Source organism: Strongylocentrotus purpuratus, unplaced genomic scaffold (assembly GCF_000002235.5).
Source record: "Strongylocentrotus purpuratus isolate Spur 01 unplaced genomic scaffold, Spur_5.0 spur5_scaffold_14, whole genome shotgun sequence".
Lineage (NCBI taxonomy): Eukaryota > Metazoa > Echinodermata > Echinoidea > Camarodonta > Strongylocentrotidae > Strongylocentrotus > Strongylocentrotus purpuratus.
Window position 1 is genome coordinate 23458582 of NW_022145599.1, and position 257356 is coordinate 23715937.

At 38.0% G+C, this 257356-nt stretch overlaps 8 protein-coding genes across 9 annotated transcripts; 4 read left to right on the plus strand and 4 right to left on the minus strand.

The window, feature by feature from the left end:
- The first annotated feature begins 309 nt into the window (after positions 1–309).
- On the plus strand, positions 310–29485 carry LOC578315 (hepatocyte growth factor-regulated tyrosine kinase substrate). The gene is made up of 18 exons (XM_030984508.1): positions 310–464; positions 2439–2523; positions 3026–3101; positions 3757–3849; positions 4690–4810; positions 9953–10005; positions 11354–11422; positions 12213–12337; positions 13514–13610; positions 14169–14264; positions 19843–19914; positions 20370–20411; positions 22427–22594; positions 23064–23274; positions 23857–24029; positions 25220–25355; positions 26345–26442; positions 27063–29485. Exons 1-18 carry the CDS (start codon positions 422–424, stop codon positions 27744–27746), a joined length of 2442 nt encoding a protein of 813 aa, XP_030840368.1. The 5' UTR covers positions 310–421; the 3' UTR covers positions 27747–29485.
- A 4408-nt stretch (positions 29486–33893) lies between these two features.
- LOC100889085 (probable flavin-containing monoamine oxidase A) lies at positions 33894–43926 on the plus strand. The gene is made up of 11 exons (XM_003723728.3): positions 33894–34163; positions 34823–34910; positions 35931–36114; positions 36920–37034; positions 37203–37360; positions 39653–39833; positions 40488–40588; positions 41418–41585; positions 41936–42022; positions 42673–42770; positions 43070–43926. Exons 1-11 carry the CDS (start codon positions 34028–34030, stop codon positions 43371–43373), a joined length of 1620 nt encoding a protein of 539 aa, XP_003723776.3. The 5' UTR covers positions 33894–34027; the 3' UTR covers positions 43374–43926.
- A 4376-nt stretch (positions 43927–48302) lies between these two features.
- On the plus strand, positions 48303–102377 carry LOC578511 (SEC14-like protein 1). 2 transcript variants are annotated; one of them, XM_030984509.1, is made up of 16 exons: positions 48303–48548; positions 60836–60985; positions 68360–68491; positions 71260–71388; positions 84025–84219; positions 84834–84984; positions 85268–85383; positions 86013–86039; positions 87820–88009; positions 89008–89096; positions 90888–90958; positions 91633–91939; positions 93355–93492; positions 94001–94249; positions 94895–95052; positions 95420–102377. In XM_030984509.1, exons 1-16 carry the CDS (start codon positions 48486–48488, stop codon positions 95538–95540), a joined length of 2286 nt encoding a protein of 761 aa, XP_030840369.1. In that variant the 5' UTR covers positions 48303–48485; the 3' UTR covers positions 95541–102377. The 2 variants fall into 2 exon arrangements, with proteins under 2 accessions (XP_030840369.1, XP_783768.4); XM_778675.5 differs by lacking the exon at positions 86013–86039 and having other exon boundaries at positions 48304–48548.
- A 71-nt stretch (positions 102378–102448) lies between these two features.
- Positions 102449–122463, minus strand: LOC580820 (transcription initiation factor TFIID subunit 3). The gene is made up of 13 exons (XM_780854.5): positions 122382–122463; positions 118313–119690; positions 117318–117448; positions 114471–114554; positions 112232–112368; positions 111055–111183; positions 109960–110069; positions 107674–107806; positions 106808–107230; positions 105993–106101; positions 105523–105635; positions 104357–104432; positions 102449–103664 (listed from the first exon to the last, which is right to left on the minus strand). The coding sequence occupies exons 2-13, from the start codon at positions 119680–119682 to the stop codon at positions 103282–103284; spliced, it is 3198 nt and encodes a 1065-aa protein (XP_785947.2). The 5' UTR covers positions 119683–119690; positions 122382–122463; the 3' UTR covers positions 102449–103281.
- A 39408-nt stretch (positions 122464–161871) lies between these two features.
- LOC763114 (heparan sulfate glucosamine 3-O-sulfotransferase 1-like) lies at positions 161872–195318 on the plus strand. The gene is made up of 3 exons (XM_030984510.1): positions 161872–161934; positions 174638–174722; positions 190584–195318. Exon 3 carries the CDS (start codon positions 191002–191004, stop codon positions 192136–192138), a length of 1137 nt encoding a protein of 378 aa, XP_030840370.1. The 5' UTR covers positions 161872–161934; positions 174638–174722; positions 190584–191001; the 3' UTR covers positions 192139–195318.
- LOC115923810 (proline-rich extensin-like protein EPR1) lies at positions 184362–185315 on the minus strand. Its single transcript, XM_030985154.1, has one exon. It carries the CDS (start codon positions 185313–185315, stop codon positions 184362–184364), a length of 954 nt encoding a protein of 317 aa, XP_030841014.1.
- A 6366-nt stretch (positions 195319–201684) lies between the features above and the next one.
- LOC115923554 (serine-rich adhesin for platelets-like) lies at positions 201685–208137 on the minus strand. The gene has a single exon (XM_030984512.1). It carries the CDS (start codon positions 207969–207971, stop codon positions 204450–204452), a length of 3522 nt encoding a protein of 1173 aa, XP_030840372.1. The 5' UTR covers positions 207972–208137; the 3' UTR covers positions 201685–204449.
- Positions 208138–251096: 42959 nt separating this feature from the next.
- LOC100887945 (chromobox protein homolog 8) lies at positions 251097–254662 on the minus strand. The gene is made up of 4 exons (XM_030984513.1): positions 253336–254662; positions 252820–252863; positions 252495–252560; positions 251097–252182 (listed from the first exon to the last, which is right to left on the minus strand). Exons 1-4 carry the CDS (start codon positions 253432–253434, stop codon positions 252065–252067), a joined length of 327 nt encoding a protein of 108 aa, XP_030840373.1. The 5' UTR covers positions 253435–254662; the 3' UTR covers positions 251097–252064.
- Positions 254663–257356: the final 2694 nt, after the last annotated feature.

Below are 257356 nucleotides of genomic sequence, written 5' to 3' on the forward strand. Positions count from 1 at the left end.
ATATGGCTACTAATCAGTAACTACATCGTCTGCCAGACTCTATCATTTCACCGAGTCATATGACATATTACAACAGGGGGGGGGGGGCGTTTTTTTTTTTTTGGGGGGGGGGGGCAAAAATGCGTTTTGCCCCCCCCCCTTTTTTTTTGGTTGGGGGGGGGGGCAAGTGCCCTCCCCCTGCCACCCCACTTCCGGCGCCTATGCATAGCTATACCTATATTTAACTCTATGCCTAATAATTATGATGCCTGACTCAGTTCCTTGTCGTTATTGAGTTGCTTGCATTGGTACTTTTGATAAACATCTATTTTAAGATATGACGTATTTACCGTAACCCCGGAAGTACACTTTACACAGGTTATCGTACAGCAGAGAAAGAAAGGTAGGACCAATTTTATCCAGCTAAAACCTGAAATCAACGATGTTTGGATCATCTGCTAAAGGCACTTTTGATCGAAATATTGGTAAGTCTGATTCCATGTAAATAATTAGTACGAATTTGAGTTATTTTGGTACAAATCGATGACTTCAAGTCTTTATATTAGTTGTGCTATGTAAAGTCGTTGGGCTGCCTTGACTCAATGACTGAGTCGAGAGCTCATTATGTTGCAATGTTGAGTGAGTGTGTGTACGAGGCCGGGGTTCGGCCTAGGCCTAACTAACAATTAACAGCCTTTTCACACACAGCTCAAATTCATCGTATCTAGAGCTGATTAGTTTAAAGCTGTTTAACTCAACAGTTTTAAACAGCTTTAAAGAAAAAATTCCCTGTGTGAACATCGTTTAGAATCTAGATCTAGCCTATACGATGTTCGGATAGATACAAAGTGAAAGTCGCGATTCATACGCCGTTCAAAGGCTCAAAGCAGGCTGTAGATCTAGATACGAAGTCCGTATCTAGAGAGCTTGACATTTTGCGTGTGAACGGTTGTACGTACGTGTTTAAACTGGATGGAGCGTGCGCTTCGTTTGATATGATCTGACCTTCAATGCACAATGGCACTAGATCTAGATCTACTGCGCATTTTAAGAGCAGTAGACTAGTTAATCACAAAACGATTAACGATCGCACCAAAATTTCTGTGTGTGAATGATGTCGTATGTGAAGCTGATTAGTTTAAAGTGCTTTAAACTAGAAATGTAATCAGCTTTAAAGAATTTTACTTGTGTGTGAAAAGGCTGTAATAGTAATACCACTGCACCATGTAAATAGCGTTGCACCATGCACCTTGCTCTCGTAAGCACACACACACACACTCATCAGTCTGCAAGAATCTTCAACTGTGAAGGAGGTAGACTTAACCCAAAGAAGAAGAAGAAGAAGAAGTACCAGGCACTACAGCTTCACGCTGGGATATTGTAGAGATCGCAAAGCTTTTAAGAGAAGGTTGAGTTCTGAGAAGTGGTGAAAAATATTTTGTGAGCGTTATCATTGTTAATATGCAAGTGCGGAAGAACATCCGATAAAAATGTTCCCTGAAAGGCATGGCTCCTCAAATGCCTTAATATTCTAAATATTCTAAATATGGCATGTAACATCATAACATTCAGGACAGATTTTTTTATGCCACTTGTTCGTGTAGTCCCATATACATCTTTCTGTGTACAGTGCTGGTAACTCTACTAAGACTGGGTCAAATTTCTAATCAGTTTGATGACTCCAGAACCTTGCAGTTCACACCAATACTTATATGCTAGATGATCAACCTGTTACACACCGTTTCTTCCACAATGCAATCGCTGACCAGAACTCTACTTTATCTTTAAAGTTAGGGTTCACGTTTAAAACATTTTCCAATACTGCCTGCACACAAAATTGAATAAAATTGATGAACCAGTGCAGTGTTACTGTTATTGTTAGTGTTAGGGTGTCTGATCGCGCACTCAATTTTGTGTGCTAAAACCCATCCCATTGAGATTGCACGCATCCCTATATAAGCAGTCTATGTGCATTGCGCGATCATGCAAAATTGGCCAGTGTTTTTATTTCCAAATCGAGATTCAAACCTTTATTGCTTGTGATCCTGAAGGTGAATAAGCAAACTCCCTGCGCATGCACCTTTGTACACTAACCATATGTAATTCTTTGTGAACAAAAGTGAAAAACCAGGCCCTTCTGTCCGACTGCCTAACCTTAGAATTAAAGAATATTTCATTGGTTTAGCAAGTTCTCTCAACACTGCAAAAAATTATGGTTAGTATTAGATAAGGGTCATAATTGTTCAGCGAAGTAATATTCCCTAAAAGATAGAAAATCAGCAATAAGTGGGTAACCATTTTACTGTAAGGGATGGAGACATATGCTCTTTGACCTTGTGCAGCCTGATTTCTCCACCTCATGAACTTAGGAATGTTTCAAGATTTTTAACTGCCTTTTAGAAAGAAATCCTATTATTCTCTGTGCAACCGGGGGTATGTTTTATCTTTCTTTGTAATAGATAAAGCCACAAGTCAGCTCTTGTTGGAGCCTGATTGGGAGGCAACACTCCAGATTTGTGATGCCATCAGACAGAAGGATGTCACGTAAGTAGCTCCCAAGATCATTTGATTATTTCCAAGTCCCCTATAAAAGGTTTCAAATCCCTCCCTTTACAATTCCACATATTTTCTCTGAGTGATTTAAAGTAAAATTCATGTAGGTTCTCAATTTTTAAGTCTGTTATTAGACTGAAAAAATATCATCAGACCTGCTCTAAGTCTTCTTTCCCGAGGTCGAGGGTTTAATGGAGAACCTAAAAACCTGAAAGCTCAAAAGAATAGTTTTTAGAATAAATAAGGATATTTTTTCATTGTTAATGTAATTTCAGCTTTCAAAAATTATATTGAAAGCTTCTCTTTGATACATGTAATTTCATGATATTTAATATCCTTTTACAAACTCACTTTATATATCATTTAAATATTTTGTACATGCGTATGTTCACATAAAATGCATCATATCTTTCTTCATCCTAAACTGTCAAACATCTCAACAAACTCATCATGTCACTGTTTGTTCTCTTCTCCTCACTATGTATTCCTCCAGTCCCAAGTATGCCTTGGGCAACATCAGGAAGAAGTTGTATGACAAGAATCCAAGGGTCACTCTCTATGCTCTCCAGGTAAGGTATCCCGAGGAATGCAGTAGTTTCCAGTTCAACAAGTTATAGATGCGCTTTAAACATGGATTGCCCGCTACATACACATATTTAGGCACATGGCATGGTAAACAGCCACCCAAAAAAATTGCCACAAATTTTTAACATGTAAATGAATGGCACCTGCATGCAACAAAGGACTTGCGCATATTCATTCCGTTATAAGGTATAAATTTTGCTTCATCTTCAATAAAAAAGATTGCAGTTTTGCAGCGTCATCTCTGAACGACCCTTCATTCTGTTTATAATACAATTTCTTTTTTGATTTAATTTGTTTTATGATTCTTAGGGTCAAACAACAGCTGTACACTTTTGTGGAAAATTAGAATCTCAGTTCAGTTTCGAACATAAGCTTGATTTATAACATTTAAGTAGGTAAAATATACATTTTGCAAATGTTTAAAAAGAATATTTCAGCTTTATTATACCACTTTCGATTAAGTGTGCAGAAGAGGACTTTGTTCAGAAATAATTTAAATATTGCATCAGCATGTCCATAGAGTATACTGCATAAACGATTCCATTAAGTAGATATTTTTTAATTGTTTAAAGAAATCGTTGCATTGTTTGTTGTACTGGATGTAAATGCCATTAATTTCTATACATGTGTATCTGAAAGGTGTTGGAGTCATGTGTGAAGAATTGTGGAACAGGGATTCATGAAGAGATTGCGACCCCTCAGTTTATGGATGACATGAAGGAACTTGTTTTGGTAAGTGAACTTTAACCTGTAGTGTTGATATGAAGGTCTTGTGAGGTTTAAAAGAATGTTATTGTGATGTTAAGTCCAATAGTATACACTATGAACATGACGGACATAAGAAAGCGGACAAAATATACAGTTCCTCATTCTACCCTCAACAATTGCTGTGGTTGACAAAGGAACATCCCCTCACTAGTATTACTGGTATGTAAAAATGTGTAGAACAGGTGTCACGTGCATATTCACCTGTGCTACTTATTTTTACATAATAGCACTGAAGGGATGTTTCTTTGTCTACCACAGCGATTGTTGAGGGTAGAATGAGGAACTGTATATTTTGTCCGTCATGTTCATAGTGATATTCTTTCTCTTAATAGATCCATGATTTTGTCAATATTGTTTTCCTTGTGAAGAACTAGCAGCTGATAATTTACAATTAATTGCGATTTTATTGATGCATAAATACACAGATTTTACTGTAGATAAGACCATATTTTAAGAAGATTCAAGTATTTCATGTATCATCAGTTATCAGAGGACTTGGTGATATCTCATGACTTTGTGGCATTGTGTGAAATACAGTCAAACCTGTTTGAGTGGCCATCTGTCTATAGTGGTCATGAGTTTTGTCTCGCTTGAGATCAAAACGTGTGTTGTAGAATCTGTCTAGAAAGACCATCTGTGTACAGTGGTCATTTTTTTCCTGCCCTTTGGGTGGCCTTTATATTATAGACAGGATTGACTGTTCACTCTGTAGAAATTCTGATCAGACCAACTGCTATATATGAATGCTCTGTGAGTACATGTCTGTAATTGGTGTATGTCAAAGTCATGTTTTTCTTCATACAGTCGAGCAACGAAGCCGTGAAAGGCAAGACCATGGAACTGATTCAGGCCTGGGCCCAGGCCTTCAGGAACGAGCCCAGTCTCAAGATAGTCTGTGATACCTTCAGCCAGCTCAAAGGAGAGGGTAAGATTGTTTCTCAATTTGGTATTTGAAATCTTTGATCTTTGGACTTGATTTGAAATCTGATTTGAAACAAGGTTAAAAACAGAATACAGCTTATGACATGGCAGCAGGGGCGTAGATAGATGCAGTATTGGCAAACCTATGAATTTCAAAGCTTTTATAAATACGTTTGCACCTTGAAAAATCTGATGACCAGGGTTGTGACAAAAAATATATTTTATAAGAAATTAAAAACGACATGTTTTTATTGTTTTAAATGTTTTTATTTTAATAGAAACATGCTTTCTGCGGTAAATCTCTCAAAAACTTTAACATTAACGCCAGTGGTGACTGACAATCTAGGTGTTATGGCACCTGGGCAAAATAAAATTGCAGTATATTTTTTCATTTTAAACCCTAAAAATAAATTGCTTAATTACTTTATATGGTACATACAATTCACATGGGAGCACTGAATCATAGGCATATGGGCATATTTTCATGGGGGGGGGGGGGGGGGGGAGGAGGAGGAGGGGCTGAGACCTGGTGGCTAAATATCAACCATCCTGGTTATAAATTTCATGAGCGAGCGAAGCGACCAAGAAACAAGAACTTCATTATGGTGAAATCATCAAAATATATTCAATTTGGCCAGCTTGCTGCCCAAATTTCGGAACTTTATAAAATCTTAAAGGGCAAGTCCACTCCAAAAATAACTTACTTGCAATAGAAGCAGAAAAATTGGATAACTAATAAGAAAGTTATACATTTTTGAAAAAGTATGAAAACCATGGAAGAATGGAAATCACTACACAAATTGCCAATTTGTGACGTCATGTCCTTACTATTTATCAATTGCTTTATATATTTTTATCCCATTAATTTCCCTTTTTATCCCTAAAAACTTAATTTCCCCATGCTTTTGCCCAGGTTATATGATTTGTATCAAATTGGGTGTATGACATTTCACAAAATCTTTTATGAACTTTGAAGAATTGATACTATTTTCTGAATATTGTATATTCATAATTATAGATTTTTAAAAATATTTTTCACGATTTAACTGGAAAAAAAAAAAGCTCTATTATAGTGCATCCACACAAATACATATTACTATCAATCTAACTGGGATGCTGGTGTGAAGAAATAAAATTCTTAGAGGGGAAATAGGAAATTTATATTATCAATATAAAGAAAACGATTAGTGGATAGTGAGGCAGTGAAGTCACAGACTCATAAGTGATTTGCCAATTTCTCTTGTGATTTTCAAAGTTTTTCATGTCATCAAAAATTCATAACTTTCTTATGAGCAGGGCTCAAATTAATTTTTTGTCCACGGGGCTCTTCAACAAAAAAAGAGGGCGCTCTTTTAGTGCTGATGGGGCTCTTTTCTTAATACAAATTTCCATTGAAATTGGTACATGTACCCATGAAATTCGTTAATTCTGAGCTATTTTATCATTATCATTTATTTAAGTCGGCATTTTCCCTCTTAGAAATTTACTTGTTATATACCGGTAGCTGTTACTGACTTTTATCGCTGGATGACATTCTCTCCATTTCTTCCCGTTCTGCACCTTATTTCTTCCTCATTATTCGGAGCAACCTCATGTACATTCTTTCTTTAGGGGCGGATTTAGCTTTTTGCTAAGGGTGGGGGGGGGGGGGGGGGGTAACCCAAATACGATGTGGACATTGTCCACGAGCCGCATAGCGGCTAGGCAATTTTTTTTATCCTGTTGCTAGTTTTGAATTCCCGTAAGTGATGTTTTTCTGGCATCTACTAACATCTACTAATACTGTGTAGGTCTAGAGACATGATGGCATTTTTCTATGCACATCACATTTTCATTTGGCAACCCAAGGGGGGGGGGGGGTTTAAACCCCCTAACCGCCTAGATTCGCCCTGCAACATCTTTGGTCTTTTTCTCAATATTGATTTACTGGTCGATTTTTCTTAAAGAGATGGTTCATTGAAATGTGGAAAATGGGCAAATTACACCTCTACAGATTGCTGAGAACATTAACAAAATGAGCAAAGTACTTTTGAAGCCCTCACTGTTGTGAGGAATAAAATAAATGCAATTTTGTTACCCTTTCCTGAACCCACTCACTAAGTGAATTGACGGCGTTATTTTACATGCGAAACAATGACGTCACATTATGAACAATCTACATCACACATTCGGGACAATGTTGGATACCCATTGCATATATGGGTTAACGTTGTTTGTATATTTACCGCCAGTGGTGATATTTCCTATTTTTTGGGCATTTTGAATGAGATAAATAATGCTTTCTACAAATGTTTTGTTTGATTTTTATATTTTTTTCCGTCACATTTGAGCATAAAAATCAGAAAAATAATCACATATTTTAAGGGCACTTCATCGTGTATGTGTCTGATCTGGGAAGGCAAAGGACATTTTGCATGCTGACCTAACGACTATTTTGGAGTAAAATAGGCGACAAATTTACATATAATTGTCCAGATATTCATTACAAAAATGTGTGATTAGGCTGATTAATTTACATTTTTGATAAAATAAGTCGTATATGACCTGATAAACCGAGAGAAACAGATCAGTCCGGTTCGCAATTCACGGCTAGCTCGAGCGCCAGGCTAGGCTGGCTAGCAAGCTGCGCTAGATGTGATGCACGCATATAGAGGTCAGTGTATTTCACACATAGTACATGCACAGAGTACGCACGCACAGCTACCAGCTACGGGAAACTTGAACGCTACATCAACGATATATTCACTCGCTTTTTGGAAGTTATATACCATTTATCTAGACTAACGTCAGATTAAGAACCAAAACCATGCCATGGAGGAGCCTTCTGGAGTATACTCAAGTATGTTTTCGTCCATATCCATATTTCCAGGGGATTTCGATGAAGGTTAACAGCGTTAGGTATAAATGGGTACGGTACTCGAGAGTCAATGCAATAGATGTGAATATCACGCAAACTGCATCTCGCACCATCATCAATCATTTCAGCTGAGCGGCTCGCTGTTCATATTGTGACGTCACTTCAAAAATCAGCTGACTTACGATGTTTTGGGGGCGTTGAGTGGGTTGATTTTTCGTCAAGTTTAATCAACTTTTATAAATTTCGCTCGAATGTACAAGTTACACAAATGTAATGATTTTACTCAGTGTAATTTTTTTATTGCAATGATACCAAATTCAGTCAAGTTTGAAATCAATAAATCAGCTCTTTAAGAAGAAAATTGTTTTCCCATCTGCAAATTTGTAAATTATTTATGTTAATTTTTTTTCTTGCATATTTTACCTTTCTTTACACAAAGTTGATTATACATTTGTTCCCCCAGTTCAAAAGGCTGTGTACTGTATGATTGATAGCTTGAGAGATAGATGATTATAGATTATATGCATAATCTGCCTCTGTTAGCGGAAATACAGGGACTTGGTTTTAAAAAAAATCCCCTCTTCCATTGCAATGAAGTACATATTGTATTTGCCTTTTTCTGTGGGTATTGTTAACAATGAGGGTGAAATATTAATCTCTGTACCAGCAGACTACTATTTGTTTGTGCCCCCCCCTCCCCCCCCCCCCCCCCCCCCCCCCCCCCCACACACACACACACACTCATCATGTAACAGGATATTTGTGCTGGTATTAGAGAATACAATTACCTTTTTTCCCTTTAGTACAGCTAGAAGAATAAAAGCTACTCCAAAGCATCAGTTATGTCAGTATTTTTGCAAATCTCCAAAACTTTACCTAGCATTCTGTGGGTTGTAAAGTAGAAAAAAACATTAATTCCCACGCACAGAACCCGAATCAGTCTCATTTGTTTTATGTACTATTCAAGTACAGTCAAACCTGTCTATAAAGGCAACTCAAGGGAAACAGAAAAGTGGCCACTGTACACAGGTGGCCTTTCTAGACAGGTTCTTCAACACACATTTCTTTCTGAAGGGAGTCAAAATTCATGGCCACTAAGACTGGTGGCTGTTACCACAGGTTTGACTGTACATGAAAGTGCTTTGACTAGTCTACTTAGTCTCTTTAATGTTTATGGAGAGTATATTTGAACATGCAATGTATTTGAAGCTCATAGTTTAGTATACCGCCGTGAAACCCCTAAATAAGGGATTAAATGTATGTTGGTGATTGATACCCTTCAGTGCTCTATCACACACACCTAGTAGGTGAAGGAAGAGTTGCACCTTATCACCGCCGTGAAACCCCTAAATAAGGGATTAAATGTATGTTGGTGATAGGTACCCTTTAGTGCTCTATCACACACACCAAGTAGGTGAAGGAAAAGTTGCACCTTATCACCGCCGTGAAACCCCTAAATAAGGGATTAAATGTATGTTGGTGATTGGTACCCTTTAGTGCTCTATCACACACACCAAGTAGGTGAAGGAAGAGTTGCACCTTATCACCGCCGTGAAACCCCTAAATAAGGGATTAAATGTATGTTGGTGATTGATACCCTTTAGTGCTCTATCACACACACCAAGTAGGTGAAGGAAGAGTTGCACCTTATCACCGCCGTGAAACCCCTAAATAAGGGATTAAATGTATGTTGGTGATTGATACCCTTTAGTGCTCTATCACACACACCAAGTAGGTGAAGGAAGAGTTGCACCTTATCACCGCCGTGAAACCCCTAAATAAGGGATTAAATGTATGTTGGTGATTGATACCCTTTAGTGCTCTATCACACACACCAAGTAGGTGAAGGAAGAGTTGCACCTTATCACCGCCGTGAAACCCCTAAATAAGGGATTAAATGTATGTTGGTGATTGGTACCCTTTAGTGCTCTATCACACACACCAAGTAGGTGAAGGAAGAGTTGCACCTTAACTCACTACTCTAATTGGTTTGTAAAATGGGACTTTTCAGTTTGACGACAATTGCTTAAATGACTTAGGCCCTATTTATCCCCTCTGGAATTGAATGTAGAGTCATATGTGATTAGAAGATGGTAATACATGTATAAAGCTTTAACAGAAGAAATTGTTTACAATGCATGTGTGCCTGTACATTTATTTTATATTTATGTCATTTAGGTTTTCAATGAGATTTGATTTTGAATTTGAATGAAAGCATTCAAAGAGACCCGTTGTGATCACAAAATAATAAAGATTTAACCTACTACTGAATTTCTTATCTTTCTGCAGGAAATTCATTCCCTCAGCTGAAAGAGAGTGATGCCATGTTTGTGGCTGAAAAGGTAACCAAGATATTTTCTTATCAATATGTCGGGGAATTATTTATTTTTTAGAGAGGTGATGTTTAACTGTTTAACTTGACAATGATTCTTTTATTTTTTTATTGTTATGCTTGACATGATTTTATTCGATTCTTTCTAATCTCATTGGGAAATTGATCCTAATTCACTTGGGCTTGATATTCCCTATACTACATTCAATAGTAATGGGCCAAAGAGTGATTCAAGGCTACACTTTTGCAGGCAGAAGGGAAGTCAGGGGTGAAAGGTCACCAGAGTTTGACTTCCGTTTTGTCATCATGCATGAGCATTTTTCATTTTACTGTCAATCTAATTTTGAAAAAGGCCCTTGTAACCTCTTATTAATTTGAATAAAACCTAGTTTATCTGTTTCTTTATGTTTAAGAAACACGCCCTTTACATTCTCTCCTTTAAAAAAGAAAAAAGCACCTGCGTCATAATCTTGACAGTTGCTGTTCTTTTTCTTTTAAAACCCACCTTTCTTTTCTTTTCTTCTCTCTTAAATCAAGCGCCTGAAAGCTTCATTTTCTATTCTTTCTTTTAAAAGTGAACTTTCTATTTTATTCGTTCTCTACTTTTATTAAACATTGACGTGAAGGGAAAAGAGCCCCATCATGAATAGATCTTTTGTTTGATGAAAATCCACAAAATCTACATTTCTGATTTTTGCTTTTTGGAGAGATCTATCCCGATGGTTCATAATTTTAAAAATGGAAAGTGTTTCATAATTCCAAAAAAATTGAATGTGTTTGTATTGCTAGGTAGGACAAACATTATGGGTTGCCATACCTAAGAATAACACATTTATGAAGTGTTTAATTCCAAAAGGAGCTGAATCCATTTTTGTAACTTTAGAGAAAAAAGAAATTGTTTACCAGATTTTGTACAGGCGTCTTTCGAAAAGTGATATTAGAAGGTGAATTTTTCATAATTGCTCCCAAAATTTAAGTAAATAATTTTGTTGAAGGACGGGTACTTAAAGTAAACAATGTTCTGATATCAATAACTCAATTTTCAACATAAGTGTATATAGCTCCTTTTGGAATGAAGCTCTTTATATATACAACTTGCATTTTGATTATTGAAATACAATTATTTGCAACAGGTAAATGAAATAATTCATATTGAGGCACTTCACAAATACGTGTTCATGACATTTGATTACAATTCGGCAATGGCCTATTCATGCATACCTAGTATCTTGTGGCTATAGTGTAGAATGCTTTCACACAGGATTATATGTTGTCATTAACCAGGCCACAGACTCAGATTAGGACAGAGTTTGGTACATACAGGTCTAAACATTGATCTATAATTGTGTATTTGCCAGGCTCCAGACTGGGCAGAAGGAGAGAGGTGTTTCACCTGTAGGACTGAGTTTGGTCTGGTACAGAGACAGGTGAGTTCCTTCATAAATATTCATATCTGTTTCTACTAATGTAATATGGATAAAAGTCAAGTACTGGTCATGTGATGGCATTGTGAAAAAACTGTCCAGAATATGTTTGGAAATATTTAATATGTATTGCATAAATATCACTGTTTATTTTGCTGCTTTTGAATCCTTGAAATGTTATCAAAACTGACTACTGCATAAAATCATGTATAAATGTATTGCCTACAAAGTTGGACATACCCTGGTGACATTTGCTCCAGATATTATTTCATCAAAGGTATAAGGTTAGGGTTGTGATTGGGTTTTTAGGTTAGATTTAGGGTTAGGTATAGTGTTGGCTCCAGAATAATTGGTACAAATTCAGTTGGTGTTGTAAACTTTATACTGTTATAATGTTTAACAATTGTCACCAGAGCTTTTAAGGTGCAATCATTTTGTAGAAGTCAATATGTTGTTTATGTAGTACTGTTGCATGCCTTTCCACCCGGTTCCAACTTTGGCTGATATCAGTGGATTGCCTTTAGAATCCACGCTGAACATGCCAGGACTGAGCAGGAGAGAGTGCAGTATGCAACTGTGGTCATCCAGACCAGACCTTATCGCACATCATCAATGACTGCATGCTGACAAGTATCCCAGGAGGCATCAATGAACTCCGACTATTGTCGTTTGACGCCCTTACATGGCTCTCCAACCTTGATTTATCTTTTAAGCTGCAAAATATTTTATGAAAGAAGATGGCTTTCTCAATTCCCTTTCCTTTTCCACTTCTCATAATTTTGTCTCCTTACAGCATCACTGTCGTCACTGTGGCCAAGTCTTCTGTGGTAAGTGCTCCTCCAAGAACTCCACCATTCCCAAGTTTGGCATCGAGAAACCTGTCAGGGTCTGTGACAACTGCCACGAAAAGCTCCAGGGGTAAATTTGTGATTCTATTTAAAATTTAAGGTGCATTGTTATTGATCATGATCACCAAGTTGAAAGATATGATGAAAGATGAATTATTAATATGTTCAATGAATGATTCTCTATGTACATGTAGGTAGAGAAATATTTATGCACCTATTGCCCTGATGGGTTTTGCACACAATACTTTTACACATGTTAAATTTCAATTTCAATCATAAACCAGGATGGAGATTACTGTTAAAGTAGAAATATTCATTTTCACAGATTTTAGAACTCGCGAAAATATAAGCATGACTTCTTACGCGTGTTCTGAACGGGCTGAATTGCGTGCAACACAAATTTAAGAACCAGCAAATATGATTTGGGGTTAATCAGCGCGGAAAATTAATCATGCAAAAATAACAGTGTTTACAGTACCTCATTTTATTACATAAACTTAAAAAAGAATAAACTACAAACAATTTCATGAAATCTTAAAACATACAAAATTCATCTTTTAAAATTAACAATCTTCTGCTCACAACAATTTTGGTTGCTAATTTTCCTTCTTGATTTTTAGAGTGAATTTTTACTCATCGCTGATATTTTTGACTAATCCTCCAGTCATCTACCTTGCCACACACTTCTGACGCAAGTTTTCTCCATTGTTTCCTGTCCTCTACAACTGCTTTCCTCTAGCACATCAGTGAGCTACAAACTTTTCTTGAGCCAGTTTTGAGTTCTCCATAACTTGATAAGGAAGAGCTTTTTACTAGCCAGGTATTGTCCATTCTGGCTACATGGCCAATCCAATGCAACTGGTCTCTCATGAGGGTTACTTCAATGTCGTCAGCACATGCATGTCATATTACTTCATCAGTATGGAGCTTAGCTTGTTGACCTGATGTTGATGTAGAGTCCATGTTTCACTTGTGTAGGTTAGAAGAGGTATGGCACACTGATTATAGACCTTGACATATGTGGCAATGGAAAAGGTCTCTGCAGTCATAATACCTACTTCAAGATTAAGTGCCTTTAATAGCCCAATAAATGCTTTTATGTAGTAGGAACTTCCTGAATTATATTAGGTTGATGATCTGTCAACATATGACTAGGTACTGGATTGCTGCCTTGTATTCTATTTTCTGGCAAAGAAAACCAAATAGATGTAAGAAGTTCATGCTATTTGTTGTTTGTGTTTTACAGCAAGTCGAGTTCCACCAAGTCACCAAGCTCAGGTGGAAACAAGGAGAGTGACCTTCCAGACGAGTACCTGAACAGTCCCCTGGCCCAGCAATCTCAGGTAAGAAAAATTACCATCTACCCGTGGTGGTCTGTGGTGCATTGGTTTGTGCACTTGCCATGCAATGGGTTCAAGTGTAAATAATTAATCTCTCCTGATGAATATGTGTCCAGCCACAGTTTTGCATTTTGGATGAGATGACCTATCTTACATTTTGAAATATTTTTGTCTACATATGGAATTGAAAAATCATTGATGTACCGTGAATTTGTAAATAGTTGGTCTGCACACAATACGTTCTTGCCAACGGGGAAGTGTAATGTTATATTATATTTTGTCCACAGGAGTTTTTTCTAAAATTTTCTACTGTAAACATGAGATTGCAGTGACTTTTGTGTTTTAATCATTTTACCCAATTTTGAAAGCCCTATTAGAGCTCCTTTTTCACTTTTTATCAGTAAAACAAATGGGAGTTATCTTGAAGAGCTTGTTCACAACAATGACTTTCTCCATGTACATGTAGCTCAGTATTTGGACATTTTGTAAATAAATAATTCCAGGCAATTAATCAATTGGGCTATTGTCTGTCTTATTCTCTGACTCTCTTTGTAAAATCAGATGCCACCACAGCGCAATGAAGCGGATCTTCAGGAGGAAGAGGAGCTCCAGTTAGCCATGGCTCTCTCCCTTGATGAAGCAGAAAATAAACATATTGTGAGTGTTTTATGCTTTTGTCTTATGTATCACCATGTTCATATATGGCACAGTAAACCACAGCATTAAACAAAAATACATATAGCCTACTTATAATTATAATGACATAAGTGTGATATGCTTCACATTTATGTTTGTTATACATAAAAGCTCAGTGAGTATGTGTAGGACATGTTTTGTTGTGTGCATTTGCTTTTTATTTACACAATGTTTTAAAAAAAGGGTGTAGTTTACCGTCTCATATCTGAAGGAGCCTTTGTGTGTCTGATATATCATATGCGTTTTATGTGTCTTATGCTTCATTTACTGCTTCATATCTGAACGAGCCTTTGTGTCTCTGATATATCATATGCGTTTTATGTGTCTTATGCTTCATTTACCGCTTCATATCTGAAGGAGCCTTTGTGTGTCTAAAATATCATATGCGTTTTATGTGTCTTATGCTTCATTTACCGCTTCATATCTGAAGGAGCCTTTGTGTGTCTGATATATCATATGCGTTTTATGTGTCTTATGCTTCATTTACCGCTTCATATCTAAAGGAGCCTTTGTGTGTCTGATATATCATATGCGTTTTATGTGTCTTATGCTTCATTTACCGCTTCATATCTGAAGGAGCCTTTGTGTGTCTGATATATCATATGCGTTTTATGTGTCTTATGCTTCATTTACTGCTTCATATCTGAACGAGCCTTTGTGTGTCTGATATATCATATGCGTTTTATGTGTCTTATGCTCTATTCAGTTTTACTTTTCATCAAATAAATTTCATTGGAGATTAATAACCTAAACTTCACCTGGATCTACAGATGCCCTTATCCTTGTAGGTGTTTGGACTCATCTATGCACAACATTATTGTATATTGAGAGTGTTTTGAAATTGCAGTATGTCTTTATATAAGGGAAATTAGAAACTTATTTGGACTATAGAATGGTGACATGGAAGCCCAATTAAACATCAAAGTAAAATCATTTTTGGTGATTTCTCGGACCTTTAAAAAGGCCAAAGAAGCACCTTTAGTACAGCGGATTAGCTCCCCATATAACGAGAATTGTGCACTTTTTGATAAAAGCATGAAACTTCTAGCATAGTTAGTTTAGACCATAAGATTCATTTTCAGATGTGGAGGGAAGTCAGATTTGACCTCTGATGACCCTGAGAGGTCAAATTCAAAATGGCCGCCAGTCCGCATGGTCTAATGTACAAACACGCTAATTAACTTTTGAACAAAATAGTCCAGAAAAACATTTAAGGTGTCGTTTCCAACTAAATTGAGGATGCCAATGCATTTGGTTATACTTTTGAGATCGCCAGATTTCGGGGTTTGGCATTTAGGTCAAGGTTAAGGTCAAAATTGACTAAAAATAGCAAGTTTTCAATGTTTACAACGAAACAAATCCCATTTATTTGTCATTTGTTCGCTCCTATGTTCTCAAATTTCTTTAAGAGTGGTTCCCCTGCAGACCATGAGATTCATTTTCAGATGTAGAGCGAAATCAGATTTGACCTCTGATGACCCTGAGAGGTCAAATAAAAAATGGCTGCCAGTCCGCCGCATAGTCTAATAATTGTCCAAACACGCTTAACTCTTGAACTAAATAGTCCAGAAAAACGTTTAAGGTGTCATTTCCAACTAAGTTGGGGATGCCAATTCATTTAGTAATACTTTAGGGTACGCCAGAACTCTGGGCTTTGCATGAAGTCAAGGTCAAGGTCAAAATTGACTAAAAAAATAGCAAGTTTTGAATGTTTACAAAAAGTTTTCCCATTTATTTGTCCCCCTATGTTCTCACATTTCTTTAGGAGTGGTTCCCCTGCATAGTCTCCATCGTAATCCCTGTCAGTTAGTTTATTTCACTAATTATAGCACCAAACCAGTAGTTGTCTTGTAACTGACCATATGCATATAGCATAGTCAGTGGGCAGCTAGGCAGTATACGGTACAAACCTCAATTCAAGTCAGAGAAACTGCTCCTTTCCGTTACTGCTCAATAATACTGGTAAGATGTTCTTTAAGTTACTTTGTGTTTTATTTGGTTTAAGTAATTTAAATAATCGCTACAGAGTTTGAGGAACATGCCATAAAGCAAACTAACGTTTCTGCTAACACTATACAAACATCACCTTGACCAGCAACCTGGAGTGCAGGCAGCATTCTTGAGGGATGGGAACTTCTGACAGTACTGAAAGAGATGGGGAATCCATCTCTAGAACAAAGTCAAGACATACTAGTCATTGGCACAAGCGACATATCATGGACATCCAATTGGCTGAAACGGGGAGAAGGATTGAGACCCTAGGTGAGCAGTACACAAAGTTTGTGACAGAAAGGCTAGAGCAGTGTACGACACCTAGCTGTCACACAAACACTTCATACGAACAAGTTGCCATTTTTCAGTCGGCAGCCGGCGAAGGTTATATATATGTTAAAACAGAAGGCACAGCTTGCAGCACTTAAGAGTGACTGTGGTCTCTTTTTGAGGATTTACATCTCGTGTCAGACAAGGGATGGAGATATGGACAATTTCTTCTCTCATGAAAACCAGGCAGTCCCACCAGCTTTGTTAACTGGAGGTAAATGCGGTTTGGAGTTAAAGCAGATCTACTTCGCTGCCTGGAATCAAATCTGCTCGAAAACAATAGTGCACCTGTGGCCCAAGCAATAATTATTGATGGTGAAGCTGTGGTTCAATTAAATGCTCAACCCTGGAACATCAAGAACATTTCAAGAGTATGGAGAAAAAGTGTTTGCCCCATACATCTTTGCTCAACTCGAGAAAAGCATCCACATCGACCTTGGCTATGGTGTATACTTACCTGCTAGCCTGAAAGCCTCAATAGGGCAGGAAAAGGGAAAGGGCACCAGGAAAAGGGTGGCTCCTTCCATTTTGCTGCCAGAAAGCTGGAAGGACTTCCTTCGATTCAATGAGAACAAAACCGAATTGTTTGATTTCATGTCATGCGAAGCCGTTTACCTTCCTCTACCACAGGGCAAGGAACTGTATAATATGCAACAGATGGAAGTGGAGTACTCTGCTCTCCTGCTGAGTCACACTTGGTAGGCCTTGTCCCATGGGTGTAAAAGGGTATCCATACGTATTGTTGGTACTGATGCGGTTGAACTGGCCCTGGCTTCATTCAGCAAGACAGCTCCTGATGCTAGCTGGGGATCGCTTTTGGTGTCAGATCAAGCTTTCGGTACAAGGCTTTTCATAAAATCATGAGTCTGACACAATGTATGACTCTTCCAATCTTTCATGCGTTCACCGGGTGTCACACTGTTTCTACATTCACAGGAAAAACTTAGAAGTCTTTCCCAGAGGTGAATGATTCCTTCAATGAACTCCTGTGCATGCCTAGGATCGATCGAGGTCAGTGAAGGATCAATGTTACTGCCAGAGCGATTTGTGGTGCTAATACGACCGAACCAGTGAGAGCATGATAGTGAATGATGCCAGGAAACAGCTCTTCGCACAGAAGTCTAGAAACCTGGAGAACTTTCCTCCATCCCAGGCAGCACTCAAGCAGCACCTCAAGCGCACTTGCTACCAGGCCAACTGTTGAAACCAGATATTGGCCAAGAATCCAGAGATGCAGAGCCATCTGACTTGGGCTGGACAAACGAAACAACTGGGTGGCAGCCTCTTTGGACCACTCTCCCGGAAGCATAAAAGTTGTGGCATGAATAATCCACTGTCGCTGCAAGAAAAGATGCACTGGAATGTGATCTTGTTCTGGAGACTGTTAGATTTTGATCGTTACCATCATTAGGATATGCATAAGTTGTGGACAGTGCTAAATTCATGTAAATATCTATAGCTGTGGTTATGAACAGGTTTTAGGTCGTATTTGGAATAGCTTTTTTTGTCTTCTGGGCCCAATTTCATAAAGCTGCTAACCGGTAAGCAAATTTTCGTGCTATAACTGTAGCAGACAACTTTGGTTAGCAAGAAAACAAGGCGTCCACCTTGTACGTTCACAATGGATTGCATTGTTACAAAATTCATTTTCGTTCAGTAAGCAGCGTAAGGTTAATGCATTTTCGTGTGCTTACGGTTAGCAGTGCTTTGAAGTAGAAACTAATACGTAAGCACAGAACCAGCCGATAAGCAGCTCTATGAAATTTGGCCCTGGATAGTCAAAGTGGTGGTACACGGGTCTTTTTATTAATTTTTAAAATAATGAAACCTTAAGTGTCAAAATAGAGGCAATGTTTATTTTAAAAAAGAAAACAGCACTTTTTTGGCCTAATATGACCTTTAACTTGACCTCATTGCAAATCCCTGAGTTCTGGCGATCTCAATGTATTACGTAATGAATTGGCATCCCCAAGTTAGTTGGAAATGACACCTCAAACGTTTTTCTACACTTTTTTGTTCAAAAGTTACCACGTTTGTACATTAGACCATGCGGACTGGCGGCTATTTTGGATTTGACCTCTTAGGGTCATCAGAGGTCACATCAAACTGTTAGATAAACTAACTGAAAAGGATTAAGGTGGAGAACTCTGCAGGGGAACCATTCCTTAATAAATTTGAGAACATAGCTAGGGAGAACAAATGACAAATAATGGGGATTTAACCTTCTGTAACCATTTAAAACTTGCTATTTTTAGTCAATTTTGACCTCGACCTTGACATAAATGCCACACCCTGAGTTCTGGTGATCTCAAATGTACTACCAGATGAACTGGCATCCCCAATTTAGTTGGAAATGACACCTTAAATGTTTTTCTGGATTATTTGGTTCAAAAGTTACTGCGTTTATACATTAGCCCTTGCGGACTGGCAGCCATTTTGGATTTGACCTCTCAGGGTCATCAGAGGTCAAATCAAACTGAAATAGACTACCTGAAAAGGATTAAGGTGGAGGACTATGCAGGGGAACAATTCCTAAAGAAATTTGAGAACAAATGACAAATAAATGAGATTTAACCATTTGTAACCTTTCAAAACATGCTATTTTTAGTCAATTTTGACCTTGACCTTGACCTAAATGCAAAACCCTGAGTTCAGGCGATCTCAGAAGTATTACCAAATGAATTGGCATCCCCAAGTTAGTTGGAAATGACACCTTAAACGTTTCTCTGGACTATTTGGTTCAAAAGTTAAGCATGTTTGTACATTAGACCATGCGGCCTGGCGGCCATTTTGGATTTGACCTCTCAGGGTCATCAGAGGTCAAATCTGACTTCCCTCCACATCTGAAAATAAATCTTATGGTGAAAGCAAACTATGCTAGAAGTTTCATGCTTTTATCAAAAAGTGCACAATTTTCTTGCTAAGCCGCTGCACTACTTTGCAAATGAATGGCAATGCATCCAAGTATATTAAGAAGGGAAGTGTGTAAAGTGAATTTTTTTTAGTAAGCACCTGGATTAGCAGATATTGCTGCAACATAAGTATTATTATCAATGTTTTATTTAATTACAGACATGCGAAGGAAAAAAAATGTAAATATAAGTTTCATACGTGTAATTTTGAAGTCATTTAGCAGTGCCAAAGTGAAAGTAACCAAAACGAAAGCATGGAAATTGGGCAAGAATATAAATCTTGTACTTGTTTGTTCCGATTTTAGATCAAAGGAGGCAAGAGCCCTGCTTCAAGTACCACTTCACCCTCTGTCCCTAGCTCTGCTTACAGCTCTAGCGTAAGTTTCCTTTATGGCTATTAAGAAGTGAAGGTGAATGATTCTTACAATGAACTTGACTTTATGTAATTGGCAAGGTGATGATGTAATGGTGGTTGTAATGATGATAATGAGTTGATGATGATGATGCTGATGATGATGATGATGATGATGATGATGATTGTGATGGTTATGATGGTGGTGGTGACAATGATGATGATGATGATGATGATGATGATGATGATGATGATGATGATGATGATGATGCTAATGGTGATGATAGTGATAATTTTTTAATGAGGAAGATGATGGGGATGGGTATAGTCACAGTAATATTAGTATGCGATGGTGATAATCATGTTAATACTTGCAATTTAACATGATGGTGCTAGTGCTTTCAATGATGATGATAACAATAATGATAGCATTCTTGATGCTGATTATGATGTTGGATTGCTTTGATTCTCCCATTTCAGGTCTCATCTGCTCCAGCACCAGAACCTGAGCTGGATCCAGAGGTAAGCAATCAAACATTAAATCATTACCATTTCCCCCCAATCATGTAATGTTAGTTGATTCTACCTTTTTGTGGTATAAAGTGGTCCATTTACATGATTTTCACCCAAGTGGTTGAGAGTTGCATTCTTGCCCAATGCTTAAGTTTTATGTATTTTATTAATCTCTCTAGACCAGCGTTTTTCAAAAAGAACTCAAAGAGTCTTGCATCACTCCTATCCCAAAATCAAAGAACATTTATTTGCCATCCCTCTGGCTCTTGTTAAGTGCCATGTACACACGTTTGGGCACATTTGTTTCTGAATTTTGTGAGCAAGTGAGCCAAAACAAGAGAATTCTTAATGTGTTTTAAAAAATTGTTTTCATCAGGCTGCCAAATATACATTAATACAGAAATTATGTAGGCCTATTTCGTTGCATGATACAGAGAAATGAGGATATGATCAGGCATCTTGTTGGTTGGGAATTTTCCTTTTTCGAAATGTTGGGAGAGAGTGAAGTGAACGAGCTGATTAAAATGCAATTTCGATATACAAACAAAAAAGATATCACATATATACTGGCATTTCATTATCGAATAGACGGATATATGGTCACCTCATTGCCCAAATATGAAGCTATTAACCCTAACAAGGTCAGGTTATTTAGGCCATGCTACAGAGGGGAGTTGGGGGGGGGGGGGGCTGGCTGGATTCTGCCTCCTCCAATCTTTCAGATTTTTCAGGTTTTCATTAAAAAGAACTATGCCATCTAATGCTAAATGAGGTTCATATCTTTTGTAGTTAGCTATTCAGTGAAGAGCACATATAAAATATTTATTGGCTTTTGTACATCAGAAATAGCTGATTATGCAAATTAGCTGATAAACATATTGCAAGATACTACACCACTTGTAACTGTGATAATCAGTATTACTGTGCATATAAGTATAGGGAAATTGCAATTGCAACTGATTGTCAAAATGTTATGATTTTTATATGATAAGATACGCTAGATTTGTGGCTTAAAAGTCATTAAAGCATGGAGTGACAGGAAAATTTCTACAAAAATATTGCAGAAAACCCTTTTAAAAGCGAAGACCAGTATTGGAAACGCCCCAATTTAAAAAAAATGAAATGGAAGCTCTTATTACAAATCATGTGAAAGAATATGTTTTGACTAATACACGATGATAGAAATTTTGCCGGGAAACTGCCTACTAATTGATATATTTGCTAAATTAGTTTATCTATTGGGATGTGATAGATAAAACGCACGTGTCGCGCATGTCCAATATACATCTTACTGTGTACAGAGCTTGTAACTTTACCAAGACTGGGCCAAATTTCTTATCATTTTGATGATTCCAGAACCTTGCAGTACCCACCAATACTTATATGCTAGATGATCAACCTTTTCTGATCGATTCCACAACATTTCTTTCACAATGCAATCACATTACCAGAACTGATCTTTATCTTTAAGTTCTATTTCCTGTTTCTACATATTGCGAGTGAGCGTGCGAGGAAGAAAAACAGTCTGTTATATCAAAAACCTCATGAAATTTCATTTATTCCATAGTTTTATTCTAATGGTCTCACAAAATCAAGGTGATTCAAAAGAAATTTTTTGATATAGCTTTTATTCTCTTGCGGCACCGGGTTGAAAATCGCTGCTCTAGACCCAGGTTTATCAAATGGGCCTTTAAATGTTGGTTTCCTAATGGAAGTTTGAGAACATTGCAGATACCCACTACCCTGAACACTGCTACATATGTCGACCAATTTAAGATAATTTTGAAGGCCTGTTTATTAGTTAAGGTGCATGGATTGTTATAGGTTTATGTTGGCCCAACTGGTGTTTTTGAAGTATCATTGTGTAAACAGTCCCTATACTTTATTGTGGAGGAAATTGTGCGGAGCTTTGTAAGTGTACGGAAAGATGCTCTACCCGATATTCTGGTTGGGATCTGATCGCAAGTTCCTTTTGTGACTTGAATGAGTAATAAAAAAGGAAAATATCATTATCCCACTTATAGCTTGCCCGCTACCTGAATCGATCATACTGGGAGCAGAAGCAGCAGGAGAACCGCAGTGCCATGCCATCAGCTCCATCTGGAGGAGGCGACATTGTCCCGGCAACAGCCCCGCCCTTGTCCCAGTCCACCTCCTCTCTGCCCCAGTATTCCCAGAGCAAGACATTTGAGGTGAGACTCCTTTGTAATTTGGTTGTACGATGCATGCTCCAGTGACAATTGCTCCACCTATAAGATCATACGCTAACGAAATTCCTTAGTTCAGCACTAGGACTTCATTTGGTGAATGTCCTAAGGGGGTAATTTTCCTAAGGGGGTAATTATCCTAGGGGATGATTGTTTTAAGGGGGTAATTGTCCTAGGGAGTGATTCTCCTTGGGATAATTGTCCTAGGGGGTAAACTTCCAAGGGGGTAAGTTTCCTATTGGTAATTTTCGGTAGGGGGGGGGGGGCTGATTTTCTAGGGGGTAATTGTCCTGGTACGAGAGAGCAAGAAAATGATTTAAAAGTAAGTTTGAAAGTAGTTTCCTCGCAAAAGGACATAATTGATCTGACTTAATTAAAAACAAAGACCTTATAGTTCCAAGTCTACTACTCTGTCCACTTAGCCATCACGTCTACTATACCTTTACCCCTTTAGGAGGCACAGAACGGTGCCGCAGAGCCGGAGATTGAGGAACTGGTCTGCAACATGTCAAGCAGCATTGACGTACTGGTGAACCGCATGAAGAGCGACTCATCTCGCGGCCGGAGCATCGCAAGCGACACCACAGTGCAGGGTCTGTTCCAGGTGTTGGCCAGCATGCATCCAAGGCTGCTCAAGTTACTGCAGGAGAAGGAGGAGAAAAGAAGTAAGTGGAGAATAATTTGGTAACCTGGCTCAAGATTTGGACTGTTACTTAAAGGGGCACGTTCCCGCCAGTGTAGTTATCGGAACATGCCGATCTGCCTAAGAGCCGTATTCTATTGGTGTCAATAGTCAGCTATAGCGCCGTCCGCCAGCGCGTACGTATTTTGAGCGCCCTCTGGAATACGGGGAACATGCCCCTTTAAGTTCTAAGCTTTTGCTGTACATTTGGAAGTAATATAAAAATTACAGGGGACCAATCACTAAAAAAGTGTTCTAGCTCCAACTTTTTTTGGTTCATGTCAATATACTACAATTTTTGAAATATTTGCTCGCAATATATTTTGTTGATGCAAATGCAAGATGAATCCTCTCGAAATGAAAATAATAGTCTCACGGTTACATGCACACATGTGCATGGACCCTAAGTCAAACTTCAGTTTGAAGAAGGAAAAAGATTACCTTGTCAAAATTTTTGGATACAGTATCAAATTTGGGCTGTTTAAACCACCTATGGCACTAAAAGGATCAATAATTAGTTACATAATCAATGTTTAATAAACTGTAAATTATTTTTCTCCTGTAGCTCAAATGGAGGCTCTGCAAGATAAACTGGCTCAGATCCGAGATGCTCGTGAGGCTCTGGATGCCCTCCGTGAGGAACATCGGGAGAAGCTAAGACGAGAGGCAGAGGAGGCAGAGCGACTCCGCCAGATGCAGATGGCCCACAAGCTGGAGATCATGAGACGCAAGAAACAGGCAAGTTACTGCTCACGTGCTGCCAATTTGAGTTAGCTTTCAGGTTTCTGCTTACCCATTTATAAACACCTACAGAAATTTAAGTCATTAAACATTGCTTCATTTGGTTTCTGTACTGGATACTTTTGTGCAACAGCCTACATTGTCAATAGTCACTGGTCATACATGGCTAATTTTTAGTTTCCTTTTGGGATGCTATAAATGTACAAAGGGCTGGCCAATTATTAATGATGAAAGTAATGGCATGTATGGTGCTCACTGATTTACACTAGTAAACCCTCACCAACAAATTGTATTGTTTGATACATTTTCTACATAGACTAATTTTGTTGTTTTTGTTATCGCTATTGTTATCATTGCTATGTGACCAGCCCTTTAATGATAAAACGTTGCCTAATCAGGTTACCTTGTTTTGTGCCAGCCTAATGAAGTTGCTGGTCAGAGATTTCGACAGGCAAAGTATTTATTCCATTTATGTTCAAGGAAATCAAAGTTTTCTTCTGATAATCTTTTTAGGGTTTTGTTGGATGAGTATGATTTACTGTACTCTTAGCAAGTTAGTGCCAGTGGTGTAATGAGCAAAAAAAAATTTGGGTCAGAACAAAATCGGCATCACCATGAAAGGGAAAATTAAAGAAAAAGGGTTCTAAGTCACGTTGAATTCGAGGTGAATGTTATGGAGAAAGGAAAAGTAGGCACTTATCAAAGGGAAAAGGACAGTAAGTAGAAAAGAAAAGGTGCCTTTGTCACAGTAAAAAGGGACACTCAACAGAGATGAAAGGCACTGGTGAGAATGGAAATGGGGAATCTGTTGAAGGAAAAAGGCACCTATCAGATTTTAATAGGGGCATTTATCAGATGTTTAAAGGGGCATTTTGGAAAGGGGAGAGGCTCATATAAAAAAGAGGAAAAGATGCACTTATCCGAAGGAAATAAGGTACTTTATTAGAAAGGAAAAGAGGCACATATCAAAATAAAAGGGGCACTTATCTGAGGTGAAAAGTGGCATTTAAGAAAAAAGGTCATGCACATCTTCACTGAGCTCTATGTTATAAGATACAGATATGTGAAGTGTATTGCACTTTATATCATCATAAAAAAGCCAGCACAGTTTTGCCTCTTTATATCTGAATGAATGAGGTTTAACCAGTCCTCAAACTTCTCAATGTTTGTTGTTCTTGTGTATACAGGAGATGCTGCAGTTCCAACAGCAACAAGCCCTGCTGAAGATGCAGGAGCAGGAGAGAGAGAGACAGGTTTGGCTGGAGCAACAGAAACAACAGCAACAGATGAGGCAAATACAATACACAGCCTATGGCATGGGTGGTAAGTCATACTTGATCTGTTTGCCCTTTCACTTGGTACTCCTAATTCATCCTCTTTTTTCTCTTTTTGTAGATATAATTTCTTTTTATGTTGTTTCTGTAAATTCTATTTTTCTTACTTCCTCTCTTATTGCTCTTATCGCATACTTTTGTTATGTACTCACTTTTCTCACCAGATTGTCTGTGTTTCTCTCCTGCCCTTCTTATTCGTCATCCTGTTCTTGTTTATAATTTGTACTCTCTCATTGTTTTCTTTTCCTATTTGAGTTCTGCCATTGCTGCTTGGTTTATCCAAAGGGTTATTGTATTTTTAATCCCTAGTCTAATGCAAAATATGTGTATTTTGTATCCCTAGTCTAATGCAAAATATGTGTATTTACTACAGACCAAAGAAGAGGATTCTAAGTGTCTGCTTTATCTATACTGTGAGGAAGGTTTTGCTAACGACTGTAAGGTCACAAATTCACAATTATTAGTTACCTATTGCCTGGATTATTCTTGTAGTTCAACGTGCAGGTTGCAATATAGTTTACAAATATTCATTTAAGTAAATGCATTGGTCAGGCATGGCCATTTTCGTACCAAAATGTCCCTTTTACAGAGTCACACACTTCATGTTGTTTATTAAACAAATATTGACTACTAATATGTTGAGTCATGCTTACTTAGCCCCTTACTTCACCAGGCATATATGTAGCACAGTTTGAGATCATCTCAGGCAAAAATGTTATCTTAACCAAAACATTCACCATTTATGATATATGTCATAGCTACACACTTTTTTTTTAGAAGGAGGTTTGGATTGAGGTTTTTAGAGTCTGTATGCATGAGCCCTATGTAAACATTTCCAAACTTGGCGAAAATCATCCAATGACGATGGAAACGCCATTAATCTCAACAACAACAAGGGGTCCAGATTTAGATTCTGGGTGCCTGTGTGTCCCAGGTGCATGTTAGCACTATCATTATGATGTTCACCATTTATTGTAGGCATGAATCAGCCTGGTATGATGACTCAAGGTGTTATGGCGCCCCCACCAGGTGGAATGCAACATGCTCCTCCTGGCCAGTATGTACAGCAACCACAGGTAAGTGTACTGGATCAATGCACACAAGTAGATGTGGGTATTGTATTCTAACCACCAGCTGAGTGTATCATCACAGTGTTTATTTGAAGAGAAGACACTCCTGATTTCTCTACTTCCCATATACTTAATACAGAGACCATCCCGTTCCAATCTATAGACAGTAGGCTAAGAAATGGATATTCATTTATGTTCTCAGAGAAATTTGTGTGGGGAATCACAGTTTTTATACAGAAATATTTAGATGAAATAAATGTATATTTATAAATAAAATAATCAGGCCTCTCATTATTTTGGTTGGTCTATCAGTGCTTAATTGGAGGGACAGTTGTCTCATTTTGTTAATTGCATCATATGCTTGTTTGTTTGATTTTTGATTTTTTTTTTTTTTTGATTTATTTTTTTTTTGATTTATTTTTTAAGGGGCGGGGGGGAGTTGTGTAATGCTGTCTGTACAGTGCAAGAAGGGATATTAATTTTTTTATTTGAATGCCCTTCTAGCTTCAAAGAGAAGATATATATTTAATTTAGTGTGCTTCAAAATTAACAAACATTGAGAGACAAGAAGATTTATGTCCTTTGAAATGATAGCATTTTCACAATGCTGCTGTTCTTTATTTCAGTATGGGTCCCCCTCCCATGCCCCCTATGGGATGGCCCCACCCCAGGGGAGTTACCCCAGTGGTCCACCCTCTACCACCCAGATGGATGCCGGCCAGCCAACCACCCAGGTGGGTTACAACCAGCCTCCATCAGGCTACCAGGTACCGCTCCAGCAACAACACCATCAACCTCCACCACCACAGCAACAACCTCCACCACCACAGCAACAACAACTGCCACCCCAACAGCAGCAGCAACAGTACCAGCAACCGATGCCTGGTGGTGGAGGATATCCTCCTGGGCAATATGGTGCACCTTCCCAGCAACAACAGCAGCAGCAACAGCCGCAACAGCCTGGTAGCATGAATCAAAGCTATGGGTCACCACTCTCCTCGCTTGAATATCAGCAACAGCAGCAGCCGCCGCCGCCTCCACAACAACAGCAGCAACAAGGAGGCAACCCCTACAACATGCAAGCTGTGACCGGTGCTCTACCACAAGGCCAGGTAACACCACAAGGGCAATACGGCTCACCAGCACCGCAGCAACAGTATCAACCACAGGGACAACAGCAGATGATGGGTGCAGGTGGCATGCAGATGGTACCACCTGGTATGCAACAACAGCAACCACCCCCTGGCATGCAACAGCAACAGCCACCTCCTCCTCAGCAACAAGAGGGCACACTGATTTCCTTCGAATAAAAAAAAAAATCTTATCAATTTGTATGTTGATGAGCATGTTCATTCACTGATATCCCCAAGAGGTATTGTACCTGCATATCAAAACATAAATATCCAATATTAATTTACACTTTGTTTACTTTTCTCTTTTTTTTCTTCTCTCTTTTAACAAACTGCCACTCCCATAATTAAATGGTGTACCTACTCTTTACCTACGAATACACATGGATCAAAATTTTCAATCATGAGCATGTTTGTATTTACATATATGACGCAGTTTCTTTGGAGAAAAAAGTAATTTAAGGATTACACATTAAGTAGTATTCTAAAAATCTTGTTGTCCTAATGCTTAGTGGTCATGTAGAGGGTACTATATGTTTTTGTAATCAATCAGTAAAAACGCTGTAAATTCTAACATATCATGGTGAATGAATAACATTGCTGAGTTTATTTGCTCAAGTTTTACAGGGATGGGGATCTGTAAGTAGCATCCTTGTATGTATAAATGGAACAAACTTTTGTGAAGCATTACCCTTGCAAGGGAAAAGAAAAGCACTGGTGTTGTTGGAAGGAATGCATGTTTATACCATATATCTAGTGAATGTTTGAATGTAGTACAAAATTTATTTTATAGTGCTTGAATACATCAGGGCTCATAGGGATGACAAGTATTTGGATTTCTGATCGAATTCAACCTACCGCCAAAACAATGTTAGATAGTAGAGGGCTTCCTTTCTCCCACACTTTGCAGGATCCATCTGGAAAGAGGATGAGACAAGGTTTCTTCATGCTTCCATAGACAATATACAGCAGTGTCAACAAAGTCCTGATTTTACCAAAATATTGTTCTGGTTTCATGAAGTCCCCCAATGATTTCATAAGATCTATGTGGGCAAGATCATAATCTGTAGCTTATATTTTATTGGCTATTAAACTATCGTTTGTCTTAGACTTTCCCGTTTTTGACCCATGGTATTTGTATGGGATCCTGAAATGCCTTTACCACATAAACCCATGGCCAATGCTGCCCTCTATGGCTGAATACTGTATTGACGAAAGTGAAAATGTGTAACTCCATGAATCTGTTTTCTCCATTTCTCTGTATGTTTAATCTTCTTCAGAAAAGAATCCTTTAAAAAAATGGTTTTTAGTAAAGTGAGGTTACTGGTATAAAGTTAAATTGGTTTAAACATAGTTGCATTTTATTTTGATAGGGAGTGTCATGAACATTTGGAGAATTCCATGTCATGAGAGTTTGAATCCAGCATAATTATCTTCCTTTTTTGGCTGTATAGCCTTTCATTTAGTAGTGAAAATTAAATAATCATATATATATACAAGTAATGCGAAAGTAAAGGATGAAAAGTTGAGATCATGTCTCAATGTTGACTGTGGGATTATTCAAGAATTTTATAGGAAGAAAATATACCAAGATACAGTGTATAAATAATAGTCATTGTTTTAACTTTCATTATATGTATATTTTAAGTCAATTAATAAACGTACTAGTCAACCAGAACAACATGGCAGTTCATTTACTATATCAAGTCATAGTGTAATAATGTTACCAATCCATAGTTACTCAAATCTGGACTTTCTGAGTCACATGGATTATGAAAATAAATGTGATTACAACATTTTCTGTGAACTAATGTATTCTAAATGCATGTGGGGATTAACTTGCAATATTATCGTGTCAATGGCTTGTGAAGATGAGTAATTAAATAAATATGAGTCTTAGAAGGCATTAATTATTCAAATTTATGATATTCTTGTGGTCATTACAATAAAAAAATAAAAAATTGTTTGTCCATATATGCATTTGAATGTGTACATAGTAATGCCAATCCGATCATCATGATGGTGTCCTCATTTCAAAGTCCAATGATGGTCGTATTATAGGGGAAATCCCAAATGGTACGATTTTGCTTTTGAATATTAAACAACAACTAAAACAAAGTTTCCCATTAACAGCATAATATCCATGAAATAATAGTCAAATATTTATTCCCAGAATAATGTGGAGGAAAAAAATGGCAGTACTTGGCACGTTTTGCTATATTCATTTACCAAGTATAACATATATTTATGTAAACAAAATTTCCAGTAGGCTCGAACATAAATTCTAAAAAGCCTGAAAATATTTGTTGGGGGCCAGAGTTTCATTGCAGAACATGACGACAACCCTCCCCCTCCAAAAAGTTTTTTTTTTTTAAACACAAAATTAAAAACAAAACTCAAACACAAAATTTCAACATTTTACATATTGGGATGATAGTAGCCATTTCTCCTGAGTGCAATACTAAATGGATGTAGAAATGCAAATGGTTTAAATCTCTCAATGTTAAAACATGTGGGTTTAAACTTTTAATTTTTTAGCTCACCTGAGCCAAAAGGCTCAAGTGAGCTATTGCAATCTTATTTTTTTTTTTTCATTTAATATTCTGTTGATTTCATACCAAGGTATGGTATGGTATGGTATTGGATTCTGGCTAAACATTGTAGAAATCATTTTTATGTCAAGAAGACTTCAATTTGTTTGATAGGGATACCTCTGCCCCTGAAGGGGAAACGGGAACTCTACCCCTAAATTGCCCTACTGTTCGAATAAATGAGAAGCGGCGCTCCCGGGTGGGGGGGGGGCACAGTGCCCCACCCGTTTTTCAATAACCCAAAAGTGCCCCTTTTTACATAGGTAAGTGCCCCCTTCCCTCTGATAACTACCCTTGCTCAAATCTGAGAGGTTCCCCTCTTACTTTGACGAATGCCCCTTTTCTTTTTTAAGAAGTGCCCTGTTTTCATATCTCTGATGAGTGCCCCTTTTCAGAAGCGAGAAGTGCCCCACTATCACCTCTGATAATTGCCCTTTTACTTTGACAATTGTTCCTTTCTTTTCCAATAAGTGTCCTTTTCCCTGTTGATAAGTGCCCCCATTTCCTTTCACCATGAAATGTGCCCCTAATTTAAACCATCTGAGAAAAACTTCATTTCCCCCAAAGCTCACTCACTACACTTGCTCGAATTTAAAGTTGATATCTTTTCAGTCTTTCATGACTACAGATTGTGCTAAAAAACCCATCAGGATCGTTTTTTCGCCCTTTATAAGATGTAATTTTTCACACTGTGACTTCAATTTTTTTAAATTTTTTTGCTCTCTTGCTTTGCTCGCTCACAAATAGATATGCCATCACACCCAACTGCAAAGCACGATGCTTAAGCAGTATCTTGGACCATGTAAAGAGAGAAACATATATTGAAATCATCCCTGATGTAATCACAATGTCTACAAATTGTATATTTTTGTTTTGAGGTATCCCTTTGTAGGTGCCCCCTTTTTCCGTAAAGTGCCCCCTTTTGTCGGTGCCCCCCTCCACTTTTACAGATTCGGCACCGCCCTTGCAATAAATCCAATGCTCCTGGTGCAAAGGGGATGGAAGCTAGGTCCCATATTATGAAACCCCTATTTTCGTTGGCTCAGGTGAGTGTTAGGTACGCGGACCTTATATTGTTTTTGTTTTGTATGGGTTTCATGTGTGTATCACGAACAAAACATAGGTGCTGCTTTTCTTACTGTTACGGTCAAAAGTCCAGGTAAAATTATAATCCAAGAAATGTTTTAATTCTAATAATAGAAGGGAAAACATATCAACTAATTCCCCCCCCCCTCTCTCTCTCTCTCTCTCTCTCTCTCTCTCTCTCTCTTTCTCTCTCTCTGTATATAATTATGTATATATAATTTGCCTGTAACCACTAAGATTTATCCTTTTCAATACAAAATGTAGGTGTGCATTCATTCCATCTCTCTCTCTCTCTCTCTCTTTCTCTCTCTCTCTCTCTCTCTCTAGACAGCTTCGTCCTTCCCTTTAACAATATCTGCATGTATATCGATACCTCTCTTACATTGTTATTTCCTCAGGAAGTCTAAATGTTATTTTTAAACACATTTTCATACAAATTTAGTTTCAAGTTTAAGGTAGCCATAATTATCAGTTTTCCATATTATCAGGATAATCTTGTTTAATCTACATTAGTTGGCCTAATGAGTGATTCTTCTCTCAAGTCAGAGGGCGCTTATAATTAGAGCTTATCTGTTTATCAGTGATAACCTAAGGTAGGGTCGAGAGGGGGTGTGTACAAAACAGTTTTATTACACGCATATAGAAGTACAAGCCTACATGGGTAAGTCGCAAAACATTCTAGTATAGCCTATTTAGTGCATTTTCGGTAAACAGATGGTAACGAGTGATTTTATATTATTATATTGGATGTGTGTATCTAAATTTATTTACTTTTGCAGATTTTTGTAGATGTTCCAAATATTAAACCGATATTAAAATCGACTTGATTCAACATTTGCTGACACAATGTATAAAAACGAGAGTTGTACATGATTGTGACAAGTTGGGTGCTCCTATATTCCGTCTATGGTCCGGTGTCTGGTTTTAGGGTCAGGGTTAGAGTTAAGAGTAGTGCTAAAAATGAAGTTACTATACACCGAGTAGCAAATGCCGCCGAAACATTACAGTGTTCGTCGTACAAGCAATACATTGATAAGATATTGTTTCGAGTGGATCAATCAGGCGCGGATCCAATTCGACGGGGCCGATTCGACGTACCCGCCCGCCCCTCTTCCTAGCCCAAAATAACGGTTACAAAATAGGATAGGAACGGAAATGTTACCCTTTTTAAACAAAAAACCAAAAGCGGCCCCCCAGATCCCCCCCCCCCCCCCCAAAAAAAAAAAAATGCTCTTACCCCCTGCTTTATTCACCGGCCGGCTGAGTCGCCGCTAAATATTTTCTCAAGATTTCCTCTTGCTGCCGGCTGGATCCGCCCCTGGTTCAAATACATCACTATTTTGAGCTAAAGGGTATTTAATGACCATGTAATGTAACCAATCGATGGTACAAATTAGACAAACTATAACGGTGCATGTATAGGTCTATACTAATATATCAATTAGTCAAAGGAAATTCAGAAAAGTGCTGTCACATGATGGCCAAGCAGGATGTTTGTGTCGTTTTCCACGGTTTGTGATATAGTTTTCCTGACCATGTCATTTTGATACAGGGAAGCAAGAGAAAACGTAAAAGAAAAACCGATGTTGTGCCGGTGTAGTGCCTAATTTCATCAGGTAATGAATAACTAAAACTAGCCAGTGTGATGAGAATTTCTGTGTTGGCTTTCATTGAATCTGTGTAGGCCAAAGCTATACCCTGCTTTAATCTGCTTATAGTTTCTAGCACTTGACTGCATCGATTTTCCTTTGAAGCCCGTCTGTACTAAATTGGCCAGGGGGATTAGACCACCCATCGACGACACTGACAGGTGGCTATCTCATCAACTCGGCTCTCAATTAACATAAGAAAAAGAGGATCATGGGGGACCAACGGGCACCGTTAGGCATTTGTTTCTATATTAGAGGGAGCAAGTAGCTACAAAAGTGTTATCACATGATGGCCAAGCAGGATGTTTGTTTCGTTTTCCACGGTTTGTGATATAGTTTTCCTGACCATGTCATTTTGATACAGGGAAGCAAGAGAAAACGTAAAAGATAAACCGATGTTGTGCCGGTGTAGTGCCTAATTTCATCAAGTAATGAATAACTAAAACTAGCCAGTGTGATGAGAATTTCTGTGTTGGCTTTCATTGAATATTGTGTAGGCCAAAGCTATACCCTGCTTTAATCTGCTTACAGTTTCTAGCACTTGACTGCATCGATTTTCCTTTGAAGCCCGTCTGTACTAAATTGGCCAGGGGGATTAGACCACCCATCGACGACACTGACAGGTGGCTATCTATCAACTCGGCTCTCAATTAACACAAGAAAAAGAGGATCATGGGAGACCAACGGGCACCGTTAGGCATTTGTTTCTATATTAGAGGGAGCAAGTAGCTACAGTGGGGCTGTTGATACGTTGATCGTATCTGCATTTTGATCAATCGTACATTCCATTATATACTTTTCTTAGAAAGAATATACATGCTTACTATGCCGTGGGTGTGAAATTTCTTGGTAACGGTACATTTCACCTTCTTTTTCTTTCTATTACATTATATTTTTTAATTGGTTTTGTTTAGATTTGTTTTGTCTTATTCTGTTGTGTATTGATTTGTTTTTGTTTTTGTTTATGTTTTTTAGTTAAGCCTATTTTTTTTTTGCTCCGTTGTTGCTTTGTTTATTTATTTTATGGAAAATTTGCGTTGCCATATTTCCATGCATTTGAACAAACATATCTATACACAGTGGTGAAAGGCTCTAGTCTTGAGCTTAGTATCAACAAAGGGCCATTGTCTTGAAGATGTCTCAGCCAATTAGTGCATCAGATGGGGAGTATGATGTCATTGTGATAGGGGCGGGGCTTTCCGGTCTCACAGCGGCTTATCAACTTAGAAACACTATCCCAGGATGCAAGGTGATCGTGCTAGAAGCAAAAGGTTTGTTACTGCAATATTCGATATTATTATTTAATTTCATCTTATAATCAATACTGGTATTGGTAAAAAACAAAACAAAAACTAAATTTAAAATAGTTAGGGAAATATTTCAGACAAGATTAAATTAGAGCCCACGTTAGTGATGTAGTTGCTTGTTTCTATAATAGTAGTATTATAATTACTCTCTATTTCTCCGTCTCCAACTCACTTTCCCCCTCTCTGTCTGTCTCTCTCTCTCCCTCTGTCCCTGTCTCTCACTTTCTTTCTCTCTCTCTCTGTCTCTCTCTGCCTCCCCCTCTCTCTCTCTCTCTCTCTCTGCCTCTCTCTCTCTCTCTCTCTCTCTTTCTCTTTCTATATATATATCTCTCTCTCTATATATATATCAGTTTCCTCTCGTTCGCTAGCTCGCTCGCTTGCTCGCTCCCTTTGTATTCTGACTGTTGTTACATGGTAATGGAGAAGTGTATTTTGCTCTTATTTTAGAACAAAAATATAAGCTGTAGTTCCATAATTTTATCTGTAATTTGCCTCTTGCCGTTCAATCAATAACAACTACGTCTATTACGCTAGTATTAGAGCTGAAATCTTAAAGATGATGAGAGAATCAGGTTTCTTTCAACCGTTTTTCCTCACATCACATGGTGTACTGTGCCTTACAGATAGGATTGGAGGAAGAACCTTAACAGTGCCGCTCAAATGCGCCGGTGGGACTGACTATTGGGACTTAGGAGGACAGTGGGTCTGCAGGTATCAAGTCTAATTGCATTTCAAAAGTTCATTTAGTAAAGACTCCGTTTTTGTTCGATATCTCTCGTGTCAATATTGATCTACACACACGCTTTCATGCACATTTTCATTTTCCACTTCTATATTGTACTGCACCCATGTTCTTTCTTGATGTACACCACCCCTTCCCCCTTTCCCTTCTCGACCAGTCTCTCTCTCTCTCTCTCTCCCTCTCTACCTCCGTTTCACTCTCACGCTTATTTGATAAACTCTAAAACATAGAATCTAAATAGCCGTTCTTTATGTCCCTTCAAACTCGACAAAGTGGGTTATATATTCAAGTACTCATATTCATGCTATCCGTATAATGAATAGCGACCTTCACGTCGTATTATGAATAGCGGGCCTCACGAGTACTGACCCCAACGTAAATTATGAATAGCGCCCCTTCTTAATGTTTATTAATAGCGGCCCCGATTTCGTATTAGGAATAGGAGTGGTCCTCATGAGTAAGGACCCTCAATATGAATTATGAATAGCGACCCTCGTCTCACAATATTTCATTTCATTTCTTTTCATTTTTATCTTATCATTTCCAACAATATACAATACATAATAACGAATACAATGTAAAATGTATACAAAACATAATTACATTTGTAATAAACAAATCTTAACAGTAATTCATACATTTGAGGAAGAAAAAAATTGAATTATAAATTTAATTGCATTTATATTTTGAGGAAATGGAGAGGTCCACTGAAAAGCAGGGCTTGTAAATTGTGGACCCCTCAATTATGAATAGCGGCCCTTACGAATAACGGTCCTTAATTATGCCTTTATAAATGGTGACCCCCTTTCCGTTTTATGAATAACGGTCCTTATGAATAGCGAGGTAACCCCCCCCCCCCCCGATTTACAGTAGTGCCCTCTTGGAAGAAATATTACGACGTTCATTTCTTATGGATGGTTGTATAGCAACCCAGAAACACAAACCAGGAGTTCCTTTCATCCCTCGCATTTTCATTCCTTATCTTTCAGAACCCAACACCATATTCTCTGGCTTCTGAAGGAATTGGGAATGGGACAATACCCTCAGTTCACCGATGGTACCAAACTCCAGCAGAGCGGGAATAGTGCAAAGCCAATGATTAGAACTTACGAGAGTGAAATACCGTCGCTGCCGCTTCATGTTCTTCTCGATCTCCTCAATTTTGAAAGAAAGGTAATGCACAGGCCTATTGTGAAACGTATTCTCATGTACGAATGAAAAATCAAGAACTAATTCCTCTGCTAAAATCCAAAATCTAGAAATCATCCAAATGTCCAAGGTCAAGATTCGAATCCTGTCACTTTACGTTCTTGTGATATCTTACAAATGAGGGATTCAGTAATTTGGGATGGTTTAATCGATAACGTATCCAACTCCTGACACCGAAAATAAATTTGAAGGAATAGTTCAAATTGAGCATTTTTGTCTCGTTTTTGCCCCCGTGAATTTGAAAATCGCGAAGATCATTTTTTCGCTCAGTGGGAGGGGGGGGGGGGGGGGTGGTGAGCACTAACTACAACAAATTATATAAAACCAATCTTTCTTCTTTTGTTAATTAATTAATTAAAAAATAATTTTAAAAAAGTCCGGGGGGGGCCGGGCCCCTACCCCCGTGGATCAGCGCCTAGTCATAACCTTTTTTTTAATAAAAATTGTATGAATGAAAATAAAAGTAACTCACTGCTGATGCCCAAAATAGAGTTTATAGTTTGAAGGTAAAAATTACAGTTCAATCATCATTTCTTCAAAGTATTTTGCGTATTTTTATTCCACTGAAGAAACTTAAACGAGTCTTCTCTTCTCGAAAGATAGGGTAGAGCAATTAGGAGGAAAGAGTTTTAGAACAGGAGACCTTGACGTGATATGCCAGGACAAAATGAGACAGAAGCCTCATTGCTTATATTCAAGTTGTTTGCTTCGAGCTAATTGACTATTCAAATAAGGGTATTAATGTTCTGTATTTTATCCATCTTTGAAGGCCGATAGCCTTGCACGAGATATACCCTGTGATGCGCCATGGAGAGCCAAAAATGCAGATGATTATGACAGCATTACCTTTGAACAATTTCTCGCCAGAGAAACATGGACACAAGGTTCGTTTATATTTTTCATTCAGTTTGTTATCTTCGCTCCCATATTCGTCTCACCCGTCCCTTTATTAGTTATTTAATTGGCTTACTTATTTTTTTACCTTCGTTCCCTTCTCCGTCACCTTTGCTCTCTTATTTTTGCCATCTTCTCTCTTATACTTATCCTTGCAGGGGCCAAGGACGTAGTGGAAGGAGGCTTCGAGGTCGTCAATGGTTCTCGAGGCAGGGGTCACAGCGCCCTCAATTATCTTTTCTATATCAGTTCGGGCATTAGCAACAAGAGTCTCTACGACAACAAGAATGCTGGAGCACAGGAGAGTAAGATAAAGGTCAGAATAGCATTGAACTAGCAGGCGCGTAGCCAGGGGGGCGGTGGGGCGGTCGCCCCCCCCCCCCAAAAAAAAAAAAAAAAACGCCGGCCAAAAAAAAAAAAAAAAAAAGAGAGAAAAAAAGAAGAAAGGAAGAGGACGTAGGAAGAAAAAGGATTAACCCTATTTAGCCCGGGGGGGGGGGGGCTTGAGAAGCCCCCCCCTCGACATTTTTCGCGATAATTTTTTAACGCAAGAAAATCTTGCACTGAAATTTTGTGACTTTTTTCTTTCGAGTCTTGCGCATCTTTTGAAAGAAATTTTTCGAAAATCGGACCTACCATTACGAAGTCACGTGTCCTTTTGTCTTTGCATGTCAGCCCGAAAATCGCTCATTTTTGTGATTTGTGTACAAAACATATGTAAATCTCATTTTTCAAATAAAGAGATAAAACATTGGTTATTTGGTCTTGTTTATAGTTTAGGTGTTTATTTTTGGGTCAAAATAGTTGAATTATAGTTGGAAATGAAATAAAACAACAAAAACAATAAAATACATAACTTAAAAAAAACAAAGAAATACATAAGAAATTATCAAAACAATAGATAACATAAGGAATAACCCTGGTTTTTCAATTTTTTGTGTTGTATTATTATTCCAAATGGTCTAACAAATATATGTAGTGAGAAAGAATGCTTAAATATGAATAATGTCTGATTTATGGGCAAAAATGTGAATTTTATGACCTTATTTGCATAAATTACCATAAATATGCAAATGAGTGAATTTTTCAAAAAATTGAAATTACCATAGTATTCTATACACTTCACTTGACATGTATGCAAATTTTCGCGGCGATCGGGCGTTTCACGGCCGAGATCATAGGGGGGGGCCTGAGAAGCCCCCCCCCTGGGCTATGCAGTTTCAAAATAGCCCGGGCTAAATAGGGTTAAGAGTCGAGAACGGAACAACGAATCGTCTTCTTTCTTTAATTAATTAATGAAACGTAAAAGCTTCCGCGCTTCGCGCGGGAGGGGAGGTGGGAACTGAATTCAGATGAGGATTAAGAGTCGAGAACGGTACAACAAATCGTCTTCTTTCTCTAATAATTTATGAAACGTCAAAGCTTCAAATCGAGGGGGGGGGGAGGAACTGAATTCAGACAAGGATTTAGAGTCGATCGAGAATGATACAACGAATCGTCTTCTTTCTTTAATAATCTCATAAAACTTCAGAGCTTCCGCGCTATGCGCGGAGGAAGGGGAACTTGATTAAAAAAAAGGATTAAGAGTCGAGGACGGTACAACGAATCGTCTTCTTTCTCTAATGAAACGTCAAAAGAAACTGAATTTAGATAAGGATTAAGAGTCGAGAACGGTCCAACGAATCGTCTTCTTTCTCTTAAAGTTTGATGAAACCTCAAAGCTTCCGCGCTTCGCGAGGAAGGGGGGAAACTCCCCCCTCCCTGCACCAACCCCCTAGGGAGCGCGCTACGCGCGCTCAGTGATTCGCACGCTTCGCGTGCTCACTGCCGCCCCCTAAAAGGAAATCCTGGCTACGCGCTTGTGAACTAGTCCATATCAGAGCTAGTCAGCAGGCAGTTGTAACCAGTGCTACTTATCATCAGGCGCGTACGCAGCGGGGGGGGGGGGGGGTGGGGGTTGAACCCCCTCATCTTTTGTATGTGTGTGATTTATGATGAACCCCCTCTAAAAAAAAAAAATATTAAAAAACAAACTTTTTATTTTTTTGTAGAAAAGGGTGACCCCCCAAAAAAGTGACACCTCCCCCCCCCCCCTGATTCGTTGCGAAATTTTTTGGACAAAAAAAAATGGGTTCTTACCCCCTATTTATTGAATCAATTAAACAAAAAATAAAATGTAGGAAGTCGAGTCCATAAAAGAACACATTGTCAATTGAATCCATTGTCATGAAGGAGGTTCATCCGTTGTTTAGAAGTGCCACTTGAGTTTTGATATATTATTGTACTTGAAGCTGTAAATGTAGTACATACTTACATGTAGTTTAATTATTAACGCTGCAGTCAATCCAGTTCGTGTGGATTCGAACTCGAACTCTTCATCAGATTCTACAAAAATCTAAGTAATATAATACTTAATTTTCGACCCGTCCTGACAATAGCCTTTTTTAACTGTTGCTATTGAGATTTTTTTAAATTAGCTTCGTTAAGAATGTGTAGTTTGAGAATTATTCCCTATCTTTTTTGGATGATGACCTACTGCCGTTTCTTTTAAATTTTAACCCAATGACACCACTACCTTTAATTTTCTCTAAATATATCTCACGTGTAGGGAGGGGCACAGCCCTTGAGCATTAAACTACAAGAAAGACTTGGTCAGTCCAATGTCCTTCTCTCTGAACCAGTGGTCAGCATTGACCAAAGCTCAAGGTCAGAGGTCAAAGTCCGAACCCTCTCAGGGAAATCCTTCACCTGCAAATACGTCATCAACTCAATCCCCATGAACTGTTCAGGTAGGCTGTTTCTTATGTGAGATTATTAGGAAAGTATTCCCTTAGTTTCCTTATTTTAACAATAGTACATGTATGATCTTTATTATTAATTCATTTTTTATTTTAAAATAGTTTTTTTGATTTTAGTGTTTAAATATATACATTACAACACAATAAAAACTGAACCACACATAACGAGTGCAAGTTTCAAATCCAGGAAGCTGATACAGCGGAGACAAGAATTGGTTCAATAAACTTTGGAAATTGATTACTTCTTAATCATTGAAAAACGGCCTTTGCAAAGTTCTAAAAGTTTGTTTCCTTTATTTGCAGTCTGATAACTTCTCTTTGGTGATCAATTAGTATCCAAAGATCAACAAACTTTGCAATAAACCCATTATTTAGCTGCATTGGCAAATTTTTTTATTTTTAATTTTTTTTTTTTTAAAGTTATGTTTAACTGTATTTGAATACATAATGTGGCTGTTCATTTTAAAATAAGTACATTATTAATTTGTTCATATAGACATGGAAAATGAAATTGAGGGTATCACATTTGTGAAGGAAATGAGACAAACAAAATGAAACACGGGCCATTGGACAGGTTTCTTCCTCAAATACACCAAATTTACACAGTTTGACTTTTTCTTTTTCTACTCCTATTTTCAACATTAGTGTCTATACAATACCTTCCAGAGCCTCCATCAAAAAGACATATGTTTATAGGTCACACAAAAGTTGGGAACCTGTTGAAGTTCATCGCAACGTACAAAACAGTGAGTTTTACATTGTAGATATCTTTATCACAAAGTCTTTATGTATACTATCAATAAAGATCAATTAGAACATTCTAGTTCGAGAAAAGGTCCAAGGAATACTTGAAGTCCTTACTCTAAAGCTTGACATTAAAAGTGATGGAACGTCAATTCAAATGGTCAAAAGCTTCTCCAAATGACTCATTTTAATGATACAACTACATACTCAACATGATTTTATGAAATAAGGCAGTACAAATTAGTCCCTTCATATGGAGTTGTGTTGTTTTGGAAGGAATCTTCAGATGTGAATGATATTAGTAGAATCTAGTAATTAATACATCAATAGCTTGAGTCAAGTTTACAAAGCTCAAAATATTCACAAAATTTCTTCAAAACTCTGCTCTACAGAGAGTAAACGAAAGAAAACGATGAGTAGATCAGCATCTAGCCAGAATCGAACTCACAAAATTGAAATAGAAATTCATAAGTGAGAAGTGCATTTAAGGAAAATCCAACCTTAAATGACAAGTACTATACAAGCAAATAGAAATATCAAAGGAGCAGACTGGTGAAATTTGAATGAAATCAGATATAACAAAATAAAGTTATTAATTTTTGAAAGTTGTCATCACTATACGTATGGGCACTTCAAATCAACTAATTGGCAATGTCACTGTAATGTAGTGCCGGACAACTTTTCCACTTGTTCCTATACACAAAATTATTATAATGTCAATTTTTAACAATCTATTACTCGGGAGGGTCTTTCCCTTTTTGCTTGGTACTTTTGTGAAAGTGTCATAATGTGCCTACAAATTTAAAATGCAATGATTTGTTTTCCGCATAGGCATTTTGGCGTGACAAAGGCTACTCTGGTGAGATCTTCAACATGTCAACCAATGATGGTAGCAACTATCGAGGACCGTTGCTCTATGTTGCAGATGCAACATCACCTAACGATAGTCCTGCCTTAGTTGGGTTTATTAACAACCCACTATATTGGGGCAACGTAGAGGTAAGATAATATGTGTTTCTAGTGATCATCTTGTCCCAACCCTGGTGATTTAAATAACGTCATCATCAGTTAATGCCTTCTAAAAGAATTTCGACAGTCTCTGTCCCAAGCTTGTTTTCTAGGACATTCGTCATAATTTTATCTGGCTCAGTCGTATCTTAATGTTGTCAAACCGGTTTATTGTAGAGTGTAGCGCCTCTTGTCCGTTTCTCCCGTAATCCAAGCCTGGATGTTCATTGTACTAAACTGAGATAAGATAACACTCCATTAATATTGAGAGTGAATATAAAATTTTAACAAATGTCCTCTAGTTCATACGATTGCTATCAATATCAAATTCCATTTGATAGGATTGCAAGAGAAAAAATGCTATTCTGCAGCACCTTGCAACATTTCTGGGATCTGAAGCTTTGACACCAATTGACTTCATGGAGAAGGTACAGTATTTCGTTGACGATCGGACGCAGTTAAGTCTTTTGTCAATTCTGCTTGTTGCTACGGCAGGCAGCTAGTGAAAACGAACTGTTTAAATCAAATTATTGAAATGCAAGCACCACTTTAAACAAACAGACCTTTGTTATTCCTGGCTCATTTTTCCTGATTGAGGTCTCATATGAAAGGGCAGAAACTGAACTTTCTAGAAATGTGAATTCATTTCTTCGAAATTCAGATACGGCCCTCCAAATGACTTTTGGGTTTCCTTTCTTCAAATTGCTTTTAATCACTCATGCGTGAAATGTGCTTCATATGAGTTGCATCAAATGAAAGAGGAAGATATTATTAAGATCTAAGCTTTACAAATGTGTGTCATTTATTAATTATAATTGTGATTAAGTTATGATAAAACATTGATAATTCTCGGTTTCGTTTTTTCTGGGTCACACTGTATATATTGTTTAATAGAAAATGACTGACGTTATCCTTTTTGAAAGTAAAATGAATACCGACAGTAAAAGTGAAAAATATACTGGTAACAGTAAGATATGAGTTAGAGGTTTAACCAGATCTACTCTACGTACGAGCTTGTCGATAATGTACAAAAAAGTCGGTTTTGATTATAATAAGTTTGTCTTTAATGTATAATTAGCATTGGGCCAAAGAACCTTACAATGGGGGATGTCCTACAAATATGATGATGACTGGTGCTGCCGAGTACTGGGATGAAATCAGAGTGCCTTTCCATCGGTAAGCATATCATTACTGTCGTGAATCTAAACATTGAAGAAAAAAATGAACTCATGCATAATCATAATTATGATTCCCCCGATCGAGTGTTTGTATGTACAATTGATATAAAATAAACGTAAAATCAAACAATATGTTATGCATATTAGTTGGTTCACAGTATTCACTCAAGGTGCTTTTATACGACAGCTCATCGTGTAGCGATCCAACATACTGCATTTCATGTCATATACCAATTGAGTATATAATAGGAATTAGGAGGTTAGTAGTACTAACGTCACATCATAACTGCCTTTCAGAGTACACTGGGCGGGTACCGAGACTGCCACGCACTGGATGGGTTACTTGAGCGGCGCTGTACAGTCCGGTCTACGAGCTGCAGATGAGATAGTCAACATGCTTACAACCTCTGAGGAATCAAAAGGCAACAGTTCAGATCTACTGCAGTCACTGGACAATCTAGGGGATGTAGACCGGAGATCAGAGGTCAGCTGGACGAGTTGGGGAGTGTCGGGGTTGTGGACCTTGGGGAAGATTGGTCTGGGATTGGTTGCGGCCGGTTTGGTAACTGCTGGAGTTCAGGCTTTGCTACAAGCAGATTGATGGGAGACCGAGGTGCTGCGAGAAGATTTTAGTAATGTGAATATATTTTTTTAATCATTACTTTGGAATAGCGCCAATTTCGTAAACAACAAATATTAGAAACCGCTAAAGTAAGTGATTTTATTTTAAAAAAGCATTTTAAAGAAAATGAAGTACATCGCAACCTTTAGGTAGATGATGATTTATTACTGGCAGAGAAGTGCCTGAATATCTCCATATTTGAGCAACGAGCTAGGCGCCCGAATAGCCTTCCATTTGACAGCGAGGTGCCCGAATATGTATTATAAACTTCAAACTTCATATGTTTTATATCGAAATTACCACACTCGTTCGCTTCATTCGCTCACAACTTTTAGAAACAGGATTATTCTGAGCAATAAGAATAAGCCCAAATCTCCTCATATTCGTGCCTCAAATTGACCGCACATAATGATTTTGTTATCCATGTATTTGGCAGCAAGGTGCATGTACGCTTATTTCCATATGTGTTGATAATAAAGTAATTTTTGAATTAGATGTTAAAGGGATCCGGTAACGTTGTCTCGGATTCTAAAACAAAATCCTGGATTTAGCTCATGCTGAAATGATAATTATAAACATTTAGGTCAGTCAGGAACCCCATAACTTTTACAAACCGATCGCCTGTCTGATTATCAAGATATTTATGATTGGAAATCGAAACCAAATTTTGCGATTTCTTAACGGTTTTCATAGCTGTACAGTCTAATCGGGGAAAACGAGTATGGTAAAATCGGTCACTCAAAGATTTTTACTTTTTTGAGGCACTTCTTGATCCGTTTTGAAGCGCAATTTTTTAAGGCTTCAATATTACACCACATCACAGACACTGATAACAAGTAGGTCCGTGCATCTCAAATTTAAAATTGTTAAACGATACCTTTAAAGACATCAGAGTGAACGGTACAGAAATTAAGCTTAATTCATTATGCTGATGACACAACGTTTTATTTATTAAAACGACGTAGCGTCGCTTAAAACTATTATGTATATCTTAGACCAATTTAAAGTTTTTCAGGACTATGCATTAACCGGAACAAATCGGAAAGAGTAGCTCTTGGGTATTACAAAGTCCATCCACCCGACATATCTTTTTTCTGGACTTAGATATTCCAATGGACCCTATAGACTGCTAGGAGTGTATTTTTCTATTAATCCTGATGATATATTTGATTTAAATTTTTCCTCCAAAGTTACAAAATTGAAAAACATCTTGAGAATAATATGGAAAATGAGAGACTTTAACACCTATAGGGAAAATCACTGTTTTAAAGTCGCTGGGCCTTTCTCAATTAGTATATCTTTTATCCGTTCTGCCAAAGCCGCCGGAGGAATTTTTGCAAGAAATTGATTCTTTAATGTACTCCTTTTATATGAAGTGGAAAACCAGATAAGATTAACCGTCATACAATCATTGGAGATTATAATATTAAGCGCTTAGGCACATCGTTGGATCGGTGTATTGAGCGCTGTATAAAAAACCGGATTATTATTATTATTATTATTATAATCAAGGTGGATTAAAAATGAGACATCTTCCTTCAGTTGTTATAGGATTGAAAATTTCATGGGTAAAACGATTGATTGATGTAGAAAATACAGGTAAATGGAAAAGCTTTTTTTTAATACCATTTGAAACATCTTGTGGGAGAGATTTGTTTTGGTTATGCAATTTAAAGTTAATGACCCCAAATATCCAATGTAAAGAACCACTTGATACGTGATTTTTTTTTTTACTTGCTTGGAGTGCGTTGACCTTCTCCCCTTAATTGACTGATGTACATTCAAGATCAAGTGTTGTGGAATAACTAATCCAAACAGATGGTAATGTTGTATTTAAGCACAATTGGATATATATTGGAATAACTCGTATAAGACATTTGTTAGATGAGCATGGTAAATTTTATTCTCATATGACATTTATTCAAAAACATAAAGTTCAATGTCATTTTCTTGACTACTCCTCATAAATCGCCGCACTTCCAACAGAATGGAAAAATGGTATCCTACAGCACCAAGCCGAAACCAAAACACCCCAAGAGGAATTAGTGCATAACTTAAAGAAGGTTTTTAAAGTATGCAAATATGTTCGTCAAATTTCTGTTGCAAAGATCCTTAAAGTTCCGATTTCGGAAATAAAATGGGCTATAATTGTAACTGAACCTGTTCAAGACTGGAAGAAACTTTACATTATTCCTTCAAAATGTTGCCTTTCTACGAAACTACGTTATTTTCAGTTCAGAAGTTTACACTGAATACTATGTGTCAACAAATATCTTCACATGATGGGCATAGCTAATTCTAATTTATGTATATTTTGCTTATCCTCTGTTGAAAGTATTTCACACTTGTTTTTGGGAATGCCTTGTTACGCATCAATTCATTCAAAGCTTCCAAAGCTCTATTCTAAACAATGAAGTGCTTTTGATTAAAAAATCCTTTTTGTTTGGTTTTCCAGATGGTACGCAATCTATCTTTAATTTTGTCATTTTATATGCAAAACACTATTCTCTGCGAAATACAAAAGGGAACGGCTATCTTTGAATTCTTTTAGTTCCCTTGAAACACTTACGAAGCTTACAATGATGTTGTCGGGTAGTCGTCAAAGACTTACATCATGCTTTGGTTTAGATTTAATCCTCTATAATCATCACATTGAAAGAGTTATTGGTGTTATGCTTGATGGGTATTGTCACGGAAAGACAACATTGACTGTATAGCACAAAGGTCTCACAACGAGACCATCTGCAAACATGTATTACCAAGTGAGATTTGGAAAGAGTTATGTTGTTCCCTCATTATGCCATTCTTAGAAAAGGATTGTGGTAAAAACCGTTTTTCGCCCTAAAGGGGCTTTAATTCACACCGGGCCTTGCGTAGAGTTGCGTAGAGTTGCGTATCGACTACGCCGATCGTACGCAACCCTACGCAACTGTACGCGGAGGGACGCGAATGGGTACGCGAGATGAACGCAAAAAATTAAACATGTATATTTTTTTTCGCGTACCTTCGGCGTAGACTTTACTACGCAACTGTACGCCAAGCCTACGCAACTGTACGCCAAGCCTACGCAACTGTACGCCGAGCCTACGCAAATGTACGCCAAGCCTACGCAAAATTACGCTACCCTACGCCAGTCCGACGAAGTATTAAAAACGTATAGTATAAAGATTTTTGTTGATATATATATGGATGTAAACTTGGCAGGTATTGATCATTGATCATTCTTGCTTGTAATTCTGTTTGTACTACTACAAGGTATTTCAGACTGACATGTTTTGTTTTGTTATGGTTTATTCAATTTGTGATAATTGACATCTCAGGCTGTTGATATAATAAACAGAGATAAGATTCATAAGCTGATGCCTCATGCGAAAATTTTATTATGTTTTGTGGAAATCTGTATGTATTTGTGTCGGTTTGTTTGCTTGTTTGTACGTTTGTGGTCCTGTTTGTATGTTTGTAATATAATTTTGTTTAATTGAAATGAGCAAAGAAATAATTTTGTCTCACTCTGTTAGTGAGACCGAGTGAGTGTGTATGTCCGAAGTATTTCTTTAAATCTAATAAATGACTAACATTTATATCCTTACATTGTCACACACAAATACGCTACGGACCAAGGACAACAGATATCGTCTTCAAACTTTCAGGAAACTGTTATGGAATGATATTTTACAAATGAGTTAAAAAAAAAAAAAAAAGGGATATGGTCAACAAATATCAGACTTCTGTCCACATATTCACAAATCAAAATAAGCGCTCTCTTTTGTTGGCGTTTTGAGGTATCAATTCACATCACGTGACCTTGCAATGTTCATCAAAAGAAAGTTCATGTATTACCCTTTTGAATGATACATAGTACAATAATGTAGTACATCAACAAAAATGTCTGCATTTTTTGGAAAATAAAATCTTGAACAAATTAACATTACTGCAAAATAACCTCAGCAGTTGCTAATACCTACTAAAAAAACTGAAAATTTAACGGTTAAAAACGTGTACCAAATGCCACTTTTTACTATATGGCAGGTTTATAAATGTTATTTTCTGCACTTACTATTTTACGCAAATAGGCGTTTCAGCCCTATTTCACGCATGCAAAGGAGACCCACTGCCCCTTGGATGCCACAGTTTGTCAGAATGTTATTATTATACTAAGATCAAGTTATGTTCACATGTAATAACATGTACAATTCTTTGTACACTGCACAGTTCATTTATACAATAAATTGAACTGTCTTTGTAACATATTTTTTTATTATATGTTTATAAAGCGCCAATCGCTATACTCGCGGCGCCTACGAAGAAAAAGAAAGAAATACAAGTTATACAAACATCAGAAGGTCACTGATCAGTACATTTAAAGGTAAAGAAATCAAATGGAATTTGGGTCACTGCAAAAGTTCAAATAAATTTGAACTTGTCGAGGCTGTGCCAAAGGTTTGAATTAAAATATTTTTGCAATGGATAATTATGTACATAAATAATTTACTGGACAATAACAAAACAATACAAAACGATCCAAATTTAAATGGGATATTTATATTGACGAAATGTGTAAGAAAATAAGTAAAGTAATAAGGTTCATAGTCGCCTATCAGGCAGAGTAGCCTATAACTGAATCAAATTTAAAAAAGTGAGCACTTAAACAAAAATCAATTTTCTACTGACGAGTTGCACCATCATCTTCAGAATATTTTCATTTCAGTACATGCCGAGGATGGACTGATCACAAAACACAAAAACTAAGGCACTTTTGAGGGTTCACCCGGCGGTCTAAACTCTAAATAGACTGAAGAAGAGGAACAAAAATGTACCAGGTATGAAACAAATTACTTGATTCAAACGTAGATGGGGCTCGACTACTGCCAAAGAAAGCTATATCAGGCCATCAGGCCAGGCCAGGCGAACTGCCGAGCTTTACGGGCTTAACGTTTGCCTGTTATACCGGCGCGCCGCGATCGCGACGGCATATAGCTAGACGTTGTTTATATCATTTGTATGTACGTTTCCTTGAATAGAAAAGAGAGAAATTGGAGCTGGCTGATGCTATCACTCAAATGACGTTACACAATTTACAAGTAATAAAGGATGGTGCAGACGTATCAGTCACCCGTGAGGGTGTACCAATACCCCTTCGAATTGGTCATGAGAGTAAGTAATTCATTATCTTTTTCTTAATTCTCAGGCAAAAGTAAACTAGACTAGTGTAGTAGGCCTACAGGCCTACCGAGTACCGGTAGTCACTTGGTTTTCAACATGTATTAATCCCACCGATAATCTTCCTTCAAATTGTTGAGACAGTTCGCGTCACAGAGACGCCATCGATCGGACTAACACGTTACTAGCCTAGAATCTACATTTCTTATACTTTTATAGACCGAAAATTTCTGTCTCTTTCGTTATTTAGCCTACCCATGAAGCATGAAGAAGCTAACAAACGAAAGAGACAGAAATTTCTGTCTACAATTCTAGTTTCTACATGCAGCAGAATTTCCTGTGTTGCTTGAAATTATTGGGAAACACTGCGGTCTTGTCTGTCCTTGCCGATTTTTACCAAGGGCTATACCAGATGCCTGGTATGGTAGGGGCGCTGGTCCGAGAATAAGGATCGTCCGCATTTACACAGACGTTTAATCTTATTAATCTTCTTATTCGATCCTCTCGTTGGCGATGCGAAAAATTGATTCCTCAAAGATTTTCTTGATGCATTTTATATTGACTTTGTACCCGTTATGAGCGATAAATCCTCGGGAAGATGGACAACCCATAACATAAGAGTAGATGGTGAACTGGGGGTATTTTATTAACGTAAATTTGTTATTCGCAAAGCCTTCGCAGCGCGCCAGCAATGAAAACAAAAGTCAGTGAAAATGCGCACAATCCTTATTTTTTAGGAAGCAATTTGTCCGTGTTTATGTGGATAGCCTTGTTTATGCTGACGATCCTCATTCTTGGATCATCTCCTCTATTCTACTGGTCTCTGTTTAGCCTTATTTAGTCCAGCATCTTACTCTTATCTATCTAGGTCCATAAACGCTATCGCAATCTCTCCCTTACCCTTCCTGCTGCAAGCCGTGGATGCCGTGATCCTCGAATCTGCATGCATCGACTCATGATCAAGTATATATGGCCAGCCTTAATTTTGGCACTTGTTCACAGCTGCGATCATTTGGACCTGTGACTCCGGCGTGGAGATACTCTACTATAACACACCAAAAATCTTCCACAATTGTTCAAATAATGGTCATGATTTAAAAGTGGTTACCTTTCTTACATGTACCTGTTTTGTGTCAATTTTCATATCTTTTTTGAGGTATTTTTCCTAAAAACGAATACATTAGTATCCGGCCCCCCCCCAACTCTGTGCTATTTAGGACACGCGTACGCATGTTCCCTCTCATTGAAAGCACCCGACTAAAGTCTGGTGTGTAAAGTCGTTACGAGCCGATTTTTTGTGTATTACGAGCTGGACTTTGGTGCATGAAAAGTACCCCTTTACCAGGGATTTTTGGAATATGAATGCGGTCCCTCCGTTCCCGAAGTGGGGGGGGGGGGGGGGGGGGGGGGGGCGGGGGGGGGGGGGGGGGGGGAGGGGGGCCCGGATTAGAATACACTTTCTCACAGGTTTCATTGAAAACCGCGACACAATACTAGTGAATACCGTCAGTAGGCCGGGGTGTGAGTGCGCGTGCGTGAAGTTAGTGACCTTAATGATCATCACCAATTCATAATGTGAATTACTTGCATGAATTTAATGAGGATCTGAGATTACAGTCGCTAACTTCACGCATGCGTGTTCATGTACACACACACCAGCCTACTGGCATGCACTTGTATTGTGCAACGGAAAGACACAATAGGAAATGATAATTATTTAGCAAGATTTCTTTCAATCATCATAAACGCTGATGATCTTTGCAGTTTCATTATTATTGGTCATCTTTATATCCCTCTTGAGGATCAGGACCAGGATCAGAACAGATACAGAGTATTGACAAATCCATCTGTAATTAGAATATTTAAAGAAATACTATCACGAACGTCGAATCCTCGACCAATGCACCCTTCTCTACAAGATCCATCGCCGTCTTGTCTCCATACAATGTACCTGCACCAACTATTGTCATCCCTGCTACATACTTTGGAAGACACGACCACAACCTGAAGTATGTAATTCCAGTTGCAACTATTGACTCCTTCAAGTTCTTGTACTACCCAAGAGTAATAAGGATCTGGAATCATCTGCCTGGCTTAGCAGTCAATGCAACAGGAATAACCAACTTCAAGGAGGCTGCTAGCTGCTCTACCCTCCATCAGAATGATGCAGCCCCCTGTTGGATCCCACATCATATAATTATAAGCTTACTAGCTTGGTTTTTACTCGCACTGGACTTATGTAAATATCAACAGTAGACACTGCAATACAAATTTTAAAAATCATTGATTTTTCTCACATTCCAGTGTTTCGTCTGAAGTTGCTAAGGAACTGTACTGGCAAACACAATATATGCCTGCTCTTTAAGCATTGGTCAATGATTCCTGTTTTTGGTCATGTGGCACACCACTCACTAATTTTACTGACGCTACTTCAAACTTAGTATAGAGCAATCTGCTGCTCACAATGTTCCTATGTGTACATGTACATGCCCCACAATGCATCACCAACTTATGACTTGCGTGATGATTATTAGGTACAGGAACTTGAAATCGCTCTATGTACGCCTTCACCAAAATATGGCACAATACCCAATAGCCAAAATGTTTCCACCAAACTTCCATGCCACCTCTGCATGTAGATGTACATGTAGTCCCATAAATTCCTGCATGCAGTGCATATGACTTTAAAGGGATCCGGTAACTTTGTCTCAGATTCTGAAACAAAATTCTGGATTTAGCTCATGATGCAATGATAATTATAAACCTTTAGGTCAGTCAGGAACCCCATGACTTTTACAAGCCGATCACCTGTCTGATTATCAAGATATTTATGATTGGAATTACAAATTTGAAAACCGTTCGCCTGACGGTTTTCATAACACTACAGTCTATTGGGGAAAACGAGTATGGTAAAACCGGTCACTCAAAGATTTTTACTTTATTGAGGCACTTCTTGATCATTTTGAAGCGCAATTTTTTTAGGACTTCAATATTACACCATATCACAGACACTGATAACACGTAGGGCCGTGTATCTCAGATTTAACATTGTTAAACGATCTCTTTAAGCAAAAGTTTAATCTATTTTCTATTTTTGTATAATTTTGATAATTCCAAAACCTTCTTGAATCTTGATAACAACATCACTACTTATTTGCTACAAAATCAACCTTTACCCATTGTTCCTAGAGAGTTTCTTTCACAAAGCAATTGCATTTGTGCCCAGAACACAGCTTATACTGTAGAGAAACCTGTCCATAGACCCACACAGAGGAGACAAGAAAAAACAGTGTTTATAGTACCGTAGATGGTATTTATGAAGGTTCCAGTAGGGCATGTTTTAGACTTCAGTGACAAACACAATTGAAGGGAAACAGAAAATGTGGTCATTACAGACAGGTTGTTGCTAAAGCAGGTGTCACTGTATTTGAGAAAGTGACATGTACATGTACATGTACATGCATGAGATTGAATTAAAGCAGTTATAAATGGAGACCGATTGGACTGGAGACTGTGATTAATCACTCTCTGATCACTACTACTTTGCACCCTGGAGTGACGTCATGCAGTGCAGGAAATAAGGAGGAACATGCTAATTTAAGGGTTGGTTGTTCTGTCGTCATGGCAATGGACATAAATAATACACTTACAGAATACCAATCAAAGAGGATCAAATTTAAGATGGAGAGAGAGAGATACATACATACAATGTACATGTATTTGCTGAGTAATGTAAAGGAATGTTTTTAACTTTGGCAGCCTTCTGAACTTATTTTGTTAGTACAGTGTAGTTGGATATTGTAAAGGGAACAGGCAGTGAAATAAGTGGGGGGGGGGGGGGGGGGGAGGGGGCAGAGCCTTCAAATGAGTGAGTTGGCTTTTTACAAGGTTTGACTAAAAATGATACTGCACTCAGGGATATAACTAAGACACCAAATACATGTACATGTATTCTCATGGATTTAAAAAAAAAAAAAATTTAATATGAAATGTATGCTTGAGTATATTGCTCCAATCCAGCTTGCCTGTAAGTAATTTGTATAGAAAAAATATATGTGTTTATAAGACGCACTTTGGGGAGTCGGGGGTGATCTTATACACAGGTTCAGGGTATTTTAAGTCCTCAAAATGCTACTTTTTAGTGGTTTTCGAAAATCTCTGTGTCTCAACTTGAATTACATAATGCGAATAAAAGGATCTACTATTTGAAGTCCAACTACGTTCCTAATTTGAAGGGAAGAGATTTTTTTCTCTTTTTTTTTCAGTCTCATAGCATTTTGCCGGCCAAAGCTCTCCCGTGCCTTCAGCTCACTCACCCGTATCAGGGAATATCAACTCACCACTCGAAATCTAGCCTCTCCAAATTTCTGTTTGGACTCAGACCAAAATTTCTCTGTAATCTTTAGTTTTAAAAACAACATTGTTACTATTATTTGTGACAAGTTCACAAGCACTTCAACTGCACCTCGTAATAAATTAAAGTCCTTCCTTGCATGGCTTGGGTTTCTGAACGTACCTTACAGAACGCTGAAATAAGATGCTATCTGATCTGGCTTGCTGCATTAGGTGTTGGGAAAAAAAGCAAAACAAAAAACAAAAACAAATTATTTGTTGTTATTGTTGATCTTGGTCTTAAAAATAGGATGCGTCTTATACACAAAGCTTTACGGTATTTCAAGATGAGTGGAATGTCAAGATGGTTCAAGAGATGCATGTGAATTTAACGCTTGTTCAATGGTTGTATAGTCTGCCCTGGACTGGAGTGCCACATCCCATGCTGTAATGTAATACAATTTCCCCTTTTGTAGGAATGCTACACTCAACTTATCAAGCTCAACTCTTATTCGGTTGTAGAGGCCACCTCCTGTACTTATTTCATTTGAAGAAGCACATGTAAATTGTAAGCAATCCTTCATAAAGTCTTGCTCACACATTGCGGGTATAACCATGACATGTACATGAACATGATATGTCTGTATGTGAACATTTTTTTTTTAAACAGTACTGCTCTTCACAATTTTGTATCTTATAACACATACAGGTACATGTACAATGAGTGATTTCAAGTTGGGTGTTTAGGGCTGGTGTTTGTGTTTAATTAACACTATCACAAGCCTTAACACCGAAATGGAAATCAGCTGGTGTTAAAGCTTTGACCTCTGAATATCGTCAACTTCCGGTAGCTAGTGTTAACGATTTTGCAAAATTGTCGTCTGCTGAACCGACCTGTGTGGCTGGTGTTAATACTTTACGTACGAATGTCCTATTCACTAACACTAGCCCCTAGGGATTAAGCAAATGTTCATTTCCAGTTCGGTGTTAGTGTTATACCCGCACAACAGTCAACGCACGAACGACGCTATTTATTGTCTGACAATCAAATACAAATATGTGAAATGGGTCCTTTACTATGTGATTCATATATTCTTATGTGTAAAATGAGTTGTTTTATAAGACCAGAGAAATAAGTGTAAATTATTCTGTGCAGCTTTTCATGATATCTTTAGATTTTATGTACTATTTTGAAATCATCGTCGTGAAATCAAGTCTGTGTGGCGATCGCGATGACGTCACAGTGGTGTTAAGCCATCGATGTTTATATCGGTATCGGGCTCTTAGTTTCATCAGCAAATTTTTAGCTCGATTTAAGAGCTCTTGACTGCTCTTAACACTAACACTAACACCCAACTTGAAATCACTCAATGTACATGGTGTACATTATGAATATGCATATTAAAGCTGCATGACCTTTGTGTGCTCAACTTCTTCTATTAATCCCACTTACCATTCATTTCGTAAACAAAAATGATCATCGCAGGACGTTTTCATCTTTGTGTATTTTGATGATACAAAGACATTGGGAATGGGGTTACTTCTTGAGTTTATCAAGGAGTTGCTCATCGTCATCAAGGAGCTGCTCGTCCTCATCACGCATGGTCTTTATTAATTGAACGTGATCTTGAGTCAAGGATGTGAGATTCATTTGTGGATGACTCTGCTTTGATAAGATCAAGGAGATATAATAGACGGATGAAAAGGTCAAGAAGACACCCTTACCCCAGCTTTCCTATGTCTACATGTATGTACACAAACAATTTATAGTACCGGCTAGTGTACATTATGCATATTATCTGTCACATATCCATTGGGCATTCATGTGTACATGTATGCATTGCCAACTGGTCTATACTACATATACATGTACATGTATACCCCACTGCTTTATCATTTGCCAAATGTTCTTTTCCTGATAATACTGTACATGTACATGATGGTTAATATGGGGGGGGGGGGGGGGGGGACTGAATTTTAGGCTCTATTTCCCTTGATTATTATACTTGGGCAATACAGTTTTCTAACATCTTTCTCAAATCCGTTTAATGTCATCTCAGTTGTACTGTATTATAATTCTTATGCGCTTTAATGTTACTACTGTATTCCCCAGCTGCAATAGGCAACCTAAATGTCTCTTTCAGCAAATTTGCATCTTAATCAAGTTCAGAAAGTAAACAAAAGTAAAGAAATCTGTGTTAAAGGATCATCGATATCTGATCATGTTGGTCACATACATGTTGGTCACATACATGTTGCATTACATTAGGGTGTGAAGGTTTTGCATCAACGATATTAGCTGACTGTAGATGGCAGTGCCTAATCTGCTCACAATTACCCTGGATTATTCACAGCCATAAAATCCATGTAATAATTAATAAAAAACATTGTTTATGTGACAGTGTGGACACTACTGGAAAAATCCATATGAAACTGTTGATGTATAATTCTGTTTTGTTTGTGTACCAGACTACCGGTAAGTTGTGCACATGCGCCACTTGTCGCTGACCTGCATGCGTTAGCACAGAAGCGAGGAGAGTAGCCTCACCAAAAACTGGAATGATTCACGGGTGTTTTGAGAGCGAGTTTTTATACTACAAAAACCAGAGAAATTTCTGCCGGCGTTAACAACAAAAAATCACTCCAGAGGTGTGTTTATGGGTAGTTGCACCCATTGCTTTGCAACTTCCAATGAATCACTGGAATGTAAAAAAAACAACGACAGTTTTGCTTGCACTGTAAATAGAGCTACATGTATTGACAACAATATCTGAACTAATGCTGTGAATGGCACTTACGTAAGGGCTGGTTTATTAATGATAAATTTCCAAATCACTGCTCTCTTGCTTGTAAATGCATAAAATGCATTGAAATATTTGTTGGTGAGACCTTGACAATTTATGCTGATGAGCTTCTCTCAACAATTGTAGCAGTACTACAGTAGTTGGAATTGCTCGGTCACTAATTGAGAGATTTATCTGAGAGCCAATAAATTTACTCCAATGATGTGATGGTGGTTAAGAAGAAGAATCTCTTATGCTTGATTGACAGAACCCCAATGATTTTATTGATTTTATTGTTAAAACGTGACCACTCTAATCATTATGGTCATTGTTACATTATAGTTTATTGTTCTTTGTGAGTTCTGACCAGCCCATATCTCTTGACAATTAGACATAAGACCCATTTACATTGTAAAAATAACCAATTTGAAAATTCATCAGATTTTGAACTAACATTTACACAACTGGAAAAACCCATGAAAAGACCGTTTCAGGTTGTGGGTATGAGTTGTGCACATGCGCCACTTGTCACTAACGAGGAGAGTTACAGTATGTGACCCAAAAATGAAATAATTTGAGAGCCAGCATTTACCATGCAAAAACCTGTGGAGTTTTGGCAGGCATTTAAAAGAACCTGCACACCAGGGGTAGGTTTTTCCATTCAGGTTTTTATGTTATGTTTATGGGTAGAACTGTGCCTAGCAACTTTCGACAGAACTCCAGAATATGAGAAAAATTGATGACTTTTGCTTGTAATGTAAAATGCTCCGATATTGCGCTTGTTTAGGGGCAGTGGAGCGTATTCCAAAAGGGAAAGGGGGTCTACAAGGGACCCTTCGTTCAAAGGAAATGGGGCACTTATCAGAGGTTGTAAGAGGCACCTATCAGAAAGAAAAAGGGGCACTTATTTGAAGTAAAAGGGGGCACTTTTGGGGTACTTGAAAAAGTAGAGGGGCACTGTGCCCCCTGTCACTCAGGAGGTACGCCTGTTTAAAAAAAAAAATGTAAATGAATGGCAACTACGCGCACAAAGGACTTGATACATACATATATACAGTTCACTTTACATCCTAACAAATATGCCATGGTTTTGCCGCGTCATAAGGCCTTAGTCTTATTAGACATGTATAAAGATGTACCATGCCATGAATCAATGAATGGTGTTCATGTGTGCAATGATTGCTTTGTCATTCAACACATCCTGTTTTCCTCTCATGTACATGTATCTAGAATCAGCCCCATCTAATGCATCATACATGTATGTATGTCACCTCCTGTTTCACCAATACAGAAATTCAATTCATCTCATTGCAGCCACTGCCAGCTCATTAACTTCATGTTTACATGTATACTGTACATGTACATGTACATAATTATACAAATCCAATCCAAGCAAATTACATATGCTTGGAGTGTCCTTTAAAAAAACGTTTGAATTTTGGGAAAGGTGATCAATAATTTTTGAGCTTTCTTCTTTTCAATTCAGTTTAGGAGAACGTCATATGATATATAGAAGAATTGTGTCCTGAAAATTATAGCTTCAACAGATGCACTCATTTTCAAAATTTGAGAAATGAAAATTTGGGCTATAAAACAACCAGACCAAATGTGTGTAATTCTATACCCATTATTTGTTGGTGTGTGCACAAGATTTTAGAAAAGGTCTTTCATTTTAATCATCAAGCAGAGAAAAACAATGTGAAATTGTACAACTCTTTGAATATACTTGCATACTGCTTGCACACTAGAAAAATAATGTAAGTTGCATGTTCATGTGATAAAGTGCTTGCTGTTCTAAATTATGAATGAGAATAGATAGGCATCATCATGTCATGATTGTGGAGGTAAATAAACACGCCACCCAGTACAATGGATTTAATGCATAAATCTTTGTTGAGTGCCATGTTACAAATGTTATCATTCACCTGTTATGAATAATTCTATTTTATAGTCTGAGTGTGAATTGCATACATTAATTGTTGCTAGGTAGGACAAACATTATGGCTTGTTCTACCTACATGTAACAACATGTAATGTACATATACATGTATGCAATTTACATTCTGACTATTGAAAGACAATTATTTGTAAAAGGTGAATGAAATACTTTGTAACATGGCACTAATGACATAACAAAAATGGCCTATCGGTATTGTCTGTGAAAAACAGAGAAAAATTATGAAATGAACCGATTCTTTTTGTCCCACATTTTATTAACCTGGTTTTGTCCCTAGCTGAAGACCTGATGTCAACAACATGATGAAAATAACTGCCTTGTTCTATAGATAATAGAACCATGGACCATAGTATCATGGACTTACTAGACATGGTAGTATGTAGGTCCATGGTAGAACAGGCTTGTTTGGCTTTGGCTTCTGTATTTATTTTGACATGCATGAGGCTGAGGCAAGGATGCAGGGGGTGAGGATTAACAATCAAGATCAGGGCTTAAATTAATCCAAGGCCATGGCTGTGGATGCCCCTGTGAGTGGCCTCAATGCCCCTCTCATTGGCCTTGGAGATTTTTTGTGCCCTTTCCAATTCTTCCTATTTGTGCTGTAATATAGGAATGTGCCCTACAGAAAAGTGGCCTTGCCCTAAAAATATTGAAATTTAAGGCCTGCAAGATAGAATAAGAAAAACCAAGATACAAAATATGAACTGTGACCTTGTTAGATGGAATTATATACACTGTATATGAAACATACGTTTCCTGAGTATGACTGCACTTGCAGAGTATTTTTTTAAAAAGTAGAAACATACTGTACATGTACCTACATGTAATTATGGTATGTTTACAATGTACCGTAATTAACGGTGTATTAACGCACCTTTTTGCCGCCGAAAAAAATTCAAATTGGGGGGTGCGGTTTATACACAGTACACCAATGCCTGGCAATGTCTCCAAGCTCTGTAATCTGAATTTCTTTATTGTCATGCACAAAATAAAATGAAGGCATAAAAATCGTTTTACAGCTCACATTTGTATAAATATAACAATACATTAACATATCATAGACAGTAACTACAAATAACATAAATAACATAACAATGTAATATAATTTAACCTCTCTGTTGAGAGCCAGAGGAATTATTTGATTATTTGTACTCCCCTGGCTCCCAACAGACAATATTAACTTAAATAAATAGCAGAAAATGTACATGACAACAATCAATGTCATATAACATATAAATATAACAAGTCACAGCAAAGATCTAAAAATCCATTATGCATCAATTGTTAAAAATTTCAGATAAAAAACTGTTTATTTTGAGTAGCAGACATAAACTAAAAGTACATCATACTGGATGGCAAAGAGGAAAGACAAGAGAGAGAACGAGAGAGTGAGAAAGGGAGTGAGAAAGGGAGTGAGAAAGGGAGAGAGAAAGGGAAAAAGAGAGAGAGAGTAGAAGAGAGGAACAGTTCAGTGTGAGATGATGCATATACAGTTTCATTCAAAACATTGCTTTGTAATAGACATTATTATATTGCACCTGTGCTTAGTACTGTTACATTTATGAAACACTGCTATGCATGTCAACAAATACAAATACAACTGTATGCTAGTACATGTACAGTACATATAGATGGTAGATACACTGTACAGTTGAAAGAAGAAAATTGATGCCAGATAGAAGAGGCTAGAAGAGAGACAAGAAGGAAAGAAGAAGAAGAAGATAGAAAAGTGGAGAAAAGGAAAGAGAGGGAGGAAAGGAAAAGGAAAAGGAGGAAAAGTGAAGTGTGAGATATTGAAAATATTGTTGAAATAAATTGAACTGAATTGATGAGTCCACATGTCACTTACACACTACCAACCACCCAACCATAACAGCAGGGAAGACCCCCTCCCCCTTGACCTTATACAAGCTGACCCATCTTCACCCCCTGTACTTCCAGGATATGAAGAGAGAGAGAGAGACAGGCAGACAGAAAGAGAGAGAGAAAGAGAGAGAGAGAGAGAGAGGGAGAGATATATGTAGGATAGAGAGAGAGAGAGAGAGAGAGAGCAGAAGACAGAGGAGAGAGAGAGAGAGAGATAGAATGAGAGGGTAGGGGATCGTACTCGGGGGTAATCGGTGTGTTGACTCACCACTCGGAAACTAGAACAACACTCAAATTTGTCTGTCATCTGGGTTTGAAAGTAATCTTTCTGATAGATCTCGATAGACTCTATGTAGTTTATAATAATAATTCTTCCAATTTTTCTTCTATTACATGGTGTACCACAATTTCTATCCTAGGTCCCCTTCTGTTTTTTAATTTACATTAATGATCTTACACAAAAAACAAACAAAAATCTCAGCAATTTCTTTTTAAGGGCGAAAAAGAGGGGTGTGGTTAATACACGAGGGCGGTTTATACAACGTTAATTACGGTATGTAAACATGGACATGTACACTAAATTTTGAGGCGATACCAGTGTTATTCATTTATTTTTATTGTCCTCTTTGGCTTTCTTTTTTACATGAAGAGAATGATGGTAAAGTAGAAGAGAAAAGAAGCGGTTTTTACAGAATTCTATCTTTTTAAAATGTGAATGATATTGTATACAGTGTACATGTGTCAACATGTACATGTATTTCTTCATTGTGAGGGACTGGGAATGCATGAAATTTAATTGTTTTTCTTTAACATGAATTTGAAGCCAATCTATGAAAACTTCATTATCTTGAAATATTGTAAACAGGAGCTTCATTTAATTATCCTTGGGTTACCATGTATTTTTATATGCTTTATGTCGTTAAAACTCTCTTGTGAGATTTTGAAATATTACTCTCACCTCTTTTACTCTCACATATTTTGTGTGTGTGCTGCAGAAAGGCTATACATGTACATGTAGGTTTTTTTACCTAGCATGAACTGGTACATTCTGAAGAACTCGAATTTCATCCAAGCACACCATGATTTGTCAGATAAAGACACAAGTTCACAGAAGGTGGGGGAGGGGGGGGGGGGGGATGTAATTTTTTTTTTATCTACACTGTACTGGACATTGTAGGCACAGTTACATCTTTGGAGAGAAATTCACACTGTTTCACCAGTTTCATTACAATCAACTTGATGCTGGAGTGGGCTTCCCCTGTACTGTTCAAAATTAAGATTGATCATTAAAAAATAAGAGAACACACAAATTTTCATTATATTATCCAATCCTATTTTTGCAGGCCTATGACCGTCGGTTTCCAACCTGCAAGATGATCCCGATCTTTGTTGGGAGTGAGATCATGACGGAATTCAAGAGCGATGATGGCGCCGTCCATGTAGTAGAGAGACGATGCAAGCTCAACCCAGATGCTCCATACCTTCTCAAAAAGGTGTGTACTTAAAATGTTTATGTTTAACCTTTATGGTCCTGCATGTTTGTCCTGTCTGTCTAACATCTCATTGATATTATATTTCATTGGTTCTATGTACAACCCATTGGTCCAGAAACCCATTGGCCCTACTGCCCATTTGTTCTTCTTCATTGTACCAATCACTTATAAAATCAGCCTGTAAAAGCTTCAACCCCGGTCAATTGGCTGACGGATATGGAGGTGACACAACATTTGCTCCTGCGACAATTGCTCCGGGCTTTATTTCGTCTAAGATGTAGGGTTAGGGTTAGGGTTTCAATAGGGTTTTATGTTAGGTTTAGGGTTAGGTTTAGGGTAGGGTATAGTGTTGAATCCAGGGTTGAAGTTAGCCATTCGATTAGTGTATGAAATTTACAGCGGAGCAATTGTCGCCGGAGCAAATGTCATGGAATCGGATATGGAGTATGAAGAAAATAAAGAAAAGCATAAAAGTGCCCACACGGAACCCAAGGTGCACTTGGTTTCTGTATGGCCCTATTTAATACAAATGTGTATAGGTGTGCCTTTTTGTTAATTGAGAGTGTTTTTAAACTTGCAAGATCTTTTTGTAGAAGTATGGTAACATTTGAAGCTCATATTTTTATGCCTCTGTTACGAAGTTTCCGGAGGCATTATGTTTTCGGGTTGTACGTCCGTCCGTCCATACGTCCCGTTCTCGTGATCGCGTTATCTCAAGAACCGATGATTGGATTCCTGCCAAATTTTAACCATGTATGTATCTGGCAGAGCTAATGAACTGATTAGATTTTGGGGTCACGGGGTCAAAGGTCAAAGGTCACAGGGCTCATTACGTATGCAAAAATAGCTTGTGATCTCGTTATTATAAGAACCGATGGATGGATACCTGCCAAACTTAGGTCACGTACATACATAGCAGAGCTAATGAACTGATTAGATTTTGGGGTCACGAGGTCAAAGGTCAAAGGTCACAGGGCTCATTTTGTATGCAAAAATAGCTTGTGATCGCATTATCTCAAGAACAGATTGATGCATCTTGCAGAGCCATTGAACTGATAAAATTTTAGGGTCATAAGATCGAAGACCAAAGGGTCATACAAAAATAGCTGGTAATAATATCGATATTCTGCAAACCTGTTAATGGATTACAATCAAACTTGAATTTGAAAAATTGCTCTATGGCGGAGGCATCATTTTCGACTGCGTGCAGTCGAACATCCATCTAGTTTAATATAGTTTTACCACATGGAACTATTAACATACAGAACAAACTACTTCCTGGTGATTGTTTCACTTTAAAATCTAACTGTACATGACTACATGTACATGCAGGCGTAGATCCAGGATTTCGGGGGGGGGGGGGGGGGGCCAAATTTGAAATTTAGTGTGCTAAAATTGAAAATTGCGCCGGCTGATAATTTGCTCGGGGGGGGGGGGGGGGGGGGGGGCATCTCCAAAAAAAGGTAAAGTTAACATGTTTTTACACTTTTTTTTCCCCCCACCCCCCCCCCCCCCCCCCCCCCCCCCCCCCCCCCCCCCCCCCCCCCCCCCCCCCCCCCCCCCCCCCCCCCCCCCCCCCCCCCCCCCCCCCCCGGATCCGCCACTGTGTACATGCATGTACTGTATGAACAAAAGGACTGGAATGTCCCTATACATTGTACATTGAAGGTCTGATACTTAAATGCCTACTTGTTAGTCATCAGCCCACATGTCAAATTCTATGTTGACATTTTTTTTCTCCCAACCCAAACCTCCTGACAGTAAAAAAATTAACTTTCGGGGGCTCCTATTTCCATTTCGAGGGCTACTCTATTCAGGGGCTACTTTTTCATCAATTCATAAAAGGATACAATTTGTTGAGTTTATTTAGTAGGCTTACTGGCTTATATATCTTTGTTAAGGTTTCGTGCTTCATATAATACCAATTAAATACCATTAAAAAAGAACGAATTTATCTAGTTAAATATATAAGTTTCAATGCATTGATTTGATGAATCATACTACAGTATGTACGGTATTGTTTTTAAACGACCATCTGATTTCTTGTGAAACTTCACTTTGAAAAATGATCAAAATTCATTACCGATATGTATGCTAGAATAATCACAATTCAAGCTTTGATTTCATACATCTATTCACAAAACTATATTGAAATCGCTGCAATAATGATGTAAACAGACATCAATATCAAAGTTTTGCGAGGCGACTGGACAAAAATTTTGTATAGCTCTGCAGCTACACTAGCTACAGTATGCTGGAGTCCATTCCATGCCGAGTTTAGTCTCTTTGACTCTCTTGGTTCCGAAAGCAGGGGTACTGCTAGTGCTGTGCGTTCAAAACATGCATAATAAGTCATACTTATATTTTTGAGAGTTCTAAAATTTGTGCTGGCGGATCTTAGCCCGAAATCGGCAAAAGTTAATTTACCGTGAATATTTCTACTTTTACAGTACTGGTACTTGTGGACATGTATGTTTTACACTGTACATGTATGCTGGTACCATATGTAACATCTGTACAAGATACCGATCTTGTTACATCGTGAATTCACAAGAATAAAAATTACACTATATTATACACATGTAATGTTGTTTTAGTCACTCAACGTACATTATATAGATTTACACATGTGACTTCATTGACATGTACATGTATTTCGTAATTAGTAGCCTACATGTAGATTGATTTGGGCATTTCAATTTATGAACATCAATTAGTTTATTAATTTGTGAGTATGATTTTATTCAATTCTTATTGTACTGCATGTATACATAATTATGTACTGTGATACACACTAGAAGAAAGAAGGGCAGAAGCAAAACTTCCTTTATAAAGAGATATTAAAATCAATCAGTATTTTCAATTAGTTGAAAGAATAATGTTGGGCATTTCTTCATTGGTTCAATATTTTGTGAGTAGAAATGTATAAAAATTGTTGATGAAACATACATGCAGGTGTACATTTACATGAACTGTACATGTATATTTTGATACACAAAAGGATAATGAAGGACAGGAGTAAACATTCCCCCAAAATGGATCTCAAAATCGAGCAAATTACATGATCAGTCAAATGAAGTCCTCCACCCCCATCCCCTGAATAGCCTTTGCAAACTAATAGTGCTTTGTGTAAATGGGAATCAAATTATTGTGGTTACATGCATTTCTTGCTCAAGACACATATTTACATGCATGTACTTATGTAGCCCTATTCTTGCTCTCAAAACACCACTGAATTATTGATTCAGTGCTAACGCACGCAGAGCAGCGACAAGTAACAACTTGCTAAAACAATAATAATTCAAAATTGAGCAAGAACCAGCCTTTTTGAATGGGTTTTCCAGTATGGTAGTTTTAAAAGAAAAATGATGGCTTTTCAAACTGTTTTTTCTGCATTGTAAATGGCCCTTATGTTTGGTCCAAACTCTTAAAAAAAAATTCTTGTCGTGCTTCAAATATATGAGGTTATTTGAAGAGCAATCCTTGACGGTGAACTTTTATTTATTTGAACTGAAAGAATGAGAAAGCTCACAGATTATTTTTCATCTTAACCAGATCAACCTTCTCTTGAATTGTTAGTTTTGTGTGCACTAGCCTTAAACCACCCTTTCATGTAAAATATTTGCAAAAGGTAGGATTTGCATTGTGAATTTTAGGAATGTACTTCAGATGAAAGACAAAGGTGGAAAAAAAAAGGTTAATGGAAAACTGGATTAGCAGGCTGTTTTCTACATACATGTACAGTAAGTGCATTGCCCATGCAAAGCCTTAGCATACAGATACAACTGTAAGCCTGACTTCACAGACAGTAAAAGTTATGCAGATTGTTTATTTCATTTCTTACATTTCCCATCCATCTTCCAGGATTATTTTAAAAGTAAGATTAGAATCAACCCTCCAGGTCTGTTTTTTTTCTCTTTTAAATACATGTAGCCTTTATACCTTTTTTATGGAAAAGCTTTAAAACTCTCAGTGGAATGAAATGAAAAGAAGTGCAAAACTACAATAAAATACTTACAAACAAGCAAGAAATTAATGTAAAAGGTAGCAACCTGAATTTTTTTCTTCTGAAAGACATCATGTTCATTGTTCTTAATTCTTACCTACATGTACATGTACAGTAGTTAACTAATACCAGGAAATTTAACAGAATAGCCAGCAACGAGAATGGCTAACGAGAAATCTTGGGTCGATGGGGGGGGGGGGGGGGGGGGGGAATCTAGGGACTAGGTACATGTACATGTATGCCCCCTATGGGGTCTAGGGACAATGCCCCAGATGGGTGAGTGGGAGGGGTTCATGGGAGGGGGGGGGGGCGCAGTTCCCTTCAGGCTACCGGTATAGGGGTTTTCTTTAATGATATTTTCAGGGTTTAAAATGATTGTGGGAAGGAAAAGTTAATTAATGAAAGCTTTTTTCAAACCCTGTGTGTTAAAATTATATATAATTATTGAATTACAATTATAAAAACTTGGGTTAGAAGTATTTGCCACCAAATGCAATTGTCTTTTAATACCGGTAGGTTATGTATAATTTTGAAAGTTTATAAAATTGAAGAAAATAAGCAGAAATATACATTGCTGATACAGTATAGTTCATTGCAATTAGATGTTGGAGTCATCAAAATTGTGTAACAATCTGATGCAAATTGACATGCTCCGTCAGTATGACATTTTTTCTTCATTGGTATTCAGATAATTTTATCCTGACTCCAGACGGTAGTTGGTTATCGCAAAGAGCTGGTATCTCTTTGGTTACAGGAACTTCCCAAATCATGACGGCCCTCTCTCTATACATAGCAAACAATGCCTAATCGGTGACCGTTGGTCCCCCATGGTCTCCTTTTTTTCTTATGTTTATTGAGAGCTGATTTGATGAGATATATAACCATCTGTCAGTGACCATGCAGGGAGGTATGATCCCTTCGGATCACCAGAACAGGAAGAAATGGAGAGAATGTCATCTCAGGGATAAAGGTCAACAACAGCTATGTAACAAGTAAATTTCTAAGAGGGAAAATGCCGAATTAAATAAATGATAATGATAAAATACAAAGGAATTTAGGAGTTTCATGGGTACCAATTCAATGGAAATTTGTATTAAAATAAGAGCCCCCCTCAGCACTAAAAGAGCCCCCGTGAGCCTTCTCACGGGGGCCCTTTTTTTTGGAAGAGCCCCTGTGGACAAAAAATTAATTTGAGCCCTGCTTGGAGTACTTTGGATAGAAATATAAAGCGTTAATACAAAATCAGTCTTCAAGAGAGATAAAGATGAAAATATAATAAATTCAACCCTTAAATGTACATTTTGTATGGCATAGAAAGTACAAACATGAAGAAATCAAGATTATTTTAAGTATAAGTTAGAGAAGGAGAGAGGGAAAGGTAGAAACTAGAAACATTGTTACCCCAACAACATTATGTCATACTCTTACATTGTACTTGAGCACTGTAAAGTGTAAATGCATAAAATGATCAGGAAACATTTTGTGGAATATACATCTAAATTATTCACACCCTTGATAAGTAATGGAATTTTTTATGTATTTAACAAATTGATTTGTCCTGATTTATTTTTCTTGGGAATGCAACATATGAAAGCAAAAAATATTTAACAAAGGCCTTAATTCAACTAGTCCAACTTTCATTCTTGTAAACACAAAAACAAAACATCAAATTTGCAATACATGTACACCCTGTACATGTAGGCATGAATGTAAATTCAGTTGCTGAATGTATGACACTTCCTGGAGCAAACATTATGACAACCAACTTTTTGCACAGTCACTGTAGGCATTCCTCATAATTTCAAGTTCTATTGACATTTTGATAATTTAATAGACCTACCATATAGCTGTATTTGTTTTCTCTATCTGCAAAGTTTGTTCCCCTGTCACTCACCCCTTTTGTCTTTTCTAAAATGATCAATTAAAGTCCTACATACTTGTAGAATGCAATCAGCTGATATTGATGTCCATACTGATGACCTGTTAAGTATTCAAATAATGTTAGTGATTCTTAAAATCCTTACCATCGTCAGGTAAACCTAAATGTAAGTCTTAAACTACTTCATCAGCCATCAGCTCGACAGCTGAAATATTGAATTTGCCCTGTAACATGACATTTTCAAGCAGATCACATTATTTCAATCATAAATTTGATTACAGAATAAAAATGTGATGTATACTACTACAAAATGGTATGTAAATATACCTCGTTTAAATCAAGTCAACAGTAACAAAGCAAATGCTTATTGTATTAAATGTAAGGCTGTGCACAAAAGTGTAATGAGGTACCCGAGTACACTCCCATGCTTACAAGCGAATACTCGAGTATTCGGACGCCATGTGTTTTTTTTGAATTTTTTTTGAATTTTTTTTGAATTTTTTTGAATTTTTTTGAATTTTTTTGAATTTTTTTGAATTTTTTTTTTTTTTTTTTTTTTTTTGCCACCACCATACATACCACTGGAGCAGTATCCCAGTTCTGTCGCCGAAAACGCATGCAATTTTACTTTGAGTTGCAGTTGAAGGCGCCGATTTAATAATAATAATAACAGTGAACAATGCTGTTTTAAAAACCAAAGATGGCAGAATAATCCATTTTCCTCCAAGTCCAAGCAGAAATCCAGACATTTGGTCCCAGTTTCTGAGTGGTGAGTTTGACAGTGCTTGAGTTGGGAAACATTTTTACCGACGGCACCATGCCAGCGGCCGCCGCTCACCCAGGCTCTGGTAAGCATCGGCCTGGACATTTTTTTTTAAAATTTTAAATATTTTTTTTTATAATTTTTTTTTTTTGCGGCAGAATATTCGGGTACGAGAAATCATACCCGAGTAGATGTCATCCGTGCGGGTACTCGAGCATTCGACTACCCTTCACAGCCTTGCCCCTGTTTCTCTGAAACCACAAGTGGTACCTTGAATAGGCCCATTCTAAACTTGGGTCAGTGCTATATTAACTTTGGGCCACGTTTTTTGGTGTCTGGCGGGCCCCTAAGCAGTAAAAAATTTGTCTGGCATGGGCCATTCAGTGCTTTGTGGCTGTCGTCATTTTATCAAGATAATTTTAGTTAAATTTTGTTTCAAGTGGTACCTTGTTCGTTAGATCAAATACATATTTGGGCCATTTTAACCGGCCTACAGGGCCACATGCTGCATAGGGCCCCGGCAGACATCCCTACATGTACTAGGTTCCTCCCCGAAAGTTCCAATACTCTGATATTGGTACCTTGTTCTATCATCAAAATGCACTGATCTGCCGGGCCAAATAGCAACCCAACCATTTAAGCCTACCTTTATAAATTTGACAAAACAAAGCCAGGAGCAAATGTTAGATCATCTATAAAACTTGCTTGTGTTTCTCTTCTTTGTAGATTGCTGGTGTAGAGTTCATCTATTTCCTCCAGAAGAACAGTATGGATATGAGGGAAAGGACCCTGAAGATTGAGGCCAGGAATGAGAGCTTTGCATCCCGTATTGGAATCCTAGAAGGATGCACATACTCAGTGAGTCTATTACTGTGTAATAGTATTATCTCTGTACAGTGTACATGCTGTTATATATACATACATGTACCTGTCTAAATTAAAGTTCCCTGATATTTCAACAATAACAAAAAAGTTTCTTCATTTACCAGTATGTCAAATGAAAATATGTCTTACTTATTCAAGATCAGCAAAGGCCTAAACACTCCACCCTTGTAAGTATTGAGAATCATGGAGACGTGTCACAAAGTTAAGGTTATCTTTCTTCTACAAAAGTGTCATGTTTTTTAATTATGTTCAGCTGTAAACCTACTGCTAATGCTGTTCAGATTTGTACGTGTTCGGGAAGAATATTCTCGGAAGTGTTGTTCATGTCACACGAATCAGGAACATTTCCTCAGCTTAATTGCTAACAGAGGATTGATCCTTTACTCAGGCTCAGCAAGAACTAATATCGGCTCTGTGATTAAGAGTTGATGAGAAGAGGATGAGATAGAGAAGAGAAGACAGGAGAAGGATGAGAAGAATGAGAGTAGAAATGGAGAAAGGGGTTCATGATGATGAACAACAGGCTTACAATGGACAGCTAAGATTTGATGAGAAGAATGATACTCTTTTCACACTGGCTTTAACGTAAACCGGAAACACGTTCATTATGACATCATTTAAACGTGTTTACTAATGATTGTGCGTTTATGCTTCCCCAGAAACGCTTTGGAGAAACGCCGATACAAAAAGGCACCTTTTTGTGAGTTTTAGATCAGCGTTTTCTTGGTGTTTATAAAAAAAATGAGAACGGACTCAACCTTGTTTTGAATTAAAAGCATAACAAAAGCCTCATTCTGGCCTGAAGAAGGTGAGCATAAACGCACCCTAAGAGGCGCTTGTGATCCATGATGCATCACATGAGCAAGCCGGTCAATTCAGGGGAAACAGGATTCAACGTTGAATACTGCAATTCCGCGAACTCGCATGGAGTACAAATGTAGCTCATGTTTTCCCTTTTTCTTGGTGGGTGATTGGGGTCACAAGGAAGAGAAAAATAAATCAATAGCCAGCCAGCCAGCAGCAGATTGCTTTCAAACTACTTATGTCACAGATTGTTGAGACCTACATGTACATGTGTGTGTATGTTGTAAATTTGAAGATTGATTTTCTTGGATTGTAGGGAAGACAGAGGGAAAAGTGATGGATATATGTACATGTATGTAGAGAGAGAGAGAGAGAGAGAGAGAGAGAGAGAGAGAGAGAGAGAGAGAGAGAGAGAGAGAAATGGGGGAGGGAGATAGGAAGAGGAACCAAATAAAAAGATAAGAGGCTACTGTAAAAAAGAATAGATTAAATGAAAGTGCGGAGAGAAAGAGAGAGAGGAGGCCAAAAAAAAAAGAGGGGGGGGGGGGGGGATCTCTGACATGCAAAGAGCAAATGGTGTATAATTTGAAGTGCGTTTACTGTAAATATCTCTGCCAAAGTATGGATATAAGCAGACAAACAATAAATACAGATACATGACAGAAAACAAAATCTAATTTTGGTCACCTCACTTGGTTTATTATGGGAGAGACCTAAATGACCAATCAATAATGGGAATTAATAAGGTCATACTGTACAACCGCATATATGGGATGTATGTATAATATCGATACACACAGAATGAGATAGACTGACAAAAGAACAGGGAATGGGTCGAGAATAGATCGAAGGGGAATGGCAAATAATTTATATGGTAACCTTCGTGATCATCACACTTGATTAAGCATGTACATATAAACTTGTTCATTATTCACAATTCCATAATTAAACAGCTACGCTATATATTTATTGGCCTTGTATAAATGATACACTGTACCGTGTAATTTCAGAATTGCTCATGATAGAGCTGCTGAAATATGCAAATATACTTGTATTAAATACATATACTTCAATTTAATAGTATTTATTACCAGAATCTACCAGCAGAAAATCCTGACAGTACTTGTTCTTCAATCATTTTGTAGCCCATGATTAAAAAGCCATTCAAACATTTTGAATGGCAAGATAATCAAAGAAAAATAAATTTTAGTGAAATATTTTCTTGTGATTTTTATGTACATGTACATGTACAGTAGTCGCACCATTTTGTCTCCATTTGCTTCAATACATTTAGAAAGAATTAGAAACACAGGTGGTACATGCTTTGCAGGCCTATATGGAAAACATACCTCAATTTTTGTTTCCACACTAGTTCTCATATTTCTTGGGCTTGGACTTAGTAATAGTATTGGTATTTCCTTAAAGGGATCCGGTAACTTTGTCTCAGATTCTGAAACAAAATCCTGGATATAGCTCATGCTGCAATGATAATTATAAACCTTTAAGTCAGTCAGGTACCCCATGACTTTTACAAGCCGATCGCCTGTTTGATTATCAAGAAATTTATGATTGGAAAACCGTTTGCCAATACCAAAGTTCGATATGAAGGACCTTTCTAGACCTCAAATTACTCTGTGCTCTTGATTTATTTTACAGTTTACCTGCATTTGTCTGTTCCTTTTGAAAACAAAAATACAGGGGACTATAAAGTGACTTGGTTCCCAAGCAAACAAATTTTCTCAAGAATCTAGAACAAATGTCAAGAATTCTTTAGAATAACTCTGTAAACTTATAACAGAAAGTGGAGATCCTTTCTGATCTAATCTGACCTTTTTGCCAAAAATTGTTCAGTTTTTTGTCCTTAATTTTGTTGTCTGTCCTTTTTCTTTTAATGATTTTACTAACAGCTCTATTTCCTCTTTGTTATCTCTTACCAGGTACATCCAGACAACCCAGGCTGGACAATCTTTGAGCAGACAGCAAGCCTGGAGGTCAAGTCTTTCTTTGGCTTTGAGAATACAGTGGAGAAAATTGCTGCCAAACAGTATGCTGCCAACATAAAAAAGGTAAATACTAACAAAGGCAAAAAATAATATATATATCTTTCTTTATTTCTCTCTTTTTCCTAGCCTGACTTATCTGTTGTAACTTTTCTTAAAGCACATCACTCTCTGTATGTCAGTGATAAGATTTATAAATATACAAGGTACATGTAGGCTCATTGTTGTAGTCCTCCTCCTCGTCAGGTGGCTTAGCGAAATTATCGTGACACGGCGTATAAAAGCGCCATTTTTGGTACAGGGCTTCCTTTCGACCTACTGAACAATATTAGCCTAGGAGCCCTCGGCATAAAATTATTTTAAAGGTGTGAGGGGGCGGGGGCGTCATTTCGGAGCCCCTAAATAAAATATAAGTTAAAATAACATTGATCTGTTGTTGTACGAATTTAATTTTTGGTACAGGGCTTTTGAAGACCATCTGAACGATGTAAGGGTTGAAGCCCCTCCCCAAAAAATAAATTATATAGGTGTAATTTGGGGGAGGGGCGTCGTACCGGAGCCCCCATATTATATATCATGTAAGATCACATTGGTTTGTAGTTATACGAAAGCCTGTTTTTGTACAGGGCTTCCTAAAGACCTACTGAAAGATAGTAGGGTAGGACCCCCTGGCAACAATTTCATATAAGGGTGTAGAGGCGGGGGCGTCCTCCCACAGCCCCCCCCCAATAATGTATAAGGTAAAATAACAATGATTTTCTTTTCTTGTACGAATGCAATTTCTGGTACAGGGCTTTTTTTAGGACCTACTGAACGATGTGAGGGTTGGAGCCCCCAACAAAATATTTATATAGGTGTGATTTGGGGACAGGGCGTCGTACCAGAGCCCCCGTGTTAGATATCATGATAGATCACATTGGTCTGTGGTTATATGACAGTCTTTTTTGGTAAAGGGCTCTCTTAGGACCTATTGAATGATATTAAGGAAGGAGCCCTCGGCAAAAAATTAATTTAAAGGTGTGGGGGGGGGGGGCGGGGGCGTCATTCCGGAGCCCCTAAATAAAATATAAGTTAAAATAACATTGATCTGTTGTTGTACGAATGTAACTTTTGGTACAGGGTTTTTTAGGACCATCTGAACGATGTTAGGGTTGAAGCCCCTCCCCAAAAAATAAATTATATAGGTAGCTACAAGCAGTTTCACCAAAGTAATCATTGAAATGTGTGACTCACAGACAAATATTGGATAATTGGACATTATAAAAGTAACAAAACAATTTTTAAATTATTATATATACCATTTTTATTCAACTTTCAATAAAAATCCACCCTCTTCAGGGGCGGATACCGGAATTTTTAACAAGGCGGGGGTTCAGGCCCATCAGATTTTGTTCACAAAAGAAATGAAATATATAAAATCATATGCGCAGTATGCTTTCTAGCACCTATTCCAAGCGTTTACCACATACCATGTATGACCCATGGGGGGGGGGGGGTGCGTTGACCACCACCTCCCCGGATCAGTGTCTGTTTTACTGGTTTGAAGTTAAAGTTTATCACCCATTTTAGTAAATATTCATTCGTTCTCAATAACTAGATAAAATTTGCGTTTCAGCAAAAAAACATCAACGCAATATTTGTAGGTGGCCTAACAATTCTTAATTTTCATGACTATCTCACATCACGGAGATTAGATAATTGCAGTGTAAAAGAAATGTTCATAGTTTTTTCAATCAACTAAGTATGTGGGAAGTACTGTATCTCATGTGCAAAGAACTCTGCCAAGTCACCATCCCGGTTCTGCATAGATATGTAAAGCTGGCCGAAGAATGCCACGTTGTTTTGAAGCACTTTGATCTTCTTCCCCTGCTTAGATGTTACCTTCCAATTAGGTTTACTGAATAGTGCTAGAGAATTCCTCTTGATTGGGTCATGGATTGAGTGGCTGCAAACATCAAGCACATTATTGACAAAGTTCTTATACTGTTTCCTGCCTGTATTCTCCAATGTGTGCAATGCATTTAAAACTTTTTATGAGTCTCAGGAATGAGTGGAATTATGTCACAAATGTCGGCTAACTTGAATTCTGTGTTGTACATGATTTTTGTCAAAAATTCCGAAAGGCTCCTAGGTTTTGATAACGTTTAGCCACCTGACATGAGCGTGTTCTGTTGTAAAGACTAATTATTGGCAACTTCCAACATTCTACCCCCAGAGTAATGCAAAGTATTAAGGTTTTTAAAAAAAAATCAACACAGGGGCTCCGAAACAACGGCCCGACCCTCTTCACACTTATGTGATTGTTTTGCCTGGGGCTCCTTCCTTAATATCATTCAGTAGGTCCTAAGAGAGCTCTGAACCAATAAATGCTGTCCTAAAAAGCCCTGTAACAGAAATTGCATTGTTTTAGAAAAGAAAAAAAAAAAAAAATTTGATTTTACCTTATATATTATTTGGGCGGCTCCAGGATGACGCCCCCGCCCCCACACCCTTATATGAAATTGTTGCGAGGGGGTCCTACCCTAATATCTTTCAGTAGGTCCTAAGGAAGCCCTGTACAAAAACAGGCTGTCGTATAACCACAAACCAATGTGATCTTACGTGATATATAATATGGGGGCTCCGATACGATGCCCCCCGCCCCCAAATCACCCCTATATACATTTGTTTTGTTTCGTGCTTCAACCCTAACATCGTTCAGAAGGTCCTAAAAAGCCCTCATTCTATTAATTCTTTTTCCTCTTTTCCTCCTTCCTCTTCACCTTGTTTTCCTCCTCCATTCTCCTTCTTCTCCTTCTTCTTCTTCTTCTCCTTCTTCTTCTCCTTCTTCATCTTCTTCTTCTCCTCTTCTTATTTTACTTAATTTTCCTCCTTCCTATTCTTCTCCTCCTTCTCATTCTATTAATTCTTTTTCCTCTTTTCTCCTTCTTCCTCTTCCTCATTTTCTTCTACTCCAATCTCCTCATTCTCCTTCCCTTCTTCCCCTTGTCCTCATCCTCATCTTCCTTCTATTCCTCCTCCTCCTCCTCCTTCTTCCTCCTTCTTCCTAGTATTACATGTGCATGAATTTAATTGTTTAAAAGTCATTTTTGGAATGGGTTTTTGCACTTTTTGGAGATTATCGTCTTTATTAATACATCCTGTATAACTTATATTAGAGGAAATTGATAGAATAATAATAATAATATTTAATTTTTATATAGCGCTTAATACAAATGTCTCTAAGCGCTTTACAAAAAATGTGGCTTGTCTGTCCTGATGAGTATTGGGCATTTATTTCATTATAATTCCAAAGGATAAATGTCACAGGTGAGGAAACATGCAACTGTACATGTAATTTAGTAATGAATGTTTGATATCTTGATATGACTATGACTATTGGTAGTGAAATTACAAATCACCATTTTCAAATGTTCAATTGGTATTTGGTAATTTCATTAGATTCTTCATTTTTTAATGAAATACATTGTATGTGGAAAATTACATATGTCATGTGGGACACATTGCAAGGATGTGCTCAAATGCACAATTTCCTTTCTAATCAAGCATGCGTGCACGTATACATGTATGTATTTACAATATTCTGATGTGACGAAAATTGAATATTAGATTAAATTACAAGATATTATGTGCCTTTGGAAGACACCTTCTTCCATATTAGTGGTACTAAACATCAGAAACATGCCACCTTCATCCATAACGAGATATAAATAAACCTGTTTAAGCTACCAACGTTATAAAAATGGTTGCACACATGTTAGGGCTTTTAGCATAACAAGATCAATTGAGTTAATTGGATTAGCGAGAGCTCAGGTGTTATTAATAGATGGATGCCGTTGCTATTAGGATCTCGCTCATCATGAAAGATGGGTATGATATCAAGTGAATAATGAGAATAGAAAGCTCTGCTAAAATTGTTAAGTGGGTTTTGTGATGAGGTTTTTAAAGTGGATAACATCATGAAGTTCCATATACAGTATACAGTGTAAACAAAGAACTTGCTTGATTGGATCATCCTGCCAACCTGGCAGAAAGGAATTCTATAAATGTTGTTGCACTACGATCATTTGTGCAATATTGAAAGTTAATATTTTCATTTACAGAGCTGTACTGTCATAACAGGACTGTACCTGTATCTGTATTTGCCCTAATTTGCTCTCAGTTCATAATAAGGATATGATGATAATGAAAACGATATGATAATGATGATAACGATAAGAATGAGAGTGAAAGGGAGAGTGAGAATGAGAAAAAGACTAAGACTTAGACTAATACATATATTGATGATGTAGATTGATGATGATAGAAATGATAGTGATAATGATTATAATAATAACAATAAATATAATATAAATGATAATAATGAGTGAGGATGAGAATAATGATAATATTTGGATTTATAGCATCTTATCCATATGATACAAGGTGCTGTGTATGAACTAATCATTTCATAGTCTGTAATTGCAAATTAGGATTCAGTATGGTCATACACATACATGTATTAACTAGAAATAGAGGAAATAAAATGAGGAAGAGAAAGTATGTGAAGGTATGTGACAGTTGAGATAATATGAGCTTCAGTGTACATGTATGTACTGTATACTAATTACAGCTTTAATATTTACCACTCAATAATGGATTGGTTTTCATTGTAATAAAAACTAAAAGCCAAAGGAAAGTAATTAAGAGATTTTTATCTTTATAATTTGAATACTCTTTGAAATAAATAAATACAAATAAATGACATGCACATGTTTGGAAGTGATATGGAAATCTATTTTCCAATAGTACATGCTTACTGAGGGGGTTGTATGTGTACATTATGCTTCGGCAACAATTGCTCTGCATCAATATCCTACACTACACCACTAACTGACTACCTGACTTCAACAAGAACATAATACCCAGATGCGACTCTAACTCTAATCCTAACTGACTACCTGACTTCAACAAGAACATAATACCCAGATGCGACTCTAACTCTAATCCTGTATCTTTGATGCAAAATGCTTGGAGCAAATGTTGCCATAGTAAATCGTCTGTTGAGAGCCAGAAGGGTGTTACCTATGTTGTATACATGTATGGTACATGTACATGTAAGTTAATGCCCTTTTGGCTCCAAATGGACAAATGTTGTTATCACCTTTTGCTGGTGTGATCATCACCTTACAGTTCTCAAATGCTTATTAAGTTTGTATCTCACATTTAAAGTGTACTGGTATTCATCATCATTGTCTCTCTGTCGTATGTTGGTATTCAACAACGATCATCAAACAGTGATATCTTGCTTTGGTGCTCTATAAAGGTTGATTGAATATTGCGATGGATAGGTTATAGGGTAGGGCATGGATATTTCATTTGGCCCGATGACGATTTGCGTCATGTCCTGACGTCGGCAAGGGAGGAAAAAGGGGGTTGCTGCTAGCTAGGCTGTTTGGTCTGCTTGACAATAGAAATTGATGGAGGAAATGAGAATCATACAGACAAGTGGAGAGGAAATTGTGTTGGAATAGCAATGACATGGCTTTAATAAATTGTGTGAATTGGGGCTGGATGGGTGTAGGGAATATGATTTGCCAAGAGTAAGTGTTGGGGAACTGTTCGGTACATTAATCTCTAATAAAGTGAGGGGCAGGGTCAGGGTAAGCTCAATATAGTTTCTGCTTTTCCGATCTATGGAGATTGGTAATCAATCACTTTCCCAATCCCTTTCCCATTCTGGAAACCATCACAGTGATAAACCTTAAAATATGCATATTTTCATTTATATAAAGCAAAAAAATTCCTGGTAAACACAGGTGCTCAAAAATAAGATTATCCAATGGAAACTACTAGTAATGCGATTAGTATACTTCCTTTTTTCATTAGGCCCATTTACAAATCCCAAACACCAATTTGACAATTCATCAATTTTTTTGTCTACCATTTACACTATTTGAAAAACCCATTAAAAAAACGTTGAAGTTTGCTCATACCGATTTTTTAGTGAGTATTGTGTATGCACGACTCATAGGTGCTCTGCATGCGTTGGCACTGAAGCGAGGAGAGTCACGTTAGCAAAAATCAGTATCTTACCGAAGTTGAAGTTTGCAAAAAATTGGTAAATCTTTGGCCGGTGTTTAAATAAACCACACTCAAGAGATAGATTTTGTTTGCCGGTAGTTGCTGGTAAAACACAGGAATGTGAGAAAAATCTATGATTTTTGGTTGTAGTGTAAATGCCTCTTACCCCCTGTCCACACACAACATTTTCCGTGATTAGGCGTGATTAGCTATACCGTTTCGCGATAGTTATACAGTTTCGCGATAGTTTTAAGATGAAATTGTGTGTGTGGACGCTCACTAAGGATACGTCGTATAACGAACGCAGGCTTGGGCATCGTTTCGAACTAGAACTCAATAAAGAATCACGCCTAATCACAGAAGGTGTTGTGTGTGAACGTAACTAGTGTAACTAACTGGGCGGGGCTTAACGTGACCTCGAGCGAAAGGAGACCAGACCTCTCATTTCCACTTCATGACCACAGTAGCAAACTGCGCACCTATACGACATTTCGCTGTAGAGTTTCTGGATTACTTTCTTCTGTGTGTGGACATCCTGGAATTTATACGATGATTATTTATACGACGTTTCTTGTGTGTGGACACTCTGAAATTTATACGATGATTCTTTATACGACGTTTCGTTATAGAGTTTCGGGATAAATTGTTTTGTGTGTGGACACGCTGACAAACTTTAAGGTTAAACATTCTAGGTTATTCTGTAGTTACATGTAGGTGGGGGGTCCTCACTTTAAGTTATATGTCTTGTGGACGCAATTTTTATCAAATTTACAAATTTGCTTTCAGCCAATCAGCATGTGTGATTCATTGTTACTTGTTATAGATGACCAATTTTGTAACAGGGTCTAGAGGTACATCTAGGATCCATACTGGGTACCAACTTTTTTTCAGAAATGAAGCTGACTCCTCAACCAGCGCATTTTTTTAGTTGATAATGCTGACCCCTTTATATCTTTTCTCTGTTTGTGTTCGTCATTGTCCTAATAAAATACTTGTTTCTTGATATTCCTTTTCTCTGAAATTCAGAACTGATCTACATGTACATGTACCATTTGTTGCTCATTATCGTCCTGCATGCTTTCCATCATTTTGTCCTTGCTAACTATCTCATCTTCATTACATGTATATGTATCTGCTTCCTCTTCTTGAATCTCCTCTCCTTCATCTCATTCTCTGTATTTTTCTGTTACCTTCTCCCTCATCATGCTACACATTCCTGTTTCTTTACGGTACTCTCATCTGTGTTGTTTGTTTCCTTCCGTCTATTTCAGCCTTCCTTTGCATTATTACCTTGTTCCTGTTACTGTATTCGACTCACATTATATTTCCTTTTCAAAAGTAGTTGGCTAGACACCCACATAAACATTTATGTCCAGCTGTCAAGTCTCATGACTTCATCAGTGAACCAGACTGTTTGGCTTGTAGATAACCTTTTGTAAAACCAAGGAGTAATGCTTGGTAAAAAAACCTAGGGTTTGGTTTTTAGACAAAAAGGGAACCGGATTTCTGCACTGTCTTTCTATAGACTGGCGCTGTTTTACAAGGTGAAGAAGAGGACATTGATTGTTGTTTTGAAGAAAGCAGTCCTTGAGGTGATAATCTGGCCAGTTTGAGCATTAGAAAGGTAGATGAAGAGAAAAGGAAGAAATTAAAAGAGAAGCCTGAAAAATGTATATCACCAAGATGAAAAACTAGCCCCCCCCCCCCAAAAAAAGGTCTTCATCTTATTTATTCTAACCAGCATGCATAATTTTTTTTTTTTAACTGATAAAGGTTCTTGTGAATTTAGAATTTTTTGAATAGCTTGAATTTATTTAGGTTGCATGAATTTCATCCATTCACAATTTAGCAAATCAGCCATGACATTTTATATTCTTTGATAACTATACATGTATGTGTACATCTACCTTGAAAATTATTCCTATACAGTTGTATGCAGGTTTTCCTGTAATTTAGGGGCTGAAATAATGTTCTAACCTGCTTCTATGCCCATATCCATGACATGTATTACAAATACCGTATTTTAGGAAGTATAGATTAAACCCTCCCACTTTATTACCTGTTTGCATGTTAATAAATCACTACCCTACAATAAATGAAGAAATTTGCGAAAATAAAACATTCAAGAAAATAAGAGCTTATAATACAGTAGCCTATGAAAGATCTTCTAACACTCATGTAGTTACAGTTCAGCAATGTAGATGAAATTTGAGGAGAAAGTGTTTATATGTGAACAGATCTGGTGAGAATAGATGGCCACAGGAGAAGTAGAGTAAATTTACAGAGAGCACTATGGGTGGCTGAGTATGTTTGCATCCTGAGCTATTTCTGGATGTATCACAGTGCCTGTAATGTTCAATTTATTCAAACATGTGTGTGTGTGTGTTACTGCTATTCATATGTACATGTATCTTATTCCATCTTTCATTGGATTTTTAAGGTAATGCAAAGTTTGGGAAATTTTGAAAATTGGCTGTAGGTCAGTGGCTTCAATCTAAATAGAGCTGTACAATTTTTTAAAAGACGTAAAAAAAAAAAAAAGGAAAACCAGATTGTTGATTGCCTGCCAGGCTTAATTCACCGTTTCCAGTGTGTTTCTCCACCTCTCTCCTTCCATCTGAGCTCAAGCTCCCTCTATGATCCTTTTATTCTCTTTCTCTTCCTCTGTTATCCAAGTATCTATCTATCCTCATTTTGACTGTCCCTCTCTGTTTCCTCAATCTATTATTATGTGGGAGAACAAACTCTTCTGTAAATCTTCAACATTCTCTCTCTCTCTCTCTCTCACACACACACAGACATGTACATGTACGCACACACACATTTTGTCTCTCTCTTACTATCTATTTTTTAAATTCTGTTTGTCTGTTTCTCCTTCACTCACTAGTTACTGAAGATCACAACTATTTTCAGTGCTTTCAGTCTATATCTCTCTCTTTCTCTGTCACTACTCACCTCCTTTTTGTCTATCTCCTTAAAGTTGATATTCTAAGACAATCTTAAATATTGAAATAATTACATCAATAGAAAGCTTTTAACCCCCAGAATAACACTAAATGGTGTCCAACTGACAAAATCAAGTTTAGAATGGTGAATTTATGCGAGTAAACTCTACCAAACTATCTAAGTCTGAAACCTGGAAGTGCATGTAGAGTCGGGCCTCTATCCGTGACATCACAAACGGGACTCATGGGCTCAGTGAGAGTGAATGGCAGTGATATCCCTACGTAAATGCTATCCTGTCAGAGCTTAGATTTGTTGTTGTTAATGAGTATATTTGATGGATTTTCTGTTTTCATTTGAATGAAGAATAATTACGAAGCAACATTTTCCAGTCGCTGATTTCTTTGTATATCCTCATATTCACCTACATGTATTTGGTAGAGATTTAAGACGAGTTTACTGCTTGGGAAACAAGGTTAAATCATGCACTTATGAATAGGCGGATGCATTATCTTTTCATCAGATAATGTACAGGAGCAGTTTTGTAAAACGAATAGGCCTAGAACTATGATAGTACTTATCATACATGTAGATGTGTGTGACTGCCTCAAAAAAGGATACAGTAAAATATCAAACTTGAACGAGATCATGCAAGCGCTTCCTCTATAATATTTTGACAACGTCTAGTGATCGAACGATATTTATCCGCGAGTGATGCGGCTCTTGCACGAACGTTTGTGAAGCGAGCAGAATTGGGAGGTAAGACCAGGCCGCTGCTCTAGGCGCGGCTTTCTTGTGATGGAACGTACGTGGGCTATAGTTATATATTTATCGGCAATTGCAAGATAATGAAAGCGACGTTACCAGCTAAGAAAAACAACTAACAAAGACTTGCTGACTACCGTATTGGTGTCAGAATTGGTAGATCGCACAATTAATGCACAGCATGGAAGAAGATGAAGGATCTGAGTTCAGGGCCAAGGAAGGCGAAAGACATGGGGAAAGGAAGAAGAAACCATCGGGAGATCGCTGTATGGTAATGAACTGTGCATGGGTACGGTCCACTTACCAGACAGCTACTGTTCACTCCGTGCCTGGGCCGATTTCAATACCAAAACAAAAATTGCATGATGAAAATATTGACTAATTAATAATAGCACATCGTTAGCATGTATATGTCATAATTTGTAAAAGGGGAATTGATATTAATACTATGAAATATTAGGGGAAGGTAAAGAATTGTACGTAGAATTATGATTTATTAGACTTTTCAGCCTTTGAAACAAAAATAAGCAGAAAATCGTATCTCTCTGCACATGCTTTCTATGGGACATCCTCCGGGTACGTGAATATACTCTTTCCCGAACGTGATGTCATATACATGTTTAGTAGACCAGCGCCGTGACTGATTTCTATGCAAAGAGAGGCGGATATTTTGGACATTTCAATGAAGGATTTCGAGTAGCCATAATTTTTTTGTGATATACTATGTAATTGAAAAACTTATAAATAACATATGCTTTCCGTAGGTACCAAATTAAGGGACATTTGTTTGCTTAGAATATCAGCTTTAAAATGTTCATTCTGTCTATCTCCCTAAAGATCACAACCCATCTCTTATATTTGTCCATACTATCTCTCCCCCAATTTCTCCCCCACTATATTATCTTCAACGTCACATCTAGTGATGCCATGTTGTCTCACCTGCTTGTAAAGCCTTGCAAAGTCCTCCCTAGATTTCTCTATAAAACCTTTGAACCCTAAGAGGTCTCGACAGGAGGCCCTTAGTGATATTTAATGACCCTGCCAGAGAGTGGAATTTACTTTGCAAGCTGGGCCTCTCAATCCTCAAATATTTCCACCAAGCATTGCATCAGTGGCAGGAGGGAGGTAGGAGGGTAGGATGATAGGCATTGTATCAGTGACAGGAGGGAGGTAGGAGGGTAGGATGATAGGCATTGTATCAGTGGCAGGAGGGAGGTAGGAGGGTAGGATGATAGGCATTGTATCAGTGGCAGGAGGGAGGTAGGAGGGTAGGATGATAGGCATTGCATCAGTGGCAGGAGGGAGGTAGGAGGGTAGGATGATAGGCATTGTATCAGAGGCAGGAGGGAGGTAGGAGGGTAGGATAATAGGCATTGTATCAGTGACAGGAGGGAGGTAGGAGGGTAGGATGATAGGCATTGTATCAGTGACAGGAGGGAGGTAGGAGGGTAGGATGATAGGCATTGTATCAGTGGCAGGAGGGAGGTAGGAGGGTAGGATGATAGGCATTGCATCAGTGGCAGGAGGGAGGTAGGAGGGTAGGATGATAGGCATTGTATCAGTGGCAGGAGGGAGGTAGGAGGGTAGGATGATAGGCATTGTATCAGTGACAGGAGGGAGGTAGGAGGGTAGGATGATAGGCATTGTATCAGTGGCAGGAGGGAGGTAGGAGGGTAGGATGATAGGCATTGTATCAGTGGCAGGAGGGAGGTAGGAGGGTAGGATGATAGGCTGTATCTTCTTCTCCAAGCTGAGAAATCTTGTGAGACTTGAATGATACGATCATGAGTGTATGATGATAAAAGTGGTCCCACCTAAATGATGTTGGCATCCTTAGGATTGCTTGGGTTCTTTCAAACAAACACAATGAAAATTGTTGTTACAGGTGTATTGCTCATCCGATCTATATTGTATCTTCACATCACAGGAGTATGGCTTACAAATACTATCATTGAAGTCTTTTCTAAATTTGCTCACCACTTGATCCTAAAAAAGATTGTTAGGGAAGGCTGATATTAGCATATATAATTGAGGTGGATCCTAATAAACAAGAGGGGAGCTACAGTACATGTATTTGGAAACGATTTATTGGACATTATTGATTCTATTATCATTAAGCATTTTGCAGTCCTTTATTATCATCATTTTCTTTAATAGTTAATGCCCTTCTTGTCCCTAGCCGATGATACCATGCGGCTTGTGAAAACGGTTGCCATGATTTAGCCAAGTACAGAAGAGAAGCAAAATGTCCATTAAGAATATGAACACAACAAAATTTAGCTAATCACCTTATTAAAAGTCGTGAGTCAGTTGCAAAATATCTTTCATTTCTCTTTCATTTGTATTTATTGACTTCTGCTTTGCATTCATGCTTTTTACACTCCAAACTAATTAATACTCTCAGTCCATCCTGTCTTTCAACCATATACAGCTTTCTTTTTAATACCTATTCACATTTGTATTCTTACTTTCTTAGCCCCTTTTGATCTCTTGGATCTATTTCATTCAAAGACGGTTGATTATGAAACATTAGAATTTCTTCTTTAAAAGATGCCTACAGTCAGCTTCTTAAAAGCTCAAACAAATTAGGTGATATAGTCGATAACAACTAAGATATTGAGCTGTTTTAGTTGCTTGACTAATGATGCAAAAGTAATAGGTTCAAGCCCTGACATGACTCGATTGTTCTTTGGCCAGGTATTCCTAAACATTTGTTGTTGTCGACCCTGATGTAGACTGTAAACTGGATCGTAGTCTACTGCATACTGATAATGGTTGCTGGAATTAAAGCTGGAGTAGTTCTTTCAAAGTTCTTTGAAACACATATCATAGTTCAAAATGTGCTGTTCAATAACCATTACATAGAGACACAAGTATATCCGTTATGTAAAGTTTAAACACATTTCCCATTTTCACATTGTATCTTTCCAGGGCAAGGAAGTCCTCCTGTACTATATTCAAGAGATTCTTGCTGAAGGCGAAACCGATTTCCCAACATGGTCAGAGCTTTATGGAGAAGAGGATGTAGAGAAAGAGGAGAACAAGGAAACCCACCTCCCTGTCATCAAGGAAAATGAAAACTTGAGCACACCCAAGAGGAATTCCACCTTGGTCAAACAACTATCGGTAAGAGATGGGAAGCCTCAATATAATTTGATTTTTATTATAATATTGGTAGCTTCAGTATTTGGGGTTGTTGATGTTCAAGTACCCGTAATTAAACAAGTTGTATTTGTTTTTATAAATGAGAGCAGTGCAGATTACAGCATGTAAACATTGAATTCAAAGTTAGATTTTTTTAAAAATCAGCAGTATTTTGGTATTTGTTATTGCATATCAAAACAAATATTTGGCCTGTTGTAGATTTTGGTATGATGGTATGACTACTAAGAAGTAAGCAACCAACCAGGGGACCGACGGCCTTAGTCATCACAGAGGGACTAAGTCACTAGGTAGTGAGGAATCATGCCTTATCAAAGGGGGCTAACAAATCTACTGATTACAAACCCAGTTCCTCTCAGTTACGAGACCATTGCTCGACCACTAAGCAATCTTGTCCTCTTGATTTGATTGGATAACTGAATTTGAATAATCTTTTAGTAGGTCTGTACTGATGGCCAACAAGTTAGATTTTTCTCTCTCAAGGGTGAGAATGAAATTAACTCATAATAAAGTTTCTTGCTTTTAGCAACTGTTTTGTTTTCTCTATGTGACAGAAGTTTTGTTTTTGTTAAATACAGGAGGAATCCAACACTTTACATCCTTTCAACAAACAGACGGCTGCTACTCTATGCATCGCCGATTGCTCTATCGTTAGGAATAGACTAGCTTCCAGTACTATGGCTGAACAAGGCGGAGCTGTAGAGGGCGCTACAGCTTCTGCAGCTGAAGGTCTGTATTAAACATGATTATTCATCTGTGCTAGTTGACATTCATTCTGAGAGATTTATTATAGTTCTAATGAATTATGTAAGATATCTCAGTGTAAATTAATTTCATTATTTCAAAAATATCTTAAAAAATTAATTGCAGTAATAGAATTGGACTATGAATATTATACAGTGCTTCTGGACTAAAAAGAATGATTTAAAAACAAAATTGTTATATGATGTGGTTGATGACATACCATACACTTCCCTTATTTAATTTTCTTTTTGATTGTTTAATTGTACAGAGGCATCTAAGGTGGATGAAGATTACATCAAGAAATTCTTGGGTGATCTGACACCCCTACAGGAGAGTAGACTAATACAGCTCCGGGAATGGCTGAGTGAAACGCATAAAGGAAAGGTACGTATCACTTTATTTTAGGGGAGTTTTAATGACTGAATGGTACTGTCAGAAATTTGTGCTAGATGAAATATTATGTGGGCGATCATTAAAGCTTTTGTAGAATGATACAAATAAAATAGTCTTTTGATTTATATCATCAAGTTAAAAAATCTTTACTTCTTTAACTTGATGATATGTAGAGGTGTCCAGGTCTAGTGGATATGTCACCAAACTGTGGATCACAGGGTTCGCGGTTCAAGTCCCACCGGGGCACTAATGTCTACATTTGCCACTCTCCACCCAGGTGAAGTAAATGGGTACCCGTTATGAAGACATTTCTTGAATGTTTTAGCACCGTATTATTGCAGCTCAGCTACAGCCGGGGTAATGATATGATACTTTGTATTGAGCGCAGTAGAGTATATTCATATATTGGCTGTGCTATTTGTTTATAGTGGCAAAGCTCCTGTCTAATGAACTGTAGCTTGCAACTTGCCTTTTAATAGTATGATTGATATTTTGTTTTGTGGGGGGAGGGGGGATTTATTATCCTTCAGAAAATTGCCTTGAGGACTGAGTTTAAACAGAATTGCATAAAAAGAACTGTGTGTTTATTTTAATTTCCTTCTGACTTTCTATCATGTAAGAGTGTGACAGATAAACAAGTAAACACTGTAAGTACAGGAAAAAATTATGAGTGATTTTCATTTTATCTTACCAATATTACACTCTATCATTAACCTTCCCTTCAGTGTATGTTATTATGGATAGATCAGATGGGATCATGAAATAGCTCAAATTTTACACATTTTATTTTAAATTGAAGAAGAAAAAAAAGAATAGAAAAGACCTGTTACAACTTTAATATGAGTTGCCAAGAGGTGTTATACCTTTATTGATAGTTTTATTGATAATAGTTTGCATGTGACAATCGAAGTGGGAATATGAATAACAACAGAACTAAGTTCTGAAATTCATCAGCTATAGACCAACAACAAATATTCTCACAGATTAATGTGAACTTGAACAAATGATTGTGATACTGGAATATATGAAAAAAATACTGTTATGATTTTTGTTGTATTGACATGTACCGGTATATTAATTGAGTAATCGGTAACATTTAACATACATGTATAAACTGGATGATATCAAATACTTACGATCTAACCCTAACCCTTCTACAGATATCAAGCATTAAACATTTTTACTTTTTTTACTATTTATTCAATCATATTCAATTGAATGATTCAGTAATATTATGATGGATATCATCTTATGCTAGCCAGCAGGTTATAATTCACTGTAAATGATGAAACAAATGGGTTTTGTAATACATGCTCTTTCAAAAATGTATAACAATAATATTGCACAATGTATTTTGATATGAGGAATAGAAACATGTTATAATTCTCACTTCTAATGTTTGGTCAAGATCATCATCTCATTCGAGATAAAGAAACATCATTGATTATTACTTTGTTAGGATGTAGGGTCCTCCCATTGAAATTCTTTTTTCCCAAGGCTTCATTTTTTAAATCTTCTTGTATCGGTCCTTCCTTTTTCTTGCCTTGATGATATTCAAATCAACTGAAACAGACTTTCTTTGTCTTGAGCCAGAGAGACTACAAATTTTGCTTACATAGCTTAGCGAAATGTGGGGGCATAAAAAGACATGTTCGGAACATAAAAATGCATATTTGTTAGATTTCATTATTTTATCACAATGAGGTAGAACCACATGGTTAGGATATGAAGCTGGTCAATGCATCTCAATGAGGTTTAATGTTAACTAAACTTTCATTCAGATACAGTGTATGTTGTAAAAAACTTATAATTAACAAATATCACTAACTGTCATGCATTTTGCGTTTTGGACACCCTAGTCTCTTTGTGACACTACATTTCGCTAAAAAGCTACTTTTCTCTTAGCTCATAAACTGTTTAGGAAGGGGTTTATTTGGGATTGTTTACATACAAGGCATGAGAATATTTTATTTGGAAAGTGATTGCAAAAACTGGGAAATATTCAAATTTATATTGAAGGGGAAATAGAATACGGTAGTCTCTCTAAGGCTTAGCATTGAATGCAGCAGAATAATTTCATACTAAGAAATCAGAATAATAACACATATACATACAAAGTTATTGATCACAATGGGGGAGGGGGGGGGGTAGGATTGCACAAGGTGATCGTGACATTTTCTCCTATGACATGACCTGTATTTTATCTGAGATATAGGGTTCAGACTTGGGTTGCAGTTGGGTTTTAGCTTAGGATATTGACCTACATGTAGTTGTAGTTTGAGGTCTAGGGTTAAAGTTGAAAATTTGACTGGTGTTACAATTGACCGTAGAAAAATTACTATTGTAGTATACTCTATGTTGTCCAATCACAAAAAAAAATCTATTTTCCAATCTCCTTTCTATTTGCACATGTATCGCTGTGTGTAGATGCCCAAAGACTCTCACCTGCTGAGGTTCCTTCGAGCGAGAGACTTTAACACAGAGAAGGCACATGAGATGATCACAGCGTCGTTAGCATGGAGGAAACAACACAAAGTAGATCAGATCCTCAGTACCTGGGAACCACCTCCTATACTCTTAGATTACTTCCCTGGTGGATGGCACTTCTGTGACAGGGGTAACATTCTCTTTTTAAATTTTTTTTTCCCCTCCAGAATATCAATTTTATTTTTATAGTTAGAATACCACAATACTAGAGATAATTGTTTAGAATATCCCCTCTGAATACTAAATACTGTATAAAAAAGCAAGTTTTTATTGATTAAAAAACAAGAGATCATACATGTATACGAGATCTTTCTATGGTCTGATTGAAATGGTGACCTGACATTTTCCCATGCAACAATTGCTCTGAGCAAACTTTATTGAATACGCCAAAGCTATAGGATTATGGTTAAGGTTCCAATCGGGTTTTAGGTTATGTTTAGAGTTAAGGTTATTGTTTGGTAGATGATATCCTCAGTACGGAGGAGCCGCCCACTTTACTCCTGGCGGATGGCACTTGTATGAGAGGTGTAAGCTTCTTTTTAAATCCGTTGCTGGTTTTGTGTATGTTGGATCGCATAGGCTTAAGTACAGGAGAAATGTTAGGTCACAAAACAAGCGATGAATCGAGCTCAAAGTTTACTTATTGATTCACCCTAAAAAATCTAAAAAGTGAATTGCAAACAAGCAATTTTGTTAATAGTTAGGGTCCTCTCCACCCCCAAAACTGAATATTGAGCCCATAAACATCGGGCACACGAATGAAATGAGGGCCCAGATTGGTGCTTCCTCCTCCAATACGGCCATTTGAGACACTTGGGCCCGTCTTACAAAGAGTTACGATTTAGTGATCCAAATCAATCACAAGTCCTCCAATCAATCGCAAGTTTGCAGTCTCCTATCTCTTATACCTACATAGTTGCGATTGATATCAACTCTTTGTAAGACTGGGCCCTGGGAAACATGATTTGTTTTGTCCATGCTTGTAAGAGAATTTTTGAGTAAAAGAGCATCCCCAGAATTGGAGGACCTCTTTATTTCTTTTTCTTTTTCTTTTTGGGAATTGTGCCCCTCAGTTACACATTTTATTTTTTATTACACTTGTATCGTTGTTACTTGGTTTCTTTACAGAGGGTAGACCAGTTTTCATCATGAGGCTTGGCCAGTTTGATGTGAAAGGACTCATCAAAGCTGTAGGGGAAGAGGCAATACTTAGACACGTGAGTTTAGCACATTTGAAAGCAGTGCCACCAGGGTGGTCCACAAACAAAAAAAGTAATATTTGAAGATGGAAGCAGAATGAAGTGATGTATGCAAATCACAAAGTCCCTTGTGGCTGGGCTCCATGGCTTACTTGAGGGCACTAAAGTTACATTACATATTTAAACCTGTTGCTGATTTATACATGTTTAAACCCCTGCTGGATCACCCTGGTGCCATTGAATTTTAAACACATGCATGGATCAACATTGGTGATGCACTATGACAGTGCCTTATTTTATTGAAATGGGTCATCGTTTTATAACAATTTTTTTTTTAAATAGTTTCCATTTTTAATTGTTAGGGACTTTAGTCTAAACTGTATGTTATATATCTTTAATCAGTTGAATATTATGGCCAAGACATCTAAGTATGAAACCATCAGAAATGCATTATATGAAAACACGCTTCTCCAACAGTTTTAGTGTTGTTTGATCTAGTTTGCTTTCATCTTTTGTATGAAATTCAGATGTATATTTGTAAACAAATAGTCAGATCAGTGATTTTTGTCTCGCATGCGTAGCAAAAAGCGAGACATAGGCGCCGCTTTTCCGGTGACGGCGACGGCGGCGGCGGAGGCTTAAGTTTTTGAATTTTTGATATAATTGTTAAAATATAAGTTCTTAGTCAATGAAACTTTGACTATGGGGTAATCAAGTATCCCCTATCATGTGAGTAGAATTTTAGATCACAAAGTCAAGGTCTAAGGTCATTTTCAGGTCAACAGACTTGGACTATGTTGTAGCATCATCATCGAAAACTTAACCTAAGGTTAAGTTTTTGAATTTTTGATATAATTTTGAAAGTATAAGTTCTTAGTCAATGAAACTTGGACTATAGGGTTATCAAGTCTCCCCAATCATGTGAGTAGAATTTCAGGTCACTAAGTTAAGGTCAAAGGTTATTTAAGGTCAACAAACTTAGACTTTGTTGTGGCATCAACCACAAGATTTTCAAAATTGCTTCTTCTCCCTCATTTCTTGACCGATTTTGATTTGGTTTGCCTTATCAAGTAGAGCTAAATTTGGAATACTAAACTTCTTCACAGAATTTTGAGATTTTGCTCCATTGATTAATTATGGTAATTTATGCAAATTTATTCCAAAAATAATTTAAGAATCACAAAAAATGCTTCTTCTCCTTCATATTTCGACTGATTTTGATTTGGTTTGCTTTATATCGTAGAGCTAACTTTAGTACACTAAACTTCTACACAGAATTTTGAAATTGTTCTCCATTAATTAATTATGGTAATTTATGCAAATTTATTCAAAAAATAACAAAAAATTGCTTCTTCTCCCTCATTTGTTGACCAATTTTGATTTGGTCTACCTTATCTGATAAACTAAACTTCTCCACAGAATTTTGAGATTTTGCTCCATTGATTATTTATGGTACTTTATGCAAATGAAATGAAATTATGTCTCTTCCAGGGCATCAAATTTTCATTTTTTGACCAGTTCAAAAGTGTACCACATAAAATTTACGATATTTGTTGTTGCGAGATGCGGATGAGCGCTACCTCATTGACGTTCTGGTTTATCATATTGAATTGCGTTATGCAAGCGAGACCGCCGAGAGCGTTTCCCTTGTTTTTTTTTAAAGACAGCTTTTTGGCTGTGTTCTTTTGAGAAGTCAGCAAGTTGATATATAACTTGCAAAAATTCAGTTTCATTTAATATTACATGTACATGATCTATTAAAGCCTTCATATTAGTAACCAGATGATGCTGTTTGATTTGTTGTACCAGGTGTTATCAATTAATGAAGAAGGTATCAGGAGAACAGAGCAAGCTACGAAGCAGACAGGACGTCCCATAAGGTAAGGTCTTCTTCATCTGCAGCTTTGGAAGAGTGAAATATTTGGTAAAACCACAAACTTTTGAAAAAAATCTGGATTGGTCTAGTTTCACGCTGCACGCTTGTTTATTTATAGCCAGAAGGCCGTTAATTCTGCATTAAAGTATACGAGTTAACACCCTTGTGGTAACAAAATCTTGGAATGTTTCATTTCACTAAAGGTGTTTTGGTTTTACAGCCCTGTATTTCATATTGTCCCTCACACTCCAAACTATCAGAATTTCTGTGAGGAAGAGCATTCCATAACAAATATACATGTAAGGCACCACTTGAGAGTGAGTGAGTGAATACTTGATATATCCTTATCTGATGTAGATAGGATTGGTGTTATCAATATTTATTTGACCAATTCTTAAAATATGCAGGACAGAGGTAAGAAATCAAAATACAGTCATCTTTTCTATTTTCCATTATTTTAGATATTTACTTTTTGAATAATGAACTATTGGATAATCTTATTTTTTAGTGTTGTATTACATGTACTTTGAATGATTTGCTACTTATTGGTCTATTGTCATAAATTGTATAGATAGACTTTTTTTACGCAGAAGGAATTGTGTATTGTGAAAATTAGTTTTTCAAAATCATACATTTTTTCCCACTCATTTGGAAAATAAATTCTGGTTTTGATTACAGCTCTTGGACATGTATTGTAGACTGTGAGGGTTTGAGCATGCGCCATCTATGGCGGCCAGGCATCAAGGCCCTCCTGCGTATGATAGAGGTCGTTGAGGCTAATTACCCAGAGGTGATGGGCAAGCTACTCATTGTGAGGGCGCCACGTGTCTTCCCAGTCATCTGGACACTGGTCTCACCCTTCATTGATGAAAACACAAGACAGAAGTTCTTGATTTACGGTGGGAAGAACTATATGGAGAGTGGTGGGCTGACCGATCACATAACTCCACAGTATGTGCCTGACTTCATATGTGGTGATTGCTATGTAAGTCAGGAAAATGAAAAAAATTAATTTGTGTTGTTTTCCTTTTTTATCTTATGAAATTTTCTAAGGGCATCAATGTAAAAAGGAGCCCCCAAGAAATTATTTTAAAAGAGCATTAATGTCTTCTAATGCATCACAGTAGCTTAATTCATTTTGACAGAAAAGAACCCTTTCATATTATTAACTTATCTTTCATCATGCCTTTTTCGTAAACCCATACATTTAGGGTTAGTGTTGATTTAATAGGCGATATATTAGCAAATATAGGCCAAAATTCACAAAGGAAGTTTGTGTAAAAAGCCATGGTCTTAATCATTATTTAAGCTTGGTGTGAACCATTGTTTAAATGCTCTTAAATGGTTCTAGACTATGCTCTTAACATAATTTTAATCATGCATGTGTTAAACATACTTAAATATGAGCATTAATTGGACCTGAGGCCATACATGGACATTGTATGTGTTCTCTATTAATTGGGGTTTAACCCTATATAGCCTGGGCTATTTTGAAACTGCATAGCCTGGGGGGGGGGGGGGGGGCTTCTAAGGCCCCCCCCATGATCTAGACCGTGAAACGACCTATCGCCGCACAATTTTGCATGCATGTCAAGTGAAGTGTATAGAATACTATGGTAATTTCAATTTTTTGAAAAAATTCACTCATTTGCATACATGTATTTATGGTAATTAGTGCAAATATGGTAATAATATTCACATTTTTATCCATAAATCATATATTCTTCATATTTAAACATTAATTTATACTACATATATTATTAAGACAATTTGGGATAATAATACAGCCTAAAAAATTGGAAGAGCCAGGTTATTCCTCATGTTATCTATTGTTTTGATAATTTCTTATGTATTTCTTTGTTTTTGTTGTTTTATCTCATTTCCAACTATAATTCAACTATTTTGACCCCAAAATAAACACCTAACTATAAACAAGACCAAATACCCAATGTTTTATCTCTTTATTTGAAAAATGAGATTTCCATATGTCTTGTACACAAATCACAAAAATGAGCGATTTTCGGGCTGACATGCAAAGACAAAAAAGGACACGTGACTTTGTAATGGGAGGTCCGATTTTCGAAAAATTTCTTTCAAAAGATGCGCAAGACTCAAAAGAAAAAAGTCACAAAATTTCAGTGCAAGATTTTCTTGCGTTAAAAAAATTGTCGCGAAAAATGTCGAGGGGGGAGGCTTCTAAAGCCCCCCCCCCCCCCCCCAGGCTAGATAGGGTTAACCCATGATACAGATGAACCTCCGTTTTTAATTCTGGTCATAAAGGTTCAGGTTGTGTCATGTCATTTTAAATTTTGAATGATAGGAAGCACTTAATGTCCAACATGACATCTGCACAGAATCTCTTTCCCAAAGCTTCACTTTTTTGAATCATTGCTTTGACAGTGTGATATACCAGAGGGAGGCATCATCCCTAAGGCATGCTATCGATCCACTGATGATCTGTTCACAATAGGAGAGCCAACACTGTGTGCTGAGACAGTCTACAAGTCTGCTCTCCTGCAGAAAGGCATTCCACATGAGGTATGGGATCTTGTACCATGTTAGTCATATGTGAACATTTTAGTGTACAAACTTGCCTTTAAAACATGCTAAGGGGCAGGGTAACATTAGAATTGGCTATCATGAACAGGTTGTTCATATTTGATTGTAGTTTTAGTCATTGTGCTTGTCCCAAGACATATTTGCATTGATCACTAAGAAAGGATTTCATGACTGCCTATCAAGTTTTTTACACATAAAAAAGCTGTAAATTTGCATTTACTTTCGGAGACTGATCTCTAATCTTAGTAGACATACTTTAGCTTGTTTTAAACAGTTCCTTTACATTGAGCTCACATGGTACATATTTTCATGGTAGGCTATAGGCCTAATGAATACTGATATAACTGTTTTGTTGTTGATGAATGTTCTTTAGATTAGTGTTTATTTATTGTAAATGTAAGAGGGAGCCAGATATCTACAAATGTAGGCAAAGCTTGCTTTGCAATCTTAGGCACACATCTGATCTTCTCTCTTGGTCCTAAACCAGGTCCTAGTCCATGTCAAGGACGCACAGCAGGTCCTGACCTGGGACTTTGACGTCCTACGAGGTGATGTGGTCTTCTCTGTCATGGTCTCCCGTCGGCCGTTGACCATCCACAAAGAAGTGACCAACCCCGTGTCAACCCCGGCTGGAATAGTAGCTAACACGGTGGTTATTGACAAGTCCATGCAGTGTGGCATAGACTACAAGGTGGTGGAGTCTGCTCTGGTCTGTAAGGCTGGAGAAAGCATACAGGTAGGTGTGGATGGAGGGAGGGAGGCAAGTGGGTGTGGCATATACTAGACCTACATTAGGTCATGTCTTATAAAGAGTTGTTTTGATCCAGAATGATTATTAGATCTCCAATCAGTCTCAAAATTACAAGCTCCATTCTCTTTAGTAGATAGTTGCGATTCGTATCAAGTTATGATTGATTTGAATCAGTCGCAACTGTTTATTAGACAGAGTTGTGTGTCTTGTTTTTGGCTTAATACAAACAGATTTTCAGAGGGCAAATGACATATGTGATTTAAAAAGCACCCAATGGCATATGTTCTTTGAAGAGCCAATGGTTTTGATATGTCTTCATATTTTATGTATACTTTGTAAATGCTAGTTGCCCTCAATATCTTATAAGTTAGCATTGTCTTGCCTTACATTGTGACAACCATTGTATACAGGGTTGATTTCATTGATAGAGAGGTGTTGATACATGAGAGATGATTGGCTAAAGGTGTCTTGTTCAGTTTAGCACTATGATGTATGAAGGATGTATGTGCATGGCAGATTTAGTCCACTGATTCATAGAGTGCCCAATGACACCTTTCTCTGACAGTTCTGTAACTAAGTGAAGAAGTATTATTAACATGAAATGAATTTCTTATTTTCATTTGATGGCAGGGTTCCCATGTGTGTCAGGTAGCAGGATGGTATGTGTTACAATGGAGGCATTATAACATCTCATCAACTTTACCCACCCCGGCACAGAAGGCTGTCCATCATCATCACAAGTCTAAGATCATGTTCTACTATGAAGTACTAGCATCTGAAGATTTCAGGTATGTCTCTCTCTGCTCAGTCATATTACTTTCTCTCTATGTATGATGGGGGGGGGGGGGGGAGACCATAAGCTACCCAATTTTTTCTCTAAGGCCAAAAGTCCCCTAATTTAGTGTTTTAGGACAATTTCTTTTTCTTGGGCATAACATTAATTGAAGTTAACTTGTGGAAAAACTTCAACAACTTTCAGTAATGCATAATTTATTATTAGTCATTATTATCTTTTTTCTCTTCTCAGGGTCTTAATGAACCTTATATGTCATTTAAGACCCAAATTTTTGACCCCCTTATTTATGTGAGGCCTAAAGTTTGATTCCATTATGATGTGTAAAACCTGCATTTTTTTACCCTAATTCTTATTCTCAGGGGCTCGATGACCAGTTTACAGTCATGCCATAGTGGTTTCTCATCATTGAGCATCAGTACGACGTCGAGTAGAGCCAGCGACCGATCCCACGCAAGCTCTCACACTACCATCTCAAGGTGACTAGACCAGCAGGATGCCCGCTTTTAGTGCCAAGCCAAGCTCCGCCCAACTTGTCTATTTATTATATCAAGCTCTACCCTTCCAGTCAAGCTCCGCCCAACTTGTCTATTTATTATATCAAGCTCTGCCCATCCAGAAGACTGCTGTCCCTGCCTGCTTGCTAGCCCCCTCGTCCAGGAAGTGTTTCTGGGGCAGATGACCCGAGTGTTTGACTCTGAATCCAGTGACATTATTCAGACTCACCTGATAGGTTTGTCCATGCTTATAGGATGTAATGATTCCTAGCCATTGAGTTGAAAGAAAAAAACAACTACGGTGTCTGTTCTATCTAACCCTGATGATAGTTTCATTATAGTTGGTCAATAACCAGTAGATAGTTCAGGCCTTTAGGCAATATTTCTTATCAAATGCATCTATTGTGGGTCATGTAGTTGCTACATGTATGTTATACAGCACAGTCACAAACCCAAATCATAAAAGCATGACTGGGACATGTGTATCAAGGTCAATTTACAATCAATGACTGAATCTTTAATATTATGTTCCTATCTAATAACACCCTTCCTAATACTCCTTACCCATATATGTACAAGAGTGTGAATATTATGTCTCGTTAAGTACTTAAATGGATCATAAATGTCCACCCAAATTCAAGAAGTACTACCAAGTTGACTGCATCGTAGTATATCCATCAGTCTAAACTCCACTTTACAAAACCTTACCCCTTGTACTTTGTAGGGCATTCACAGTCGATTGTTGCTTGTCACCTTCGTCCTTTGAGAGACAAAGTAGTGTGATGTTATACCCCAGGTTACTACTACTGTTCCTGTAACCAGGCTGACATTGATATTACTATGGTACGAAGTACCTAATTCTCATTTATGATTGCCCACTTTTCTCCACATTTATGATGGATGCTGGGATGCTGGATAGAAGATCAGCATGCGCTGATGGTTCAGTGCTTTTGAATGATTGCTTCAAACATTAAAAATAAGAAGATTATGCAAAACACTGTTATGCTTCCCTCTTTTGCAAAACACATCCAACAAGTCAGCATGCATAAATGTAAACATGTATACAAAAAGTAAATCTGATATTGGAAGTGAAACTAGGATATTTTCCAATTTTATTGTTCAGCAATTTTGTCTGATGGATGAACTGTGGATCAAAATATGTATTTACATTGCATTGCATGCTAGCTTTGATGTACAGGGTGTACACTGAAACAAAGCAAAATGACATTAATTGCATAGATGTCATATCTGGTTGCTAATATCTGCTTGCAAAAGGATTTTCAAATATTTTGCAAGTAAAATGTGATTAAAGTTCCAAATCAATTTGTGACTACCTCATATCCAAATGAATGGAGCAGCTATTCTTGATCAGGATTAAGAGGACTATTCACAGCAAAGTGTAGGTTTTGTGCAGTGAGTGCTTATATGCCCAATGCACTGCCAGGGCTGTGTGTGTATCTTTGAACTCGTTTTAGACTCGTCCTTATAACTTGGTTTACTTGAGGTAAAGGTCTTGTTGCTAATATTATGCCAAAAAAGGGCTTGATCCGTTTCCACTGCAAAATTTTCCAAAGCAGCGCTAGATGTACATGTGTAATTGATAACATGAACAGGGTATTTCCTTCTTAACCTTGCACACAATATGTATTTATTTTGATACTGAATGGTTAGTTGATTATTTTCTATGTATCCTCTGTGTATGTGATAATGGTCATTTATAACTGGAATGCATGACCATGACATGTGACTGCTCCGTTTAACAAATTATCATTCTCTGTAAAGCAGTAGAGACTAGAGAATCTGAGACAAATTCACTCCACTTGGGATTCTAAGCTTCAACAGAAGAAGAGCTGACTTTATTCCCTTTCGGAACATGCCTCAATGTTAGGCTACACCTGTATTTAATAGCGCCCCCCCCCCCCCCCCAATCGCCATTATCACCTCTTACATCTCATTACTGCATTCTTGTTAAGATCTTAGCATTTAAATTCATTGGTTCAGATATTTTGCTCACATTGACAACTTGACACATCATCTGTTCAGAACCAGAATGGATTAAACTCTGTGTTGAAGTATATATGAGTTCACATCCTTCTGGCTCCTAACAGGTGGTATATCAGTTTAGCAGTGATTGTACTCTTCATTCATACCTTTGATGGTAAACGTAACAATATTTAGTTTAAGATCCTGAAATTCAAAGAAAGTTAATAGTGGATGTTTTTTGCATCTTCACATGCAGCAAGGCACAAGTTCTAAGCAGCATGTTTTCAATCAATGCTTGTAGTGTCCTACTGCTCTTGAATGATTGCTTTATTGACAAGTTAGGGTTTGAAAATAAATTGAGAGCGAAGCACAATAAAAAGGGTATCCTGAGGTGATAGAGCATTATTTTGTAAATTCTATATTTTTATATAATATCATTTTTCATAGGTATATTGAGTGACATAGAATTATATTAGACTATTTTTGTCTAATAATAATTGCATATTTGATGTGTTTTTTAATGTTAGATATTGGTTTTTATTTGTTTGCTTTAGACCAGGTTTTGTATTAATGATCATCATGAGAATGGATTGAATTGATGATGTAGAATTTTTATCAAACCAATTTTCTATATATTGCATTTGTTTAAGCTGTAAGAATTGAGCTTAATTAAAAGAGTGGTGAACTGCTGAAAATTTCCAAATTAAGATGTCCTCTTCTAGGGATCTTGAAGTGAACATTCTAAATGATTTGGAAACTATTGGACTCTTGGCATTATTTGTATTTCATCGTAAAAAGTTCTCATAAAATGATACAGTAAACGTCAACATGAATTTGGCAGAGAATAAATGTTGATGGGGTAGTGTAGCTAGGGGGGGGGGGGGGGGGGCTAGATCTATTTTATACTAAAATTTTGACCTATGCTAAAGATATTGACAGGTAGGGTGTGTAATCTAATATATTTTGGACCGCTGTAGGGAGTGATATTTTCCCCAGGGGTTATAGTTTTAATGAAGCACCCAGCGCTGAGGGAAAATTATCCCTTGCAGACTAAAAATATATTTTACATTCCATCCAGTCAATATTTGTTATATTAGATAGCCTTGATTTGTCATACTAAATTGATGGTAATTGTGATCTCATGCCTTGTTTTCTTTCTCAAGCCACTAGGCTTGCATTGTAAAATGTGTGCGGCTATGACAATGCAAACCATGGGTACACGCTGGTGTGCGCACACTGCGCAGGATGAGGTATAAGGATAAAATATAAGGATAAGGGATGAAGCAAAAATATACTTGTTTAACCGGGTCGTCAATATAACATTGAAAATTGACCTGGAGTGAAACATGCTAATTAGGATCCTTGCTCGATATCACATGACGAGCTTTGGACCAATCACAACTTTGCTTTTGTAAGAACTATCTAATTTATTCAAATGATTGATTTGACATTGCCTCAATATGGCCATGAATACAGTATACCGTATGCATACGCTTGTCAAAGTATTATACTATGGGCAAGTGAATGCAGGTAGGTGTTAAAGGAAAAAAGGTCTCAAACTTTTCTTCAAAAATGTGTAATTTTGATATCACAATTGCAAGTGACATTCCACATTATTTAAGGGTAAGCGTGCAAGAATTTTTTTTTTATTTTTTTAATCGTATACATGTAATATACCCACACACAAACATGTACTCTACAACATTTTAAAATGTACTTGTTTATCAGAGCTTGGAGCTTTTCAGAGGCATTTGTCTATTCACTGAAGACATCAACATGCTAAATAATTTCCTTTTATTAAATCGTTTATGAATGTTTCTTACAACCTTATTTATATATTCATTCTTGTCATTTGGTAAACTAAAGTTTAGATTGGTCCTAGAAATAATATTTTTGTGAATAAAACTTTTCTTTTTTTAAATTTTTAGTACCGGTATTAACAATACTATAAGGGTACTTGTATGGCTATCAATATTCTGTTTTTATTGTTATTATGTTATTTTTATGATGATATGAATAATAGCATGACATTATATTAATGTTGTTTGAAGCATAGGATTTGACTGTAATCTCCATCACATATTCATGCTGTTTTCACTGTATTTAGACATGTAAATTGATGTATTAATGATTATAAAGGTCATTCACCACCCAGGTGTTAAATGGGTACCGGTAGAAAGGAATTACTTCAATGCTGTGAGCACCAAAATTGGTAGGCTAGCAGAGCCGGAGTATTGTTGGAGCGCCTTGATCACCTTGCGCGGTGGATATGTGCACTATATTAATATCCATCATCATCATCATCATTAATGAATAACCCTAATAGCCATAGATACAAGTAATTTCATAGGGGTTTTGTACCAGTTTCCCACCCATGTATTCTTGCTTTCCGCATCTTTTCAACTGATTGATTTTTCATGTTAATAAATTAATAAATAGTACATGGGCCTTTAAATCTTTAAAGTAGAAAGGCAGTAGAGTATTACATTGACTACAGGTTTGTACAGACTCTACCGTCCTTCTGCCTGTGTTGTCATGTATAATTGTTAAATTCTACATTGTAATATGATGTCACTTTTAATTTATAGTGCAGGTCACAAAGCACCGTCATATAACAAAAAGTCAATATATAGGACCTATGTTATATAATTATGTATACAACTGTAGATCAGCAATTCTGTGTGTGATTTGACATTGAAAAATGTGATGAAATTATTTTATGCATATTTAACCTACTATGTGTCTTATGTTGCAACATGCTCGTTTGTGGTATCATTGGTTAAGTAATGCTGACTGTAATATATATACTGTTTTTAGCATGGAGGAATATTTGAGGAGAAAGATTGTCTTTCGTTCATACAAATTTATAATACCAATTGTTCTCATAGTTGTGTCATTGCTCAGAATAGCTGTTGAAAAGCGGTTTAAACTCCTAGAGGATTTTTTTTATGGCAATTTATTATTTTAAGGTCTGATTTAAATTACATTTCTAAATGTTTTGGATGGCATGAGAGAAGCATGCTGGTACAAAAATTGCAAAACAAAGTGGATAATTGAAGGTAATCTTATGTTCTGGTATAAAGGATGGAAAACAACATTCTTCAGAAATCAAACCAAACCCTTTTTTATTCATGATCACAAATAAATGGTATCTAACGTAACGTATTGGTAATAAATGTGGAAGAGTAATGAGCGAATGAAAATAAGGAAATTAAGCTAGTACATTGAAGCGTTTCGTACAAATGACTGCATGTTTGGTCCATTGGCAGGGTTGGGTATCTGAATCAGCAGAAAAGCCTGGATTGAAGATGAATATCTTCTCATCAAGTCCTTGAAATCAGTGTGTACCGGTAGTTGGTCGTGTTTTCTATTCACGCTCTTTTGTTTTGCTCTGACAAGTGTGAAGCAGTGTGACAGCTAATTTTGTGGACAAATTTGACTGTAGACGTTATATGAAAGCAATAATTTATTGTAGCTTTTACTGTAGAATCAAGATAAAGTACTGTATACTGTATATGAGTTGACATGTTTATAGGTGGTTTTAAAGTTTTTGATAGGCCAACTAAAAACCCATCTGAAAATGGAGCCATGATGATTTCATGATTGTGCAAGATATATACTTTTTTTAATCACAAATTTCATCCCTGGGCCCAAAACCATACATGTATATTTTGTTGGCTTAACTGCAGAATACCCCACACATTGTATTGTGGTTATGATTGGGGGGAAAGTCCTAACCAATGATCAGGTTTGGAGTGACGGGCAGGATTGGAGTTACGGGTAGGATCAGGGTTAGAGTTGAGGGCCCGGGTTGGGCCTGACTGGGATTATGCCCTAGGGTCTCCTGTAGTTGCTTCCAATTGACTTTTCTCTAGGCTTAACACTATCACGATTAAATTATGTAGTACATGGTAGAAGAAAATATTTCTGGATTTAACTTGTGGTCTTACATGGGGTTGTAAGATTTGAATTTTAGGGTCTTACTCCCTGTGTTATAGCTGATCTTCATATTTTCTTACATTGATAAATGTATGTATGATTTAATCACTGCTAAAAAGGCAATTGTGATATGTATGCCAAAATATATAATATATTGTACTCTACCTTGCACCATTGTACGTGCATGTAGTGTAAGTTTTTGTGATGACAAGAATGAGAAGTTTAAACAGAAACTCCACCCAGCTGACTATAGCATTCTTCTGCAACTTCACACCAACATAGGAACTCGTAAAATGTGAAAGTTATTTATAGTTACAATTCTTTCATGAAGTAATCAATTTTGGTTTTTGACTAAATAAATAAGATAACTTCTCATTTTAGAAGCGAAATTCATCTAATACAGGCAAGGAAGAAAACAAGCAAACAATTCTATCTGCTTGCTATGACAATGTACTTGTGAATTAAACTTAAATGAGATGGTTCTTTGCATTTCTTTTATAACTATATACATGCAGCTACCTGCACTAAGCTGAACATTACCAAGGTTTGGTATTGTAAAGTGTTAAATAGAAATGTAGTGAATGATTATCTATTTATATGTCCGTTACTTTCTTTTGAATTCACTTATGATAATGTAGTATGTTTAGGTGTTCTTGTTTTATTACTGAAACGGGAGGCTGAGCAATAAAAAAAACACAAATGATATATATATATATATATATTGTATATCCTGTATGTTTTTGTACACCGTTTGAAGATATACCGGGTATATAAAAAGACAATGTACATGTCGGTCCATTATTATGATGTGAATTATACCAATGTGTAAAGCTTTGAAATACATGTAGAAATGAATAGTGTGAAAATAGTCATTATGACATGAATAAAAAGGTATGACTTACTCAATATCTACATTGTATTTTGTGCCCACAAACCCTATACAGCCAGAAAACATATCACTTGACAATATTGTTCTCTTTTTGATGTCATTTAATTGCAAATCTCTTTTTATAAAAAACAATTGTATTCTCAGAAACTAGCTGTTTTGACTTTTCTCATCTATGGTACATTTTATTTTCAAATATACATTAGTGTGGAAGATAAAGGCCTTTTACCAACAATCAAAACAAGGGAGAAGAATAATTGACAGCTTGTATAGTTAGTACATATGCCTATGTTACAAAGAACACAAATCATGCCGGTATCACAGACGAATTACCCTACTTACAAAGAACTATAATGACAAAAAATAGAGACAAGAAATTCTTATAGAACAAAAATGAAAAGTACAAACACAGTATATTATGGCAAATAGTGTTACCCCAAAAAAATTAAAATAAATACATAGGAGATGGTGTTTGAGCAAGATTGGTTAAAGCCCTGCTTGAATACATGACACCAACTCAACATCATACTAACAACAGCCATTCAAAGAATCAGATTGTAATCATACTATATTATAAGCTCATTAACTTCATGAAACTGTCTGGTAAAATTCGACTTTGCATTATTCACTTATTTATATCCAACACATTTCTGCAAGTATATTATCCTTATTCTCATTATTAACTTCAGTTTGGATGATTTCATAGGGAATCTGACACAAGAGTCTACAAGTACATCCATCAAAAAATAATTTTGCGATAATTATTAATTCTATTAATTTAGTAGAGACTAACAAGTACTTTGCTAGGATTATGTGCACATCTACACTGTATATCAACAAACAGGTAACACAAAAGAAACATGCTGGCATTCTTGGTAATCCCTGGGTGGAGGATGCAACCCAGTGGTATGCTCTGTTGCTAGGGTGGAATGCCTTGTTGCTGAGGAGGTAGACTTTGTTGCTGGGGTTGTAGGCCATGTTGCTGTGGTGTCAGCCCCTGTTGGGGGAGTACATGACCTGGGTGGGGTAGCAACCCCTGAGGTCGTGGTGGCATTCCTTGTTGCTGAATTGGTACTGCCTGCGGTTGAGGTGGCACGCCTTGTTGTTGAGGTGGTACCCCTTGTAGTAGTGGTAGAGATGGTTGAAGTGGTAGTGGTGGTCCTTGCATCATCTGTTGTGGGAGGTATGTGGCTCCAGGTTGTAGCTGTATAAGGGGAAGCCCCCTGGTGAGATTAGATGGGGGTGGAGGGGGCACAGGGGGTGGGAGGCCGCCAGCAGAGCAGGTGGGACAAAGCCAATTTCCTATGACAAAAGGAGGAAGAGAAAAGGAGAGCAAAACTTGAAATTAAGCCAAATTAAAAACCTCAATGTTGGGCCAAATTTTTTAAACTCTTACAGTTTTTGTTGAAAATCTGGCATGTTTTCAAGTTTCTTCATCAATCAACCCTAGTCCATTAAAAAAAGATTACAAGATCTGGGCAAATTTATGAAAATTGGGGCAAAAAAAAAAACAATTTTGAAACAAAATTTTCAAAGGTTTAGTTCAGCATTTTTTAATTTGTTTCAAATCTTTATTTTTTTTAATGATCTGTCTGGCTAAATACAACCCTACTTCATCAAAAGAGGGTATATAATATGGTGGTGGTGGTGGTTATTTTCCTGACTGCTAAGAAAGCATAAATGCTTCTATTTAAGCAACCAGTCAAATAACATGAAAATTGGAAAAACATGATGTTTTTGTGGACAAAAACTGCCGTAATGGCCGCCTTGCTAAAGCCAGGGTAATAATCGGCGCAGCGCCAGAAGCATCGCAATGTGACGGACATGTGCGCTATATAAAAAGCCACCATTATTATTATTATTATTATTAAGAGATTGGTTAAGCATTTCTGACAAAAAGTCGAAATTTACAATAAAGCCTATTTTCAAATTAAATTAAATTGACAACGGTTTGGGAAGAAAAAAAAAAGACCAGGAAAAATGACAATATTTACCTGTTGGTATATCTGTGAGTCCAACACAGAATGTATGGTAGCCTCTATCACACTTATCACAAAACATCATCTTATCCTGCACACAATAACAAAGAAGAAAAACAAACAAAATGGATCAATAAAATGTATGGTACAAAATGATTGTAAGAAACCTGATAGCTCATAGTTCATGATACAGGCATTCACTTTCCTAAGATAATCAAAATGGCTAAAGTTCAAAATCAATCGAACCAATACTGAGAAAGCTATGAATGTTTGAAATATGAGATCACTAAGTCCATGTGAATCTCAAACTGGCATTTTGGTCAGAGGATTGTGACATAGTAGCAGATAACTCTCCCATTAATATTAATCAAATATCATTAATCTCTGTGTTCCTCCTAATTTCCTTTTTCCTTGGAGCAGTACTCAAAATATATCATGGATAGCAAATTGTTATAGGTCCTCTAAAAAGAAAAGACCCTCTTGAGTCATAGATTTTTGAGAAAAAAATTAGATTTTAGTAATTTTATGTGTTGGAACAAATGGGAAAGTTGTACGAAAGTATATCACAGAAGTGATCACTGATTCAGCCGATTTGAAGAGCTCATACCCATAGTGATTATATCTTTTAAAAAACTGTAACTTTGCCATCAATTCAATGGGGGGGCTTGAGAATAAGTTGTTCGGCAAGCCGCCCCCCCCCCCCCCCCCTCCCCTCCCCCATGCCTTGGGTATGTTCATTGCTCTAAAGCCCATTGCCACACTATACAATCCTATTACGATCCAGTTTTAAAGAAATCATGGTTGCATTATATATGAAGATCTAAACAAATTTCATCTTCTTGGTTTAGATTTGGCATGATGAAATGAATACTAATATCTGGATTGTTAGTACATTTGAACCTTCTAGTCAGAATAAAAGTCAAATTGGCTTTAAATCAAAGACAACTGCACTACTAGCCTGTCATCACTAGAATTCTAAGCCGATGTTTATAGCATTTTCTTCTACACAGGAAGCATGTGAGCCCCAGTAATATGCACTTTATGGTTCATATTACTATTCAGAACTTTGATCATTAACATTTTGCATGTTTGAATATCTGCATTAAAAGCTGTTGCAAATTCTTCCCAAATGATGTTGTAGTCTATCTGACTTGAATTGACAACCTGGAAAATCATCTTACCTCATGAGTGGGGTCACCACACTGGGAACAGGTCTTGCATTCCATACACTGCCAGGGATAGGTCTTAATGGTTGCTACCAGCTCATCATTCATCTCCAGGCATGAGGGGTGACCTACGGTGGTTGGAAAACAATATGACATGAGAGGACATTATATCATGAGAGGACATCTTCATGTACAAAAGAGGGTATCGCACAATTTTATTCACAGGTGCTGGTAGAGGTGGTGTGATCGAGTGGTTTAAAAACTTGCCAAAGGACACATTAATCTTCATTTGCTACTCTCCACCCAGGTCTTAAATGGGTATCGGTATGAAGGACTTCCTTGAATATTGTGATTTTGCTGCAGCTCATATCTAAACAAGCCCTTAACACACATGAAGAAAAGAGGAGAACAAGGTACCACAAACAAATATATAATTATAACAAAACAAAATAGGAAGCTTAAGAAGGCTTAAAAGTCGTACATACCACTATTATCACACTGTGAGCAATGAACCAGGTTCTCAGGAACTCCTTTGGTATTGCTGCGTCTATCTTTCAAACATAGGCCACAAATAGCAGTGGGTTTGATCTTAGGCTGTAGGGAGAGAGAGAGAGAGAACAACAACAATTATTAAATGAGTGACACTTTCAAATGGACAGTGCACTAAAATTCAAAACAGTTCAGTTTATTCATACCAATTCCATCAAAAAATGATTTGTATAATACTTGAATACAAGTATCAACACAAGCCAGCAAAACCTAACATGTTAGGAAAAGGAAGACTGAAATGATAAAAGAAAAGAGGAAGAAAATCAGATACATACATTCAGAGAGAGTCATGTATTCACACTTGTTAAGTAAGAGATGCTGAACATTATAACCCCTTGTAGTTTTTGTTTAAAACAATGTATTTTACTAATTTTTATGAAATATTCCCAGATATTTTATCTTGAGGAATTATTTATGTTTTTGTGTATTCATTAATTTCTAACTTGTATTCACGTTTGTTCATTCATGAGGAATTAATAATAATATTCCGCTTATATAGCGCTTAATACAAATGTATCTAAGCGCTTTACAGATATACTATTACCCCGGTCATTAGAATTATTTATGTATTTACCATGGACAGTTATAAAAAAAGAAAATGAAAAAATTGCTTCTCTTTTGTTGGTATTCACATTCATTCATTGTACATTTTGACTTGTCTTAGATTATGAAACAGAGAAAGATAAGAATAACTGGTGAACTTAGAGGAGGCAGAGTTGATTCATTTTAGACAAACTGTGATAGGTTATACCTGATATGGTCTTGGTGGAGTGGGTACCACAGCTTCCATACTCTGCTGCAGTGCTTCAGGCCCAGGTAATCTCACCATGTCACTGTCCCCACTCCCACCAGACTCTGGCCCAGGCTGGACCACGATGGGCCCTGCTCGAGGCCTCAGGATAGTAGGCGCAGAGGATGGCGACCGAGACGTTGCAGGGGTTGAACTCGCAGGAGGCGGCTGCTGCTGCTGTTGTTGCTGCTGAGGTGGCTGTTGTTGTTGCTGTCGTGGTTGTTGCCGTTGTGGATGCTGCTTCTGTTGCTGGTGCTGGACTGGTTGGTTGAGTAACTGTTGCAGCCGTTGTTCTTGCTGTTGCCGCTGCTGTTGATCATTTTGTGGTTGATTTGTGAAGATTCTGCTCTTGACCTTATCCTTCTCATCATTCTTGGTAAATTCCTATCCGTACACAATGATCAAAACAAGAGATTAAATGCCGGAATATCCGTTCATCTTGTCTCTTTTTTCATTTGTGTTTAATAAACAAACTTGGTTAACACCAACAAACACCAACAAAATTAAAAACCTAAAAACAAATATCACAACCCTCAAATTGACAAGACATTGACATATTTAGACAAATATTGTTCATCCAATTGAAAATGGCAAACGACAATTGTAAGATTTTCATTTCCTAGCAGTATTTTAATTTAAGTAAAAGACTTTACAGTTTAATAATGCAGCTGTGTTGCTGATTTAAAAACATAAAGCTACTTTATAATAACTGTTACCCTAAATAGGCTGGGTTAGTATGGTGTATTTTCACCTGGAGGGGGGGGGGGGGGAGATTCATGGCCCTATTAGGGATGAGCATCCCTCATATGATAATGTTGGGTACTTACAGCCATGATATCTAAATCATCGTCTCCTTCTTCCTCCTCAACTTCAGGACCATAGTCCGTCTTTCTCCTGATTGCCATTGGACCATAGATAGCAGTGTTCAATGGCAGATAATTCAGTTCATCAGCCGAGTAACTAAGACAAGAACAATATGACAATAAGCATAACGCCAAATAAATAAATCATATACATGTATATGAATGATATTAATCCAGGTTGCATCTTGGATGGGTAAACATGATTAGAAATGGTTAAGAAATAGTTGATTTCTGACACTTTGAAGAAATGTTGGAGTAATTAGATACACAAGATACTAATTTGCTATCAGTTTGACTAGGCTATGAAATGCCCTCATCTCTTCCTGAGACAGCATGATACGTCACTCTTGATATCATATACACTGTATGCACTGGACTCTAGATGGAATGAATGTAGTCATTAAGGATAGAACTTGCAGATAGACAAAGCAGGAGGAGATTATGGGAGTTCGTTCGTTCGTTCGTGTCTCCTTAGATCAAGATTAATGTATCTTGATCTTTGGAGTAGTTGCTACAAGCGGCCGTGTCAGACACGTTGCCCTGGGTGCGAGATAGGACTCTTGTAGCATGCCCCCATTTAAAACAATTATACAATAACAATTAACATTACATTTAATTAAAAGAATGAAACTATTAAAATTACTCTCATGTTACGAGGAAAAATATTATATACAGCGCTCAAAATACACGGGGGCGGTGGGCGATTCACCCCCGTGAGCTCCATAATCGCCCCCGTCAGGTTGCTCACGGGGGCGATTGCAAAATTAAAAATCGCCCCCGTGGAATTATAAAATAAAGATTATCTTTTCTGATATAACTTTAACACAATATTGAGTATCAATTTTCAAACCTTAAACCAATGAAATGAAACTTAGATGGCGCTTTCTCTTCCATCTCTATGAGTATTACCGATAAAAACAACGGAAGCTCGCAGTGTAGCTAATGCGGCCGTCAGCAGTGGTTATACTGCCCCGGTAGTACCGGTATGCACGCTGACGCCCAATATCTGCTGAAGCTGGAGACGGTCGCGCAAGGACTGAAACATGGAGAAGTTTTTCGTTGTGCAAAGTGTGAATCCTCTGAAATCTGGTTATTCTTAAAGATCAGCAAATAATGTAACTCTACCAGTAAATCAATATTGAGAAGAAGATCAGCAAAGATGTTACAGGGGCGGATCTAGGCGGTTTAGGGGTTTACCCCCCCCCCCCCTTGGGATTCCAAGTGAAAATGTGATGTGCATTGAAAACTGCTATCATGTGTCCAGACGTACACAGTAGATGCCAGGAAAACATCACTAACGGGGGTTCAAAGTAGCAACAACAGAAATCGCCTCGCCGCTATGCGGCTCGTTGACGATGCTGCACATCGTATTCGGGTTACCCCCCCCCCCCCACCCTTAGCAAAAAGCTAAATCCGCCCCTGTGTTTTGGAAGGATATGGTACAGACTAAAAGTAAAGGAAGAATGTAAAAAAGGTTGCTCCGAATGATGAGGACATTATGTGCAGAACGGGAAGAAATGGAGAGAATGTCATCACGAGGAAGTCAATAACAGCTATATGTAACAAGTAAATTTCAGAGGGAAAATGCCGAAATACCAAGGAATTTAGGAGTTTCATGGATACCGATTCAATGGAAATTTGTTTTAAAATAAGAGCCCCCGTCAGCACTAAAAGAGCCCCCGTGAGAAGGCTCACAGGGGCTCTTTGTTTTTGGAAAGAGCCCCCGTGGACAAAAAATTAATTTGAGCCCTGATTATATATATATATATATATATATATATGAATCAAATGATTTGGTCGATCCAGTTCGATGGCACAAACACGGCACTACTGGACAGAGATCCTAACAATTACAGAGCTTGGTCTTGTTGCTCTGTTCACCAGCAGTTTGAGTATATGGAATCCCGTGGCACATTACTCACAAGAGTTCTAACAAGCCAAGCTTACACAGAGCCTATTATGGGAGTACCCTGATTCCAGGGAGTTTCATCCTCCCTCCTTACTTTCCTCACTCATTACTTTGTACGATACTTATTTCAAGGTACATTATAAATAGCGTTTAGTTATAATTAAATCAATTTGGGAGCTCAATTCTCCATAGTCCATTCTACTGTTTCAGCTTCTCTGTCTGTGTAAAACTTGATAATAAAACATCAGAGTTAGAAGGGGTTTAACTCTGTTTTAAAGGACATGGGTTAACATTCTTATGGATCTCAGCAAACATTATAGCACTTTCATAATCAGACTTACTATCTGCAGTAGTCTTGGTATTGGCCAGGGATAACGGCTACAGGGTAGGCACCAATCTTTGTATCCTCTTTACTCAACTTCTTCATCTTTGCTTGAGGCATGTGAAGTTGCTGAAAATAGAAATTAAACTTAATATACATATTTGATACACCACATAATCCTATAAAAATGATGCTCTAGAACAACTGTATTTGTAAGAATTATGATGATACCCACTCACACCAGCATTGTGTGTTATAAAATAATTAAGATACCCTCTATTGATTCTCAAATCTTTCAAACACTACTGTAAAAAACTCATGAGAATGCACTCAAATCAGCGTTTAAGTGACTATTATTACCACCTGCATATCATTAAAATACAGTCAACCTTGCTTAAGTTGACCTTGTCTTTGTTGACCTTTGACGGATGAGCTTTTTAGTATTTAAGTACATGAAATTCTATTTATCTTTCTCCCCATCAAGAATGTGTATGGACAAATTACTTTCATGAGTGTGATGGTGATCTTCTGAATCTCTCATCCCAATAAACAGCAAATTGATGACAAGGGTATGCCTCATTCCCAACAAACAAGCACATGTTTGCAAGTATGAAGTTTTTCTTGCTTGATTAACAAGTTAGTGTTCCTTTAAGTTTTTTAAATTTCTACCATTACTATCAAGAGAGGGAGAGAGGCAAGTACGGGAAAGAGAGAGGGAGAGAGAAGAACGGAGAAGCTAGCACCAGCAAGTCTGGAGAACAGGGGTGTATTGTGTAAACAAAATTGGTGTATGGCCCATGCTTTTGACAGTAATTGATTTAACATTGCGATGTAAATTCCTTTAAGTGTTTTTTCTACGAAACTGTTATGGGAATATGATCGACTTGAACGATTATTTGACTTAAAAAACGACCTATACAGAAGATTAACAAAAGTAAGTCTATGAAGAAATATTGGGACTTTTTATTATCATCAACTTAAGAGGTTATTCGACACACGCCACATCTAATTGCGAGGTTAACTGTATTATCAATTGATCTCACCAAAGTTGTAAAAAATTACTTTCAAAATTTAAATCAGAAACTCTTTACAGACTGTGTACAGACTCACTCACCATGGTTTGTAGGTCAAAGTAGTACTGTCTCTCCTCTCTCTTCTCTCTCATCAAGAGTGCATTGAACTCAGCAGCTTGTTTAGCAGCTTTCTTGATGTATGCTTTGATCTTACTTGCATCCATGGTTGGCTGATCAGAAGTAAAAAATAAATTAAAAGCACCATAACTATACTGAATGGGGCATCTATCAACCTAAACTTGAAACACACTCTTCAGAAAGATACCATTATACCACTTATAATAACACAGAAGAAAGAAAAAATAGTGAAGCATGTCCACATGAAAAATCTATATATTTTGATATTAAGCAAAGTTTTAAACTGTTTCCAACTTCATGAGCAACTGCAAGAATTTAGTATTCACAAAATCTATAGCAAGTTTATTTTCTTGCAAAGGGTGCATTTCTGACACTACTTCATTATAAGAACCATCTTGTTAACATTAGCAGGTGTAAACTAACTCTATAGAAGTAACAATTTAATATGTATTACACACGCTCCAGCAACAATTCTCCAGTAATTTCCAAATGATAACCAAATTTGCAAGTCTATCCTTCCACCTAACCCTACATGTGTAAATATAAAACCAATCTATCTTTGGATTCAACCCTATAATACCTAATCCTAGCCCTAACCCTGAATATAAAACCAGTCTATCCTGTGGATCCAACCCTAATCCTAGCTCTAACCCGGAATATAATCCAGTCTATCTTTGGTTCCAACTCTAATCCAAGCCCTAACCCCTTAATGTAAAACCAGTCTATCCTTCCATCCAACCCTATACCTAATCCTAGCCTTGAGCTCATCAAGACGGCCCCGAAATGAAGGATCTGCCACATATTGAATTAATAACAATAAGTTTGTTTTATCAGTAGATAATTTGACACACGTACAACTGCTGCAACCTAGTTTGCTTATGTCCTATTTGTTTGAAATAATTGAGTTGCTTTTTCTTGTGTTTGATGAAATAAATAAAAATACATTAAATTACATAATAAAAAAGTATTCTTTAAAAAAATCCTTAGCAGAGGGTATTTTTTCAATAGTGACACTACACATTAACAGGCACTGGCTAACAATGATAGATTTAAATTCATCTGGCATATGCTGCATATGGGCTTTATTGTTGTATCAAAACTTAAGATTTGGCCACACTTTCAATCAAGTTATCTTAATACCGCTTCGTATCCTTTGTGCTGGTTGCTGATGTTCTGCCTCTGTTTTTCCTGGATGACTCTGGCATACTCTGTGTACCTGTTGGTATAGTCCTTCATCATCAGGTCATACACCTCGTCTCCACGTAGGGCTGTCAGACCTGCACAGAAACACACATGTTGAGCGATCCAGAGATTTATAGTTTGAAATTCAATAGCATTAATTTGTATATAAATTACAATAGCAGTCCCTGTATTAATTGAGCTGTTTTGCACTGATTTGCTTACCCAGAAAATAGTATCATTACAAACTTGGGAGGAATACCGATCACAAACCTCCTTGTACATGTAAAATATGAAATTCTCACGCAATTAAATTAAAGGTAAAGATCAGTATTGGAAACGCCCCAATTTCAAAAAATGAAATGGAAGCTCTCATTACCAATCATGTGAAAGAATATGTTTTGACTAATACATGATGATAAAAAATTTGCCGGGAAACCGCCTACCAATTCATATATTTGGTAAATTTGTTTCTCTCATGGTCTGTGAGAGATATAGGGTAGTCCCATATACATCTTTCTGTGTATAGTGCTTGTAACTTTACGAAGAATGGGCCAAATTTCTTATCATTTTGATGATTCCAGAACCTTGCAGATGCTAGATGCTAGATGATCAACCTTTTCTGATCGATTCCACAACGTTTCTTTCACAATGCAATCGCATGACCATAACTGGTCTTTACCTTTAAATTGATATTTAAAAAGTCTGAAAACAATGTCATTAAAATGCAAACTATTTTCATCTTTGCAAGGATAAGGACTGATTACAGTATCATTTAAACAGCTTCATGATATGTGTCTGTGCTGATAGACAAATGCTTTGGCAACAAGTATTCCACACCCAAGATCATAACTTCAACACTGAAACCAAAGCTACATGTCCCTAAGGATGTTGACTCCACCAACATATTCAAACCAATTTTTCTATCTTTTGAGCAATCTATATGCCTTCTAGAAGGTGCTGCCTACTAGGATGTCACTTTCCAATCTCTTCCCTGGTCTTCCTTGCCCATTTGTTTCAACAACTGTCTCCATGAGTAAGCGTTTAGTGAAGCGTACGCTGTTCATTCTGGAAACATGACCGAACCAGGTCAGTTGGGCTTTAGTAATGCGTGCGGGATTAGCTTCAGTGGAAATTTTCAATTGGAGATTCTGGCCAGGACTTCTTCATTTCTAATATTATCTTTCCAAGTGATGTTGAGAATCTTCTGAAAGCAGCGCATCTCAAAGGCTTACAGTTTCTTTGGGTCATTCATTGTGATGGTCCATGCCTCTGAGCCGTACAAGAGTATCGGGTAGAAAAGAGCATTGTCAAGACGTAGTTTGGTGGTTAGTGAAATGTCCTTATCATTCCAGGCCTTCTGCAGCTTCCCTAGAGCAACAAATGCTAGCATCAGTCTGTTTTTAATTGTCATTTGAGGGCGTTAGTGTTTCTCCTAGACCTGTATTTGATTACATGTAAATGAAATCCTAACCCCAATCACAACCTAATTCATTTCTATTAAAGCAGAAAAAAATTGGAGAAACAGAATGGCAAAAGTTTTCAATGAAACAGACAAGTAGTAAGCAAGTTATGAATGTTTAAAATATGAGATCACCAATACAATGGAAATTTCAAATTGGCAATTTTGTCAATGGATTTTGAAAGTAATTTTTTACAACTTTGATGGGAGCAGAAAATTTGTTGAAAAAACAGAAATCAATACTATTTTTGTGCATGACAAATGGGAGAGTTGTCCATGATGTACATGCACACAAATAGTATTGATTTCTGTTTTTTCAACAAAGTTTCTGCTCCATCAAAGTTGTAAAAAAATACTTTCAAAATTTAAATCAGTAATCAAAATATACTATATAGGTCCGGCAGAAAGAAAAGACCCTCCTGAGTCAACATTTTGAGGAAAAAAAAATACATTTTAGTTAGTATGTGTATTGAAACATATGGGAAACTTGTCCAGCACAAAATCACTGTGCATTACCAGTTCAGCCAATTTTAAGTGCTCTTATGTATGGTGATTACAACTTTAAAAATACATGCTTTTTTTTTAGTCCGATTACATCCAAACTTTCACCATTGTACTTCTTCTACTATCTATTACATTAGTTTACTATTAAAATTAGATTTCCCTTTAATTCTATATCTCTAATAAAATAATGCCAGGAGCGATTATTATCAACAACAAAAAAAAGGGAACACCTACCAAGAGTGACCTGTTCCTCTGTAACCACACCTCTCTCTCTGAGAAACTCTTTCTCCTTGATGTCCATGACCCTTCTCTCGAGATCTGAGATTTATTGAGAGGAATTTAATAAAAACACTTTATAAATACAATAATGTCACAAACAACATCTTTGTTATTTTGGGGGCTATCAACAACAAAAATAGAACTAGAATTTAAATCGTCACGAGGACGATTAAGGTGGTCTGTCTTCAAGTCTTATGATAGATTATAATATTTACTTTATTGAGAAAGGGATAAGTTATATAGACATGTAAACAATGATGATCGTCATGATGATGATGATGATGATCTTGATAGTAATGGTGATGACGATGATGATGATGATGATGATCATGATGATGTTGATGATTATCATCAACAGACCATGATGACATCAGACTGACAAAAATGAGAGAACATTTAGATAGTATATAGTCACAGCTACAACATACTCAAAAATCAACAAAAATCAAGCCGAAATAACGGCGATATTGCTCGCAAAAGACAAGATTTTGTAGAATCCAGATTTGAGAAAAAGTCATCTCCCATAAGGATTGCACGCAAAAAATATTGGATCAAGTGATAATAGGGTAATAATAAAGTAAATATGGTTGTTTATTACATTATTTACGATTGTACGTGTTTTAATATTGAAAGGAGATGGTACAGTGAAAGGTCAAAAAGAAAAAAAAGTGAAGAAAACAAATTGTTGGAGACGCCCGGACTCGAACCAGGGACCTCGAGGTCGGAAGTCAAGTGCGTTACGGATATACCAAAACATTTCCCATAGAGATTACAGGTAAACGGGAAATGGAATTCTCAAATCCCACTTTGCAAGTGAAATATGAGCATGATCCCGGCATCTGAATGAAAAATAAAGGGCACACTTATGATAGCTTATTGTCTCAGCTACAACATACTCAAAGCTCAGCGTAAATAAAGATAAAACGACGGAGATATTGCTCGCGAAAGACGAGAATGTAGAATCCAGTTTTGAGAAAAAGTCATGTCCCATAGAGAATACACGCAAAATGTGAAAAATTGACATGCCACCTTTAATCGCAAAAATACGCCATGATACCTTTGTCAAAATGAAATATTGTGTTGACTGCATTTGTAGAGAATTGTCTAAGCTAGATCATATCAAAATTTGGAAGAAAATTGATCATTGTTTACAGAGATACAGTCAATTTTCCAGAAATATGCTGACGTCATAATATGCAAATTGAAATTTTGAGTTTGGAGGCCATTATGATGACGTCGTGAGTTAATTGAGGGTCAAATGAGACATGAAATCATACCTCCAACTCATAATCTATTTAAATATGAAAGAAATTGGGGGTTATCTATCAATTCTGAAGAGTTAAAATGAATTTTGTATAGGCATGTTTTTGCCCATGTATTGTGGATACAGATAGCGCAGGTCGGCGCGTGCGTTCAACTTTGACAGCCGCTAATTGCGGTATTACTGGTCGGAAACAGATAAACAAGGTATCAAAATGCTTGGAAAAATGTAATAAATATGATAACAGAAAAAATTTGGCGATTCTATGTTGCAAAATGCCAGGACGCGCGGAAATGCGCGCGCAAATTTTGAAAATGCTTAAAATGGCCTGAAACGTATGCAAAATTAATTTAGAACGAATTTGACCATTTTAAAATTTTAATGCGCGCGTACGTGCGCGTCGAGGTGCGCGCGCAGAATTTTTTGACATTTTTTGTTGACCTTTGACCTGAAGTTGATGTATACCAAATATGGTTGATTTTTGATGACTCGTTATCGAGATATGATAATGACCTGATTTTTACAAAATGGCGCCTAGATGACGTCACGATGACCTAATGACCTGGAAAAAGTTGATTTAACTTGAAATCATAGGGCTTGATGACTGACAGAAATTTGAAGGAAATTGACCATGTCGATTTCGAGTGAACGTGTGTACAAAAAAGTGTACGGAAGAAATAAAAATAAATAAAGAATAAAGAATAAATAAAGAAAGAAAGAAAATTCTAGCGAAATCAATAGGTGATGTGTCGTTGACAGACCACCTAATAATAACATTTCACATCATCTGAAAAGCAGTGAACAGATTTGATTGGCCAAGTAGGGACTATGATTTTGTCTGCTGTCTGTCATGAATAGCTGTCACAATCTGCTGTTGATATCTGAAGTGGCTATTGTTCGCACGCTAAGAAAAATTAATACCTTGACAATTTTTCTTTGGAATAGATATGTGTCATAAGCCAGCACTTTTGTTCTTAAAATCACACCTTTCTCCAGGTAACTGATATTATTATCTATATAAGGCTTCCAAGCGGTACAATATATCAGTGTATTCAATATCTTTAGTGCAGTACCCGGATGACTGACTGAATATTGTTTCGCATTGCTCAGTCATCCGGGAACTTCAACTATTGATATCGATACCATATCGTTATCACACAAAAACAAAGCCATAATCACCAAGGTAAGTCAAATTTGGTTATTTTGCTAGTCAGAATAATAAAGATAATAATAATAATATTCTATGGCTTTGTTTTCATGTTATACAAGAATATATTGCTCTCGCTAAGACAATATTAGACTCATCTTTGACTCGTCCAATATTGTCATAGCTCGAGCAATATATATTTTGGAATAGATCTGTGTCATAAGCCAGCACTTTTGTTCTTAAAATCATACCTTTCTCCAGGTAACTGTTATTATTATCTATATAAGCCATCAAATATTATATAAATATCTAGGTATCAAACTCCCAACAATGGAAACATAGCAGTATTTAGATTGGTTGTCATGTTGGGATAGAATGCTCTAGCCAAACTTACTTGGGTACTTGCGCTTGAAGGACTTGACTCCAAGGAACTCACTGATCTGCTCCTGGACAAAGTACCACTCTCCAGGATTATCCTGTGGCCACTGGTACTCAAACACATTCTCTGCAGGGAATTGGCCCAAACTTTCAAAGCAAGGGAGAAACAAGTAACGTGGGAAATACCACCATTAAAATGCAGTGTATAAAGCAGATCTGTCCTTTTGAGTTGATAATACATCACAAATTCTCGCTACCCTAAATAGGTACGAAAATCTCGAAATTCGCGAGACGAGGTAATTTTCACTCTCTCGGGTCGTCACTACAACTTCCGGTATAGAGTCCCATCCCGCTGGCGCTACCGCCTGTGTTCGCTGTGCAGAGTTTTCACGCACGCTAAAATTGATGCCAATCAGTGTACTTTGTACAGATTATAATATGCAATGGAAAGCTTCGGGCAGAATTAGTGACTTTAGTACAAAAGGCCGTTAAACTCTACCGTGAAAGAGAGGGTTGTGATCACGAACGCCTGCACAGGAAGCTGTAATGTCGAAAAGCTATCCCATAATGCAATGCGCGTTTTCAGGATTTTCCCCGGATCTCGGCAGAATCGCTATTTGGGGTAGCGAGAATTCATGAAGCAAAATGGCTCACAAGAATATCATTGATTCTATGCAGTCATATACAGTATGTATCTTAACTCGTTTGCTTAAAGTACTACCGTACTAAAAAAAAATCACCCACCTGACTTTGTTCTCCCATTTGTATTAGCTTGGAAAGACCAGGTACATGAAACATATGATACAGCCGATATTTATTTGGAAACAAAATAGTTAAAACCTTCCATGTTGAGCAAGAAGTGAAGTACCACATGCCATTGATAATGGAATATAGCTCTACACATCGGACAGACAAAAAGAGCATTATGATGGCAGATGGCATTCCTCTATAGTTTAACATGTTTTGAAGTATAAAAAAAAAAAAAGATAAAAGAAAAAAGGAAACACTTACTCATCCCCACTCTGAACTGTAGGAGTGCTTGTCCTGGACCTCTTGGGACTGGCCTTTGGGCTTTCACATATCAGCTCTCTGACTCTCTTCACAGGCAGTGGACTTCCCTGAAGACTATCCCTGTAGTCCAGCTCACTGCTCTTGGCTGAAACAAAACTCTCCATGCTGCACTCGTCATAGATCTTGGGAACCTTGTCGATGTTGCTGTCATCACGATTATTTTTGGTGCCGAGGTCTGCCATGGAGTCCCGAGTGTTCCCATCTTCCAATTCCAGGATCTGGGTATCCATGAACTCTGGTTCCTGTTCCTCTTCAGCATCTTTTGAATCCTTTTCTGCGCTCTCTGCAGCGGCCACATCTGCATCACTCATGACCTCAGCAGCATCAACAATTTTATCAGGATCTTGTTTTTCCTGAAGTGGATCATCTTTCTTTGTTTCTTCTTGACTGAATTCTGAGACAAGAGACTTGCTGATTAAGTCAGCTACTACATTGACTGTGCTGCCCTCTAATGGGATTGATTCTTTGCTGCTTTCTACATTACCAGTTTCTTTTTGATGACTATCCAAATTTCCTTTACTGGAAGCCAATTCGTCACTAACTTGACCTCCTTCTTCATTGGTCTTGTCCTTATCTGTCTCATGTGTTTGCAATCCAGCTGGAAATTCTGTGAGACCTGCACTTTCATGTTTGTCACCTGGTTGATCCTCTGGTGTTACAGTGGTTTCTTGTGATGCAACCTCATTGGCATCTCTCACTTTGGGAGATCCAGTGCTTCCCACTTGCCCATCTCCAGTTGGTTTCTGGTCACCATCTGTTGTGTCCATCTCCTCCTGTTCAAACTCATCTTGGTTGCCATCACCTTGTCTTACAACGTCACCTGGAGTCTCCTCATCTTTATCGCCTGGAGCTGTTTCTTCTGATTGTCCTTGGCTTGCGAGATCAGTTTTGTTTTCATATGTAGATGATAAATCTGCACCTTGCATTACTGAATCATCTCCACAGACTTCCTGGTTACCTGGAGCACTTTGCTCATCCCTTCTCTTTTCTGACCCTTTGGCACTTTCCTCTTTTGGAAGGGGCAGTACTTCTTGACCTTTAGAAACCTCTCCTGCAGTACCATCTGACTCTCTTGTAACAACTTCCTGTTGTTGAGCTCCTTGATCCTGAGACTCACTCAAAGTTCCAGGTACACCTGTTCCTTGTCCTGTTGACTGTTCCATAGTCTCCAGTAGACATCCTTTTTCATGAGGTTCCTCAGTCTTACATTGTTCTTCAGGTGCTGACTGATCCTGACTGCTGCTTTCTACATCTGGACTCCTCTCACCCGGTGATAGAGCGACATGGGGGAATTCTGGGGTGGAGTCCATCTTCAAATCTGCAAAGGTAACGAAATGTAGAATGTACTATTTTAAAGAAAAACATGTAACTCTTATCAATTCAACGTTCAATGTTTTTAGAATATCCTGTACAGAATATTTCTTGCTTGTATTAGGGTGTCTGAACAATTTTTCAATTTTCCCTTTTGGATTTTGTTGTTGACAATATGGTTCGTTGTTTTAATTGTACATCCACATCTGTTCCGTTTGCCGAATGAATGCACAAACACGTACACACATGCAATCAGAATGCACACACGTCACATATTCAACGCTGGTCAGTATATATTGTGTATGAAGGCTTGCAACATGGTGAGCATGCTCAGGGTTTGCTTCACACCTGTGAACGCCACATGAGCTACAGAGCGTGAAATACATATAAGCATGTGCAGATTCTATGCCCTGTCACGCCTCCCCATTTTGCCAATTTAAAAAGTGGGGGGAGGGTATTTTCAAACTGTAATGGCTTGTGATCCCTTGGGGCTAGCAAAAAACAAGCCCATAGATAATGTCCTTATGACTGAACCTACTTATCGCTCAGGGGGTCATTTCTCAAAAGTAGGAAATCTCAGAGCTAGGATGGAAACGATGTTTAAATAGCTGTTTTGAGATTTTGATCAAGATATTTTTAGAGTTCCGAGATGACCTTTTTGGGGGAATATTTAGTAAAACCTGCTCCTTCATATGACACCTCATTTGTTGTGCATCGCCTTCAGGATAAAAAAGAAGAAAGGTTTGAATCTCAATTTGGTAATACTAACATTGAGTTTGACCAATTTTGCATGAGCGCGCAATGCATCTGACCTAGTCTAGACTGCATAGACTAGCGTAGACCGAAAGCTTCAGTCTCTGATATCGACGGTGGTTCCGCTGAGATCTCATATGGCTCCACCGACCGCCTCTATACATAGACTGAAGTACGGCCTATGCCGTACTAGTGGAACAAATGGTTCGGTTCGGCAGGACCGCGATGAATGAGATATGCCACAAGATTTTCGTTCTTTACATCCTCAAAAATGCACTTTTGCTGCAATATTACAATAGGCCAATAAAAATATAAAAAATAATAAACAAATATGGCTTTGACTTACAATAGCTTACTCATTTATATGATTAATCCAAGAAAGTCTCGTAGTCGACATGATTCGTTGTCATCCATCTTGGTTTTAATTAATGAATATTTCTTTTCGAATGTCCATTAGCTACGTACGAGTCAACCCAGTGATATATGAATATTCATAAACCCAATACGAAACGAGTGCTCTGATTGGCCATTCGCTCTGCTTTGGTAGGTTGACCCGGAAATATATCGGCCGGGTGATGTCATAGATTACTTTCACGGTTCAGAGAAAAAAATTGGATAAATCATATAGAGTAAAGGAGGGGTAATCGACCAGCTCCAGTTTTCGGCCGATCCGTTGGATGCATGATAAAATCCCTTTAAAATACATTGTATAATAGCTTAACACATATCCCACACATACCATACCATGCCAGAGTCACTGAAGAACCACATTTGCAATGGAAAATATATCCTAAAATATCGGCGGTCCCACTACCCAAATCTGAAAAATCGAGTATCTTACGCGTGTCTGTAAGAAATATGGGTACCATAAAATGAGCTTTATTTCAAGTATTTTTCAGATTTAGAGCCCGATTTTGTGTTAGTCGCAAGCTCAAAAGTATCTCATCGCATGTATTAAATCAATGCAGCCGAACACCGCGACGCACACACGACATGTCCGTCTAATTCAGATTCCAATTTCCGATCACCGCAGTGCTAGTTTTCAAAGAATCTATGGCAAACCGCGACCGCTAGCCGCTGCAAGTGGAAGCAGGTGCGCGTGTAACTCCGGGAAGCTCCAACACCGGCGCCGCAGGCGTCGGAGCTTCGGGTGGTTTTGTTGGTTTCTCGTGGTTTGCACGAGGTTGAGAAGGCTCTGTTTGTTCGATTCGTGCATATTCAGCGATTTCGAGCGTTCGGCGCTCGATAGCATGAATATTCATATTTTCTTCACCACTGCTGCGCATGCGTACGTTCTCATCGCTATTTTGAATCAACGCTGCGACATGGAAGAATCGTTGGTGTAGTACCCCGAATTAACCTTTTTTTCCCATCGAAGACTTCTTCAAATTATACATTCAAGTGATTGGAGTTGAGCCCCGAGGAGTCGTGCACCCTATGATGTAAAAATTGTAAGTACTCCCTTTGCAGATTTAACGATAATATCACCCAATCGGCTGTTTTACTAGCCCCCACGAGAAACCAACAAAACCACCCGAAGCTCCGACGCCTGCGGCGCCGGTGTTGGAGCTTCCCGGAGTTAGTGCGCGTGAAGCACCCGTAATGATCATCATCATCATCATAATGTGAATTATTTACATGAATTTAATGACGATCTGAGATTACGGTCGCTAAAAAGTGAAAAGAGAACACGAGTAAGATTACCTTGAATGAATGAAACAAGAAAATATCATTCAATGCAATGCAATCTCTCTCTGCTCTGGCCATCAACGCGTACGCGTGGGGCTGTACACAAGTTACAACACAGTTGGGAGCGGATCGGCGGCTCACGCTCGGTGCAAAATCATGTCCCGCAGAATTGCGGGGAATGAATTATTGATCTCCCTATTTGATTATCATTTTCTAATGTTATGATACAATACCTCATAATCTGAATTATATTTACCTTATGAGTTGTATCAGTTTTCACAGCCAAATGCCCCCGAAAGTGACGCTTTCTCTCAGTTTCTTTTGTTCCCGCAACCCGCTTGTCTCCGATATCCTCTGCGGTAGCTGTAAAAGAACAATTATAAAAGAAAATATTGGGGGAGGGGGATCAAAATGCACCTCCATGGGGGGGGGGGGGGGGGGAGGGGTGGGGGTCAGTCCAAGGAGGGAAGGAGAGGAGGAGGGGAATTGATCCGAAAGGGAGGAATATTAAATCAGAAATAAGAATAGAGGGAGGATATTTGTGTATTTTTTACGTAACAATTATACACCAATTACCTTAGCTTGGAGAAAAGGGTCAATCTGCTTTCTCCTTCTCATTCTTCGTCATTTCTTCTCCTTCTTTTTCTTCTTGGTTTTCTTGTTCTTCTCCTTCTTCCTCTTCTTCTTCTTCTCATTCTTCTTCTCATTCTTATATTATCCTTTTAATTTGTCCTTCTCTTTCTTCTCCCTTTTGTCATATCAAAGGATTTTCCTCCCATCGGCATACGACACTTGCCTGAATTTGACCACCTCTCTAAGTCGTTCCATAATGGCAGATCATAAAGATGATGAAAGACTGGATAGGTTCGCCTTTTACATGCCTTAACTGTTGATTGGTTGATTGATTTTTATTCGCCAAGCTTCCAACATACAACAATATACAATAATAAAAGATCAAACTTAAGTCAACTTGAACAGGATAACCCACGAAAGCTCGAGAGCTTATTTCCAGTGGGGTCCCCAGTGGGGTTGCACTTAATGAATCATAAATTACAGTTTAAATCAGCATTGATGTTTGAAATAAGTATAAGGTGATTGAAGAAAAAAAATGGAGCCAGTTGAGCATCCATCGAATCCTATCCAATTAGTATTACAAATTAGTGTTACTGATACATATTTTCAAGTGTAAATTATCATAGCTCAATAATTGATATTTTACCCAGGGGAATGGGTATTTCATTTCACCAGAATCACATACAGATCAAAGAAAATAGCCAATAACTTACATATTGTATTATCGTCGTATAAAAACCATGCTGTTCATAGATACCCCACTCGACAATCCGATGAGTTTCACTTACCTCTTTTGAGAACATGTTCTGCACAGAACACGTTCATTTTTGAAGGCCCTAAATTTTGGAATACTCTACATAACGATTTGAAAACTTTCCCTTCACTAATTGCTTTTTAAAAAAAGTAAAAATTTTCCCTATTACAATCTTACAATATTTAGAAATTTATTGTGATAAAACATCTCCTTCCCAATTTTTCTTTCTTTCCCTCTTTCCTTCTGCCCATCTATGAAAAACAAAACTACTTGCCATCATGTTCATGTTCTTGCTCTTTTTGTTTCAGCTATCTCAAGGATTTTGTGCGCTCCCTATTTCGTGCTCGATCTCTACAATTTTCCTTTTCTCTCCTCTCCTTCCGTCCAAACGCAGCCCACATTTTGTTCTTCTTTGTTTTTCCCTTCTTTTTTTCTGTTTCTTCTTCGTCATGTAATTTGTTACGTCTTCTTGTTTACAGTCATTAAGTGTTTTAATAAATGTTGTCTCTGTCGGCCGCTATTCTTCTTCGATTGATTATGTATTCCACATTATTTTCACACTCATTATTATCTGAGGGGTCCACAATTTACAAGCTCTGCTTTTCAGTGGACCTCTCCATTTCCTCAAAATATAATTGCAGTTAATTTTCAAAAATGCAATTTTTGTCTTCATCAAATGTATAAATTACTATTAAGATTTGTTTATTACGAATGTAACTGTGTTTTGTATACATTTTACATTGTATTCGTTATTATGTATTGTATTTTGTTGAAAATGAAAAAATAAAAATGAAATGAAATGAAATGAAATGAAATATCGCCATGCTACGCTTTGCCGCCCCTCCCTCCCCCTCTCTCTCTCTCTCTCTCTCTCTTTTCTCTCTCTCTCTCTCTCTCTCTCTCTCTCTCTCTCTCTCTCTCTCTCTCTATATATATATATATATCTCCCCCTCTCTCTCTTTATTTCTTTCTATCTTTCTTTCTTTCTAACTCACTCTCCATCCTCACTTTCATGCATTATAGCATGATTGGGGCTTTAACAACGTATGATCAGCATCTCGTAGTGATGTTATGTTGATCACAATTGAAGTTCTAATACAACAAAAACATAACGAATCCTGATCATATCTCCAAGGCAATACGTTGATTGCAACATGTTACGTAACTTTTCAAATTTTTAGGACGACGAGAACCATCATCAACTCCGTTTCCCTCTCGTAACCCATGACAACCTGGCCACTCGATGGAATTATCAAATTGTTTTTCGTCTGCAGTTGCTTGTGCATGTACATCGCTGATTCCTCCACATACGAAACGGTATACCGGTAACGTAATTTGCAATCTTCGTGAAGGAGACAGAATATCCTTTATCTGGAGTTATCTGCCCATTATCTCATCTGCGTAACCAATGGCAACTAATACACCTTGCAATTTGGCGCTCAATTTTGAAGGACAAACAGTAGTTGAGACATTCAGTTGATGTATGATGGGTGGTATATCGTCTGCTGGCATAGAAGGTTAATGGGACAGTATATTTATGTTTGCAGGTTTTTTTTATGACTATGCAATTTGAAGATATAAGACATCTTATTCCATTTTAATGAAAATGATGGCTCGTTATTTCTCATTCTCGAGTTTATTGACGTTTGGTAGTCATTAACAATAAGTAAATGTATTATTGTATGACGATGCAGGGGCAGACCTCTGTTTGGGGTCCCGAAAGCTCTCGAGTTTTAGCAGTTCAGAATATTCAAGTTAATAATAGCCGTCTTGAGCAATAGGAACAATATCTTCTAAGAACAATTTTATATAACAAAGGGTAGTCATGGGAACCACTTCTCTTTTTAAGGATGGGGTCCAGGGGTACGCCTTAGGAGCCCCTATGGATTGCAGGGACAGAGCTCACGGATGCTCTATAAAGTTTAGCAATATTAAAAACCTTCAATATAGCCTTCTTGAGCGATAGCAACGCTAAATTATCCCCATGAAATTTGCAAGTGAGTATGAACCTATTGCTTTTTTTTGTTTGAAATCAATTCTCTTCTAAGCACAATTTTGATAGAACAAAGGGTTGTCTTGGATGGGGTCCAGGGGCCCGCATTGAAGCCTCACCCAGGGTTCCAGGGGGCGGAGCCCCCATAAGCTCTTGATTTTTTTAAAATTTAGAACTAACAAGAGGAACGGCATGAAAGATAGATATTGTAATTTTCTCTTTGAAATTCACACATCCCCTATTATTTCATTAGAAAGTTTAAATTCTTCTCTCTTAAAGATAATTTCATGAATTAAATTTTTCCTACTGTTCTTCTTTCGTCCGAAGTCTTCGTAGGCACATTTTGTGCCGACTCATCGGAATGATATTGTATGTGTAAATTTAAGTTTCATTAGTTTCAGTTAAGTTTAATTTTCATCTGGCGTTCCATATTCTTACCATTTTTAGTATTTTTAAACTTGCTTCCAAAATGTGAACAATTCAGCCATTTTCTGCTCATCATATTTTGTTTTATTCCATGAATAAATCAATAAATGAATAAATCAATAATGTTCTTTTTTTATGGGTAATTTCATAAATAAGGGACCTACTTTTTGACAGTTTTGGTGTTCCAATTACAGAAGGAACTCACACGTATTTGTGGCTCTGAGTAAAGACTTAAATAGTGGAGACAGTATGATTGTTAAGTGATTCTAGGTATGCTGATGCAATACTATGCTCGGAAATCACTTTACAATCTCACTCCACTATTTAAGTCTTTACTCAGAGCCACAAATACGTGTGGGTTCCTTATGTTACTGGGACACCAAGAATGTCACAAAGTGGGTCCCTAATTTAGGGAATTACTCAATTATAGGGCTATATACATTATTGCTTTAATACGAATACCGGAGTAAAACAAGGGTGTGTCACTAGCCCGACATTATTCAATATGTTTTTAAATGATGTTGTAGATATTTTTGATACCTCAGTTAGTGAACCTGTAACGCTACATGACAAGGACTTGAACTGCATAATGTATGCAGACGATCTAGCAATTATTTCTAGATCCCCTCAAGGAATGCAGTACTGTTTAGATAAATTCACTAAATATTGTAACTCTTGGATGTTGAATGTTAATGTCACCAAAACTAAAATAATGATATGTAATTAGTCAGGCAGGTTGAATGATAAGAGTGATTTTGAAATAAACGGGGAAAAACTTACCTCGATAAAGGAAATGAAATATTTATGCATTGTTTTTAGTAATAATGGATCGTTCAAAACGGCGACAAGGGACTTAGCGGAAAAGGCCAGGAGAGCTTTATTTAAAATTTATAAATCTTTCGGCAATTATACGCCCAGTATTAAAACCTTATTACACCTGTTTGACGCAACTGTACAACCTATTTTGCTTTATGGATCCGAAATTTTGGGTGCTAGTGCAATAGACATGAAGAAAATTCTTCAAATAGAAACAGGGAAAACAGGACTGTATTATAAAAACGATTTTGAGAAAGTACACATTCAGTGTTGTAAAAATATCCTAGGGGTAAACCGCAAATGCAACAATTTAGCAGTTTCAGCTGAAATTGGAAGACATCCTCAACTTATTCAAATTGCAATAAACATGCTCAAATATTGGATACGAATATGAAGTTTGGATGAAAATGGCCTTGTCTATAAATATTTTGAAGAAAACAAAAAATTAGTAAATAACGAACAAAGCTGTTGGTTAATGTCAATTAGGGATATCTTTAGTTCACTAAATATTTGTAATAACGGAAATAAGACCGTATTAGACCCTAGAAATATACAAATTTCTCATAAAGATTTTGTCGAGTTATGTAAACTTTGTTTAGAAAGGAGATTTGATGAACAATTAAAACTGGATTTATTTGATGATAGGGATACCCGTAAAGGTAATAAACTCAGAACCTTCCGACAATTTAAAAACGCAATCAAGCAAGAAAAGTATTTATCTCATATACCAAATATAAACTTTAAGAAAAAATATCACCAAACTACGTCTAAGCGCGCACAACTTACCCATAGAAACGGGAAGGTATAACAAAAACAGAAAAACGCCCCGAATCTACGATTTTGTGAAGACTGTAATATGAATCATGTAGGAGATGAATTCCATATAATTATGAAATGTGACAAGTATAAAGATTTTATGAAGACTGTAATATGAATCATTTAGGAGATGAATTCCATATAATTATGAAATGTGACAAGTATACAGATTTACGAGTAGATTTTATAGAAAAAATTAGTAATCTGGAAGAAAATTTTTGTAATTTGGATAGTCAAGAAAAATTCATATTTATAATGAGATTAGACAATGAAGTTGTAGTAGATAGTTTTTCTTTGTTCACCAAAAACATAATTGCAATGAGGGGTAATTTTTAGATACTATATGTTATAACAAAGTAGAAGTGTACAATCTTATGCTTTTGGTTTAGTTCTGCAGTAGGTCGCAGTTATGTATAAGTACTCTTACGTCATTTATTTTAGGCATTCCATGTACCGCATTTACCTATTTTGTATTGCATGACTTATAATTTATTTAGAAAAGTGCTGTATTATGTTTTATATATCTAAATCTTCGGGGTTCTTTATGGTACATTATATTACTATATGCATTATGTCATGTTATTACTAAAAGAAAAAAGAGTGTTTCTGCTGAATATAATTTGTTATAATAGTTATGCTATAAACACTGTATTGTAAATTGATTTATACGGTATATATGTTTACAGAATTACATTGTAAATTGACTTATATGATGTATATGTTCCCAAACAGAATATTGATTGTTACATTACATTGTAAAGTGATTATATGTTTATAAACAGAATATTGATGTACATCAATGAAGTTTAATAAATACAATACAATTCAATACATGACTGCAAACAAAAAATGCGTGAATAATACTCCACACGAATAAACACTACGACAGTCAAGTTCTCCCGTTTTGGACCTGTAATACAAATTTATTCATATAGTTATGAAATAAAACACTTTTTCCTTTTCCACATGCAAAATATATCCGTCAGACAGACGATGATTGAGAAATTATTTTGTCAGTTATAATTATGGTAAATGGAGATTGTGTACTCTATTTTATTTCCGTCTCCAATTTAGCCGGCTGTAGGAAACTTACTGATATGAGGGGAAGGGAAATTGGGTTTCGATGTATTGATACAAACATACACAGATGTACGCCACCGCTGAGGATCCTTTAGCTACCCTTTGCGACCACCTTGGTAAACCATGATGAGATATCGGCGATCCTTGGTAACTCATGATGAGATATCGGCGATCCTTGGTAAACTCATGTTGAGATATCGGCGATCCTTGGTAAACCATGATGAGATATCGGCGATCCTTGGTAAACTCATGATGAGATATCGGTGATCCTTGGTAACTCATGATGAGATATCGACGATCCTTGGTAAACTCATGATGAGATATCCGCGATCCTTGGTAAACTCATGATGAGATATCGGCGATCCAGACGAATAAAATCAATGACCATTTCCATTTCTCCCTTACTTCTGGGCGAGACCGATTTGTTGCAGCGACAACCAAGGGCGTGGTCATTACAGTACACTTTCTCACAGGAGTGAAAGTCCGAACTCAACATAATTATAAACTTCACGTTGAATCTACTACATGAACCATTTGCCAGACAAATGGAATATCAATTCAGTTCAATTGGAGATTAAGGTTATACAGTAATAATACATCATATTAGCCCCCCCCCCCCCCCCCCCCAAAGGAAAATTTTAGAAAAAAAATATAACATAACCAAAGCCAAGCCAAAGGTTTATTTACATGGCTCTAGGTCCGACGTTCAACACTCGTGTTCATTCATGATATCTTTTAGTTTTATTTTGTCGAAATGCACGGAGTTATTAGCATTAATTTGCATCACTATTGAACGGTATCCTTTATCACCTGTCCCATGGATTCGCGATTCAAATTAGCCGACCATTTCAAACAATAATCAGATGTTAGAAAAGGATAAAGAAGGATAACATTGCTGTGGTTTATCATTAGCGATTTCAAATTCTTAACAATGCATACATTACCAATGAATAAAGAGATCGTCAGATTTTACATTTTAAAGCTTATAACCCACGCCCCCCCCCCCAAAAAAAAGCCCACCTATCGCGCACCCCAGAATTTTAATCTACGCTGGTGGAGGAAAACACTGCTTAGAGTTATCGAGCTCATTTGAGAACACAATAACTTTATACACATAATGTAAATATGCGTATTTGGAAAATTTACCCCCTTTTTTTAATGTAGAGGTCTGATTTGATCAAGTACTCAGTTTTTTTAAAACAATAGTAATATAAAATACAATAAAAAAATTTCTAACAGTGAATCATAAATAAACAAATATATATAACAATTGTTAATTTTCAAAAACGAAATGATAAACTATATCATTTAATTTCATCAAACATTATGAAATAATTTGCGGGAGAAGGACTGTCATTGTAAGCAGATTGCTTGAAATAAGAGAGCCCCAGGTGATGTGGCCTGGTGGATAAGTCACAGGCCTGTGGATGACAAGGTGCGGGGTTCGAGTCCCTGTCACTAATGTCCTTTGGCAAGACATTTATCTATATTTTTTCACACCTGACCCCGGGACCTGACCCAGGTGAGGATCGGGAACCTGTCAGGAATTCATTCTTTAAAATCATAGCGTATTGAGAAGGATAGTTGTGACACGCGTATGCAAGAGCTATCATAGGTTAAAACATGTTAAAGTAGAGCTCTGAATAGTTACTACCCACGTACAGTCTCTGTGGGAAGGAACTATTTGGTGCTCCATAAGAATTAGCTGACCAATCAGCAGTGGCGGATCCAGGGGGCCGAATTGTCTGCCCCTTCCTTTGTGGCCTCAAAAAGGGGGTAAGAGAACGAGGGAACAAAAAGGAGAAAAGAAAGAGAACAGAAGGTAAAAGATAAGAAGAGTGGAAAGGGAAAGAGCGAGAATTGTGTTGTTGTTGAAAAAAATCATGACACCCCAACGCAAGCTATGCGAAATGCGTACATCACAATCATGAATGTATTAATTAGCGGATCAGAAAAGAAAGAGAAAAGTAGGTAACGTATAGAACAAGATAGATGGAGAGAGGAAAAGGAGAGAGAGAAATAGAGAGAGAGAGAGAGAGAGAGAGATTGTTATGATTACAAAATTATATCATGCATGTACTATGTGTATATAAATACCGTGTGTATATGTTTATATATAATTATGTGTGGTTTGTGTGTGTGTAAATTCCATTAGTCTAGAGAGCTTGACGACAAATATTTTGATTCGACACCCATCACCGACCCCCCCCCCCCCCCCCCCCCACACGCACCCACATTAATGTTCTAGAACCCCCTCTGGCTGCAGTGTCAATCAGGAAGGATTTGAGAAAGCGAGATGGGAAGTTTGAGGGGAAAAAAAAATCATAATAACAAGTGGATCTCAGGGCAAAAATTATCACCAGCGAGATCTAGCCATACGTAGCAAGACATACAATATTAGCTTTCATTTCCATAATCGCCCGCTGGCTAACGGCCTCTCTCTTTGCGGGATACCCGCTCCGCGCACGACCGTCAAAGCGACCCCCGTTCTGAATAGGGCGCTCTTTTGACAGTAGGCCTACTCGATGAAAGAAAACAATATGGAGGTCGCCAGAGGTCTATTTTCTCTTTTTTTCTGCCGTTCCTCTTATTTCCTTTGTAGTGCATTGAAAAGAGCAGTTGTATTCCCTAGCATATACAAAATGTGCTGTCTTATTCACACAAACTTCTTGCTCACACTGCATGTCACTGGAAAAATGGCTGAACAACTGAGAACTCTGTTGAGCGCTGGGACCCAGATGTTGAATAATTCACACAATGGAAACATAAACCACTGCAATGTTTGGAAAGAAACATTCTGTAAACAGTTTAAAGAAAAACCAATACAAAAACGTGAGAAAAGGAAAGAAACCCGAGGACCTTCTATTGAATGGGGTCACAAACTCACAATGAATATAAACTGGGGAAGAAGAAGAGCGAAAACGGAGATTTTTCGGTTAAAGGGTCGTCGTTGTAATTGGGGACATAATATAGCTTTAAAAAGAAGCGTTTCTAAAGAGAGCATTGATCATACAAGGAGAAAAAGATACAAACAAATTATCTAGGATTTAATGATAAAATCCCTCTCTTACTTGCTTATTGTTGGAGACATTGATCGAAATGAGAAAGTCGGGCATTTATACAGTAATACACCACTCATGATATCAGGCTATGCCGTGCAAAAGCCGACTGGAAAAGTAATGCGCGTCCGTACATGTACGTCCGTCATTCCTGCAAAGGCAAAACGTACTGTATTATTGTATCGTCTGCTAGCGCTTAGCTCGGTGTGCACGGTTTAGAAGCCGGTGACCGGTAACTCACTTTATATCCGTGAGAGCGCCAAGATGCGCTGCTGATAGACAATAGGGGTAAATGAGAGACGCAATCATATGTGACTTATAAAGCCGAGAAAGAAGAGAAAAGGATGATCCTTGTGAAATGGCTGAGTGGAAATGTGTGCGCTAATCATCTGTGATTCATGAACTTGGTTTCTGCAGCTGCGCTGGTTTTCAGCAGTGAGTTCCTCTTGCAATTCGACGGGAGGAGTGCTGGCGTTGCGTACACCTCTGCTGTCGGTGAGTTTGCTTATTGTTTGCCGAATATAACTATTACTGCGTTATCACATCCCAGTGTATCATCAAAAGTAAATTCAAACTTACGGTTTGATTTTACTTATAGAGTATATAGAACTCTTTCGGGAAAAAACCCAGAAAAGGTCAATTGGATAAGAATATTGTTTGGTCAACATCTTTGCTTTGGAATGGGACATTCTTTGCCATATTGCACGGGGCAAATGTCATAATTTTAGAGTTCCGTAGATTCGAACGCTTTAATTTTATGCTCCTCTTCAAGATTCTCACTTCAGCACACATGTTAGTCATTTCGTTTTGGTAAATAAAATGATATGGTCCTACTTATTGATTCCTGAATCATAATAGTTGCGCATCAATTATTACACCATCATAATACAGTGTTTCCCTAGAGGATGATAGTTAACTGACTGTATCGGAGTAGAAAGCACGTACAACAAACTGAGTCATAATCAAGGACATAGTGTGTGTGTCATCTATGCGTGACTCTCATTACACTATCACTGACTATGGTATGGGACTATATCATGGCTCGACGGCTATATGGCTCGGGCAAGTCTAGAATGATATTTCATTGGACGGATGCAGCTGGTAGAATTTTCCTACATTTTCAGGAGGAAAAGAAAAAATATTGAAATCTTTATCAAAAACACATTTCATTCACTTGCTCGATTAGATTTTTAGAATGAAAGGCGGCATTATTACAAAAATTGTGAGATAATTTAAAGCAATGTAATTATGGTCAAATTATTAGTATACCATGTTTTTCTTCTATTAGTCTACATCAGCACCCGTTTGTTTCACAAGCACTATCAAAGAAAATAAACGATATATTCATAACATTCAATTTTGGAGGGGGTTATTTTGTCACGCATGCCCCGTATTTACGTCACTTAATATATTCAAATTGGAAGCCTTAAATTACTTTTTGTGACTATGCAACCATGGATACATTTGATAAAAATAATAATAATATTTAATTTTTATATAGCGCTTAATACAAATGTCTCTAAGCGCTTTACAAATATACTATTACCCCGGTCATTGGATTCAGTGCTTGCCCCACACACACATGTATTCAAGTTAATATAGGAGATCTGTCATTCCATCTCCATTCACGTCTTGCAGCATTGTGCAGAACGGATGGTAAGTCTGATTTAGCTTTGATAGGAGCTCTATTTATTATGATCTCAAGTTTTCTGTTTTGAGTATTGGCAATTAACCCTGCACATAACGTATATTACTGTTGAGACCAACATTATGAGCGCGCTTGTGTGTTCAGGTTGCATTAATGTTTATCATGATTATTCGCTCCATGAAATACAATGGGGGTTTAATATATAAGGCTGAGAGAGAGAAGTAGGGAGAGAGAGAGAGAGAGAGAGAGAGAGAGAGAGAGAGAAAAAAAAAATTATACTACATGTCCGCATACTGTTTTCTTTGTTACTGCCAATATCATATCAAGGCAAAACGCCATGATTTATATATGTCAAATTTCTAGGTTTTACTTTTATTTTAATCCAATAATCCAATTCTTTAAACTTAACGCTCCAAATAATTCTTTACTTTCTCCGTTTAAGACTAGGATGGTGGAATGTAAATTCAAACTTAAATTTCAAACTATGCATATCATATGTTTTGTTCCAATTTTCTCCAGTTTATCGTTGCCTGATTTGGTCCATATATTTGATAGATAAACAATTTGACGGAGAAAATATTTACAAGATTAACGAAATAGCGATAACTGAGTAACTAAAACGATGTATAAACAATTTGTGTTTTTACTTAAGAGGGGGTAAATGATAACTGTACCACGTTAACATTTTAAAAAGCTTACTTCGAATAGTTTGAAAGCATTTAATAAACATTTTCGACTATACTGAGTTGCAGAATAAGCAAAATTGCATTTATGTAATCGAATAAGGTTAGTAGAAGGAGGGTTACTGTGCAAACCTGTGTACCAATTAACCTCCTTATACTGGCGTACCTCCAAGCATACGTAGAGAATCAGATAAGATCAAATTAAATAACTGTGTTAACCATTCGATTTCATTTGCTCTTAATAATCAGCGAAACTTAGTGTTGGGAAGATGTTGAAAGTGCGGGAGGGTATAAAGGGTTGGTGGGGGTAATAAGCAATGTTGCTCTTGCTTTCATCTCGACGTATCTCTTGCACTCCCCGTATATTTTACAGGCACTATCTTGGGAAGATGTAGAAGTGGGGGAACTGGGGATGGAGTGAATAGGTAAATCATCCACGTACACTGTCTCGGGAAGATGCTGGAGTCATGTGTGTGTGTGTGTGTGTGTGTGTGTGTGTGTGTTGGGGGGGGGGTGCTCCAATATTAGCCACGTCTTGCACATTGGGCCTCTCGCAGGCAGTGATTCATTAACATGTAGGGGGAAATATAATATTGAATAGCTTCTGTAAGCCCTTCGTAGATAATGTCTCATGAATATTTTAGGGAGGGGGGGCTAGGATGAGAATATTGGTAAATCCATTGCTCACATCGAGGTGTATGACCCTATAAAGTGCTACGTGTTTCAGGAACATATATATGGGAGAAGGAAGGGGTGGCAGTAGAGTATATCATTATAGGCAATTCGATTGCTCTCATTCTGACTAGACACGGCGTATCTCTTTTCACTTCATATGCAATCGCCCCTAGCACGTATTCATTTTCCGTTTTCTTTTTTGCGGGGTATCATTGGCCCACCTGGGCAGGTTTATCGGCAAGTCGGTTGACATCAGAGTCCTGTGAGGCTTGCGATGTGAGGCAAGCAGACAGCAACCAAGCTCCTAATTCGATTGTCACATTTTCCTCGCGCCAAATTGAATTCCGAAAAGAAAGCTTGCAATCGATCGTCCCACGATAGCTCGTCAGGCTAGCAATGTTAAAAGGGAAATAGTTGTCTGAGTCAGAGGGTTACGATAGCCATTGAGAAAAGTGGGAAAAAGCTTCGAAAGTGTTTATGAACTCTCTAAAAATAACGCCAAAAAGGATAATTTTTATAAAAGAATATAAATAATTTCTTATTTTCTCCCAAGTGCCCATTTCCTTGGGGCCCTACTAAAATATATCATGGATAGTAAATTATTACAGCTCCTCTAAAAAAAAACACCTCCCGAGTCATACATTTTTAAATAAATGACATTTGTACGGCACTACATCTTAGTGACATTACCGATTCAGCCTATTTGAAGTTCTTTACCTATAAGGCTGGCAACTTTCGAAAATTCATAACTTCTCCGATTTTGATCATACTTTCACCAGTCTGCTTCTATGATTTGTCTACTTTCTCTTAGATTTATTTTGCTCTTAAGGTTGGATTTCCCTGTAACAGAGCAACTGGGACACGGGTCCGTTGTTATAGTTGTGCCCTCCCTAAATCTACCACTGATTCTATATCGTCTTTTTTTTAAGTCCTGGGCCCCGTCTTACAAAGAGTTGATATCAATCGTAAGTTATTTGCGATTGATATCAATCGTAACTATGTACATAAGAGATAGGAGACTGCAAACTTGCGATTGATTGGAGGACTTACGATTGATTTGGATCGATCGTAACTCTTTGTAAGACGGGGCCCTGATAAATCTCCTCCTCCCAACGCAGCTTCTTGTGACTCCAATCCGACTGCAGTCCGATGATCTATTTCCCATTATTGAAACTATTGCTGAAATTGGTATCTGAATGAGGACAGCGATAGCGAATTCATTGAAAAACGTCCAATGCTTTTCTCATTACATAGCAATCTACATTACACCTTGACCACACACCTACGTTTCTATTAGAGATTTGCAGAACCATTTGGTGAAATTTGAATCTTCAAGTCAGAGATTGAATGAGGGATATGACCTGTATCAAAGTTGATGATATTCACAGTCCATCGATTTAGTCATCACGATGGGCCGTTCTTTTCACCTTTAAATGGTTATGCTGGCAATCTGTATTATTTGCTTGTTTTGCAAAAAATGCAAAGGCCGTATAACTTTCCCATTATGGTCAATATACGTACAATGGAATACAATGAAGGTTTCAGAACCTCGCCCTAAACCGTTGCAATGTAGAAATAGTAACTCCCATAAATGAGTATACGAAACTGAATTAAATCTTTTAGGATTTTTTTTCTCCTTTATATTACATCATGAGATGCTCGCGTGCTACCATTTACATGAGTGAGGTTCGTGTTTGCACTCATGCTTTGTGGACTTCTTCTAGGGTGACTTTTAAGATTCAAATTCGCTCCCTGTAAGTTTAGATACAACTTTGAATCTTTACCTAAAATAATATATAGTAGATACTGTGCATGCATAACCAAATGCTTGCGTGAGATTTTCGTCCTACAATGTCCCAGAGTAGAAATGTAAAAGTAACGGAAAGATTATAACACTGGAGCTTACCCACCCCTTCTCCTCCTGTAGCATGTAGGTAAATGTACAATGGCCCCTGGAAGGGAAGTATGGGGTGGGGGTATACCCTACGCACAAACTCCCTGTTACTCGTATCACTATAGAAACAGTGTCATGATTCATGCAACGTTATCATGTACATGTATATGCGAACATAATATGTCACTGCATGTTGACAAACACGGCATCCGAACTGTTTGAAGTGAATAATAATAATCCCGCCTAAACCAAACCTGTTCGAGGGGCGCCTATTATGACATTTATCCAGACACTCCTTTATCAGAACCTCCTATATCACCATCCATGCGAAGGGATGTTTATTTCTAAAGTAACCAATGCAAAAATCACGAAAATATATTTGACTGTAATTATACGTGATATAAATTGTCATTTGTGAAACAGTATCACAATTACGTTTTGCTTGAAACGAAAATATTAAGAGTGTACAAGATATTGTAAATAACAAGTGAATTGATTAACCGAGTGTATATAGGCATAGACGGTTACAGTTATTACCTGTAAAGAAACGTGCTTTTCATTCGTGACAGTTATTATTTTGTCATAGAAATGATCGTATATGATTGCAGCTATTTTCCTCCCATTTCTTTGGGTTGCTTCTAAATATCTTCAATAAAAGATTTTTAAAAAGTATTCTAATAATCATGACCCTTAATTTTTATTTATGCATGATAGGGTGCGGTATAGTGTCAATTGAGATAAGTACCAACTTTTGTGAGTCTTTTGATTTCGAATTGTGACAAATATTACGCTTGAAATTGTAGCCATTTGACAAGATATAATACACACAGTTTGAAAGTACACCATAAACTTGCAGTGCACTTTTCTCGCCCCGGGTTACCTGCCCGACAAAAACAGATTTCTTTGACGGCAAAATTTCAAAGAAAATGAAAATAAAAAGTTCTATTTTCGGTAGACCCTAGCTTAATCTAATTTTTAAGTGATTGATAAAATGATTGTACGGTTGTGATTATCAATGAGGCGTTCTATGACTGAAACGTGGAAACGTATCACTGGAATGCATTAATCCGAGTTTAATGGAGTCATTTGAATGGAAAACTGAAAATGATTGTACTCTTATTTTGAAAAAGAGCACTGTGAAAGGAATCAACCTGATTTCTTTGCGGGATCGACAGGGACTAAGGGTAACTTCACGCTGACTGATATCAAAAAGATCTTTAGAAAAGTTGATGGTAGCTTTATTTCATAACATTGAAGTTGTATATTTATGGTACGATTGTCAACAAGTTAATGTTAAACAGGTGTTTTGAGGTGAAACGTGTAATCTCAAGTATTATTCACTATTATGCAGGCGCGTACGCAGGATTTTATTCAAGGGGGGGGGGGGGGGGGGTTTAACAGTTATAAATCGCGCCGAAAATTTCGCAACGACTCAGCCAGCCGCTGAATAAGCGGGGGGGGGGGGGGGGGGGGGGGGGGGTAAGAGGACACTTTTTTTGTTTTTTTGTTGTGGTCCCAAAAAAATCACAACCACTCAGCCGACCGCTGAATAAGCGGGGGGGGGGGGGGGGGGGGATAATAGGACACTTTTTTTTTTTGTCTCGAAATTTGAAAATTTGACATTTTGCTCCGTTGGGGGGGGGGGGTAAGGTCAGCTTTTTTAGGTCAGCCATGGGAATTTTTTTTTTTATTAATAAATAAAAAAAATAAAAAAAAAAAAAAAAAAAAAAATCCAAAGGGGGGGGGGGGGTTAGGGGGGTTATGAGGGGGTTTTCACTAAAAAAAATACCAAAGAGGGGGGTTAACCCCCCCCCCCCCCCTGTGTACGCGCCTGCTATTATGTGATAATACATGTGTAGTTTGTGTTGGAGGCGCAAAGGTCAGTGGATTAGTATCCACAAACTTTGGATATAGAATATGGGGTGACAAGGTTAACCGAGGCTCCATTATTCATAATATTCTGGTCCACATTTTGGCCCACCCCAAAATTGGATATAGGGGTATCTTTTATTGCGTTTGCGTTTCCACCTGGATATCTTTTCCTTACCAAAACGTTTACCAAAATATAATCACAAGAATACCTACACATCTATTTTACAATTAGGTCTGGGTTGGCCTGACATGGGGGGGGGGGGGGGGGAGGGGAGGGGCACATAATTGATTTGGCATGCAAGCTTTACAAACAAAATTAATGACCAGTGCCTATCAACAAATATGAAATAATGAAAATTAACGGTTTTTGTGAGCGAACTAATACCTGTATAAAAACATTCCTTGCTTTTCATCAACTTATAGAAGTATTATGTTTTCAATTGATACTTTGAAGGCATTAATCCATGCACGACAAACAATTTCTTGCTCGGTGAAGCATATATGGATGAATATAATCAATATCATTTTTGACCGCATAATACTTCTAGTTTTATTGAAAGCAAAGCATTGTAATTACACACTTCATAGTTTGTTCACAACAATCGTTTGTTCTCGGTTTTTATTCTGGGACGCACTGTCTATGAACATTCTTCAAAATGACGATGTAAATGTGCAGTTGGAACTTATTATTTTTAACCGCCGTGTCAATTGTTTGATTCTGTTCCCTGTTGGAGAGAATTAGCTCAGATATTCCTAATATTCCGACTTCTTCCCTGTTCTTCATAAACCTTAACAGGGGACAAGGATGGACTGACTGACCGAATTAATTAATTAATTAATAAATGGATGAATGGATTAATGAAAGAATAAATGAACAAATGAATGGATGATATATCGTCACAGAAGCTCATCATTCTCCAATTAGAACTGTAAAACGAAACAGAATTTGAGGTTATGCTCATTGTCATCATAGAATCCTATCCTCAATCGTAATGTCGAGAAAAACACACAGTCTATAAGACAAATTGAGTGGTTTCTTGAGAAGTTATAGAGAAAATCTGCATGGCATAGGTGACAAAAATAGCTTTTACATTCTTGGAGGAATATCAAGAAAGAATTAGCACTGAAAAGGGCCTTACATGTAATAACGAGAATTTGCACAAAAACAATTTGAATCAAATTTTTGTGCCACGTGTGTATGTAGTTTGATCATTTGTATCATTTATATAATTCTAAGACCACACAGTATAGCTTTTTCCCAATAGATTCCAGACAGGTAATTTTCACAGTGTAATCGTAACACCATAAATTGCGTAAAACTTGCCATTGATGGTAGCTCTGCCATAAATGGTAGCTTCCATTGAAACCTTGATTTTATCGGCTGTTTAATGATGCTGCTATGGTATAGTTACCATTGATGGCAAAGTTACCATCAAATCTGTCTTGAAGTGAGGGGATGCATGGGGATGTTTTCCTGACCTGGATGGCAATTAGTGTTCATCTATTAAAACGCGGCGTTGAATCGGAGGAAAACGAGCCTAACGGATGGTGATTGAGGGAGAGGTCGATGGTAATAATCATAACATAAGACATAGACGAAGGTAATATACATGATATAGAAGTAAATTAATGGAGAAAGCAGAGCTGGCAAAGCAAAGAAGAGAGAAAGTGCGTACGTTGGGTAAGATTTTGAGAGTGAGAGAGAGAGAGAGAGAGAGAGAGTGCGAGCGAGAGAGAGAGAGAGAGAATGGGAGAGAGGGGGTGTGTGAGAGAGAGGGGGAGAGAGAGAGGGAGAGAGAGAGAGAGAGAGAGAGAAGAGAGAGAGAGAGAGAGAGAGAGGGGGGGGGGGGGATGAGAGAGGGGAGGGGAAAAAAAGACAGAAAGCAATGAGAGAATGACAAACCTTGAATATACCCGGGAATTGTGAAGAGACGAGGAGAAGAGGAGACGTATATGGGAGGAAAACACATTGCCCATTGTCATGGAATTGTGCAAATGCACCAAAGCAAGACGTTTCATGCATATAGTCCCAATTACTTTGCTCTTATGTTGGTTCGAGCAAGCAATTACACAGAATTCAACCTAAAACATCAATTATCCAGGGAGAAACGACTCTCTCGGACAAAAGAGTTGTCTGGGAACAGACCACTTCGCCTTTTCACTTTACCCAAATTGCAAAATGCAAATGTTTATCGCCCCAAACTACCGTCATAACTACTTTTCAGACAATAATTGATTAAAAGGCCAGCAACAATTCGAGTGCTTGCCTTTCTGGTGGTTGTTTACTTTAAACAAAGTTAAGTGTTGAGGAGATCTTGTTTGCGCTGCATGAAATAGAAGCGTTGTAGGCAATGGATGTGCGAATTTTGTATTGAGGGGTCCGAATTTGTTGGGTTAAGTTAGGATTTACCAATTTGAAGGTACATTTTTGTCAGCAGGTTAACATTCAAATTTCCACCTTCCTTTCAGTTGTGAAGTAGGCATCATAATTGTCCATTATATAGTGGCTTCTGAAGTTTTTTTTTGTTGCATACGGTGATTCGGTGTTCAGTAGAAATTGGTCAGATTATTATTTTTTCTCTCTCAGTGTGTATTATACAACTCACTCCTAGATCTATAATAATATGATTGGTCAAACGCTGTCACGTGTGATTCATTTACTGAGACTGGCTATCCCACCTTTTTTTTTCATGAAAAAACGTGCAATAATGTCCATTTTTTTCACTTTTTATACCGGACACCCTGTAAAATGGCCGTACCTCGAAAGGTCTACGCATTTTGACGAATTGACCTACGTGCGCTTGTTACCCAGGGCAACAAGACAGTATACAGCAACAGTTTCCGCTTCACATGCAAAAATAATATAATGCGCGCACAAAGCAAATTGCAGATTTAACATTAAAAATTCGCGTTATATACGATAACTACTGTAACGTATTTCATTCTAATGGGAGCGCGAAAACAATTGGAAGATACAAGGGATTCTGCTCCCAAAATTTGGTGTCGAGAAACTTCTTATTTGTGACAAAAACGTGGATTTTGTACCCAGACGACTGTAAAGGGCGCGTTTTGGTCATATTGCAGATTTGCATTTAGAAGTGAGCACTACATTTTTTCTTTTCTTTTTTGCTCCCGGAATGTGAAAATCGAGTAGACCGTTGTTTTCGCTCAGTGGGGGAGGAGGGGGGGGGGGGGAGATGTTGTGAGCACTAAAAAAGAAAGAAAAAAGAAAGAAGAAAAAAAAATCATGTTGGGGAAAAATATTGCCCAATCTTTTCACAGTGTATCATCACATCTGATTTATGTAGACATGATAATAATAAAGTGTCGATTTCCTGATCCTGATGGTCATAATTATGAAAATATGTAAAGGGTTTTATTGTATCCTAATTTTTTCTCGAATGCGCCACATCGTACTGCTAATAATTGAAGTGATGGACTATTATGCGTGCTGAATGAAAATTCGAACAAAATGGCAGCGCTGTATTATCCACATGGGGAAAATTACATTTACAAAATACGAATTGTGCAATATGGGATAGTTCACTCCTGCATCGGATCCGTGGCCGATCTGTTAAGAGAAGGATTAGTAAATTAAAATTAGTCGCTGTGGGGGAAAGTGCTCATATTAATAGTAATCAATGGTTTTCGAGGCATGTATTAAGTGCAAAATATATAAATTATGAATTAGAAGTGTAAGCGAGGGAAGGATGAGAGAGAGAGAGAGAGAGGGAGAGAGAAAGAGAGGCAAAAAGGGGGTATGAAGGATGAAACTAGGTAGGAATGGAAAAAGATGGAGAGGGAAATATACTGACAGAGAGAGGGAGAGAGAAATATACTGACAGAGAGAGGGAGAGAAAGAGGGAGAGAGAGAGGGGGAACAAGAGAGAGAGAGAGAGAGAGAGAGAGAGAGAGAAAGATGAATTATGGAGATGCTGCATGAAAGTTGCTTACGGCGCGCTGCAATTGATAAGCACTTCAACTCATAATTTATGTTTTGAACAAGTTTGAGTGAATAAAGAAGTGCTCTATTTACCACCTTATGTCACACGTAATGTATTCAACTTAACAATCAAACCATTTAATATGATAGAGCAATCTGCTTGAGGCGCAGGAAAAAATAGAAATCTTACGGAAATCTTGCGGAAAATGATCTAACCAGATTGCTACTGAGCATTTCATCCCAGCGAGCATTCCTCCTCGCTCGCCGATGCATGCTGGGTAGAGCTAGATGACGAAAATGATATGACGATGATGTTGTATTAGTATGTTGATATCGCTGTGTTACAGAGCGTGCGTTCTTTATGTTGTTTATAGAGTGTCATACTTCAGAAGGATGCCTTAGCTTTGGATGGCATGAGTGACATCGCACCTGTAACGTAAGTCTTGTTTGTCTCACGTTTACCGTGTTTGTGTTGGAAAAGTTGTTTAGAGATCATTGCCCTGTGTGTAGACAAATGCTGGCAGCGCGAACAGCTGCTATAATGATGAATAAATATTAGAAGTTTAAGCGAGAGATGGGTTTGTTGAAGCGTTCTATCACTGTCTGGGGCAGATTGCTTACCTCAACTATATAGTTTGATAAACCTTTGTCTATTTTCTAAGGGTTGCTACCCATATTGAGGTTCTCACCACGATTGGCGTGAGCCGCGATGAGCATAAAAGCGTCAAGCAGATGCCATTTTCCTGATCGGTGATTGAATGTGATTGACCGATTTAACATCACTGTGACTACCATCACTGCCACCACGGCACCAGAAACATCACTGTCAGCGCCGTATTTATCATCATCGTACCCAATCATCACCGCTCAGTCGGTAGAGCAGTGGTCTTGTTTCCAGTGACCCGGATTCGAAACTAAGGCGATGCGCTAGTGCCCTTTGGTAAGGCATTAATCCTCATTACCAGGTCCCTCGGAGAGAACCTAAAGCCGTCGGCCGTCTGGTTGCTTACTTACAAGCATTTATGCTTTCTTAGCAGTCAGGTAAAATAGCCACCACCACCATTAATAGCATTGTCTACATTATTCACCCCATCGGCGCCAGGCAGGCAGGCAATACAGCCATCATAACCATGGACGTCGCTATCATCACATTCTAACATCAAACATGATCAAGTTAACATCACATGCAACACTTTCACTACCACCTCCACCACCTTTACTATTATCATCAACATTACCATCACCACCACCACCACCACCACCACCATCAGACCACAAACGGGACCACCATCACTCTCACAATCACCGTCAAAACTATCAGCTTCGCAACCACCAATCACCATCACCATGAACACCATTACCAATCCCTCACCATTTTAGTCTCACACCTCGTGGGGTGTCGTGGTCTACGTTACCGAACTACGGATCACATGGTTCGCGGTTCGAGTCCGAGTTCGAGTCCTGCGGCACTAAAGTCCTTTGGCAAGGCAATAATCTTAATTGTCTACACTCAACCCAGGTGAGATATGGGTACCTGGCGGGAATTAATTCCTCGAAATGCTAGAGCGCTGTATTAATGGCAGCCATGTAATGTGAAGAGCCAGGAGTGTCAAGTATGGCAGACATGAGTGCTATGCAAGAAAATACTATTATTGTTATTTGTCATAATAATAATATGAACACTAGTGATAATAATGATTAATTTATATTGTTTACGTCGAGCGTTATTTCCGAAACCTTCTCTCTGTTCAAGACAACCCTACAATAATTTCGTACTTCTGCTGCGTTGTATGATGTTTTTTTTTCTTCTTCATTTTTTCTTTGTTTTTTTTAAATTTTGTTTGTGTTTATGTTTATTTTTTCTTTGTTTTTGTTATTATTAGAGTGAAAAGTGGGATGCCAAACGTTCTCTCCCAAATACTTGCGTGGAACATGCTCAGACTAAATATAAAACGATTCTGATTCTCCCCTCAACATGATCTACTCTTCTGCTATCCCAGATGGACTCACATCGTCCCACATTTACGATAAGAAGAGAGATTAATCTTTGAATGAAGGTGATTAATAGAAAACCGGCAGTGAATACAAAATCACTTTTGCATGAGAGTCAAAGGCAAAATTCCACGCCTACAGCGGATGAATGTCGCCATAGGTGTGCGCATGGATGCGGCGCTAATGGGCAGTCCCGACTAGTTGGTCCGCAATTAATATAAAGTCATTTTCCTAAAGCGATTTGGAGCTACCAAGCCCCCCTCCCCCCTCCAGGGTACGCGTGCCCCACGCAATCTTTCATTCTCTTTTCTGAATCATCATTATCACTCCTGTTCTTTAACCTCCAAGCGAAACACCTCGGGGGTTCCGATTTGCCATGCTTACAGTAACTTTGTTCTTTTGTTTAAAGGTCCCAGCCAGCCCGAAAAGTGCTAATAGCAGATCTAGATAAGAGGTTCATTAGGGCTAGCTAGGGTTAGGGAGAAAGGAAAAGGGAAATGGCATGGAGACAAAGAGGGAATGATGTGGTTTATAATTTTTCATACAGCCTTTTTAAATGAATTCTAGAAAACGAGAGCAAGATAATGCAAGAAAATATTGGAACAACGGCATACTACGTGGATGGCTATGAGAGGCAAGATATGGAGTTAGGGAGAGAGATTGGATAAGGAGGCAGTGAACAGAAGTAAATGTGATGGATAGGATGTGAAAGAGAGAGAGGGAGAGAGAGAGAGAGAGAGAGATGAGGGAAAACAGGGAGGGGGAGAGAGAGAGAGAGAGAGAGAGAGAGAGAAAGAGATAAGGAAAAACAGGGAGGGGGAGAGAGATTGCGGGGAAAAGGGGTGAGTAAAAGCAGGGAGGTGAGACAGAAAAGCGAACACGTATAAAGACAAGAGAGATTTGCAAACAAATACGAATCAGCTAGAGAAAGGGAGAATGAGAAACAGAGACTGGATATCAGAGTGAAATAAATGAGTCTTTTGCTGGAGGACAAATGAACGGCCTTTAGGCCATGCGTTATCTTTTATCGTTATCTAAATTAACGATTTTAGGATTTCAATCAGACGCCGAACTATAGGGGAAAGGGGAAATTAATTATAGCCAAAGAAAATCAATTTTTGTTTCTCCCTATGATTCTTACTTGTGACACTGGGCATAATTTTCGTTTAAACTTCCATCTACAAAATTAATGCAACTCCACACTGAGTAGGCCTACATACTCATTCTTCTTTTCTGCAGCACCATTTCACTTCTTATCATGATTATAAAATACATATGATTTTAGATACTATGATAATGTTTGAACAGTGGATGGTGAAAAATATCATGACATTAATTACATGACCAAGTAATGCTATGATGAATTAAAATAATAATCGTGCACACTCGCTTTACTTACAGACTAGTCTCTTGAATTGATCACGTCATTAACTATTGTAAAAGTGAATAGGGAATTTTAATTATGATTTTTTTTCATTGACTGATGATCATAACACTAAATAATGAAAAATTCTAATTGACTTACACGACAAAATCTAACGAAAATACGATCATTGTGACCGGGGTTTTATAGCCTTTAATTTCGTTTACCGATGGGTCTAGGGGCATCGGGGAGTTGTCCCCCTCTCAAAGTTCGCTCCAAATGAGTAGCAAAGGCCTCTTGAAGGCTTGTCAATGGAAGAATTTGTGAGGGCTAGGGAGAAAACACTCATGTAAACGCTATATATCCCCCCCCCCCATCAGCTAATTGATCCTGGATCTGCCAGTGGTTATAGAGGCCAATGACTTATTTTTAAGCCCATCGCATTCCTTCTTTTGTTCACGTTGCCCTCTTCTATTTTCACTTTTATGGCCTCAAATTATAACCTCATGGCTCTTAATATCATAAGAAGTGACTTTGTATGGTTTTTTACTTTTTGTTATCGTCGTACTGACTCATTTTTGCTATTATCTTTATATGGATTCCCTATGGAATCATATCTTTTCAACTGTGTACGATTTTTAAAGAGCCTGAAATTCAATTGAATTATTTTTAGCTGATTTTTACTTTTTACATTATTTGCTTTGAAAACAACAGACCGCGAGGATTGATAGTCACTCTTATACTATTTAATTTGACCACTTTAAACAGAAAACAATAGAAGAGAGCAGAAGTGGATGGTTAATCTCGTGGACGTTGATTAAGCCATGGACGGGATAATAATAAAGTTCTGATCTATAATATGCAGAGTATTCATCTCTCATTTCTTTCTTGGCAATATGGAATCTCATAAAGCTTATATCATGAGAGCTGACTCATTCGCATTCGAAACTCACGCTCTGCTTGGCAGAAGGCTGATTAAAAAGATTGATAATTTGGATTATTCATTGTGGATTACGTCCCTGAAAAAGCAGACGTTCTGATTGGGACAGCCAGGTCATTGCTACACAAAAAGAGACAGAAACTGACTGCATTCTCAGAGCGCTGGATGGGTATAGAGAGTGCAGGAGAGCGGAGAACACAATCCTATTTTACCAATAGCACCATTATTAGTCTTTATTTATAAATGAAAAAATAAATCAACGAAATTGATTCATCGGGCTTGGCAGTGGACCGGTGACTCCCGCGCCCATCGGTGCGGCCTCCGGCGAGGTTGGTGTCTATTTGGGCTATACAGGAGACGTATTTACGTATTGGAAAATGAGAAGTTGCACAGTCGACCTGTTTGTGAATGGCAGTTGTCATAATTATCTCATTTTTTATTGCTCAACGGGGTGTGATTGGGGAATGCAATGATTGAAGGATTGCAGAGGGAAGGTAAGTTAACGTGCTTCAGATTCTTTATTTCGATATTGATTTTTCTTTACGTCGTCGTTTCCGTCTTCTTCTTCTTGTCCTTCTTCAAATATCTTCGTTACTTTGGGCAAATTGCGAATGAAAGACAGAGAGAGAGAGAGAGAGACAGAGAGACAGAGAGAGAGAGAAGGGCGAGGGTAAGGATTTGGTTGTAACAATCAAGAGTATATAAACCCAATATATTCAGGAATGCAGACAGCCAGAAGAGAAGGATATTTCAAACCTCCATTTACGGAAATGAGTTACAAGTTTGCAATTGTTTTTACTACTGTATACGGTAATATTCAAGATCTTTAGAGACAGCAATTTAAGCTTTAAATACGTAAAAATTCGGGGATTTGTTGTGAAATTTGCACACAAATTTGTAGAAATATATTATATATAAGAAGAATCAAATGCGTCAGGAATTCATCTTAGTTGTATCTATGATACGACAATGATATAATCAAACAGTTAACACAACAACACACGTCCACAAATAAATTAAACTAATGCTAACCCTTAATATCTCTCCAAGTTTTAACTCCCACTCCCAGCTTAAAAACTGGCTCCACATCTGAGGAGTAACAAATTTACATGTCCACATGTACGGCGGCCATGACGCGGCTCCATTAGGCCGCATTGTTCGATGCTAATAAATATATATATAATATATTTTATAACTTTTATGTTTTGTCATCTCAGTGATCCTCCCCAATATCACTATCACCTCTCCATTTCAATCCCGTTCGAAGTATTTCTTCGAAACTTCAAAACAGTTGTTACCCTAGCATGGTAAACATGGTCAAGTCCACCATCCTTATTGTGCCACACCCACTAGAACTTCACTCGCTAGAACCATGGACTTACTAGACTTCGCATTAGCCAAGAGGACGAGCGTTCTCTCTCCCCTCTCTATCTCTCTCTCTCTCTCACACACACACCCTTTCTTCCTTTCTCTCCCCCTCTCTCTCTCTCTTTCTCTCTCTCTCTCTCTCTCTCTCTCTCTCTCTCTCTCCATCTCTCTCCCTTTCTTTCTTCCTTTCTCTGTCTGTCTGTCTGTATTCGTGGTGAAGGCGCGCTAAGACACATTTCTCAATTCAATCCTGGCACGCACATTTTGCTCGCCATGGCGTAGACCATAAACTAAATCCATACCCCGTGATCACCTCGTATTTTCCCATCGGAGCCAGCGTTATTCACAGACACGACTCCGTAAACGACCGACCCTTCTGGTCGTCACATTCGTGCTCGCAGACAGGTGCTCACGAAGGAGCATCCCTATGGCAACGCGTATTGTCACATTGATGAATGGACGTACGTGAGTTGAAAGCGGGTTGGAGTATGGAGAATGGAAAGCATCATCACCCTCGTATAGAGCAGCTCGCATCGCACAAATCTAGTCAAGCAGGTGATCTTGTCTGTAGAACTATCCTTTGATCTGATAATGGTACATTAGGTAGCGAAAAATAAACTAGCTTTAACCAGATCAATCTTGTGCACCTCGATGCATCGTGGTTTATTGTGGTTAAACGATGGCAATGCAATAGAAACGTACCGTAATGACGTAGGTGTGTTAAGTGTTTCACCGTCTTGACTCCATTGAACTTCAACCACCTTAACCGAGATATCTGCAATTTTGCAGAAGTCCTCGTCAATCATTCAAAACTGAAGGGGGAAAACCCTTGATAGTATCCATGGATAATTACACCTCTTAATTTCCTCAAACGTATCTAGATTTGATCTCTAAATGAGAGCTGGATACATATCACGGATGATATTGTAAGATATTCTCTCTTTATACCATGAACATATTTTACGACTTCCTGTGTCGTGAATTGTTGTATTTGCCGATATGATTAATGTTTCGAGAATTTTGTGATCCTAATTTCTTGGAACGGATATGTGCGCAATAGAGGTGTTGATTTTATTAATCCTGTGTTCGCCAAAGTTTTGATAGAACGCACTCAGAAAAGAAAGTAATAGAACAAATGTGAATTTCTCTGTTATATTGCCATAAAGATAAAATAATTTTAGCCTAAAATTTTCGAGAATATCCTAACCAATAGTCTTTCCGTCGGTGCTCATAATCAAAGAAGTTGAGTATTTCATATGCTTTTTAAGATGATAGAATTCAGTGCTACGTAATTACATAAAGATGATACAATCCATGTCAAATTCAGTCACTAATTACTTAGTTCGAAAAATACAGGCTGTCCATTAATCTCTATCCGTTCATTCCCATCTACTGTAAAACAAATTCATCATCATCATTATTGCTCTTAATGAAGTGATGAGTCAAAGTTAATGACATGATTTCAGACATTACAGTCGTAATGAGACGTGTATCCACCGAGTTCGTACATCAGTGTACATAAGCATAATCAGACCATGATCCGAACATAGATAAACGTTTTCGATGTTTCATGCCTGGTATGCGCTGTCGATGGGTAACATAGTGATGAACTTTAACGTTTCTTTGGAATTTATTTAAAAGTAAATACATGAATGATTTCTTATGCTGTATAATGATTAGATTTGTGAGTTTTCACCTCCTTGAAAATGATTATTGTGATCTTAATCATCATCACTCGTTATCTTCGTCGTCATCTATAGTATATCATTATCTTTATTCATAGCTCAACACTAGTGGAAATAATTTGTCTTCATTTTCTACCCCATCTACCCCACCCTGCAGCCGCTGCGCCATTGCCCCCAAAATATCAGGGTTATTAAATTTAATTTTCATTTTTATTTATTCATGGTAAAATATAAATCGTAATAAGCAGACAATAGCTGATTGTTCACATTTTACAAGCAAATTTAAAAGTGCATAGAATATGATATCGCAAATGGTAAAAATATACAAACATTACAGTCAATAAATGATAATCAGGGTACATAGACCATTTTGTTTTTTAATAATTTAAGAAAAACTAAAATAGAACAAAATTTGTCATAAATCATAATCCATGGAGAGAAGTAAGTTGCATTTAAAATCAGTTATATGGTAATAACGATATAGTTAATCTACTTTAATTTTGAAGGTTATGGAATTTTTTTCTTCAGCAGTTAATAGGATAGACCAAAACGACGAAAAAAGATAAATTCACAAAATCAATGATATAATGTTTTCATGTGATCTAGACACTACGTCCTTGTTTTCACGAAGTGACGGTAGTGAGAAAAATCGTAACGCAAAGTGAATGCAATTTTTTTTCACTACCGTCACTTCGTGAAAACAGCGACGACTACATGTGACTCCTCAGTCATACCCTACTCAGTATCAGTGATCATGAATGCTGCTTTGAAATATTGCATTAATTTTCAAATCAAATTACTACACACAGTCAAGTGCAGTTGTCAAGAGCAACCATTCTAGAAATACTTAAACAACAAGGCCATTGCTCTCAAAAAGGCCACCACGTAGGCTGAGTAACCCATCTCAAACAAGTCATGCCGTTTGTTTGCTACTCAAGATGAAAACGATAGCCTGACTTCAAGACAAAACATATTTCCCCAACTTTTGAACCTCAATTATTTTACCTAGCCTTTACCGAAGACTTTCTCTTCACATACGAAGAGAAAGTGTAATATATAGATGCGGCTATTTGTATTCGTAGCTGATGTAAACGTCATTTTCATAGAGGAGATAACAGGAAAATATCAATAAAGCCTGAAAGTTAAGGTACTCGTGTCTGAAGCCAGCAGTTCGGTATACGGTAAAAGCAGATCAAATGTTTGCGCACCGGGTCTACACGGCGACTCGGTATGTGAAGTATGAGCAGAGCTGGTAATGCAATAGTACTCAACATATCACATTTAATATGTTTAAAAAGAAAGGTGGAGTGATTTCCAAAGCCAATGGCGGGATACTCATGTAGCAGTGGCATAGGTGATGGTGTGAGTTTAAATGTGATGTTAGGTTTTAGGAACGAAACCAAATTTTCGAGAATATATTATAAATGCCAGTTTAGTGACTCTGAATCATTCATCATGCAGTGAATGGACTGTTTTAATCAGAAAAAGGTAAGTGGAATCTCTCTGAAAATTTCATACATAAGCGGATATGGATATGGAACTATTCTTTAAACATTGATTAATCAGCCCGATCGATAGGCCTATATGACACGCAGGGGTGGCGGTGCGTCTTTAAAAGTGGGTTTGCAAAGGCCACAAAAGGGCACTTTCCGTAATTAAAGGGGGCTCTTACAAAGGGTAATATCAAAACGAAAAATTACAATCTTTAGACATTGAGTAGGGAGACCATGAAGATATTCTCTTTACGTGGTCCATGAAACTGCTTCATCACCATGCTTTGCTGTCGCGTGTGATGGTTTGAATATTCGAGCGAAGCGGTATAGTAAAATTGTAACTCATTATTAAATGAAATAACTAATACTTGTGCCGGGTTTTGATCTCATAATGAAATGGTGAATAAAAACTTCAATAAAGTTGCCTCGAGTTTGAAAACCCCTACATTGTCTAAACCTTTATGGCATTCCATGAACTTGAGTTCAAAAGGGCGTGAGGTTCAAAATATGAAATGTTGGAAGATATCTCTCTTAGCGGTTGAGTAGAATATGTCATGGTATTTAAAGAGGAAAATTATTAGTGTAAAAAAGAGCACACTTCTTATAAATCTAGCGATTGAAAATGTGATAGCTTTGAAAGCGAGCATTTTTATATTACTAAAAGGAACACGGTTCTTTCCTATGACATTTGGGGCGTCGTGCCCCTGCCCCCGGGCTCCACTGCCTTTCATTGTGGTGGTATAAAACGGGTTCCAGTTACTACACAAAGCTGCTTCGACTATTTGAAACTAGATCAGGGGGGTGTTTCACAAAGATTCTAAGTTGAACTTAAAAGTTATGGAGAGCCATTTGTAGCCTTAAAATGAAATATATTCAAAAGCGAAAAATCAAGTATTTTAGACTTTCCATAAATTCCACATCAAAAACATGAAATCTCCCATGACGATAGAAAATACGAATGATTTGAATCAACATTTTATGCCTTTTAAAATAACTTTTACAAAATATTTTCAAGGATGCTAATGGCTTTCCATAACTTTTAAGTCCAACTTAGAGATAAGTTCGACTTAGGATCTCTGTGAAACACCTCCCTGGTCTTTAGATGATCGCAAAGGGCACATTGTGTACGGGACAGTGGGACATACAGGTAAAATGGGGCTCCAATCAAAGGGCAATCACATCAAAAGTAACAGAGGGAACTTATCATATTTGAAAGTGCACTCATCGGTGGTGAAAAGGGGCATTTATGAAGGTTAGGGAGCAATTATTAGAAAGGAGAAAGGGGCACTTATCCGAAGGGAAGGGCACTCTTTAAAGGCCCACTGCCATACTTGTAGCTACTTGCGCCCTCTGTATAACAAACAATGCCTAATCGGTGACCATTGGTCCCCCATAATCCTCTTTTTCTTATGTTAACTGAGAGCTGAGTTGATGAGATAACCACCTGTCCAGTGACCTTGTAGGGCGGTCTAATCCCTCATGTAAACTATGGCAGATAAGCTTTAAAAAGGAAAATGTCATTGACCTTGTACCGTTATTATGGTGATTGTATTATTATAGAATATTAACAATCCCAAATCACAAAACTATGTTGCGTTATTAGGATTATTTTATAATAATAGAATAGTAACAATCACAAATCATACAACTATGTTGCTATAATAATACAGCAACTGCACATAAACGGCTTGTCCATAATTATGAGGGAGATTACCAAATTGGGATTCAAACTTGAGTCCTCTCGATTTAAAGTCAATAGCATGAACCACTATTTATATTGAGTCGAATATTACACAAACGTCTACCATGTATACATGCAGTCCTATTAATTTCTCTACCTAAAATAAAGTCATAAATATTATTTTTCATACAAAGAAATTCCTCTGACTTTAACCAAATTCGTAATGAATCATATTGAAGTTACTAATACCAAATCGTTTTTGGCAAAAATAAAGTAACACAATTCCACAAAAATAGCCAATCACGTAATCTAAGCTGACGATTGCGGGTAAACGTTGGTGATGTAGGATTCGATAGCGGTGAAACGATACCAATTATATGAGTTTAGGCACGGTTTCATTGACGGTATTATAAATACATGCCAATCAAAGGCAGACAAGCTTGTATTCATTAAGTATCACGTTCAAGTTTATGTCTTAGGTTGCAAAAAAAACACGTGATAGATACGTGCCATAATTGGAACAGTTTGGAGACAGATACCCCTTTTCTCATAAAAGATACAACGAGTCCCAAATTCCATTGGTTTTAGACATACGGTATTTCTGCGTATACCTCTGTACTGACGGGGACCTGGGGCAAGGGACACATCAACAATAGCATCGGTGACGACAAAACATAAAGGTATAATGTAGTGATTGTTTATCATCAATGATTAAATGGAATATTATAAGATCCGATACCATATTGTGATCTTATTTGATTGTACAACTATTCAAAGACAGAATTTTCATTGTTTTGTGGTGGTTTCAAAATATGTTTGCAAACGTATTTCATATGTGGGTTCTAGGTTCCCTGGCCTATAAACCCGGAAAACTACACTTTTGAAATATTTGGCCACTCTCGGACAACTACCCCTATATAATAAGTGAATTATACCACAGACAGTCCGTTGTACGAGATGGAAATATAGTATGATTTTTTTAAAGCCGAGGAGTTGTCCGGGCCCGGGGGTAACAGTCCGGATCGATAATTATGCTGGAGTGTTATCCGAATTGAACATGATTGCAAAGACTTTCGGGAAATAAAAAAATCAACTGACAGTGAAGAACCTCACGTGAATGAAGAATGATTACGATTCTATGATATGTCTTTGAAATCACGACTTCCAGTACATACCATGAAAATTAATAAATCATGTTTCCCCATTAGTAATGAGAACACAATAAATCGTGATCGCAAACACCTTCGTTAAACTATCCCTATCAATACCCCTGTTCATCACAATGAACTTCTGAACATCGCAATGACGTCACATTATACGCGATCCGAAGATGATTCTTGGGGACGTACAATCGCTCTTGAGTTGACTTCTCGAAAGTCTGTGCTATCGTGATAGGGATAGTCCAATGCGTTGTCGTCCTGATACGCAGCTTGGAGATAAAGATGAAGAGCAGAATTTTGGAGAAGAAAAAAAAAGAGTTCAGAAAATGCCCTTTGCAAGTTTGCAGAAGCTATGGAAATTGACGGCGATTGAGCAGACGCACATGTCGATCAACACGGTCAATAATCTCACATAATTTATCACAAAAAACTTTCAATTACCAGTATGAACAAACCGAGATGCGTTCAATTTTTGTCTGGTATTTCAGATGATTGGGTCGTGTTGCACATAATATACCCGTCGTTTATTTTGTTTGTGAGGATTTATATCTGCTGTTTTTAGATAGTGTATACACGACCAAGCTTACATTCCTTTTATCCAATATCAAGATAGTGTATACAAGATAGATTTCGTAATTGCATTTTTTTAATGAAAGTATGAGTAGATTTAGGACGGGTTTATGTAACTGTGCTTGCTACTTTCTGCCCTTTTGAGCTATTTTTCCATTTTGTTCAAAGAAAAAGGAAATCATTATTACGTTTCCTACCAGTATAGAGACCATGCTTTACTTGCGATAATAGTAGTTATTAATGACACACTGGATGAAACATCGCAATTCATTTGAATATTGATATTGATGTTTAGTACGATTGAACTCAATTCGGTTCGGTGTTTATTGTCCATCATTAAATAGCAATTATTTTTGTTAACTTGTAATGTGAAAAAATAAAGTACATACAAATATAAACACAAAAAAGGAACATTTCACGTGAGTAACACATGAAGATATACGTTCATAATTTTTTTTTTTTAAGTACATGTATACGAATACAGTCATGTGTATATATTGAGCCATGGCGGTGCATATACCATTATAAATATATATTAATAAACCATTATCATAGTCATCTTTTAGCTTTCTTTGAATGTACATTATACTAAGGGTCCCATACATTTGCAGGAATGCTATTTTCAGATCCTGTTCATCGACATGTTTTTGCAATGTTGAGTCCTTCTTTCCCTACCAATCATTTGTTAACGTACTTGGAGTTGGAGTCACTAATTCAGGAAATCCATTAAAAAATGTCATAACCAGGACTTGAGATTAACCCACCTTTAAAATTCAGGGTGATTCACAACTCGAAATAAGAAAGTCGTTTTTCACCGATCTCGGTCAAATTGTCACGTTTCCATCAAATCCGCAAATAGAACCGTCAAAAGGGATCAACCACATCGAACCCTTTCCCATTCAAGATTGAGACGGTGATGAATATCATTTCAAACCTCTTCTCACAATGGACTGAATAGAGAGTCGGTCACCATGAGAAGTAGATTAATACCCCTTTTAAAGGTAATCTTCAGTTCTTCTATAGGCCTAATCATTTTATGGAATTGCATTTAGAGAGAAATGGGAACAATATTCAAAATTAACGAAACAAACAATTAAAAACAAACAAAACAACACGACAAAAATTTATAAAAAAAACAAGTAAAGAAAAACTCCTTGCACAATTATGGCGTAAACTGGCCGCACTAACATATTCGTGCATGTAAGTCTTAGTACCCAATTTTGGGGAATACTTACTCGATTTCATCATTTTACCTCGGTTTTAACCAGACTTTATAGATTTTCCAATTATTTGTAGTTAGATTGATCATTGTGGAAGAATTTGTGTCACTGTATTACCCTTTAAGAACTTCAGACTATTCCGGTTTCAAAGATGAACTTATACCCGCAACGATACCAGTGAATGAATGAATGAATGATTGATTGATTGATTGATTGATGCTGGATGGAAGGAAGAGTGAATGAATGAAAACCACCATAATTATAGGTGCAATTTCTATAGTTTCTCGTACGGCACTGACACGGTGATCTCGTTATAAGCATTATACCGACTTTGCAACGATAATTGTCACCAATAGCAAGGTTGTGGATTTGTGAATGTGATTACGGCTTGAAACATTCAAGTGCATTATTAATGCATACACATTTCATGGCATAACTATGTACTACCATTTCTTGGGTGTGGGCAGCTTAGAAAATCTATTGCATCTGTTTTGGTTGCTTAATGCTAGGAACTTGTGCTATTTCATGTTAATATTATTGAATGAGATCACAAGCTCTAAATTGACATAGTTTCCTTGATGTGTGTAATACTATTCATTTCTGTAATACTTAAATAGTTACCTGAAAATGCATCCATCATCCAAAAGAGTTTTTAGATATTCCCATCTTCAAGTCTATTTTTAATACGATAATGACTAAGACTGTGTGGCTGATAATATGGCGTATCCAGTCACTTGATTTTCTCTAGGGAGCACAAATCCCCCGAATCACAAGCAAAAAGCAAACAAAGATAGATAAATAAATAAATAATGAATGAATTTGTAATTTTGTAATTTTTTGTTTCCTGCTGATCATTCAGGCTGCGGCTAGATCTGCAAATCACCAGATATAATATATGAGAAAGGAAGAGTAGACACGCGTGAAGTGGAAGAAAAGAAGAAGAATATAGAAGGGAAAAAGGGGGAATACAAAGAAGACGAATATGATAAAGATTGTGAAACATGAGAAGACGAAACAAAGGGGGGGGGGTAAATAAATATAAGAAGGAGAAGAAGAAGAAGGAGGAGAAGAAGAAAAAGATGAAAAAGGAGAAAAAAGAAGAAGGAGAAGATACAAAACGCAAAAGTAGGAGAAGATTAAAAAAAAAAAAAAAAACATCAACTGTTCACGAATATATCGTGCACCTGCCTCAGAGATGCATGCTTTCACAGTCCATGCTGATGAAACACAAATAATAATCGCAAAGAAACCATCTTAATCCAAGCGATTTCAATCTACATGAGTAGGTGTGCAGCAGGAGGCATATAGCTTTATGTCGCATTATGCAGATGTTGACACGACGGGAAAACAAGCGAAATGATGTGGAATGATAACCGTGACATTGGAAAATTCAGCGTGAAGGAAAAAAAAATCAATGGATCTCTGAACAGTTGAACGAATAGATGTAGTCCTGTTATTATGATCATCACGATGAGTTCATTTTCTTTTTACAGAATAAAATATGTAAGGGCGCTCGCATATTGTTTGTATCAATTCGTCTTGTGTGTAGCCTGTGTCCCGATTCACCTACAGCACGACAAAGAGGTATCATATGGTATGTTCTACTTTGCTGATAATGAAAACTGAAAGAATATAAATTGCGTAGTGAATACGTTTTTCTTAACGTAAAATAGGCTATATAATAATATATATATATATATGGGCGCGAAACTTGTTGCTCTTACCCATAAAATTATTTTAAAATTATATAAATTAGTGTGTTCTATTATGTTGTTATAACCTGAAAAAGTGTAGGCCTATTTCCCCCCTCAAATAATTATGTACGGACGCGCATATTGCTGTAAGTTTAATAAGAGGAAATCCACTTGTTTATAGGAGTCAAGCTGAATCCACCCAAACTTACCGTATATAGATCCAGCCTCAATTAGTGGGTGCAGGCCTATTACCTTTTTTGAGAGGGTATTCTACCCTTTTAACGTATATTTCCAAAATAATTGATTCTTTATATGACTCCCTCCAAAAGTGATTTCCACTCTTGTACATATCAAGAGTAGAGGCACTTATAACGTTCTATCTATTTAGGTTTATGTATAGCTGTCGTCCCGTATCATCTGTAACCGTTCTAATGAAATATATATTATCGCCTTTGTATGACTTATTAGCTAACGTTAGTACAGACAGACACGATAATATCACTGAGAGTCAAAAGGATGTAACTCTGTTACAGTGAATTAGTTAAAGACCTCCTGGCTCTGAGCAGACCATGTTATCTTCGTCACCTGTTCAGCAATTACACGTCATCAATAATGATATCGGGCCTCTAAAATGTAAAGTTATGCATAAATAAAATAGAAAATAAGTTAATAATTATTGAGCGGGGAAAAAGGAATCTCCTATCTTTACTCAATACGCATAATATATGCATTTAGGTTACTCAACTGAGCAGCTGCCGTATGAATTACATAAGAGATACATGTAGGCAACACAATGCAAATAGTGACCATTCCTTATGTAATATACAGGAACTCCTAGTTTCCTTTCTGGGAAGGACGCGGCAATAAGCACATGGGATCTTTCGAAATAAGATATTCGAAAAGCACCACACAGCCGATCAATTTTGTTTCAAATACCTTTCTGAAAATAATCGAATTCATAAATTCCTATGAATTTAGGTGTTGGAGTTTCACCTTGTAATGCATTCGTTTAAATTGATAAACACCACAGCTTTTCCATAGGGATTTCGCTTACCTGGTTGACACACATTTCTTGAACTTGTTCAAATATTGTGCAAAGTCAAAGACTAGCGTGTTTGGTAAGTTATTAATATTAGGATAAAAAAGCACCCTAACATTTGGCGACCCAATTCTGTTCTATAAATTTGAACTAGATTTTACATTATTCTTGTTAATCTCGGATTTTTTTTGGAAACATTCCGAACATGCGCGTTGATCGACACGCATATAGCTTCCCCTGAGACTAAACACATTTCATAAGGTCTGTGTACCGTGACATCGACGGATGTTATTAAAGTTACGTGCCTATCTCAAAATCTTCGTCAAAAATACATAATTCCACGTCTAAACTTTAACCCCCAGATAATATAGCAACACAACATGGGGGCACGGCGCAGCTGAATTTGAACCCGAAAATCACGATTTTTCTTGTAATGGTATAGCTGCCCGAGAGGTGTGTTGGTAGACAAGCGCTCAGCCTCCGACTACCAACCACAAAGACCAGGATAATGTTTAGTTTACCTGAGGGTATCACGCTCCCGTATAGAAGTCCATGTTGTACCTCAACAACACACCCCTTTCATCACTCTCCAACCCGATTTAGTATTCAGAATTTCTCCTTGTTAAAGGTAGGAGGGGAAGTGATGTGCAGATGCCCCTCCCGGCGCTCCACCTGTTGTTACCATAACAACGCCCCTCTAAATCACATCACCAACATCTTTTTGTCTCTCTTTCTTTCATTGTTCATCATAATCACGATCGTTAATGGCATCAACAGTATTAAAAAAGTGTTTTGCAATGTCATCTTCTACACCATTATCATCGCCATGATCAGCAATACTATCACCAGTGGTAGCATTATTTGTCATCAGTATTAGCATCATCATCATCATCTGCAAACCATCAATCCTTAACAGTTTAAAAATCTATCCGAACAATAATTATTGACAAAATTTGTATCGATATATCGTCGTCATTAACATTTACTCGTTTGCCTGTCAAGGGACCTATAAAACATTGTCATTCCTATCTGTCCCCGCTGTGTTAAGAGCTAATCTTGATCCCAATTGGCTATTGTTTTTATTTCATTATTTGAAATCATAAAAGTCCAGTAACTTACCCGATAGATGGCAACTCAAATATAATGTAGTCGAGACTATAGCTAAGCTGATAGTTTGTTCAGTTCTAGTTAGAATGGTAGTGCACGTCCATGCATCTATATCACGATTCAGAAATTTACATGAGACCGTAAACAAGAAAAACTACAAACAGTAATAAACGAAAACATTTCATATATTTAACATACATTTTAAATAAACTGATCTAAATATTGCACGTAACATGTCACATTATGAAACAGCTAGGAGTGACTTTTGAAAACGTAGTTGTGATATGCATGCCGTCTCTTTAAAGCGTGCGACAGATTTTCAACATTTTTGTTCCAATTTTCTTTCAAACTTGAAAGCGGCTGTGAAACCAGCAACACAAAGCCTCATGTTAAACGTAATCACTACAGGACTTCACTCACCTCTATGCGCTGTTCAGTTTCTCTTCTCACTTCTTCCTCTCATCCAACCCTTCTCTTCTTCTCTCTCGCTCTGTTTCTTATTCTTGATATCACATTTTCTTCCTTTTCACTCTCTCTCTCTCTATGTACCTCTGTACCCTATATGTTTATTTCTTACTAAATAATGACACAGATTCTGAACTTTGTAAATCTGTCTTCCATCTCTCTTTCCCATTTCCTTCTTTCGCTTTGTTTCGTTTTTGGCTGACAACCGACCCAGTCGAGCTGGTCGGAATGATAATTTCATTTGTAACAGAAAAATCAGTCGCACATCCACCATTTCGAAAAAACACTAATGGAGGGACGTCCACAGCTACCCCCTCCACCTCTTCCTCCTCCTCCTCTTCTTCCTCCTCCTCCTCCTCCTCCTCCTCCTCCTCCTCCTCCTCTTCTTCCTCCTCCTCCTCTTCCTCCTCCTCCTCCTCCTCCTCCTCTTCTTCCTCCTCCTCCTCCTCCTCCTCCTCCTCCTCCTCCTCTTCCTCCTCCTCCTCCTCCTCCTCCTCCTCCTCCTCCTCCTCCTCCTCCTCCTCCTCCTCCTCCTCCTCCTCCTCCTCCTCCTCCTCCTCCTCTTCCTCCTCCTCCTCCTCCTCCTCCTCCTCCTCCTCCTCCTCCTCCTCCTCCTCCCCCTCTTCCCTCCGGGGATGCGCTCATTGTGCCGTTTGGAGCGTGGTCCTCGATTAACACCATCGTACCCAATCATTTTAATCATCCAATATCTTGACTGGGAGTTTGAAGACGATCTGTTGAAAAACATACGAGATAGGACAGAAAAGGTAACATTTTGAAAGATGAATTTTTTAAGGGGGCTTGAAAATGAAAAAAATACAATGTTGTGACCATTGATAATAATCATTCATAAGAATGATTCATTTCATGTATGCAAAGGCACTAAATTTGGATCTGTGTAACAAAAAACTGAACAAAGCAAAACGAAAAAAGAAAGAGAAAAGGATGCTCGATTTCATTTGTATTCATTTTTTTTCGATTTGACTTCGACAAGTAAGGAAGAAAGAACAATAACATTTTTTTCCAGGCCCAACAACTTCTTCTTGAAAATAGCAAGCAGGCCTAGTGCGGATATGACAAATAAAATGAACACAGCTTTGCTCTAATCTGGAGTGAATGAGAGTCTTCACTTACACCAAACATGCCAATAACGGATAAACGCATCTTTGCTGGACAATATTTTTTGTCGTATTGCAACGTATATTGTTTCAAGGTACTTTGTTTGACATCACAATCGCACGATGTTTTCATCTAGCAATCTCTCTTATTCTAGCTGCATTTGACCGTGCCAATCTATCCTTTACACATTTCATTTTAAATCTAAGCTCATAGTATATATTTTTTATATTACATGTATGATATACAAAGATATTTTATCTTATTTATTTATGCATATTTCAGCAGTGTAGCCCATTCAACAAAAGTTGGTCTTCCATGGGGCCCTGAAAATACATTACAACTATATATAGTTAAAAAGATGAAATGAAATCAAAGTAGCATAAATACAGCAAATGAAATATTACACATTATAAACGAATTCGATAAAATTTTACAAGATTTAAAAAATAAGAAATAATCAATATCAATAATGATGAGCAATCATATTCAATATGATTTGTCAAATTATAATGAATATGATATAACATATGACGATAAAATTTGTTTATCTTTAAGATATATTTGGTATGATTTTTTAAGTAATGATGTAATTTTCATTTGTTTTCCCAAAACAGGAAATCAAACATCAGACAAAGAAAAGTGATACATAACTTGTGGATAAGAAAAATTCAGACAAGATCGGTAAGTAAAACAGGCTTGAGTATTTAAGGGAAGAGTAATCCACATTGTCGGCAAACTCGGCATGAGCAAACGTTCGGGAAGATGTAGAAAGAAACTGGGTGATATACATAGCGCCATTACAATTATCCCGCTTGTTTTTTTCTCTATGAATTATATTCCAGTAAGCATGATGATGTGTTTGTTTTCCGATTTTTTTTCTTGTATTTGTTAACACCATTGCATCGTTAACGCCTGGTTAATCAATTTTAAACTCGTTTTTTTTTAAATATGCATACCCCCTTATGGTGGCTGGGTATATAGACATTTTCAAAAAATGTTTCTCTCAAATGAAATAAATTGTGCTTAAAGGTAAAGACCAGTAATGGTCATGCGATTGCATTGTGAAAGAAACGTTGTGGAATCGATCAGAAAAGGTCGATCATCTAGCATCTAGCATCTGCAAGGTTCTGGAATCATCAAAATGATAAGAAATTTGGCTCATTCTTCGTAAAGTTACAAGCACTATACACAGAAAGATGTATATGGGACTACCCTATCTCTCTCACCAGACCATGAGAGAAATAAATTTACCAAATATATGAATTAGTAGGCGGTTTCCCGGCAAATTTTTTATCATCATGTATTAGTCAAAACATATTCTTTCACATGATTGGTAATGAGAGCTTCCATTTCATTTTTTGAAATTGGGGCGTTGCCAATACTGGTCTTTACCTTTAATCACATGAGTGGCCGGGGTGAGAAAGGGAAGCTGGAACTGAGCGAGAGGACAGAGGGACGACGGTGTAACCATGAGCAATAAAAGAAAGTGAAGTTTGCCGAAATGGAGATGGGCGAGAGGGACAGAGAGGGAGATAGAAAGAGGGGGGGGGGGCGGAGAGGTAGAAAATCAAACACACGAAGAGAGATGAAGGGAGACAACAGGGGGAGATTGGAAATGAAAGATAATAGAGAGAGAGAGAGAGAGAGAGAGAGAGAGAGAGAGAGAGAGAGAGAGAGAGAATGAGAGGGAGGGAGAGAGGGGGCAGGAAGGAAGAGGAGAAGGAGATGGGGAGGGGGGGGGGGGATTTGTGGATAGAGGAAATGAGATGCCTAGAGACAGACAGACAGAGGAAAGGGAAATAGAGAGAAATATCTAGGAGGTGGGGAGAAAATGACGGAGAGAAAGAGAGTGAGGGGGAGAGAGTGAGCATAAGAAGAAATAAAGGGGGTGGGGCGAAATGAGCAATTACAAATAGAGACCTCATACGTCCTTCCATGTCTAGCATCAATTTTTAACAGCGGACATCAAACACTCAGGGGTGATCGATCTCTCTATGACACGTGATACCGAATCCCTTCCACATGAATACATCTTCACCCTATGTGCATTTGCTTGAACGTTGGAATTGAATTAAACAATCAATAAAGTTTACACTTTTACTGTTCAGGGTTTTTCTTAACTTCCCTAAATTGATATGAGAATAGTTTTGAATCGTATTTCTTTTTCTGGTCAAAACTAAATTGTTGACAGAAGTGTGCACGATGTTTGTAGGTAAATACAGAAAACCAGCGGTCTTGCCCTATTTTTGAAAGCGAGTCACTCTTTCCCTGGTATATTGAGACCTACATGCACACAATCATCAATCAAATCACACCAATGGAATCACACCAGGCTTCAAGCTTACGCTATAGCCTTCCTATATCATGTTTGATACCTAATTCATATTAGCAGGCGCGGATCCAGGGGGGGGGGCCGAGCGGGCCTTGGCCCCCCCCCCCCCCGCAAAAAAAAAAAAAAAAAAAAAAAAAAAAAGAGAGAGAGAGAAGGAAAGAAGTGAAAGCGAAAGAGGAGAGAAAGGGAAAAAAGAAAAGGAAGAAGAAAAGAAAAGAGGGAAGAAGTAGATCGGGGGGGGGGGGGGCAAAAGGACTTGCCTCCCAGGCTGTTGGCCCCCCCCCCCCCCCATCAAAAAATAAAAGAGAAGCAAGGAAAGGGAAAGAAAAAAAGGAAAAGAGGAGATACAAGAAAGGAAAAAAGAGGAAGAAGAAAAGAAAAAAAAGGGGATAACCACACAACAAATCGTCTTCTTCTCTAATGATTTAATGAAACGTAAGCTTCCGCTTAGCGCGGGAGGAAGAAAACTCAATTCAGACGAGGATTATTTTTTGGGAACGGTACAGCAAATCGTCTTCTTTCTCTAATAATTTATTGAAATGTCAAAGCTTCCGCGTTTCGCGGAGGAGGGAGGGGGAAATCGCCCCTCCCTGCACCCACCCACCCACCCCCAATTACGTCACTGCTGGTCACCATTACGAACCAATATTTGGCTCGCATAATTTCAAATTTTGCCCCCCCCCCCTAAGAAATCCTGGATCCGCGCCTGATGTATATATACAGCGGCAACAGTTTTAATATAAAATGTAAGTTCTTCTTACTTAAATCATTGGTCTGGAAACAATTATTTGCCCATTGTTGTGTATTGTATTACATTTTCACTGACAATGAATTCACATTGTAATGCAATTTTCAAGTTTCCCAGGCCTATTTAGGAGAACAGAAGATTGATATTGTTTAGTTGTACGATAACATCACTCAGTTTGATTTGATTTGATTGGAGATATATCTCATTAAAAACAGAGTAAAGGCTATACAGTTTCAAACAAACCTACACCATTAAACTTCAAGCTCACTCACACATGATTTATTGCGACACTTTCAAGGCTACTTATTATTTCAAGTTCATGTATATACAAAGGGCAACAGCTTCAATATTAAACGTAATTAAATCCATGGTCTGGAAAATGTTAATGCCCATTGTTGTATATTATACAACATTTTCCATAACGATGAATATACATTGTATGATGCAATTTTCAGGAAAACCATACTTGTCATTACTGTTATATTTGTTATATGATACTAAAGCAAATCGTTTCGCTTATCGATAAGATAAATCAATGTGAAGTACGTGTCAAATAATAAATCATTACGTGCTATTTTTAACCAGACTAGACATTTGAAACGTATAAAAAATGTATACACTATTGACAGCAAGCAAGTTTTTTAAACAAAGAATTCAGAAATTTAATAACATTGCACATTTTAGTCTACACGATATGCTCTACACCCTTAGTTGGACTGTAAACAGTTGTCTTCTTAAGTCTTCCATATAAATATAAATTTAAAGGAGGTCAATAATCATTACGAAAACACCACTTTCGTAAGGTTGACACATCAATATATATTGTGCACACATGTAACAATGTGATAATATTTTTTCTGGGGGGGGGGGGGGGGGGAGGAGGGCAATCCAAAAAGGGACTGATATGTGAACATTAATATTGATAGGTCGCTTCACAAAAGGGGCATACATAGTCCTTTTTTGTGGATAGTTTTTTGAGCAAAACACAAAATAGGTGGAAGGACGTGGTACACGTCTTTCTTCAATTTTCTGAGGGGGATCGTCCCCCATGGATAATTTGAAAAAGTGCACACCAACAAAATGTATAGCAAATACTGACTAAAGACTGCAACACGCTTTAAGGCTCTGGTGGGCCCAAGAGTACAGCGTTTAGACTAATAGAAATGCTAAAATCTTCTCGCTCGGTCGCTACGCTCCTTCGCATAATATCCTAAAAATATACAAGTAAATATTGAAGAAAATATGTATTCTGTTGGTATCACGTATGTTCAAATTACACTGTATGTTAACAAGATTAAAAGTTATAGAAATAGATCAGTGTTCCAAAAATGAATATTCAGCTTGCTCTTTTAAGAAGTCCCTTCCTGCTCAGTCAAACTAAAATTTACCTAGTAAATATTTACAACCCTTCGGACTGCACACTAGATATCGGCAAAGTAAAAGTGAAGCGTGAAAAAAGTATATTGCTTGTTTTTATGCTGTAGTTTTGCTAAAGAATGTAATTTTGTAACACAACAAAACTTCAAAAACCTGTGAGGGGTTTACATATAAGACTTATCATACAGCTTTATGGGGGTAGTCCCTTCCGTCACCTCCGCCTCTTTCACTGGCGTACTGATGGGGGGGGGGGGGCAGTAACCCCCCCCAATACAATTTAAACATGGGTTATTTTTAATTTGATACCAGTGATTTACAAGTATTGCTAAAATGGCAGTATTTTTCCATGAGCTCCCGGGGGCTCTACCCCCTGGAACCCACCAAGGGCCCTAAGGCGGGCCCTGTTTGCTCATCTGGCCGTAATTAAATGCCTAAAGTCCTTGAGCTTTCAGGGGCTCTGCCCTTTGGACCCAACCAAGGGGCCTAAGGCGGGTCCCTAGATGCGTAATTTGGTGCCTAAAAGCCCTTCCGTTATGTATTTCTTATGTATTTCTGTGTCTTTCTTTCTCCATATCCTCTGCACTCTCCTTATGTATTTTTTGTTTTCCCTTTTCTATTACCTTCTCTTCCCTGGGTATACGTGCTTGCACATGAACTATATATGGCTAAACAGTTTTGTAAAAAAATATATGCGCGAACGGTCAAGGAGTAAGAAGAAGGCAAAAAGAGAACAAAGACGGCATCCATGGAAGCCATGTGAGAGTGTCCACTTTTTTCGCTTTTACTTTCACCCTTGCATTCTTTCCTGAATCAGAGTTTTCTCACACCTTGTAGACTCGTGCAGGTTATGATCTTGTGTGTGTGTGTGTGTATGTGTGTGTGCGTGTGTGTGTGTGCGTGTGTTTGTGTGTGTTCGTGTAACGAAATAACGTATACAATAGCTTGGCAATTCTCATGGTTATGAGATACAATGTGAAAGGAATTGAGAGAATAATGGTCGCGTAGCTTAAATCAAAGTTCCCCATTGCAGTCCTCTCTTTTTGGATATTTTTGCATTTTGTTTTTGTAAGAGGTGTAGCGCCAGAAGAAAGAAGAGGAAGAAGAAAAGAAACGGGTGAAGAAGGAGATCGGGGGGGGGGGCGAAAGGGCCTTGCCTCCCAGGCTGTTGCACCCCCCCCCCCTCTAATAAAAAAAAAAGAGAAAAGGAAGGAAAGGGAAAGGGTAAGAGGAGATAAAGGGAAGGAAAAAGAAGAAAAGAAAAGAAAGGGGATATCATTTGCAATTTTCCCCGGTGGATCGAGGAGGGGCAAAAGGCCCTTACCCCCCCCCCCCCCCCCCCCCCCGCTATAACAAAGAGAGAAAGAAGAAAAAGGGAAAGAGGAGAGCTAAAAGGGAACAAGAAAGAGGAAGAAGAAAAGAAAAGGGTGAAAAGAACGTGAGATCAGTTCCGGTTAATCCCGCCAACAACGTGTGGATCGGGGTGGGGACCGAAAGGCCCTTGCCCCCCACCCCCCTCGGCAAACCTTAAGGAGGAGAGAAAGGGAAAGAATAAAAAAGAGAAAGAAGAAAAGGGGGGGCACTGGCGTACTAATAGGGGGGGGGGCTTGGGGGAATTCAAATTCAAACGTGGTTAATTTCTAATTCCATAACGGTGGCTTACAAATAATGCTGAATTCTTTCCGAGATTTTTCCTCAGTTTTTAGTAAATTATACTTTTGTATGCGTTTGTTGGAAAATGACAAGTTCCTAAATTTACAGCCAGGCAAGAAATATGATTCTTGAGAAAAGTTAGGGCCCGGGGATCGGCTGGAATCGCAAGCCTCGAGCTCCCCCCCCCCCCCCCCCTCCCCTCCACTTTTTTTTGAAAAGGTATAGTAAAGAGAAATAGAAATAAAGAGAGAAAGAATAGTTAACTAGCTGCTCATCTGACCGAAATTAAACGCCTAAAAACCCCTGAGCTTCCGGGGTTCCGTCCCTTGCACCCCGCCTAGGGCCCTAGACTCCCCTGGATGCTAATCTGACGGAAATGTAATGCCTAAAACCCCTGTTTTCTGGGGGCTTCGCCCGCTGGACCTCACGCCAATTAGTGTCCTGCCAGTGTCACAAATAAGGTATAAAAATATGTTCATCTGACCGTAATCAAATGCCTAAAACCCCTGAGCTTCTCGGGTCGGACAAGGTATCAAAATTTGTTTATCTGACCGCAGGCGCGTAGCCAGGGGGGGGGGGGGGGTAGAAAAAAATAGAGAGGAGAGGAAAGGAAGAGGACGTAGGGAGAAAAAGTAGCAGACAAAAAACATCTTTGAAATTCAGACAAGAATTAAGAGTATAGAGAACGGTACAACGATTCGTCTTCTATCTCTAATAATTTAATGAATCGTCAAAGCGTCCGCGCTTCGCGGAGGGGGGGGGGGACTGAAATAAGACAAGGAATAAGAGTATACAGAACGGTACAACGAATCGTCTTCTATCTTTAATAATTTAATGAAACGTCAAAGCTTCCGCGCTTCGCGGAGGGGGGGGGTTGAATTAAGACAAGGATTAAGAGTCGAGAACGATTCAACGAAACGCTTTCTTTCTCCAATGATTTAATGAAACGTAAAAGCTTCCGCGCTTCGCGCGAGACGGGGGGGGGGAGGGGGGCTGAATTAAGACAAGGATTAAGAGTCGAGAACGGTACAACGAATCGTTTTCTTTCGTCAATGATTTAATGAAACGTAAAAGTTTCCGCGCTTCACGCGGGAGGGGAAAATTGCATTCAAACGAGGATAATTTTCGAGAACGCTATAACGAATCGTCTTCTTTCAATAATAGTTTAATGAGACGTCAAAGCTTCCGCGCTGCGCGGAGGGGGGGGGGGGTGAATTAAGAGAAGGATTAAGAGTCGAGAACGGTACAACGACTTGTCTTCTTTCTCTAATACTTTAATGAAACGTCATATATAGCTTCCGCGCTTTGCAGAGGAGGGAGGGGGGAAACTCACCCCTCCCTACATCCCCCTGCATTACGTCACTGCTGGTCACCATTACGAACCAATATTTGGCTCGCATAATTTCAAATTTGGGCCCCCCCCCCCCTAAGAAATCCTGGATCCGCGCCTGCATATTAGTTATGCATTAAAGGTGTAACTTGATTTCTTACCTTTTCTATGTACATGTATGTATTTTAACGTATTGAATGTATGATGTTTGAATGTGACATTAATGCGCATGAATATGGATGTTTGTAAACATGATTTACAAATTAGTAACATTAAACGAAACCAAATATATCAAATCAAATCAAATCAGGAGGTATAGGGAAACTGGAAAAGGCAAACGTGGTATATGCGTACATTTTGAGTTCACCTACATTTAAAAGTGAAGTCCACCCTGAAATTAAGTTGCATTTTAGATGCAGAAATATTGAGAAACAGATCTGTGAAAGTTTTAGGAAAAACGATTACTAAAATGGAAGCTATGAATGTTTGAAGGAGCGACCAATCACACACTACTTGACTACTTTGTGACGTATCTCGCGATGTCCCCTCCAATTTTCCCTGTACTAAAAAACTCCCAACAATTTATATTTCCCTTTAGTAAATTTTCCATCACACATTGACCCTAAATATAATTATTGGAAATACTTTTTATGTATACAACCCCTGTATGAAACAAATCTAATTACATCAGCAATAAGTAAGAAAACGAAATAAATTTTCTCAACAGAGCAAATTGGAGAAAAGCTCGCAAGATACGTCACAGTTTTGCCAATTTGTGTTTCACTGATGACTTTAAAAATTCACAACTTTCCTATTTTTTAATCGCATATTACTCAAATTTTCACTAATCTGTTTATCTCATTTTATTAAAACCAACTCAACATCATGGTGGACTTATCATTTACTTTTTTTCATCATGTTCGTCTTCAGGAAACATTCAATATATACCATTGTATAGTATTTAAGCTCAGTCTAAGACCTAGTCTATCATTTCCAGATAATCCAAAATACTCTTTCTAAGTTTATTTAAAAAAGGTAATAAATTATTCAAATTTATATTGAGATTTCCTGCTTTCGTCCCCACCCCTCCCCCAAATGGTAATTTCAGGAAATTTCACCACTATTCACCTTGTTCACCTCCACCTTTCGACACTTCTGGACCTACCCCTGTTATACAATATTATTATATACCGAAATATTGGACTGGTGATGTGATGGTTATTTTGAAGAAAGCAGTAAAAGCACTTATTTTTCTCATTGTTATGCGTTATGCTGTGTTAACTCTTAAAACACTTAAAAGCATTAGTTTTCTGTATCCGTGCAGTTTCTCTGAATGTTGTGATCGAAACCGTGTACACGTAGTCGTTGTTTGTATATGGCAAATCGATGTCGCCTGCGCGGAGTGAATATAGAAACGTCCGAACGGGATGCAGAGATGTTGTTTTTCCGCGGAAGGGATAGCGATGGGGCATTTATCTCATATTGGAATTCCATTGGGCTAGACTACTCGTCTCAAAACGATGTTTGCTTTATTTGTTGAAGTTGAGTTGTTTTGAATATCACGCTCGAAGCGATCATCTTTATTTCATGGCGTTAGAAATTTTTCAGCCGGCGCGCGCACGAGACGGAGGCGAAAATTTAGCCAGCAGATTAATTTCGCTTGTTCGAGTATTTACAAGTGTAGCGACATACGGCAACGATATTTTAAGTGATAATAATCATCGTACTGAATTTCATATAGAACAAAAATTAATGTGTAAAGTCCCGGGGTCATTTATTTGATTATAAAAATAAGGGTCACAAAATATGAAGTATCCTTGAGTAAAATATTGTTTATAAAGATATCGTTGATAAACTCTAAACAAACAGAAAATGTGAAATCACCATTTAAAAGGGCCTAGGGAGTGACAGGGTTTGCAAAATGGTAGATTGTACACTTCTAAATGCTGGATTTATCTTTTATATTCTAAATTCAATAAAGATTGAGATACAACATTTTTAAATTGCGTCAATCCTCAGTTTTGGGTGATTGAGCAGTTATTGATGTGTAAATATAAATATTACAAAGAATAAATTAGCAAACGTATTATATAGCTTCGATATCCGCCATTGTATTACCAAAAATCACATGTATATCATTAATTATTTTTGTCGGAGATAATCATTTTGCTTGAACCTTATACCCAGAATCACGAAATAATGCGAGCATTCTGAGCTATTGGGTTTTGTTTTCTGTAGTACAACAATATTAAAAGAAAAGGGGAAACGAAAAGGCAGATTTCCTGTTCTTGTGCGCAAGATTATCAATAATTGATTTGATATAAAGAAAAGAATCTTGTTTTCTATGTCCCTCTGAGACAGCAAGATTGATTGGGAAATGTATGCGTTTATGCAATGACTCGTCCCTCAAATGTTCTGCCTCGATGCATACATTCGGGTTTAAATATGACATTATCCCACAGTTATGTTCGACGTTGGATATTTTTTGAAGTATTGGATTCACCAAAATATCAGGGGGTTGTCCCAAAGGCGTGATTATTTCATAACGCGTTTTGCTGGTTAGGATGTTTTAGATGGAAAAGAAGGTACGGGATTATAATAAAGCTTGATATGAATGAAGGCGTGTATCATGCACATGGAGAATGGCCGAGACACAATGGGAAGAGAGAGAGAGAGAGAGAAGGCGGGGTGGGATAGCAGGGAGAAATAGAAACGGAAAAAGATTGAGAGAGCGAAAAAATATAGTGAGATGCAGGAAGTCTGAGAGAAAATACACTGACCTAAAAGTGTTGAATAAACTGATAATAGAGAGATAGACAAACAAAGAAAGAAAGACCGTCTTGCACACCGTCATGATCAACCCCTGAACACCATCGTGTGGTGGATGGGATCTCATCATAAATACATGACATAAGGCCAACATGTTAGTGCTCCCTTCCCTATATAGCTGATGCCGAAATGAGATGAAATTGGATGGAGTATTGGGCCGGGGAATTGTGATGAGCTTTTTGCATGCTTCAGCCCATCCCATTCACACCTAGATGATTATTTCTATTTGGCGAGTCACCTGCCTGCACCATTTACATTGTATAATGGTAGAAAGTATAAGGAAAGGTGACTATGGGGGAGTGCAAAAGCAAAGTAGAAATGAGACGGGAAGATTATGCAGTGTCTTCCTATCTTCTCAAGATAAAGTTAATATCTAATTTTCGGAAATACATATTGAAAAAAGCAGTAAAAAATAACGATGGGAAGCAAACTTATATAGCTGGCATAATAATTCACAATGTATTGAATAACTGTGATATTACTCTCTAGTTATAATGGTATTTATGGAGTCTTTGAGATTTATTCGTACAGCTGTTATTCTTATTGACTAAGGATATTGACTTTTCTCCATAACTAAATGAAAGTGATTTTCCTTAATACAATTATTGTATACCTATATAGGGGTTTCTTTTTCTAAGACTATCTGACTATACTACAGGCAAACTAAAGACATTTGTATTAAGCGCTATATAAGAATTAAATATTATCATTATTATTATTATTATTATTATTATTATTATTAAATGAATTGTAATAAGGCAGGAATAAGGAGGCAACCTGGAATTAAAAGAATGCTTCGATCATATTCAAATGAACATAATTACAAATGTCTTTTATAGTATGAGAATAGCTTCATTAACCTAACACCTGTTTTGAAGAAAAACTTGTCTCATGTTTTTAAAACTTCTGAAATCTGAATAAATCCAACTCTTTGGAAGACATAACATGACAGCATTATGTACGTAAAACTCAAGATCCTCCAAATCGAGAACAAAATGGCGCCTCTTTATTCTCGCGCCCCTCCTTTCAAATCATAGATACGACTGATGTGCTTGCTCGTAGCTCCTATTTATCTTCATGTGATGTCTCTTTATGCTTCAATAGCCGCCTCAGGGTCTTCGCATTTATGCAATTGTTGTCACAAAAAGACCTCATTAACATACGCCGTCACACATTGTATATGGATATGTCCAATTAGTTTCTCTAATTGCTGATCAGGCGTTGATGGGGTACCAGGATTCTCTGAACGGTTTGTTTGGTTGATGGGGGGGGGGGGGGGGACACGAACCTAGATGATCAGTAAATGCTTGGATACAAAAGTGCCCATATTGTTCGGCAAACCGATATTGCACATTTCTGTACCTTACTGAAATATATTTGGCACAATTTCTGAACAAAAAGTAAGGCACAAGTTGGATACCTTTAGCAGGATTACATTTTCCCATTATTTCTCCGAGTGTACATGTTTTTTGTATAGACACATATTACGCAGAAATTCTAAGGTTACATATGCATTTCTTTAGAACACATTGAGTTTTTTGTTGTTGAAAGATTACATATTAATTTTGCCTTCAATTTGACGCATAATTTCTGTGAGTGTACATGGTTCTTTTGCAGGAATTCTTTCCGTGCACATGTATAGGGGCACTTTTATGCATAATTTCTAAGAGTGTACATGTATCGTTTGCGGGCATTTCTATGCAAGATTTGTGAAACTTTTCATGTTTCTTTTTTAGTGGATATTTTCTCCTACAGGATGTTTAAGAGTATACATACGCGTACTTCCCTTTTAACGCAAAGACAGTGATCTTTCATTGACAAAGGTATTTTGATGTTTGGCGGGAAAGGGCAAACCACTCGAGGTGTCTTTGAGCTTCGTGCATAAAATCTTTAACCTTGCATCTTTTATCTGGCTGTATAACAAACTCGAAGTCATTCACACTACAGTCAAATAAAAATAAAATTCCGAGAAAGAGATTTTAGAAAGAGATCTTGTGTACGAATCATCAGCGAAAAGGGCCTACGCACTGGCTAAATAAAATAGCGTATCAAGGAACGTCAGTCATGAAGTATTAGTAGTAGTGGGAAAGTTAGCTTTAATACAATATTATGTCGAGAGTCAGGTAGCGTCGTGAGCATTGCTCGCCGGAGTACAACATGACAGTTCGGGCCTGTCATATATATATATATATATCGGTCCTTACTCTCGATATACGATTTTCTTTCTTTCCCACGGGCGATTGACCCTGATTCTTTACCGAGTTGAAGTACGTCCAAAATGATCTCAATCCTCGCTGCGACTTTTCGTTATAGGAGTTCACACTAGGGAAAATGAATACTTATCATATAGCTAGACGGCTTTCTCGTAGCTATATTACCAAAGTAGGCCTATAGACTAATGATGAATCTTGTTAGTAAGAGCGGGAGGTAATACCTCTGTTTCGCTAAACTACGTTTCCTTATACGACGTTCATACTAATGAAATGAGATTATCCATCGCATTTCTAAACAGTTTTCGAATAGCTTTACGACACATTCTGCTAATCTGAATGGAGGGAGAGGGGAATAGACGCATCTCACGATTAGCTAGCAGGCAAAGAGAGAAGAAGTGTTTTTTTCCAAGCCGATGCCTACGCGAGGAAGAGGGGCAGCGACAGTGTTTTCGCCAGGTTAAATGAATATTTCAGCTCCCTATTTGGAATCTAGACGGAATTAGCCTCGGTGGCCTCCGTGTGGGAATGTGTTGTTTTCATTAAAAGACAAACGAAGGGAATCTCCTAAAAGCAACCTTCGTGAAAATTGTGAATATACATGACAAAGAATTTTCGCATTTATGAATAATTCAAGCACGAATGGAAGGAAATGTAATATGTGTGTATTCTGCACGAGATGTTCCAATAACTCCCCTATCGAATAATGCATCCCTCTGTTCTAACCATGCCGCATCGTGTCTCAAATCATGGTGTCTGACATTTCGTAATGAAACTATTATGTTTATTATGGAATTACAAACATGTGTCTGGACAGGACCTGACTAATATCAACGTGTATTTTTCAAATCTCCCTTTTTCCCCGTTACTGAACTGTTGTCCCCTCGTTTTGTTGTCGATTTGTACAGGTACGCCAAGGCAGTCCTTCTGGGATGGTCCGATGAACATTGACTCTGTGATAGCACAGCCATCTTCACGTGATATTCTTAAAAGGTACTTTATACAATTTTAGATTGTTATATTAGCAATTAAAAGGGTCTAGGAGTGACACCGTCTTCAAAATGGTAGATTCAACGCATCTAGATGCTTGCGACATTTACAGTGTTGAATCCACCAATATATAAGATGCGACATACGATTGAGATACATGTTGAATATACTGCACCTCATCAGCCCTTTTAAATGGTGTTTCAATCAGTACATTTTAAGCGTGTTGTTGTATGATAACCAGTCACTGTAATTTCGCGATTGAAATATAGATCTCTCTTATTATATCTGTCAGTGAGATCGTAAACACCTTCTAGAACTTAACTCTATGGTAATTTCAATACCCTCTTGTACTGTGTAGCCCGTAGACATCATGTTCAGATATAAGATGTCAATGAAATAATAATAATAGTAATACTCAGTTTTCACCAAGCGCTTCCAAACTTAGAGAATATTACCCCGGCTTTAGCTGTGCTGCCATTTACGGCGCTCTAGCATTTCAAAGGATTAATTCCTGCCAGGTACCCATTTACATCACCTGGGTTGAGTGTGGCAAATGTAGATCAATGTCTTGCCAAAGGACATTAGTGCCGCGGCGGGTCTCGAACCGCGGACCTTGTGATCGACATTCCAGCGATTTAACCACTCGACCACAGCACCTTGTATTGCTCGCATATTTCAATAGGTAATAGACGAGGCTATTGTCTATTAATTAATTGCCTTAAGTTCATTTTTCGAAAGCCTTTGCGAATATGCTTGTGTCAAATGTAACCTTATGCAATCAATTACAATCCACAAAGTATAATACTGTTCTGATAGTTACAATATAGTATACAATGTAATAGCTAGAAATAGATCCGATCAACGCTTTGATCAAATGAATAAATTAACATTATGAATGACTGGGTTGATAGACAAAGAAATGTCAAACAGACACGGTAGGTAACGAGATGGGAGGATAGGTGGAAAAAACATGGAAAACCAAAAGTTTGAGGAAGCCATATTCGACAGGCATACAAAGCCCGTTTAAAACGATCGCAGAGACTTTCAAAAATAACCCAAGGTAATAGCTCTGTGCATAATACATTGTGAAACGTGCGTGTTAACACAGGCAATGTAATAGGTTATTGACATTTCCCTCACATTTATTTCTTGAAAAAATTAGCGATCGTGTTAATAAGCCTTGTTCATGTTATTTGGCATTACAAGCTATACTTGTTCATATCTTTGGTGCTTACATTGAAAAAGAACTTAAAATGAAAGACAATTTTACACATTACGTATGTTATGGTGACCTGTTTTTAGTGGCGTAGCACGGGTCCAGGTATTTTGGGGGCACCGGCCTTACTGGCTGGATTTAAATGCAAGGTCAATCGATATAGGGGCGGGCATGGAAGTGGTCCTATTATCCTCTTCTTTCATGTGCTTTCCCTGTATAATTTTCTGTCTCTTTATCTTTCCCTATCTTTATATCTCTTCCCCTTTTCCCTCGCTTTTCATCTTTACCATCGGAGGGGAGGGGGAGGGGGAGGAGAAGGTAGTATCGTGCCCTAGGTGCCCCCTGTAGCTACACCACTGACCCTTCTTTATATCACAACGGCATTTGCATTCACTTGCAGACACACCTGCACACGCTCTATGGGTCCACGGTTATCAAACAATATAATATATTCTCCACAAATTCATAAACAGCCTTTGGCATTTCGTGATTATAATAGTAGCATGTTTGTATTTTCTACAAGTAAACGGTCCTTTTGGGGATAATGGTAGAATGAGAGAGTTAAAGAGAGAGAGAGAGAGAGAGAGAGAGAGAGAGAGAGAAGAGAGAGGGGAGGGAGAGAGAAAAAAAAGAGAGAGAAGTAGAAAGAGAATGACAATATATATATATTTACAGAGAGAGAGAGGGAGGGGGTGAAGAGAGATGAGAAAAACAGAGAGACAGACCGAGAGCGAAAAGGAGCTACAGAGAAAGAGAGAGAATGAGAGACAGTGTTAGAGGGAGAGAGAGAGAGAGAGAGAGAGAGAGAGGTGCCAGAAAGAGACAACGTGACCTCGATGCTTCTCACGACATTACAACCTTTAATGACAACATATCACCGTCAATGGCGCAAAAATCCATATACAGGAAATGAGCCGTTTGACATGAGTTATACCCCACAATGAAGACAGTGCGTGCGTTACTAATGAGACGCTTTTCCTATTTTTTCCCAATTTCAAGGTGCCCCATTTATTACACAAACCTAAACATTTCATCAATAATTCAATGCCTTCACAAGCAGTCTCCTTCTGCGATAGAAGTTCACATCAATGTCTCTTTCTATGCAGATGCTGTTGTCTATTTATTGAACTTATAAAACCTCTATGGTCAGCATTGAGGAAGCGTGATGGCTCAGTGGTAGAGCAGTGGTCTCAACCAGAAGGTCATGGATTCAAAACCAAGTCGATGCGCTTGTGCCCTTTAAAGAGAAGGTTGAGTTCTGGGAAGAGGTGAAAAATAATTTGTGAGCGTTATCATTCTTATTAAGCAAGTGTGGAAGAACATCAGATAAGACATGTTCCCTGAAAAGAATGGTTCTTCAAGTTCTTCAAATGCCTTTATATTCTAAATATGTCATTTAACAACGTAAAACTCGGGAGTAGGATTTTTACGCCACGTGTTCGTGTAGTCCAATATACATCTTTCTGTGTACAGTGTTTGTTACTTTACCAAGACTTGGCCAAATTTCTTATCATTTTGACGATTCCAGAACCTTGCAATACACACAAATTCTTATATGCTAGATGATCAACCTTTTCTGGTCGATTCCACACCGCTTCTTTCACAATGCAATCGCATGACCAGAACTCAACTTCATCTTTTAATGCATTAATCCTCCTCACCAAGTCTGTCGGAGAGAATTTAAAGCCGTCGGTCCCCTGGTTTAATTGCTTACAAGCATACAATGATTTTCTAGCTGTCAGGTTATACAAAAACAAACAAAACAAACATTGGCAAAGCAAAAATCAGTTGTTCTAAACGTTGGAAATCTTTGTGTGATGGGATAAGAATAATAATTGTTTGGACAGGATGAAAACGATTCACATGAAATCATTGGTTTGTCGTCCAGTATCTTTACCTTTTCACATTCTAGGGTATGTGTTTTAAAATAATTTTGAGTTGTCAAATAAGCAGAAAGCTATGTTTAACCACTCCTTTGCTTTGTTTATGTATGTGTGATATGTGTACGTTCCTGTCTATCACATTGAATATTTCTTTCTTCCCCCCTTCTATTTCTCTCCTCCCGTACACTCTAAAAATAGGGTGCAACATTTTGCTGTGCAAAATCGCTGTTTAAAAGAGTTGGGTAAAGCATTTCCCAACCTTGTGCGAAACACCAAGTCCCTTCGAAATTTCATTACACTTGCCATAGTGTCATATCAAAATTAGACTGTGCGCATTTCCGGGGTAAGAAAGTAACGATGCAGATTAATATTTGAACCACGCGTTGGGTAAACACAAGTTTTGTTCGAAATAGACTACGATCATGCACTTGTGTCTTTCCGCAGCATTTATTTGCATGAATGCGTGTAAATCTTCTCAATATGGACATGAAATTCCTCATAATTCTGGACAACACATTATTCGTATGGAGAATGTCATCCGCGATGCAGTCACCTACTGCGAGCACGCCAAGCAAAAGACTGTCTAGCCAAGAGAGAGAGAGAGAGAGGTCTGCTACTTATACACTACACTACATATACATGTACTTTTCCAGCCAACTCCTCGGACAACTTTTCTTTTTCACCCAAAGCTGTGTAAAAATAAAAAATCATACAGTAAGGTTGGGTTAAGATTTTACCCAACATTTGGATAAAAAATCACACAAGAACAAAGTAAACGAGTACCCAGGATGAGTTGGGTAAAAATTACCCAATGTTGTGTCAAAAAGGGAACATGGTTGTCGTTGGGTAACATTTTACCTTTTACATTGGGTCAAATATATTGCACATCAGTTGGGTAAAACATTAAACATTTGCTGGGTAAATTTTAACCCAACCACCCCTGTGTCAAATTTTACCCAACAAACATGCATGTTCCCTTTTTACCCTCGTAAAGTGTAAAATTTTACCCAATATTGGGTATCTTTTTTTTTAGAGTGTACTACATGTATGTTAGGTACAAGCAATTTACACTACATACTTATTAGAAAGAAGTTTGATTTGATATACTCTTACTCTATTCGTATACAAACATGTAACAAAGGAGGACGAACATCGGAAAATGTCCTATTGACACAGTGCAAGTATAAACAGTAATAATAATACTAAATCAACATAGATGACATTGCAGTCAAAAATGACTTATCGCTTTCTTCGTCGTGAAGAGTTGGTTAAATTGCTGTCATGCTATTTTGAGCATGGTTCTAGATCGAAGTAGGAGAATATAAACCGAGAAAATGAAGCTCGAAAACCTGAATTATGCAAAGATGGTAAGAACGAGTTTGTGTGAACCCTCCCTGTACGAATGCACCGAGCGTCCTCTAGAGTAAAATGGCGCAAATAAGTCATGGTTTCGCGCTTGACATGACTGCTCCTTGAATGAATAGGGTAGCATCACCTTAACATCCTAAATAGAACATCATCCCTTGGAGATAGAGAGAAAGGGAGTGAATGTGAGGCAGAGAAAAGTGAAGAGGAGAGTGAGGGGAGAGAAGAGAGATGAAGAGAAAATTGTGGTTGTTTTTATGTGTGTGCATTTGAGAGATGGGAGAGAGAGAGAGAGAGAGACAGAGAGACAGAGAGGGTGAGAGGGAAGGGAGGAGAGAAAGGAGGAGAGAGAAAGAGAGATGGCTTAGTGGGACAATAATATAATACTAATGTGGATTTATTTAGCGCTTAATACTGTCTCTAAGCGCTTTACAGATAATATTACCCGGTCATCGGATTCATTCACGCACAATGTGCACCATCTCCAATCCCTGTGGAGTCTTCCTACCATATGGTTACCGTGCGGGCATAGGCAATTACTAACACAAATGCTTTCGCCATCCTACCGGGTCCCCATTTCTCTCTTGAGTATTGAGTGGCAAATGTTGATCAATGCCTTTCCAAAGGACATTAGTGCCGTGTCGGGGATCTAACCACGACCTCTGAAATTCAAGTCAAGTGCTTAAAGGTAATACAAAGTTTTGGTATGGGGTCATGAATTTGGTTGAAATGAACATATTGGAAGCATATGCGATCCTACAATATTCAGTGATCATTGTCGCGGTTGAAATCGAGTCTAAAGTTATGAAATTGTAAATAATACACTCTTTTTGTTGTATAGCTCCCTCTCAAGGTCAAGATATCAATTAAGCTACAAAACAATGTTTCTTGACTAAAACCGACCAATTTGCTATTCTAGTTTGGAAGTTATATATCACATCTACATATTCTGAGATTGTCGTGGTGGCAGCTACCTTTGTACGGCCGTAGGCGCTATTTGAAATTTATCAAAATTTACCGGGAGCACCGGTAAATTTTTATATTCAATTTTTCTCGAAAGCAGAAGTGTTTTAGAGGCTAAATTTTCTAGTGCTTAAAATACATCCACAGGGGCGTCCAAATATATCCAAATTGTAAAGAATCACTATCCACCCAATTTTCAAAATTACCCAAAACTTTGTATTACCTTTAAACCACTTGACTACGATAAGTTAGTGAACCGATAAGAAAGGTGGAGAGTGTTAAAGAGAGGGGGAACACACACGCACGCACGCTCCCACACCCCACCCCCACACACACGCGTGTAATGAGTGAATGATAATATGGAAATGTGGAATAAAGTTATAAAAAAAGAGAATAATAAAAGAGACAGTGGCAGAAGGGGAAAAAGAAGTGAGCGAGCGAGCGAGAGAGAGAGAGAGAGAGAGAGAGAGAGAGAGAGGGGGGGGGGGTGAAAGGAGGGAGAATTGAGAAGAGATATGGAAGAGGATGAGAGGGGAAAAACTATCGAATCTCGACTAGAAGAGAAAAGAGAATGGAATGGTGGTTGATAGATAATTGATACGACGGGTTAGGTTCACTTCGTGAACGTGAGCTTCATTGCGCGAAGCGGCGCAAGGCAAGGTAATGTTTATTGCATTCTATAACAATTTAGAGCCGCTCTGCAAGGAAAACATGTTAGAAGAACACTTTCATTGAATGATCACCGGAATGGTATTTGTTTTATAATGACCTACTAGTACCCTTTTTCTCTTTCTGCTTACAAGCCTTAACCATTCGTGTAACGTAATATTTTGCCGTCTGTAAAAGCATTTTGCCATTTTCACAAACACGAAATCCCTATTTACCCTTTCATGACGGAATGACCACGAGGTCATTTATTTTTTCATATGTTCGTTGTCTCTTTAAACATACTTTTATGGTAATGGCGGGAAAAGGTCAACACTATTCAACAGAACATGACTTTGTAAGAGTCGTACTGTACAACACTCGAGTCCCTCCTCTGAAGGGAAAAAGCCTGCACCATCTTAAGTATCTACATGCAAACATCTCCTACTACAACAACCATGCGTCTACATTTAACATCGAACTCCTTAAATGCGGGGACATACAACCCAACCCGGGCCCAGCTAACGAAGAAAAACGTGCTGGATCCAGCTCAGTTGGATATACATGTTCCTACTAAGGAGATTCGTTTGCATTGTAGAGATAAGCCTTGGATAAATGCTGAAGTTAAAGATGTTATCCGCCAAAGACAGCAAGCTTTTAATAACAAATCAAAAAGTTTGTGGCATCATCTTAGAAACAAAGTTAAACGGTTGATAAAACGACAGAAGATTTCATATTATAACACCAGAGTTCGCAACTTAAAAAGTGACAGCCCAGCAGCTTGGTATAAGCAGATTCGGATTTTAACAAATACTGAAAAGAAACATACTCCAATTGTAGTACCAAATATTGACCCGAATGACCCCGACAAATTCAAACATATTGCTAATTATATAAACGAGCATTTTTTAGCGGTGGCATCCGATCTTCCAGGTCTTAGTAGGAATAATTTACCTGCTTACTTACCAGCTCAGGAAACATGTCCGATTGTACGACCTTATGAAGTTTTTAAACAATTGAGTTCGTTAAACCAACAAAAGTCTGTTATAAGTGGAGACTTACCAGTGCGAATTCTTAGAGAGTTTGCACTGGAATTTTGTACACCTCTTACTGATATCTTAAACACTTCTTTCCAGTTGTCAGTGGTACCATATCAGTGGAAACGATGTGAGATCACACCAATTCCTAAATGTAAGCCTGTAATACCTCAGAATTTAAGACCTATAGCACTAACTAGTTATTTTGCGAAAATAGCTGAGTCTTATATATGTAAATGGTTACTCGAAGACATTTCAATTCAAATTGATATTAATCAATACGGAAACCGTCAAGGTCTGTCAACTAATCATTACTTAATTCGTTTGCTTCACCAGATTTATAAAAATGCAGAAAATTCTCGGTCCATATCTACACTTATCTTTACAGACTTTTCAAAAGCTTTTGATCGTATAGACCATAATATACTTGCCAATAAGTTAATCCACCTTCATGTTCGGCCTTGTATTATTTCATGGATCTTAGATTTTATTGAACACCGTCAACAACGTGTGAAATATCTTGGTCATTTTTCAGACTGGTCAACGTCTCATGCCGGTGTAGCACAGGGTACAAAATTAGGACCAATTATTTTCCTAATAATGATAAATGATGCTTGTTTTAACTCAGAAGTACCATACTTCAAGTATGTAGACGATCTGACATTAGTTGAAAGTCGTACATTATCACAACCATCTAAATTACCAAATACTTTATCTGATTTTTATCAATGGTCTCTTCGTAATAACATGACTCTTAATCCATCGAAATGTCATTGTATGTTTATCTCTTTTTCTAAGAATATAGCTGATCAGAGACCTTTGTTTATTGGGGATGAGTGCTTAAACAGTGTACAAAAAGCAAAAATTTTAGGAATAACTGTGCAGTCCGATTTGAAATGGGACAGTCATATCTCAGACCTTTTATGCCGTGCTAATAAAAAACTTTTCATGCTTCGTATTCTCAAAACATACAGATTGCCTTTCTGTGATCTAGTAACAATTTACAAGGGATATATTCGCCCAATATTGGATTATGGAGTACCTGTTTTTAACGGAAACCTCACCCAAAGTCATATCTTAAGTTTGGAACGAATCCAGAAAAGAGCATGTAGGACCATACTAGGTGATCAATATATTAATTATGACAAAGCTCTTGAAGTGTGTTCTTTGCAGACCCTGTCAGATAGACGCAAGCAATTATGCACTAATTTTGCTTCATCTCTTGTCAACAACCCACTTTGTAAACATTGGTTACCTGTTAACAATAATGTAGATTATTCACTGCGAAGAAGGACCAAGTATCGTCAATTTCATTGTAAAACGAACCGCTATAGAAATAGCTCAATTCCATACCTAATAGACCTGTTGAATGCATGAATGAATCTTAATTGTCTACCTGTTGAATGGTCCGGTGTCTCATTGTCTGCATACATTTTTACATTTTTACATTTTTACATTTTACATTCCGCATTTTAAATTTTAAATTCTATGCTTCCATAATTACTTGTAACATCTTTTTAAAATGTACATTGAATAGTGATAAGGTTTTGTAGCAATCATGACATGGCAATTCAGATCAAATGGTGTTCAAGTTTTTAATTCATTTGCTTATTTCTCCCCAATTTACGAAAGTCGGGAAGGAACTTACTTGTTTTGTTGTTTATTTTTTTTAAATACCCGACGCTCCTTGACACGAGAGGTCCAGGGATGAGCGAGCAGACCGTTAGCTAGTGTATATGGGAGTGTGAATGGGAGTGTGTATAAGAGTGTGAATGTGAGTTTTTATGAGAGTGTCCAGGGTGCGGGAGTGAGGATGGGAGCGTGTGTGGGAATGAGAGCGTGTATTGAAGGGCAAAGGGCCTGCTTGCTCATCCTTTGACCTACTCTTGTGTCACCTCACAAGATATATTTTAAACGTGAATTAATTTGCCTGTTATTGCCTTGGTCGTATTATTTATGAACTTTGTTATGAATTTTGTTATATACTGTATATTATACTTTGTGACAATGTCAACCACATTTGTATGTATTATAATTCATTGCCAATGTAAATTGTTCATAATTCAGCCATCTGGCTGCGAAGTGCAATCAATAAAACCTTTTCAATCTCAATCAAATCTCAATCTCAATCAATCTACTTATCTGGAGCAATATGGAATAAGAGGGATGCCTGCCTGTAATGTTGATAAGGAAAGGTTTTAAAATACTTGTAATTAAAGAGTGGACCGGGGATGCCCCTTTACCCCGCGGTGCCATCTATGTCCCTGCACGCACTTCTCGTACTCCGACCGAAGGCATGCAATTCAATTATAGCGACGTACATACTCGGGGACGAGACTTTTACTTGCTATTTTAGTATGCCGCATAAAGAATTTTAGATTGTTGAGATGAAGAAAGGTACTCAGCAGAGCCCGAAGGTGCATCATTGATGCGTTCTATTTGCGGTCTCGTCATTTCAAACCCAGTGGCATGTATTAAGAGAGATGGAAGAGGAGGGACCCCCGTGTGCGACATGCTGAGAAAGGAAGCCGTGTCATTCCCTTGATAAATCGAGATAGTTGAAAATGAGAGGAGGAAGATTAGAGGGTGTGATGAAGGGGGCAGGGAAAGCTAGGATTGGTGGGGATGATGTACCCACGGGGGAAGCTAGGATTGGTGGGGATGATGTACCCACGGGGGAAGCTAGGATTGGTGGGGATGATGTACCCACGGGGGAAGCTAGGATTGGTGGGGATGATGTACCCACGGGGGAAGCTAGGATGGGTAGGGGTGATGTACCCACGGGGGAAGCTAGGATGGGTAGGGGTGATGTACCCACGGGGGAAGCTAGGATGGGTGGAGATGATGTACCCACGGGGGAAGCTAGGATGGGTGGGGGTGATGTACCCACGGGGGAAGCTAGGATGGGTGGAGATGATGTACCCACGGGGGAAGCTAGGATGAGTGGGGGTGATGTACCCACGGGGGAAGCTAGGATGGGTGGAGATGATGTACCCACGGGGGAAGCTAGGATGGGTGGAGATGATGTACCCACGGGGGAAGCTAGGATGGGTGGGGGTGATGTACCCACGGGGGAAGCTAGGATGGGTGGAGATGATGTACCCACGGGGGAAGCTAGGATGGGTGGAGATGATGTACCCACGGGGGAAGCTAGGATGAGTGGGGATGATGTACCCACGGGGGAAGCTAGGATGGGTGGAGATGATGTACCCACGGGGGAAGCTAGGATGGGTGGGGGTGATGTACCCACGGGGGAAGCTAGGATGGGTGGAGATGATGTACCCACGGGGGAAGCTAGGATGGGTGGAGATGATGTACCCACGGGGGAAGCTAGGATGAGTGGGGATGATGTACCCACGGGGGAAGCTAGGATGGGTGGAGATGATGTACCCACGGGGGAAGCTAGGATGGGTGGGGGTGATGTAACCACTTTCTGATCTCCTCTGATGTCACGCCTCAGATGGAAGACGGAATGTATCGTATACATTCAGTGCATGTTTGTCACATCTTTCATGTCTTTGTAACATATGCGTGGGGTATGTCTTTAAAGCAAAACAGGCAGACAAGTATTACAGATGGGGAAGAATTTTAGTTAATCTTCTGGAAAGAAGATTAATGTTTAAAACGAGGTCTGGAAAAAAGATACGAGGTGAATCGTAAGTGTGTTTGTGTGTGTTGGGGGGGGGGGGGGGTGTGAGAAAAGCCTGTTCCTGCTGCCTCTTGATTACAGATGAAACTTGAATTTGAAGGAAAATACGTATTATGGATTCCCTGAGGATTTGGAAAGAAGATTACGGATGATACCCCAATATATGAATAACTAGTACCAATAAGGGATGGGATTTGCATATAAGGTGTAATGGTTTGAAACCTTTCCCTTCATGATTATATGCATGCAGTCACGCGAACTATTCTTTCAAAATGAATATGCTGAAAGACTGCATCGGTTGGTGAACCCGTTACTACGGTAACGAATGACAGGGATGCGATCCGCTGTCATCCACACACCTATCCTGCTAGCCGGTGGCCATGTGACTTGGACGTCACCTAACATTGGCAGTGATATGACATGACATGACCTTTGGCACCCCGCGGGCTTAATGCCTCATCAAACCAATTACTGACAGAAAGGAGACGTGACCACGATTCTTAGACATGTGCTGAGAGATGAGCGGGGGGGGGGGGGGGGGGGTAAGGGGTTTCATGCTGGTATGAACTTGTATACGTATTGAATTGAGCTATTTTTCATTCGTAATTTTAGAATCAGCGTCAACTGAACTTGGCATTTGTCATTCGAAATGGAGACGGTTAAATAGTTTCATAAGGTTAAAGACAAAAAATTGTTATAGACCATTTAATGTAGGCCTACATTTTGTGTTGTTGGTGTGAGTGTGGGATAGGTAACAGTAACTGTTTCGACCTCATTTTTCTATTTCAAGCGGTAGGTTAAACTTCAAGCTCAATTAAATAATCTTATTATTCACAATTAGAGATCGTCACAAGAGCATGCTTATTGCGATCGTAACTACTTCCGACAAATTTTAAAATGCGCGAACAATTCAATGGCGTATACGTATTCCGAATATGAACTCTAGGGGATGTACAATTCGGCATATGTCGATTTGGTTTTTCTTACGTATTTTTGTCGATTAAATATACGTATACCCGCAAGTATACCCGCAAAAAAATGACACCTCACTCGTGCACGTACAATGTAATGTTCATTTTGTGTTTAAAAAATAGAGGGAAAAGGGAAGTTAAAGAGCAATATCTCCTACAAGGATAAGTAGAAATTGAAGTCGTTGTCAATCTCAGAATCGCGTTAGCATGCACGCTATACGGGACGACTATGAGTTCGCCAATGTTGCAAAAGCCATGCATCCCGTTTTTTATTCTTCAAATGATATTAGATTTCAGTGGCGTGCCTCGGAAAGGTTATGTAGTGAAAAGGGTGACTACGTCTGGAGAAATTCTAGCCTTTTCCTTTTTAAAGGTGTTTTTTCTTTTTGTATTTGATTCTAGTTAAACATAGCCAGTCACTTCACCTTTCACTTGCAGAGTTGCTTTGAGCCTCGGATATTTCACAAATATCACTATCATGATGATTTATGTTTTTATTTTTCCCTTTTTGTAGGCATTTTTAGAGTCTTATAGGAAGGGGTCCTATTATCTTTTTCGTTTTAATTCATCACTCCCTTTTATTCTTCTATTCTGTTTCATGGATTATTCCGTCTGTCATTTGATAGGGTTGGGGTGGGGGACCGGTGGTGGGGGGGGGGGGGGCGTGCTCTCATAGCGCCTTCATTGTAGCTACATTAATTGAATGATGGATATAATTATCATTTCATAATCTATAACATAGTGGCAGGACCATTTCAAGCAAAATATATATTACTCGAATTGCTTTCTATACATATTTATACATTAATTGTAATGTTTTTATGTTGGATTCACCATAATCTTAGCATAATCTCTGTAAATCTTGAAAGTCATATTTTTATGCTTTTACATACCTCCTAAAGGCTTGAACATATTGAGTTTACGAACGATTCTAACGCACAAGTTCGTCTTCTCAAGCCCAAACCTATTTATGTTTAAACTACACACGTGGCAGTGGAATATGTTTACACAAAAGGTTTATACCCTTAAATAATATTTTAACCTGATTTTGTGGGCGATTTATGGTTTTGTTTCTCCAACCGATCGTTATGTACATACCGTTTGTTCTAGAGCATGCTTTTGCATATTACGTGTTGTTCCGCTATGCATTTCGCTTGAAAATGTTGAATCTTTTTTGGAAACTCATTTGATCTAATTGTGGTCAGAAAGCCGACTGTCATATATAATACTGTCACCGACATATTTCCTATCCTATCCTTCTCTGTCTTTCTTTCTCTGTCTGTCTGTCTCTGTCTCCCTGTCTCCTTTTGCCTTCTCCCCATCTCCCTATTTTTTACATTAAAGCAAGATAAATTGTCTGACATTTTATAGTAATTTACTGTTCATCTCATTTCTTAAGCCTGGTAAATAGTATAATCCTTAATATAAATGGACAAAAGTATTTTTTACAATGCATGAAAAACAACTTGAATACAGATAATACATTTTAGAAAGTTAAAGCTTATCTGCCGTAGTTTATAGGAGGGATTAGACTGCCCTGCAAGGTCACTGGACAGGTGGTTATCTCATCAACTCAGCTCTCAGTTAACATAAGAAAAAGAGGATCATGGGGGACCAATGGTCACCGATTAGTCATTGTTTGTTATATAGAGGGCGCAAGTAGCTAAAAGTAGTGCAGTGGGCCTTTAAAGCATATACACCCCTGTACTCATTGGCAATGATGGGCTTGAAGTGCTTTAACCATGATCTATATACTCTCAAACGGGTAACATTATGATGATGAGGAGGGGGAGGAGAATGATGACGATGATGATGATGATAACGAAGATGATGTTAAAGGAAAAGAAGAAGAACAAAACATCGGCAGAGAATAATGAAAGCGAAATAGAAATTAGTTTGTTTTTACAATCATCACGGAACGAGATGTACATGTATGGTAAGGGATGTAAGACAGGAGATTCATGAACATCTTAAATACTAAATCCCACACTATTCCCAATACTATCTGCCCTGTCAGTAACCTTACCCCCTGCAGAAGAAGTATGTTCGGGAAGCCATTGCGACGAGGACAATTCGATCAGTAGTTTTATTAAACACGATACCCCCCCCCCCCCGCTCTCTCTCTCTCTCTCTCTCTCTCTCTCTCTCTCTCTCTCTCTCTCTCTCTCTCTCTCTCTCTCTCTCTCTCTCTCTCTCTCTCTCTCTCCATTCTGTCTGTCTGTCTTTTATCCTCAACCCGCTAAAACTAATACGTAAAACATTAGAACAGTTCCGATTGTCCCCTTGGCCCACGGAACCCTATAGCGGGTGAGGGGGGAGGGGGGGGGGGGTTGCATGCCAGAGAGAGGGGGCCTCATCTATCTGGCATGCATCCCCCTCACCCGCTCCCGGGTTCCGTGCGCCGAGTGTTTCCCCATTCACCTTAAGGGTTAACCCATTTAATGCCAGCTGATTTTATAACTAGCTACACAAATCCATTTTATGTGATTGGTAAGAAATGAGTTGGCGTCCTTAATTCTTGCTCGATTTAATGGGTTGGTTCAATGGTTGGGAACAAGAGATGAGTTGGCCTCTCATACACAAATTAATTCAGATATACACGTATATGTAGTTACTTTTTTCGCTTTCAAGTACCTCTTTGAATACTACTGCATCTACTGGGCTTGCATCCATTAGATGTTACGACAACTCGAGAGCCGCTGGGCGAACCTTTCAAGTGTCGGGTTATGACTGTGAAATATAGAAGCCATTATAGGCATGGATGTAATACAAAAACCGAGTGGACCAGTTTGTTGACTCGCATATAAGATTTAATTTCTCACATCAGCCATGTATGCTCAGGGGCGTCACTAGCAATATATGTATATTTATATGGTTGGGGGTGTCGGACAGTTTATTTTTAAAAGTAGGCCTGAAGTATCCCAACAAGTATAAAGGAACAAGAACATTAAAATGCAAACATGTTATAATTTTGATTTTAAAAAATTCCGATAGTGTCCACATAAACGATTTTATCGATACAAAACTTGAAATTTTGGCCGTCACATCCGACCCCATTACCTCTAGAGATGCCTCTTTGTTATATAAATAGAATGCCGTACAACCGTTCTCCTAGAGCTGTGCACTACCCACTTAATACATGAATTATGTTCATAGCAAGAAGGACGTTAACTCTGTTTGAAGGTATAGGAATTAGCGCCCTTCTGGCTCCAAATAGACAGTTTAATATTTGATTGACTTCCAACATCCAGAAATAGTTCACTCACATCGCATTGCTAGATTGCGGACATGATCTTATTCGTAATTAGATGAGAGAATAAGAAACCGACTTCACACCCTCACCGTCTTATTTAATTTTGTTCCCTCTGATCTTTTGGTCACATATCGAATTATATGGAGCGTGGCTACACGTGTGAAGCGGTATACTGCACTTATCGCAGTTGACTTTGGCGTCATTTTGTCCGTCCCCCGGTGAAGCGCTTCTGATAAGGACTCATTCAGATCATGCTGACATCGTACTGGTGTCGTGCATGCATGTTGTCTGTTAAGGCCATTGAGGAGAAAAGGGCATTAGCTCGTAACTTTTCTCAAAGAGTCTAGGCCCTATTGGCTCTTAGCAATTATGGAATCATGAAGGAAAGAAGAACTGCACGAATTTCTCATCGACATTTATTTTTGCGAACGTTAATGTTGCGAGGAGGGAGATGGAAAATGATATGCTAGGAATACGTTACACTCGCATAATTATACGATAATGCCTGTGGAATTTTTTTTCTCTGGTTGAAAATGCATTAAACATTCAAAATGCTGATCACACTTTATTCGACAGTGCCGAGCAATATGATTATGTCATGTCGAGTCAATAAGAAAGTTGCCTAATTATCGTGGTTATCTTTATAACATAGTGTTTATCGTTTTGATAAGCCGACATAATACAGTCCGCCAGATATTTATGTGAAACGAATTAAGTATACGTGCATTTTCTTCAAAATATAATGAATATCCATAATTTAGTGTCATAAATTTTCTCTTATTGAAACTTCTGTCAAATGGAATTGCTGTAAATCAATGCATTTTAAAGGTGCAGTCAAACTAACATTACGTTTTTTTCTCTTTTTGTCCTTGTCATCCACAGATTAGACATTTATAAAGACGCTTCGCGGGACGACTACAGGCGATCGATGTCGGTAATACAGTTTGGAAAAAAACTCCTGATATAGGAGGTCACGATTGAAACCCATGGGCAAGGATCGTGCTCACAAAATTGAAGATCGGATTAAAACGTCCCAGTATGCTCTGAAGTGGATTAGTTTGATGACTGGATGTAAATCCTAGTGAGTTTACCCATCGACCGTTCTCATTTTGAGGGACCCTTAATGAATAAGTAAGAACGACGGTGGAATTTTGCTACTCATCATTTTTTAAAGGATGCGACGAATATAATAAAATATATTACATTTGGATACAGTAGTTTGCATTCTGACAATGATGTATCTGTTAGCTGGTGTCTCTTCCATTCTGCTACGTTATATTCTGGTAGATAGGGTAACAAAATGAACCTTGGGGAACCCCAAGAGATGCAAGACGACCACGCCATGAAACTAGGGGTCCCTACCAAATTTCATCGGAAAGTCGGGATGACCAATCGGTTCGCAATCGGTCTGGTACTGGTCACGCTTACGTTCTCTCTGTCCTTCATAGCCCTGAGTCATCCCGAAGCAATTCCCGCAAGACAACAGACCGTCCGGGAGGTGATTCCCAAGGAGTACCTCAGTACTTGTCACAGGCGTCATGAGGACGGTTCACTTGCATTGCTTCCAGAGAAGTACCTGACGATGAATGAATGCAAGAAGCGCCTACCTGATGTCGTCGTCCTGGGCACCAAGAAATGTGGCACTGGAGCGTTACGTGTCTTTCTAGATACGCATCCCAACGTTGTCTTCTCTAAAAGAGCCGAGGCGAAATTCTTTACGCAGAACTACAAGAAAGGCATTGACTGGTACGTACAGATCATGCGACCCACTGCGACTGGCCAAGTCGGAATGGAGAAATCTCCCGGGTATTTCTTCTCGAGTGATGCGGCCAAACGCATCAAATCAGATTTACCACCAACTACTAAGTTCATCGTCATTCTCTGCAACCCAGTCAGGCGGACAATATCTGAATTCACTTTCGAGCAGCTCAACAAGATTAAAGAGAAATATAAGGTAGACACTGAGGAAGCAAAGGTGATCGCCAAGAGGACTTTCAACTCCAGTAAATTCGAGAAATACATCACGACCTCGTCAGGTCGTATCAGGACAAACGTGGATATCATCACACATAGTATGTACGATAAATATATTTTATCGTGGCTTAAGCTCTTCCCACGCTCACGATTCCTTTTCGTCGACGGCGACAACTTCACCCATAATCCTGTCGCCGTTCTTAACGAAATCGAGCAATTCATTGAAGTTCCGCATTACTTTAATAGCAGCAGATTCTATTTCGACAAAGAAAAGGGCTTCTTCTGTCTTTCAGAACCTTTCAAGCAGTGTCTACGGTCCACCAAGGGGTTGGAGCACCCTCCTGTTGATCGGACAGTATTGAGGAAACTCAAGGAACTCTTCAAAGCGCATGATTTTGCCACGAGTATACTGACATTAAAAAACTTCACATGGATGAAGAATGATTACGGTTCTAAGATATGACCTTGAGGTCACGACTTCCTGTTCATCTCCTGTAAATTAATGAATCATGTTTCCTTTCTTCTAATGAGAACACAATACAACATGATCGCGAATACTTTCGTAAAGAACTAGCTCAAGGCAATTCCAATATCCTGGTCCATCTCCTATTAAAATGATGTATTGTCCAATCCAAGAATGATTTCTATAGGGTACACAACCAGGTATTCAATTCGTCCTTCAGTTGATTTCTCAAAAGTCTTCACGATCATGTTCTTAATTACCTACAGTATTTCAATTAAACTCTGATAAAAACTACACATTTGTATCAGTTGATAATACACTATCCAGCTCTTTATGGTCTTTGACTATTTAGTATGTCTTTCCAATCATGTTTCCGGTTACATCGTCTCGAAAGACGCACTCGACATTCGTAGAATACATTTTTCTAAACTCGTTGGTCTTTTTATTCATATGTTGACAAAAATCGAGTTATTTATCTTCCAAAAGCATGAAAAGAGGCTTCCCAAATGATAAATCTTTTTATCAAAAAGAGGCTTTGCAACCATGGCCATCGGGGTGGTTTTTGGGTGTGTTTTTTTGGTGCTAAGATAGTACTTACGTTGTAGCGCCTTGAGTGGTACAGTACCAGAAAGTGCGTAGTAGAAATGCTTACTATCTTTATCATTATTTTGCTTAATTTAGGTGTGATGTATATTTATTTTTTCCTTTGATGGCATTTAATTTAGAAATTAGTTGGAAAGACGAAACCAGCCACTTTAATTAATAGTAAATCTAAACTTGAACAGCTAAATTATTATTACAAGAACAAACAAGGCTTCATAGTTTTAAAATACCCCCTCTACTTATTTTTTTAGAAATAAAACAGGTGTTTGAACGGTATTTAGAGAACTTGTATACGATGACACAACTCATCAGCAACATGAATACCGATTCAGTGAGTAGAATAACGAATTTGCCGAACATGAAAATTGACAATATTGAATCTGCTTTTATACTAAAGAAAAAAAGTAACATATGGACTGGGAAATAAGAAATAATTCATTGGGATTGTTTTGTGGTACTTATAATTTATCATCACCCTTTTTATCACTCAACATTAACTTCATGATCAGCCAAACAGTCAAATTCTTTTACTCATTTATTCTCTTTTAGTGAATTAGATTTAAAGTGTTCTTTCTAAATGCATGATTATTCTTCAGCACATGTTATCAGTGAGATGGAGCTGTGCACACGACGATACGCAATATTCTAATGACATTATGCTCCGAAATCTATGGAAAAGAATTGATAAATTTTGGGCTGAACAATGTTTTGTGTACGTGTCTATTTTGTGGAAACATGAACAGAGATATACATGTATAATTTCCAATCATCATTGTTGAATGCAATAAGGCGTATATATTGTGCAGAAATTTATCGAATGAAGGTCTATAATTAATATGAAAGAAGTGATATAATAATTGAGTTTATAAATCATCGGTGAATGTTGATTTGATGGAGTTATTATGTACATGTAGATGGAGTTATTATGTAGATGCGTGAAAAAACGTGTCTGATCCAATAGCTAAAGAGAATTCAGAGCTTTATTGAACATAGGTGTATATAGGGGTATATGTCTATTCTGAACTAGGTGATATGCTATTTGAAATTGATATTGAAGAGTATTCTTCTTTCACTGTTTCTATTTTTCCTGCCGCATAGTCTCTCTCCAGAGGATGGAGGGAGGAAGGAAGGGAGGGAGGGATGGGGGAAGGGGTGTAGAGATGAGATTGGGCAAGTGTGGCAAAAGAACCATCATTTCATTGACACTAAAATAGTACATACGATAAATGCTTGAAATTTCTTTACTTTGTGTTGGGTTGTTGAAATTGTCTTTTTGCTCAACGATTTTGTTCCTAACCTTTAATATCTCTTTTTCTTTGAGGAGGGTAAGGGCTATAAAAATGGTATGAGTCCTATGAAAAACCATAATGGATATGCCCTCATAACTCATCTATCAAAATTGAGATTGAAATGCATAACAAGCCGTTCCATATTAGGGTACTGCAGCTGCAGCTTACATATAGCAAACGATTGAAATCTAATTTCGATTGCATTAGAGTGCCTCGGGCGACATTTAGAAGTAATATCATGAATATCTTGCATTATTGATAGAGCGGCGAAGGGGTTGGACATATATTTGTTCTTGATATACGCAGCAATAAAGAATGCCTGTAGCCTGTAGGTGTATACGTGTATTCTAAGGTTGTTGTGTCTTTGAGGCTCGAAAATGGTGACAAATGTGAATGAAGATTATTCTCATCTTTGGAGTTCAATAATAATAAATGGACTGATTCATGAAGGTAGATTGGCTGCTGTGCCTTTGTACAATTACTGATAACGAAGGATTGGTTGTTGAATAATAGCAAAGTCATATCGCCCAGTCGATTCGAAGCAGACTTCATACCGACCGCTTTTGTGCCATCTTGAATAGTTTGTTCGGTCTATCGTCGTTCTGTAGTCAGTTTTTTGTCTTTGATGTAACTATAGGGTATAACACAACTGAGAGAAACTGAGAATATTACAACTCGGATGGTATTTCTTTCATTTATCAACTTTAAATGGGATTGTGTTGGGGTTAGATATAAGTGTTGACCTGGACCAGGTTTCATTCAATGGTAAGCTCGCTTACAGCCAATGAAATGCAATTATTTCAGTATAGCTTTTAAAAGTTAAGTTATTGTATAACTTGATATTGATAACAAGTGTTATGAAACCTGACCTGGTAAATGTTAAGCGCTTAACGTAAGCCTCTCGAAAAGAAGAGTAGCTTTTTCTGTTTTCCTTGGCGTTTGTGTAATTCAAAATACCATACTTATTATTAGAGGCTCTACTTTCCATTTTGAATATAAATTTTATAATCATAATTATTAAGTCATCAATGGTGTACTGGGAATAATGGTTGCGTATTTATGTAAGAGGATTGGTGACAGGGTTGTATGTATGATGAGGAGACTGGGGACAATCAAAATATATTAATGGAATCAAGAAAACAAAATGGAAGACATTATCTGTATATCGTTATGCAACATGTCGAAATTGTATATCTATTTCAAGAGTGATGTATGTATATATTTGTTCCGTCTCTTTTTATCAACGTTCAAAAGAATTAAAGAAAATGAATAAAAGTATTGAAAATAAGGGGAGACTTCCAAGTGTTTTCTTTTCGTCTGTGTAATTCAAACACTCTATACGGTAGATTACTATTTACTATTTTGACGTGCCAGTTAAAGTACTTAATATTAAAGTACTTAAAATTGATAAACGGTTTAACAAACCGTTTATCAATTTTCCCTAGAAAATTAGAAAAATTAGAAATTCAATACCAACATTCCATAGACAAGAAAGAGTGAAAATTCATACGATAGAAATATTTAAGAATTTCATTTGTTCCGAAAAATACCTTTAGTCTTAGGCATAGATGCACTCATTATCTAGGAATACAGTACACAGATATTAGTGGATAGATATGTACAAAATCAGAACTTGTATCATTACAGACTTCTGGCAAAAAATATTCAGTTGTGATAAGAGAAGATGTGCTTAATATAAGTACTACTCAGTCACACCACCAATCTGACTATGCCGACTCTAAACCGATCGGTATATCGATCTGGTGTCGGTCTTCTTGTTATGACTGAAATAAAAGAGAGAAAGAAAGAGAGAGAGAGAGAGAGAGAGAGAGAGAAAGAGGGGGAGTGGGAGGGAGAGAGGGAGTGTAGAAAAAAAAAAAGGGGGGGGGGTAATACAAGAAACAAAGCAAACACAGAACAGATATGTTGTGAGGAAGCAAAGACAAGGAAAGCAAAGGCAAATATAAATTAGAAGGAAGAGATGGAGGAAGTGTGCGGGCGCTATATGGAGGGGACTATCATGAGCCATTATTGAAAAAATCCAATGAGGTCGGGGGAGGGGGGGGGGGTTATGATTATTACGAGTAAATTCAAAGGGGGAGGCAAGCGCGTAGCCAGGATTTATTTTAGTGAGCACGCGAAGCGTGCGAATCACTTAAAGAGCGCGCGAAGCGCGCTCCCTAAGGGAGAGTTAAGCGCGGAAGCTTGAAAGAAGACGATCGTTGTAGACTCATAATCCTTGTCGAATACAGTCGCGCGAAGCTTTGACGTTCATAAATTATTAGAGAAAGAAGACGATTCGTTGTACCTCTCTCGACTCTTAATGTATTCAGTCCACGCGAAGCTTTGACGTTTCATTAAATTATTAGAGAAAGAAGACGATTCGTTGTACCTCTCTCGATCTTAATGTCTGAATTCTGGCGCGAAGCTTTGACGTTTCATTAAATTATTAGAGAAAGAAGACGGTTCATTGTACCTTCTCGACTCTCAATCCTTGTCTGAATTCTGGCGCGAAGCTTTGACGTTTATTAAATTATTAGAGAAAGAAGACGATTCGTTGGACTCATATTTCTTAATTTGAACTCAGTTGCGCGAAGCGCGGAAGTTTTGACGATTTGTACCGTTCTCGAACGTCCTCACATGGCTACGCGCCTGGGGGGAGGGGTTGTTTGTTTTGTTATGTTTTGTTACATACACATGACATGGTGCCATAAAACTGCTGTGCATCATCATCATCATCACAAATTCTCCGATATCCTAGAAATATCTCAGTGGAATTAAAATTGCGCGATGAGCATTGGGTGACATTGATTATTGTGGGAAAACAGAACAATTATAATTATATTCAACAACTTTTCCTTGCATTCAACTTATGAATATTCATAAGTATCGGACCAATGGGAATGAAGCTGGATTTGCGCTTGTCATCGAAGGTGGCGACATTCAGGGAGAGCATGAGATGCAACTTAAGTTTAAACCAGGTCAAAATAAAAGTTCAAAGGGGACCGTCATCAGATAACGTGTTATGCTGAGATACAGGTGCCAATAGATGGCGTAATGCAACAGTACATGATATGAAAGCCATTTTCTATCCAAGTACGATAAGCACCTGTATGTTCTGAAAAGGAGATTTTAGTGTGATTAACAGAAAATGAATTAAATTCAGAATTCCATGCATAAGATCTTTCAAAGCTAGGGACTCTGGTTGTGATCAGAGCCCTATCAACAAAGGATTCCAGTAATTCTTTCACATTTTACAAAGCATTGACATAATGAAATAAGCAAATTTGTAGACTGTGTAGTACATGCGATATTGGATGAGCGGCCGCCTTTGAATGTTTGAAACAGACAAATGGCGCCATACAAGTGCTGTGGATCATCATCATCATGTATTATTACCATGATTAAAACACACACAATACCGTGAAAAAATGGTAGACTCGCATGAACAAAGGAGCTTGTGTTTTACACAGAGGGTTTGAACAAATCAATTTTACCAGTAGCAGATGTAACATAAACATTAGCATTAAAACATAAAACAGCACTGAAAAGCATAACAAAGATGATTCACATGCCCTAGGCGCTTCCAAAGTAGTATTATTACTCTGGCTTGAGCCCTTCTGCCCTGAGAAGCATTCAAAGAATTAATTCATACCAGGTACCCATTTCATTTACCTTGGTGGAGAGTGGTAAATGTAAGTTAATGTCTTTCCAAATGAAATAAGTTCCGCGGCGGGACTCGAACCGCGAACCATGATCACTTATTGGGTGACGTATCTACTAGATTACGAAAACTATACTGTCTTATCATAATGAGAAGCAATATTGTATCCATTGTATAACCCCACAACAACAAAAAATTGTTGGAAGACTTTAACTTCACACCCTTGCATTCGACACGAAACATCCATTCGCTTTGACTGCTGTCCCATTTCCCTACAACTGTCACATGAGGGCGTAAATCATTTTTGAGACACAATGCCCATTCAGGGCTTGTACATGTACATGTTGGTAGGTCGACGTGAACAGTTTGGCTCGAGCTAGCGTTCTCCTCACCGCGAAACGCCCGTAACTGTCGGGTCGCGACGCAGTGGTACAACTCCTCGAGAGGTATAGGAAACGAACGACACCAGCGAAGTTTTCGTTAGGGGAGGAGTGGTGATGGTAAAAAGAAAGTAGACACTGTTTCAAATTAATGTTTAATATAAAGTTATCTTACATAATTTCAAAATAAACAAAATTCAATCCTCATTAAGACGATTATGCAATCGGACTCATACCATCATCTGGCCATTAAAATGTTGATGAGCATTGGAGATATGCCACAGACTCGTCCATGATCTTGGGTGGAAAGGAGAGGCATGTTGACCGTGCTTGTCAAAACCATGTGGTTCTGAGACGACATTTGACATCGAGATCTCAATCCTGTTCATTGTTTCTCATTCCTTGTTTTCAATTAAGAACAAGAATGTCTGAAAGATGCACATTTGAATTGGCTACTTGCTATATTCTTTGCATTTTTCTTATCAGACCTTCTAACAGTTACATGCCCATCCAAGCGTGAACGTCCAAAACTTGATCTGTATTGATGTTGGTAGAGTATTGACTTTAATTTGATACAAATTTCATTGTCGTTTATCGACGGTTTAAATGAAACATTTGAACAATAAACAGTGCCCCTTTCTTGTTTATTGTTGCTGAATAAACATTATAGTAAGTTAAGCTAGTAAAAATTAATCATGTTAGTCTGAATTCATTTTCTCAAAACTCTCTCTCTCTCTCTCCCTTTTAGTTCTATACCTTGTCTTCCATCCGTGTCTTCTCGTCTATCCACACACTAAAATACCATTTCATTTGCCGTGTCTAGTTTCTCATCTACCACTTCCTAAAAATAAATGTTCTTGTTCCAAGTTTGTTTATCATTGGCAATTTTTGGAACAAAGATGAAACAGTAAGTAGGACGATGGAGGCATAATACAGACGAATGAGAAGATGACAAAACTAGAAAAGACTCAGAAGTCGAACAAGAAGATATTAAAGTGAGCAATATTCGACTACATAACACACAGGAATTACAAGAAAAATATACAACTTTTTGGCATGAGCTTTTTAAATGCTGTGCATTTTAATTTTTAAATCACATGAATAACCGTTCATCATCAACAACAATAAAACAAAGACATGGATATTCTATACTCAGAAAACCAGTACAAACTTCATAAATAACTTTCCATCCAACTATTACAATATAACGTCACTCTATATCGTGAATAAAACTCCGATAATAATCTATTTCTTAGTTTTGATGTTTTTTTTAAACCCACAACGTTACAATAACACTTTTAAAACTCTACACAATATGAGAACATCTCAAAACACTCGATCAAACAAATTCTGCGCAATATCAATTCATATCATCTAACTCTAAAGACTATATTAAACGTACAACTCATAGATATAAAAACGTGTATACTTTGACGTATATAAAGCGAAGCAGCATAAGAACGACCCATTCCTACCGCCCCAAGCACCATGCATAAGGTTTTGAAGAGCACATTTTCAAACAATATTAAGCACAATTGCGAAGGCTTTGGGAATGAAGAGAACGATTATAAAATAAAAGAGAAGAATACAGAAGAAAAACAAAGAAAAGAGAGAGATAAAGCTAGAGAGAGAGAGAGGGAGAGAGAGAGAGAGAGAGAGAGAAGGGGATATATACAGAGAGAGAGAGAGAGAGGGATATATATATATATATATATATATATATATATATATATATATATAAAGAGCAAGAGAGAGAGAGAGAGAGGGGGGGGGGGGATATCGAGTGAGAATTTTCATGAGGGTATAGAGGGGAAACTACAACAAATATGATCGTTACATTCAAAAGTTGCGTGTTTTTAATTGCTGCCACGTGGTTATTAAAACACGAATATTCACTTAACAGGGAGTTTGAATAAATAGGATTGCATCCAATTATTGGAAATAATACTTGAAAATTAACAAACAAATCAAATCAGATATTAATCATTATTTCAGAAGAAAAATATAGCATTATAACTCGAAATCATATACATGTACAAATATCATGATGGAAATCTCATTTGAATGACGATTGCTTGATTGATTAATATGAATAGAGAAGTTAATCAAGAAAAAAGAAAAATTACAAAAAACCCAAAACAAAACTAGGGTGGACAAATCAATAGCTCATTAACGTGAAGTTAGGTCTGTGGCCTAACACAAGTGATTGGTTGAACATTTCAATCAAATATACATCCACTGACATTGGCACATCAGGACCAAGAATTCAACAAATAAAAGCAGAATCCGATGATCTGATTGGCTGATTATTAACTTACAATTGAAAACAGGCTTGAGAAATCAACCATAAGTATTATGCAAGTAAACTTCTGGCAAGAGAAAAATATAAATACAGGAAAATTAATTTTTAGAATGAAAAAAATGATTAATTGTGTACAAAAACCTATGTTTGACAAACAATCATTTTGAAAGAAAAAGAAAAAGACAAATTAATAAGGAGTTTCTCGTACAAACTCAGTTTCGCGATGGTGTCCAGTGCCAATATGCCTCGCATGTCAAGTGAAATAGCATTGGTTTCCAAAATCTTTGTAAACGGTGATATATATTTAAAGTTTGGTAAACAATTAAACGTAATTTATATCAAAGAAAAGAAGAAAAAAAACTACAATGTAGTTACTTGGAACATACAACCTAAATGAACCGAATCATTAAAGGCAAAAACCCTACAATTGGCCTATAATCAGACATTATTCCAACAACATCACAAAAACAGCAACTAAAATATGTTAGCTACTTTCCTCGTGCGAGTGACCTATGTATACACAGTTAAAAATTTAGTGAACATGTTGTTTAAAAGTTTAAACAACTGTTGATTAACGGGTGACCTGATCTAAGAGTTGTTTAAAATGTTAAGCAACTCGAGTTGTTTAAAGTTTAAACACTTAGTTGATCAACATTTGAACAACTTGTTTAAAATCACAATTTAAACAACTGGTGTTGTTTAAAGACGGTTGTTTAAAACGGAGCTGTTGTTCAGTGGGGGTTGTTTACACCAACTGGGTGTTTAAAGAAAGTTGTTTAAAAAGGAGCTGTTGTTCAGTGGGGGTTGTTTACACCAACTGGGTTGTTTAAAGAAAGTTGTTTAAAAAGGAGCTGTTGTTAAATAATAATAATAATATTGGATTCTTATATAGCGCACGTATCGAACTTGCAAGGTCCTCAAGGCGCTCCAACATTACCCGGCTATGCTAGGCTGCCATAGGACATTAGTTCCGCGGCGGGACTCGAACCGTGGACCTTGTGATCGACAGTCCGGCGACGTTTCCACTCATCCACGACACGTCTACAGCTTGGTTGGCCATGATTTGAAACAAATCTTTTAGCCAACGCGCACTTTACTGGCACGTGACACATGACGTCATATGTAAACAACACTGTCTAAAAGCTCTCGTATAGTAAATAAAGCAGTCATTAAATTTTAAACAGCGAATGTTTAACAAAATTACTTTCGTTTCGAGCAACATTGTTTACAATTTGTTCAACTGTTGTTTAAGATAGTGTACAACTGTAAGTGAACATCACTTTTTTAAGCAGCGTTTTTACTGTGTACCAAGCATAACAGTGCGTAACCAAATACATGTATATCTCTAATGTATGCAGAAGAGAAGTGGCATAGTAATCATTTGACATTATTACTGTATAATAATGACTTTGATTCGTGTCGTTTGGTTGTTATTTATCAATCGCGTGGGATGGAAATGGAATGTTAATTAGCTTGATGGGTGTTTTTCTTTTCTTTTAATGACTTTTGTCGTGTTTTTAGAATACTTTAGTGGTATAAATACAGCGATAGCTACGAACAGAAACTTTATAAATAACATTAACAAGGAGAATAAAATGAAATAAAAATAATTATTTGCTGTTAAAGCAATCGCTATATATATATATATATACTGTCTTTTCTAGGGAAAAATTTCCCACTCATAAATTCTTGTAGATGGTTTTGCATCAGCATTTTTCTAAAATGGTTTGTATCTTAACATAAAAACATCACCCAGGCCCTGATACATATTCCATGAATATAATTTGGCGCATCAATGTATTTGCGTTCTATTAATATTCCTAGACGATCAAATAATGATGAACACATAATACTGATATTTGTCGTTCCTCAGCGGACTAGCGTGTGGAACTGATATTTAAGTGTATATACAAATATTCTAAATTACATCTAAATTTTCATAATACTAATCACAAACATAATAACAAAGTTTTTCTTCACCAAACACATACTATATATCTTCTCCTTTTCATCTGCATGTCTAATACCCTCTTTGTCTATATCAATATGCTACATTTCTCCTTTATATATTCATCCACCTTCGTTAAAGTTAACAACTCTTTCTCTCTTTCTGTCATTCTGTAACTGTGCTCCCAAATATGCCACCATTTTGGTTATAGCTACATCCTTATTATGATCATACTTTCAAGGTTTCTCGAAGCAAAACATTTAAAAAACATTTCTTTGTGTATTAATGCAGACAAAAAAAGTCATCGTTAATATTCATTGTAACAAAAGGAGTTTAAATGGCGGCAAGATTAGCGAAATCCGTTGGATGCCTGGATACAAAATAATCAAGGTTGTAAATAGCTTTAGCGCACAGCAGTATTCACTAGCACCATTTTATCTTAACATAATACGACATGTCATATCTACTGGGAATACTGTTTTTTTCTGGAACGGATATTGCAAAATGTTCTAACAAAAGGGCAATGGATATAGTCTGGGCGCAATATTAACAAAGACACACAACCCAATTGTTAACAATATTAGGGTTGAAAATCATACCAATTATATGTCATACATTGACATGAAATTAATTTGAATTATTATATTACCAGGAATGGCGCTGTATGTACTTTCTTATTTAGACAAATAAAGTTGATGTTGTAAGGACTTTCGACAAGGCCTACAGAAGGTGAATATGCTATCACCATTAAAATGCAAGTATACAAATTGTACTTATATCTATAACAGTTTAAGTTCTTGTTCCTGCGATTACAGATGAGCTACATTCGTGTTGTGGGAAATTTCAATCATTTCATTTAGTTCATATATGTGTCTCAAATTCAAGCAATGATTACCGAATTTTAATGCCATTGAAAAAATATCGCATTCATGATTACAATATATTTGCTCGAATGAGATGTTTCTTTTCACCGCTCCTGTATGTAAACAAAATGTGTTCTATAATACACATTTTGAAAGCTTTAATTTATACAATACCTAGTATCTTGTAGATTTGGTACAATAATATAATAATAAGATAAAATACAATCTATATTCTCTTCATCCATATGGATCTACAATGATCTGAACACGAATCATTCAAAATTATACAATTGAAAATTATGTAAATGACTATACCATATACAAACATGATTATTCATCACTTGTCATTAATACTGTGCTAATATGAATCGTCATTACGATTTCAGTTTATGTTCTTTATTTTCTTGTAAATCGAGTAATCACGATAAAAAGATAAACGATGTATGACAATCCTTTAAGTGCGCTACGTATAGCGATATCCCATCGTTTAGTCACTCAAGTCAAATGTCGTAAATAAATATTGTTTCCAAGTTGTACATTCTCTTGATAACAACATTGAAACGCATCTCATATCTTCCTCATAATATCAAATATGATAAAACGGCAGTGCTGTATATATTTCAAGTGCATACATATTAAATACGTACATCTTGTTTCAAGTTGCATTAACTGGATACTAAATATCGAGAGGGTAGATCATCCTCCGTTTAAAACATTACTAATAACAAAAAGAAGCATTTATAGTGTGTTAGGAAGTAAACAAAGTTGGCAAACTATAATGACTCTCTACATCGAAAGTTTGATATATGAAATCTCTTGTCTTCAACATTGCCATGGATATTATATTCTGATATGCTGTAAAATACATCCACTCTTTGGGAATAACATTTTATCAGTAAATGTTGACGCTGACATCGATATACAATTATGATCTCACAAATGAGAAAACAAAAACCGGCAGGAAATTGAGAGTTCATACTTGAGTAAAACAAAACCACCCCTCTTCCAAAATAGACAGAAGAAGAAGAAGAAGAAGAAGAAGAAGAAGAAGAAGAAGACGAATGAGAAGGAGAAGGAGGAGAAGGAGAAGAAGGAGGAGGATGAAGAAAAAAAAGACAGGATTTTTGAATGGCGTTCAACAGTTACACTAATAATAAATTAAACTAATATTTCAGATTAATGATAGTCAATGATAATGAAAAAACAAAAACTAACTAATCAAATGAAAGGAAAATTTCTCTTGACGGGAGTTTTGTCATCTATCATGATTGAGTAAAGAAACCTTCAGCCGTGTTGCTTTCACGTATGGTGATGGTAAAATCTCGCATCTTCACGTCAGTGACGAGAATATTCTCGACCTTCTCCGGCTGAGGACGCCATAGCTCTCGTTTGATCTTTGCAGCAGACGGAGACTTCAGGCTCAGATCCAGTGGCGAATCCACCGACGATGCCGTGAACGAAGGTGCTCTCTGCTCGGTTCGGACAGTAAGGATGGGCTTGGGGACAACAGGAACTCGAATTGGTTGATGATGAGGGGGCAACGACATCGACAAACAGTCCTTCTTCTCTACGCGTTCGACTACGTTCTTGCATAAGGTTTTAGCACACTTTGATTTCTCCTGCAACTTTACGGTTTCCTTCAAGACACTCACGCGTTTATCAAGGGTCTTGGTGATGTTGTTATTCAGTTCGACGGGGCTGAGATTTCGTTTAAGAGATTGTGCAGGGGGTTTCGGCTTTTCCAGCCCCGTACCTGGCTTTGTGTTAAATGTCATATTATACGAATCCATAGCAGTTAAGTGTCCATTTTTCTGCTTCAAACACGGTTTAGGATGAGCTTTTGTTCCATTAGGCTCACGATTCCTAACGAATTCAGGACGACTCGATACGGATTCTACACGATTCACAACAGGTACGACAGGACTCGGTTTTCTATTCACGCTTCCATTTATTTGCTTGTCCCAAGAATTGACTGGAGTTGTCAAGGCTGACTTGGAATGGTGTGCAATTGACTTTGGAACGACTTTTTCTCGCAAGGGTGCGTTCAAGATTTTACTCAAGTTTTCGTTCTTCGCTTTCGGCTCCTGATTCGTTACTTTTCCACGCGCTTCAAGTCCGCTCAAACCATCGTTGGTCTTTGGAAACTTTGGACATGTAATTGGCATTGGGGCATTGATTTTCTTAGGGATAAGTTCGGAGCGATTTAAACTCCAGTTACTGTTCTTGATGCAATCCTTGATACCAGTGGGTTTGGCATCTTGCCTCTTGTCGAGAGCTTTGGGAAGATGAGAGGCCTTCTTATTGGCATTCATTGAACTGTTTTGTTTTATGGATACAATGTTGTCATCTTTCTTGATGGAGGATTGAAGGCTCTTTTCGGGTTTGCTCAACGGTTTCTCATCTATAACCAACGGACAATCATCCTCATCCTCATAGTCATATGGACTACTCTCTACAAGGTTTTTGGAAGTCGGTGCACTTTTCAGAGGGGCCTTTTTACAGTTCACCGTCTTGTCCGTCATGGACTCGGTAGGACTGCTGGGGATGCTGCCGCTCGGCTTGGCGTTGGTCTTGGAGATACAGTTGGTCTTGGAGATGCTGCTGTCATTGGATATGGTGCTGCCACAGTCAATTGTGCTCGACTTAAAACTGCTATTTCCAACAACTCTCGACTTGACACTGCTGTTAGGGATGTGGTCCGACTTGACACTACTCACAGCGGCAGTAGTACTAGACTTGGCGCCGCTCGTGGCGGCAGAGCTGCTCGGCTTTACACCGGTGTTCCCTGTCGAGTTGCTCGGCTTCACACCTGTGTTCCCTGCCGAGTTGCTCGGCTTCACACCGGTGTTTCCTGCCGAACTGCTCGGCTTCACACCGGTGTTCGCTGCCGAGCTGGTCGCCTTTACACCGCTGTTCCCTACCGAGCTGCTCGGCTTCACACCGGTGTTCCCTGCCGAGCTGGTCGCCTTTACACCGCTGTTCCCTACCGAGCTGCTCGGCTTCACACCGGTGTTCCCTGCCGAGCTGCTCGTCTTCACACCTGTGTTCCCTACCGAGCTGCTCGGCTTCACACCGGTGTTCCCTGCCGAACTGCTGGGCTTCATACCTGTGTTCCCTGTCAAGCTGCTCGGCTTCATACCGGTGTTCCCTACCGAGCTAGTCATCTTCACACCGCTGTTTCCTACCGAGCTGCTCGGCTTCACACCGGTGTTCCCTGCCGAACTGCTCGGCTTTATACTTGTGTTCCCTGTCAAGCCGTTCGGTTTCACACCGATGTTCCCCGACGAGCTGCTCGTCTTCACACCGGTGTTCCCCGCCGAGTTGCTCGTCTTTACATTGGTGTTCCCGGTCGAGCTGCTCGTCTTTACACTGGTGTTAACAGTGGTACCTGGCTTTACAGCGCTCGTCACGGCACTACTTGATTTGCCAGTGCCGCTGATGGTTGACTTGGGACCGATGCTGGGAGGCGTGCTCGATTTGGCACCATTGGTAACAAGGCTGCTGGCCTTAGTGCTGGCAACATTGCCCGACTTGCAACCAGTGGCAACCACATTGCTTGTTTTGACACTGCCATTACTCTCTGTGATAGTCGGCATGGGCGGGTCAGGAGTTGGACTAACCAGGCTGCATTCCATTGTGGCGGTTGGGCTAAACAAGCTTCCATCTTTCTTGTGACCCATGGGGCTCTTGTCCTTCCTCGGGCTCTTCTCATCGACTTCTGATGAACGCGAGTTGCTCCGGATGACGATCTTAATAGGACCGAGCTTACCGAACTCGGTTTCTTTCACCTCGGCCGCGTGCTTGGGTGGGGGCACGAGCTCGGCGGTCACCTCCGACTTGACGGGTCTCGACACCAGCGATGACGAGAGATGATGTGAGGTGTGTTTGGGCGACGACGGTGGCATTGGGGAAGGTGATGCCGATGACGATGATGATGATGATGATGATGAAGATGAAGACGATGATGATGACGATGATGATGTTGTTGATGAATGGCGCGAAAGAGAATGTGGTGGCGGCGGGAGCGGAGTTGTTGGTGTTGATATCTTTTGTTTCTTTACTTTCACTTTTGTTTTCGTTTTCACTTTCACTATCTTCTTCTCTGATTTCAGTTTCTTTTGCGGTACAATCACAGGCTGCTGTTTCACCTTCATTTTCTTTTTCTTCTTCTTCAGTTTCGGTAAACTCTCTTTCCGAACAACAGCATTTGTCTTGATAACCTTGATATTTCTTTTTTCTTTCCCTTTCCCTTTCAGTTTCTTTTCTTTGGGTTTCAATCTTCTGATAGTAACCGTACCGTCCTCATGCTCATAATGCTTAGTTCGGAGAACAGTCCCATCTTTCTTCGTCTTTCGCATGATCCGAATTCTTGAAACCGGTGATGGATTCTTTAGCTTTGGCTTTGGCATCTTTTTCTTCTTCTTCAGCTTCTTCTTCCCTTCCTTCTTTTTCCTCTTAAGCGGTACTGGAATTCTAGCTGTCGTTGCAATTGAGGTCGACTTGGACCTACCATCTGACATGGATGACTTGGATTTCTTGATCAAAGATGAGTCCTTTCGTTTAATCTTAGGAATAGACTTAGCTTTAAAACCACAGCATAATCTCTTAATCGGGGTTTCCTTTCGAAGCAGGGGAGGTCCGACATCGTCGCTGTCGTCGTCTGATGATGACGAAAGGAACGACGAGGAGAGATCTTGAGCCAGTTTACGTTTGACCTGTCCAACAATGCTGGCGGTCCTCGCTGGCATGGTGCCTGGTGGCTTGGTGGACGTAGATGGCAGCATGCATGGAGAGACGGCGGGAGTGTTTGAGTTGACGCTGCTGCTGCTGCTGCTGTCGCTCTCACTGTCGCTCTCGCCGGGCTCCTCCTTGATATCCACGGGCTCTGGGCGGGGCACGACATCTGGGATCGGTGGGTCGACCTGCAGAGTGCGAGAAAAATAGAAAAGGAGACATCATTATTATTGAATAAGTTTATAACTTGAAGAGCTTTTAAAAACGATATTCTGGGACTTCCCAGTCGACATGCTTCTTATAGTTAAAAAAAGGAAGAGAATATTCACATCATAATTATCATCCTGATAATGTATCGATCAACATATGGGGGTATATAACAATGTCCAAAATTGTATATTTACGTTTTGAGGTTTCCTATTGTAGGTACCCCTTTTTTTCTCTCCAGAAACTGCGCATTTTGTTGCCCCCTATTCCGCCGCCGCTGACATAAAGAAAGATATTGATTTTTTTCTTCTTCCAAGATTGGGAAAGACGCAATTGAAACACATCTTTCGGAATCAAAATCCATAAGGTAAAAAATAATGTTCTTCTTTGCATACATGCAAGTTTCGAGGTAATTTAGGGATAAAACCCATCTTCAACATTATGAGGAAGGAAATGACAAATCGTTTTAAGTAGGAAAAACTAAGAAAATCAAAATTGAAGAAAGTTGAGCAAACTAAACCCTCATCCCTAATAGACTGGCATTTTAGCCCCATCCTCACCCATTTCCTCTGTCTTCCATTCCTCCCCCTCTACGGCTCCTCCCTCTTTTCCGTCCTCTCTTCGTCCTTATCTTCATATCTCTCCCCATTTCCCCCTCTCCATCTTTACCCATACCCCTCCCTCTTTCTTCCTCACTTTCCCTCATCTTTATGAAAACGCCATCTTTTATTTTTCGTTTTCTCACCCCACTCTCTTTCTCTCTCTCTCTCTCTCGCTCTCTCTCTCTATCTCTCTCTTTGCATCAGTGTGAGAACAACTTCAATTCTTTTAACCGAAGAAGAAAAAAAAATCGTCATAATTGCACTTTCATCACGGTCAAGCTTAATGTTATGTTGAATATGATATATCATCGTGATTTGGGGAGACGGAAGAGGACTAATAACATAGAATTTCTGGATGACCGATGAGATTGTGGAGGAAATTTAAAGCCGAGAAGTGTTAATAGTAAATTGTCATGATTGTATGCCATTTCCATCGGCTTGGGTGTACGCTTACCTATTCAGTGAAATAGAGAAGTAAAAGGAATAAGATGGCAGAGAGAGTTTAAAATAGAAGGAGAGGGAGAAGAAGATGCATTGAGGGGAGAAGTCGAGGAGGAGGGTGAGAAAGCCGAGAAGGAAAAAAAGAAGAAAGAAGAAGAGGACAACAAGAAGAGGAGGAGGAGGAGGGGGAGGAATACTAAATAGTAAAATAATGAAGAAAAACATAAGGGGAGGGAAAGGAAGAATAGGAAGGAGGAGAAGAGACGGAGACGACACGAAGGAGACGGCAGTGATGAAGAAGGAGGGGTGAAGATGAAGAAGGAGGGGTGCAGATGAAGAAGGAGGGGTGAAGATGAAGAAGGAGGGGTGAAGATGAAGAAGGAGGGGTGAAGATGAAGAAGGAGGGGTGAAGATGAAGAAGGAGGGGTGAAGATGAAGAAGGAGGGGTGAAGATGAAGAAGGAGTGGTGAAGATGAAGAAGGAGGGGTGAAGATGAAGAAGGAGGGGTGAAGATGAAGAAGGAGGGGTGAATATGAAGAAGGAGGGGTGAAGATGAAGGAGGAGGGGTGAAGATGAAGAAGGAGGGGTGAAGATGAAGAAGGAGTGGTGAAGATGAAGAAGGAGGGGTGAAGATGAAGAAGGAGGGGTGAAGATGAAGAAGGAAGGGTGAAGATGAAGAAGGAGGGGTGAAGATGAAGGAGGAGGGGTGAAGATGAAGAAGGAGGGGTGAAGATGAAGAAGGAGGGGTGAAGATGAAGAAGGAGGGGTGAAGATGAAGAAGGAGGGGTGAAGATGAAGAAGGAGGGGTGAAGATGAAGGAGGAGGGGTGAAGATGAAGAAGGAGGGGTGAAGATGAAGAAGGAGGGGTGAAGATGAAGAAGGAGGGGTGAAGATGAAGAAGGAGGGTGAAGATGAAGAAGGAGGGGTGAAGATGAAGAAGGAGGGGTGAAGATGAAGAAGGAGTGGTGAAGATGAACGAGAGGAAAAGGAAGATGAACCTGAAAGATAATGACGTGGATGACAGACAATAGTGAATCTCAGTCCTAGAAATACGGGTAGAGAAACAGATAAACGGGAATATAGCATGAGTGAAAAAGTGTTAGCGCTTTGTAGCGATTCCCAAATATGGATATGAAACTAAATGCTAATGGAATTATTTTGTCATTGCGTTGGAATTTGGCATCAAATTGCTCTTAAACTTTCACAAATCAATACGTATAACTGTTGTATTTTAACAAATAGAAAAGGAAGGAGAGAGAATAAAAATCCAAAAGCCTGTTTTCGAAGGATAAACAGGATTGCAACCAAAAATCACTTAATCGACCGTCATCGGTAAGTAGTCGGCATTCCGAGCCGAATGGTAATTACACGGTAACAAGCTGGCTTGGCCCGCCGGGAGTTCGGGGCAGAACGCTAATCATATCACCGCTGGCGCGCTCGCTGTGCTTGAGTTTCGAATTACCGGAGCGTGGAATTGTATCTAACGGGTTTCGCATACTGACTGCCAGTGCTTGCCGGGGAGAATGGGTTTGCATCGCAATAACACGTCGTAGCTAAATACTCACTAGTCGTAATACTAACACACGATAGGCTATTCGCGTGAAACAGGACTTAGGTAAACAATGAAAGCTAGAGAAAGAGATACGAAGTATCATCCTTTCGTTATCTCTTTCTCACTCTCCATGCTTCTCTCTGTTTCTTATGCTCTCTCTATGTTTTCTTCTTCTCTCTCTCTCTCTCTCTCTCTCTGTCCCCTCTCCTTCTTTAAATCTCTGTTTCGTCTGCATTCTTCATGATATAATCATGGAGATATCTCTCTCATATCTCCATGATATAATTTTCTCAAATCGTTTGAAACTGGAGGCTTACCTTAATTATACATTAGAACCTATTACAAATAACATAGATAACAATGTAATTTGAAATTTGGGCACAAGAACGTTTTTCCACTTGTTTCTAGTTCTTAAATAATTGCTATGGATATAGGTATACTGTGTTTATTTTTCATTATGACGATATATGCCCAAATCTTAAACATCTGCTGTCCAGACTCCACGTACTGTATTAAATTGTACGCCTTTACACCTGTAATTCCCTGTTTAATTCCTTTATTTTCTTGTGTATTTCTCTCTCTCTCTCTCTCTCTCTGTGAGTCACGTTGGTATCCTACGCGGAACACCAATACCAATGGACCGGTCGACAGATTATCACCTCCCTTGATAAAAATGATAGTCAGTTTACTAAAAGAATTATATTTTTGTTTCTTCAGTTTTTACAGGTACAAAACAATTTTCATCACAGAAAGCAACACTATCCAATGGCAAACACGGACGAAAATATCTATATGAATATTTCCCGATGCAAATTCTATATCAACATTATACAACATGTATACGGCGCTCGCTTTTCTATGGCAGGATCGCTGCAATATCTATCATGCTAGTATATATATTATACATGTACAGAACTCGCACGAAAATGCCATGTCCTGTACAGCATGCACTACACACCGCAACATGTATTACCGCACGTATGTATTGTCTACGATACCCTAGCCCTTGAACGAGAACACTTTCTGATGGGGTCGCGTCCGCAACGCTCACGATTTCCGCATTTTCCCCTGAGTTTGTGTTTCATTTCAAATGTTTGCCGATATTACGCATAGCCGTTTCCATGACAACTGTCACATTTGTTAGATTGTATATCATTGATCATGACACCATATTTATATGTTTTTCACTCTTTCATTGTCTCTCTGTTCCTCCTCTTTTTTCTTTACATACCCCTCTCTTTTCTCAGCCCCCTCTCCATTTCCCTCCTTTTCTCCCCCTCTTGCTATTTTTTCACGAGGGAAAGTGGGTATGTTTACACTAGAGTATCATGTGAGTGACAAATACGATATAATCTGGGGTATCTCCTCCTTATCTGTTTTTCTTCAAATGAATGCAAGGGAAGAAACCTACACGGGCCGGCTTAATTATGGCAAATATTTTACTACGATATTTATCGTTCAGAATTTGATAAACGGCCGGGCATTATTTAATTCAAGATGAAATCTAAAACTAGAGTCATACATGTATTTACTGGACCTACCTACAAATTAGAGTTAGCCGGCAACATCCCATCGATAAAACTAATTCTTGATGATACACATGTCTCGCAAGGCTGATGTCATACGGATGTACACAATTTAAAACAATAGAGCAAGCATGTAACCAAGCTAGCAAAACAAAAAAGGACCACATTCGAAATTTGAAGGTATACTTATTTTGATCTATCTTTGATAACATACTATTCTCGAGGAAACCAAAACAATCAGAGAACAAGACTAGTGAAAGTTCAAATAAAATCGGACAAAAAGAGAAAGTTATATTCGGCTCTTCAAATTAGCTGAATCGGTAATGTATCTGTGATGTAGTGGCGGACAACTTTCCCAATTGTTTTTAAATACGCATTATTGAAGAAAAAAAATAGAATTCGATTTGTTAAAATAATTTTTCTTTTCTCTACGGAGAACCTATAACAATGTCCTATCTATAATATATTTTGAGCGTGCCCAAGGGAGAAGGTACTTAGGGGGAAAAATCATAAAGTAATGATATGTTTGTACACGACAGTTTGAGATAAGCATAGAAAGTGATCTCATATTTTTAAAAGTTGTAATGACTACAGGTATGGGCTCTTCATGTAGTGGCGGACATCTTTCCCATGTCAGAAATGCCCCAAGGGAAAAGATACAGATTAATGATATTTTGTACACGACAAGCGGAAAATAATCAGCGACTACGTCACAATCCACTGACCAAACTGGCAATTTGGGAATTGCATAGAATTAGTGATTTCATATTTCAAACATTCATAACTTTCTTATTATTGATCCGATTTAATTCAATCTTTGGCCATTCTGTTAATTATCTTATGTTTCTGACTCCAAACAAATTAACTTATTAAAAGGGTTGGATACTTCAGGTGGAATAGAGAGGTAGAACACATGCTTTCACATTTAAAATGTAATTTAATTTCATTGCATAATTACTAAAACATGGCATACTTATGACCAGATGTTTTGAATAATACTAGATGTTCCCATAATTCCAGGGGCCTACAAACATCACAGCCATGATCACACGAATACGCCGTGGTGTGGAGGGGTTACCATGGCAACACAATCTTCATGCGTTGGGGCTTGTAGTTGTAAGGCAGAAGATTTATTGAAGAATACACGGTAACATTTTGTAGCGTTATGCAAAAGGTGTGAAAAGTGATTTGCTTTGGACAGGAATGGTAACGCATTTTGACCACATCACACCGTAGGCAGTAATGATTCCTTTATACAGCAGGACAGTGCATTTACGCTAACATCATTAACATAATACATTTCCCCTTGCGTTTAGCCTCTGTAGTGCATGTACGATGATATATTATTTGATAACATTTGTGTTGAAACTAACCTAAACAGTATTTAATTTTTGAAAATAGTATCAGTATTTATTTAACATGGAACCATGCACCTCCTCCTCATTAATTTTACGTTAAGTCCTGACGAGAAACTAGGAATCCATTTTTTGGCCAAACTTGGTCTTATCCCACCGGGTAGGAAGGGGATTTGAGCATTGAGGGTAGGGGGGGGGGGGGGATGAAATAGTGGAGTCGTTTTTTCGTGTCTTGGTGGATGCAGCCAAAACAAAATACTATTAAAGGGATAGTTGATTTCTCTTTTCAGACCGCAAATGCATTCAAAGTGCATATGTTTTGCTCTTATTCTTATCTATGTCATTTAAAGTGCCCTTTTAGAACCTAACATTGCTATGAAGGTAATTTTAGACCCCAAAATGTGTGAAATTTAGCCAAAACGATCATACCAATTCAGCTCCACTTTAATAAAAAAACACAGTGACCGTTAATTAATTATTTAATTAAAAATAACAATACATGAGCCGGCTAATTGTGGGTAATATAAGCAACACGACAATGCCAACAAAAAAGCAAACATCGGCATTGGCTGAAAAACGACGTAAAAGGCGTTATTTCGTTTTTTTCAACGGTTTCTTCAAATTTTTCAAAATATCTAATATTTGTGGTGGTAGTATTAGAAATCGTTATATTCAGCCGTCTCTGAACCGATTTTGATCAAACAAAGTTGATTTTGTCATTTAAATACTATACTCTTTCAAATTTGACACTCGGTTTTTCATTATCTCACAAAAAAAATATTTTGTGTAGCGCCCTCTGCAACAGAACTCAACTATCCCTTTAAGTATTAATAACTAGGGAAATGGGGGCAACAGTGCCCAGCCTCCAACTCATAGACCTACCCTGAGCTATACTGAAGGGGGAGAGGTGAGGTGGGTTTTTTTTTGGGGGGGGGGGGGGGGCTTCAAGGATGAAAGCTATACATTTAAAACAATGGTTCACACTGACTAGAAAATATTTCAGTTTCATTTCTATCTCCTTGGCTGAAATCGTCAGTATCTTCGGCATGATACGAGGAAATGCACTAGAAGTCAACGACCTTTCGGGAAGATGTGTAACAGAAGGATCGTACCATTAATACCCTCCCTCTCTAATAACGAAGGTCAGAAGCAGAACTCTTTGTGATCCAGGTGCGCTGTAATAATCACACCCCATCCGCCATCTACCCGCCCCATCACCCCCCCCCCCCCCCCCCCCCCCTCCGCCGAAGTGCCACCGAAGAGCTACCGTTTTTTTTTTCTTCATCAGCACGTCGGGTCACGTACCACCTCTGGACCCCTTCTCAATCTTGGCGCTAAGCATCAACATTTTGCCCAAGTTTGCAGAGGCGCTCTTGAAATGTGTTTGTATACCGAGGGTTTCTCACGCTCTTCACGCCGCCATTTTGAATACGTGATGTCACGTTCCCAATCGACGGAATAAAAAGAACGTAGTAGCTTAGAGACGATAATCCATGAAATAAGACGACATATCAGAGTGTTACGTCGTTGTATGACTTTGTTATGAAAAATGGGTCAACAAAATATGTCGTGATTAAAATACGATCTTTGAAAAATTATTATTTTTAACATCCGGTGTCAGTATGACATCGTGAAAGAGGCGAGGCGAGGAGAAGAGAAAGGAGTGTGTGTGCGTGTGTATGAGAAAAAAAAAAGAGAGAGAGAGAGAGAGAGAGAGAGGGGGGGGGGGGGCTAAAAAAACAATGGCATATAGGTCTATTCTGTCTTACTAGTGCGCGTGAAATTATGACAGGAACGTTGGTGTTTGAGTTTGCAATTTTGCATGGACGCATCACGATGGAAGCTTCCGTCTGAGTATGCCCTATGTAGAGTAATCCTCCGTTTACTAATTTCTTACACACCACTAGAGCTAATGCCAGAGGAAATAACTGTCTATAATAACACGTATATGTACAGTCCCATCCGATCTCAATCATATCAGTGCTGCAAGGAAACAGAGGGAAAGAAAGAAGGGGGGGGGGGGTCCCATTTTGTAGGAGTGCAAGGTTCGGTGTAATGACATCGCGTTGAGAGGGTAGTGTGTCACGTGATGTGAGTTAGTCTTTCTCGAATTCTGCGCTTGAGGGACTTTTTATGACATGATGCTCGGGACAAACAGGTAAGCGGAGATTTTTTTTTGTCAATACAATGGGCTTTGAAGTGAGCAGGCGGGCTTTACAAATCAACTCTGAATATAAGAGGAAAAGTGGGCAGTTCACTTGGGTTGCATGGGCCGTTTAGATTATGTTAGATTAAAAATTTGGGAGGATTTCTATAGGGGCGAAAGAAAAAAAGAAAAAGAATAATTGCTTAGGGACAAAGTAATAAATAATAGGCCTATCATATTATATTTTAAGCGGTCGTTCCGTGCACTATTTTAATATAAAGCTAATTGATTTTTTTGAAATACAGGAACAATATAGGGGCAGGCATAAATATAGATTAGCGAGATGAAAAGTAGATTAAGATGGGTTAAGACATCACGAAACAAGATACGTACACGAGAGAAAGAGGTGGTGTGGAAGGAGTAGAGCAGTGAATGGAGACGATGAATGATGATGAGAGCGGTTGAGAAAAGAAGCACTAAGTCTAAAGTGGGGGCGCTGAGGTGGGGAGTAAGGGGGTGGAGGGGGTGGAAGGTATAGGGAGGGAGGAGAGAGAGAGAGAGAGAGAGAGAGAGAGAGAGAGAGAGAGATATGAAATGAGTGGGATATGAGTAGCAGGAAGGAATAAAGAAAGAAATGCAAGAGCAAACTAGAGATAGATAGATGGGGGTGAGACAGAGAGGGGGGAGGGGGTAGAATAATTATACAGGCAGTGCAATGAAGTAGTTATAATGTTTGTAATAAGAATATTAAGTACCTTAAAAAACAAGGGGAGGGAGAAAGGGAGAGCGAGACAAACAAAGAAAGAGAAAGAGAGGGGAGAGATAGATGGGGGGGGGGGGCAAAGACCAAAAGAGCGAAAAACAAAGAGGTGGAGACAAACAAAGATATAGAGGGAAAGAGGGAGAGATAAGGATATGGACAAAGGAAGAGGAGAGAAGAGAAGAGAAGAGAAGAGAAGAGAAGAGAAGAGAAGAGAAGAGATGAAAAGAGAAGAGATGAAAAGAGAAGAGAAGAGAAGAGAAGAGAAGAGAAGAGAAGAGAAGAGAAGAGAAGAGAAGAGAAGAGAAGAGAAGAGAAGATATGAATGAAGGATTCATCTCAACCCCACTCTGCATCCAACAGCCATTTATGTACGACCGCTTCCGCTAGGGACCCGTACTGAATGAAGGAGTGAACTGGTCCCAACCATTGAGGTGTATGCGCTTCGATGGTATCTGACAGAAACACACATTGCTCGTGATGTGGTGAGACAGAGTAGAAGCCGCCGGGACCGGCCGGTCACCGCACCCACAAGCTAGGGGTCACGATATCCCTGCTTCACGTGTCTAACGGGGAGCAATATTAACTAGGTCAAACAGGAGTGTTTTGCAGACCTGAGATTTTCTGGCGTCTATCGTGGTTATTGTGTTATACTTGCACGAAAAAGGTGGAACGGAGAAGATAATATGTGGGAGAAAAATGGACGAGTAAGGTAGAGAGAAAGAGAGGGATAGAGGGTTAGGAAGAGACATAGGAAACAGAGATTGGATGAAGAGATTTGTAATAATACTAATAAATACCCTAAACACGATTTCCCAAGTCATCAAATTGCCCTTCAAAAAAGCACACATGCTATAATCTCGTCTTAATCATTTCCTAATTTCAACCGACTCTATCCATGAACACATTACATTTCGATCAGCCATGTTTGATCAATATAAGCACCAACAAAACGCGTTAAAGCTGAACATGAATTCAACTACCAGGCGATCGAACTCTGGGCCAAAATTATTTGGCATTTGTTCAGCATCAACGTAAAGTTAAATGACAAGGTAATCCTAGCCAGCTGTTTAATCGGTGGAGCTAGGAGCGTGCCCGCCTGTCCGATACACTTCCAGTCCGTTACCACGGCAACGTTTACAAAGTCCCGTTCAATATGCGAGATGGTGCGGACTCCCTTACAGAAACCATGGACCAGACCAGGGTCCAAGTCCATCAGGTTCACGAAGCATAACAAACGTTTCGTGAGATACAGAAGAATGATGTAAGGAGCAACGAAGCATTACACATTATACAAAATTGAAATAAATGGACAACATAACTAATAACAATATTAGAACTGCAATCAAATTGAGGTGTTTGCGCTTTGATGGTAAAACAGAAAGCAATCAAATATTTGAGCAGTAATATTATTCTCAATTCAATTTAGTGTGATCAAATTAAGAAGACTGTTTTTAAGCATGGCTCACGTTTGTCATATTTTTGTTTGACTTTTTCATTGCATTCTCTTCTTTTTATTTTGTATAGAGTACATGTACATGCTTTTTTACTTTAAAAGCAGCGACATTGTATAAGCCTACATCACTTGCATTCACAATAATTATGTACATGACTTCTCAGATTTAGAAATAGATTATTTGACTTGAGGGAACTATGGAAAGAATTAAAAATCATTTCAATTTTTCTCATCCCACTCTCTTATCTGGTCTGTTTTTGTGCAAATAATGTGTTTGTTAGTCATCTCAATGTGCTTTATACACTGCGTGCACAAATCAGTTTACCCTCATAATGTAGTACTGCTCAGGGACCAATACAACGAGCGCTCAGTATGGGTGAATAACAACGCCAACATTGAGGCAAATGAAATAGAGAGAGAGAGAGAGAGAGAGAGAGAGAGAGAGAGTGAAAGAGAGAGAGAGAGAGAGAGAGAGAGAGAGAGAGAGAGAGAGAGAATGAAATAGGACGCAACAAAATCTGAATACATCACACCTAAGTTTCCCATACAATAAAGATAACAAATATGAAAATACATTGATCGAAATGTCAGACCTTTTGATGTCACTTCTATTATGAATAAACATAACAAAACCACAAAACACAAAAGCTCAAGTCAAGGAGCTGAAAAGAGCAAAAAGAACAAAAGTACATCCGAATCTTGTTCATTCCTTTGTTCCCAGTTAGACCACAAACTTGCCCGTGCAGCCTTTTTACAGTCTCATTAATGAAGGGACTAATTAGGAGGAGACGCGACGCCGTCACGTATAGGTCCATTGAGCCTAACTGGAGGTGAAGTTTTCTTTCTTCACCCATGTCCTAATTGGCTCCGATGTACATGGCATGGAGATGGCATGCATACGGGCGTTTTACTGATAGAGTGCGTACAAAATGTGTGTGTGTGTGTGTGTGTGTGTGTGTGTGTGTGCGTGCGTGTGTGTGTGGTCTGAGCCATCCTCATGATCATTGGATTTTTACTTGACTTGGTTTGTGTTACATGAACACGATGTGGGTTATACACCGAACTTTCATCCATCCAACCAACTCGATGAACTGCTGGACAACAATCCAACCTACCGACTAACTAATAAACCAACCAACCAATCCAGTATCCAACCAAATGCATAACCAACCAACCAACCAACCAACCAACAAAAACCAACCACCCATCCAACCAACAAACTATTTACAATCTTTCCGTAAGATCCATGAACCAGTCGTTCACCATTCCCAGCAAACCAATTTACCAACTATTCAACCACCCAATATTAACCAACCTATCCACCATTCAACATTCTGGCCAAAAGAACCTTTACAACTTCAAACCGATTTAATCACTAGAACTTCAACCTAGTAACCAGCCAACCGAAATGTTATTAAAAACACACCATCTACAGTGACTATCCGTTATTATCCCAATAACCTTCAAACGAACCCATCCAAATTTCAAACTAAGCGATTAACCACTAGATATCAAACCTACTAACCAGCAAACCGAATTATAAAATCATCTGCCATCCAAGCGACTAATCGGTGTTATCCAAATAATACTATAACGAACCAACCGACATAGCCATTAATTTATTAATCCCTTACCAACCAACAAGCAACGATAAGGTGATACAAACACGTAACAAACCTAGAGGTCAAATGACCATTACCACTATATCCTTATAGGAAACCGAATGACAAACTTATTAGCTATTAATTAACCAAAAAATATTGTCATATAACCGACAAACATAACTGCAGTCTGCTGTACAATGTAACTAATCAATTAAGGACATCAATTTTTCATCTTCTACCACTTTGCATATTTCAATCATAACTGTAAGTTATAAACCAGGAGACGAAAACCCGTTGTTTGATACTAATCAGTTAATTACAAGTTCACAACACTGATCGGGATTCTTCAAAATGAATAATATGAATACACGAAATGCAAGCGTATAAACATTACTGCATGTCCAAAAAATAGATGATTGGATGATATAGGATATTAACACGCAAATAATTCATATACTAACGAATTCAGAAGAGACTATCATTTCTATGGGCTCTGATAGAAGGTCATGACTCTACAAGAGCCCCTGGATAGAGTAGTCTTGCGATTTGCGGACGCTTTTCTTTACCGTGTATAATCAACGAATGCTGTTAGGAACTTATCCTATCGTCACCACTCATCACGGTTTTTTCCTCTATAATGTAAACAAATAAATAGTAAGAATCTCTTCCCCTTTGACGACTTGAGAACAAATTACTAGTCATGTTTCATTGTAGTTCAAATATTCAAGGCAGAAAGCCTACAGAAGAAAGAGCTTCATTGCTGTTGTTAGGAATTACAGATTTTCTAAAATAATAAAACAATTTTATGCCAACAATTATTTACAGGACTATCCTAGATTATTGGTAATTAATTACAACCCAATGCGCTTGAAGATAAATGACCCTTGCTAGCCCGCCTACAAACCATTTTGATACGACACGGAAAATGGTGTTTACACAGATAATGGCATGACATGTACTGCTGTAGGTATGTAGAAACATTTCGGGTTATAAGCACGAATGATGTGAAGAGGTTTTCTATGAATGAATGCATTGTGATAATAATCATGTATATATTTAAACACATATTGTATTTATCTGCATGGTAATGCTAAATGTATTTCTTATTAAAGTCTTTTTCTGTATAAAAACAAGTCTCTTCCTAACTCTTTCTCTCTCCCTCCCTCTTCACTTTCTCTCTATTCTTTTCTCATCATTCCTCTTCTCCCTTATTTAAATCTCTCTAATATCTATATATATATATATTTATATATATATATACAGGTATGTGGAAAATGATTGCATGTGTATTACAAAATACATTTCGGGGCTTAGGGGGAAATATGAACTTTTTAAGTCAACCAAGTTATTCGATTTGACTGAAAACTACATAGTGTATCTGCCTGTTGTATGTGCAGATTTATATATTATTTTTTAGGATAATGTATGCTAATGTGAACACTTCAGGGTAACTTAAAATCATTGCATTTAACTGGAAAACTTACATGTATTTAGCTGAAAGGATATCATAATTATTGCTGGATCACATGCGCACTCTGCCCCCTATCTCTATCTCACTCCTCTCCCATTCCACTCTCTCTGTCTCTTCCTCTCGCATTTCTCTCTCTATTCCTATTCCACTCTCTTTTAATGTACGCATAATTTATAATAGCAGTTTTAAGTGTTTAATTGCACTAGCAGTACTTGATTTTCACACACTTATTTCTTTTGTATGACGGATTTATCTCACGACATGTTGTGTATATTATTGTCTATATGTCTCTCTCTCTCTCTCTCTCTCTCTCTCTCTGCATCCTCATTCTCTCTCTGTCTCTATGTCTCTCTCTGCTTCCTCATTCTCTGTCTGTCTCTGTCTCTCTGTCTCTCTCTTTCTCTCTCTCTCTCTCTCTCTCTCTCTCTGTCTGTCGCTGTCTCTCTCCCACTCTATCCATCTGCTGCCTCGCTTACTACACCCACTGCCCACCCTTCCCCGTCTGCCTACCTCGTATATTCTACATGCAGTCTTTCATCCGGGCATTATCAGCGTACAACCAACGGTCTAACCCACCCCTACACCATGTGCACGGTGAAACTATATAGACATGCCTGGTGAGACTTTACGGTTAGAATTCCACCATTCCCAGCACACAACAGTATACACGCACTGGGCTGCCACATACCAGCATTGCATTGCGGGAGCACAGTGGCAAGTGGGTGCAATGCTATGCATATATTCCCTATCGGACTGAAGATGCATGCATCAGCTATTGGCGTCACATGCGCGGCGCCACGTTATCTGTGTGAGGTAATGGGTAATGGGTCGTAAGGGAGCGAGACCGCCAGGCCTGACCGCTGAGAGGGCATAGAAGGAGGAGGAGGAAGAGAAGGAGGAAGAAGAGGGAGGAAAAGGGAGGGGAATATGACAGAGAGGAGAAGAAGGAGGAGGGTGGTTATAAATGCACTCACAAGCCATTCACAAAATGGAAGGAGATGGAAATTTGTAAACAAAAAAAATTGTAAAACCTTCATTTCTACAAGGTTTTTAATATTTTTTTTCAAAGTAATTTTGATTATGGTCATTCTATGGCCCACATGTGCATGTGCCACATGATGCGGTAAATCGGAGGATAATAGGGATGAAGAGAAGACGAGGAGGAGGAGAAGGATATAATGAGGATGAAGATAATGGGAATGAGAAGAGCGAGATAGAGAAAAAGAAGGAAGAGGCAAAGGGGCGAGAGAAGAGTAAAGGAGAAAGAAGAGAAGGAGAAGGAAGAAGAGAAGGAGAAGGAAGAAAAGATAGAAGGAAAAGAAGAATGAAGACGACGAGGACGAGTTTAGAAGAAAGCTCTGAAATCATCTTATTTTAGGGGTTTTACAGAACATGATCGCAAAGACTTTCAAGAACCCAATTCAGAAGCAATTTCAGTACCCTATTATTGCCTTTAAAAAATCATCTTCAGATTATGAACTTCTTGTAATATTGTCAATGCAATATTTGCACATCTAAGAGGGAATGCACTATGCTACTGAGATTGCCTTGGGCTGATTCTTTGGAACTCTTTTTAGTCATGTTCTCATGGTTAAGGTATACGCGGTAGTGAAAGTATAATGTTTATTCATTTATCTACTTATATGGAATCATTTTTTACCCAACATGCGTCTTTTAACAGCTCGAACGAAACAGGTTATTCACAAGATATATTCAAACTCTTTTTATTTGGTGCTTAAGGTTTCTTGCTCTTAAACGTTCAAAAGCTTACCAAGCATAGCAGCAAGTACTATGTAAGGTGTATTCTAACCATCCCCACACATGCTCTATTATTACAGAACATCTCTTACACATTAAAGCCATGTAACACCAAAATCATGCAACTCAAACACTATCTGACTGCAGTCACGACAATACAAACAACCCCCGTAACGCATTAGAAATATAGAGGGAAATTGTGTTTAGCACGATGGACCCGTAAAGATGTATAATACATTTCTCACATTTGCAGTAAGATGGCTAGACAAGCAGTTAAGGACAGAGTCAGAAGCAGTTCAACTTTATTTAGCTGGAGTGAGAGTGAGAGTGAAAGAGAGAGAGAGAGAGAGAGAGAGGGAGAGAGAGAGGGGGAGAGAGTTTGTGTGAGAGAGAGAGAGAGACAGAGAGAGAGAAAGAAGTGATATAAAAATAGGGAGAGACAAAGAGAGAGAGAGAGAGAGAGAGATGGGACAGAACAGAGATAAAGAATCAAATGATGATTAAAAGATTTAGACTACAGGAAATCCGTTTTTACTAGCGGATGAAATCAATTTGGAACTTAGCCTCACTTTTTTCGATAACAAAATATTTTCCTCACCTTCTCTTCTAAGCCCAAAAGACTAATTACAGATCTGATGATGTAATATATTTTGACATTTTCCCTCTTGAGATTCAAACATAGCATTGATAGCTCACACACACATGACGCAGTTTAGAGTAGGAAATAGTACTGCTAGACATGATAAATTCCATAACACGGGCGGAGCCAGGCTTTCCTGAAGAGAGGATTTTGATAACTGTGAGACTCAACATTTAAAAAATAGCGCTTTGATCAGTCACGCTGTAACTGTTTAGCCACAAGAAACAGTTTTAATATGTTTCCTTTTAATATCATTGTTGTTGTTGCAATTATTATTATTACCATTTCTATTACCGTCATTAATATTATTATTTTTACTTTTATTATCATTGTTGTTGTTGCAATTATTATTATTACCATTTCTATTATCGTCATTAATATTATTATTTTTACTTTTATTATCATTGTTGTTGTTGCAATTATTATTACCATTTCTATTACCGTCATTAATATTATTATTTTTACTTTTATTATCATTGTTGTTGTTGCAATCATTATCATTACCATTACTATTATCGTCATTAATATTATTATTTTTACTTTATTATCATTGTTGTTGTTGCAATCATTATCATCTTTATTTTTATTATTATTATTATGATTTTTCATATTACTAATATCATTATTATCATTTTACATTTTCATTAATATTAAATCTACGACTTCTACTACTACTCCTATCGTTATCATCATCATCATCGAAAATTACCTGGGAAACGTAACAGAGCACAAATAAACATATTTCGGCTCCAATTGTGGGGCGGGGGTGGGGGGGGGGGTGACTTTCCGTCTATGTTGACCCGTCTGGGCATAATGTCAAAATTCTCGAATGAAGTGAAGGATCATTTTGTGGAAATCTATGTTCAATCCAATGTAAACAGACACAGGATACATAAAAGTGGCAAAAAGCGACTTCAACTTCCTTTCAAGTTTCTACAGGCATGACGGGAGACAGTAAGAGAGAAAGACTGTTAATATTGAGCCTAGGGCTAACAACACGTGTTTTGAATATCAAAATAACCAAAGAAACATCCAGTAAAGTATTCTTTACCAAAATTGAATTCATTTGATATTTTGGCATTTCTACGACTGTCTAGTAGGTCTATAGTTTAGTTATATAAATTCCGTTTCGTACTAGAACGTGACTTAGGAACACATATTTGATTTGGTCAAATTACTTTATCATTTTCACTCATTTAGATCCATTCTATATAGTCTGCTGAATGGCACTTCTTGAAATGCAGACTCCATGATGAATTGTTTTGAGCAAAGTAAAAAAATAAACCTTTTTATGAGAGGGTATTGAAAGAATACTAGCACTAATTCAAGCACTAATCAGGCATAAGCTCAGAGTTAAGAGCTCAAATGTGAACTAAACAAAAATCTATAGAGTTAATTAGTGCAATCGAACTGCTAACATGGTGGTTGTCTCAATTACAAATATAAAAACAGAGATTGAAATAATTTGTAATTGTAATAATATTTATTGAACTAGAAAGGCTAATAGGTCTGTTCTGCAAGTGCAGTACTTTCGGTTTCAGATGAATAGTCACTTTTCTGCAGTAGAACTGAACAAAGTGAACATTGGTGAGACATAATTATAGAGTGTTTACTTTCAAAATAATAATCATTGTTTTTTATACTCGACAAAGCAGAGTACTCATTAATATTTATAACTGTAAATTAGGGCAATGAGCCTTTACTTTAGATCAGCACCTTCTCACTTTCACATATACACGCACACACACACACACACACACATACACACACACACACTATCTCTCTCTCTCTCTCCTTCTCTCTCAATCACTCACTCACTCACTCACTCACTCTCTCATTGGCTCAAATGAAATACTGATTACCGAATGATGCCTTCACAATTGTAATTTTTTAAATCAACATCGAAAGAAAAAAAAACCTCCTACAATTTTTCTTTAATATAAACAGAATGGTGATTATCTGGAATCCGAAAATAGACTGTCGTGAAAACAAAGAATTAGCCAACAAATAATCGCTGTCTGTTAAAAAAAAAAAAAATGAATTGTACATCAAAAGTTGATTTCTGTACAATTTTGATATACAATTTAATTTGACATTTTGTTTGTCATATCTTTAAAATCAAAGTCATGTGATATTGAGAGAGTACTTTAGATTAACTTATTTTAGTAAACATCTAGAAATAATTGGTTAACAAGAACAAAATTAAAATCCAAAATCATAATTAGGTCAGTAATTCCGTCCCGTTCGCACCAGGCATGTCATTTCCGATATTCTTTGTCCGTTATCTTGAGATAAAACTACCGCCTTGCATTTGATATCATTAACTACTATCAAATCAATAGAGGACATGGTTGTGTGTACACATAAGATCTCAAGAGGATGCGTGTCAATATTTGAACACAAACATACAATGTCAAGTCAAGTAGATTGGTGGAAAGATTTACACTGTATCACCCAGGATGCATTGCGAACCATGATTAAATATTTCATACAAGGCGGTATATTATTTGAAGCAAGTCAAACGCACAATTCACAGTATCAAAGCATTCACTTGGAGATAATACATATTTTGCAAACCATTGAAGTCCTTTTCAGGTTGAACGGCCCCTTTAAGCCTTTGCTCGACAGTCGTGTGTAAATCGTCGTGGCAACTGCGCATGATCAAACCCGCACGAGACCCAATCCCCTTCCATTGATCGCTCCTATTCACAATGAAGTTCATCTTCAACTAGTCTCAAAAACAGTTGTTTATTGCTTACAGTTTTTAATTTCACTTCTGTCAAAGGTATTTTGAATGTCCTATTAAAAAACCCGTATTAATGGTCAATGGTGTAGATACAAAACAAAGGCTGTGATGTACATTTTGTATAAATAGCTTCTATAGCTAATTCAAGCTGAACATGTACATTTTCACTGTTTCACTGTTTCTGAATTTTGAAACTTGCTTAGCAAGTGGACTAAACATATAAAATGATAAAAATCATTTGTTTGATCAAAAAATTAAGGGATGCCAGTTAGAATTGATCAGAGAGCCTAAAAATCACTTAGAATGAGCTATTTTGTACACAAAAAAAGCCTAAATTATGGTCTGAAAATAACTCACCAGGGCCTGAATTCAGGCTATTGCCAGTATACTCAAACATAGCATAGATTACGATGAGCGTTTACGATGTGCGTTTCAAATCGCTCATTCTGCCTTCAAAATTGAGCTTAAACGCACCCTCAAATGCCTGAAATGGTATGTAGAGCCAATTTATTGCTTTGTGACGATTAATTACATTCACCTAAAATGTAATTAAATTTTAATAATATAGTTGGGAGAATTAAGGAATTGATCAGATCAGTTTTTACCAATTTGTATCATTAATAATGGTCCGTTTTCACTCAAATTTTCAGATTAACTCTAATTGTACATCTAGCATTGAAGTCACTACCTTAGTACCACTTTCTCTCATCTGCACAATGTTACCAAGTCCCTTTAAAGCTTATCTGCCGTAGTTTACAGGAGGAATTAGAGCACACTGCAAGGTCACTGGACAGGTGGTTATCTCATCAACTCAGCTCTCAGTTAACATAAGAAAAAGAGGATCATGGGGGACCAATGGTCACCGATTAGGCATTGTTTGTTATATAGAGGGCTGAAGTAGCTACAAGTAGTGCAGTAAGACTTTAAGAAAAAACACATAATCTATAAAATAGATGGAATCGCCCAGTAAGAACCCTTTTTCAGTGCATTCTTTGTAATCACCGACTTTCTCGAGTACCTAATAATCGTGTCATTTCCAAATATAGCAACAACATTGTTTCCACCGACTGAGAGAAAGTCTACAGCGTAATCCGCGCGTGACGAAAGCCCGGGTTGAAGACTCGCAGCATAATATCATAGACGTAATTCTATTACGTCTATGATAATATTGTCTGCGAAATATCGACTCATTCACAACGCGGACAACGGCGAAAATAGATGGGATAAAATGAGGAGAAAGAGGAAGATATAATACAGAGTATACAGGCAGGTGATGTTACTACAAACGAGGTGATTATCGGTCATGATAGACTAAAAATAAAAAGTTGCCTTTGAATATTTCCGGCCTTTCTTCCCCTCTGAAAATACAATGCATAGGATCATGGTGGGATCGACATGACAACGGACGGGACCGTGGGAAGGGGGGGGGGGGGGGGGGGATAGAGAGGGGAGGGGGAGTATGAGACGGGATGGAGAGAGAGAGAAAGAATAACAATGATAATTTTGTTTGACTTTATACAACCCATAATGCTTCATTAAACCAAGGGTCCATGATTAAACGGTATTATGCCAAAGATTTACGGTCAAAGGCACAAAGAATGAAGCATCGTCACCAATATAATAACAACAACAACAAAAACAATCATAACAATAATAGAGGGATAAAGCGCCTGCCTGTCGAACCAAACATCATGGCCCGAATTCCTTTTGTTTCGCCAAACCTCCTTTTGTTCTTTACAAACCAGGTTTGTAAAAAACGCGTAAAAACGCGTCATATGACGTACGAAAACCAAGGTTTGTCGACAAACCTCCTTTGTGAATTTGGGCCCATGGGTTCGAATCCAACCCAGGCAGATGACTCAAGCCTGCGTTAATTGTGTGTTAACATGCCCCTCCCTTATTTCATAGACACAGGCTATGGAAAAAAAACACTCAGTCCTTCGGATAGGACGTTAAATGGAGACTCCGTGTACGGATAGTCTAAACCGTTGCGCGTTAGGAACCCACTATACTATTCTTATTGAGTATAGATGGAAACCCTGTGTAGTGGTTCACCTGCACATCCCCAATCAGTTATACTGGGAGGAGAGAACCGAGGGTTCCAGTGATTCTGTTCGACTTTCGCCATCCTGGCACAGTTGATGCCAAATACTTAATTATGATATTAATAATAATAATAACAATAATAATAATAATAATAATAATAAATGGCCTAACGAGTTAACATTGCAGATTGTTTCTAAAAAGAAACGTTAAAGATGTATTTTAAAGTTGTCAACAGTATAACACAATTATTTTTTGTTACATTTTTTGTTAAAATAATCATTAAATGTTCGGGCAATTATTCCAAAGCTCTGACGATGCCAGCTGCAAAGAGCGTGCCCCATAGAAATTTGTATATATCATTTGAGGGATAGTAAGGAGGGACTTACGGGATGTATGAATATAAATCACCGTAATCACATATGATTTGCGACCCAAAACAGGCTAACGAATAATAAAACAAATTATTGAGGATTATAAACCTGAAGACGAAAACAAACACTGCAACACAGGACGGACAGACAGACAGAAAAGTTTATAAAACGGGGGAAAACAAGAAAGAGGCCTAAAAATACAACTGCACAGGCTCTTCTGCCCACAAAATTCGAGTGATGATTGCATTCAGCTGTAGTACGAGTCTTTTTATCTACACTACACTGAATCCAGAATGCATGCATAACCTTTTAGCTATGTCGGGCAAGCCTCTGGAAAGCCTTTGGCATGTCTTATAGAGTCGTCATTAAAGCGGAGGCATGCGTGCATTTAATTTGAATACATTTTGTTGCGGGAACCCCAATACATGCACTATACAGCATAAATTTCGCACCGACAGACAACTTGCAAAACATGTCAATCATCGGAACCCTGAAAACATAGAAATTCAATTATTATGAAAAATGCGAGAAAGAAAAGCATAAAAAACGCATAAATTCGACACGAGTGACTAGAATACATGATATACATCGTCAGTCCGACAGCTTCTCATGTTATTTGGTTCATTCGTCCGATATTCCTTTCCAAGATGTCATTGTCTTCTCATTGAATTCAAATTGAATTAGGTTGACTCGAGGGAGAAGAGGGCAAAATACCCAGACAACCCGATTCAATTGTTCACGGCTCGTTGCCTGCATGGCATTATGTGCGTGTGTGTTGATTTAAAATTACATAATTCCTGCTACTTGTATTCTTTTGAAATGAGAAAATTTTTATGTAGGCTTTATCTTGTTCTACTTTAATTTCTGCCATCAAGCATAATAGTTTATATGGTAGTAATACTCTCAAGGGATTGGAGATGGTGCACACTATGACTTGTGTGGGTAAAGTGAACCCTATGACGGTGATTATGGCATTTGTAAAGCGCTCGGATATATCAATTTGCTCGCATTTTTACACTCTTTTGCATCAAAAATCTCGAAATCTTTCAGACTGAAATATCACAATATTCAAAAGAAATCATAGGCCCTGTGTGGTTACAGAGTTGTGCAATATAATCTAAAAGGAGTCCTGTACACGCGCACGCCAGGCCAGGTGCCCCCGTGATAGAACCTGATGAGCCGTCAGCCCGTAAATCAATTCTCGGGACAGCTAAATATGACAGACTGGAGTCACGTCCCGTGCTTCCCATTATGTTGGTAAATCATACACGAGTAGAGTAGAATAGTAGTCATCTGGCAGAGACGGACGGGCGGACGGGACATAAGAGAATTATTGTCCATATTTATGTTCCGCAACACGGTTCTATTTCTGTCGCACCGTGTCGGAAAGACTAATTGTCATTCTCCGCTACACTTCAACTCAACCGCGAGCCGTGTTCGTTTAATTTCATATATCTTTCACAACACAACCTGAGAATATCTCAAAACACCCTAATATGATTTATATTCGAGCCGTAGTAGGTTTTGTTCATCACTAATTATGATCAATTACGATCGCAACCAGGGCAACGGATTACCGCGATGTTAGTATTCTCACGATATTAGTAAAATCTCGATGTTTGGGCCTAACACATTTAAAGACCGAGCACTGATCTACTTGTTGAAGACCCATTTTTAGCTAAGATGTCACTGGCTGTCGGGAGGATCAAACGTCCATCATACATGTGTAGCATATCATTCTCTACGTATGTGAATAATCCAGCCGGAACGAGCAATTAATATTGTTTATTGGATTGATAAAACATTCTCGAAATGAATATTCAGTTCATAATACCTACTAGATATCATTTCAAAATGACTCGAATTTTAGCAGCTACTTTTGGTCATGTTGGTTATTGAGTATCTCATTAAATTGATACCAAACCTTAACACACTATTAAAGAATTATATCTTCCCTGATTTACCAACAAATCATTACAATGACATCCACAAGAAAATATTTTAAAATCTAAAATGGTCTAGATAACTCGTGCTGGTCTTGCGGGAATACATGTTTGTTCATATTCCAATTCCAATTCCAAATTACATTTACTCGTAATGATTTCACGAGGAGGCTCTTTAACATATTACCATTTTACATCCTAATCAAGTATCCCTTTGACTATTTAGAAATGTTGGTAGAACATGCGACGCCCATTGCAACTCATTAGTCTTTTGTTCACAATGATCCATCATAAATGTTTCCATATCGAAAGTTTATGTCAGCTATTATCAACATCAAATTGAAAAATTAATTTCAAAAAATGAAAATAACTTTACAAAAGTTAATAAGATAATATTTTTTTTTTACAGCGAACTATAAGCTAAATGTGGCAAAGAATTGACGGATAGTATAATACTATCAACTTCATCCCAAATCAAATTGTTTTTATTCAATAAGAGAGAAGAGAATTGTGACGAACAAAGGAATTCTCCGGATGATTCAATATTTTGAGAAATGCAACTATTTTTATCGTTTTAACTCGGAAGGAAATTTTGGCCTCAGCGGAAATCCATACATGGGGTCCACAACTCACTCATTCATCAAACATAATATACGAAGATGGAAAGAGAAAAGGAGAAGAAGAAGAAAAAGAAGAAAAAGAAGAAGAAGAAGAAGAAGAAAAAGAAGAAGAAGAAGAAGAAGAAGAAGAAGAAGAAGAAGAAGAAGAAGAAGAAGAAGAAGAAGAAAGAAGAAGAAGAAGAAGAAGAAGAAGAAGAAGGAGAAGGAGGGAGAAGGAGAAGGAGAAGGAGAAGGAGAAGAAGAAGAAGAAGAAGGAGAAGAAGAAGAAGGAGAAGAAGAAGAAGAGAGAAGAAGAAGAAGAAGAAGAAGAAGAAGAAGAAGAAGAAGAAAGAATAAGAAGAAGAAGAAAGAAGAAGAAGAAGAAGAAAGAAGAAGAACGAAGAAGAAGAACGAAGAAGAAAGAGAGAGAAAGAGAGAGAAAGTTCCGAATACGATTGAATTTCAATTTCATAAATATTAATTATATAAAAATAACAATTTATCAATGTTAATTTCACGAAAGTTTCAACAATTATTGTGTTTGACTAGTGTACTGTATAACACACAATTTAACACCCAATAACTAATATAAGACATTACGCTCTAAATACAGAACTGGAAAAAATGGAAAAAATGAATAGACATTGCTTAAAAGATATACTTATTATTTTCCGTTTCAGGTTCCTTGCCTGTCACGGATTTAGAAATTTAATTGTAACATGTGAAATATTGTTTTGAACGGGATGTCAGGTACATTTCGACACGTTTATCATAAGAAGAGCATTAAAATCTCCCCACACCACCCCACCCCCCCCCCTCCGCGAAATAGAAGGGGGGGCCAAAGGTGTTTAATATGTTTTTTTTTTCAAGCACGCAACAACAACAAAAGAAATGAGGGCAAATTCTTGAAATTAATCCTTATACTACAAATGTTACCGAGTCAAAAACATTAGAATTTGAATACAAAATATGATACATAGATACGATTTCATTATCTCTATAAAAAAAATCCTAATCAACATATTCTTCAACCGAATTGGCAAACAGCGTTCCTAGATCGTCTTGATACTTGAAGTGTTAGCTCTTTTTCATCAGGCGTACTCAGATTAGTGATCGCAATATATTATATCAATACACCTATAGCTCCAAAATGTTAGGATTTGTCACGAAATCGCGAGGTCTTCTAGGCTCACTCAACAATCGAGGAACACATGCGAGGATTACTGGTTGTGACATCACAATCAGCATCCAGTTTGTATTCAATTTAAGGTTGTCTTATTCATCGATCTTGCGGTACAAGGCAAAGTCAAAGATTTACGAAGGGTTAGAAAGTTGTCTGTCGTATGTTTAATAGGCTCTTAACCATTATTTTGTTTGTAGTAGATCAGAATTACAGGCGAAATGCCTTTTTAACATCAACCCTAAATACAACTCATTTTTTGAAAAGAATAAAAAGAAAACTCGAAACAAAGTATTCCCTTGTAGGCTGATTGATTATACTATAATTTATTAATTTTGCCTATCCTACAGGCAATGGCGCAGCGTGAGTGAGTAGGTCCAGCAGTAGAAGGGCACTGGTTACTATATCAGCTTGAAGGAGGAGGGAGGGGGGGGGGCTCTCAGGTGGATGAAAAGCAAGGAGGCAAAACGCAGAACGGGGTGGTATAGATATCGATGGGGAGTGGTTTAAACATTCTCACATCTCCCGCGTTTTCCGTACTCATAAAAGCACCAGAATGTTCACTTAAAGACTTTACGTTCTGAGTTCCTGCAATGGAACTCAATCTTATCTTTAAGGCCATAAAGGTGAGAAGAAGATTGAAGCGCTCCCCGATTCCTTAAAAATGCGCGAATGATGCACGAATGATGAACGTACATGTACATGTATATCTTGAAATCCACAGCGGAACAGCACCCAGCTTAGGATTTCAACTGTGATATAGGGTTACACCCTTGAACGACAATGGTGGAGTCCAGACATATCCCTTTCATATCCTCAGCTTATAGCGCTGCACGCTACAAATTCACATTCAAAGCTCTAGCCATTCCCCCTTCTACTTCTAAATTTAATATTATCGTACATGTTTGCTGGCTTTTACAAATGGAAGGTCTAAAGTTTAAACAATTAAAAACCGTAAAATTATTAACACTATACTTCTGAAGATACACTTGAATACATACAACAACAATAAAAGAAAGTTTCAAGACGAAAGATTTTATTTCTTATTTTTCCTATCATTCGCTTGACAAACGCTTGGTATCAATCATATTTTTGGGGGGCGAGGGAGTGGATGTCTCCTTTTTTGTTGTTATTCTTGTCTGAACAATTTGGTGTCCATACAACACTTAAACTTAAGCAGCCTTGCAAAGCACCCCCCCCCCTTCAGCATAGGTCGGAGCGCCTCTCCCTCGCCCCATGTTCGAAGCCTAGCATTAGAATGAAAATCGATTCTACATATTACATGAAGTTAGTCTAGACACATGGGGTTGTCCATGTACGCCGCCCCCCCCCCCCCCGGATTTATATCCACCCCCACTTAGAAACGTTCTATACGCATAGTACCTGTAACGGATAGCCTCTTTGAAAATCGCAATTATACATGTATCATTATCATATTCCTATATCAAGTCTTGGCCCTGAATAATGTAAGTCCCATTTTCCACCATTGGGCAAGGGTTAATCAATAACTATATGCCTACAAAATGACGGAATACTAGTAATATCAGCATACTTTTCTAAATGGGACATATACGTAATGCCCATTTGGTTAGGCACGATATCGAAACAGAGATTTTAATGTGAAGTAATATGATATTCCAATGTACAACCAAATCCTTCAATGAAAATATAAATTAACATGTATGTTGTACACTGTTAATGCATTTTCGAAACCATCCTTTTCGCTTCGAAACAACTGAGGCAAACCACAATGACTGAATTCACGCATAAATCAAAGCAACTTAATGAGAAAATAACAACATACATAAAGCGAGTGGGATTTCCCCTCAGCTAATTAATGATGTGAGATGTAACTAATCAATCTATAAACACTTGCTCATTTGAATTCGAGAACAAAGCCATCCTCTCACGATGGGCTTCGCAAGGGAGAGGTAGAGAGAGAGGGAGAGAGAGGGAGAGGGAGAGAGAGAGAGAGAGAGAGAGAGAGAGATGCAAATTCGTCTACAAATCCATGAAAGACGTACCCCCACAGGCGAATATATTTAACTTATTGACGCGGGGGCGGGGGGGGGGGGGGGTGCCAATATACGAATAATCTTTATCACCAACATAGGAAGGAAGGGACGGGGGGTCGACAATATTTGGCAAACTGTGACGACAACCACTTGCCAAATAAAAACTTCTAGAGACGCCTCTGCCTCTGACTCGCATCTTGTTATTTTTCAGTCATCGAGTGACAAATTCCTGTCGAAAGACTGTCTCCGAATCGTAGTATGACTAATGATTACGTAACATTTAAACCCCAAATCACACAAAACGGCAGTACGCATGTTAGATCAGGGAGGTGAAAAAAAAGGAGTGGAATCAAGCCGCTTTCCTTTGACCCCATGCTCCAAGCCGCCGAAAAGGTATGCGCTATTCTGCAACTTTTGACCAGGTGGTAACATAAAAGAGCGCAAAAAATTTCACGATTTAGAATTCCTACAGCAGAAAATGGTATCCCAGCAACTGTTCGCTGTCCCTTTCAATGATTTCTCATGTAATGAGTAGAACTTGTAAGCAAACACAAACTTGTGTAATTTCATCCCTTTTTTCTAACTGCAAAGATACAAAAAAACACGCATTAGCACACTTAAAGTTATCGAAGATTGTAAATCATGGATTATATAACGGGACATTAAAACATGCACAAATTAGTGCATTATCAGTGTTTTTGTCAGGATCTAAATTTTCTTTTACCAACTCTGGCAGAAAAAATTATAGAAAGGGCGGAGTACTAAAGTTGAAAACTTGTTTGATGCACTAGTCCCAATACAATCCACACATAAAGTTTATAATTTAGACTGAAATTTTGCCGGTAATTTAATATTTTGTAATAAATGTGAAACTGGTGCATGGCCTTCGAAATTCCCCGCAGTGGAAGCGCGGCTCGGAGCATGGAACTTCGAAGCCAAGTGGAATGTTACACCCCCATCGTTACGCTTTAGAACTCACGAATACGTTTGAATAAATTAAAAGGGTTTCCACTCCTTTCTTACACCTACCTGGTTAGATCATTGTAATTAAAGTCGACGCATGCGTGGCATAATTCGCGAAACGTGCATTACACCGTTTACACGACAAAGATAATTTGTCCATACACTGCGAATTTAAATTTAAAAAATGATCTAAAATGGTTATGAGCATCATTATCAATGCAAAAAGGTAAGAATAAATCAAATCTAATCAAATCATTTCGTTATATGGACTAAACTCATTAAAGGTAATACAAAGTTTTGGGAAATTTTCAAAATCGGGTGGATAGTAATTCTTTACAATTTTGATATATTTGGATGCCCCAGTGAATGTATTATAACCACTAAAAATTTTAGCCCCTAAAACGCTTTTGCTTTCGAGAAAAATTGAATATTAAAATTTACCGGTGCTCCCGGTAAATTTTGATGAATTTCAAATCGCGCCTATGGCTGTACAATGGTAGCTGCGACCATGAAAATCTCGGAATATGTAGTTGTGATACATAACTTCTAAACGGGAATAGCTAGTCGATCGATTTTAGTCAAGAAAAATTGTTTTATAGCTTAATTAATATCTTGACCTTGAGAGGGAGCTATACAACTTAAAGAGTGTATTATTTACAATTTTCATAACTTTAGACTTGATTTCAACCGCGACAACGATCACTGAATATTGTAGGATCGCATTTGCTTCCAATATTTTCATTTGAACCAAATTCATGACCCCATACCAAAACTTTGTATTACCTTTAAAGTAAACAAAATAGTGATTATATTACTTTGTCATGATTGTTGTTTGTCGATGATTTCCTCGAAGTCTTTAATACACATTAACGTTTATGGTTTCCTACTTTTATCTTATGCTCTTTATCTATTAATTATCTTAAACACTTATGGTAGCCGAAAAAGATATTGGAAATTGAATTGACGGTCTCATTCCTTCCCATGCGTATAATGAAATGAAATACTTGAGGGGGTCCAAATTCCCCCTATATTTTTAGCCTGATATACAATGTCATGTGTTGACATGTGAATCAACACCCACAAAATCTGATGACATTTTTTCCTTGTCAGAATTTGGGGGAATTTGTGACCCCCTTTTTTGTGGAAAATCCTAAATCCGCTCTTATACATATTATGCCAAGTACATACAAGTATACCCTTTTCACCATAAATTCCATTGAATTTCGTGGAAATAACTGTAAAAAGTGGATCGAAGTAGTATCACCCCTAATCAAAGGAATGGAATGGTCCGTCGGTATCGCTCGCGTAATCTCAGATGCGATCACGTGACTCATTAAGTATTCATGATACTCGAAGCATGATGCATATGCAGAGATTTCCTGGGCTTAAAACATGCTAAACCTCAAATTGTGGCGAAATTGGAAAACTATTAAGCGAATTACTCGGCCCTAAATCCGGCAGCTTTCGCTAATCTGCCTGGATGCACATTTTAGCCTTGCGATTCGATGAAATGTAGCTACACACTATGTAAGTGATAGGGTATGATTCCGAGTACAGAGGGGCTCGTATTCCAAGAAGTTTAAGAATGGCATAAAAATGTGAAACATAATCTGAATCAATCCCTAATATGCTACGACAGAATTCGAATACTACGCTCATAAATGTTTGGGACGTTCTGTTCGAATTTAACACGTATAACCAAATAAATAGTAGAAAATAATAATTATGCTTTTACATTTTTTTTACCGCATATATAAATAACAACTATTGAATACGAATTGTATCCTTTAAATGTAATTTTCAACATAATGATGCAGGTTTTCAATATTTATAACATCATTAAGATTTTTTAAAATATGTTGATGATAACTCGTTGTCATAATTTTATACACACATGACGCAATGAATTTCAAAATAAAATGATCAAAGCAATTTTGAATAAAATATCATGGTAGGATAAAGTGTTATTTTAATATGATCAAAATTAATAAGCCTGATTATTTATAGGTTTACACTGATCAACTACAAGTCGGAATCGGGTCGGAATGTACAACAGAGAAATAGAAGGGGAGGGAGGGGGGGGGGGAGAGGAAGAAGGGAAATGTGGGTTGCGCAGCGGTTTGGGATAGCTACAGCAGAGAGGAGCTAGTAGGGGGTCATAACAGAGAGAGAGAGAGACAGAGAGAGAACAAAAAGAGAGAGAGAGAAAGAGAGAACGAGGGGAGGGGAGTACAGCCTTAAGAATTATTGAGATAGATTGTGATAGGACAGACGTTCAGAGAGAGGGACAGAAGGGACAGAGACGGTAAGAGAGAAAGAGACAGAGACAGAGAGACAGAGACAGAGCATGCAGAGACCAGGGACTTGCTTTACACTGCACTGACAGCACTATAACGTTGTTACTGTATGGAAGGGAAAATTGAGAGGAAAGTGTGGAGACTACCGCTGCCATGACCCTAGATTCGCCCTAAAGTCCCGGCCTTCGACTCGACTATCAGACACAACTCTTCGCTAGAGAGTGAACACAAGCCATACCCTTCTTCCCTCTCGAGTGTTTGATTATAATGTGTACTTTAACCAGGCCTGTAAACGATTCCACGTTTTTTCCCTCGCAGCTAACGCTTCTTTCCGCTTTTCCTCTGCCCTCGCATGCACAGCGCTAGCCTCTCGATGGGGCAAAGCTGTGTGTGCATGTAGCTGCGAGGGACAAATCAGCGGTTTGCTTGTACGTGAATAACCCGGTCGTAGCCCGGTGCGAAGAGAGAAGGATTTCGTAGAGAGTATGGGGAACACAGTCGTGGTACTGTATCATGCGTGTACACGCATGCAGCCGGTCCGTTTCAGAAATTATTAATGCATTCGACTAATGCATTTTTAATCTTAAACTATGCGTGCGCCCTTACCATACTCGACAACACACACTCTCTCTCTCCCTCAACTGAGTCCCTTCCCCCCACTCGGTGTTATCAATCACCCGCGTTTTAATGCACGAACATGGAAATTTATCTTGTGTACCGCTTCAAGCCGCAGGCCGCATGCCAATGAACTGTCATAAATATGGAAGTAGAAACAAATTCGACCCCTTTTTTTCATAGCACATTTTTTAACGATCATTTCAATCTCACATGTTTCCAAACATTATGTCCTAAATCTTTATCTCCTTAACAAAAACTAAACTGTTCATGGGAAGTGTCGTCTTATCGTTAATGATAGTATCTCAAGATTTTTATTGGTGCAATGAACGAAACCGATTCTGAAAATTAGCATAATTCTCAACACTTCTTTTTCCTCGAAAAGAATCTTAAAAGATCTCCTTTATATTATACATAAATAAACTCTTGGATTTAGACCGTGCCAAGAAAACGTCTGAAGAATTTAGTGTAGTGTGTATAGTGAATGTGGAAGGCATCATAAGGGTCAGCCATGATGTTTGTCCTTCCTGGCAACAACAGTACTAATGATGTAGTTTGGATTAATTGAAATATTCTTAGTCTTATCAGGTGAACAAAATAATTTGTATTGAGTCGCTTCATAAAGACGTATATGCATTACATTTGGTACATTACGAAAATAGCCTATTGCCTGGTCCGTTCATCATTGTTACATGACGATTGTGCTTCATCCAGCACCATAGAATCATAACAATTCGCCATGAATCTTAAAAGACTCTTCAACTAAACATATTCCACCTTGCACAACTGCTTTCCTTCGTCAATAAATTGCTCTTACTTCTGTTTATACCCACTCCCAGTCTAGTTTGAGGTGAAGCGACGGAAACTGTCGACCAATATTCACCTCTGCTTCCAGCGATTATGAATAAAACTCAATTTATACACGATAGCACGACCTTGTCGACCCCATGCGATGAGGGAGGGGTGAGCGAGAAACAACCAACATTAAAGGGACTCTCTTCTCTTTTTAAAGGGACTACCCATCTTCTACTGTAAGGTCTAGTATCAGTAATTTATAGCCAAACCTCACGATTTCACTATATAGTATATTGTCACAAGATTATGTGCATGTTGCACGAGTACAAAAAGTGACTCCATTCTAAAATGCCCATTATATTCTGAAAGCAAAGGGGTAAGCGAGAAAGGTGGAGCATCTAACAAATATCCACCTACTCTTTTTAAAGGCATATCTCCTCTTCACCTCTACTTTAAAAATTCAATAGATAATATAATAGATAAACCTTTATCTTGTGCGGAAACAAATATCAATCTTGCCTCTTTTCTGTTTTCCGTAATGTCGTATTACCGTTTGCCTCAGTGTTGCTGAAATGATTCCCCAAAATACAGTATGGCTGATGACAAGACGTCAATATTATATCAAATATTTGAGGAGAATGATGCAAAACAAGCATTTTACCTTAATCTATCATTAATCTAGCACATGAAAGTATAACACATAATTCATGCGTCGATACTGAACAAACTTGACTCTTTTTGGTTTGTCCCTAAATGCTTCATTAAAATTCCAATATTGTCAACATTTTGTCATGAGGCTGTCCCAAATGCCCAACATAAGGATGGCGGTGGAATAGGGTCATTCAAATCCGCACAAAATTAACGTAGAAAAACGACAAAGGTACATGCTAAGAGTCGACGTTTGCCTACACAATTGTTTAATTCCCAAGATGTTTTATTTCTTTTATTCATCAGAATAAGGACATCCATTCATTGCAGACGAAAGTATTTCACTTTCGTTAATAAGAATAAAACTGTAATTGTTCTGCAATCTATCAGACAAACTGTCAGTTTATCTGGAATCCTTCCTATTGTATTTTGTCTACCGTCATTTGAAAGGAGGAGAAAATGTGCTAACAGAATGCTATGAAATGTGGATGGGGTGGGGTGGGTGCAGTGGGGTGGAGGGGTTACAGGGCATTATCCCCATCTCTCGGCACGATAACGGCGAAAGGGGGTGCAAATTATTACAATGAAAATCATGCAGTTTCGTGGATCTCTCTGATGACGATGGGTAAATAAAAATTAATGACATTTTTTAAAAGGGAGACTCATCGATACAGAGCGAGACAGAGAAGGGGAGGGGTGGAGTGGAAATTAAAGCATTAGAGGTGGCACGACCCTTATCCGTATTGTCACTCACTACGTAAACAAGATCATTACGATTATATCTAAGACCTGCCGCCCCTCTCCCCCTACCCCGTCCGTCACCAAGACTGGACCCACAGCCGGAGTCAGGGACTATTGAATATTCATCAGAAGTATATCTATCCGTACGGTGATCAAAATTCGTTGGATCTCGTTAAATCCATTAATTACGTAACCTGATTATTACGCATCAAATAGGTTGTTTGTAACACCTGGTCATGAATACTTACATGTACATAAAACCTAGTTTCTGTAACTTTCAGCACATGCTAATAAAGCGTACACTGTAGCTCATCGTCTATTCTTTATCTGTTCTACTCACTCATATTTTCTCACCAAGTTTTCTTTTGAAATAATAATAATAATTATAATAATAAGATAATGACGATGATGAAGAAGAAGAAGAAGGTGATGGCAATGGCGAAGAAGAGGGAAAGAGGAGGAGCAGGTAAAAAAAAAAGAAGAAAAGATAAGAAAAAAACCTGCTGTAATAATTTTAAATCTACACTAGATAAATTTGCCAGGTAATGTAATATTGTGAAAAGATAATATCTACTCGATTCAAAATCAAATAACACTCGGGGCGTTAGAGTGGGTCGACATCCACGCGACTAAATGATCCAATACCCAAGAGCATGGCAAAAAGGGTGGTGGTGGTGGGGGGGGGGGGGAGGGGGGGGGGGAGATATTTATACTTTTCAGAAGGGCCCCTAAGACATCCCCCACTCTATACTTTACAACCACAAAATAGGGCCGCGGCCCGTTCGCCCCCTGGATACGCCTGTTCATTGGAGGGCTGAAAGATTAATTGAAATTAATAATCGTCACGCTACTTACAGACGACGATTATCCTCGACCGCAAGATCAAATCTACGTCGTGATATAGTTCGGCTGCGGTCATTGCACTGTGTTTTGATGACGTCATATACTCAACACCTGATTGGACGATCATGAGACTGAACGATGAACAAGAATGGTGCATAACTGCATATCGTGTCGTTCTTTAAGCATGTTCACACAAATCTGCACACATACAGAAGGTGTGAACGGTAGGAGATGTAAAACAAACAAAACTTTTGAAATCATCTATAAAAATTGCAAATTATATCAATCCGAAATATGCATATTGTTAAATAGTATTAACTAGATAATTTAAGCACAAATTTGAAAATAGTTTTAAGTTTTAATAATTTTACAAGATTTTCATTTTCATTAAATCAAGATCTTACAATAATTATGTGCGTATCAGTATGATAAGTTCATAATAACACCACAATATTATACCTGCGTATCACACATTTCATTCCACGACGCCTTTCCCTATCCAGCGTTTCATGATCCCGAGGCCAGCATAAGGCGTCGTCCATGGAGGGTGTTATGCAAACATTATTGTAATCTGAATAATTATTGACACAATCACTTCTTAGTTCTTATGGTCTCTTATGATTTGTCAAAAAGCGAAAAAGGAGAACCAATTTCATACTAATCTGGTAAGAACTTATACAAAGTTGTTTTTATTTTAAATTAAAAAACATATGAAGATACGCAATCGGCCCATCAGCAATTAACTAATATCTATCAATCACTAGGTCATTAAAAAAAATATACACCGTCGTTCACTTAATAGTCGATAAATAAATCGAAATAAATTAAGAGACAATCCTATGAACGTTCAAATAATCAACAAGGACCCGAAGTCGAATTTCAATAAATTCATCTCACATAAATACACCACATCCGATTCATTGAGTATAGTTAATCGGATAACGACACTGGGTTTCGATGAATTTGCACAAAGGTCGTATATAATATATCACTACTTCATGTCATTGCCATTAGATACAATTTCATCTTCTTCACAGACCCTCAGTCTGCAATTATTATTCATCTCATCATCTTTCTGTTTCATATCAGAGTAATAATTGACTCTGCCGTCAACATCATTATTACCAAAGTCCTGTTTCGATCGTACATAAACCATGCACATTGAGAGAATAGAAGGATATCTTAATATGTGGTAAATATACCACAATACCCATCAGCGTCGATCATAATTCAAGTTTCATCTATGTTTGAATGTATTAATGAATAACCTTCGGATAACCTATTTCGGAGTAGGCCTACTAATTAAGGCCTATATGCTAAATACATTTTCAAATCTTAATTTATTTTAGATAAGGAATCTACGACCCATCCTTGGGGTCACACTTTTATTTTCTATTTTTGTTTCTTTGTTTTCATAACTTTTATTTGGGCGTATAGTTTGGTACATGTACGTACCAGTTTGGGAAAAAGAATGATCAAAATCTGCATTGAATCAAATACTTATTTCGAAAAGTTCCCTTTGAAAAATGTAATATTGGAATTCAAGTGGTAATATTCTGATCATAAAAGAGGCAAGCAAAGGACATAAATTCATTAGCATTCATTACCCGGCTTTGGAAACACTTCACATTATCATTAATCTTTCTATACCAATTAGTTTAGTTGTGACTTCGCGCATGAACAAAGGAAATTCCTATGATTAACGTTATAATTCCTGCTTGCAATATTTTCACAGGGTAGCCTATATAAATCATGTTACAAATTTGTGTGTAATGCAGCCATGGCCAGCGGGTGTACATAGTTATAAAGGTACAACTGAATAATGATAAAAAAGCTACATTATTGTGCACATAATATAATCATATCTTTTCTATATAGAGGATATGCTCTCTATAAAAAAAAAAAAACTGGCTTTAACCAATATGCCAAGAAGGCGTAGAGAGCATATCATGGGATTGTTTTGTTTACCAGGTACACGAATTTACTAGGTAATAATTTGTCTAGTAGCACACATATTGCACAAGATGTTCGAATAGACTTCACATAAATTATTTGAATCGCAACTAAATTTAAATGACCCAAATTCGAAGTGAACTCTGCCTTTAAAGATATAGTTGAGTTCTGGTCATGCGATTGCATTGTGAAAGAAACAGTTTAGAATCGATCAGAAAAGGTTGATCATCTAGCATATAAGTGTTGGTGTGTACTGCAAGCCTGCAAGGCTCTGGAATCATTCAAAATGGTAAGAAAATTGGCCCAGTCTTGGTAAAGTTACAAGCACTGTACACAAAAAGATGTATATTGGACTACACGAACATGTGGCGTAAAAATCCGTCCCGATTTTTATGCTATTACATACCATACCATATTTAGAATATTATGGCATTTGAAGAGCCATGCTTTTCAGGGAAAAAAATCTGAATCTGATGTTCTTCCACACTTGCATAATACCAATGATAATGCTCACAATTTTTTATATTTGTCTCCTCTTCCCAGAACTCAACCTTCTCTTTAAAGATCGATGTATCCGCCATGTTCGAGAAAAAATATATTAATTACAAGAGGCAAATTTTTATCCAGAATTTAAGAGAAGGGTTAGTATATTGTGTAGGCCACGTCTATGTTTGTTGTAATAAATACAATGAACAGTAAAGGGCATACGTGGCTAGACAGTCGACATAAATACAAATACAAAAAACCGTGAAGATTGAATTTAGTTCAATTACTACCGTATTCGTCGATCCGTCGATCCAAAATCAACCTCGTAGCTGGCGACAACTCCATGGTCATTATTCTACAATGATTATTGGTTATAATCGAATTCTTAACCTCAACGCTATACTGTTTCTAACCCTAACCCTACATCTTTACGAAATACAGCCCTGCGCAATCGTCGCCGGAGCATAAAACACAAATCAACATAACGGGGATTTCCATTGATAGTGTAACATCTGTAAGTGTGACGAGGCAACACAATAGAGCATTGAAAGTGCATTGGAGTTTATTTCTTGAAAGTCTTGGCTATTGTCTTACAACATGTCGGAGCACTATACATTGTATACAATCATAAACAGTATTATATTAATGACAACCAATGTATTTTCCTTGAGCATTTACTCATTGATTATACATTCTCCATTTATATTCCGAAGTCATTATTCTTTATCCTTGGTTATATGAACATAATTCAATGATAATTATGCCTCTTGAAGTTTCAGGTTTTTTTTTTTAATTCCTTTTTATTATGTACTCGGTGGCTTTACGTGGGATATAATCATATTTCGCAAACGCTCCTCCATTTACGCAAGTCCATGACAAAATACGATGAGATATGGCTCTATTTCTCATGCTGAAAAAGAGGGGAATGTAATCAAAATGCAAAATATTACCGTGGTGCATTGGGGAGGAGACGGAAGCACAGAATCGAACGAGAAACTATAGTATGGGACTGTTTGGTTAATGCATGGAGAATAGGGTAAACGAACTATTCGCTATTGCCTGCATCTCCCACAAGAAATGCTGTTTGAATAATTCATCTCTTGATATGAGACAATAATGATAAAAGGGATTAATGATAAAAGGGATTTATGAAATCATAAGTACGGCCACCAAAAGCAAATTTTGTTGGCAAAACCCACTCATATCAATACGCTCGTCTGAACGACATACCGAATGCTTTCTCAATCAACAAAATTTGGACACAATCCATGAGACACTGCTCCTTCCCATCTCCATCCCATCTCAGTCCGCGAGACGGAGCCAAGTCGGGGATTCGAACCACGAACCTTCGTTTGGGCCCTTTGGGGAGGTCCATTACATGCTGAATATCATTTTTTTTAAATTTTTGTATTAATTAGCCTGAGGCTAAAAGCACACTAAAGTTTGCCTTTTTTATTAACTGAACATATTAACATGATTAAGAAGAGGAAAGAGTTCATTTGAACCACCACTTGCCCGCTTGGAGTATCCACCCTTGGAGAAGAATAAGACAATAACACTACCTCAAACGCACAACCACAATGCCACAATACTAGAACATGCAAAATCAAAATACATTACTGTTTCTTTAAACTTGGGTCATGGGAAGTCGATGACTTTGAGCAAATGTTTGGGAAGCCAACTTTCATAACAACGAACACGAAATGCAATTCTGTCAGGTCTGTAGCATGATGAATAAGATCTATACATATAGACTATATTCCATTCTCTATTCAACGCATTGCCATTGAGAGAGGGGAACTCAATCCACAAGAGTCAAGGTTGCTCTGTAATGATGAATAGATAGGCATATCAGTATCAACCATATAGAACGATAATGGAACCACCATCATTGTGAAAAAAAATCCATCCTGACGATCGACAAATTCGACATCATCGTCCATATCGCACAAAATAAATGCAAATTCTCCTTGTGTCATTTCATAACCGGTTGAGCAGCACATAAAATTACATAAAATTGACTTTGGATACAGTGTAATTCGTGTCATCATTGCCGTAATCATTGTCGTAATCCATGTTGACGTTTCCATGACGACTTCGTCACCATCCTATTAACTTCCTCATCATCATCGGATGAGGGTATCATTGTCCTTGTCGCTAGCGTTGGCATTGTCACAATCAATGGTGTCCTTCACAATATCATCATATATCCTCGTATATATATATCCTCGTATATCCTGGAGTATATCCTGGAGTATATTCGTATAGAGTCACAAAAGATCGTCTGAAGTGGCGCAAGGGAGACATAACAAAGCTTTCCTGGATGATATTGTAGACTGGTGGAGTTTAAATGAAGAAGTGAAGAAGTTGGCACAAGGTAGAATCACTCGGAGAGACAGTTGTTGGAGAAGATGATAATGTTCATTAAATTTTCTTTGCAGGTTGGGCTCATCACAACTGATGGCGATTGAAGGTACATCAACGAAATCAAGCGTTTAAGATGCAGGCATATCGTAGGATATCTATCTCCTGTCCAAAAAATAAGCACTAAAATTGAACTTGAAACACAACAATCAGTCAAAATGTCCATTGTATTGGGCTTTTGTTTGAACGGTAAAACATTATGTAGCGGACAGAGTTCCCCCACGAATAAAAAAGAGTTTAAATGAGTCTGGGTTCCGGGGTACGCACACCATGACCTATTATGCGTCGCGAGGGCGAGAAAATCAGGGCGAGGTAAAGTGAGGATGACGAGGGAAGGGGAGGGGCTGTGTAGGGTATATAAGGAATAGACAAGATGACACAATTATGACATCATCATCCAAAGTTCCTGACCTGTGATTGCGTAACGAATATGTACAAATATTGAACAAATATTCTCTGTCCCTGTCTGCCTCTCTATCTCTCTCTCTCTCTCTCTCTCTCTCTCTCTTGTTGCAGCAAATCAATGAGATAATTATTTCACTATTAAGATAACTTGACAAGGCAAATCAGCCACATATTTACAAATAGTTACTGAGATATATTCTGATACATTACTTTCTTCCGATATTTTCAAGAATACATTTTCCTAACTTCAAACGCAATTACAGAAAAAAGACATCTAAATTCGTACATGCAGATACACATTTTCTACTCAGCTGCAATAAAGTATCATGCTTGTTGCTTTAAGCTTCCCAAACATGGTTCTTCTAGCAAGTTACATGCGCAATGTACTTGTAACTGTTTTTCTTATCAAAATCAAGCTTCCCACAATTTTTTTTCACCGTAACCGCACTTCTCTTCTCAGACTTGCCTATTTGCACTTCCATACCCTAGCACTAGTAATGACGGAATTAATCAATGAACTCGCATTCACATTCACAAGCAAAAGAAAATGGAAAATGGCATTTCCAAATGTAAGTTTGGAGCTTAGCCTCAAATTGAGGTTGTATTCACTGTAATTACCTACACAGATGTGGCCGTCTAAAAAGTCAAGAACATATTCGGGTGGATATTGTGTGTATTGACACTCACACGAGTGTGCATGTGTGTTGTATTAATGTAACCGCGGGTGGGGGAGGAGGGGGGGGGGAGGCGTATAGTTTCCACCAATCATGGATATTTGGACAAAATTATGTAGTAAGACATTATGCTATCAGCACACAAAATTGTAATTATGTGAGAAAAGGAGAGCTTCGGCAATACTGGAAGCCTATCGTTCCATCTATTGTCGCCATATGTAATTGTACTGACCCCCCCCCCCCCCCCAGGCACCGAGAGTGTCAGGATACGTACAATATCTTGTCCAATAATTATGTGGACATTCGTGCTGGTACATTTACATAACAAGAATCATTATACAAATGGAAGACTCTCCGAGAATTCAACTCAAGGGCAAATTCGATACCCTATTGTATATCCCATAGCATTCATGTACGGGTTACGTAAGACGTCACTGTTATGTGTGCACAGTTCAAATGATGATGAATACTGATATTGCCTTATGCTGACCTGTCGAAAATCCTTGCGATCGAGTTTGATGTTTACGACACAGTGTCCCTACAGATCTTTTACGTATCATGGTAGTGTTACTAGCATTAGGAGGAGTTGTACAAGACACAGTGGTTTGTACTCATGTGCCCTAACCAGGGGCGTAAATCCGTACCGAGGAGTGGGGGGGGGGGGGGGGGTTAAGGCGATAGCCATCACATACTAGCACGAGCACACGCCCACACTAATTTACGCAAGCGCGCGCGATCGCGCACGCACAAACACACAACACACACACACACACTCACACTCTTTATTTTGAGTCCCATCACTTAGAAAATGATGTATAATGGTCAGGGGCGTCGCTAGACCTTTTTTTAGTGGGGGGGGGGGGGTTGGGCCAACGATTACCGACAAAACTAGCCTCCAATTATTTCGTCAACTTAGTCAGCATCATAGCTATATATCTTAATGTAGGCGCGGAGCTGGGATCTCATTTTAGGGAGGGGCGGTAGTGAGCAGGCGAATCACTCAAAGATAGCGCGCGTAGCGCGAAAGCTTAGACGTTTCCTTAAATTATTAGGAAAAGAAGACGATTTATTGTACCGTTCTCGACTGTTAACCCTTGTCTGAATGAATTTCCCTCCTCCCCTCTCCCGCGCGAAAGCTTTGGCGTTTCATTAAATTATTATAAAAAGAAGACGATTTGCTGTACCGTTCTCGACTGTTAATCCTTGTCTGAATTCAGTTCCCCGCCCCCCCCCCCCTCCCGCGCGGAAGTTTTGGCGTTTCATTAAATTATTAGAGAAAGTAGACAATTCGTTGAACCGTGCTCGACTCTTAATCCTTGTATGAATTCAGTTACTCCCTCTCTCTCCCGCGCGAAGCGCGGAAGCTTTGACATTTCATTAAATTATTAGAGAAAGTAGACGATTTGTTAAACCGTGCTCGACTCTAAGTCTTAATCTTTGTCTGAATTCGGTTTACCGGAAGTTTTGACGTTTCATTAAATTATTAGAGAAAGCAGACGATTGGGTGTACTAATCTCGACTCTTAATCCTTGTCTGAATTCAGTTTCCCCCTTACCGCGCGAAGCGCGAAAAGCTTAGACGTTTGATTTAGTTATTATAGAAAGAAGACGATTCGTTGAACCGTTTCCGACTTTTATTAAGCCCTATTTATCTGAATTCATTTCATGCCATTTTGAAAAGTAAAAACATTGGCCCCCAGTCGCCCTCGATCGACTATAGCTCACCTGAAATTGGGGGGGGGGGGGTAGTACATTTAGCAGTGTTCCGGATTTTTTTTTTTTTTTTTTTTTTTTTTTGGGGGGGGGGTCTCCAAGGCAGGAAAAGCCAGCGAAAAGCCGGCGAAAGGGGGATTCAGAAATTTTGGCGGTCCTGAGATAGGGGGGGGGGGGGGCTGTGCTTTCAAAGGGATGCAACGAGCATACGCGTACCCTAAATAACACTGAGTGTGGGGGAGCCGGGCATCTACTGTCCATGATTGCACTTTTTAAGCGCTCGCGCGCTGGCGTACTTTACGTATGGGCGATAATAATACCTTGCAAAATAACGAAAAATTATTCTGAAGTTTATGAAGTGCTTGTTCGCGCACGTCGCGCAAGTACTCTTAATGATCGTGACATACTGTATACGTGTAGGCTTTACATACATAAAAAAAAACTCATTTCTCATGCATTATGGTGAAATTGAAACAATCACATTTTTTTTCTTCTTCTTCTTCCTTTTTTTTTTCTCTCTTTTTTGGGGGGTAATGTCAGGGGGGTGTTTGTACAGGCCATCCCCTCCATACTTCAAGCCAGGGGGGATGCAGCCCCCAATCCCCCGGGATTTACGCCCCTGGCCCTAACCGTGAGGTCCTGGGTTCGAATCTTGAATCAACCTTTGTTCATTTTGTATGAAAGCAGAAACTTGAAATACGATAAACGGAATGGCCAAAGTTTTAAATAAGTCGGACCAATAATAAGAAAGTTATGCAAGTTAATTCTATGCTAATTCTATGCGATTCCCATTGCCAGTTTGGTCAGTGGATTATGACGTAGTCAAAATATTATTAATCTGTATCTCCTCCCTTGGGGCATTTCTGACCATTTATTAAAAATACATTTAGTTATATTAAATATGTTATACATTTTAAGGGGAAAATGAAATTTTAGTCATTTTGTGTGTTGGAACAAATTGGAAGGATGTCCGCCACTACATGAAGAGCCAATACTAATTTATAGTCATTACAATTTTTTTAAATTCATAACTTCCTCATTTTTTTAACGATTTCATTAAAACTACTTTCAGTCTACTTATCTGATTTTCTGCTTTCCTATAGAGTAGTTAACTATCAAGGTTGGAATTCCCTTTAAACAATACATTGACAAATATATGCGAATCTGAGAAGATTTCAAAATGAGTTAGGATGTGTCATTTACGTATCATACAACAGCAACAAATCATCAATGTCACCATAGTCATCATTACAGGGTAACTACAAACATCAATTGGAAAATGGCTATAGTTTTAAACCAAACACATTGACTTTCACCACCATAAAGTCATGTAGAATCTACCATGCGTTTCGTGTCATGCGCAATGGACATGATGAATGAAGACGAAACTACTCAAAGACAAAGAACCTACTAGACAAGTTTAGTTTATAATATAAAGAGAATTGTGATGTGAAGCCATGCACTAACGCATGTGCAATTTATTCGAGGCAAAGTATAATTTTCCAAAGGAAAAACCTGCATGACTGATTGAATCGAGCAAATTAATATGCATGAAACCTTTCTATTATAAGCATTTTAATATGAATTTTCATAATTTCTTACTGTTTATCCAATTTCGTTCGAACTTTCACCAATATAATTGTTCTGCTTATTTTTTGTTTTATTGTCACGGTTGGATTTCCCTTTCAAAGTTTCAACTATGCTTGCTGTTGTGACGGTAAGCAGGAGGACGACATAGGCGACATAGGGGGCATGGGTCGTGGGGGCGTGGGTCGTGCGGGAGGGAGGGGCAGTAATTGATCGCATTATCTCCGCTACCGCTATCATCCCGGCATCCTGACATCCGGAATGCAGAAGGAAAAAGTTCATCACCCAATGTGAACTGAATAACACGAAAAGGACATTATTCGTATCCACATCACTCATCGTCCACTCATGAGGACTCTGTTAATGTTGGGGGCACAATGCATCGGCCCATGCAAAGTGTCCTGACTGTTTGAAAGGGGGGGGGGTGATTAAGTTCGTTGAACAAAAATGCATCATTGGTGTTGTTAGTCGCAAAATCACAATTATGAACCAAAGGAATCTAAAAGTAGACGAAGAAAATCTCATCATGTTGATTGATGAAAAATTTAGACAGTATTATGTGCATGCATTTATAGCTATGATTATGCCAATCCAGGCTTTTCCCAATTAATGAGGATTGCACGTCGTTTCCAAAACATTTGAATAGAAATTATGGAAAAGAATGACGATAATTTATGAACAATTATTATTGGACCTACTTGAAGTTCAGAACGAATCACTCTCTAGCTTCGCCGTTCACCCCCACCCCGACCCCCTGGCTTCTTCGTCTTCCTGGTCAAGCTGCAGCTCCACCTCCCCCCTCCAACCAACCCATCTTTCTTTCTTTCAGCCAAACAATGGATGGCACAAGGCTACCCTAATATTATTGTCATATTACCACGCTTGACTTGCAATGTATGCAATAAGTAAAGTCATCGGGTGTGGCGTCCACCAGATCCCCTAACCTCCCGCTCCACGCAGGCCATGGGCATGCATGGGACCCTCAATTATGATTGACCAGCGGGAGAGTAAAACACTCCCATGACTCCCAACATCATTAACGCTATGTGTAACTAAATTACTTGCATCGTCTCTAACATACAGCCCCACGCTTGCGTTATTATGTGCCGAAGATTGATCATCAAACTCCCTGAATATCATAATGGGCTACAGAGCGTATGGTGGTGTGAGATAACGTAGCGGTGGGGAAGATTCGCTGTCCACCCGATTCTACCGTATCATTATGCGAACAGTAATTATGCTGAGAGAAGATGAATCCCAAAACGGATCTTCACTGCACATGCGCAGTGCATTACATTACTTGCAGCAGCAGGCTGGGGGAGAGTGAAAAAGCTATGGCTTACGTGCGCTCTCATGCCTACCCGCTATGTTTGCACGTATTTCCAAGCAGCGGGCAATTTTCCATCATGAACTTTCCCCCAAACTTAAGTTATTTTTCGCCAATAGAAAACCTCTACAAAGTTGACATTTGGGGAATGTATTCCATAATAGTTGCAGATTTTGCCCATTCACGGGTTTTGAGCAAAAACTTTTGGTTTATTCGTTAGAATGGTTTTAATTAGCAAATGTCGGGTGCTAGGGGTTAAAAATGGCCGTTTGGGAAGGGGTGGAAAACATAACGAAATCTAAAACATACCTTAGATTTGCGCTTCTTGCGGCCTGGGGTCGCATGTCCTGTACCTCCTTCCAGTTCTTTTCGCCTGCAAACGAGCAAAAGATGAAAAATTAGCCCCTTTGTCTATACATAACTGGGCGCCTCTCATCAAAATTTTCACCCAAACTCCCATAGCCGTCATACACATACACACCATCTTCCGCACACAAGCAGTGTAGTCTTACACTACATCGCACACCGAACCAAGTTATTAACGATCCTAGCTTGCGCGCCATTTTGGAAAGAGATTTTGTTTTCTCTCTCTCCCTCTCTCTCTCTCTTTACCCTTTCCAAGCGCAGACTATAATATCGAGTTAATAACGGTTTTCCCTCTTCCCTAATCTCGTTTGTGACTCACCGCTTTTTGAACGACTCCAGCAGTCTTTTGTCAATGATGTTATCCTCTGGTTCCCACGTACTATACCTGGGAAAAAAAGAAAAGCAAAAGAAGCCACAAAAGTTATAGGCATCCCGTCAATTCATCATTTTGATGTACAAGTTTTCCCCTGTTCTCCTCTTTTTGGCGCGACACGGTTTGATGCGACCAAAATGCAATCCCAAAAAGGTTTAGAAGTTAATCGTTTTGCTCTGTTACAAAAAAAAAACATTCGCTAGTATTTTGGGGGTAACATGGTTTTATATGGCAAAATGCAACCCCGAACGATTTGGAAGTTTATACTTACTTAATGGACCATCCTTTCCACTTAACGAGATATTCTGCTTTGCCCTGTGGAGATTAAGAAAGAAAACGAGAGAAAAACATTAAAGAAAGAAAAAAAAAAGGAGAATGATAAAGAGAGATATAGATTGATGGGTGGATCGATAAGAAGTGAAAGTAGAATGGTTGAAAATGCTTTCGTGTAGAAAGGCTGTAATTACTCTTCGATTTATGTCTTATTGTCTGAAATGTGACTTGGATCAGAAAGAATCGGTGTTTTTGATGAAGTCTTCAAGAAGGAGATGAAAAAAAAAGAAAATGAAGAAAAAAACTTAAGGATGGTATAAAGATGACAGAAGAGATGATGAAAACGTAGAAAAGTAGGAGAAGCAAAAGGAGGGGAAGAAGAGAGAAAAAGAAGAAGAGAAATAGAGGAAGACAAGATAAAAGAAGAGTGTGATAATAATGAAGAAGAAGATGATGATGAAGAAAAAGGAGAGGAAGAAGAATAAGAAGAAAGAAGGTATATGCGAATAGTTACCCTTCGAATCCTTCTGTTGAGAAGCGACTCCGCCGCATAGACCCTCTCTCCGATGTCACTCAGCTCCATGCTGGAAATGCAGCTCTTTTTCTTCTTCATGAGAAGCGTCGGATAAACAAGAGGAATAGGAGCGGGGCCGGCCCTGTCGGAATGCCCCGGCTGCTGGCTAGGCGACGCCCGCTGCTTACAGCAACACAAAAGACACACACGCCTAGCCCGGCTGGCTAGCTTGCATGCATGCAAGGGGCTGGCAGGCTGCAATGCTGGCTTGTCGCGGTGTGTTTAGCCTCGATTCGGGAGTGTACTGCGGCTGAGGTCAAACTGGGACACTCCTCGATCAGAATGCCCTTGTCATAGTTATCGAGATAAGAAGCCCCTCGTTATTGTGCTGGTATGCCGAAGAAAATACAAGGTTGACCCGCGATGATACGTCTGCCTTTTACCGACAGTCAGCTCAGCTCAGTTTCTTCATACGAAGGCGATGAGAGTTCTATTCCTTCCCCTTCTTCTTACACAGCTCTGCGACGAGAAGGGAGTGCCGCCACTTTGCTATGAGAGGAAAAAAGCGAAAAGCCTTCAATTTCGTTCGAGAGCGCCTATGCATTTCTCGATGCAAAACTCGTATGCACGGCCACATGCATGACTACGACTTTGCATGTATTGCCGACTCTGCGAATGCGTAAAGGGGAACAATGTCGGAGCAATTTACGACGCTGGCGGGTATTTCATGCGTTACAGAGAGCAATGTTGACAACAAGCTAGCTGCAAGCTGGCTTGAGAGCTCGGCTCAATATTCCATGAGTGGGCCCTGCCCGTATAACACAGGAAACGCATTAAAAAGAAAAAGAGGCACGAAGTCCCTTCGCTCTCGAGCTAGCTGCTAGCACAAGCTTCCCGTTAATAACTATCCACATACACACAGAACCCCAACCTTGTATGCACAGTAAATCTAGGCATGCATTGCATTGGCAAAGCTGCGCAGATCGAAGCGTAACATTCACAGAGCCGCTGCCCACACGGCGGGGGTAGGTACAGTGTGCGTATGGCTTGTAGCTGCAGCAGCGCTCTAGCTCGTTTTCGCTCTCCCTTCTTCTCTCTCTCTCCCTTTCCCTATCTCTCTATCGCTCCACGTCGTAATGCACAGGGCGTCGGTTTATTACTGTCAAGGCACAACCATGCTGATAGAAATGGGGGAAATTCGATCTAACAGAAAGCCTTCGGAGGCTCCCAGCCATATTCTTCATCATGGAGACGTGATAACTTGGGATTTCAAGCCCGATTCGATCGACCTTCATTCTACCTCGCTCTCCTCTTTTTTTCTTCCCCTCTCTGTCTCTTTCCCCTCAAATCGTTCTTCTTTGAATGTTTGATGAGAAAATACATCGAAGCTGAGTTGAGCGGGAACAGTAAGGCAAGTGAACTGAGGGCATTGGAATACCTATGCGTCATTCCTTCAAACATTTACATTTTCAACAATCTATTGTTCTTCGTGGGTCTCATCTCCTATTCATTCATTTCTTGCGCCATAATACTGGAAATCCAAGACAGATCCTTTGCCAGTTTCGTTGCTTTGTATTCTCATCACAAACAATACATAGTCACCGTCAATGATTTATCATCAGGCATTCCATTCTTATGGCTAAAAAAATCTCAACGAATCCTATGATAATATCAAAGATAGTTTTAATGATTAAACAAAGATGAACGTCCATATTCTGTTAATCTTGCGAAATAATATATTTGGTGAACGAAATAGATTTGAAGAACAATTAACGGTCATGACGGTAATCACAAATCTTATTGTTGTTAAAATTCAAACTTTCTTTAGAATCATCAGTTTACAGTTGTTCTCGGTAAATGTTATGTAGGCTATACGAAATTGTGAAATCATTTCATCGTCAAATAGTGATGTTAATTCATAAATAATTAACTTTATCTTAGGGATGCTTCGCAAAGAACGAAGATTGAAAACTTAACTCTGTTGAGTACTTTGTAAACTTATTGTTTGGTTACGCAGTGTCTTCATGGAAAGATAAGTTAAAACGTACCTGGTATTGTTTTGACATTTTATGCAAGTTCATTTGATAAATGGTAATGATAAAACTGAACAAGAAGAAAAACGATGTCTAATCACTTTAACAACTGACCACATTATCTCAAAGGGAGAGAAGAAATGATAAAATAAGTTAGCAGATAAAGGCAATTCGGATAACAAACAAGAAAGAGAAGAGATGATAATGAGTAAGAATTGTCATCATTGAAATGAGCATTAAACTGACCACCCGTTCTTCTTTTTTATGACATAATTATGGTATGCTTGCGAACTCCAAAAGATTACTCTCATAATATATTTGTCTTTCCTTAAAATAAAAATTATGTTTGAGCGCATTTCTTCATTATTGTTACATGAAAACAATATCATTTTGAATAATTAAAAGGAGCCTCAAAATAGAACGTGATTATGGTCTATACATTTGATATAAATGCAAGAAGATTTAGCTCTTTTCTATGTCATCTTTCTGCTCTAACATCTTGTATTCTTTCTCCTGCCCCTAAAGTAGTACATCATCCAATACTTCATTCTACCATCCATAAAGTCGTATATAGCCATTATCATTTTCATCAACAACTCACCTTGCTACATTCCGCTTTTTAACTTTTTTTGTTTCTCTTTATATTTACTCTATTCATATTTTCTAGAGCTGTCTAACTCAATTTTGTTCTAGTGGTAAATATATATCTGTAGTCCTTCTTATTTCACATCAATTGAAAACGAATGAAGGAAGAGACATGATATCAAAAAGATTGCTAATTTGGGAGGTTCATTTTCTATGGAAATCTAAAATGAGAAATAACAGTTCTCAATGATTTAACAAATATTTGAAACCCGTCACAAATTAATAAAAAAGAGAGAAGAAAAGATAGAAAGAGAGAGAGAGAGAGAGAGAGAGGGAAGAGGGAAGAGGAGACAGGGAAAAACAAAAAGATAGGGGATTACTGATGATGGAACTTTAAAATAACTTATGTTTTAACATAATTATAACTTATATTTTAAGGATTTTGTGAATGTCCGTTATTTTTATTTAAATTTAGTTTGGTTATTTCGATTTATAATCATTTGATCCACTTGTAAATATAAGTTTATACAATCATGTATACTGGGACTAAATAATGATACAGATAATCATATCAGTGCTCTTTTAGCCGTGTGCAGGTCATCAAATCACTAAATCATTTAATCTATTCTTCGATAAGCGAAAATTTCTTGACTATATTACCATTACTTTTCTATAACTTTACATTATTGTTATCTAAAATCTGAATATCTGAAGAAATATGTGACGACTTAAGATTTAAATAATCAGGTATAAGGTAAATTACTGCGGACAAATTTGTTGTTGCATTAGAAAATAACAAAGATGAACATTGATTCTCTTTCTGTATTTTTTTTAAAGCAATTAACATTCATTATTTTGCTCTCTTTACCATTTTTGAAAGCAAAACGTCTCATTAATTTTGAGTCATAATAAATATGTATAGTAATTGTTTCATTAAACAATTCAAACTAACGATGTCTTGTCTTTTAAAGACCTTACAATGACAATTCATAGAAACATTTACAAAAGCAGTCTGGTTAAAGTTATAAGCATGTTTTCGCTAAAAAAATGACACCATCCTTTTCAAATGTACAAACATGAGACCTCATTTGAAGACATTATCCTCTTCATACAATTTTACATCATTGTTATCTTTAGGTATATTCTTCCCAAGCAATAGGGCCAGTTATTTTGTTCTTTTTCGTGCTTTTAAAATTAATGTTAAAATTGATAACATCTGTTTTTAGTTTACGGTAAAATCATATTATAAGCTTTTAATAAAAGTTCATCCTAAAATGAACCTCTCCTTAAGAATAAGTAAAAGTGTGTCGCAATGATTTCAGTTGTAATCAAATCTGTTTGAAACAGATCATATACAAACAAACAAAACAAGATATACAGTTTACCCTTTGCTCATGTTTTCT

What these genes read in the sequence shown, in the direction of transcription:
- LOC578315 (XM_030984508.1), top strand. Translation starts at nt 422, where the DNA reads ATGTTTGGATCATCTGCTAAAGGCACTTTTGATCGAAATATTG. An exon ending in TTGGTCTGGTACAGAGACAG is followed by an intron (nt 11,423 to 12,212) that starts GTGAGTTCCTTC and finishes GTCTCCTTACAG; the next exon opens with CATCACTGTCGTCACTGTGG. An exon ending in TGCCACGAAAAGCTCCAGGG is followed by an intron (nt 12,338 to 13,513) that starts GTAAATTTGTGA and finishes TGTGTTTTACAG; the next exon opens with CAAGTCGAGTTCCACCAAGT.
- LOC100889085 (XM_003723728.3), top strand. Translation starts at nt 34,028, where the DNA reads ATGTCTCAGCCAATTAGTGCATCAGATGGGGAGTATGATGTCATTGTG. An exon ending in TCCTCAATTTTGAAAGAAAG is followed by an intron (nt 36,115 to 36,919) that starts GTAATGCACAGG and finishes CCATCTTTGAAG; the next exon opens with GCCGATAGCCTTGCACGAGA. An exon ending in TATATTGGGGCAACGTAGAG is followed by an intron (nt 41,586 to 41,935) that starts GTAAGATAATAT and finishes TCCATTTGATAG; the next exon opens with GATTGCAAGAGAAAAAATGC.
- LOC578511 (XM_030984509.1), top strand. Translation starts at nt 48,486, where the DNA reads ATGGTGCAGACGTATCAGTCACCCGTGAGGGTGTACCAATACCCCTTC. An exon ending in TAGAAGGATGCACATACTCA is followed by an intron (nt 68,492 to 71,259) that starts GTGAGTCTATTA and finishes ATCTCTTACCAG; the next exon opens with GTACATCCAGACAACCCAGG. An exon ending in CTAGCATCTGAAGATTTCAG is followed by an intron (nt 95,053 to 95,419) that starts GTATGTCTCTCT and finishes TCTTATTCTCAG; the next exon opens with GGGCTCGATGACCAGTTTAC.
- LOC580820 (XM_780854.5), bottom strand. Translation starts at nt 119,682, where the DNA reads ATGGACTCCACCCCAGAATTCCCCCATGTCGCTCTATCACCGGGTGAG. An exon ending in ATGATTTAGATATCATGGCT is followed by an intron (nt 107,231 to 107,673) that starts GTAAGTACCCAA and finishes GTGTACGGATAG; the next exon opens with GAATTTACCAAGAATGATGA. An exon ending in ACTCACAGATATACCAACAG is followed by an intron (nt 103,665 to 104,356) that starts GTAAATATTGTC and finishes CTTTTGTCATAG; the next exon opens with GAAATTGGCTTTGTCCCACC.
- LOC115923810 (XM_030985154.1), bottom strand. Translation starts at nt 185,315, where the DNA reads ATGTATACGATACATTCCGTCTTCCATCTGAGGCGTGACATCAGAGGA.
- LOC763114 (XM_030984510.1), top strand. Translation starts at nt 191,002, where the DNA reads ATGAACCTTGGGGAACCCCAAGAGATGCAAGACGACCACGCCATGAAA.
- LOC115923554 (XM_030984512.1), bottom strand. Translation starts at nt 207,971, where the DNA reads ATGCTGCCATCTACGTCCACCAAGCCACCAGGCACCATGCCAGCGAGG.
- LOC100887945 (XM_030984513.1), bottom strand. Translation starts at nt 253,434, where the DNA reads ATGAAGAAGAAAAAGAGCTGCATTTCCAGCATGGAGCTGAGTGACATC. An exon ending in TGGAAAGGATGGTCCATTAA is followed by an intron (nt 252,561 to 252,819) that starts GTAAGTATAAAC and finishes TTTTTTTCCCAG; the next exon opens with GTATAGTACGTGGGAACCAG. An exon ending in CTGGAGTCGTTCAAAAAGCG is followed by an intron (nt 252,183 to 252,494) that starts GTGAGTCACAAA and finishes GCTCGTTTGCAG; the next exon opens with GCGAAAAGAACTGGAAGGAG.